The 263,854-nt window shown below is 41.2% G+C and overlaps 2 protein-coding genes across 6 annotated transcripts; both read right to left on the bottom strand.

The window, feature by feature from the left end:
- Positions 1-28,869: 28,869 nt before the first annotated feature.
- LOC143019644 (2-amino-3-carboxymuconate-6-semialdehyde decarboxylase-like) lies at positions 28,870-146,204 on the bottom strand. 5 transcript variants are annotated; one of them, XM_076175616.1, is made up of 8 exons: positions 143,655-143,697; positions 143,308-143,438; positions 110,365-110,491; positions 91,387-91,564; positions 59,410-59,630; positions 43,938-44,077; positions 42,158-42,352; positions 28,870-29,787 (listed from the first exon to the last, which is right to left on the bottom strand). In XM_076175616.1, the coding sequence occupies exons 3-8, from the start codon at positions 110,480-110,482 to the stop codon at positions 29,617-29,619; spliced, it is 1,023 nt and encodes a 340-aa protein (XP_076031731.1). In that variant the 5' UTR covers positions 110,483-110,491; positions 143,308-143,438; positions 143,655-143,697; the 3' UTR covers positions 28,870-29,616. The 5 variants fall into 5 exon arrangements, with proteins under 5 accessions (XP_076031731.1, XP_076031802.1, XP_076031645.1 ...); XM_076175687.1 differs by lacking the exons at positions 143,308-143,438; positions 143,655-143,697 and adding an exon at positions 146,186-146,204; XM_076175530.1 differs by lacking the exon at positions 143,308-143,438 and having other exon boundaries at positions 143,655-143,777.
- A 2,279-nt stretch (positions 146,205-148,483) lies between these two features.
- LOC143028890 (uncharacterized) lies at positions 148,484-148,804 on the bottom strand. The gene has a single exon (XM_076191248.1). The coding sequence runs from the start codon at positions 148,802-148,804 to the stop codon at positions 148,484-148,486; it is 321 nt and encodes a 106-aa protein (XP_076047363.1).
- Between the last annotated feature and the right edge of the window lie 115,050 nt (positions 148,805-263,854).

Consider the following 263,854-nt stretch of genomic DNA (forward strand, 5'->3'; position numbering starts at 1 on the left):
CCTTCTAAAGCTAGTTACAGATACAGCCGTGTTATGACACTAGGGTTTCAAGAGAACATTCTAAGCCACTGTGATATCAGAGAGGACGAATGGGCTTTGAGGGTCTATTCACGCCTCTCAGTGGTAAAATGATCTGCCAGCTGAGGAGGCCCTGTACCATCATATTTGTAAGGATCTGTTCATGAAGGGAAAGGCTCCTCCAGAATTTGCATCTGAAGAGTGCACTTTTTCCACCAAAAGAAGAAAAGTGGGTCGACCTAGAAACACATCTAAACTTGGTGCTATTCAATATGCAATTGAATTTTTGGAAAAGAATGATGACGAGACCATTACATTGCAAGACTTGCACCAAGTTATGCTCAGAGAGAGTGGAATGAACGAAGAGGAAGTCTACACTCCCAAGCAACTGAAACGAGAGCTGGAGAACCACTATGGGACAAGGGTATCAATTACTACCATCAGACAATGCCCTAATGTCGTAACCCTGACGTCCAATGTTAAATCCATCATTCAAGAAGCCCATGACAGAGCAAGTGAAGTGAAGGAACTCTCTGATATGGACAAACTCATTGAAATTGTTGGGAAATTAATAAGAACAGAGATAAAGTCAATGGAGCATCATAAAGGGGAGTATCCTACAACAGAAGACATAGGCTCTGTCGAATCAAATGTTGCATACTTACCTCATTCATTGCGAACTCTCCTAGGCAGCATTATCAAGAGCAGGAACGCAAAGCTGCATATCGCCTCAATAGGCCAGTCAATTATGCAGTCCACTTGTCCACGCTCATTCCTCCCACCCCTACAAGTTGGTCTCAGTGTGGCACTGGAACACAAGTATGGTCACCGTGATCTGGTTGATATGATCAACAAACTTGGCTTCTGTTCCTCATACACAGAAGCAAATAAGTACAGAACTAATGCTGCTGTATTGCAAGGCGATAATCTCCCAGAACAAGTGGCGCAATCATTTATCCAATACCAAGCAGACAATGTTGACCAGATGCTGCCAAGGACTTGCAGACCATTCTGAACTACTTCTGTGAACGAAAACCTTTTTCCCGGGATTCGACGGTACTGCGTAGTCTATCAACTGGAGTTATTGCCAACAAGTCTGTGAATGTAAAAGAAGCCGAGCTTGTTGGTCATGCTCTCCTTAAATCTATGCAGGGCAAATCGGTAGCAGAACACAAGTTCTGCAAGAAAGATCAGGTCACTACACTTGCTGCCTCAACTTATATTGCTGTTGAAGGAGAACGCCTGGAGGTTGACCCAAAACAGTTGTTCCAGCGACTTCTTGTGGCAGGAACAAGAACTGTTGATACAGAAAGTTTGTTCACATACGAGTTATCAGCTTACCCTACAGCTTTGTTCGACCAAAATCTCTTGATGCGTCTGCCAGACAAAGCCAGTCTCCAGTCAAGCCTGGTGGACAAGGTACCATCCTGTTTAGTAACTCAGTATCCAGATGATGTAGTGTATGTTCTTGATGGTGGTGCCCTTTTGCAACGGCTTCCATGGCCCAACCAAACAACATATGCCAACCTGTCTAGTCTGTATGTGCGGCATATTCTTCACCACTACAGACATGCTGTCGTTATATTTGATGGGTATGGAAGTGGTCCCTCTACCAAGGATGAAACACATCAGAGACGTTCCAGCGCAAAGACCATCGGAGCAGAAATTGATTTCAAGCCAGAAATGCAGCTTACCATGACGAAGAAAGCATTTCTTGCGAACCCCAGGAACAAACAAAAGTTTCTGTACTTCATTGGCAGTGAACTGGAGAAAGCGGGAGTTGACCTTCACCACAGTGCTCGTGATGCCGACTATGACATTGTGTCAACAGCATGTACTGTAGCTAAGAAGACATCTGTGGCTGTTGTAGGAGATGACACAGACCTGCTAGTCCTGCTGTTGCACCATCTCAGTTCCAGACATCATGCCGTCTTCCTGCAGACAACCAACAAGGTCATCAACATCCGGACACTACAAGATCACCTACCTTCCAGCCTTACTGCATCACTGCTCTTCTTACATGCCGTTACAGGATGTGATACAACATCGAGGCCATACAGCATCGGCAAGGTCAAAGCAATGGCCAAATGTCACCTACTCCAGGGCCATGCTGATGCATTCATGATGCCAAATCAAAGCCATGATGAAATCACCAAGCATGGTCAGGCTTCTCTAGAAGTCTTGTACAGTTGTAAGCCTGGAAATAGCCTTGACCTTGAAAGAGCAGCCATGTTCAGTAGGAAGGTGGCGTCCAGATCAGTGTATCTACCTCCCGAATCTCTCCCACCCACTTGTGATGCAGCCGGGTATCACAGTTACCGAGTATACCACCAGGTACAGACCTGGTTAGGAAATATCCTTGATCCAACCAAATGGGGATGGTTTCTTCAGAATATGAAGCTCAAGCCAGTGAGTATGCGAAGAGAAGCAGCTCCAGCATCCTTGCTGAAACTAGTGAAATGCAACTGCCATGGTAAGTGCGACAAAAACACCTGCTCCTGTCGCAAGAACGGACTGTCGTGCACACTGGCTTGTGGTCACTGCAAGGGAATCGCATGTACCAATGCTGGAGCGAACAATGAAGATTTTCTAGATGATTAAACTGTTCATTATTGACTCGTTGTTATCATGTTCAAGTAAAAAAAAATATACGGTACGTTCAAGATGACTAGATTATTGTGTAGGTAGTTGACCTTGTATCACTTGACTCAATTATATAATTCAATGAAGGGCTCTTGTCCGAGCCATGGTTTGAACACATCTCAGTCCATGGGCGTAGCTAGAAAATTATATTAAGGGGGCCCAGAATTTGTATGTCTCCACGTCAGCGAGAAAGTGGAAAATATGTCCAAAAACTCAACGGAATTCAGTTGATTTGGGGGGGAACAGCCCCCGTGACCCCCCCATCTGGCTACGCCCATGTCTCAATCGCATAAAAAATATTGTAAATGAATTCTCTGACCCCAAAAGTATAAGATTTGACACTCTGTTTGCAATTGCAGCCCTATTAGTATCGAAGATACGCAATTTTTGGTATCCGAAACCCACAATGGCGGCCATTTTGGATTAGGCCAAATTTATAATACTAGCAGTGAGCAGACAAGGGTAAACTTTTTTTTTTCTGAATAGTAGACCTAATTTACTACCGAAATCAGTTGAGAAACAAAATAAAGGAATTTTGTCCAACCTGAGTATTTTTTGGGGCTTTAATTACCGGACTATCTGTGGAATGTCCAGTGTTGTACGTTGTGTTGTAGTATGTGTATTGTGTTCATGTGTGTTTGATTTATTGGCTGTTGACTGTCCAGTGTGGTGTGTCTGTTGGTTTGTGTTTACGAATGTCGTAGTATCCCTGTTGTCTTTTTCTGTATTTTGTTTCTGTCAGTCTTTGTATAGGGGCTTTGGTCAGGTCAATTAGTTTTTGTGTTATCAAAGTGTCTACAGTCTCTTCAGGCATTTCCTTGGTGTAAATGTATTCGATCTTTTTGTTTTGTAGGAGTGTGTGTACGTTTTGATGTATTTCTTCGTCTGTCATGTTTGTTGTGTTGGGTGTTATTATTTGAATTGTTTCTGTGTTGTGGTCTGTTTTCTTTGTCTTTGTGCGTTGTTTTGTTCCTGATGTATGTTCTGTGTTGTGTGGTCTTTTGTTTCTCTGTTCTTCAGTTTCCATTGCTTCTGGTTGTGATTAGGTGGGGGTCGTGTTGTTTATCATGTTCAGTATGGCTGTGGGTTTGATGACAGAGGGTGGGATTATGATTGTGGGGAGTCCGTTGGCTTTGTAAAATGCGTCAATTGTCTGTTGGTATGTTCCAGGTGTTGCTGCCTCAGTTATGTTGGCGTGTATGATTGCTGTGTTTATGACAGTGATGTGTTTGAGGGTTATAGGGTTGGGTGTTGGTGAGGGAGAAGACTGAGCAGTGTTTCCTGTGGCTATGTTTGAGTATGTATTGTTGGAATGTGTGTGTGTATGTTGCTCTTTGTTCTCTTGCAACTCTTTCTTGATAAGGTCTTTTCTCACTTGGCATCTGGCGGCGTAGGTCGGGTGGTTTTGGCCACATGCAATGCACTTTTTGATGGCGTTATGGCAGTTGTTGATTCGATGTTCAAGTGAGCAACATCCTGAGCAGATTGTGTATGTGAATGGTTGTGTGCAGTGTTTAAGTGTGTAGTCATATGAGTAGCATCTTGTACATTGGGCTAGGTGTATGTAGGTTTCCTGACTGAGTGTGTGTGTGGGAAAAGACTGGCTGAACATGTGGATACCGGTATCTAAGCTTTTCTTAACCATAGTTGAATTTTCCATTTTGATCTTTATGATGGTTTTGGTTTTTGATAGTTTTATGACGCTGGTTATCTTCATATACTGGTTGAGTCGTTCCAGTTCAGTTTTGATTGTGTCGCAGTCTTCTTCGTGTATGTGTCCATCTACTTGTTTTATGATGAGGGTCCTTTTAGCATTGAGTTCGGGTGGATCGACGATGTCCAGTCCTTCTTTTGCGAAGGCGTTCTTGGTTGTCTTTTTCGCAAGTTCTTCTATTATTCGGTCCTCTGCTATGGCGGTGTGTTGAGTTCCGTTGGTGTGGAGCTTTTGGATTGGTATTTCTAGTATTGTTAAGAGCTTCCAGATTGCGGTTCGTTTGGTCTGGCCGGCTGTGGGCCGGTTCTCTCTAATGTTTATTCGGCCCATTGCGCCGAAGCGCGTTAGGCTTTTTGGTGTGTGTGTGTGTGTGTGTGTGTGTGTGTGTGTGTGTGTGTGTGTGTGTGTGTGTGTGTGTTTGTTTGTTGGTGTGTATATGTTAGTATTGTGTAGGAAAGTTAAAAGAAAAAAGACAAAGAAGGAGGTATGGGGGTGGGGGGTCGCAGGGGTACGGTCTATGCTCGTGTATGTCTATGGCTAACGGTGGCTAAGGGAAAGCGCTACGTTGGCTGGTGCCCGAGTGTGTTCTCGCAACGTTAGGATATCTCGGTGCCGATAGGTCGTGGCCTATGCCGGGTCCGCTTTAGTAGCGGGAGACCGGGAGGGGGGTTCCCTCCCCCACCAGTCGACTGAACAAATTTTGAAGACCACACGGGCTATGTTCAGTCGAAAGGGGGGTTATGAGGGCATAAATCCGTCAGAGCGAGAGGCAAAGAAGGAATTTGCCTTGGCTCGGGTAACGGTAAGCGTTGAATTCTTCTTGGTGTTTTCACGGCGGGTGGTGTCAGAGCGTCTTCGTAACGTCCGCTCGCAGTGAATAATCCTTTCTCTCTGTATAAGCCTAAGCCATCGACCGCAACGAATAATAATTATATGTCGATAGGTGAGAAGGTGTGGGAGCAAGAGGGGGGGAGGGGGAGATAGGTGAAGGTAAAGTTTAGAAAGTGAAGGAAGTGTGTTAGTGTTATTAATGTGATAGCGGTCATCCTATCTATGCTCTAATCAAAAATTCCCTAGCTAGCTAATCATACATATATGGTATGAAGGAAGGACTTGTTTTCTGTTGTACATTTTTTATTTGACTTGAGGTTTTAATTTATTGTAATGTTATTGATTTAATTAAATACAAGTCCCTCCTTCATTTTGCACAAATTATAATATTTACATGAGTTGGGAGCAGGTGTGGCTATATAGTGGCAAAGTGCCGTGAGTGTTAATTAAGTTTTCTTAGTTTAAGTTCTTATCTTAATTTATATTTAATTTAAGTAATAGAGTGAGTCACACCTGCTTCCATTCATTTTATATGTATAGATTTTTTTTTTTTTTTTTTTGTAGGGAGGTTACATTTTTTAATTGTTGGCTAATTTGCCTTGTGAATTCTAATACTATTGTGAAATGTAAATTTGCACACACATATCCTCGACCGCAACGCATGTGTGTGTGTGTAATTTTAGAGTTTTAGGCTCCCACGGGCTTTGGTTGTGAGCCCGTTTGGTGGGTGATTTGACTTATGAGTGTGTGTGGGCCCAACCACACACACTCATACATTCACAAGATGTGCATACGTATATGAAATACGTATGCACATCTCGGTGAATGCACCCTTCCCAACGTGAACTGTGTTCGATGTTTAGTGAATGGTAGCAATAATGTAATAAATTTTAAGAAAAAAAGGGGGGGGGGTGATTCAATGTATGAGTGGTCGTGGTTTGGCCACGCCCACCTATACATTTACCGGATGTGCATGCCTATGTGAAATACGCATGCACATCTCGGTAAATTCACCCTTCCTGACATGAACGGAATACAAGTGCAAAAATATACAAGAATTAAAGGGTGGGCTGACACTCCAAGCCGACGCAGTTCATAATCGCTTAGGTGGCGGCATAGGCGACGCACAAGACCCTCAGATGTTGTCGGAGGCCCTCTCCTCAGAAAACCAGTTGCGGGGCAATGCTTGAGATAGTGCTTGAGGGTGGCTTCGGGGTGGCTACAGTGGCGGTATCTTCTCTCTTCAGGTGTTGGGTTACTTTTAATCAGCCAGAAACAACGGTCCTCCAGTCGCAGACGGAAGAGCAGAGTTTCCACTTTTCTAGGTGTGGAGTGAGGAAGTACAAGGGGCTCATAGTCTGTGACTGCCCTGTACCACCTCGCCCTTTCTGACACCTCTGCCTCCAGTCTGTGCTGAAGGAACCGTTGTACCTGATTAAGAGCCCTGGTGCGTATGCGCAACTGATTTCTGCTGAGAGGGACGACAACATCGACTTCGGGTCTTTGGCGCGCCGCTTCTGCTGCGGCGTCGGCTAGCTCGTTACCTGGGACACCTACGTGGCTTGGCACCCAGTTGAGCGCAACACTCCTGCCTTGCTGATGCAGCTTCAGCAGAAGTGCTAGGATGGAGGTCAGTAGGCGTACATTGTCGCTGGGCTGTGTCGATTCTAAGCTGCCTAGCAGAGACTGTGAGTCCGTGTGGATTACCACAGGACCAGCTCGAGATATTAGAGCATGCTCTAACGCTCCTTGGACCGCTATGGACTCAGCTTGGAGAGTGGACGCATGATCAGATACTCTCCTGCCGAAGGTCAAACCATCCGTCACGAAAGCAGACCCCGCACTGCGGGGCCTGTTGGGGTCTACGGAGCCATCCGTATAATAGACCGCCATTCCAGGTTCCGACAGTGCGCGGATGCCTTGTAGGGCCTGCGCTCGTACTCTTTCCTGGTCACATAACTTCTTACTGGGAAGCTTTGCGACAACGAAGGTTGCAGGTATCGACAGCCATGGTGGTGGGAACTTGAACTCTGGGTGTGGAGAGTCCCTACCCTTCTCAAGGAGAGCGCTGGTGAGCCTGAAGGAGTCCACAAGTCCAGCCGCCTGTGATAGCCAGGTATCAGAATGGATATGAGTACCCACTCGTCCCAGAGCTATCACAAGGCTCTGGCTTAGCTCAGTTATCCTGGGGCTCTGGACTATCTTGGCAAGAAAGTCGACCTCCAGCCTTCTGACCCGTGACGTTAATGAAGGCAATGAAGCCTCCATCTGGAGGTTAACAATCTTGGTCCAAGGTTGAGCTCCCAGGATAATCCTTCCTGCGGCATTTTGGCAAGGCTCCAGGTCTTCAAGCTTGGCAGTCGCCACATATATGAGAGCTGGGGCAGCGTAGTCCACCAAGCTGCGGACTGCGTGCACATAGAATGTGCGAAGGACCCGATGCGTGGCACCAAGTGACTTCCCCGTCATTGCTCTCATAACTGTGGTTCTTGCCTTCAGTCTCTCCTTGAGATAGGCTAGTTCCTTCTGAAAGGTGAGCCTCTCATCAATCCAGACCCCTAGGTACTGATACTGGTGAACCCAGTCCAGCCTAAGGTCCTGGATGGTGAGGTGCTTCCCTTCTTTCCAGAGTCTCAATGCCATGGCCTTCGATTTTGTGGGGGAGATCTTTAACCCTAACCTACAACATTCGGTCGCTACAGCGCTTAAACAGCGTTGAGCCCTGTTGAAGCACTGCCGTTTCCCAGTAATTATGAGCGCAATGTCATCTGCATAGCAGATGACCTTGCACCCATGTGGTAGAGGTAGTACCAGAATGTTGGAGACGAGCACATTGAACAGAGAGGGACTGAGGACCCCCTCCCCCCCTGTGGAGTGCCATTCTCCAGCATTCTGGCCTCTGATATATGACCCTGAAAGCGTACTTTCGTAGACCGGTGACTGAGATAGTCAGCAATCCAAGAAAGCAGCTTGCCTTTTACGCCCTTGTGAGCAAGGGTGTCTAATATCACAAGTGGACTGGCCAGCTCGAACGCCTTTTCCAAATCCAAAAAGACCACGATGGACGGTGTGCCACTGACAGCATTGAGGAGTGTTGCTATACTGTTTGCTGTGCCAGTGCCCTTGCAGTAAGCATGAATATGCTCATGCATTGGGCCCAGTTTCCACAGCAGCCTGTTTAGCACCATCCTCTTCGCTGTCTTCCCCATACAGCTTGTCAGGCTGATGGGGCGATAGGCACTAGGTTCCTTTGGCTTTGGAATTGGCGTTATGATTGCCATCTTCCAGGCTGTTGGTAGCCTGCCAGTCCTCCAAGACTCGTTTATCACCCTTAGAAGTGCCTCATCGCCTGCTGGCCCAAGATGGGTCAGCATGGAATAGGTGACGAGGTCCTCTCCAGGTGCCGTGTCTGAGCTGGTCCTGTGTGTGACCCGTAGCTCCTGAAGCGTAAAGCTAGTGTCAGTATCATCCGACCGACTCATCATGTCCTCAACACTATGGCGCCTCACTCCTTGGAGGTCCTGCATTGTGTCTTGAACATACTGCGGGAGTGAGGTGCTGCTGGAGCGAGAGACAAACTCCTGCACCAGCCGCTGCGCCTCAGTATCAGGGGCATGATGAGTGCGTCGTGGTTGAGTCCTGCCAATAGCCTTACGGAGTTTAGACCACAGCTCTGCTAGGGAGGTGTGAGCGTTAAAGCCCTCACACCATTCAAGAAATTTAGCTCTTCTGGCATCTGCAGCTATGACGTGAGCGTCATGAACTGCAGCGGGCAAGTTGGCGAAATTGGTCTGAGTTCGGCGCCGTCGGAAAACACGCCTAAGCATGTTCACCCGATGGTTGGCCTCTCTCACCTCGGGGGTATAGTACCAGCTGTTCTTATGTTCTCTGGGGGATTGGCGAGTCTTTGGGATGGCTCTGTTGGCAGCCACCTGAATGGCTGCAGAAAAGTCAGCTTCTAACGTTTCCACGTCCTGTGGTGGAACGTAGGACGCTGCCCATTCATCAACAGACCTCTCAAAGACTGGCCAGTTTGCCAAAGCTGTCTTCCACCTGGGAATAGGTAATACAGCTGGTATGGGTGGTGCATCCAGTATGTGCACAGAGACACCGAAGGGATCACTAGTGACAATAGGGTGCACCTCCCAGGTTACCCTAGGGAGGAGAGTGGCCGTCGCCAAGGTCAGATCAAGTCGTCCACCTTGCACGTGCGTCGGATTACCATCATTCAACAACGCAATGTCAGGGCATTCATCTAATACGTAACTTAAGTGGCGCCCAGCGACATTGGGCCCATGGGGCGACATCAAAATATCATGGTGGGCGTTGAAGTCCCCTCCTATGATGAGGAGCCTGTCCGCAGCAAGAGCACACACTTCTCCAAGGTCCAGTTCCGCTCTGTGGCCCCTGTATATGTTGTAGATGGTGTACGTTTCGTGGGCCCGATGAAGTCGAACCGCAAGAACTTCTACACCATCCCCACATGATACAGGGTCCATGATCTCACTACAGGGGATGGATGATTTGACTAAGATCATGCACCCCCTAGTAGTGGGTAAGCGAGGGAGGGAGAAGATGCGATATCCCGGAAATCGCACTTCGAAGGCCGTGTCGTACCCCGCCGAGGGTACGACCTTGAAGGTGGGGAGCTTGCCACCCTTTGTATTAGGAGGGGCCACCACGACAGCAGCCTAGTCTTCCGATTGAGGCGCCGAACCTGGAGCGCATCGTCGCCTTTTCGGCACGCCAGATGCTGAGTCAGTGGCCGCCATGGCGGCACTGATAACGAAAGAAGTGTCGAACTCGAAGCTATCGATAAGTGAGAGAAAAAAAAAATCGCGGAAATCTAAGGGGCAGGGGGGCGTGGGCGTTCACTAATGCGTTGGTGCCGATTCGCTTTACGTAACCTGTCTACCTTGCAGCAATCGATCGAATACGTGGCCCGAGTGCACTAGAGCGTGCGAGACCGGGCAATGCTTGTTGACGGGGTTCCCCCCTCTCCCGCCGTAAAGGCAATTTAAAAAAACCGCAGGGGCTATGCCGATCGTGCAGGGAGAGTTATCTGGGGCATAATCCTGCCAGAGCGAGATTCCACAGAGAAGGGGGAATTGCCTCGGGTAGCAGTACTTTTCGATATATGGCGTTAGCACGACAATCAGAGCTAGCGACTAGGGTGATTGTGGCTAAAGGAGTCCAGATTCACGTGGTGAGACAGCGCAGCGGGGGTGTCCTCTCAGTGCGAATAATCTTTTCTCTATGACCGCAATATATAATAATAATAAGCATCGACAGGGAGAAGGTGTGGGAGCAAGAGGGGGGGGAGGGGGGATAAGTGAAGGTAAAGTTTAGAAAGTGAAGCGTCGAATAGAATAGAATAATGTCTACAGTGAAGGGGGAAGGGGAGGGGGGTGAGGGGAGAAGATCAAGTATAGAAAATGAAGGAAGTTGAGTGTTGAAAGTGTGGGGTGGACCCACTTGCATAATTATTGTGTTAACGTGAAGGTCGGTGATCCTAACTCTATTCTAATTTTAATTTCCCTAGCTAGCTAAACATGATTAATTGGACATAATAAAATAAGAATAAACATTGTAAATAAGATATAGATGTATGAAGGAAGTATGCGTTTTTATTTCCTTAAAAGGTTTATGATTTAGTGTGTGTAGATTAAGTTATGAATGTATTGTCGCGTACTTCCTTCATGTGCATTATCATTTAGATATTGAAATATTGAGGGGAACGTGTGATTTTTATTTGGCTTTGTGCCTTGAAGTTTGGTTAGGTTGTGTTGGTTATTATTGTGAAAGGTATCGCACATGTTCCCTTTTATTAAGTTATATGTATATATATTTATATATACTCTTATATACTTATATATACACATATATATGTATGCATTTTTTTATTTTGTATGGGGGGAGGGATACGTACGTTTGGAAATGGCTAATGTGCCTTGTGACTTCTAGTTTCTTATTAAGTTTTACACACGTATCCTTGTGGATACGTGTGTTTATGTGTGGCTAATGTGTCAATCAAGATCTATATATAGATTTTGGTGTCAATTATTATCATTAATGGCGTTAATTCTTACGTACGTATCCTACAGTTTTTTTTTTTTTTTTTTTTTTTTTTTTTTTTTTTTTTTTTTTGGGGGGGAAGGGATACGTACGTTTGGAGATGGCTAATGTGCCTTGTGATTTCTAGTTTCTTATTAAGTTTTACACACGTATCCTTGTGGATACGTGTGTTCATGTGTGGCTAATGTGCCAGTTATTATTGTTAATGGCGTTAATTCTTACGTACGTATCCTACCGTTTTTTTTTTTTTTTCACATTTAGCTAGGCGGAAAGGGTGGGGGGATTAGCCAAGGCTAGTTTGAGGCGTGGCCACCATTTGTGGTCTTGTGTTTTTTTGGTGTTTGTAGGGGGCGGTGGTATTGTGTTGTTTTCTAGTACGGTGTTCCAGGCTTTACTGCTCAATCTTATTAATCTTTCGTGTATTGTTTCTAGTTTTGTTGTTTTGTGAAGTTGTTGTGTGGTTTCTAGGTAGGGGGTTTGTGTTTTAGTATTTTTCGTATAGTTTTGTTCTGTAGTTTTTGCATATTTTTTTTATGTCTGTAGGTGTGCTTGTGACTGTAATTATAGGTGGGTATTCAAGTTGTGGTCGTGCTAGTGTCTTGTATAGTTGTATTTGTGTTTTTGTCTTGAGTCCTCGGAAACGTCTTAGTCTGTTTAGTGTGGTTTCTGTTGTTCGTATTCTGTTTTTGATGTGTTTTTGTGTTCCTTGTGATGTGAGGGTGAGACCTAGGATGTGTGCTTGTTTATTGTATGGTATTATGGTTGTCACAATTTTTTAAATTGTGACACCCAGCTCGTTGTCTCCCTTCCCATTTTCTCGTCTGTTTTCTCTCCGTATCAGCCCTTAATTCCCCATACTCGGGGGAATTTCCAGTCCTTAAGACATCTAGTAGCAACATCCTGTCTTTTCTCCTCCTCGATATCCTCTTTATTTGTCATGCCATTTTTGACAACCAATTCAATGCCTTAACGAAGGGAGAGACTTCTAATATCTAGAAACACCCCCCCCCCTTTTGATTTGTGTTCTCGGAGCCATGCTCAACGGTTCGCACTCACACAAAGCACTCAAACACACCCCCTTCCCGCCCCTGCGCGCTGCCACATATTTGATTAAGCTAGGCAATTAGAATTATTAGGACTGTGTTTAACCCGCTCGTGAACAGTGTCTACCTCAAAGAACACTTGGAACTGTGTCACCCTCCCGCATGAACATTATTCGTAGTACCCTTCGCAACTAGGGACGGAGACATAGTACTATTGGCAACGTCGGAAGCCGGCTAGCGGACATCGTGACCTGACCTGTCGCAGGACACAGGCAGTCTAAGCATCGAGTTCAAAAAAGGAGGTCAGACCGCTCGATCTCGGAAGAATAAGCGCGTCCTTTCCTCCCTCAAGTGACTGTTGGGGATTTATATCCTCTTGAATAAATCGAGTGTCGATTATTTGGGTATAAACCCCTCAAGCAAAAACTGAGTGTAGTGCGATTGACCGGGAAAAGTACGCCGACGAAGTGACTTACAACCCCCATCACAGCGCGCCCAGGCCGTCCACCCCCCGCCCCCACCAAACGAAGTGGCGCCGATCGAAGCTCAGCAGGAGATCATGCTAATTGAAGACGTCTCCACAAGCAAGACAATTATAAGTACTCATTAAATAACAATTTCTTAAGCTAGGAACGCGCGCAGGGAATAGATAGGATGTATGTATGTATGTGAATCCAACTGTTAAAACCCTTATTTAATGTCAAGTAGCTTAATTTTAGTGTTTAATTATTCAATTCATTAAAACTCACAATAGGAGTTCTGGGTTTCATTAGCCTAGGACGGTTCTCTTTATGAGTTGTCCCCACACCCCTCTTTGATTTACGTACATACACGCTTGCTGTGAGGAAGCAAGCGTGGTCCCGTGTGGTAATGCGAATTTCCTGGCCTTCGGTTCCCCACTGAGATTATCCTCCTCCTCCATTCTTCACTCCCTTGAGGTACGTATTTCCCCACGTTCCCTCAACCACCTCCTCCTCCTTCCACTGTCCAGGAAATTTGTAATACGACACGAATAGTGGTCCTTCGAACCGGATATTCATTCCATTACCTATGTACAGAACTCGTAAATTAATGCGACTTCACTAGTTCAATAATCAGTATGACAACTCATGAAGTAGATCACAACATGTTTCCCTGCGCATAGGTTAGCAACTCAATGCACTGTACAGGAGTCACTCCTGCTCGTTAAGGCACGCACTAGGTCAACCATGATATAGTAATTTTATGTCACATTAATTTACCCTTCCTACTTTTACCTTTCTCTTGTGCAACATTTCGCCCCCTAAGTAGAATTAGATTGTGCTGAAATTACACTGGTCCCTTTTTCACGGGTAATTCCGCCCGGCCTCTTCATTCAGCGGCATCCTCAGCCGCACATCGTAATTTTAAGTTCAGCCATTTTCGGCTTAATTTAGTTTCGGCTCGGCCCAGCCTTCCAAAGCGGCGTTATAGTTAAGCCCCCCTTTTGGCGCCATCCGCCACCACGTCCTTGTGTTAAGCCTAGCCGTTACCGTTACGGATGACCTGACGCTAACGGCTCGCATCGGCCCGGATTCAAGCGGCCTTATTTTTAAACTTTCGCGGTTTCACGCGAGTATCCTCTCTCCCACCTCCTTTGTCAGACCAGCACGTATGACAGCACAATCTTCTGTAGTCACCCCCTTCGATTCTCCATTTTCGTCGTGCGATTCTTTCGCTCGACTCTGCATCGTTCTTTAGAGAGAGAGCGGACACCCCCCCCTCTCGGCTTATGATTCAGTGACCGCAAGCATACTCAGACGGCGGCCACCATGTCTTATTACAGCCCTAACGAAGACGCAATTACGAACGCAACACTGACCGAGCTCATTGCCATCACGCAGAATTTCCTTGACGCTGTCACGGAATATGCTGAAGCGTACGGGACTATCAACGTTGAGAGCCTGAGTCCCAGTGCGGCTACGGAAATTCTTCAAGAAGGTCAAGACCATCACCAAACATGGCGGTTATTGGAGCCCGCCTGGGCCCGTAACACTCCAAATGATCAGCTCACAAAACTAGAACAGGAACTGAGACCCCTCAAGAAGGTCCTATTAAACCTAAAAGTTCGAGCAGATGCGCGAGTGAACGGCGCAAATACCGCCGTTCAAGCGTCAAACAGCCAGCTTAATCAAAGCCCACTTGTCACATACATAAGGGAAGAAAATCATACCCCCTCTTTCGATGGGGATCTGGAAATGTTCTCCAGCTGGTGGAGCATTTTCAAGACAATTGTTCACGAAAGCAATAGGTACACAGAGGGAGAAAAGTTCAGCGCTCTCATGCGCTCTCTAACGGGGCGTGCCAAGCGTCTTGTTGGATACCCCGTGTTCAACAACACCGCGTATGAACACACCATCCGACGGCTGCATGATGCCTATGACAAGCCCTTGGCAGTACGAAGAAGTCTGAAGGAACGCCTCGTCGCCATTCCCGCACCTACGGACGAATGTGAGGACTTGTCGAGGTTCCTCGCCGATTGGGATGAGTTGGGCGAAAGGTACAGGAACGCAGTAGGACAAGCCCTCTCCGATGAATTTGTAGAGGATGTCCTAGTGCCGAAACTACCCCGACAGGTTCTTTCATCAATATACCTGTTCAAAGGCACTTCTGAACTAAGTGCACCAGAGCTTCAATCAGCACTCAAAGTTTACTCGGGTGCCATCACGGGCAGTCGGCTCCATACCCCGGTGTTGGTACGCCCAGTTGCCGCAGCCACCCCCACACCCGTTCCTACTCAATCATCAACACGCCAGCCTCAACAGACATTGACGTGTGCTCCGACGCCACCGAGGAGCCAAGGTCATACGTCCAGGCACAGCACTGGACGGCCTGTACCCACGCCCCCAGTAGGTCACACCCCGGAAGCCACCCGCACCCCCTCTTCATCGCACTCGGCTCCCATCTTACCAACTTCAGTCAGCACTTCCACGGCACCAGATGCCACTTTATCTCAGGACCCGGAACCAGTACCAGTCCTCATTGATAATATACAAGTTGCCACTGACGCCCCAAGCTCTCAGAGCACCTCTACTACTTCAACAACGTCTACTAGCGCTCGCCACGACAGCTCCTGTGCCACGCCCCCAGTAGGTCACACCCCGGAAGCCACCTGCACCCCCTCTTCATCGCACTCGGCTCCCATCTTACCAACTTCAGTCAGCACTTCCACGGCACCAGATGCCACTTTATCTCAGGACCCGGAACCAGTACCAGTCCTCATTGATAATATACAAGTTGCCACTGACGCCCCAAGCTCTCAGAGCACCTCTACTACTTCAACAACGTCTACTAGCGCTCGCCTCGACAGCTCCTGTGCCACGCCCCCAAAAGGCCACGCCCCGGAAGTCGCCTGCACCCCCTCTTCAATGCACGCGGCTCCCGTCCTGCAAGCTGCAATCCGCACTTCCACGGCACCAGATGCCACTTTATATCAGGACCCGGAACCAGTACCAGTCCTCATAGAAATTACTCAAGATGCCACCTATGCTTCTACTTCATCCACGGCTGTCAGCTCTCAACATGACGGCTCCTGTGCCACGCCCCCAGTAGGCCACGCTCCGGAAACCACCTCCACCCCCTCTTCATTACACTCGGCTCCCATCTTAGGAACTTCAGTCCGCGCTTCCACGGCACCAGATGACATTTCACATCCAGAACCGGAAGCAGTCCCGATCATCGTTGGGACTACACCAATTGATAATGACGCTCGAAGTCCTCACATTACACCATTCGATCCTGGAACCACTGCTACGGTCCCCAGAGAAGACGACGTCATCAGCTCCGTAGGAGTCCGCACTCTTAAAGGAGAATACGAGCGGTCTGTCACACGAATCATCCCTCGAGAGATCAATCTGAGCGCGGACACGCCCCCTCATTCCCACGCGGACCGTCACGAACCGACCGCGGAGCACCTTCCCCCCGCGGGGGAAGGCGAAGCGGGCACCGTAGACGACGGAACCTCTCCGGCGGCGAACGACCCGATTGAAGTCGCCTGTGAACACGAGTACCTCACCACGCCACCTACGCTACAACCCCGCACAGCCTCGATGACCGACGTCACAACAAGAGCTTCAGCCACGTCACTCAACGAGCCAGCAGCGGCTCCATTAACAAGAGCACGACCAAGAAGAACGGCCGCCTAGCAAGCCAGAAACTAGTTCTTTCACTCTTGATGAAAGACCAGCCTTCTTCTCCCAGCTTCAAGCCATAGGGGAGACCGCCCCCCCCCCTCCTCTTTTTTGGTTCATAACCTGTGTCACAATTTCTTAAATTGTGACACCCAGCTCGTTGTCTCCCTTCCCATTTTCTCGTCTGTTTTCTCTCCGTATCAGCCCTTAATGCCCCATACTCGGGGGAATTTCCAGTCCTTAAGACATCTAGTAGCAACATCCTGTCTTTTCTCCTCCTCGATATCCTCTTTATTTGTCATGCCATTTTTGACAACCAATTCAATGCCTTAACGAAGGGAGAGACTTCTAATATCTAGAAACACCCCCCCCCTTTTGATTTGTGTTCTCGGAGCCATGCTCAACGGTTCGCACTCACACAAAGCACTCAAACACACCCCCTTCCCGCCCCTGCGCGCTGCCACATATTTGATTAAGCTAGGCAATTAGAATTATTAGGACTGTGTTTAACCCGCTCGTGAACAGTGTCTACCTCAAAGAACACTTGGAACTGTGTCACCCTCCCGCATGAACATTATTCGTAGTACCCTTCGCAACTAGGGACGGAGACATAGTACTATTGGCAACGTCGGAAGCCGGCTAGCGGACATCGTGACCTGACCTGTCGCAGGACACAGGCAGTCTAAGCATCGAGTTCAAAAAAGGAGGTCAGACCGCTCGATCTCGGAAGAATAAGCGCGTCCTTTCCTCCCTCAAGTGACTGTTGGGGATTTATATCCTCTTGAATAAATCGAGTGTCGATTATTTGGGTATATATCCTCTTGAATAAATCGAGTGTCGATTATTTGGGTATAAACCCCTCAAGCAAAAACTGAGTGTAGTGCGATTGACCGGGAAAAGTACGCCGACGAAGTGACTTACAACCCCCATCACAGCGCGCCCAGGCCGTCCACCCCCGCCCCCACCAAACGAAGTGGCGCCGATCGAAGCTCAGCAGGAGATCATGCTAATTGAAGACGTCTCCACAAGCAAGACAATTATAAGTACTCATTAAATAACAATTTCTTAAGCTAGGAACGCGCGCAGGGAATAGATAGGATGTATGTATGTATGTGAATCCAACTGTTAAAACCCTTATTTAATGTCAAGTAGCTTAATTTTAGTGTTTAATTATTCAATTCATTAAAACTCACAATAGGAGTTCTGGGTTTCATTAGCCTAGGACGGTTCTCTTTATGAGTTGTCCCCACACCCCTCTTTGATTTACGTACATACACGCTTGCTGTGAGGAAGCAAGCGTGGTCCCGTGTGGTAATGCGAATTTCCTGGCCTTCGGTTCCCCACTGAGATTATCATCCTCCTCCATTCTTCACTCCCTTGAGGTACGTATTTCCCCACGTTCCCTCAACCACCTCCTCCTCCTTCCACTGTCCAGGAAATTTGTAATAATGGTGTTGTTAATCTTGATTGGTGGTGGTTGTCGTGTTGAGATGGCTAGGAGTTGGAATTTGTTTGTGTTAGTAGATATTTTCCATTGTTTTTCGTAGGCGTTTATTTTGTGTATTTCGTGTTGTGCTTTCCTGGCAAGCATTTGTTTTGCTGTGGTGTTTGAGTAGGTGATGATTTGTGTGACATCGTCTGCATATTGTATAGTGTAGCTACCATGCGATGGTGGAGAGGTGTCTGCCGTGTATAAGTTAAATAATGTTGGAGAAATGACGCTTCCTTGTGGTACTCCACTATGGAGTGGGAAAGCTGGTCCGATGTATTGATTTATTTTAATTTTCGCTGTTCTATTGTCGAGGAAGCTACATAGTACATAGTGTTTTTGTAATGGTGTCAGGAAGTTGTGTTTGTAGTATTTTGTATTTAAGACCTTCGTGCCAAACTTTGTCGAAGGCCTTAGAGATGTCTCGTGATATGATTATGCATGCTTGTTTGTGTCTTTGTGTGTCTGCTATTGTTTCGTATAATGTGGCGAGTGCGGTGTGTCCCTTGCCAGGAGTGAATCCGTGTTGGTGTGGGTTTAGCATGTCGTGGTCGTGTAGGTGTGCCATTAGTCTGTAATGATTCTTTCGTATATTTTCCCTGGTGTTTCGAGTAGTGAAATGGGTCTGTATTTTTGTATTTGTGTTGTGTTTTTGTTTTGTTTTGGTATGAATGTGATTATTGAGTTTTTAAATTTTTGTGGAAAGTATCCTAGGCTCAGTGTTTTGTTGAATATGTCTGTGAGCAATTGTTTGGTTATTTTTGGTGTGTGTGCGAGTATTTGTTTAGTGATTCCGGATTCTCCAGGTGTTTTGTTTTTTGTGTGTTTTATTATGTTTGTGATGTCTTCGAGTTGTATGGGTTGGGTAATGTAGTTGTCGGTGTTTAGTCTGTTTAGGTCTATGTTTGTGTATGGTTGTGTGTGATGGAGATGTTGTCTTATGTGGGCGAGTATTTTTGTTTCGTGGTTTGTGTCAAAGTGCGTGTTTTCTTCTGGTGTGATTTGGAATATTTTTTGCCATACTTGTCTGAATGCGGTTTCTTTGTTTTTGTCGTTGTTGTGTATTATGTATGGTGTGTTGGGGGGTGTTGGATCCTAAGAGTTGTTTTATTTTGTTCCAGAATTCTTGTGGTTTTTTGGGGTTGAATTTGATGTTTGATATTATGTTGTTCCATGTGTCTTCGTAATTTTGTTTGCTTTCTTCGAGTATTAGTGTTTGTATTTGTCGGATTGTTTTTATTGTGTGTGGGGTCCAGTTGTTTTCAAGTGTGGCTTTGTTTTTTATGTAGTTTGCCTGCCATATTAGTTTTTTCAGTTTTTTTGATGTTTTGGGTGTGGGAATTTGTTTTTGTCGTGTCATTGGTATGCTTTGTGTAATTGCGTCGTTTATGAGTTTGTACCATATGTTTAGTTTGTTGTCTATGTAATTTGTGTTTTTGTTTGGGTGTTTGTGTCTTGTTTTTCTGTGGTTATGTATTCGTTTGTTGTTTCTAGTATTGTTTTGATTTTTTTTTTCCAGTCTGCTTGTTTGTATGATAGTTTGGGTTGTGGGGGATAGTGATGGCTGTGGTGGAAAGTGGGAGGTTGAGAGGTATGTGATCTGATGATGTTACGTCTCCGGGGTGTATTCTGTATGTAAGGTGGTGGTGTCTGTTGGTGAAAATCATGTCAGGGTTGCTTGTGCCTAAGGGTGTTATGGTTGTGTGGAAGTCTGGTCCGAGGAAGGTGAGGTGGTTTTGTGTTATGAGGTGATGTATATTTCTTCCTATTTGATTGTTGTATGAGTGGTTTAGTGATTGGTGTTTTGCGTTGAGGTCTCCTATAATGTATGTTGATTGTGGTTTTTGTGTAATTTTTAATATGTCTTGTTTTGGTATGTAAGGTCTGCGTGGTGGGATGTATAGTGTGGCTATGATAACACTGGCCTGCGTTTAATTTTTTTTTTTTTTTTCAAAGGTCGAAGGTTTTTCAAATGATTTATAGGTTTTTTGGTGCGCTGAATCCAAAAATGCCATCCGTTTCCTTGGATCAGGTCTAGTTTTTGAGATATGAGAAGTGCGACTTTTGGGCCTTGTATAGTACTAAGTATAAGGAAAACGAGGCTGCAGGTATAGCCTATTCTTTTTTTTTTTTTTTTTTGCATAAAAATTATACTGTAGCACCCCGAAACTGATACTGAAACCTAATGATGTTTTTGTTTACTTTCAGGAAACTGAAACCGAAACTGAAACTGCATTGACTACATTGACAAACTGCATTGACAACACTGAAACTGAAAATGGTTTAGAAAAGTGTGATCTCCAATCAATGTGACTGATTTTATAAGAATCTGTGCTTTTTACAAGAATCTGTGCTTCTTGTGTTTCTATTTTGGACACGTATCTTAGATTGACAGAAAATGGAACGTAAATGCACAAATCATCCTGATAGGTTCTGCTACATATGTGGTAATGTGATTCTTCCTCGTCGACTAGTAAATATAACTGATTTTGTGAAGAAGGCATATCATGCTTACTTTGGAGTTAAGCTTGGGGACCAGGACAAGCCATTTGCACCCCATGTTAGCTGCAAAACATGTGTCGAGAACTTGCGTGATTGGAGAAATAAAAATAGGAAGAGTATGCCATTCGCTGTTCCAATGGTTTGGAGAGAGGGTAAAGATCATGTGTCAGACTGCTATTTCTGCATGACTAATCTTAAAGGAGTCAACCGCAAGAACAAACATTGTATTCAGTATCCTAATGTTCCGTCTGCCATACGACCAGTCCCTCATGGTCCAGGCCTGCCCGTTCCCAAGCCAGATGTTGCAATGGAATCTAGCTCTGAATCGGAATCTGATAACGCACTAGACAGGGCAGAGGGTGGAGAATACATGCCAGAAGAGAATTACCGGCCAGTGCCTCTAACACAAGCAGATCCCAATGACCTGACACGGGATCTAAACCTATCAAAGGAATCAGCACAGCTTCTGGGTTCTCGTCTTCGTGAAAAAAATTTGCTAGCACCTGAGACATTCTTTTGGTACCGAGAGCGTGAAAGAGAATTTAGACAGTTCTTCACAACCCAGAAGGACTCGTCATTAGTTTACTGCAACAACATTGCTGGTTTGATTCAATCAATGGGGCTGGACTATGTTGCTACTGAATGGAGACTGTTCATCGACTCTTCCAGCAGAAGTCTCAAGGCAGTCCTCCTTCACAACGGAATTAAGTACTCTTCAGTTCCAATCGGTCATTCGGTGCAAATGAAAGAAACTCATGACAACATGGATCAGCTATTGTCTGCTCTGAACTACAATGACCATGGTTGGTTGATCTGTGGAGATCTTAAGGTAGTTGGATTGGTTTTGGGACTACAGGGTGGGTACACAAAGTATCCATGCTTTTTGTGTTTGTGGGATGATCAACATTTTGTCAGACAAGAATGGCCACCACGACAACGTTTGGAACCTGGTTCACACAATGTTCAGGCTCGTTCTCTTGTTGAACCAAATAAGGTCTTACTCCCACCTTTACATATCAAACTGGGACTGATGAAGAACTTTGTGAAGGCAATGGACAAGGACGGCATGGGATTTACTTTTCTTCAGCAGAAGTTTCCTCGGATCAGTCTGGAAAAGCTTAAGGCTGGCATCTTTGATGGGCCTCAGATAAGGGAACTTATGAAGGGCTCAATGTTTGACGATGCACTGAATGCAGCTGAGCTGTCCGTTTGGTGGTCGCTTAAGTCAGTGATAAGAAACTTTCTAGGAAATAACCGAAGTGCAGAATACGAGAAAGAAGTCGATGAGCTCTTGAACAGCTATCAAAAATTAGGGGCTCGCATGTCAGTCAAAATGCACTTTCTACGGTCCCACTTAGACTATTTCCCTCAGAACTGTGGTGACTTCAGTGAGGAACAGGGAGAACGTTTCCACCAGGATATTCGTGTCATGGAAGAACGCTACCAAGGCCGGTGGGATGTGAACTTTCTTGCGGACTACTGTTGGTGTTTGAAACGAGACGTGGTGGCTGCCCAACACAGGAGAAAGTCACTGAAAAGGCCCTTCATCCATGATTAGATTTTCTGTAATATATCCTCTTTATCTTCTGAACTATGCAAGAAAAAATTATTTCTTTTGTCAAGAATTTTTTTTTCCAAAATTAAAGGGAATAAATGTGTTTTTTGTGTATGTGTTGTAATTGAGTATTTTGAGTGTGTGTCTTCCAGTGGAATTGAGTAATAAGATGTCAGGTGATTGTGTTAGGTAGTAGTTGCTTAGTTCATGTTGTCTGTGTGTAGTCCAGGATTTCATGTTATGTTGCATTATGTGTATGGTGTTCATGTGTGTTTGTTTTATTGGCAGTTGACTGTCCAGTGTGGTGTATCTGTTGGTTTTTGTTTACGTGTTTCGTAATACCCTTGTTTTGTTTGTCTGTATTTTGATTCGGTCAGTCTTTGGGTGCTTTGGTCAAGTCTATCAGTCTTTGTTTTATCAGTGTCTTTACTGTTTCTTCTGGAATTTCTTTTGTGTGGATGTATTTGATTTTGCCTGTTTGTAGGAGTGTGTGAATGTTCTTGTGTATTGTGTCGTCTGTCATGTCATTGGTGTCTGGTGTTATTATTTGTATGGGTACATTTTCTTTTTCGGTTTTCTTAGCTTTGGAAGGTTGTTCTGTTTCTGTTGTGTGTTCTGTGGTGTGTGGCCTTTTGTTGCGTTGTTCCTCTGTTTCCATGTCTTCTTGTTCTGTGTGGGAGTGTTTGGTGTTGTTTATCATGTTGATTATTGCTGTAGGGTTGATAACTGATGGTGGTATGATTACTGTGGGAAGTCCATTAGCCTTGTAAAATTCATCTATTGTGTGTTGGTATGTACCTGGTGTTGCGGCTTCTGTGATGTTGGCGTGTATGATGGCAGTGTTAATGATTGTTAAGTGTTTGAATGTTATGGGGTTAGGTGCTGGTGTAGGTGTAGGTTGAGCAGTATTGCCTGTAGTTGCTGTGGCGTATGAAGTGTTTGCGTGTGTGGTTGTGTGTTGCTCCTTAAGTTCTTGGGTCTTCTTTATTAGTTCCTTTTTGACTGGGCATCTTGCAGCATAAGTCGGGTGATCTTGTCCGCAGGCTATGCACTTCTTCAGGCCGTTGTGGCAATTGTTGACTCGGTGATCAGTGGAGCAACATCCGGAGCAGATGGTGTAGGTGGTGGGGTGTGTGCAGTGACGGAGAGTGTGTTGGTACGAGTAGCATTGTGTACATTGAGGGAGTTGTATGTAAGTTTCTTGTGTTAGTGCGTGGGGGGGGGGGAAGATTGGCTAAAGATGAGAAGGCCATTTTCTAAGGATCGCTTCACCATTGCCGATGTTTCCATCTTGACTTTTATGATTGTTTTAGTGTTAGGGAGCTTGATGACGGTGTTCACTTTCACGGCATTTAGTCTTTCAATTTCCGCCTTGATTTCTTCAGGTTCCTTTTCGTGGATATGGTCGTCAACTTGTTTAACAATCAGTGTTTTCTTGACGTTGAGCTCAGGAGGGTCTGTTATATCGAGGCCTTCCTTGGAGAAAGCGGTCTTGTTAGCTTTCTTCGTTAGTTCCTCGATAGTAGAGTCGTCCGCAACAATGGTGTGAAGGGGTCCATTGGTGAAAAGTTTTTGTATGTGGATGTTCAGGTTTGTAAGAATTTTCCATATCGTGTTCCGTTTGGTCGTTCCGGTCGAGGGCCGGTTTTCTCTTATTTTAAGACGGCCCATTGCGCCGAAGCGCATTGGGCTTTTAAGTGTGTGTGTGTTTCTGTTGATGTGTGTGTGTCAGAGTTGTGTAAAGTGATAAAGAAATAGTAGGAAATTGGTATACGGGAGGGGGGGGGGGTCGCAGGGGTTCGGTCTATGCTCGCGTATCTAATGGCTAGCTGGTGCCCGAGTGTCCACTCGCAGCAAATGGAATGGCTCGATCGCCGGGTACTCGAACCTATGCCGGGTCCGCTGGAGAAGCGGGAGACCGGGAGGGGGGTTCCCTTCCCCACTAGACGACTGAGCAAGTTTTAAAGACCACACGGGCTATGCTCAGACGAAAGGGGGGTTATAAGGGCATAAGGCGTCAGAGCGAGAGGTGAAGAAAATGCCCTTAGCTCGGGTAACGGCGTTTGGAGAAATCGTCGAAGTTTCACGTTCAGGAGCTAGCGTACGCACGTCCTTTCTCGGTGGTGTCCGAATTATCTCTTCTGACCGCAACGCATCCCGACCTAGGCTTTTATATGCCCCATAGTGGGCAAGCATAGTCAGCAAGGACGACCGAACGCAAGGCAGCTGACCAATCAGAAGCCTGGAAAACTCGTCAAAGACCGGTCGGCAGACGTTCGACTTAGGCCTACGTCCCCGCTTCTCATAGTGGGCAAGTGTAGTTAGCAAGAGCGTCCAGAAGGAAGTATCACAGCCAATCAGGGCCCAGCACAAATTGCCTGGGTCCGCTCCAGCCTCCTTTATAAGGAGGGGGTCCAAGCCGAGAGATCACTTCACTCCTACGATAAATTGTAGTTCATTTTCTTACAGACATTCTTCCCCTCCCACAGAAACCGATCCCGCGCAAGCGGATGGTCTTTCCTAGGAATTCAGAATTCAGATTTCAATTCACTCCAGGACACATCATCAAGAAGCTCTCCTCCACAAGCAGCAGTACTCCTCTCTAAGCAGCAGTCATCTCCAAGCTTCAAGTTCTCCTCTGCTCTCAAGCTCATCCCTTTACGAGTTAAATAAAAACCGAGAGCGTAGAGTTACCGTGAGTTTCCTTTCCCTGGCTTGTCCGAACCAAATCACACTCTTGACTGCTCTTAACAGCTTTCCTCCCACAGTGCCTTCCTGTCTACCCTGTCATAAGCCTTTTCCAAATCCACAAAAGCCCCCCCAAAAAAAACATCCTTACCTTTTCCTATAGCTTTCTCACATATCTGTTTTACCACAAAAATCTGATCTGCACAATCCCTACCTGTCCTAAACCCACACTGTTCCTCACCAATTACACCCTCTGTTCCTCTCCTAATCCTCTCAATCAAAACCCTCCCATAAGCCTCCCCAACTACATTTAGCAAACTGATCCCTCTGAAACTACTACACTCACACTTCTTCCTTATTCCCTTGTAAAGTGGAACTATATAGGCACTCCTCCAGCACTCTACCCTCACTTAAACAAACATTAAATAACCTCACCAGCATGTCCACCATCACTGTACCTCCTTTTTTCAGACATTCTGCAGGACATTCATCCAACCCAGGTGCCTTACTTGCTCTCATCATCTTAACAGTTGCTTTCACTTCATCTTTCCTTATTTCTCCTCCATTTTCCTCACTCATCACTCTCATTTTCTTAGCGCTTCCCACTGCAACTACCTTTCCCTCCCTATCCTCCTTCCCATTTAGCAACTCCCTAAAATACTCTGCCCACCTTCCTTTCACTGCTTTCTCTTCCATTATCATCTCTCCATCTGCACCTTTTACCTTTTCTTCTCTACTTGATTTACCTCCTCTTCCTCTTTTAATTTCTTTCCAAAATATATATTTTTTACTTTAAAAAATTTCTGTCATACTCTTACCCCATTTCACATCTGCTCTTCTCTTTGCTTCCTTTATCTTATGTTTTACTTCTCTTCACTTTGTACCTCTCATATGATTCCCTCATCCTAACTTGTACACAATCTATGAAAGCCTGCTTCTCTTCTACACCCTTTTTTGCTTCCTGATCCCACCACTCACTACCCTTCCTTCTATTTCCTCCCATCCTTTTTGTTCCACACACCATTTTTGCACACCTTATGACTCCCTCCTTAAACCATCCCCATTCCTCCTCCACTCCTAGTTCTACTCCATCCTTCACTCCCTCCCACTCCTTTCTCAGCTTCTTGTACTCCTTCTCCTTTCTTTCTTATCTAAGCAGTTCACTTTAAGTACCTCCCTACCTTCTGCCCTTTTCCTCTCTCCTCCAACTTACCTTCCACCAAAATTTATCAGATATTCCCCCGCTCTCTCCCCTTAGAACATGTACATCCTTAACTCTTCCTACCATACTCCTGGTTACCACTATATAGTCCATTAACACTCTACCACCCTTCCGTCCACCACCCTCTCCCATGTGTACTTATGCCTTTCTTCCTAAACACTATATTTGCTATCATCAACTCTCTAGACACATCTCGACTACAATTTTTTCCCTGGAACTCCATACTTCCCAATCACTCCATCAATTGGTTCATTTCCTACCCTAGCATTAAGGTCTCCCTGTACAACTACATTGACATTTCTCCCTAATCCCTAATGCACTCATTTAAATACATCCAAAAAGCCTCCCTTTCCTCTATGCTCTTCTCACTACCAGGCCCATATGCACTTACAAAAACCCACATCTTAAAGCTTAGAATTGAACTACATTGCATTGCCTTGGCAGGAAGTTTATTCCATTAACTACATGGTTGGCAAAGTTGTTTCTGCCCACTTCCAATTTAAATTTATTTCCTGACAGTTTAAAACCATTATTTTTTGTCAGATTTTCATTCAGTGTGAAAATTGTCACTTTTGATGCTGTCATCATGCCTTTACAATCTTAAAGACCTGTATCAAGTCACCTCTGAGTCCACGCTTTTTAGGGAAAATAGATTCATATGTTTTAGTCAATTTTCGTATGATTTATTTTTTATATTTGGAATCAGTTTTGTGGCTTGCCATTGTACTTTTTCCAATCTGTCAATGTCTTTAATGAGATTCAGTGACCATACGGAAACAGAATTTTTCAAATGTGGATGAATTAATAATTCATATAGCTTGTTAATGAGAGATGGATTTTTGAACTCAAAAGATCACACAATCCGTCCTAGAGTCATATTTGCTTTCTCAGAGGCTGAAATACATTGCTCAGATGATTTGAGATTGTTACTGATAATTATGCCGAGATCCTTTTCACTATCCACTTTTGTTAACAGATTCCCAAATAACTTGTAATCATACTGTTATTTTTACCTACATGCATAACCTTGCATTTACTTGTGTTAAATTTCATTAGCCACTTTTCAGACCATTCCATGTGTCCAAACTATCTCAATAATCTTTCATCAGCCCCATCTGCCATCTCCTTTTCCCACTACCCCTCTCTTCCTCATTTCTCACTTTGTCCAACCTAATAACACGTACCATACTTTTCAGTCATTTCATCTCACATTTAAACTTTTCCTCTTTGTTTCTCTTAAAGTCCAAGCCTCTACCCCATTCAATATTGTTGGCACAATCACCTCTTCATACAATCTCTTCTTTGCATCCATTTCCAGTTGCTTGTTTCTCATAACACTTTTTAATCCCAGAGGGCATTTACTTCTTTCAATCTACAATTTACCTCCATTTCCTGCCACACACACACACACACATATATATATATAGTCACTGCAAAACATTCAGACCTACCCGGACTATAAACAAAATTGGCAGTCATGTGCAAAGATAACAATAAAAATGGGCATATAATGTATATAAACACTTTCTTTTAATATTTAGTCTTGTTCCCCTTGTTCTTGATGACGTCTTGTAGTTGTTTTGGCATGGTGTCACTCAATTTGCGGGAGTAATCCTATCCCATTTCAGTGCACCACATTTTCTTAATTGCATCAATGAGCTTAGGCAAGGATGACTGTTTGTTTTCTGCAAGTTTGTTTTTCCTTACATGCCAACAGTTCTCAATCGGATTGAGATCAGGACTATTTCCTGGCCACTACAAGACCTGAATATTCTTTTCAAAGAGCCAGTTGGTCACCTTCCTTGCTTTGTGACACGGAGCACTGTCATGCATGAAAATGTTGCTGGCATGCATATTGTAACACTGAAGGAGATGGTCATTTAACATACTAATATATCGGTCACTATTCATCATCATATTCTTTGGCAGGAAATACAGCCCTCTTCGACCGAATGCACCACTAAAACATGTCCAAACCATGACAGATTCACAGTGCTTCACAGTAGGGGATGTGTAGGCCGCAACATACCGGCTTGCTGTTGATGGGCATCTGACCTTCACGTGCTGGCTTAGGATGAGTAGAAATGTGCTTTCATCAGACCACATGACCTTAGACCACTCTTCTTTTGTCCACTTAGCATACTGCTTTGCAAATGCCAGCCTAGCCTTCCGCATGTGGTCGGTGAGTAAAGGCTTGTGGGCAGTGGTACGGCTAGGGAGCTTCAGGTCCTTCTGCAGGCGGTGCATTACTGTCCTTACTGAGACATTTTCTAGAAGTTTCGGGTGACTTTCCTTTAGTTGTGCAGCAGTAACCCTTGGATTTTTCCTTACTTCCCTTTTTAGAAGGTTGTCAGTTGCCTTTGAAGTCTTTCAAGGGCGTCCAGGGATGGGTTTGTGCTCAGGACAAATGTCGGGTGGGAGGCAAATCATAGGCCAGAAAAGCTGTAGCTCCAAAATCCTGGACACAGTGGTCAGGAGCAAACCTCTACAGCATCCCCCCTCAGCCTCTCAAACAACACTGAGTGGCCAAGCAGTCCGCCATGTGGTCCACAGACTCGCTGAGAAAGATGTCAGATGTCGCCAGTGACAGCAACCGACTGTATAGCCTACTCATCGCAAATAACATACGTACCTCGGTTCCATACCATTTTACCGGGTAGGTCTGAGTCTTTTTTGCGGTGACTGTATATACTACCTGCAAAAGGCATGAGAAAGTAAAATCCTCCCTCCTTTCACTCCTATCATATTCATCCCTTTCATTCATTCCCATTTAATCCATATGAAGGTTGCACATATTTTTCAATACTCTTATTAAGTGGTGTTATGACTCAGGCTGGAGAGATACTTATTTACTATAAGGGCATACCGAATGCCCAAGTCACAGCAAAGTTAGAATGGGCCATGAAAACGCATCAGACTATTGGCATGCCAAAAGACGGAGGACTGTGTTAATCATTTAATATTTCAGTACAAATACAATCAAATAGAGACAATAACCAAAATATAACCTTAATCCTAACACATACAATATAAAGAAATAATGAGGAGGGAATGAGATATGTAGTAAAGTAAGAAAGGATAAAACTGAAACCTGGAACGTCGAGTCAGTCTGGTCCAAGTGATAATGCTTACAATCCAGAGGAGGCAGGAGCTTGCAGCTTAACAAGAGATGAGTCCACAAAGGCTTGGGAATGCCTGGCCTATATAGTTGATCAATGCTGATGTCTTGGCCAGTGATTGGCTGAGGACAGCTGGTTAGGCCAAACTGCCAAACTATCGCTTTGCTGAGGAATAACCCAAGAGGGAGGGGAAGAAGGTTGATTGCTTGTTTTCTCAAACAAATGGTGAAGCGGAAGGATAACTGATAGTTGGAAGGGTCATTCAGATGAATGGGTATCTTGACACCTGAATGGGTAGTATTGTGACAGTGGTCACATTAAATAGAAGGCAGAGCTATCAAGATGGACACTGAGAAGGTGCAGCACAACATCATCAAGGATGTTGAGCTGACATATCTATAAAAGCATAGTACTGTATGTTAGTTTTTATTAGTCTAAGCACTTGGCCAAATATGTATATTTGCTATCATCATGCATGAAATGATAAGAGACTAAAACATAGTTCCTTCCTATCTTATACAAATGAACACCACACAACTTCAGAGGGCTTCCTTTCTTACTAAAAACTGTTAGGTGAAAGATGAGGCATCAAGATCAAGGAACTCAATGGCATTGTCAAAAAGGAGGTGTTTCTTGGTGGTCTCTGGCAGGTCAGAGGATTCAATCAAGAGACCTGGGTGATGTTCACCAAGAGGGAATGGGTAGTCTGATCCCAAGACGACACGGTTCTCACCAATGACCTGTTGAATAAAGTACTGCATCATGGAATAATCAAACATGTCAGTTGATTCATTGCCCCAATTCTCTCTTGCAAGAGACCCATGGCCCTCTGGAAATCAGCCACAATTGCCAGTTCAGCCAATGATTCACTAAGTAAAAAGATTTCTTGTTGCTGTGTGGAGAGTGTAGGCCACTATATTTTCCTAATTGTAGTATACAGGAAAAGAAGCAATGCTCATTGGGTCCCAACTCCTATTCTCTAATCATTTATCCTACCTAGCCTCAAATTCATATATGGTTCTAAATCAATATCCTTGATTTCCAATTATCATATTTAGATATGAACTCTTGTATAGTCTGAGCTTGGGCTATATAATTTTGTAAGCCATTCCATGTATTTCTGCATCTATATGGAAAACTATTTCTTCACATCCTTTCGATGTCTTTCTTAATTAACTCCCATGACCTCTTAAAGCCCTCCAATTTTTAATCAGATCCCTTCCATACATGCAACCTATCCACTTTAGTGACCCGAACACTAATCATGTTGCCTCTTTCTCTTCAATCTTTTAAAGTTGGCAGACTCAGTGCTTTTAGTCTTTCCTTGTATGGTTTATCTGCCAGGCTAGGGACCAGTTTGGTTGCTGCCCTTTGTATTCTCTCAATCTTGCTTATATCCTTCACTCTGTGTGGGGACCATACTACTGACACATATTCCAGTCTTGGACAGATCAGGGTTTCAATGAGTTTTTTCATCATCTCTTCATCCATATAGTGAAATGCCACTTTGATCTTTTACAGTAGTCCATATGTCTGTCCCATAATCTTGCTGATATGTATGTCAACACTCCCAAATCTTTCTCATCTTTTGCCACTACTGTACTGCCCATTTTCAGTACTTTGCATTTTCTGTTATTAAACTTTATTTCCCATCCTTGGCTCCATGCAAGAATAGTGTCTAGATCAGGGGTTCTTAACCTGGTGCTCATATAATTTTAGATGGTGCTCCCCATAGATACCTAAAATAGTGCTCACAAGCACCAAGTTTAATATCAAGATATGGACTTGCATGTGCAGAAAATGTTTTATAATGCAGTGCTAAAATTTCTCCAAATCATGAATTTTGCTTTTATATGATAGTTATTAGGACTGTGCTCTTCACCATATTGCTGAGCTTGTGAAATACCAAGAACAAACTTGTGCAAACAAAACTTGCAAGTTTCTCTGAATTTTATCATTTGGCATAACACAATGACCAATCAAAGCAATTAAGTTTTCCATCATGACCAAATATGGTAAACAATTGACCATTGTTTCCTAATCAATCAGTATCAGCCAGTGTTGCCACTTTGGATGTTTTATATCCAGATCTAGAGGTTTTTCATAGTGTCTAGAATTCTAGACATAGATTTTGGTCATTTGATATTAGATGTAAATCTGGTGGATTTGTGGTGACACGCCGCTGGTCAAAACCAGACTGGCTGTCACACAACTCGAGCTAGGCCTATATAATCGCTGTAGTTAGCATGACGTCTCGGCAAGCTCCAGCCAGCAGCCAATCAGAAACTTGGGAAAGGTCTCCGGGGACTTTCACGGAGCCGCCAGCCTCCTTTAAAAGGACGGTGTCTTGCCAAGACAACCAGTTCTCTTCCGGGCATAACATCTCCAAGCAGCAGTTCTCTCCAGCAAGTTGCCTCGGGACCAGTTCTCTCCAGCAAGTTGCCTCGGGACCAGTTCTCTCCAGCAAGTTGCCTCGGGACCAGTTCTCTCCAAGCAGCAGTCCTCTCCAGCAAGTCGCCTCAGATGCAGTCCTCTCTAGCAAGTAACATCTCCAAGCCCACGACACTTGAAGAGGCCCTCACTCCAGACCTTCCCTCTACGAGCCATCCTCCGTGACCTCCAAGCCTACTATTCATTAAATCTTGTGTGCCTTAGCGTTATTGTGAGTTTCATTTCCCTGGCTTGTCCGAACCTAACTACAACAGATTTTAAAATAAATTTAAATATTTTTAGATATTTTTTTCTAATGTTTTGGCAATACTTATTATCATTGCATTAGATTAGTACAGTATCTACTAGGTTTTGAATATACATATATCAGTTACAAATACTTCATATTAAAAATAATAAAGTAACACATTTTGTAATGAGTTTAAGCAAAATAGTTTTGATCACTTGTATAAACATTGAAGCGATTTTGCCACTAGTAGTATAAAAGTACTGGAAATGACTAAAACTGTTTTCACACGTTTGATGATGCAATCGCCCAGCAGCACTGGGATTGGCATCCTGTCAGTGAAATGCAGTGACTGCATGTGCATCTGCCAAATCTGAATTATTTAGAAAGCGCTGGTTGTGTTTATATACTTAACTAATAAAGCCCTTCCCCAGAATGGACAAGTTTTTAAATTGCAAGCAGTCACTGGAGAATGATGTGAAAGATTATGATACAATACAAACAGAAATTTCAGATGCACCCCAGAAAAAAAAAAAAATCCTATTCTTTTCAAACATCTTGGGAAATTAGTTACTTTGTTGTGGAGATTGAAGTGAAATCAGGAGTACAATGCCTGTTGTGTTATGCAAGTCTTTCTGGCTACTGAAAAGCTAATTGTGAAAGGCATTATAATATCCATCATGGATCTTTCAGTGAAACTTATCCTGTGTTTTCCTCAGCTAGGAAAAATAAATTAAAAGAGATGAAAGACAATTTAAAGTAAAAAAAAAATCTGTTGTGCCATCCTGCAAATTCCTATAAACTTTCAAATGAAGTGGCATTTGCAGTGGCTAATATACCAGTCACACAGCAATGGCAAGGTTGTAAAAGACTGTATTTTAGCTGCCATAAAAGTTTTAGCTACAAGTGTCCCGGATCAGCATAAAAAAAATGCTAGTCACTGCTGTTGAAAATATCCCTTTGAGTAACGACAGCATTACAAATAGAGTAAAACAAATTGCAGCTGCAGTTAAGAAAGATGTGTGGATAAGGATAGGCCACTGCAAATGTTTTTCTTTGGCACTAGATGAGACAATGGACATTGCTTCTGTGTCACAACTAATGTGTTTCATACGCTTTGTACAGAATGATGCTACAGTTAGTGAAGAATTTCTAACAGTGTTGCCACTTACAGGCAGGACAACTGGAACAGACATGCATGATGTTCTCATGAAGTTTCTCACTTCAGAAAACATAGATCTGAGTGAACTTGTTTCTGTTGTTGTTGTTGTTGTTGTTGTCGTTCCCTAGACTGTCTGTCCGAGCAGTCCCGTCTCCCCAAGGAAGGCCACAGCCGAAACTGGGTTTTCCCACAAATCCTTTATAGAGTGTATGTTGTGTTGTTTGCGTGCATGATTGTGTATAATGCAGTCTTCCATTATGTGTTGTATGGTATGGGGTGAAGTGTTACATCCTGGGCAGCTGTTCACAACACGGTCGTCCAGCCTCTTCTGGTAGCTTAGAAGTGCTGGGTGGTGACCGCATCGCAGTCTGGCCAAGTGGACTCTGTCCTTACGTGGGAGAGAGGATTCAGAAGGGTGGATATCAGGGGGTCTGGCATGTAGCAGTGTGTTGTCTTTCAGTGTGTTAATGGAGCGGTGAGTGATATGATTATGAATATGTTTCCGGAGGCTGGTATTTGGTGGTTGTGGAGGAAGAGAAGAGAGTATCTGTGTGCTTGTTTCTGTTGTTACTGATGGTGCTCCTTCCATGGTTGGTAAAAACAAAGGTTTCAATGCCTATTTAAAAGCAGATTACAAAATCCCAGCTTTTGTTCATTACCACTAATTATTACATGTTGAGGTGCTGTGTAGCAGATTGAAAGGTTAGACAAAACTCATAGATTGCCTGGAAGAACAGGCAAGGGTCATCAACTTTTTAACTTGAAGGCCCTGAATGATAAATGGCTTTTTGAAAGCATTTCTTGAAGATTTGCAAGCTTCCCACTATGAACTTATTGCTCATACTGAAATTTGTTGGCTTAGTCATGGTCGGGCATTAGGAAGAGTGTGGGGAGCCTTTGAAGAAGTGATGTCCTTTTTGATTGAACACAAGAGTGACAATGTTTTTCCTGACACTTTTACCAATGAATTTAAACTCACTTTTGCTTTTTTGGTTGATCTTTTTCATTGCCTGAATGTGTTGAATTTAAAATTGCAAGGGAGGCACTGCAGTATTTGGGTATTGTATAAACAATTAGCAGGGTTTCAAACCAAACTTCAACTTTTCTATTACCAAATACAGAAAAGCAATTTGCTTCATTTCCCACAACTACAAAAGTGTTTGAGTGAAACAGAAAATGGATGTTGCCCATCATATATTGAAAGTGCTCTAACAAATCTTATGACAGAATTTCAAGAAAGGTTTGTCTTTTTGAAGGAACAGGAAACCAGATTCCAGTTATATTCTCAGCCTTTCAACTTTCCAGTAGAAGACATCTCCAAATATTCCAACTTCAAGAAGGAGCAGCAGTAGAACTTGGGATTGCTGATATGCTGTCATCCATATCTATGAAATACCGTATATTTCCGTGTATAAGATGACCTTTGTATAAGACAAGGTACAAAATTAGAGCAAATTTTTATGAATTTATCTCATATCGGTAGTATAAGACAACTGCTGAATTACAAAAGCATCAGTGTATCAAACCTACCGTACAAAAAGAATTGTTTTGATTACGTTTATCAGCTGTTTTTTCCGCTTTTTCTCTTTTCTTTCTCATTATTTAACTGTATCCTTATACCAGATAAATTACTTACTGTATCCTTATAAATTCAAAATAAATGAAATAACAAAGCAAATCATGTATCATGATTTTCTGAGAACACACATCAACTAACAAAAATTATTTGTTTATGTTCCTGGTTCGTTCCTGGTTCAACTACTGTAATATATTTTTTTATTGATAAATAAACGTTTTATGTACTGTAATCCAAAATTGTTATTTTCAATCTTAAAAATTACTGAAAAGTTAGCAAAAGAAAAAGGTTGCTATGAACGCAACCAGTGCTCGATGTTTACATTTTTTCAGCTGTGTTAAATGTGTTTACATAGAGTAGTTAAAAGTACTGTAATTTCATTAATACAGAATTATTCCTCGAATTTATTAACAATTGCCATTTACTATAAAGATACGCCAATAATATATAAGGTAAATATGGTTTAATTACCTTTATTACCAGTTCTTATCATAATGTGAATCATTTCCTGTGTATCGGTGGTTATCGGCAGGCTAGCCTACCAAGTCATCTCACGTAGAATTCAAGGTCTGATTTTTATAATGGTAGTATAAGACGACCCCCAATTTTAAGGGGTGAATTTTTGGATTTTAGGGTCGTCTTATACGTGGAAATATACAGTACTTCTTCCACAAAGAAGATATTTGTACATTTTGGGGATCAAGCAACTGCCAGAGACTAGCACCTATGTTGCAAAAGGAGGCTTTCAAAATGCTGTCAATATTTGGAATGACTTACATTTGTGAGAGTGCATTCTCTGTTCTCAATAATAATAATAAAGGGGGCTAAATTAACAATGGAACATTTGGAGGAAAGTCTTTGATTGGCTCTTCATGAAGATTTGAAAACAATGGATTTGGCTAATGACATGCAAAGTCAAGGATCACAATAAAAGTTCATAGGTAAGAAATTTACCTTTGTAATTATTATTTAGTCCCCCTCCCCCATGGTAGGACTAGCACCTATGTTGCAAAAGGAGGCTTTCAAAATGCTGTCAATATTTGGAATGACTTACATTTGTGAGAGTGCATTCTCTGTTCTCATTAACCCCTTCCATACGGTGCCGCACACGTAGGCGTCATGGACTTAGATCTCGGTGGCAGCAGCCAATGCCAGCCGTACGACGTGTTGTAATAATACTCGCATCATAAAATATAGTCACCGCTTATATCGATCGTTCTCTCTTCACCCGTGAATTTTGATAACCATAGAAAATGCGATTACAAAAGAATTAGAAAGAATGTCATTATGGAGGGGCGACTACAATAAATATAATCAAGACGCCGATATGGCAGCCTCGCGAATACACTCGCTCCCCATGACGCCTACGTGTGCGGCACCGTATGGAAGGGGTTAATAATAATAATAATGAGGGCTAAACTAACAATGGAACATTTGGAGGGAAGTCTTTGTTTGGCTCTTCATGAAGATATGAAAACAATGGATTTGGCCAATGACATGCAAAGTCAAGGATCACATTAAAAGTTCATAGGTAAGAATTTTACCTTTATAATTATTATTTAGTCCCCCCCCCCATGGTGGGGGGAAAGAATACTACCTTTCCACTTGGGGCAAAAGAGGCAACAAAAACAGGATGGGGATTACGACTAGGCATCTTTCTCCTTGTAGCCCCACAGGGGACATTCCTAAAAAAAGTAAAGGCATAAGAGAGTCTAGCAGTTTTCCAACCAGTACCCTAAGGTTTGGGTCTTTTAATGTGCATGGATGTAGTACAGATGAGAGTAAAAGGGAAGAGATAGGTGGTATGTATGTTTATGAGATGAAAGATGGATGTGTTGGCACTGAGTGAAACTAAGCTGAAAGGGAGGGGCAAGTGTGAGTTTGGGAGTCTAGTTGGGAGGTTCTCAGGAGTGAAGAGACGATGAGGGAGAGAAGGAGTGGCTATACTAGTAAGTGAAGAGATAGGTTAAACGTGTAGAGGAGTGGAAGGAGGTTTCTTCAAGGTTAATGTGGATGAAGGTGAAACTGGGAAGGGAGATGTGGGTTTTTGTAAGTGCATATGGGCCTGGTAGTGAGAAGAGTGTAGAGGAAAGGGAGGCTTTTTGGATGGATTCAAAGAGTGCATAGAGGGATTAGAGAGAAATGTCAATGCAGTTGTACTGGGAGACCTTAATGCTAGGGTAGGAAATGAACCAATAGATGGAGTGCTTGGGAAGTGTGGAGTTCCAGGAAAAAATTGCAGTGGAGACTTGATGGTGGAGATGTGTCTAGAAAGCGAGTTGATGAGAGCAAATACAGTGTTTAGGAAGAAAGTCAAGCATAAGTATACATGGGAGAGGGTGGTGGATGGAAGGGTGGTAGATAAAGCGTTAATGGACTATACAGTGGTAAATAGGAGTATAGTAGGAAGAGTTATGGATGCACATGTTCTAAGGGGTGAAAGTGGGGGAATTTCAGATAATTTTTTGATGGAAGGTAAGTTGAGAGTGGAGGATAGATGGAGAAAGAGGAAAAGTACAAAAAGGTAGGGAGGTGCTTAGAGTGAACTGCTTAAATGAAAGAAAAGGAGAGGGAATACAAGAAGCTGAGAGAGGAGTGGGAGAGAGTGAAGGATAGAGTAGAACTAGAAGTGGAGGAGGAATGGGAATAGTTCAAGAAGGGAGACACAAGGTGTGCAAATATGGTGTGTGGAACAAGGAGGACAGGAGGAAATAGAAGGAAGGGTAGTGAATGGTGGGATGATGAAGCAAAGAAGGTTGTAGAAGAGAAGAAGCAAGCTTTCACAGATTGGTTACAAAATAGGAAGAGGGATCATATGAGAGCTACAAAGAAAAAAGAAGAGAAGTAAAGCATAAGATAAAGGAGGCAAAGAGGAGAGCAGATGTGAAATGCGGTAAGAGTATGGCAGAAAATTTTGAAAGTAATAAAAAGATGTTTTGGAAAGAAATTAAGAAAGGAAGAGGAGGCGAATCAAGTAGAGAAGAAAAGGTAAAAGGTGCAGATGATAATGGAAGAGAAGGCAGTAAGAGGAAGATGAAGTGAAGGCAGTTGTTAACCCCTTCCATACGGTGCCGCACACGTAGGCGTCATGAGGAGCAAGTGGATTCACGACGCTGCCATATCGGCGTCTTGATTATATTTATTGTAGTCGCCCCTGTGTTTTTACATTCTCCCAAATGCGCCCTGAATCCCATTCTCTGTGGTTTTCAAAATTCGCGGGTGAAAGAGAGAACGATCGATATAAGCGGCGACTATATTTTATGATGCGAATATTATTACGTTACGTCATACGGCTGGCATTGGCTGCTGCCCGCGAGATTTAAGTCCCGTACTGAAGTGGTTAAGATGATGAGAGCAGGTATGGCACCTGGGTTGGATGGATGTCATGCAGAATGTCTGAAAAAAGGAGGTACAGTGATGATGGACTGGCTGGTGAGGTTATTTAATGTTTGTTTAAGAGAGGGTAGAGTGCTGGAGGACTGGAGGAGTGCTTGTATAGTTCCACTTTATAAGGGAAAGGAGACAAATGTGAGTGTGGTAGTTTCAGAGGGATCAGCTTGTTAAGTTTAGTTGGGAAGGCATATGGGAAGGTCTTGAATGAGAGGATTAGGAGAGGAACAGAGGGAGTACAGTGAGACCTCTCATTAACTGATGTTAATTAGCTGCGTTTGCGGTGTTTTCGCTGTTTTTTCAATGTTTTGGAGTGGTTTTTGAATGGCATAGTGATTGCACGCACTAAACAACAGCACCAAAAACACAGAAAACACAGTGAAAACACTGCAAACACAGCTAAGTAATGTCCATTAATGAGAGGTCTCACTGTAATTGGTGAGGAACAGCATGGGCTTAGGACAGGTAGGGGTTGCATAGATCAGATTTTTGTGGTAAGACAGATATGTGAGAAAGCTATAGGAAAAGGTAAGGATGTTTTTTGGGCTTTCATGGATCTGGAAAAGGCTTAAGACTGGGTAGACAGGAATGCACTGTGAGAGGTATTGCAGATATGTGGGATAGGAGGAAAGCTATTAAGAGCAGTCAACAGTTTTTACAAGAGTAATGGAGTGTGTGTTAGGTTTAGAAATGGAGAGAGTGAGTGGTTTGAAGTAGAGGTGGAACTTCGTCAGGGATGTATTATGTTGCCTTGGCTGTTCAATTTATACATGGATGGGGTGGTGCGAAAGGTAAATACAAGGTTAGTGGGTCAGGGATTGGAGATGGGTATAGAAAATAGAGAAAAGTGGGAGATAAGCCAGCTGTTATTTGCTGACAACACTGTGCTTGTAGTAGGATCAGATGAGGGATTGAGGAAGTTAGTGACAGAGTTTAGGAAGGTGTGCAAAAGAAGGAAGTTGAAGATAAATGTGGGTAAAAGTAAGGTGATGAGATGTACAAGGGGAGAAAGTGGCAGCAGACTGGAAGTGAGTATTAAGGGAGAGCGACTGGAGGAAGTGGATAGTTTTAGATACTTGGGTGCGAATGTGGCAGGAAAGGGAGGAATGGGGGTGGAGGTAGAATGTAGATTGAGAAAAGCAAGTAAATGCCTTGGTGGATTAAAAAGTGTAATGAGGAATAGACATTTGGGAATGGAGGCTAAGAGGAGATTGTATGAAGGAGTGATTGTGCCAACAGCACTGTATGGGGCAGAAACATGGAACATAAGAGAGGAGGAGTTTGAATGTGTTTGAGATGAGGTGTCTGTGGAGAATTATAGGGGTTACTAGGCTGGATAGAGTGAGAAATGAGGAGGTAAGGAGGAGAACAGGGTGGAAAGGGAGTTGGGAGATAGGGTTGATGAAAGAGTATTGGGATGGTTTGGACACATGGAAAGAATGAGTGAAGAAAGATTAGTAAAAGAGGTATGGAAGGCAGAGGTGGGGGGAGTGAACATGAGGGGTCAACCTAGGATGAGATGGATGGTGGGGTAAAAGGTACATTGGGAAAGAGGGGAATGTTGATGAAGGACATGAGAGGACAGAAGATAGGGGTGAATGGAGAATGGTTTTGTATGGATGATGCTGTGAGGGGGAGTGGGTGGGGGATGGGAGTGAGGGAGTATGTGTGAGAAATAAATTGACACAACCCGGAGGGATTTCTCCCCATCTCCTTTTATGCATGAGGGGGCAGAGAGGGGGGTCACCGATTTAATGAAGCGGACTTGCTATGGATGTATTTACCTAGTTGTATTTACCTAATTGTATTTTGCGGGAAGGGGAGCTATGCTCGTGGTGTCCTGCCTTTGTATCTCGCAGTATCTAGTTTGCTCTTAAACTCATGAATGGTTTTTGTGCACACTATTTCACTGTCCAGTTTGTTCCAAGTGTCCACTACTCTATGTGGAAAACTGTTTTTCTTCAGATCCCTTCTGTAGCTAGTTTTGGTTTCGATTTTCTTTCCATGTCCTCTTGTGCTTCTCTTGTCCCAGTTTAGCAAGTTCTCTCTATCGAGTATTTCTGTGCCCTTCATGATTCTGTAGATGGTCAGTAGGTCACCTCTCTCTCTCTTCTTTGCTCCAGAGTCGGTACCTCCAGTTTAGCCAATCTCTCCTCATATGACAAGTTTGCAAGTGCAGGTGCCATTTTTGTGGCTGCTCTCTGGATTCTTTCTATTTTCTTTATATTCTTTTTGGTACTGGGTGACCACAATGTCACCGCATATTCTAGTCTAGGCCTTATCAGTGTGACCAATATTTTTTTAAGTATTTCTTTGTCCAAATATGTAAATGCCACTTTTATTAATCTTAGCAAGTTGTAGGATTCTCTGACAATTTTGTTTATCTGTTTATCTTAGGACAAGTCATATGAGATAATTACACCCAAATCTTTTTCGGAACTCTCCTTTACCTCCTTGGTTCCAATTTTATATTGTCCTGATATTCTATTTTTGTTTTTTCAAAACTCCATTATGCTACACTTGTTAATATTGAAGACCACTTCCCATTTCTGACTCCAGTTCCATACCTTATTCAGGTCTTCCTGCAGTGATTCGCAATCCTTTTCAGTTTTTTCTTTTCTTAACAGTTTGGCGTTATCTGCTAAGAAGCTCATATAACATTTCACATCATCATCCATGACATTCACATAAATAGCAAACATTATTGGAGTCAATACAGATCCTTGCAGTACTCCACTGATCACCTCTTTCCAACCTGAATATTTTTCTCTGAACACTACTCTTATCTTTCTACCAATCAGGAAGTCCTCCATCCATTTCAGTAGGTTCCCTTGTCATGACAATAAGACTTGGTAGCTACTCCCAAGCTTTAATCAACTAGAACACCTGGAAATACATTACAAAATATAGTTTACACATTATATATATATATATATATATATAATGAACATATAGGACTCATCATATGAGTAGACCACATAATTGAACAAGTAAAGGGAAGGAAGCAACTTACGAGGAGAGTCACGACTGTTTCTCTAATTGGTCCCAGACAGAATGCGACGACGTAGCTAGTCAGCTTCGTCTGCAGTTTACCGAGTATGACGCGCAACAAAACAAACGACGTAGCCAGACAGAAAGACAGAGTATGACGTGCAAACAAACAAACGACGTAGCCAGACAGACAGACAAAGTATGACGTGCAAACAAACAAACGATTCAAAGTTCAATGACAAAATATGACAATGTTCCAGCTTTTTGTAAGTCCAGGAAGGCACAATCAGCCCATCCATTCCTTTCTTGCACTATGTCTATTAATCTTGAGTAGAAACATATTAAGTTTGTGGTACATGATCTTCCTTGTCTGAACCCAAATTGTCTTGGGTTTATTATATTGTTGTCTTCCAGGTGTTTTACCCATCTATTCTTGATGATTTTCTCACAAATTTTGGCTATAGTGTTTGTTAGTGAGACTGGCCTGTAGTTAGTTAGTTCTTCCTTGTTTCCTCCTTTATATATTGGTATAATGTTAGCATTTTTCCAGTCTTTTGATATGTTTCCTCCTTTAACCCCTACCATACAGTGACGCCTACGTAGGCGTCATGAGGAGTAAGTGGGTACACGAGGATGCCAACGTCGGCGTCTTGATTATATTTATTGTAGTCGTAACCTGCATGACCCACATACTCTGTAAATTGGCTTCATCATATTTTCTGTGGTTATCAAAATTCACGGGTGAAAGAGAACGAGCAATAGAGCAGTGACTTTATTTTTCATAATGCGAGTATTATGACGCAACATCGCACGTCTGGCAGCTAATGCTGCCAGACGTGCGATGTGGCCTGTATTGAAGGGGTTAAGTGAGCAAGTTATCATGTTATGTATTTTGTCCGTTAGTTCTTCTTTGCATTCTTTTAGAATCCAATTTGCAATTCCATCCGGGCCATGTAATTTCCTGATGTCAAGGTTTAATAGATGTTACATTATTTCTTTTTGTGTTATTGTTATCTCGCTCATGGGGGAAGATCGCCTTTCATTTCCTTCGCCCCAATATTGTGCTTTCCCTCTAGTGATGAGAGATTTGAAGTGATTATTCATGTGTACTAAACAAGAAACAGTAAAATAGAATTAAGAAAGTAAAGAAAATTTAATATCTGTTTAAAAAACCAGCATTATAAGTAGAGACATGTGCTTGAACTTTTCAAGAACTCGTCAGTATTTTGTAACATTCATTCACTCTCATCTACACTGGGCATGAGAGAAATACTTCTAGGATGGGAGAACACATGATGAAGCCAGCAGACTCACCTGCAGCAGGAGATTGAGTGCATCAGCATCATGGACAAGGCTGTCACACCAGAACTTGCCAAGGAAATTGCGGGGTGGTGTATTGCAGTCAGTGGCACATAGGTCTGGTCGAACATTGTAACCATGCTGAATTCGGCCTACTGTGTATGGGAATGATCCACCACCGTGGGCAAAGCAGACTTTTAGTCTTGGGAACTGGAATGGATGGGATGGGGCAGGGTAGAAAGAAAATCAATAAAGGGATACTTGATGTTGAGTCCACATGAAACATAGAATTTGTTCTGGGTTAGACCAGAAGATTCCATCAGACTGATCAATTGACATGTACAGAAAGTGCATTGATTATCTGTGATTCCCTTCACTCAAAGCTTAACAAAATGTTGTCTGTGTCCAAAACACATCCCATAAAGTATGCTACAACACTAAAAAAGTTGGGAATCAACATAGAACAATCAAGCCATTGCCCCAGAACTCTGTATGGATGATTTCACTAGATTGATTGATGGACACCTACTAAAATGCCTTGATATTTGTGAAGCCCTTCACTCTGTTGAACAAAATCTTGTTTTTGCCATAGCACTAAAAAACTTAGAATTTCCATGCATTTTCACACACACTTCAAAAAAGATTTTTTGAAGGGAAAGTACATGAGGACAGTAGTAAAGGATACATCTGGATGGAGAGGAATGAGACCAGTGGAGTGACACAAGGATCAATGCTACCACCTATGTTTCTTATTTATGTTTATGACATGATGGAAGGTAACAGCTATGCCAACATGTTTGCAGATGATGCAAAAAACATGAGAACAATAAAAAATTAAGAGGACTGTAGGCTGTTGCAAAAAATATCTAGACACTATATTCACAGAGCCAAGAATGAAAATAAATTTCAACACCAAAATATGCAAAGTATTGAAAATAGGCATTAGCTCTAAAAGGCCATCATTGAATTATTCCTTGGGAAATGGATTCATTACAAAAACCAGAGGAAAAGGATATGGGAGTGTTGTCAAAATACAAGCTGTCACCTGACAGACATATCAGCAGGATTATGATAGTGATACATAGACTGTTGAAGTGGCTTTTCACTAAATGGATGGAAAAAATATGAAAAAACTCATAGAAAACATGATCTGTCCAAGAGTCAGTAGTATGGCCCCCATACAGAGAGAAGGATACAAGCAAGATCAAGAGACTACAAAGTGCAGAAACCAGAATGGTTCCCTGATTGGCAGTTTAACATATGAGGAGACACTAAAAAACTGGCTCTACCAATGTTGAAAGATCAAAGAGAAGGGAAATATGATAATAGTATTCAGGTTGCTAAAGAGGACAGACACAATAGCAGAAGAGCTCTCTTGATTAGGAATGGGAGGACTTTAAGAGGTCATGAAAACCAATCGAGAATGAATACATGTCTAAAGGATGTGAAGAAATACAGTTTTTCATATAAATGCATAAATACTTGGAATATCTTAGAAAGGGATAGAGCCCAAGCTGGAACAATACATGAATTCAAATCTAGGTATGATAACTAGAAAATAAGGATAAAGCTTGACATGGAACCATACATGTTCCGAAGCCAAGTATGATAAACTGGAGAGTAAGAGTTGCTCCTTTCCTGTATACTTCAATTTGGTAATTACAATAAAGTAAATACACACACACTTGCACATGACTTGAAAGGGAAAATGGCACTCTGATGTGGAACAGACCCTTATTAGTAGTCAATTTAGATCCCTACATCCATGTATGGTATATACATGGGTCATACTCACCTGTTCAAAGACCCCCCCCATGAGGAGGCAACAGATGGCAGTAGCAGTCTCTGCAGGCATGCCCACAAGCCAAGGAAGCCAGTACTTGGCATGGCGGCCACCCATGGCCATATCCCATGGGTGGATAAACACTGATAGTCCTGAAGACCGCCACAGATGTCACAGCAGGAACAGAGGGAAGTAAGATGAAAGGGGTTGGTTACTCAGTATGTCATTACAATATAAAGGATACTGAAAGACTGAAGTGTGTAGGTTAGTCCTCAATCTTGGTAAACCTGAAGGCAATCTGCATATTACAATGAGCATGAGTGAAAGTGTGAAAATACTTAGCAGAGGAAAACAAGATATTGGTAACACTAAGAAAAAAAAATCATTAGACCTGCTACAATTAAAGAATCGAAGAGAAAGAGGGGATGATGGCAATGTTCAGAGTATTGAAAGGAGTGTGGACTAATGTGATAGAGAAGATTTCTTGATTTAGAACAGAAACTCATTAGATCTGGATCATAGATTAAAAAAAAAAGACTGCTCATCTAAAGGATAAGAAAAAAAATTCCATGTAGATGCATAATTTGGAATAGCCTGAGGGAAGATATGATACAAACTGGAACTATAAATCAATTAAAAGAGATGTACAGTAACTGGAAATTAATGAGACAAGACACAGGCTATAATTCACTTCCTGTCTACAACTGGGTAAATACACACTTGAATCTTGGAAAAGTATTTGATAAAGCACCCCATAATAGGTTTTGTGGAATTTTTAACATGTTTTTAGTCTAAAAGGTAAGCCGCTTGAATGGATAAATCTATCTAAAAACCAAAAGCCTTCTTGTTCCTTATAAGGAGGGTAGCCAGCCAATGCATGCACCCACCCCCCACCCATTTATTTCCCTTTTATCTTGACTCCTTCTGGATAAAGCCCCACACACTCACACACACACACACTTCAACGAATGGACGGCTTAGAAGACGTTCTGAAGAAAATTGAAGTTTTGTGGATCCCAACGCAAAGAGAAGTGCCTATTGTATTTACAGGGTGGGGGGGAAATTGCTCGTGAGGTAGTAGGAAAGTAGGGAAAGAGGAAAAGGGGAGGGATTACTGAGGGAAATGGAAGGAAATGAGGAAGGAGTAGACTTGGCCCAGGCAGACAGGCGAAAGGTAAACAAACGGCCCCCCGACAACGATGAAATGTCTAATAAAAATGTAAAGATTAGAAGTATAGATAAGAGCAATACAGTAGAAAGTGATGAGAATATTTTCCAGGGATTTAAAGAGGGTGGGGGGGGACACAAACCACCCCCGACTGACAAGACTAGAAGAGAAGGTCGATAAGATGATCGAGGACTTGGAGCGTAGGTTCGGTCATGTTAACAATATTATACGGAGAGTTGAAAAATTGGAAGAACTAGAGAAGGCGAACAAAAACTTAACTAAGGAAATTGAAGAATTAAAAAAACAGTTAAAAGAAGTAAAAGATGAGAATAAAGTCTTAAAGGAGAATAATAAGGAGAACAAGGAGGGTCGGAAAAAAATCCAAGAAAATAGCAAAGTTGCATTCACTGACATAATCAGACAGCAAATGAATGAACAAACTGAAAACTCAGTTATTAAAGTGATGAGACAGAAGGAGAAAATAGTAAGAGACTTAGCAGACAAAAAGAAATGTATAATTATATTAGGAATGGAAGAGAAACATAACCCAGATAGAACCACAAGAATCAGAGGAAAATGAAAAAGTAAGAAATTTACTAGAATTAGTTCAGGAAGATGAACCAGAAATAATTAAACAAACCGAAGAGAAATTCAGGCTCGGGAAATATAGTACAGACAAAACCAGACCAATTAAGATTAAATTCAGGTCACAAACTACGGCTGACAATATCTTATCCAAAACAGGGGAACTAGCAACAAGTGAACAATATAAAAAGGTATGGATAAAAAGGGAAATGAATAAAGAGGAAAGAGAGGAAGAAAAACAGAAAAGACTTGAAGCTAAGGAAAAAAACGAGATAAGAACGGAGTCAGAAAAAGAGAGATTCTATTGGAGAGTAGTGAATATGAAACTAAAGAAAGTCGACATACAAGAGAAAAACAAAAGGGAAACAGAAAACACAATGGAAGTGGCAGAAAACTAAGAGTGTCTTACACAAATATAGATGGATTAATAACAGGATTGAATGAGCTGAATGATTATTTGAAAGAAAAAGAACCAGACATAATGGGAATTGTAGAAACAAAATTAAAAGGTCCACTACCACCCAACAGTGTAGGACATGATGCATATAATTATTGGATTAGAAACAGAGTGAAAAAGGAAGGGGGTGGAGTTATGTTCCTGACTAAGAAGGATATAAACGTGAAGTGTGTCACATTTGGAAAGAATACAGTAGAGATGATAATGATGGAAGTAGAAGACAGAGATAAGAAGAGCAGAAAGTTTGTGATAAATTATGTGCCCCCAAAAACAGCCTCATGGGAAGAGAGTGAACATAAAAGTATGTTAGAGGACACAAAGATAACATTAAACAAGATAATGGAAGAGGGAGGAAAAATAGTTATGATGGGCGACTTTAATTGCAAAGAAATCTGCTGGGAAGAAATGACAGTAAAGGGTGGAGACGGCTCATGGGGAAACGCTCTACTTGAGATGGTTACTGACCATACAATGACACAATGGATACAGGAGAACACTAGGTATAGAAATGAAGAAGAGCCATCGAGACTAGACCTAATAATTACATCCGAACCTAGAATAGTGGACAAAATTGAATATAAAACACCAATAAGTAAAAGTGACCACATATTGATTGAACTGGAACTTAATGAAGAAAAATATATGAAAAGAAATGAACAATATAGAAAAGGAAGAATACATACATACATATACCAAGGCTTTTTCCCCCTTCCAAGGGAGGTAGCCAAAAAGGGAAAGGCATAAAAACACTCCCACCCATTTCATCCCTAAATACACTCCACACCCCTCCCACCCTTCCTCTCATCTGAGCACCTCCTGGATGACGGGTCATCCCTGCACCCTGCCCACCGCCTTGGGTCAGAAGCAGTGTCGCAAGACACAGTACATCCACAGCAAGGCCGCTTCATTTAATCGGCGACCCCCCCTCTCCGTCCCCCTTTGCATATAAGGCGAGGACGGGGAGAAATCCCTTCGGGCTGCGTCAAAATTTACTCACACATACTACCCCACCCCCCACCCCCCCACCCATTCCTCCTCATGCAGTCACAACATCATCCATATACAACCATTCTCCACTCACCTCTGTCTTCTGTCCTCTCCCTTCCTTCCTCAACAGACATTCCCCTCTTCCCCAAAGCCCCCTTCACCCCATCCATCCACCTCATCCTAGGACGTCCCCTCATGTTCACTCCCTCCACATCTGCCTTCCATACCTCTTTTACTAGTCTTTCTTCACTCATTCTTTCCATGTGTCCAAACCATCCTAATATTCTTTCATCAACCCTATCTCCCAAATCCTTTTTCACCCCTGTTCTCCTCCTCACCTCCTCATTTCTCACTCTATCCAGCCTAGTAACCCCCTCCATACTTCTCAGACACCTCATCTCAAACACATTCAAACTCCTTCTCTCTTCTTCTCTTATGTTCCACGTTTCTGCCCCATACAGGAAGAATGATGTATGAAAAAACAAACATTGATAAAATAAGAGAATTCTTTCAAAAGGAAAACTGGGAAGAAATATACAAAGAAGAAACAACAGTAGAAGAGAAATGGAATATTTTGAAGAAAAAAAATTACAAAAAAGGAGTGGAAAAGTATGTCCCAAGACAAAAACAAGAAAAAGAATATGTAAAATGCTGGTACAACAAAAGTTGTAGGGAGTTAAAGACAAAAGAGACAAAGCCTGGACCAGATGGAAAAAAGACAGAAGACCTGAAAAATGGAAAATATATACCTGTTATAGAAATGAATATGTACAAACGTGGAGAGAGGAAAAGAGAAAATATGAAAAAGATATCATAGAAAAGTGTAAAGATCAACCAAAACTATTCTACAGATTTGTAAACAATAAACTGAAAAACAAACAAGACTTGGAGAAATTAAGACAAGAGGGAGATGAATACACTGAGGAAATGGAAATGGCGGAAATTATGAACAAACATTTTAAATCAGTGTTTACAAGGGAGAATATACAACCTGAAGAGAACGAATGGAAAGAGAAAGTCCCCCCTATGGAAGAAATAGAAGTAACAAAGAATGAAATATTGACACACTTGAGTAATCTTGATGTCAGAAAATCGCATGGACCAGATGATATAGCAAACTGGATTTTGAAAGAATGCAGGAATGAACTGGCAGACAAAATACATAGCATACTAAACAGTTCCTTGAAAGAAGGAAAAGTTCCAGAAGATTGGAAAAAAGCAAATATAGTACCTATATATAAAGGAGGAAATAAAGAAGAACCTACAAACTATAGACCAGTCTCTCTAACAAGTACAATAGCAAAAATTTGTGAAAGAATTATCAAAAGTAGATAGGTAAAATATTTAGAAAAAAAACAAAGTGTTAAATCCAAGGCAATTTGGATTCAGACAAGGACGATCATGCGTCACCAATTTAATATGTTTCTATTCAAGGCTAATAGATATAATACAAGAAAGAGATGGATGGGCGGACTGTGCATTTCTAGACCTAAAGAAAGCTTTTGACAAAGTACCACATAAGAAGTTGCTTAAGAAATTAGAAACTCAAGGAGGAATACAGGGCAAACTACTAAATTGGATGGAAGACTTTTTGCAAGAAAGAAAAATGAGAGTAGTGATAAGAAACCAGCACTCAAAATGGGAAGAAGTAATAAGCGGTGTTCCGCAGGGAACAGTACTGGCCCCAATAATGTTTGCTATATATATTAATGATATGGATGAAGGAATTGAAAGCTATATGAGCTTCTTTGCAGATGATGCAAAACTACTGAAAAGAGTGAAAACTGAAGAAGATTGTGAATCACTACAGAGAGATATAAATATAGTACAGGAATGGAGTAGGAAGTGGGAGATGGAGTTCAATACAAAAAAGTGTAGTATAATGGAATTTGGAAAAAGCAAAAACAGAATAACAGGAGCATATAAATTGGGAGAAGAAGGAATAAAAAAAGTAGAAAATGAGGACCTGGGAGTCATTGTTATGAATAATATGTCACCTGAGAAACATATAAATAAGGTTTTTGGAGAAACTTATAATTTAATAAGAACAATCAAAGTTGCATTTACATACCTGGATGAAGAAATGGTGAAGAAAATCCTAATCACACTGATAAGACCAAGATTGGAATATGCAGCAACGATATGGTCACCAAGTACAAAAAAATGTATAAAAAAACTTGAAAGAATACAAAGAGCAATTACAAAATTGGCACCAACGCTCTCAAAACTATCATATGAAGAAAGACTAGAAAAACTTGAACTACAGACACTAGAGCAAAGAAGAGAGAGAGGAGATTTGATAGCTATTTACAGAATCATGAAAGGCATAGAAATTACTGATAGAGAGAATCTGATAAAATGGGATAACAGAAATACAAGAGGACACGGAAAGAAAATAAAAAAAGACAGCTATAGAAGAGATTTGAAAAAGAACAGCTTTCCTCACAGAGTAATAAACAGTTGGAACAAGTTAGATGAGAAAGTGGTGTGTGCAAAAACAATACATGAATTTAAAAATAGTTTAGATAAAATGAGATATGAAGACGGGACCCCACGAGCATAGCTCCCCTTCCCGTAAAATACAACTAGGTAAATACACACTGCCTGGATTAGAGGTAATGCAGCAAGACACAGCACATTTACAGCAGGGCCCAGCAGCCAAAGCTGGTTTACCCCTATCACTTCACTTACATGGCGATGCTCCCTCTTCATCCCCTCATACATAAATAGAGAAGACATGAGGAAATCCCTTTGGGCTTTGCCAATTTGATGTATATTCACAACCTTTCTCCAGTGAGCCTTGTGGTACTCCATTCTTCAAGTTTCTGGTGTGCGATGCTTGGCCATTATATGACACAGGCATTTCTACCTGCTGGCTCAGTTCTATCCCCCCTACTGTTTTATCTATACATGCACAATATAACCACACCTGATACCTCAGGAATACAAATCTTTTGTTATGCAGATGGCATAACAATTACATGGACACACTGTAATGCAGACAAAGCTGCAGAAGTACTACAACCATACAACTACAACCACATTCAAAACCTAGTTCACTACAGGCATACTTCTCACCAACAGAACAGTAGAACACAAATACATACCACACCTCCATATCAACAACACTCTCATACCATATACACATACAGTACCTGTCAAAAGTATGCAGCCCCTACCCCTTGCACCCATATATTTATGACAAAAAAGGAAGGCATTTTCTGAGGTGAAATTATGTAGATAGAATGTATCTGGCAACCCCCTAATGTCATGCTGGGCCAACAGAGTGAAACATGAAGGAGAACCCAGGTAATTGCTCCCACACTACCATGGGAAAAGCATTGCAGATAACCCCTCTCTTCAGGACTTTGCCTTTTTTTCACACTAATTTTCTTCATTTCCCTTGGGTCTGTATCTTTACCAAGGCCCCTATAAAGGAAGTAAAGAAATAATTGCCTGAATCATTGGGCTAAAGAAGGCAGGCCATGGAACTAAAGAAGTCAGTGAAATGCTGAAGGTGGCCAAGTCCAAAATCAAGAGATGCATAGTGTGATTTCAGGAGGGAGGAGAGCTGGAGATACCATCCCAGTAACTTAGTAAAGTGGGTCCTATAACTTCTCCTTCAGAGATTTTGCTTTTGTTAGTGTATTTGACTCCAAAGTATGCTTTATGATATTCAAAACCCTTGGAGAAGTCTTCTTAGGACACCCTATCCTAGGTTTCTGGAATGGTATCTTCAACCCTCCTCCCTCTTGAAATTGCACCATGTACCTCTTGACTTTGGACTTAGCCACCTTCAACATTTCACTGATTTCTTTAGTTCCATAGCCTGCTTTCTTTAGTCTCACTAAGACACACCACAACACCCTACAGACCATACAAAACAAAACCCTAAAGACAATTACAGGCTGCACAAATACAACACCTACAGACTATTTACACCATGAAATGAAAATCCTCGTCAAGGAGCATATTGACATGAGAGGCAAACAAACACTTGCTGCAGCCTCCACAAACACAAGTACACCCACTACACTACATGGCAGAACACCCACACACACACCGAAAAAAAAACTTATATACAAATGGGCTACTCTCTTCTCTTCCTCCACAACCACCAGACACCAACCTCCAGGAGTATATCCATAGTCACATCACTCATTGTTCCATCAGACTGAAAGACAATACACTGCTGTATGCCAGATCCCTGATATCGATCCCTCTAAATCCTCTCTCCCCCAAAAGGATAGAGTCTACATGGCCAGGCTGCAGTGTGGCCACCATCCAGCTCTTTTCAGCTACCAGAATTCAACACTTCATCCAATACTATACAACACATTATGGAAGACTTCACTGTACATAATTACACATGCCAACAACAGAATATACACTCTGTAAAGGATTTGTGGAAGAGCACTGTTCCAGCTGTGGCATTCTTCAGGGAGACAGGCCTACTTAGCCAGTCTAGGAAAAAAAAAACACACACACACACACATATATATATATATACCCACTCACATCTATCTCTTAACTTCTACTTTCCCTGCTCAACATACATTCCCCTACTCAAGACCCTCTTCACCCCATCCATCCATTTACAGTATTTCTACCTTCCACACTCTTTATATTAGTCTTTCTTCACCCATTCTTTCCATGTGCCCAAACTATCCCAGTGTTCTTTCATCAGTCCTATCTGCCAGCTTCCTTGCTCTCCTTTTCATCTCCTCATTTCTCCCTTAAACCATCCTCATAACCCTCATCATATTTCTCAAACACTTGATTTCAAACATATTTAAATTTCTCCTTTCTGCCACTCTTACATTCAAAGTCTCTATCACATAGAGTGTCATAGGCACAATCATTCATTCATATTGTCTTCTCTTTACATCCATTCCCAAATATTTATTTCTCCTACCCTATTTATTATCAGCTCTCTTCTTTGCCTCTCTCACCTTATGTTTTATTTCTCCTCTTTTTTGTATACCTCTCATATTCTTTCTTAGTTCTGCCATGCAACCAATCTACACATGCTCATTTCTCTTCTACCATCACCTTCACCTCTTCATTCCATCATTTACTACCCTTCCTTCTGTTCCCTCCCATCTTTTTCATCCCACATACCATCTTTAAACACTTTGTCACTCTTCCTTGAAACATACCCATTTTTCTTCTACTCCTATATACATATACCAAAGGCTCTCCCCCTTACAAGGGTGGTAGCCAAAAAAACAAAGCCATAAAATCCACTCTCACCCATTCCATCCCCACATACTCCACTCCCATCCACCCCTTTCCCTCCCTCTTATTTTGGCTCCTCCTGAATGACGGGTCATCCCTGCATCTTGCCCACAGCCCTGGGTCAGAAGCAGTGTCACACGACACAGCAAGGCGGCTTCATTAAATCAGTGACCTCCCTTCTTCGTCCCCTCATGCAGAAATGGAGATGGGGAGAAATCCCTTCAGGCTGCATCAATTTATTTTTCACACATACTCCCTCACCCCTCACCCACTCCCCATCATGCATCACCGCATCATCCATACACAACCATTCTCCATTCATTCCTATCTTCTGTCCTCTCCCATCCTTCCTCAACAGACATTCCCTTCTTTCCCAAAGCCTCTTTTACCCCATCCATCCATCTCATCCTTGGTTGACCCCTCATGTTCACTCCTTCTACCTCTGCCTTCCACACCTCTTTTACTAGTCTTTCTTCACTCATTCTTTCCATGTGTCCAAACCATCCCAATACTCTTTCATCCATCCTATCTCCCAACTCCCTTTCCATCCTCATTCTCCTCATTTCTCACTCTATCCAGCCTAGTAACCACTATCATACTTCTCAGGCACCTTATCTCAAACATATTAAACTCCTCTCTATTTTCCATGTTTCTGCCCCATACAGTGTTGTCGGCACAATCACTCCTTCATACAATCTCCTCTTAGTATCCATTCCCAAATGTCATCAAGAAATAAGATTTAATATTATTTGGGAAGAATTAAAAAGTACGAATAACGTCCAAGTACCAGACTTCAGGAGAGCAAACTTTGACAATATAAAAACCTATTTGAAATTGAATATCATACTTCTCAGGCACCTTATCTCAAACATATTCAAACTCCTCTCTATTTTCCATGTTTCTGCCCCATACAGTGTTGTCGGCACAATCACTCCTTCATACAATCTCCTCTTAGTATCCATTCCCAAATGTCATCAAGAAATAAGATTTAATATTATTTGGGAAGAATTAAAAAGTACGAATAACGTCCAAGTACCAGACTTCAGGAGAGCAAACTTTGACAATATAAAAACCTATTTGAAATTGAATATGAAATGTCATACGGACATTTTGGACATTGTCAAGTCTCTGTGCGTGACCGGGGGTCAGGTCATGACCAGAGGTCGGGTCACGGAGGGTAATATGCATACCTTGGGTCAGGTCATTTGGGGGTGAGGGTTCAACAGACAGGTGATTTGGATGAAATGTATAGCAATCTAACTGATTTAATTATTAATGCACAAAATACATTTATCCCCCTGAAGTCAATACGGCAAAATCGTAATACTCCGAAATGGATGACGGACAGATTGAAACATGAGATCGGAATGAAAAGAGGACTTTACGTAAAAATGAAAAACAGGGAAACACACCTTAGATCAAGATATAACAAAATGGCAAAGCTGGTTAAAAAGAATACACATACAGAAAAACATAATTATGAAATTAAGGTCGCTAGTCAACCAAGATCCAACCCAAAGGGTTTCTTTCATCTCTATAGAACAAAAAATAAAGAAAGAATAGGACCAATTAAAAATGATAAAAATGTCATGATAGAATTGGAGGAAAAAATGAGTGGAGTTTAACAATTATTTTCTATCGGTGTTTACTAATGAGAGGTTAGATAAAGTACCTGACTGTGATCCGATTTTCAGAGGGGATGAAGAAAGTAGTCTATCTAATATCAGCCTTAGTAAAGTAGAAGTAGTCAAGCAGATTGAAAGACTGAAAGCTACAAAATCCCCAGGTCCAGACGAAATTTTTCCGAGAATGTTAAAGGAATGTAAATTTGAAATCTGCGACCAGTTAACTGAAATATTTAATAAATCAGTAGACACTGGTTTTGTGCCTACTGCTTGGAGGCAAGCAAACATTGTTCCTGTTTTTAAGAAGGGAGATAGATTGTCTATATGCAACTACAGGCCAATCAGTTTGACATCGGTTATAGGAAAAATGCTTGAATCAGTAATAGCAAATAGACTCAAGAGAACACATTGAAAGACATAATTTAATTCATGATTCACAGCATGGCTTCTCCAAGGGTAAGTCATGTGTGACTAATCTTCTATCCTTTTACACTAAAGTATATAATTACGATGTTATTTACCTTGACTTTAGCAAAGCATTCAACAAGGTGCCACACCAGAGGCTACTAAATAAAATCAAAGCCCATGGCATAAGAGGAAAAGTGTTAGAATGGCTTAGAGCTTGGATTATTAACAGAAAATAGCGGGTCACCATAAATGGAGTAAAATCTAGGTGGAGCAATGTTACTAGTGGGGTCTCCGAGGGCTTGGTTTTTGGTCCCTTGTTGTTCATTATGTACATAAATGACTTAGACGACAGGATAAATAGTGATGTTAGTAAGTTTGCGGACGACTTTAAAATAGGATGCCTAATTAGGTCAGGAGACGACGCAGAGATTCTGCAGGATGATCTTAACAAATTGTTCACATGGTCAGTGAAATGGCAAATGAACTTCAATATCTCTAAGTGTAGCATTTTAAACATAGGGCTACGCAACCCCAAAAATAGATACAGCTTAGATAACACGCTTTTAGAGAAAACTGAGTGCGAGAGAGACTTGGGAGTTCTGGTGAGTCCGGACCTTAAAACCAAGAAACAGTGCATTAGCACCAGGAATAAAACTAAGAGAGCATTAGGTTTCATTGCTAGGACGGTAACAAATAAAAGTGTATAGGTAATTATTAAACTCTATCTAGCGATAGTTAGACCCATCCTTGACTATGCAGTACAGTTTTGGTCTCTGTCCTACAGAATGGACATCAATTCACTAGAATCAGTACAGAGAAGAATGACCAAAATGATACATGGACTCAGAAACTTGCCTTACGAAAAGAGGCTTAGGCACCTTAACTTACACTCTCTGGAAAGACACAGAGTGTGGGGTGATCTAATAGAGGTGTTCAAGTGGATCAAAGGCTTTAACAAGGGTGATGCAAACAAGGTCATCATATTAAAACAACAGGGCAGGACTCGCAGTAATGGTTATAAACTGGACAAATTTAGATTTAAAAAGGAAATAGGCAAGAATTGGTTTACTAATAGGATGGTCAACGAATGGAATAAACTTAGTAACCATGTAGTAAGCGCTGAAACTATCAGTTGTTTTAAGACACGATTAGACAACTTTACGGATGGGGATGACAGGTGGTGATTGCTGCAGAGCTGCCTAGTGTAGGCCTTATGGTCTCTTGCAGTCTCCTTCATTCTTATGTTCTATTTCTCATTACACTTTTTAATCCACCAAGGCATTTACTTGCTTCTATCGCGACAAGTTTCGCCTTCTGTGATTGTAACTCTTGATCTGTGTGTTGACCCGACTTCAGGGATTCAATAATAAGAACATAACTCTATTCAGTGCATTCGTGAAAGGGACATCTATGGAAACAGATGCTAAAGGTGTTCCACCGACGAGGTCGGCCATGATTCCTGCTGCCCTCGGTGCCATGTGTATCCACTAACAGCAGCTGCATCCTGCATGAATGAAGATCACCCTTCATTTGAAGATGAACATATGTAATACAGTCTCCTCGGAGGCATTTAGGGATTCTGGGTGGACATCTACAGAAATAGGCTCAGCTCCAAGTGTTCTTCCGGTGAGGTCGGCCATGATTCCCGCCGCCCTCGGTACCATGTGTATCTACCAACAGCAGCTGCATCCTGCATGAATGGAGATCGCCCTTCATTTGAAGACGAGCATATGTACTAGTCTCCATGGAGAGATTTCCAGAGGCATTAAGGTATTTGTAGAAATTTTAGTTAAGATTCCAAGCGCACAGGGCTAGCTAGGTAGAACATGCAAATCATAGGTGGAATTAATGTTCAATTATTTACATTCAAGTTGTGTGTTCTTGTGAATCAATGTTCAATTATTTACATTCAAGTTGTGTGTTCTTGTGAATCAATGTTCAATTATTTACATTCAAGTTGTGTGTTCTTGTGAATCAATGTTCAATTATTTACATACAAGTTGTGTGTTCTTGTGAATCAATGTTCAATTATTTACATTCAAGTTGTGTGTTCTTGTGAATCAATGTTCAATTATGTACATTCAAGTTGTGTGTTCTTGTGAATCAATGTTCAATTATTTATGTTCAAGTTGTGTGTTCTTGTGAATCAATGTTCAACTGTTTACGTTCAAGTTGTGTGTTCTTGTGAATCAATGTTCTTATTTGCATTCAAGTTGTGTGTTTATCGTAGTATTAATGCCATTAAAATATGTTTATCATGTTATATTTGATTAGCCTAGGTTGGTGATTTACATCACAAGTTGCTCCTTACTATATCATTTTTCAAGTTTTGAAATATAGACACGCCCGCATTGAAGGGAGCGAGCGTGGTCCCGGTCGGTGACTCCAATCTCCTGGACCTTGGCTCCCACTGTAACTATCCCCCTTCACCCATTCCTCAAGTTATGAGGATTATCAACCCTCCACAACTACAACCTATAATTTCCAATGTCCAGGGATTTTGGGCCACCCTGAACAGCCTACCCCCTATACCACCCTGAACAGCCTACCATACCATACCATAATCTACATACATAAACTGGAGGTCATGAAGTGGAAAAATATGCTGATTCCTTGTATGAGAAATTGATCTTTTGAAGAAAGACGGAACAAAATAAATCTGACTACATTGGAAGAGAAATGTGTGTGAGGGAGATTTGATCATGATGTACATAGGAGTGAGGAGTTTCATAAAAAAATCTTACCAAGGAATGATTGAAAGACATGATTACAAAGTAAAGAAGACATGTAACTGAGACAAGTAGTTTTCAGTATAGGTGTTTGGAGCCTTGGAATGACTTGTGTTAAACCTATGTTGAACAAAATTAGAAAAACTAAACTTTTCTACTGTCTGGCAAGGAAGTGATGCCTGCCAACCAGTCACAAGTCGTATAGGTCATAAGTCAACAAATACCTGTATAAATATATAATTTTCCTTGTATTATGGCCAGTGGATCACTACAGCATAACAACCCACTTATTTAATTGAGTTACGTATATATAAACAGGAAGGCACTATGGGAGGTACTGCAGATATATGGGATAGGAGGAAAGCTTTTAAGAGCAGTCAGGAGTTTTTACGATAGTAGAGCTTGTGTTAGGATTAGAAATGGAGAGAGTGAGTGTTATGTTGTATTCCTCCATTCTAGTCTTTTAGATCACAGAATAGATTGGAAGAATGCAGCTACAGTATACAATTCATATTGTAGTTTCAAAAGAAAAATTATTGAGTCCTCATTAATAAAACTGTTTCCAAATTACAATACTTCAAAAGGTCAATGGTCACCAGATGCCATTACTAGTATGGCTGTTAATAAATTCATCTCCACAGGACGAAACGTCCGACCTCACTCAGGGCAAGTGACCTGAGGCTTGCTGAGTTCCTCACTGTAACTTCCTCCTCTGTATATAACCCCTGTCTATGTACCCTGTAATTGTAACTGCTGAAGAGGACCACAGTTAGTGGTCGAAATATACGGTTTACTCTGTATCTCAGCTTATCTTTCTCCAAGAGTGGGTTTAAGTTTTATTTATATACATATATATATATCTATATATATACACACACACACACACCACAGAGAGCATCATCCTGGTCAAAACAGCAGTAGTATCAATATCACCATACCTTTAATTGCATATAGTTAATATATTGAAGTCAAATATAGATCACAGTATTACACCATCAGCACAATCACCCTTTCATATGGTCTCCTCTTTGCATCCATTCCCAAATGCCTAATTCTCATGATACTTTTTAATCCCCGAGGGCATTAACTTGCTTCTCTCAGTCTACAATTTACTTCCACTGCCACTCCTCCCTTTCCTGAAACACCTAAAACTATCCACTTCCTACATCCTCTCTCCTTTAAGACTTAGACTTACTTTCAACTTGCTACCATCCTTTCCCCTCATACATCTCAACACCTTACTTTTACCCACATTTACCTTCAACATTTTCCTATTGCATACCTTCCCAAACTCCATCACTAACTCCCTCCCCCCTCTGACCCTGCCACAAGTGCAGTGTTATCAGTAAACAACAACTGGCTCACCTCTCACTTTTCTCCATTTTCTTTAATCATCTCCAGTCCTCTGCCCATTACCCTCACCTTACCTCCCACACCACCCATTGTACAGCCGTGGTGACATGACACATTTCTGTCACAGTCCCACTTTTATTTCAAACCACTTGCTCTCTCCATTTCCAATTCTAACACAGGGTCTACTACTCTTGTAAAAACTAATACCTAAAGACATAAAATATGAGGGTTCTGGTTGAGTCTTCCTCCCACACCCAGCTATGCCTTCAGAGAGCAGGATCCCTAGTCCCATTGCTCCATTCCACTTGGGCACCTTTTACAATATGGATGGGAAACACAATATCAGAGTTCTTACACCCCTCACACCACCACCTCTAAAGGGAAAGGGCCGAGTCAGTTTCAAGGGAACAGCATACGGAAGGACGGCTGCAGTGCAAAAGTAGCATCATTCCTCTATGAGTAAATATTTCACTCTAAAATTGACAAATGAAGTGTGACTCTGGTCTGTAGTGGTGCCCCAAAATAGTTCCTAAAGCATTGGCTGCATGTTACCATGCAATCAATACTCCAGTGGTAGATTTTCTGAAAGATCAGTCCATAAGAACAGTAGTGAAGGGTGAGAGAATAGGTGGAAAGCAATGACCAATGGAGTTCCTTAGGGTTCATTTCTGGCACTTATATTGTTCTTGCTATATGTAAATGACATAATGGTAGGTATAAGCTACACTAACATATATGTTAGGATCCAAGAGTGGAAAATTACATCTGTTTTGTAGTTATTGTATGTGAAACTTATCTCTGGCATACCCAACAAAATTTATGTTTCCTTTCCTCACCACCCTCCTCTTCTCTTCCTCATCCCTCATCTCCTTCTCAGCACCTACTCCATCCCTCTTGGCCCATCCTGATTCCTTTTCCCTTTCTCCTGACTCACCTAAATCCTCACATGTCTTCCACACTGGCTGCAGCTCTTTGGCATCCAGGTTCCAGTCATTCACATGCGACCCAATCTGGATGCCAGGGAAATTGTAGTCTCCTTTAATTCTCTTTAGTTCCTCGACGGCCAACTCAGGGGCCTGCATGGGTACTGTGCCAAGGCCTACAAACCGCTTGGGGTTCTGCTGAACTGTTGCAGCTAAGTCTTCATTCAAGATTCTGTAAGAATGATGAGAATAATCATCACAAGTCTTGAAGATGAATGACTAGAGGTAAATATGGAATTGGGTGAAAAGATAGAAGGAAATTGTAAAGGAAAATATTGGGATATTTTGCTAAACATGAACATTATTTGGACTCAGTGGCTAACAGCACCTGGTTCTTGCCCTGGCAGATATCTGGGAACATAGAGCTTAGAGTAAGGTTTTGGTCATTGCTAAGTGCCTCTTGGTATAAGCTTCTTTTCAAAAGGACAGATAAAAAATAAAAAAATAAAAAAATATAAATAAATTAATAAAAAATGGGGGAGGTCAATCTATATTAAACAAGAAAAGTGACTTGGTAAAGTTTGTGTTGGAGAGGCCAGGAAACATTGCAGGAGAAAGCATGAAGAACAACAGAAGTACAACAGTAAGGAATGTTGACTGAAAGAGCCAAATATGGAAAACTGAGAAAATGTTCATTTAAGACCCAGGAATTGCTAATACACAGGACATGTTAATTTATGTACTTGCATTACGTCTAACTAGAAAACTATCATACTAGCCCCCTACAAACCAGAGCCACACATAATTCATCTACTTTGGAGTAAAATATCTATTAATAAAGAAATAATGAGATGCTTTTGTACTATTACTCCTCTATGCTATCCTCTTGAGCCTATTATTTACCACTTCTATGCCTCTACCTCTTCCTGCTGATCCCCCAATGGTGGTAGTGGAGAAAAAGAATACTGCTACTATGTTCCTATGCATGTCACAGATGGTAACTAACTCAAGGCAAGGGCAGATCCTGGATATATTTTTGTGTGTTGCCCAAACATATGCCATGGAGTGCGTTGCTTCATGACATATGCTCATGACTGTGAATCACTATAGAAAGACCTGGATAAAGTCTGGGAATGGAGTCAAAAGTGGGAAGTGAACTTCAACATCAAGAGATGTAGAATAATGGAGTTTGGAAAAAGTAAAAATAGAATATCAAGGCAATATAAAATTGGTACAAAGGAAGTAAAAAAAAGTAAGCTCAGAAAGGGACCTAGAAGTAATTATCAGCAAAGACTAGACAAACATACCAACAAAATAGTTGGAGAAACCTTCAACTTACTAAGATCAATGAAAGTGGTCTTTGACTACTTGGATGAGGAAATGGTAAAGAAAATATTAGTCACACTGATAAGACAAAGATTGGAGTATACTGCAACACTATGGACACCCTGTACTGAAAATAATATAAAGAAATTAGAAAGAATTCAAAGAGCAACGACAAAGATGGCACTTTTTTTACTTCACCAATTTTGTAATTTCTCAATATTCTAGTTTTACTTTTTTCCAAACTCCATTATACTACACTTGATATTATGGGAGTGTCACATTACTTTATTGAGTAGGTGAAATTAAATTTTCAAATATGCATTTAAGGGGACCCCCGCCCCCAGATTTAAGAAAAAATCATTTTTTTTTTTTTATTGCATAAATACATAGTAGGGATCTTGCTCTAGATGCTGGTAAAGTGTTTTTATCGTACCGCCATTTTTAAAGGGTTTAAAGGGCCTACCCTCCCTCCCCCCGGCAGCCACATGCTGCGCACGACCATTGTTTACATACGTTTTGACCATATTTTACCCTATTTTTTTTGCGTTTGATACACTCATAAAGTTTTCTCTTACGTCCTGCATGCACATGAGTATGTGGTGTGAGGAAGTTCAGCCTGCACGACTGGCAGTGGCCTGAGTCTTACAAAGTAAAGGACATGTACACATTAGCTTGCCGCATTCACTAATTTGCCGTGTGAAATTCACATCTATTTTTCAGTGAAGAGATATTTGAAGATATTAGCCATGCCTAAGCTATCCAAACAAAAGGCATACTTGCAGAAGATAAGAACGTCTACATTAGCAACTCAAGGGGAGAAAGAAAGAACCCCAGCATCAACTTTGTTATCACCACCTCCGCCACCACCACTAGTACTCCCTCCAGCAGCTCTCTCCCTTCCATCTACATCCACATCCTCAGCACCTGATCCTCTGTCCTCTACACCTATATCAGACAAGTTGTCTCTACGCAAACAACTGTTTGCTAACAAGTGGCTACAAGGATGCCTCCTTGTTGCAACACCTTGGGTTTAGAGTCTCAAACCTCACAGTGATGTCCCTGATGTAGCAAGAGCCTGTTCCAACACCAGAAAGGAAACCCAAGAAAAGAAAGAGAGCTGAATCCCAGCAATCAGACTACCTTGCTGGGTCATTCTAGACCAAGAACTCAAACTTTGCGACAAAGAGTGAGGTGGCGGCTTATGAGACCCTCACTTTGAGTGAATAATATCCTACACTGTAGGAGGGTACAAAGTGCCTGAGTTATTTGAAAGATGCAAAATCATCATGAAAATACAATGGAACCTGTTTTCAATGGGTCTTAGGAGGCCTAATGTAAAATTTAGTCAAACTAAGGAAAAAAAAAAACTTTAACACTCATTTCTGAAAAATGTAAGTTTTTGATACTCAAAGTCTATCTCCTCCCTCAATTTTCAACTGATTTTTTCATATGAGGTCTCTATTAATAGCTAGATAAATGACAAAAAATAAAATAGAGAGTTTTTTTGCATATGTTAAATAATTCTTTTTAATAACGTGTCAAAGTCAAAATTTTGCTTTTTTTTCGATAATTTTTTTATATTTTTTTCCTCAGCGTTAAACAAAGATATTAAAAAAAACTCTCTATTTCGTTTTTTTACATATGTAGAAGATTCTTTTGCTGTAAAATGAAAGACATCAAATAAAAATTGTAAGAGGAGATAGGATTTGAAAGAAGCCCAAAAATACGGTATTTTTTATGTTTTTTATTAAAAAATAAAACACTACTCGTCAGATCTGAATAAAACTCATGCTGTGAAGGTTTCCTCAGACCTAGATATCACACAGAAAAAATCAGCAAGATCCTTCAGAAAAAAATATTAGTGTATAATTCCTCAGGGTATTGTGTTCCTCCCATGTATACATAAGGCATAGTGAATATTTAGTGAAGACATAGTGAGCTCTAGTGAAGCTCTAATTACTTAATGGAAAATATTTCCACATCATTCAGCTTGGTATGAAATGAAAGCTTAAGAGTCTGGAGAACAAATTCTATTGAATACATTTTATCAAACCAATACCTTTGATTTTTTATTAATTTGTTTCTCTGAATAATTAAAAAATGCTGCAAGATTCAGGTTTAATAAATAAATATAAAATAAAATTTATCTTTTATTTTTTACTGTAGAAAATAAAGAGCATGATGTTTTCTTTCAAATGAAACAAAAATGACACAAATCCATAGAGAACAACCAAAGATATTACAACAGAAAGAATAAAAACATAAACTTTACAGGACGGGAGATTTAAATTTTCATGGCCATTTTTTTGTGACCATTTGTTTGATGGTTGCGATGTATAGCAAATCTCCAATTTCCTCTTCTTTGTTGATGAGGTGTGAGGTGAGGGTGAGTGGTGTGGCATGGGTGGAGGAGGTTTAAGGTGGGCGTGGCTAGTAGATGCTTGTGAAGTGCTGGGTGCAGTTATGCTACTTTTCTCCTCTTTCTTTTTCCTTCTCCTTGTTTCTATTTCACAGGCTCTCTCTATACTCTGCTGCTTCACTCTCTTGTTTCTTGTTAATTTTCCCATGATCACAGCAGCAATACAGGATGAGGAATCAAAAGTATTGCATACAGTGAGAGCGCCAGGAGCGACATCACCTTATTCTGACCTTTTCAAGAGTATTGGTGACCTGTCCACTGTCTTTGTGGGGTATGCTGGTAGGAGGAGTTGCCAAATATCTCCATAAACACAATTCTGTGGCAAAAGACGATATAGTTATAGAAATGTTGATGCTTTTTCAATATGCATAATGTTTTTTATGCAATGGGGTTGCCAGACATTGCCAATATTTTATCTATTTTATGCTGTATAAAAAAAACAGAAACGAAATGCAGTTGCATAACTTTGTATGAGTATTGCCATCATCACAGATTCTTTTGAAATGTTTACCTAAAATTCGCTCATGTACCCGAATTTTCGAATGATTGCTGGTGATGTTCCCTTAAAGTTGACTTCCCACTTCTGACTCCATTTCCAGATTTTCTCTAGGTCTATCTGTAATGATTCAAAATCTTCCTCTGTACTTGCTTTCTTTAGTATTTTTGCATCATCTGCAAAGAAGTTCATATAACATTCTACTCCTTCATCCATATCATTTATACATATGGCAAACATAATTGGAACCAATACCGAATCTTGCAGGACACCACTTATCATTTCTTCCCAGGTTGAGTATTTGTCTCTAATTACTACCCTCATTTTCCTCCCAGTGAAGAAGTCTTCCATCCTTTCTAATAATTTTCCTTTGATACCACCTATTGATTCCATTCTTCTTATTAGTTTTTTGTGTGGTACTTTATCAAATGCTTTTTGTAGATCTAGAAAAGCAGTCTGCCTATCCATCCCTTTCTTGTATTATTTCTATTAGTCTCAAATAGAAGCAGATCAAGTTAGTTGTACATGATCTTCCTTGTCTAAATCCAATTCATTGATTTGGATTCAGTATATTTTTTTCTTCCAGATGTTTAAGCCATCTACTTTTGATAACTTTTTCACATATTTTTGCTATTGTGCTTGTAAGGGAGACGAGTCTATAGTTGGTTGGATTTTCCTTGTTCCCTCCTTTATAGATTGGTACAATATTTGCATTTTTCCAGTCCTATGGTACCTTTCCTTCTTTGAGTGAGTGTTTAATTATCCTGTATGTTTTGTCCATCAAGTCCTCTATGCATTCTTTCAATATCCAATTTGCATTTCCATCCAGACTGTGTGATTTTCTGACATCAAGGCATTTTATTTGGTCTCTGATTTCCTTCTGTGTCACAGTTACTTCCTTCATTGAGGAGTATTTCTCCCTGTTTCATCACAGTTTTGTGAACTTTCAATCATGAATACTGATTTGAAATGATTGTTCATAATTTCAGGCATTTCTACTTCTTCTTTATATTTGTAATTCCCTTGGCACAGGCTTTCTATTTCTTGTTTGTTTTTAGTTTACCATTTACATACCTGGTTCTTAGGTTCTTCCTTGCATTTTTCTATTATATCTCTTTCATAGTTTCTCTTTTCATCTCTGCATATTTTTACATAATCATTTCTTATTTTGATATATGTTTGCCATTTACTCTTTTTTTTCATCTTTTCCAAGCTTTGTCTCTTTTATCCTTAGCCTCACTACATTTTTTGTTGTACCAGCTTTTTATGTATACTCTTTCTTGCTTCTGTTGTGGTACATATTTGTTCACTCCCTCATTGTAAATTTCTTTTAGTATATTCCATTTCTCTTCCATCTTTGTTTCTTCATTTAGGAAGTTATCCCAATTTGCATTTTGAAAGAATTTTCTGAGTTTCTCAAAATCCATTTTGTTGTACATTAGTCTTCCTTTTCTATGTTTCTCATTTCTTCTCAAGTCCATTTGCTCTTTTAGTTCAAATTCTATTAGTACATGGTCACTCTTCCCAATTGGAGTTTTGTAATCAATTCTGTCCACAATTTCAGGCTCTGATGTAAGTATTAAATCTATTCTCATTGGTTCCTCATTGTTTCTGCATCTGGTATTTTCTTTTACCCACTGAGTCATTGTGTATTCAATGGTCATATCAAGTAGTATGTTTCCCCAGAGGTCTTCTCCACCCTTCACTGTCATTTCTTCCCAACATATTTCTTTTGAGTTAAAATCACCCATAATTACTAGGCTTCCTCTTTCTTTCAGTAAATTAGTTCATATTCTTTGTCTTCCAACAGTTTGGAATGATTGCTGTCTATCCAAGACTGTATTTTGGAGGGGGCACATACATTACTTTTCATGTCACTGTTTACAACTTTTATCATAATTAATTCCATTGTTTTTTTCCTTCTGGTATCTTTGTCACATTTAAGTCTTTCCTAGCTAAAAATAATACTCCCCCACCCTATTTTTCCTTTCTATTTTTCATTCAATGGTTGTATAGACCTTGTCCCACAGTATTTGGTGGTAGAAGATTTTTTAATTTCGTTTCTACAATTCCCATTATGTCTGTTTTTTTCTAATGCAAGATAGTCATTTAATTCATTCAGTCTTGAAACCATTCTATGTTGGTATAAGCTAACTTTAATTTTTTCCTTCCTCATCCTTTTCTGTCTACTTTGTATCCTTTTTCTTGATATACTATTTTCTCAGCCTCAGGTCCACTATAAAAAAGAAAAAAAGTCTCAATTGTCTTTTCATTTGCTTCATTTCTAAGTTCCTTTTCTTTCTCTTTTTCTTCATTCTCATTTCTTTTTTATCCATACACTGTAATATTTACTATTTGCTAACTTTGTTGTTCTAGACAGTACTTTCTCTGCTATCATTTGAGACTTAAGTTTTACTTTTAGTGGTCTATATTGTTTTTCTTTTGAGTATTTTCCTATTCTATGCATTTCCTCAATTTCTTTATATCCTGTCCCTCCTCTTGAATCTCTTTCAGAATCTTTTTAGTGACCTTTTTCTTCTCTTTTTCTCTCTGATATCTAGGGACATTATGTTTCTCTTTAATACCATAGATTACAATGCACTCTTTTTTTCTATCCACTGCGTCCCTGACCAAATTTCCTTTTTCTGTAATTACTTTAATTATCATTTCCTTAGCATTTTCCTTGATTTGTTGCTCTACTATTTCTTTAAAAGATAAAAAAAAATATTTTCCTGTTTTACTTTCCACTGTTTCTTTATTTCTTGGAAATAATTTTCTTTGATCTTCTCTTCCACTTTCTTGGTAACTGCCTGTATTTGGTCCTTCATTTCTTTTTTAATGCCTCACTTTTATATCTTCATTTTTCAATCTTTCATTTTCTCCCTTGATCATATTTAGTTCCTTTTTCAAATCATCTAGCTCCCTGTTAGTCTCTTCATTTGCCTTTCTTAGTAGGGCTATCTTTTTATACATCACCCTATGCTCACTTTTTAATTCAATTATTTCATCTAATAAATCAATGATCTCTATTTCTCACTATATTTTTAAACCTGGGCTCTCTATCTATTTCTATCCCTCTATTCATAATTCCACCTTCTCTATAAAAACCCGGGGTTTCATTCAGGCATGTCCTTTTGGGGATCACCCCTAGTGGTGATTCCACCCTACTTACATCCAGGCATCTCTTCATTATTTTTTTTTCCCTCAAACTGTCATTATTTTTTCCATTCATAGTAAATGATACAAAAAAAATAAATAAATAAATGAATAAAGACACAAAGACTATTGCATTTTGGTCACTTGTTGTACACTCCTCCATTCCTGCTTTTGCAAACACAACTAGCACCTGTTTCAAATTTGTCTGTCAACAAAGCGCTTAGCGCTTCAGAGCTTTTTTCGGATATCCTATTTCAACTGTTGCTGGTGAGTTGCTGCAGTCCTGCTGGTCCCCTTTCCTCTTCCAGACAGGGATGACCTGACCCTTTTTCCAATCAGAAGGAATAGTACTGACTGCCAGACAGCATACAATGCTGCATGCAACCTATGGATCATGGCTTCACCTCCAGCTTTCAGTAACTCTGCACTGATGTTGCAGTTACCAACTGCCTATCCACTTTTCAACTTCCAGCCTCTTTGACCTCTGTCAAAGACAGCAGAGACTTTGTTTATCTGTGGATCAGGAAATACCACTTAAACACCATTATGGGGAAGCTGCCTACTTGGAAGGGTAATCCATGAGCAATTGTTTAAAGTACTCAGGAAAGGGGCTACATCCCTCCATGCCTGATACTAGTTCACCATCAGCTCTTCATACTGTACTCCTCTGGATCACAGATTTAAAGCAGTTTCTTCAGGGCTCAATAATAGGCCTGAGATCACTTGCACTGAAATGACCATTGACATCCTCCTCAATTCCCAACATACCTCTTGTTATCCATCCTCATGTGAGCTTTAGTCTAATATTTCTGAGTTTTGTATTGGTCTAAGTCCCCAGCCATTCTGGCAGCATGGCCCAACTCTATTCTCTCCACTGTCACTGCTCTCAATCTTGCCATCTTATTCTTTACTACTGCTTTCATGTAACTTCCCTTCAAAATCTTTTATTCATTCGAGTAGGTTGTCTTAGTCCTCCAATTTCCACATAAGTTGATTGTCAGGTACTTTATCAGAAGCCTTTGCTAGCTGGAGGCAAACACAGTTCATCCACCCCTCTCTCTCTTGCAGCACATCCATCACTCTTGACTAAAAGCTTAAAAGGTTAACACATGACTTTCCAGATCTAAAGCAAAACTGACTGTATGTTAGAATATTTATCTCTTCAAGATATTTGATCCACCAGTCTTTCCTGTAGTTTAGTGGTACATCCTTACATCATCTTTGTGAATTGGTGTCACATTTTCACTTTTCCTATCATGTGACACTATTCTTCTATTAATGACCATACACTTAGACTGAATCATGTTTGCCAGTTGTTCACCAGTATTCTTTAAGTATCCGGTTTGAGATTTCATCAGGTCCTGAAACTTTTCTCACATCCAATAATTTCAAAAGAGCACTTCCATCACTTCTACATTTACATCTTCTAACCCCCCCTCCAAAAAAAAAAAAAATATATATATATATATATATATATATATATATATATATATATATATATATATATACAGAATATATATATATATATTTATAAATATATATATAAATATATTTAAATATATATATATATAAATATATATATATATATATATATATATATATATATATATATATATATTTTATAAATATATATATATATAAATATATATATATATATATACATATATATATATATATATATAAATATATGTATATATGTATATATATATATATATATATATACATATATATATATACATAAAGCCAATTTGGAAACTTTCATTCAATATTTCTACCTGAGCTGAGGGCTCCTCAAAGACTTCCCCACTCACTATTAGCTTGATGATTTTCTTGTGTCTGAATTCATCTCTGATCAATCAACATTAAGAAATGTAGAATAATGGAGTTTGGAAAAAATAAAAAAAGAACACCAGGACAATATACAATTGGAACAAAGGAAGTGAAAAAAGTGGGATCTGAAAAAGACCTGGGAGTAATTATCTCAAATGACTTGTCCCCTAATAAACAAATAAACAAAACTGTCAGAGAATCCTACAACTAGCTGCTATGATCAATAAAAGTATTTAGACAAAGAAATTAAAAAAAATATATATATATTAGTCACAATAATAAGGCCTATACTGGAGTATGCTGCGACACTATGGTCACCCAGTTCCAAAAAGAATATAAAGAAAATTGAAAGAATCCAGAGAGCAACTATGAAAATGGCCCCAGCATTTTCAAACCTGTCATATGAGGAGAGACTGGCTAAATTGAAATTACCAACTTTGAAACAAAGATGTGGTAAATGTTATTGGGTATCATAGTGTTTACCTTAGTTCAGCAAACTTTCCCTCAAAGCGTTATTTTCTTTGATTCAGGAGCCTTTCCTGAAACTTCGAACCACGCCTATCATAACTTTAAATAAGATACAATTAAACTCCCCTCCTCTTTAATTTGTTTATTAAATCTATGTAACAATTTTGGTTTAATGAATCGGGAATTACTTTGAGAAATTACTTAAGGTAAAAATTAACCTGTGGCCTTCTGAGCTCTTTTCAAACTCGTATCTCCCTTGGAACACGGCGTGTACTAACATCTGAACAGTCAGATTACCCTGAGCTCAGGATGAAGAAGGACCTCTTTTTTTGGAAACCTCTAACCAAGGGATCACGGCTTCTGTTCAGAGGGCCTTCAAGTTCTACTTAATTCAAACTTACCAGTGTTCGAGAACCCAACCCTGCAGAAAATTGAGACCTGTTAGTTCTCAAACTTTCCATGAATTTATTAAACCTCAATCTCCATAAGTTTAATCTTCTCAATAATTGAATTAATCTTCTCTAAATTTAGTTAATTTAATCTTCTCTAAATCTAATCAATTTAATCTTCTCTAATTTGAGAATTTAATCTTCAATGTTTGAATTTAACTTAATTTTTTGCAGTCAATTTCGACTTTAACTTAATTCCCCCCTTTGTCGTAAGCTACTATCTAGTGCTTTATTATTCAACCTCTTCACTCTGGGCCAAAATCTCGTGGGCAGCATTAGCTGTCAGACGTACGATGTGTCATAATAATACTCGCATCATAAAATATAGTCACCGCTTATATCGACTGTTCTCTCTTTCACCCGTGAATTTTGATAACCATAGAAAATGTGATGAAGACAGTTTAGAGAGTATGTCACTACGCAGGGGCAACTACAATTAATATAATCAAGACGCCGATATGGCAGCCTCGCGTATCCACTTGCTCCTCATGCCGCCTACGTATGCAGCACCATGTGGAAGGGGTTAAAGTTACGAAAGGTGGTTACGAAGGCCGGCTTTCTGATGTTCTCTCGTTTTGCGTTTGTTCGGATTTTGGTCATTTCCTCGTTTGAGGACCTTATTATCCCTTTGATGGAAAGTAACCGGCAATAAGGGGGCACTTATTCCCATATACTTTTACAAAGTTTATCGAATTGTTCTATTGAACTTGGTGGCCTCTATTGTTTCTAATTGTGGTTTCCCTGGCTTGGTCTGTCCTTTTCAGTTTAATTTCGGTTGCCTTTTATCTTGAAATTTCTCTAAGATCTTTTTTATTGGTTGGTCTATAAGACAGTTTTTTTGGTAAGACAGTTGTACACTTGTGAATTTGGGGACGAGTCTTTCTTTGGGTTGTTGTTTCAAAATGACTAGCGACGAAAGGTCATTTTCTGAGTCTGAGGACTTAAAAAAAGTCCGAAGACAACGAGCCCATAAAAAGGGTCTCATCTCAAAGGACATAAGGCTCTAAAAAAATTCTCAACTTGATACTTTATCACTCTCTGTCCTTGAATCCATGTCAACCCAGATTGAAGATTCCTCTTGGAAATACAAAAATTTGACGAAGATATGTACTTGTTGCTCCCTGAAGAAACAAAGGACAAGGATATGGAAAATTCCAGGACTTACCGCCTGTCTATCCTCCTAGAATTGTCTCCTTTTAAGGAATGGAGACAAGAATTAAGGGGAATCCAAGGTTCTAAAGTTGGTGATTCTAGCGAATTGTTCTTCAACACTTTGAGAGCAATTCACACATCCCTTTGCCTACTTCAATTTTAAAAAGGGTTTTCAGAATGCCATTGCTGGTATTCCCAATCTGACTAATAGTCAGAAATTAATTTATTTAAAAGAATATCTAAGAGGGGAGGCTTTTCACTTAGTGGAGAATTTACCTGTAGATGATTCTAGTTATGACACTGTGTTCCTTCTTCTTGATGATTTGTTTTTTAATAAGGAAGAGATCTTGGACAAGGTGTTAATTTCTATTATTAAAGCACCTGAAGTCTCCAAGTTGAAGGACCTAGAAAGTTACGTTAGGTCTGTAGATTCCAAACTACAAGACCTTAAGGGGATTAGAGTTGACTTTACTAAGGCTGGAAGTGAGGGCCTCCTTTTGATCAGTAAATTAATTTTAAATAAATTACCTAAACTTTTCTTCATTGAATTGTCTCGAGTGATTAATTCAAATTACCCCAATTTTAATCAACTTAAAGAAGTTAATCAATCTGTTTTAGTTAAACTTAAAATGGGATCTGATGGCCTTAACATCAAACCCAGATGAAGTGATACTACCAGCAATCTTGCATTCAAGGAAAATTCCTTGAAAAAACCTGTTGATTCTAGCAAGGGAGTTAGTCACTCCTTTAAGGTCAATCCTGATTCCGTTAAGAAGTCTATCTTCAGATGTAGATTTTGCCCCACTTCTGACCATGCAAGTTCAAAGTGTTCTTCCTATATTTCCCTTGAACTCAGAAGAGCTAGAGCAGCTCAATTAGGACTGTGTAATAGATGTTTGAATCATGGACATGGTTCTTTGGAATGTCCTGGGTTAAAGGCCGCTCTGCCTTATAAATGTTTTGTGTGTAACAAATCCGAGTGCCACGGAGCCATGTGTCCTATGGGTAACAAGTTACCTCTTTCCAAAGGGAAATTTTTTAATTTCCATAGTTTATCAGATTCAATTGTTCCTTTGGTTTCCCTTCCTGTTAGCAGAGTCAAGAGAACTACCCAATGCCTCTTCATATTAGATACTGGAGCCCAGTTTTCCATTATTAACAAGGAATTGGTGGAGGACAGAGTAGGGCCCTGTTTAAGTCCTCCTATGGACAAGTTGGTTTCTTCATTTGGTTTACCTCTAATGAATAAAAGAGGTTTTAATTACACTGCAAAACTTAAAACTCCCTTCCAGGATGAATCTGTTTAGTTTGTTTTTTGCAACAGAACGATTCAACTTGTCCATACTTGTCCAGCTCCAACCAAATCTACAGCAACACTTCTCACCAACTGGACAAAAGAACACAAGTACATACCTCATCTCTACATCAACAACACTCTAATACCACACACAAACACACCGAAAATTCTTGGTGTAATATAAGATACATCCATGTCTTTCAAACAACACATCACAAACATTAAAAACAAATGCACACCTAGACTTAACGCACTTAAGTCAATCACTGGAACAACATTTGGACAAAACAAAGAAACTAATACAACAATATACAAACAATGCATATGCTCAGTGATGAATTATGCGAGTCCTGCATGGGCTCCTAATCTCAGTGAGACACACCACAACACCCTTCAAATTATACAAAACAAAGCCCTAAAAACAATTACAGGCTGCACAAATACAACACCTACAGACCATTTACACCATGAAACAAAAGTCCTCAAAGTCAAGCACCACCTCGACATGAGAGGCACACAAACACTTGCTGCAGCCACCACAAATACATCACACCCACTACACTATGTAGCAGAACACCCACACACACCAAGAAACATTAAAACAACACCCAAAGACCTGTATCAAGCACAGATACTCTCTTCTCTTCCTCCACAACCACCAAATACCAGCCTCCTGAAACATATTCATAATCATATCACTCACTGCTCCATTAACACAATGAAAGACAACACACTGCTGCATGCCAGACCCCCTGATATCCACCCTTCTGAATCCTCTCTCCCACGAAAGGACAGAGTCCACCTGGCCAGACTGCGGTGCAGCCACCACCCAGCACTTCTAAGCTACCAGAAGAGGCTGGATAACCGCATTGTGAACAGCTGACCAGGATGTAACACTTCACCCCATACCATACAACACATAATGGAAGACTGCATTATACACAATCATGCACGCAAACAACACAACATACACTCTATAAAGGATTTGTGGGAAAACCCAGTTTCGGCTGTGGGATTCCTTGGGGAGACAGGGCTGCTCGGACAGACAGTCTAGAGAACGACAACAACAACAACTTGTCCATACAAATTCCTTCATTATCATCTGTACTCCAGTATGAACAATCATGAATTTTATGTTTCCCCTAGTTTTCCCAAGGTGAAGGAAGATCAACTGAAGGTTTAAGGTATCACTGGAAATGACATTCTGCAAAACTTTCAGCAGTTTTCTTTTGAGAGAGCCCCCTTATATGGTAGCCATCTTGCAAGGTTATTAAACTTGCTGATGGATTCATTCCATACGGGACTGGGGTTCAATATATCCCTTCTAGTGAGAAGCCTTTATATAATATATAAGGAGAATGATAAAGAGGGTTTCTGAAATGCCCTTTAATGAAGTACAAAATTCTGATAGTTTCAAATTTAAGGAGAAACCTTTAAGGATAAATCCCGAATCAGACCTTGGAGTTGATTCATTAAATTGTATTGAGAAATACAATGGGGATTCTCTTATTTTTATAATTCTTCTTTCAAAGACAATGGAATTTCTCTAAAGAAACCCAAGGAAACTTTCTTTACTCAGTCTAAAATGACTGTTAAATTCTTTCCTCCCAAAAAGTTATGCAAGGAAAAGTTACTTGTCAATTTTTGTTTAGAACCTGTAAGTTTACAATTTGATCCTTTGCAAAAAGTCTTTGTTAACTCTAATATAGATAATTTCTATTCTTTAGAATCCATTGACATTAAAGAAGAACAAACCCCTGACATTGATGCTTTGGAAGTTGATAAATTTAAAAAGTCCATTTCCTTCGAGGATGGACACTATTATGTAAAGATCCCATGGAAAAAGCATTTGGTGGACCTTGTTCCCTCAAATCTAAAGATTGCCTTGGCAGTGGCACAAAGGGTCAATGACAAGCTTGAGCAAAGGGCCCTTAGGGAGGAGTATGAAGCTGTGTTTGACCAGCAAGAGGCCTTGGGTATTATTGAACCAGTTACTAAAAGAGTCCCTGGCCAAATTCTTATGCCCCATAGACATGTGCTCAAGAATGATGATCTTGCCACCTCTAAAATAAGACCCGTTTTCAACTGCTCTCTCAAAATAGGAAAAGTCCCTTCCTTAAATGAAGCAGCATTCCCGGGAGTTGATTTGATGAACAACCTCTTCTCTCTTGTTGTACTTCAGAACCAACAATTTTGTCATTTTAGCAGATGCTATGAATGCCTTCTTGCAGATCCGTTTGAAGGATGAGGGTGATCGTAATAGGTTCTGTTTCTTTAGGAGGATTGACAACCAATATATTCCTTACAGATATAATACTATCATTTTTGGTTTCATCTGCTCTCCCTTCATACTGAACTTCATTATCCTACATCATCTTTCCATGCAGCCTGACACTCTAACTGCCTCCTTAATTAAGGATAAATTTTATGTAGACAATCTGGTCTACATTACCAATGAATTTCATTCCCTCCCTGCTGTGGTCGAGAGGATTAATGAGATCATGCTAAATGGAGGTTTACCTCTCAGGGAGTGGACATGCAACCAGACTTCTGTTCTTTCTGTTCTTGAACAAGAAGTCATTTGCAATAAGGAAGAGGTAAAGGTGTTGGGATATATTTATAATAAGAATTATGATACCTTGAGAATCAAGGATGTTTCCCTTAACAAAGATGCCTCAACCAAAAGACAAGTTTTGTCTTCTTTGGCTTCTATATTTGATCCATTAGGTCTTTTTTCTCCTGTGTTATTACAAGGAAAAATTCTTATTAGAGAGATGTGCTGACAAATGGTGGATTGGGGTTGGAAATTGGATAGTGAGTTGCTTACAAGATGGAAGAAGTTATGTGAAAACTTTAGGGAGGTTAATGACTTATCCTTTAAAAGGAAAACTTTCTGTTCTGAATCTCCCCTTAAATTATTTGTTTTTGCTGATGCTTCTAAGGAAGCCTATGGATGTGCCATCTATGTAGGGCAAGAAAGAAGAGAGTTAAAAGAGTCTAATGGCTCTCTTCTATTTGCCAAGGTCAAGGTGGCTCCTATTAAACAAAGAACATTACCTTCTTTGGAGCTTATGGCAGCTTTACTATCTTTGAAATGCCTCAAAACTATTTTTGAGGAAGGGCTGGTGTCTGCCCCACTGGTTGATTCTGTGGTACTCCTTGTTGATAGTCAAGTTGCTCTTTCTTGGATCCTGACCAACAAAGCTCCTAAGAAGAATATATTTGTTAATAATAGATTGAAGGAAATTTCCAATCTTTTGGAAATTTTCAAGGCCAAGTATATTCCTATTTCTTTTACTTATGTTCCTTCTGAACATAATATGGCTGATTTTATAATCAAACCTTGTAGTGCTAAGGTGTTCAAGGAAAAATTAAATTTGTGGGTTTATGGACCAAAATGGTTGTTGTTGCCACCTCATACATGGCCAAAGGGTCACTTGGGATGTATTCCTTCCAGCATCAAGGGAGACATTGTCAATGTGGCTGTTGTCCAAGTTGACACTCCTCCTCTAATTGATGTCTCAAAGTTTTTCTTCTTACAGCAAACTTTTACATCACACTGTCTTTTTGTTTAAGAAGTCTAATGCTGGCCCAGTTAAGGCCACTTCTAATTATTTGATGGGTATAATGCAAAGGGATTCTTTCCCTGCTGAATTGGCTTATTTACAAAACTCCAATACTAATGACATACCTCCTTTAGTAAGTCAAATGAACTTGTTCTTGGACACAAATGGTTTGATAAGGTCCAAGGGCAGAATTGACAAGAACATTGACCTCAAATATGAGGTTGTGAATCCCCTTTTTTGTCCAAATCTCATCACTTGACTAAACTCTTGATATTCTTTGCTCATTGCCAAGTAATGCACATGGGACTGCAAGCTACTCTTAATTTCCTTTGCATGCATGGATTCTGGATCTTTAAAGCCAGACAAGCTGTTTTAAACATTTTGAAGGGTTGTATAGTTTGTAAGAAATATAATTCCCATGCTGTTAACTATTCCTCTCCTTCCTCTTTACCTGCCTCTGGAGTAAATTTAAGTGTGCCTTTTGCCCATACTGATGTGGATTACATGGGGCATTTATGGGTTAGAGACAGAAATGGAGATAAGGTCAAGGCTTACATTTTGATATTTATTTGTTTTAATACTAGAGCTGTCCATTTGGAAGTTGTGGATTCTATGTCCACTACCGAGTTCATTTTGGCTTTCGTTAGATTTGCTAATAGATATGGAATTCCTTTAGTAGTTTATTCTGATAATGCCAAATCCTTTATACAAGCAGGAAATATTATTGGACAACTTTTATCATCTTCTAATTTGAAGAGAAGTTTAAAACTTCCCCTGTTCAGCACAGAACCATCCCTGTTTATGCTGCATGGTATGGTGCCACTTGGAAAAGGTTTATTCAGACGGTGAAACAATATCTCTATAAGGTATTGGGTAGGTCTGTTCCTTCCCTGGCAGAGATTACCACTCTTTTGTCCTGTGAAAATGAGGTAGATATTATTACCCCAAATCATTTCCTTATAGGAAGGACCATTCATTCCTTGATGTTTGGCGATTTGGAACAAGTTCCTGAATGGGAATCAGGAGAAGACTATCCTTCTCTTCTGAACTTAGTCATGGACTGTAGGGATTATTTTTATGAAGAGTTTAAGAAACGATGGCTGACAGTGTACTTGGTCAGCGGGATAGAGCTGTGTACCACAGTTCTAGAAGATGGGAAAAAGGTGACATTGCTTTTTTGAAACTGCCTTTTAAGACCAGACCCTTCTGGCCCTTAGTTCGTTTTGTTGAGACTTTTCCTGACCAAGACCATGTGATGCATACAGTCTCTGTCATTAACCCCTTCTATACGGTGCCGCATACGTAGGCGTCATGAGGAGCAAGTGGATACGCGAGGCTGCCATATCGGCGTCTTGATTATATTTATTGTAGTTGCCCCTCCGTAATGACATACTCTCTAAACTGTCTGTAATCACATTTTCTATGGTTATCAAAATTCACGGGTGAAAGAGAGAACGATCGATATAAGCGGTGACTATATTTTATGATGCAAGTATTATTACGACACGTCGTACGGCTGGCATCGGCTGCTGCCCGCGAGATTTAAGACCCGTACTGAAGAGGTTAAGCCCAATGGAAACCCTATCAAAGTCAACGTTAGACTTTTAATCCCTCTAGAGCTCTATGCTGAGTTATATTCCTGTCATGAGGATAAATCCCCTGGGGATCCAATTTTGCAGGCTAGCAAGTTGGAGCCCTTTGATGAGGCCTCAAACTTCGAGGAGGTTATTTCTTTGGAAAATGACTGTGTCGCCCCAGAATCTACCTCTTTGAGACCTTCTCGTAAGACTGCGCTAGCCTCTAGAGACCAAGTAAGGTCTCTAGCTCTTAAAAAGTTATTGTAAATTTTCCTCAAAAGTGTTGTATTCATTAAACACTTTCTTTTTGTTGTCAGGGAGGTTGTGGTAATTGTTATTGGGAATCATAGTGTTTACCTTAGTTCGGCAAACTTTCCATCAAAACGTTATTTTCTTCGGTTCAGGAGCCTTTCCTGAAACTTCGAACCACAACTATTGTAATTTTATTTAAGATACGATTGAACTCCCCTCCTCTTATTTTGTTTATTAAATCTTTGTAACAATTTTGGTTTAATAAATTGTGAATTACTTTGAGAAATTACTTAGGTAAAAATTAACCCATGGCCTTCTGAGCTCTTTTCAAACTCGTATGAGTCCCTTGGAACATAGTGCATACTAATGTCGGAACAGTCAGATTACCCTGAGCTCAGGATGAAGAAGGACCTCTTTTTTGGAAACCCCTAACCAAGGGATCACAGCTTCGGTTCAGAAGGTCTTCAAGTTCTACTCAATTCAAACTTACCAATGTTTGAGAACCCAACCCAGCAGAAAATTTTGACCAGTAAGTTCTCAAACTTTCCATGAATTTATTCAACCTATGGAAATTGAGGTTTAATAAATTCATGGAAAGTTTGAGAACTTACAGGTCACCCAACCCAGCAGAAAATTTTGACCAGTAAGTTCTCAAACTTTCCATGAATTTATTCAACCTATGGAAATTGAGGTTTAATAAATTCATGGAAAGTTTGAGAACTTACAGGTCACAATTTTCTGCTGGGTTGGGTTCTCAAACATTGATAAGTTTGAATTGAGTAGAACTTGAAGGCCTTCTGAACCGAAGCCGTGATCCCTTGGTTAGGGGTTTAAAAAAAAAAAGAGGTCCTTCTTTGTCCTGAGCTCAGGGTAATCTAACTATTCCAACATTAGTACGCGCAGTGTTCCAAGGGACTCATACGAGTTTGAAAAGAGCTCAGAAGGCCATAGGTTAATTTTTACCTTAAGTAACTTCTCAAAGTAATTCCCAATTTATTAAACCAAAATTGTTACATAAATTTAATAAACAAAATAGAGGAGGGGAGTTTAATCGTATCTTACTTAAAGTTATGATAGGCATGATTCAAAGGTTCAGGAAAGGCTCCTGAGTCGAAGAAAATAACGTTTGAGGGAAAGTTTGCTGAACTAAGGTAAACACTACAATTCCCAATAACAATTACCACAAAGAAGAGAGGCAACCTATGGACTTTCTACAGAATCATGAAAGGCATGGAGGTTCTTGATAGAAAGGACTTACTAAATTGGGACAAGAGAAACACAAGAAGACATGAACAAAAAAATTAAAATAGTTATAGAAGAGACCTGGAAAAAAAAAGAAGTTTTCCACACAGAGTGGTAGACATCTGGAATAAAGTGGACAAAAGAATAGTGTGTGCAGAAACCATACACAAATTTAAGAGTAAACTAGACACTGTGAGATATAAAGATGGGAAAACATGAGCATAGCTCCCCTTCCTGTAAGATACAACTATGTAAATCAACTTACACCAATTACAAGAGAGCTAACTAGGAAGCTTTTACTGAAGAGACAGAACAACATTTTGAAACATTTAACAGTACACCAATCACAAACATAAACAATGCTGTGCACACTTTTAATACAATCATACAAAACGCAGACAAGAGATACATCCCCAGAGGCAACAAAAAATCACACAACCCCAACTTCACACCAGAAATCCAAGGCCTCATCAGACAACGAGACACGCTTAAACACAACACCCCCACACCTATCCCTCAAAACATAGCAGACCAAATACAAACACTAAACACTGTGATTGCCAATAAAATACATGAACAAAAAACACAAAATTGGCAAAACTTTATCAATACACTTGATCACAAAACAAACACCAGCAAATTGTACAAAACACTCAACAACATTACACTATCCAACAGTAACACAACACGCTCTCACACAGCAATAATCACAACAACAGACAATCTACCCTCAAACAGACAACAAGCAAACACACTCATAAATCATTTTGCACAGACAAGCCATCTCACTTCTCACCCTGACAACCGACGCACTATTCGACGTAAGAAAGACTTTCCCACAGACTCAGACTATACACCCTTCATAGACAGTCAGACAAAACACATAATACATAATCTCAAGCACTCATCTGCCTGTGGCCCTGATAACATAAGTAACATCCATCTAAAACACATTGGACTACAAGGTATACACGCACTCACAAACATTGCACACTACAGCAATTCACACAACACTATACCCAACATCTGGAAGCATGGTAAAATAATCACCATTCCAAAACCGAACAAAGACCCAACAATCCCAACATCGCACCGCCCAATCACACTTCTCTGCACCCCCTCTAAAGTCATTGAATGCCAAATACTTCAACTTGTCACACCACATATCTTGCTGACTCACAACATGGTTTTAGGCCACTACACTCCACAAACACTCTTCTGATAAACCTCACACAAAGAATTTTAGGTGGGCATCAATTCAGATAGGCCCCACCACAGAACACTTCTTATAACATTAGACATTAGTAAAGCTTTTGATGCTATCCCCCGCCACAACCTTACAAATAAAATATATAACACAGACATGCACAATAACACCAAAAGATGGCTGGCCAATTATCTGGCAGGTAGGAATGCTTACGTGTCATATAATGGCCAATCATCGCACATCAGAAACATTAAAAATGGAGTACCACAGTGCTCTGTTCTATCTCCCACGCTCTTTAATCTATACATGCATGACTTACCCACACCAGACACCTCAGAAATACAAATCTCTTCCTACGCAGACGACATAACAATCACATGCACACATCGTAACACAGACAAAGCTGCAGAAATAATCCAGCCATACCTTGATACACTCAACACATGGTTCATCACAAACAGACTCAAAATAGCTCCAACCAAATCTACAGCAACACTTCTCACCAACTGGACAAAAGAACACAAATACATTCCTCATCTCTACATCAACAACACTCTAATACCACACACAAACACACCGAAAATTCTTGGTGTAATATACGATACATCCATGTCTTTCAAACAACACATCACAAACATTAAAAACAAATGCACACCTAGACTTAACGCACTTAAGTCAATCACTGGAACAACATTTGGACAAAACAAAGAAACTAATACAACAATATACAAACAATGCATATGCTCAGTGATGAATTATGCGAGTCCTGCATGGGCTCCTAATCTCAGTGAGACACACCACAACACCCTTCAAATTATACAAAACAAAGCCCTAAAAACAATTACAGGCTGCACAAATACAACACCTACAGACCATTTACACCATGAAACAAAAGTCCTCAAAGTCAAGGACCACCTCGACATGAGAGGCACACAAACACTTGCTGCAGTCACCACAAACGCATCACACCCACTACACTACATAGCAGAACACCCACACACACCAAGAAACATTAAAACAACACCCAAAGACCTGTATCAAGCACAGATACTCTCTTCTCTTCCTCCACAACCACCAAATACCAGCCTCCGGAAACATATTCATAATCATATCACTCACCGCTCCATTAACACACTGAAAGACAACACACTGCTGCATGCCAGACCCCCTGATATCCACCCTTCTGAATCCTCTCTCCCACGAAAGGACAGAGTCCATCTGGCCAGACTGCGGTGCGGCCACCACCCAGCACTTCTAAGCTACCAGAAGAGGCTGGATAACCGCATTGTGAACAGCTGACCAGGATGTAACACTTCACCCCATACCATACAACACATAATGGAAGACTGCATTATACACAATCATGCACGCAAACAACACAACATACACTCTATAAAGGATTTGTGGGAAAACCCAGTTTCGGCTGTGGGATTCCTTGGGGAGACGGGACTGCTCGGACAGACATTCTAGGGAACGACAACAACAACAACAACTGTTGCCTCAAGTTTCACTAGGTGGAAAAATTGCAGTCTCACAGTGGCTGGCAATGGTCCTTGGTACCTCCAACAGATCTCTCTGAAAAGAAACTTTGGACTGTTGTCTATCTTGTATTTATGCTTGTATTTATGCTTGTAGAGACCCGCAGTTGTATCTTTCTACATCCAGTTCTTTCTTAAAGCCATGTATAGTTTTAACACTCACTGTTTTCTCTTTCAATTTAGTCCATGTATCTACCACTCTGTGTGGAAAGCTATTCTTTTTCAGATCTCTTCTTTAACTGTCCTTCTTAAATTTCATCTTGTGTCCCCTTGTTTTTCTTCTGTCCCATTTAAGTAGATCATCCCTGTCAAGGATTTCCATCCCTTTCATATTTCTATTGATAGTTATCAAGTTGCTTCTTTCTCTTCTTTGCTCCAGAGTTAATAAGTTTAGTTTCTCCAATCTTTGTTCATATGGCAACAAGCCAAGTGTTGGTGCCATCTTTGTTAGTGCTCTTTGAATTCTTTTTAGTTTCTCTTTTTTTTTTTTTTTTTTTTTTTTTTTTTTTTTTTTTTTTTTTTGTATTGGGTGTGCATAATGATGCTACATATTCTAATTTTGGTCTTATCAGTGTGATTAGTATTTTCTTCACCATTTCCTCGTCCATGTAGTCAAAGGCCACTTTCATTGATCTTATTAAGTTGTAGGTTTCTCCAACTATTTTGATTACATGTTTGTCTGGTGTCATGTCATTTGAAATTATTACTCCTAGATCTCTTTCTGAGTTTACTTTTGTAACCTCATTTGTTCCAATTTTATATTGACCGGGTATTCTATTTTTGCTTTTTCCAAATTACATTATACTACATTTTTTTAATGTTCACTTCGTTCTTTTTACTCCAATTCCAGACTTTGTCCAGATCTCCCTGAAAAGATTTGCAATCTTCTTTGTTACTCTCTTCAATAGTTTTGCATCATCTGCAAAGAAGTTTATATAGCATTCAATTCCTTCATCCATGTCGTTTATACAATTAGCAAACATTATCAGAGCCAACACAGAGCCTTGGGATACTCCACTTATCATGTTTACTTATTTTGAGTTCTTTTCTCTAAGTATCACTCATTTTTCTTCCTTCCAAGAAGTTTTTCATCCATTCTAATAATTTTTCTTATATTCCACCTATTGTTACAAGTTTTCTTAGTAGTTTTTTGTGTGGTACTTTCTCAAAAGCCTTTTGTAGGTCCAGGAAGGCACAATCTGCCCAGCCATCTCTTTCTTGTATTATGTCTAGCAATCTTGAGTAAAAGCATATTAAGTTTGTAGTACATGACCTTCCATTTCTTAATCCAAATTGGTTGGGGTTTAATATTTTGTTCTTTTCCAAATGTTTAGTCCATTTATTTTTAATAACTCTTTCGCATATTTTTGCAATTGTGCTTGTAAGGGATACCGGTTTATAATTTGTTGGATTTTCTTTATTTCCTCCTTTATATATTGGTACAATATGAGCATTTTTCCAGTCTTGTGGTACTTTTCCTTCTTTGAGTGAGAAGTCAATTATCTTGTGTATTTTATCTGTGAGTTCGTCTATGCATTCTTTTAATATCCAGTTCGCTATTCCATCTGGCCCATGTGACTTTCTGACATCTAGTTTCCTTATTTGATCCCTTATTTCTTTCTGTGTCACTGTTATTTCTTTCATTTTAGGGGATCCTTCCTGGTGACTATCATCCCACAATTGTGAGCTTTCAATTGTAAAAACAGACTTAAAACATCTGGTCATAACTTCAGCCATTTCTACATCATCTGTGTATTCTTGACACCCTTCACGCAGTTTCACTATTTTGTGTTTGTCTTTTAGTTTTTCATTTACATATCTGTAAAATAGTTTAGGTTGATCTTTGCATTTTGTTATTATATCTTTTTCATAGTTTTTTTTTCCTCTCTTCATATGTGTAGGATATGTTGGGCAGCCGGGCCGGCAGCATGCCCACTGCGGGGGTCAGCTGACTCGGCTGACTCGGGTCTGCATTCGCCAGTTGGCGCCAAGCTTCAATAAAGACAAGAAGCCACTTGGCCTATTACTCATACCTGCTACATGGCGCAGTGATTTTAGGACCTACGACCGTGCACTATGGCTGGCAGACCTCGTTACACATCCCAGACCCCACGGTCTAGCCGTCGGCCGACACAGACGCCTTCGTACCTGGCGCAAGCCCAGCAGTTGCTCCTGGCGCAGACGGAGGCAATCGCAGCGTTGCAACTCCAAGTGGCCACGTTACCCAGACATGGACCTTCAGCGCCTCGGACCTCAGCCCCTGAGAAGTGCGACCTGGGAACATCCACTGCGGCTTATCGGTCCTGGAGACGCTCTATGGAATGCTGGCTGGGGCTCAGCCACTTCCCACCGGCCGAGGCGGTGCTGCATATCCGCCTCCATTGTACACCAGCATTACAGCGCTCCTTGGACTCCAAATACACCATGGATCAGTGGACGGCCCTTTCTACTGAAGAGGCTCTGGATGCTATCAGTCGTGTAGCTCTCCAGACAACCAACCAAGCAGCAGATTGGTGCAAGTTCTTCGCCACGACTCAAGGGCCTAGTGAGTCAATCTGTGAGTACTTTACACGCTCTACCCAATGTGCTGCAGACTGTGAGTTTAAGTGCCCCCACTGTGCAGGCAATCTGTCTGAGTACATGCTACTCCGGAAGCTAGTGTGTGGGCTTAGAAGTGTAGCGCTGAAGGAGGAAGTGTTTCGTCAGTGCCAGACATTAGGTGATGTGGATGTGCTTCGCAAGTTTTGTGTGGCCTTCGAGGCGGCGCATATAGACGCCCGCCAAAGTTATGTTGACGGAAATTCCGGACGGGAAACCTGGGCGGCGGCGGCTGGGGTGACGTCACTGCCAGACGCACAAGAGGCTCTCCCGCCTCAAACCGCAGGAATCCGCCAAACACAGCCTACGTTCAAACGCTGTGGCAACTGTGGTCTAAAGCACAAGCCAGGGAAAGGATCGTGTCACGCGGAGACGCTGACTTGTCACAACTGCGGTAAGACTGGGCATATTATAAAGATGTGTAGGAGCAAGGGGAAGCAGGTTGCAGCAACCGCTGACATGGAGACCTCCGGCATCGTCATCGCCGCCGCAGGTGCAGCACAGAAGCAGCCACGCATCGAGGTGTCTGTCAGCCGCGCTCAGGGAGATGGAACGTCAGTCAAAATCCTAGCTGTGCCCGACACAGGGGCACAAGTGTGTGTGGCTGGCCCAGATTTGCTAACAGCACTCGGTGTTAAGCCAGCCTCGCTTACGCGCCGAGGGAACCTGCGGGACGTGGCGAACCTGAGCCTGCAGCCTTCAGGCTCGTTCCCTTGTCGGGTGCAGTACGGCAGCAAGGCAACAGTGCAAGAGGTCTTCGTCATGAAGACGGCCACCCGATGCTACCTCTCTCTGCAGACATGCAGGGATCTCGGATTAGTACCCACGGACTTCCCGCACCACACCACTGTCGCAGGTGCGACAGTCTCCGATGTTGGCAACACTACAACAGACAGCACACCGCCACGCCCAACTTCGCTCCCATTTCCCCCGCTGGAGGAAAATGTGCCCCGTCTGGAGGAGTGGCTTCTCTGTCACTTCTCAGGATCCACGTTTGACACGAACAGAAGCCCTCTGCGAGTGATGGCGGGTGAACCACACGTCATCCACTTGCTTCCGGAGGCTAAGCCATACACCTGCCACACACCAGCTTCGGTGCCGAGGCACTGGGAAGCGGAAGTCAAGAGACAACTGGACGAGGATGTCAGGATGGGGGTTCTGGAGCCAGTACCGGTAGGTGAAGCTACGGAGTGGTGCGCAAGGATGGTGGTCGTAGCCAAAAAGTCCGGCCAGCCAAGGCGCACAATCGACTTCCAGAAACTGAACGCTGCGTGCAGAAGAGAAACGCACCACACGTCTACACCTTTTGACATGGTATCCGGCATCCCGCGGCACAGCTTCAAGACCACTGCAGATGCGCACTGGGGCTTCCATCAAGTTGAGCTGCATGAGGAAAGCAGAAGACTCACAACCTTCATAACACCGTGGGGCCGCTACAGATACCGTAGAACCCCCATGGGCCACTGTGCTGCACCCGATGCATATACCAGGAGGTTCGATGATGCTATCGTGGGGATTCCAAGGAAAATAAAGTGTGTGGACGACACGTTAATGTTTGATGCCAGTGTGGAGGACGCCTTCTGGCATGTGTATGACTTTTTGGAGACCTGTGCCGCGAAAGGAGTGACCCTCAAGCCTGAAAAGTTTACCTTCTGCAGGAGGGAGGTGGATTTTGTGGGGTTCCATGTGGGCTGGGAAGAATACCACCCCACTGAGGAGAGGCTGGCTGCCATCAGACACTTTAACATGCCCGCAGAACCATCACTGACAGACATCCGCTCCTGGCATGGGTTCGTGAATCAGCTAGCACCCTTCCTTGCCACTGCCCCAGTCATGGAACCATTTCGCGAGTTGCTGAAAAAACCCCAAGGCAAGAAAGTGTATTGGGACGAGAACCTGCGAAAGAAATTCCAGCATGCTCAAGAGGTGGTCTGCAGCCTCGCTAAGGAGGGCCTCACATTTTATGATAAGAACAGACCCACTATTGTGATCACTGATTGGAGTAAGGTGGGCATAGGATTTGTGGTGCTGCAACAATATTGCCGTTGCTCGATGCAAGAAAGTCCGTACTGCTGCAAGAGTGGGTGGCGTCTCGCACTTTGTGGCAGCCGTCACCTCACACCTACTGAGGCTGGCTACGCACCGGTGGAGGGCGAAGCATTAGCGGTCGCATGGTGTCTCCGCAAGGCCCGCCTCTTCCTGCTCGGGTGTCCAAACCTACTTATCATCACTGACCACCGCCCACTTGTCAAGCTCTTGGGTGACAGAGAGCTAAAGGACATCGTAAACCCAAGGTTGTTTGCTCTGAAGGAAAAAACGCTTCAGTTTAGATTCCAGATAAAGTACATCCCCGGAAAACGCAACTCCGCCGCGGACTTCCTGTCACGCTACCCAACATTGTGTGCAACACCAGACGTCATGGATGAGGAACAGGCTTGTTACATAGACATGGCAGTGGCGTCTGCGACTGTTGCCGCACTTGCAGACGGAAATTGCGTTGTGCTTGACAATACAGCGGTGGTGCAGGCAGCTGCAGAGGACCCAGAGTACCAGCTGCTTCTGGCCAGAGTGACGGCGGGCGACTGGCATCCGCACCGTGCCCAAGAATTATCCTGTCTCCGTCAATATTATGGAGTAAGAGACAGGCTGGCTATGTCACAAGGGCTGGTGACATATACATATGACCAGGGGCATGTCCGCCTTGTCATCCCAGAGTCTATCCGCCGGCACGTGACTGCTAATCTCCATGCTGGCCACCAGGGACTAGACGGGATGCTACGCAGGGCGAGGCAGTCAGTGTATTGGCCTGGCATGGAGGGCGACCTACAGCGCCATCGAGACGCCTGTGTTACCTGCAACGCTCACGCCCCATCTCTGGCAGCCGAGCCCCTCACTTTTACGCCCCCTCCTGAGTACCCGTTTCAGCACACGGTAGCAGACTTATGCCAACTTGATGGGCATGTATACATGGCTTACGCAGACAGGCTTACGGGGTGGCTTGAGCTGGCACACTTCCCTAACGGGGCTACTTCAGGCAAGCTGTCATCAGTATTCCGCCAGTACTTTCAGAGGTGGGGGGCACCAGAATCAGTCTCAACGGATGGCGGAACGAATCTCACCAGCGAAGAGATGTACGAATTCTTCAGGAGGTGGGGGGTGGAGCGGCGAGTCGCGTCCGCTCACTTCCCTCAGTCTAACGGCCGGGCTGAAGCAGCAGTGAAGTCTGCTAAGAGACTGCTGCGTGACAACACAGGCCCCGGGGGCGGCCTTGACGTGGACAAGGCGTCGGTGGCGCTGCTACAATATCTGAACACACCCCTGCGTGGTGTAGACAAATCCCCGGCGCAGTTGGCTATGGGCAGGCAGTTGCGGGATGGTGTCCCAGTACACAGGCAGCATTACAAAGTGGATGTACTTTGGCAGCAGGCTTTGCGCGCAAGGGAACTCGAGGCAGCAAAACAGCAGGAAAATTGGATCGTAAAGCAAGGAACACCCAAGACCCTCCCTCCTCTGGTACCCGGCACCAAAGTGTGGGTGCAAAATCAGGCTACCAAAGTCTGGGATAAGCGAGGTGTGGTCACGGAGGTGTGCCCATTCCGGAAGTACTCGGTGAAGATGGATGGCAGTGGACGTGTCACGTCACGCAACCGCAAGCATCTCCGCCCCGTCAGATGCCCCGTTACATCTACAACACCGACCCCCGCAAATCCCCTGCCGTCCTCGCCGCTGGTAGAGGCACCTGCTCCGCACCCTCAGCAACCACAGCCTGTGAACCGCCCTAAGAGATGTGTGAAACAGCCTTTGTGGCTGTCAGATTATGTAGTGGACTAGTGTTGATGTGAACTGTTCATGTGTAACTTGCTAAGTGTTGTGCAGTCATATATACTGTGTGAGAGTTGTATTCATTTTTGCCCCTCAGGCGTGTTGTAATTAAGCAATTTCTTTTGTTGTTTTGTTTCTTTCAGTGTACAATACGTTTCATATTTGTTTCTTGTACTACATGTATGTAGTACATTAACGGCTTGGTAGGGGGATGTAGGATATGTTGGGCAGCCGGGCCGGCAGCATGCCCACTGCGGGGGTCAGCTGACTCGGGTCTGCATTCGCCAGTTGGCGCCAAGCTTCAATAAAGACAAGAAGCCACTTGGCCTATTACTCATACCTGCTACAATATGTCTATGTATTCATTTCTCAGTTTGATGTATGTTTGCCATTTAATCACTTTTTTGTCTCTTTTCCATCTTTTCCAAGCTTTGTCTGTTCTATCTTTAGCATCGCTACACTTTTTATTATACCAGCACTTTATGTACTCCCTTTTTGGTTTCTGCCAAGGCATATATTTGTCTGTTCCTTCTTTCTATATTTCTTTGAAAATGTTCCATTTCTCTTCTGTCTTGTTTCATCATTTTCAAATTTATCCCAACAGGCATTTTGAATTTTTTTTTTTCTAAATTTTACAAAATCAGTTTTGTTGTACATCAATCTTCCTTCTCTATGTTTCTTGTTCCCTCTTCCCACATTTTGTTCCTTAAGTTCAATCTCTATTAGTATATGGTCACTCTTTCCAATTGGTGTTTTATAGTTTATTTCTTCCACTATTTCTGGTTCAGAGGTGAATATCAAATCTAGTCTCGATGGTTCTTCGTTTTGTCTAAATTTAGTATTTTCTTTCATCCATTGTGTCACTTTGTAATCTATATATTGCCCCAGAGTTCGTCTCCACCTCCCATTATTCTTCCCAATTTATTTCCTTTGTGTTAAAGTCACCCATAATTACTATATTTTCTCCATATTTCAGTGTCTCGGTTAATTCATTCTCTGTCTTCTAGTAACTTTGAGTGTTCGCTGTCAGTCCAAGTCTTAGTTTTTGGTGGCACATATACAACTATAAACCTTCTACTTTTCATACTGCTGTTTTCAACTTCAACTGATTAATTCCACATTATCTTTTCCTTCTGTTGCCTTTATTATGTTTAGGTCCTTTCTAGTCAATATCATGACTCCTCTCCCTTGTTTGTCCATCCTATTTTTCGACCAAAGGTTGTATAATCCTTGTCCCACCATACTTGATTGTATTGGACCTTTCAGTTTTGTCTCTGCAATTCCCATTATGTCAGGTTTCTCTATTGACAGATAGTCATTCAATTCATTTAATCCTGAAATCATACCGTCCATATACCACTTTTAATTTTTTTTTTTTTTCCTCTTCTCTTTTTTAGTTTTAGTTTCCATTTTTCTGATTTACCATTTTCTCAGTCTCAGATCCAGCACTCTCCAAAAAACCTTGTTTTTTTTCCCGTCTCCGTACTTTTCTCTTTTTTTTTCCTGGCTTCACTTCTCAGTTCGCTATCTTTCTCTAATTCCTCTGCATTCATTTCCTTTTTTATCCATACATTTTTGTATTTTTCACTGCTTGCTAGTTTTGTTGCTTTTGATAGTACTTCTGCTATCATTTGCATTCTTAGTTTGATTTTCATTGTTTTTTTGTTTTTTTTGTTTTTTTTTTATGTACCCATCCTGTGTACGTCATCGATTTCTGTATCTAAATTCTGTCCTTCTTCTTGAACTGCTTTTAGAATCTCCTTCACAATTTCTTTCTCTTCCTTTTCCCTTTGGTATTTGTGTACATTGTGTTTTTCATTTATACCATATACTACAATGCATTTCTTTTTGTCCACTGTGTCTCTCACCCAATTTTCCTTTTCTTTGATCACCCTGATCACTGTTTCCTTTGCATTCTCTTCTACCTGCTGCTGTACTATTTCTTTGAATGAGAGTTTTTTACTTTCTCGTTCCTTTTCCACTGATTTTTTAATATGTTCAGATCAGTCTCTTTGATTCTTCCATTTTTTCAGTTACTGCTTTCAATTGTTCTTTTACCTCTTTCTTCAGTTCATCATTTGTATTTCTGACCTCGTTTCCCTTTCTTTCATTTTCTCTTTTTATCACACTTGGTTCACTTTTTAGTTCATTTCATTCCCTTAATATTACCTTGTTTGTTGTATGTAGGTTGGTTACTTCTAGTTGCAAAGCTTTGTAATCTAATCTTAAATCAATCACTTCATCAGCTAAGTTGTTAATTTCTCTGTTTTGTCTTGCTCTGCTAATCCTAAAATTTCTCTCAGTGTCCAAGGTTTTCTCCATTGTTTCCCCTTGCTTCCTAAACCCCGAGAAATACTCATCACTTATATACCTGCTGGTCAATTTTGGAGTATCATTAAGACTTTTTTTTTTTTTTTTTTTTTTTGCATATTACTCCCCATGGACTCAATCCTAGATTCATCCAGTCCTCTCTTTGTTGGTTCATTGATTCTTACTTCTTTGTTGGTTTCCATTTTATGTTAAACCATTTGCCCAAGAACTGGATCAGATACAAACCCTGCCGGTCCCCACGAAAACATAGTGTTTCTCTCTGCAATAACAACAAGGCGTTTTCCTTGTGTAGCATTAAAGCGCTCATTCGGAGCACTAGTCATAGCAAAACTCGGAGCAGCTGTTGACACTTCCTTCCTCTTCAGATCTCCATATGTGAAACAGTGTAAGAAATAGTTTAAACTGATAGAGAAATCTTGGGCCCAGTTCAGAGACCAAGCACCAGCCCCTCAGGATTGCACCTCCTAATGGAGTTGAGAAGGTTGACAGGTTTTGAAAATAAGTAATTTTGCAGGACCACCACATGCAGGCAACCAGCATTGGTTCCTTTACAACTGGTTCATCTCTGCATTTATCTACAACACTCCTCTCAAAATTACTTTCCTCCTCACTGTGGATTTTTGTATAGTAAATTTTAGATTGTTTGTAAGTTACATACCTACCATTCTAAGTCCAGTATCACTACAGACTGGGAAGCCTTTTGTTTTTCCACTGTAAATAAACCAATGTCCCTTCCTGGCAGGCAAAGCATGTAGGGCCAAAGTGATGGCTTTTGTGGCAGCTAAGCACCTCCATTATGGATGGCTACATGTGGCAAGTTCCAAACAAGTCCCCAATCAAGACACTGTTCATGACAAGGGTCTTCCCACAGTTGAATAATGTCTGATATTTGTCATAACTAAATCTATAAAGTGTACTGAGGTATTAGGTATGTTAGTCTATTTCACTGTTCAGACATGAGATACACATATTCTTAAATTCAGGTGTTACCCCTCATTGCATAAAACTGTCAAGTGGTAACCACATCACCATGTAGGAATTAAGTAAGATGGTTTAATAACTGGGTAGCATGACCCAGTTTTCAAACCATACTGCTTGTTGATCAGGTTGACCTTGGATCTTCCCAAGTAGACAATTGCCCTTGGCTCTTATGAAGATCAGTCAATAACCTACTCTAACCAAGACCAGTCAATGACCAAAAGTCTTACTAAGAATATTGACTTCATCTCTTAGCAAGGTCACTCACTGATCTCAGGTCTTACCTGCTGAGGTCAAGTGTGTCGTCTGGTTTGGCCCAATAGGAGAACATGACAGGCACAGTAGACAGAGCCTGAATGGTCACGCCTGTCTGGTCCATATCATGAAGGCGGGCATGGGCACTCCAGCAGTTCTCATCCACAACCCTGAAAAGCTTCCCATCCTTCATCATGTTGGCTTTACCTGTGTGATGGGAGAAAGGTACTACAAAACAGCATCAAAAGCAAACATTTAACTAGATATGCTAAAACTATGGATAACAAAACAGAATATCTGCAATACCTCAAAAGTCCAAGAAACACTCATTGGGTAGATCTAATACTTCCATGCATCTGAAATAGACAGGACCTTCATCCTATATTCATAAATCATCACACTCATACACTCTGGTGGTCCATTGTCATCTTGTTGAACCACACACACCCACACACCCTTTCACCAAATGGACGGCGAGAACTGGTGTTCCATAGAAAAAGGAAAAACTACGTGGATCTCAACATCCAGAGAAGTGCCTTTTTGTATTTATAGGGAAGGGGAGTGCTTGTGGAATAGTGGGGAAGTGATAGGGAAGGAAAAGGGAAGGGATATTGAGGGAAATGGAAGGAAATGAGGAAGGGGAGGACTTGGTCCAAGAGTCCAGACGGCTTGTAAACAAACACCGAACAGATGACTTGAATCTCGATGATGGGACTAACAAAATTGTAAAGATCAGAAACATAGATAAGAGCAGTTCAATGGAAGGTGAGGATAATAATTTTCAAGGATTTAATGAGGGGGCGGCGGATACCAACCTCCCCCGACTGGCAAAACTGGAGGAAAAACTTGAACAAATGACAGCATTGGGAGATTAGGTTTGGCAAAATGTCAAAAATTGCCGAGAAGTTTAAAAAATTGGAAGAACTAGAGAAGGCGAACAAAAACTTAACTGATGAAATAGAAGACCTAAAAAGACAATTAAGAGAAGTAAAAATGGAGAATGAAGAATTAAAAAAGAACAATAGAGACAATAAAGAAACAATAGCAAAAGAGGCACAGGGGTGGAGGAAGATACAAGAAAATAGTAAAGTTGCATTTTCTGATATAATTAAACAGCAAATGAAAGAACAAACTGAAGACTCAGTTATCAAAGTGATGAGACAGAAGGAGAATATTGTAAGAGACTTAGCAGACAAAAAGAAATGTATAATTATATTAGGAATGGAAGAGAAACATAACCCAGATAGAACCACAAGAATCAAAGAGGAAAATGAAAAAGAAAGAAACTTACTAGAATTAGTTCAGGAAGATGAGCCAGAAATAATGAAACAAATCGAAGAGAAATTCAGGCTCGAGAAATATAGTACAGACAAGACCAGACCAATTAAGATTAAATTCAGGTCACAAACGACGGCAGTGAATATCTTGTCCAAAACAGGGAAACTAACAAGTGAACAATATAAAAAGGTATGGATAAGAAGGGAAATGAATAAAAAGGAAAGAGAGGAAGAAATAAGGAATAGACATGAAGCTAAGAAAAAAACGAGACCAAAACGGAGACAGAAAAACAAGAATTCTACTGGAGAGTAGTGAATATGAAATTGAAGAAATGGAAAATAACAGAGAGAAACACAAAAGAAACAGAGAATACAATGGAAATAACAGAAAGTTAAAAGTATCCTACACAAATATAGATGGATTAATAACAGGACTGAATGAACTGAACAAATATCTGAAAGAAAAAGATCCGGACATAATGTGAATTGTTGAGACAAAATTAAAAGGTACACTACCACCCAACAGCATAGGACACAATGCATATAATTATTGGATTAGAAACAGAGAAAAAACAAGGGGGTGGAGTTATGTTCCTGACTAAGAAGGATATAAGCATGAAGAGTGTCACATATGGGAACAATAGAGTAGATATGATCATGATAGAAGTAGATAGAGATAAGAAGAGCAGAAAGTTTGTAATAAACTATGTGCCCCCAAAAACAGCCTCGTGGGAAGAGAATGAACATAAAAGCATGTTAGAAGACACAAAAATAACACTAAACAAGATAATGGAAGATGGAGGAAGAATAGTTATGATGGGCGACTATAATTGCAAAGAAATATGCTGGGAAGAGATGACCGTAAAGGGTAGAGAAGACTCATGGGGAAGTGTTCTACTTGAGATGATTACTGACAATACAATGACACAGTGGATACAGGAGAACACTAGGTATAGAAATGAAGAACCATCGAGACTAGACCTAATAATCACATCAGAACCTGAAATAGTGGAAAAGATAGAATACCAGGCACCAATAAGCAAAAGTGACCACATATTGATAGAACTAGAACTAAATGAGAAAAAATACATGAAAAGAAATGAACAATATAAAAAAGGAAGATTGATGTATGAAAAAACAAATTTTGATAAAATAAGAGAATTCTTTCAAAAAGAAAACTGGGAAAGAATACACAAAGAAGATATAACAGTAGAAGAGAAATGGAATATTTTGACAAAAATCTATAAAAAAAAGGAGTAGAAAAGTATGTCCCAAGACAAAAACAAGAAAAAGAATATGTAAAGTGCTGGTACAACAAAAGTTGTAGGGAGTTGAAAGACAAAAGAGACAAAGCCTGGGCCAAATGGAAGAAAAACAAAAGACCTGAGAAGTGGAAAATATATACTTGTTATAGAAATGAATATGTACAAACGTGCAGAGAGGAAAAGAGAAAATATGATAAAGATCTCATAGAAAAATGTAAAGATCAACCAAAACTATTCTACAGATTTGCAAACAAACTGAAAAATAAACAAGATTTGGAGAAATTAAGACAAGGAGGAGTTGAATACACAGAGGAAATTGAAATGGCGGAAATTATGAACAAGCATTTTAAATCAGTGTTTACAAGGGAGAACATACAACCTGAAGAGATCAAATGGAAAGAGAAAGTCCCCCCCATGAAAGAAATAGAAGTAACAAAGAATAAAATATTGAAACACTTGAGTAATCTTGATGTCAGAAAATCGCATAGACCAGATGAAATAGCAAACTGGATTTTGAAATAATGCAGGAATGAACTGGCAGACATAATACATAGCATAATAAACAGTTCCTTGAAAGAAGGAAAAGTTCCAGAAGATTGGAAAAAAGCAAATATAGTACCTATATATAAAGGGGAAATAAAGAAGACCCTATCAACTATAGGCCAGTCTCTCTAACAAGTACAATAGCAAAAATTTGTGAAAGAATTGTCAAAAGTAGATGGGTAAAATATTTAGAAAAAAACGTGCTAAATCCAAGGCAATTTGGATTCAGACAAGGACGATCATGTGTCACCAATTTAATATGTTTCTATTCAAGGCTAATAGATATAATACAAGAAAGAGATGGATGGGCTGATTGTGCATTTCTAGACCTAAAAAAAGCTTTTGACAAAGTACCACATAAGAAGTTGCTTAAGAATAGAAACTGAAGGAGGAATACAGGGCAAACTGCTAAATTGGATGGAAGACTTTTTGCAAGAAAGAAAAATGAGAGTAGTGATAAGAGACAAACACTCAAAATGGGATGAAGTAATAAGCGGTGTTCCACAAGGAACAGTTCTGGCCCCAATAATGTTTGCTATATATATTAATGATATGGATGAAGGAATTGAAAGTTATATGAGCTTCTTTGCAGATGATGCAAAACTATTGAAAAAAGTGAACACGGAAGAAGATTGTGAATCACTACAGAGATCTAAATAAAGTACAGGAATGGAGTAGGAAGTGGGAGATGGAGTTCAATACAAAGAAGTGTAGTATAATGGAATTTGGAAAAAGTAAAAACAGAATAACAGGATCATATAAATTGGGAGAAGGAATAAAAAAAAGTAGAAAATGAAAAGGACCTGAGAGTCATTGTTATGAATAATATGTCACCTGAGAAACATATAAATAAGATTTTTGGAGAAACCTATAATTTAATAAGAACAATCAAAGTTGCATTTACATACCTGGATGAAGAAATGGTGAAGAAAATTCTAATCACCCTGATAAGACCAAGATTGGAATATGCAGCAACGATATGGTCACCAAGTACAAAAAAATGTATAAAAAAAACTTGAAAGAATACAAAGAGCAATTACAAAATTGGCACCAACACTATCAAAACTATCATATGAAGAGAGACTAGCAAAACTTGAACTACAGACACTAGAGCAAAGAAGAGAGGAGATTTGATAGCTATTTACAGAATCATGAAAGGCATAGAAATTATTGATAGAGAGAATCTGATAAAATGGGATGACAGAAATACAAGAGGACATGGAAAGAAAATAAAAAAAGACATCTATAGAAGAGACCTGAAAAGGAACAGCTTTCCTCACAGAGTAATTGACAGTTGGAACAAGTTAGATGAGAAAGTGGTGTGTGCAAAAACAATACATGAATTTAAAAATGGTTTAGATAAAATGAGATACGAAAACGGGACACCACGAGCATAGCTCCCCTTCCCGTAAAATACAACTAGGTAAATACAACTAGGTAAATACACGTCGAACAGATGGCGAGGATTGACGTCCTGAAGAAAAAGTGAAATTTTCGTGGATCTCAACGCAAAGGAAGTACCTAATGTATTTGCAGGGAAGGGGATTGTTCGTGGTGTAGGGGGAAAGTGAGGAAAAGGAGAAGGGGAGGGATTACTGAGGGAAATGGAAGGAAATGAGGAAGGAGAGGATTTGGTCCAGGCAGGCAGACGCCATGTAAACAAGCGCGGACCGGATCAATTTAGTGATGACGAAGGGACTAACAAAAATGTAAAGATTAGAAACATAGATAAGAGCAGCACAATAGAAGGTGAGGATAATAATTTCCATGGATTTAATGAGGGGGGGGCAGATACCAACCTCCCCCGACTGTTCAAACTGGAGGAAAAACTTGAACAAATGACCGAACATTGGGAGATTAGGTTTGGTAAAATGTCAAAAATTGCGGAAAGGGTTGAAAGATTGGAAGAACTAGAGAACGCGAACAAAAACTTAACTGGTGAAATAGAAGACCTAAAAAGACAGTAAAAGTAGAAGTAAAAGAGGAGAATGAAGAATTAAAAAGGAACAATAAAGACAATAAAGAAACAATAGCAAAAGAGGCACAGGGGTGGAGGAAGATACAAGAAAATAGTAAAGTTCATTTACTGATATAATTAAACAGCAAATGAAAGAACAAACTGAAGACTCAGTTATCAAAGTGATGAGACAGAAGGAGAATATTGTAAGAGACTTAGCAGATAAAAAGAAATGTATAATTATATTAGGAATGGAAGAGAAACATAACCCAGATAGAACCACAAGAATCAAGGAGGAAAATGAAAAAGTAAGTAGATTACTAGAATTAGTTCAAGAAGATGAACCTGAAATAATGAAACAAATTATAGAGAAGTTTAGTCTCGGAAAGTACAGTACAGATAAGACCAGACCAATTAAGATTAAATTCAGATCACAAACAACAGTAGAGAATATCTTAGCAAAAACAGGGAAGCTAGCAGCAAGTGAACAATATAAAAAGGTAGAGAAATTAATAAAGAGGAAAGAGAGGAAAAAATGAAAAGGAAAGAAGCTAAAGAAAAAAAGAGACCAGAACGGAGTCAGAAAAACAAGAATTCTACTGGAGAGTAGTGAATATGAAATTGAAGAAATGGACCATAACAGAGAGAAACAAAAAAAGAAACAGAGAATACAATGGAAATAACAAAAAGTTAAGAGTATCCTACACAAATATAGATGGATTAATAACAGGACTAAATGAACTGAACAAGTATCTGAAGGAAAAAGTTCCGGACATAATAGGAATTGTTGAGACAAAATTAAGAGGTCTACTACCACCTAACAGCATAGGACACAATGCATATAATTATTGGATAAGAAACAGAGAGATAAAACAAGGGGGTGGAGTTATGTTCCTGACTAAGAAGAATATAAACGTGAAGAGTGTCACATATGGAAAGAACAGAGTAGAGATGATTATGATAGAAGTAGAAGACAGAGATAAGAAGAGCAGAAAGTTTGTAATAAACTACATGCCCCCAAAAACAGCCTCGTGGGAAGAGAGTGAACATAAAAGTATGTTAGAAGACACAGGAATAACACTAAACAAGATAATGGAAGATGGAAGAAGAATAGTTATGATGGGCGACTTTAATTGCAAAGAAGTCTGCTGGGAAGAGATGACAGTAAAGGGTGGAGACGGCTCATGGGGAAATGTTCTACTCGAGATGATTACTGACAATACAATGACGCAATGGATACAGGCGAACACTAGGTATAGAAATGAAGAACCATCGAGACTAGACCTAATAATCACATCTGAACCTAGAATAGTAGAAAAGATTGAATATAAAACACCAATAAGTAAAAGTGACCATATACTAATTGAACTGGAACTAAATGAGGAAAAATACATGAAAAGAAATGAACAATATAGAAGAGGAAGATTGATGTATGAAAAAACAAACTTTGATAAAATAAGAGAATTCTTTCAAAAAGAAAACTGGGAAGAAACAACAGTGGAAGAGAAATGGAATATTTTGACAAAAATTTATAAAAAAGGAGTGGAAAAGTATGTCCCAAGACAAAAACAAGAAAAAGAATATGTAAAGTGCTGGTACAACAAAAGTTGTAGAGAGTTAAAAGACAAAAGAGACAAAGCTTGGACCAAATGGAAGAAATACAGAAGACCTGAAAAATGGAAAATATATACTTGTTATGGAAACGAATATGTACAAGCGTGCAGAGAGGAAAAGAGAAAATATGAAAAAGATCTCATAGAAAATGTAAAGATCAACCAAAACTATTCTACAGATTTGTAAACAACTGAAAAATAAACAAGATTTGGAGAAATTAAGACAAGGAGTTGAATACACAGAGGAAATAGAAACGGCGGAAATTATGAACAAGCATTTTAAATCAGTGTTTACAAGGGAGAATATACAACCGGAAGAGATTGAATGGAAAGAGAAAGTCCCCCCTATGAAAGAAATAGAAGTAACAAAGAATGAAATAATGAAACACTTGAGTAATCTTGATGTTAGGAAATCACATGGACCAGATGAAATAGCAAACTGGATTTTGAAAGAATGCAGAAATGAACTGGCAGACAAAATACATAGCATAATAAATAGTTCCTTGAAAGAAGGAAAAGTTCCAGAAGATTGGAAAAGAGCAAATATAGTACCTATATATAAAGGAGGTAATAAAGAAGACCCATACCATCTATAGACCAGTCTCTCTAACAAGTACAATAGCAAAAATTTGTGAAAGATTTATCAAAAGTAAATGGGTAAAGTATTTAGAAAAAAAAAACAGCGTGCTAAATCCAAGGCAATTTGGATTCAGACAAGGACGATCATGCGTCACCAATTTAATATGTTTCTATTCAAGGCTAATAGATATAATACAAGAAAGAGATGGATGGGCTGATTGTGCATTTCTAGACCTAAAAAAAGCTTTTGACAAAGTACCACATAAGAAGTTGCTTAAGAAATTAGAAACTGAAGGAGGAATACAGGGCAAACTGCTTAAATGGATGGAAGACTTTTTGCAAGAAAGAAAAATGAGAGTAGTGATAAGAGACAAACACTCAAAATGGGATGACGTAATAAGCGGTGTTCCACAAGGAACAGTTCTGGCCCCAAATATGTTTGCTATATATATTTATGATATGGATAAAGAAATTGAAAGTTATATGAGCTTCTTTGCAGATGATGCAAAAGTATTAAAAAAAGTGAACACGGAAGAAGATTGTGAATCACTACAGAGTGATCTAAATAAAGTCTGGGAATGGAGTAGGAAGTGGGAGATGGAGTTTAACACTAAAAAGTGTAGTATAATGGAATTTGGAAAAAGCAAAAACAGAATAATAGGATCATATAAATTGGGAGAAGGAATAAAAAAAGTAGAAAATGAGAAGGACCTGGGAGTCATTGTTATGAATAATATGTCACCTGAGAAACATATAAATAAGATTTTTGGAGAAACTTATAATTTAATAAGAACAATTAAAGTGGCATTTACATACCTGGATGAAGAAATGGTGAAGAAAATTCTAATCACTCTGATAAGACCAAGATTGGAATATGCAGCAACGATATGGTCACCAAGTACAAAAAAATGTATAAAAAAACTTGAAAGAATACAAAGAGCAATTACAAAATTGGCACCAACTCTCAAAACTATCATATGAAGAGAGACTAGCAAAACTTGAACTACAGACACTAGAGCAAAGAAGAGAGGAGATTTGATAGCTATTTACAGAATCATGAAAGGCATAGAAATTATTGATAGAGAGAATCTGATAAAATGGGATGATATAAATACAAGAGGGCACAGAAAGAAAATCAAGAAAGACAGCTATAGAAAAGATGTGAAAAAGAACAGCTTTCCTCACAGAGTAATAGACAGTTGGAACAAGTTAGAAGAGAAAGTGGTGTGTGCAAAAACAATACATGAATTTAAAAATAGTTTAGATAAAATAAGATATGAAGACGGGACACCACGAGCATAGCTCCCCTTCCCGTAAAATACAACTAGGTAAATATGAACCATCAAGCAGTCAACAGCATCAACTAGAGCTCCGATGGCTACCAAATAAGATGAAAATTCTCAATAGTGCAAGGAGACCAGGAGGCCTAGGCTGTATTGGAATTCAGAAAAAGTAAGAAAAAAAAAAAATAATTATAATAATAATAACTAGCGGAACCCGTGTAAATTACACGAAAGAGAAGAGGGTAAATCATTGCATCAACATGGCAAGAGAGGTAGGATATCCTCTCCCTCTGTTGTCCTTCAGGGTACACTAGAATGTCACGCTGGACAGGAGGTGCTCCATCATCACCGACAAATATTGCTGCAATTTCATCATTTGTTGGATTATTATCGAGAACTTCGGCAGCTTCGAGAACTTCGACACCATGGATGTTGCTTTTGATGTAAGCGTGACATACTTTCGAGAACTTCGGCACCTTTGAGAGCTTCGACACCTTCGAGAACTTCGGCACCTTCGAGAATTTCGGCACCTTCGACAACTTCGGCGACTTCGAGAACTTCAGCGCCTTCGAGAACTTTGGCACCTTCGAGAATTTCGGCACCTTCGAGAACTTCGGCACCTTCGACAACTTCGGCGACTTCGAGAACTTCGGCGGAACCCGTTTAAATTACACGAAATTATATTTTCAATACTAATTATCTTGTTCCTAACCTATACATGTTTGAATAAAATGTGATAAGATTTGAATTGTATTTTAAAAAATGAGCAATACATGAAACAATTTACAAAACTTCTTTATATACAATATTTCTTGTGAAGGTAGTTCCTCTTCTCTGGCCATGAGTAGAATCATTCTGAGGAAACATTTTCACTCTTACACTGTTCATAGACCTTGATAATAATAATAATAATAATAATAATAATAGTAATAATAATTATAATAATAATAATAAAGTCTACGGAACAAACATGCCTTATTTCAACCATTCGAGAAGCGTGACACACAAAATAACACACGCTATCGTATTAATATATATGATGATAATAATAATATCAGGACAAAATAAAATTGGAACAAAGTAAAGAAAGTGGGACCAGAAAGAGACTTTGGAGTAATCATCACAAATGACATGTCCCCTGATAAACAGATACACAAAATTGTTGGAGAATCCCACAACTTGCTAAGATCAATAAAGGTAGCTTTTACCTATTTGGACAAAGAAATGGTTAAAAAAATACTAGTCACACTAATAAGGCCTAGACTGGAGTATGCTGCAACACTATGATCACCCAGTACCAAAAAGAATGTAAAGAAAATTGATAGAATCCAGAGAGCAACTACAAAGATGGCCCCAACACTTTTAAAAACCTGACCTGTCATATGAGATTGTCAATACTGAATTTACCAACTCTGGAGCAAAGAGAAAGAGGTGACCTGCTGACCATCTAGACTCTAGATCAGGGGTTCCCAAACTTTTCAGCTCATCGACCCCCCAGTAAAGTTCAAGAATTTCTATAGATCCCCAAACTATTAATTCATGAATTATGTCAGTTTATTATCATTATCGGTGTTGTTATTATTATTAAAGCTAGTAATATTATCATCATTATTATAATTGTTATTATCCTTATCCTTATTATTATTATTACTATTATTATTTTTATAATTTATTATTATAATTTTAGTTATCAATTGTTATCATCATTTTGATCCATTATAAAAGGGCTAAATGACAACATTCATCAAGTCGACAACATTCCAATAATGATACAGACACTTTCACATATACATAAACATAAAGGGTTTTAAAATAGATATATTATATATTTTTTATTATATTACTATAAGTAATATTCAAGCCAATAATATTACACAAGCTCGTCATCTTGATGTTCATTCACGATGTGGTTGTGTGTGAGATTCTCCCTACACACACAGAATGGGGAGGATTTTTGACTCAGAGTAAACTGACATGGTTTTTCTCCAAGTTTAGATATTGATTGGTTGATTATTCTCACTCTTTCAGTACAGGAAGAGAACAGGATCATTTCATGCTAACCATTTAATTTTTAAGACTGCCTTTCAACCCCCTAGTAATCTACTGACCCCCTTTCAACCCCTTGGATGGTTTCATTGACCCCTGGGGGTCGATATTGACCCCCTAGCAATCTACTGACCCCCTTTCAACCCCTTGGCTATTTGTCGACCCCTTGGATGGTCTCATCAACCCCTGGGGGTCGATATCGACCACTTTGGGAACCCCTGCTCTAGATGGTCAGCAGGTCACCTAGAGAATCATGAAAGGCATGGAAGTCCTTGATAGAGAGGACTTACTAAATTGGGATAAGAGAAATACAAGGAGACATGAGAAGAAATTAAAAAAGGACAGTTATAGAAGAGACCTTAAAAAAAAATAAAAAATAAAAAAAAATAAAGATATATAAAATAAAAAAAGTTTTCCACACAGAGCGGTGGATGTCTGGAACAAACGGATGAAACAATAGTGTGTGCAAAAACTATACACAAATTTAAGAGCAAACTAGACAGTGTGAGATACAAAGATGGGACACCACGAGCATAGCTCCCCTCCCCGTAAGATACAACTAGGTAAGTAAATACAGATGCTCCTCTACTTACGTTCATTCATTTTACATTTTTTCGATTTTACGTTTGAACTGACTGTAAAAAAAATATTGTAAAAAAAAAAAAAAAATTTGAGTGAATTTTTTAGTTTAGCACGCTCTCTGTAGTTCAAATGATACTTGCGCATGAAACTGCGTCCATTGTTTACATTGTACAAACGACAAACTGAACATGCCTTGCCTCATCCTCCTCTTCCTCCCCCTCCTCCACCATCTCAATTTATGTTGCTTGAATTTAATTTATTTGAAATTAATGTTATTATTTTACAATGTTATGTGTATAATTAATGATTTAGGGGTGTTTTATAAGATACAGTAATAGAATTTACGGATGTATAGTACAGTAACAACTTACGTTCATTTTCAACTTACGTTCGGCCGTTCGGAACGTAACTAATACGTAAGTTGAGGAGCGTCTGTACACATTTCCTCTGCATTGACAGAGGAGATCTCTTGTGAAAAAATGGGAAAGCTTTAAGAGGTCATAGGAATAAATTAACCCCTTACCAGGCAAGGACGAGTAAACTCATCTTCACCCAATTTTTCTTTTTCAGAGTGCGACGAGTAAACTCTTCCAAACATAATATTACAAAAACAGGCACATGTGAGTGTACTCATTGGATTAGGGCCCTTCTCAGCCATCAATGAGTATACTCGAAGAATCATATGTCTGGTAGCTGTGTTTCTTCTACCTCAAAATGCATTTGTTAGTGATAAGGTATCAGTCAAAGGAAGCAAACTCATCACTTTCAAGCACATACACTCATTTTTTTTTTTTTTTTATAAATTATGCCCAGGTGTTGAGCTCAGAAGATGAGAATGAATATGAAGCTTAAATTACAAGCTTGGATACAATAGATGAGAGTGCAAGTTCATCTGACAATGGCTATTCTCTCTCAAGTGAGGAGGAGGAGGATGTACAACATTGGTGTCAACATGATGTGTCTGAACAAAACATGCTTCCTCCACCACCACACTTCCCATTCACTGGAAATCCTGTATTATCAATTGTAAAATAAAATGGCACCTCCTGTGCCATTTTATTTTACCAGGAGGTGCCAAGATAAGAGGGAGGGAAGAGGGTGGAGGGGAGTGAAGTATGTTAGCGATGGAATGGGTGGGAGTGGTTTTCATGCCATTGTTTTTTTTTTTTTTCTACTTCCCTTGTAATGGGGAAAAGGCCTTTGGTATATGTATATAAAATAAAATATAAAGAGTAAAATAAGTGTGTAATTTCCTTTTACAGTACTTGTGATTCTAAAGTTGGAAAAAAGACAATAAATAAAAAAAAAGGGAAGATGAGTTATCTTGTTTTTGCCAGAAATGGTATCTTCAAAATAAAATTTCAAATAAAATATTGGTAATAGATAAAAATAAAAGTTATTTCCATAATCACCCTATTACACCAAGACCACTCCGTTACAAAATTCTATGGTGAGGATCCTAATTATTCAGCATCTGCATTTATTCAACAATGTGAGGGTAGAATCATCAACACTGTCATTACAGGGTCAGCCAAAATATTCTTTGTTAGACCTCAACTTGTTCCCAACTCACTCGCCTCTGAGATGATGTCAGCTTCATGTGTCAATCTTCAAGGCAAATTTTCTTAAAATGTTTGATGCAAACCTGGTGACAATTTTTTCTGGTGCATCAGGTTGACTGACATACTCTCCTCCTCTATGGACACTGAAAATTTAATATGTACTCAGGCTAGAGCCAGTATGGTGGCCTCTGAAGTATTAGATTCTTTGATACATTCACAATGGACAGACAAAAATTCAATCACTCTAGATAGACTTTGACTTGTTTTGGAGTATCTATTCTACATTTTATTCCTTCCTCCTTATGAATGAAGGATTTTTTCTTGTCTTAGTTATCAAACAGATGAGTCTTTACTATCATTTGCAACAAAGCTTTCTAGAAAGTTAAAAGAATTGCATCATTGTGTCTTGCTAGCTCCTGCACTACCTAGTCATTCACAGCAGACTATGGAGGTTCCTACTCCTCCTTCACCACCTCTTCTGTCTTCAACACCTACACAGAGCACTCCTCGACCACCTCCTCTGTCTTCGACACCAACGCAGAGCACTCCTTCATTTCCATCTGTATCTACCATACTTACATGCACATATTGTAACAAAGTAGGTCATTCTAATGTTTAATTTTTCCTTCATAAGCGTTATGAGCAAAAGTCTAAGCAGACCTGTGTCCATAGACATGTCAGTACGTGTGACAATAATGTTGCAGTTCCAGATCATTACCCTTTGCCTGTGTTGAGTGATCTTCTTCAGTCCATAGGAACAGGTAACACAGTGTTCACCACCTTGGATCTAAAGGCTGGCTTCTGGCAGATTCCTTTGGAAGAAAAGTCTTGTAAGATCACGGCTTTCTCGACTCTGTCAGGTCATTATGAATGGCTCCACTACCCCATGGGATTATGGAATACTCCTTTAACATGCCAGCACATTATTAATTTAAATTTTCATGGACTAGTGGGTAATGGACTTTTTATGTACCTGGATGATTTATAGCAGTGTTCAGGACTAATAACTATGAACATGGAAAGAAGTGAGAGGTGCATACGCCTAGGTCCAGTAGCCATGAATGTGGAACAGTGAAAGGTGCATATGCCTAGGCCGAGGGACCATGAACACAGGAGAGAGTGAGACATATATACTTCTAAGTTTGTTTATGTACAATATTAGTTCTTACACATTTTGTGATATAGATGTAATTCTCTCTCTTTGTGATATATAAATAAATAAAAGAAAAATGCACAAGGAATAGAAATTAATAGGGTATTTTTTTTTCTCCAACCACCCAACATATGATAATTTAGGTGGACCATTGAATGGATAGAATCCCAAGACTCCACAGGAGAAATAGAAGGGGGAGGGAAATCCATGCCTAACTACTTTATCAAATCAGGAAGGGTGGTGGTAACTACCTATTGATATATATATATATATATATATATATATTATATATATATATTTTCCCTTTCATAGCTGGAAGCTGAGGCATGTATTTGAGTTCCTTTAAATATTTCTTTCCCCTCCTGGAGATACAATTAGCACAGATAATTGATTTTTTTTTTTTTTTTTTTTTTTTTTTTTTTTTTTGTAATTACCCCTGGGCAGATTGGTATGATATCCACATTACCTGGCCAATGTTAACTATCTTAAAAAAAATAATAATAATAATAAATGAATAAATAGAAAAATAAGATAAAATACAGAAGAGGAGCAATCCACTTGAGACTGCCGACCACTAAGATCAGCTACCAAACGACCCACAGTTCGGGTCACTACACTGTCACACAACTTTTCAAGGGCAAAAATCATTCAGGCTACCTAGCCAGATGGTTTCTTACTATTGAGTTCAATCCAATCCTTAAGCATATCTCAGGACATGCAAACAATGTTGCTGATGCACTTTCACAAAATGTACCCATAGCTGCTCTTGCTGTAATTCACCATTTCTCCCTGCGTGATTTAGCCAAAGCTCAATGTGAGGACCCTGTTTGGTCTGCTGTCATTTATGCTGTAAAATCTGGCAATGATGCTCCTTGCCAAAATTGCCTGTATACATACATATACCAAGGCTTTTTCCCCCTTACAAGGGAGGTAGCCAAAAAGGAAAAGCATAAAATCATTCCCACCCATTCCATCCCTGAATACACTCCACACCCCTCCACCCTCCCTCTTATCTTAGCACCTCCTGGATGACGGGTCATCCCTGCACCTTGTCCACTGCCCTGGGTCTGAAGCAGTGTCACAAGACACAGCACATCCACAGCAAGGCCGCTTCATTAAATCGGCGACCCATGCATAAAAGGAGAAGACGGGGAGAAATCCCTTCGGGCTGCGTCAAATTTTGCTCACACATACTACCTCACCCCCCATCCCCTTGCCCATTACACCTCATGCAATCACAACATCATCCATATACAACCATTCTCCATTCACCCGTCTTCTGTCCTCTCCCGTCCTTCCTCAACAGACATTCCTCTCTTCCCCAAAGCCCCCTTCACCTCATCCATCCACCTCATCCTAAGACATCCCCTCATGTTCACTCCCTCCACATCTGCCTTCCATACCTCTTTTACTAGTCTTTCTTCACTCATTCTTTCCATGTGTCCAAACCATTCCAATACTCTTTCATCAACCCTATCTCCCAACTCCCTTTCCAGCCCCGTTCTTCTCCTCACCTCCTCATTTCTCACTCTATCTAACCTAGTAACCCCCACCATACTTCTCAGACACCTCATCTCAAACACATTCAAACTCCTTCTCTCTTCCTCTCTTATGTTCAAAGTTTCTGCCCCATACAGTGCTGTTGGCACAATCACTCCTTCATACAGTCTCCTCTTAGCATCCATTCCCAAATGTCTATTCTTCATTCCACTCTTCAATCCATCAAGGCATTTACTCGCTTCTCTCAATCTACATTCTACCTCCACCTTCACTCCACCTTTTCCTACCACATTTGCCCCCAAGTATCTAAAACTATCCACTTCCTCCAGTCGCTCTCCCTTAATGCTCACTTCCAGTCTACTGCCACTTTCGCCCCTTGTACATCTCATCACCTTACTTTTACCCACATTTATATTTAGCTTTCTTCTATCACATACTCTCCCAAACTCTGTCACCAACTTCCTCAGTCCCTCCTCCGATCCTGCCACAAGCACAGTGTCATCAGCAAACAACAGCTGGCTCACCTCCTACTTTTCTCCATTTTCTTTAACCATCTCCAATCCCTGACCCACTACCCTTGCATTTACTTCTCGCACTACCCCATCCATGTATAAGTTGAACAGCCAGGGCGACATAACGCATCCTTGACGATGTCCCACCTTTACCTCGAACCACTCACTCTCTCCATTTCTAATCCTGACACAAGCTCTACTACTCTCATAAAAACTCTTGACAGCTCCTAGAAGCTTTCCTCCTATCCCATATATCTGCATAACCTCCCACAGTGCCTTTCTGTCTACCCTATCATAAGCCTTTTCCAGATCCATAAAAGCCCAAAAAACATCCTTCCCCTTTCCTATAGCTTTCTCACATATTTGTCTTACCACAAACATCTGATCTACACAACCTCTACCCGCCCTAAATCCACACTGTTCCTCACCAATTACTCCCTCTGTTCCTCTCCTAATCCTCTCAATCAAGATCCTCCCATAAGCCTTCCCAACTACACTTAACAAGCTAATCCCTCTGAAACTACTACATTCACACTTGTCCCCTTTTCCCTTGTAAAGAGGAACTATACAGGCACTCCTCCAGTCCTCCGGCACTCTACCCTCTCTCCAGCAAACATTAAATAGCCTGTACCTGTCTCAATTCTCCTTGCAAAACAGTGTTCTCACTTGTAATGTGAAAGTATCTGAGCAAGATGTGGCACAGTTAATGATCCCTGAGTCCCTAGTTCCTGTTGTTTTATCTCTTGCTCATGGTTCCCCTCAAGCTGGTCACCCAGGCCATGACAAAACTCTGGCTATGGCTTGCAAGAAATATTATTGGCCTAGAATGTGTTTAGATATTGCCATCATGTAGCCTAGTGCAAGTCTTGTGGTCAGAACAAAGGGTCTACTCACACTGCTCCTATTCTAGAGTATCCTATTCCTTCTCACCCCTTTGACATTTTCACCACTGATCTCGTAATTGGCCTGAAGCATTCAAGGCTCAGTGTACATTCTTGTATGTGTCAATCACTTTAGCCATTTTGCAATATTGGCTCCCTTTCATAATAAATCTGTTCCAGTAGTTGCTCATGCTCTAGTTTCCCATGTTTTCTGTCTCTACATTACTCCTTCAGTGTTGCTTAGTGACAATGGGACTGAGTTTAAGAATGAGGTCATTGCCAACACTTGCAAACAATACAAAATCACCCAGACTTTTGTAACTGCTTATAATCCCTCCTCTAACAATATGGTGGAGCAAACAAATAAGAAAATAATTAACATTATAAGTCACGTTGTTGGTGCTCTGCAGGAAACTTGGGAAGATTGGCTACCTCATGTCAGTCCCTGCATTGATAGCACTATCAATATAGCAATGGGAAAGACACCCCATTATATCATTTATGGTTCTTAGAGGAGGCTTCTGTATGATCTTTTGGATAGTCCTATTCATCCTCTCTACAATTCTGAAGATTACAGTCATACATTGCATACCATTTATGATTCTCTCCAAAGGAAATTTCAAGACTCTAGATAAAACATGATACAGAAACAACATAGTAAGGCTACACCTATTTCCATCCAGGTGGGTGATCATGTACAGTATTTAAACAAATGCCTGAGTGACAGTCTAAGCTAAACAAATTATTGATCCTTTTCTGGTGATGCAGAGGCTTCATCTCAATAAGTTCATGGTTTTTTACCCATCTCAGGGACTTAGTGAGGTTCTGCATTCTGATAGGCTTAAGAAGACACAGGTACCCATACCTGCATTTACCCAAGACCCAATGTTCTCACTGTGTCACCCCATGTTCATCGTTTGCATCATCTACATTCAAAATGTACAATGCCTTGATAGTCAAGTAAGACTATTGTATACTATTACATACTTGGACGAAGACATGATGAAAAAAATATTGGTTACATTGATAAGGCCTAGATTAGAGTATGCAGCGACATTGTGGTCCCCCAGTACCAAAAAGAATATAAAGAAAATAGAAAGAATCCAAAGAGCAGCTACAAAAATGGCACCTGCACTTGCAAACCTATCATACGAAGAGAGATTGGCTAAACTGGAGTTACCGACACTGGAGCAAAGAAGAGAGAGAGGTGACCTATTGACCATCTACAGAATCATGAAAGGCACAGAGGTACTCGATAGTGAGAACTTACTTAACTGGGACAAAAGAAACACAAGAGGACATGGAAAGAAAATAAAAAAACATAGCTATAGAAGAGAACTGAAGAAAAACAGTTTTCCTCATAGAGTTTTGGACACTTGGAACAAACTGGACAATGAAATAGTATGCGCAAAAACCATTCATGAGTTTAAAAACAAACTAGACACTGCAAGATACAAAGGCGGGACAACACGAGCATAGCTCCCCTTCCCGCAAAATACAACTAGGTAAATACAACTAGGTAGGTAAATATGTGCTCCTGTGAACCTTTTGTCATTATAACTGCTATCTATTAAGAGTGTAAATTATGTAAATAATTATGTGGAACCTCGGTTATGTTTGGTATAGTCATGGGAAGTGACCTATGTTTTTCAAGAGATCTTCTGTAATTGTCAGCCAAATGTATGGTTGTTGTATACCTTCCTAAATTTTCCTATGTACTTCTATATATTTCATATGTATATTGTGTCACATCACCGATGTCTGGCAATTTATGTCACATTCTTTTTTTTTTTACTGGCACCAGTATGTGGTAGTGTTTATTGTATATTATGTGTTTGTTCTTTGTCTACTGCTGTATTTTACATGCCATTGTGCTTATCTGCTCCCTGCCACAAATGTTGTTTCCTCGGTGAGAGCACCGAGAGGTGGTGGCCGAGCTATGCAGTGGGTGTGTACAGAATATATTATGTTTATATCATATAATGCATTGCAATCATAACACCATGTAAAGATGAATAGTTGTAACTAGACTAGATGGAATCATTCTAGTGGGTTTCTGCTAATAGAATTGTAATTCCAACACATTTGGGTGTGCCCATGCTTGGTAAGCAGTATTATTCCTGCTTTGGTTGCAGACACACTCTGTATCATGCTTTAATTTTACTTAAATAATAATTGTGTCAATGTGTTAAACTTTAATTAACCTAACATTACAAATGTGTCAGTAAAATAAGGTACATACACACACACACACCTTGTTGTTTACATTTGTGGTCAAGCTGAATGAAGCCTCCATAGCCATAGCGGTCCTTCAAGTTCGGCCAAGTCTCTGGCAGAATATGGTTATGTATGTCCAGCTTCATGAAGGGCATAGTTCAGATCTGAATTGAAAAGATGATGATTACCTTGAAAAGAAAATGATTACCTTACAATACTGTTCTAACCATACGCACATCCTTGAAGTTAACAGAAACAGGTGGGGGGGGGGGTATAGATGTGACAAATACAATAAATTCAACATAATTACTGTAATTTAATATCAGACTTCAAGTGATTTTATAAATGACTTTTTGATATAATACAATTGTATAGTAATGTGGGTGGAGTTAAAAGCTTCTGAAACATGGATTTTGTCTGTTGCCTCTGAAATCTAATAAATGGGAGTATATCAGAATGAGAATTGTTCTATATTTCCATAAAAATTTTAAACTTAGTTTCACTTAATGCCAACACATCCATCTTCCTTCTCACAAACATGTCTATCTCTTCCCATTTACTCTCATCTGTACACCCTCGCACATTAAAAGACCCAAACCTTAGGGTTACAGATAGCAGGATGCCTAGTCCTATCCTGTATTAGCTGCTTATACTACCAAAGTGGGAAAACTCAGAGGCAGTATTCTTTTCCCCTTATCACAATAGAAAGACAAAAATGGGAATATATATACTTAAAGAAGCAGTTCAAGACAGTATTAAGAGGGACAGTTGCAGTGCAATAAAGTAGTATCTATGCTAGAGATTTCCACTAACATAGAGAAAATTATGTGAGGCTCTAGTCTGTAGGGGCACCCCATAGAGTCCCTACAGTATCAATTGCATACTACTGCCCAATAACATGCAACCAATATATATATATATATATATATATATATATATATATATATATATATATATATATATATATATATATATATATATATACACATTATCAGACCTTGCCCAACATGACTTCACCATGCATGAAATTTCACATTTACATGAATAGGTAAAATATCCCAGCATTTGCTGAACATGACCATGATTCACAATAGCACAATTTGAATAGCCTGCCTGGTTGTGTTGTGTGCCAGTGTCTGGAGAGGGTCTGGGAACCTAACCTAATTTTTCCCATAAGACCTGTTATTTGCCCTACACAAATTTTGTCCTGCACTTAGATCGCAATCAAGCACAGAAGAAATATTATCTAGAACAATAAGATTAGCAAATAGCAAACAGTACAAAAATATATGGATAAAAAAAGAAATGAGTGAGGAAGAAAAAGAGAAAGACAAAGAACTTAGGAATGAGGCGAATGAAAAGAATGAGAATAGAACTGAAAAAGAAAAGGAGGAGTTTTTTTGGAGAGTGATAGACATGAGGCTGAGAAAAAGATACATAGGGAAAATAGAAACAAAGAAGACAGAAGGGGAGGAGAAAAGAAACTAAAAATAGCGTATACAAATATAGATGGAATAATCTCAGGAATAAACGAATTAAACAATTATCTAGTCTTAGAAGAACCAGACATAATGGGAATTGTAGAAACCAAATTAAAGTACACCCTAACACCCCACACTGTGGGACAAGGTGTATACAACTGTTGGACAAAGAATAGAAAGAACAAACAGGGCAGAGGAGTTCTAATATTGACCAAGAAAGATTTGATTGTAACTAAAATAACTGAAGGAAAAAACAATGTAGAATCAATTATAGTACAAGTCGAAGGTAAACAAATGAAGAAAAGAAAATTTGCAGTGGTATATGTACCTCGTAAAACACAAGCCTGGACAGAAAGGGATCATTCCGAGTTACTAGAAGATACAAAAGATGAATTAATTGAAACACTGAAAGATGGAGGAAATACAGTAATTATGGGTGACTTTAATTCAAACGAAATATGCTGGGAAGAAATGACAGTGAAGGGGGGAGAGAAACACTGGGGCAATGTACTCCTTGACTTGACCATTGAATACACAATGACCCAATGGATTAAAGAAAATACTAGATACAGAGGAATTGAAGAACCCTCAAAATTGGACTTAATACTTATGACAGAACCTGAGATTATTGAAAAAATTTATTATAAAACTCCAATATGAAAAAGTGACCACGTACTAATAGAAATGGAATTGAAAGAACAAATGGGCCAAAGCAAAAATGATAAACATAGAATTGGAAGACCTATGTATAACAAAACAAACTTTGAGAAACTTAAAACATTCTTTTGCAATGCAAACTGGGAAAAATTCCAAAACGAAGATACAGGGATAGAAGAAAAATAGAACATATTAAAATAAATTTATAATGAAGGAGTGAACAAATATGTACCACAACAAAAAAATGGAAAAGGCATACATAAAGAGCTGGTACAACAAAAGATGTAGAAGCTAAGGAAAATAGAGACAAAGCTTGGAAAAAGTGGAAAAGAGATAAGAAACAAAGCAAATGGCAAACATACATCAAACTAAGAAACAAATATGTAAAAATACGCAGATGTAAAGAGGAATTATGAAAAAAGATAATAGACAAATGTAAGGAAGAACCCAAATTATTTTACAAATATGTAAATGGAAAACTGAAAAACAAACAAGAAATAGAAAAACTGCGCCAAGATAAAAAGGAATATACAGAAGAACTGGAAGTGGCTGAAATTATGAACCACTTCAGATCAGTATTCACAATAGAAAACTCGCCTAACAGTGTAGATAGAGTGAGTGAATTATCGCCAGCAATGAAAGAAATAGACGTAACACAAAAAGAAATCAGTGACCAAATTAAAACCCTTGATGTCAGAAAATCACATGGCCCAGACGGAATTGCAAACTGGATACTGAAGGAATGTATGGAAGAATTAACTGACAAAATATATAATATAATTAAATCCTCACTTAAAGAAGGAAAAGTACCATTGGACTGCAAGAAGGCAAACATTGTACCAATTTATAAGGGAGGTGATAAAGAAGATCCATCTAACTACAGACCAGTCTCACTAACAAGCACAATAGTAAAAATTTGTGAAAGAGTTGTCAAAAACAGATGGGTTAAATACCTGGAAGAAAAATCTATACTGAACCCAAATCAATTTGGATTCAGACAAGGGAGATCATGTACAACAAATCTGATCTGCTTTTACTCAAGATTAGTAGATATAATACAAGAAAGAGATGGATGGGCAGACTGTGCTTTTCTGGACCTGCAAAAGGCATTTGATAAGGTACCTCAAAGGAAATTAATAAATAAGATAGAATCAAAGGGTGGCATCAGAGGAAAATTATTGGAATGGATGAAAGACTTCCTGATTGGGAGGAAAATGAGAGTTGTAATTAGACAAAAATTCTCCAACTAGGAAGAAGTAAAAAGCGGTGTCCCGCAAGGATCGGTTCTGGCCCCGATCATGTTCGCTGTATACATTAATGACATGAATGAAGGCGTGGAGTGCTATATGAATTTCTTTGCAGATGATGCAAAATTACTTAAGAAGGTAAAAACGGAAGAGGACTGCAACTCATTGCAACAAGATCTGGACACGATATCGAATTGGACTCAAAAGTGGGAAGTGAAATTTAATATAAAGAAATGCAGTATAATGGAATTTGGAAAGAGTAAACAGAATATCAAAAGATTACAGAATTGGAGAATAAAAAATAAAAAAGCAAACTCTGAAAAAGATCTTGGAGTGATGATTGGAAAGGACATGAAACCTGATAAGCATATAAATAAAATATTTGGAGAAACCTACAATTTATTGAGGTCAATCAAAGTGGCATTTACTTATATGGATGAAGAAATGATAAAGAAAATACTAACTACACTAATAAGACCAAAACTTGAGTACGCAGCATCACTTTGGACACCCAGTACCAAAAAGAATATCAAGAAACTAGAAAGATTACAAAGAGCGACAACCAAACTAGCACCAACTCTCACCGAACTAACATATGAGCAAAGACTATCCAAACTGAACCTACCAACTCTGGAACAAAGAAGAGAAAGAGGAGATTTGCTGACTATCTACAGAATAATGAAAGGAATGGAAGTTTTAGACAGGAATGACCTGTTAGTGTGGGACAACGGTAAAACAAGAGGACACGGAAAAAAACTGAAAAAAAGATAGTTATAGAAAAAACTTGAAAAGAAACAGTTTACCACACAGAGCAATTAATACATGGAACAAATTAGACAACAAAACAGTATGTGCAAACACTATACAAGATTTTAAGATAAAACTTGATGCGCAGAGATACAAAGACGGGTCACCACGAGCATAGCTCCCCTCCCATATATTACAACTAGGTAAATAAATACAATGGCTAAGGAACCTAAAACTTGTGTTCAGCAAGGTCTGACTGTATTTATTTACCTACCGGTAGTTGTATTTTGTGGGAAGGGGAGCTACACTTGTGGTGTCCTGCCTATGTATATAGCAGTGTCTAGTTTGCTTTTAAACTCATGAATGTTTTTGGGCACACTATTTCCTTGTCCAGTTTGTTCCAAGTGTCTACCACTCTATGTGGAAAACTGTTTTTCTTCAGATCTCTTCTGTAGCTATGTTTTTATATTTTCTTTCCATGTCCTCTTGTGCTTCTCCTGTCCCAGTTTAACAAGTCCTCTCTATCAAGTATGTCTGTGCCTTTAATGATTCTGTAGATGGTCAGTAGGTCACCTCTCTCTCTTCTTTGCTCCAGAGTCGGTAAATCTAGTTTTGCCAATCTCTCCTCATATGATAAGTTTGCGAGTGCAGGTGCCATTTTTGTTGCTGCTCTCTGGATTCTTTCTATTTTCTTTATATTCTTTTTAGTACTGGGTGACCACAATGTCGCTGCACATTCTAGTCTAGGCCTTATCAGTGTGACCAATATTTTTATCATTATTTCTTCGTCCAAATATGTAAATGCCACTTTTATTGATCTTAGCAAGTTGTAGGATTCTCCAACAATTTTGTTTATCTGTTTGTATAGGACAAGTCGTTTGAGATAATTACACCCAAATCTTTTTTAGATCTCTCCTGATATTCTATTTTTGCTGTTTCCAAACTCCATTATGCTACACTTGTTAATATTGAAGTCCACCTCCCATTTCTGACTCCAGTTCCATACTTTATTCTGGACTTCCTGCAGTGATTCACAATCCTCTTCAGTTTTTACTTTCATTAACAGTTTGGCATCGTCAGCAAAGAAGCTCATGTATCATTTCACATCCTCATCCATGACTGTCTATTTACCTAGTTGTATTTTACGGGAAGGGGAGCTATGCTCGTGGTGTCTCGTCTTCATATCTCATTTTATCTAAACTATTTTTAAATTCATGTATTGTTTTTGCACACACTACTTTCTCATCTAACTTGTTCCAACTGTCTATTACTCTGTGAGGAAAGCTGTTCTTTTTCACATCTCTTCTATAGCTGTCTTTTTTTATTTTCTTTCCGTGTCCTCTTGTATTTCTATCATCCCATTTTATTAGATTCTCTCTATCAATAATTTCTATGCCTTTCATGATTCTGTAAATAGCTATCAAATCTCCTCTCTCTCTTCTCTGCTCTAGAGTCTGTAGTTCAAGTTTTTCTAGTCTCTCTTCATATGATAGTTTTGAGAGTGTTGGTGCCAATTTTGTAATTGCTCTTTGTATTCTTTCAAGTTTTTTTTATACATTTTTTTGTACTTGGTGACCACATCGTTGCTGCATATTCCAATCTTGGTCTTATCAGTGATTAGTATTTTCTTTACCATTTCTTCATCCAAGTATGTGAATGCCATTTTGATTGTTCTTATTTAATTATAGGTTTCACCAAAATTTTTATTTATTTGTTTCTCAGGTGACATTTTATTCATAACAATGACTCCCAGGTCCTTCTCATTTTCTACTTTTTTTTATTTCTTCTTCTCCCAATTTATATGATCCTGTTATTCTGTTTTTGCTTTTTCCAAATTCCATTATACTACACTTTTTAGTATTGAACTCCATCTCCCACTTCTTACTCCATTCCCAGACTTTATTTAGATCACTCTGTAGTGATTCACAATCTTCTTCCGTGTTCACTTTTTTTAATAGTTTTGCATCATCTGCAAAGAAGATCATATAGCTTTCAATTTCTTCATCCATATCATTAATATATACTGTATAGCAAACATTATTGGGGCCAGAACTGTTCTTTTGTGGAACACCACTTATTACGTCATCCCATTTTGAGTGTTTGTCTCTTATCACTACTCTCATTTTTCTTTCTTGCAAAAAGTCTTCCATCCATTTAAGCAGTTTGCCCTGTATTCCTCCTTCAGTTTCTAATTTCTTAAGCAACTTCTTATGTGGTACTTTGTCAAAAGCTTTTTATAGGTCTAGAAATGCACAATCAGCCCATCCATCTCTTTCTTGTATTATATCTATTAGCCTTGAATAGAAACATATAAAATTGGTCACGCATGATCGTCCTTGTCTGAATCCAAATTGCCTTGGATTTAGCGTGCTGTTTTTTTCTAAATATTTTACCCATCTACTTTTGACAATTCTTTCACAGATTTTTGCTATTGTATTTGTCTATAGTTGGTAGGGTCTTCTTTATTTCCTCCTTTATATACAGGTACTATATTTGCTTTTTTCCAATCTTCTGGAACTTTTCCTTCTTTCAAGGAACTGTTTATTATGCTATGTATTTTGTCTGCCAGTTCATTCCTGCATTCTTTCAAAATCCAGTTTGCTATTTCATCTGGTCCATGCGATTTTCTAACATCAAGATTCCTCAAATGTTTCATTATTTCATTCTTTGTTACTTCTATTTCTTTAATAGGGGGGACTTTCTCTTTCCATTCAATCTCTTCAGGTTGTATGTTCTCCCTTGTAAACACTGATTTAAAATGCTTGTTCATAATTTCTGCCATTTATATTTCCTCTGTGTATTCAACTCCTCCTTGTCTTAATTTCTCCAAATCTTGTTTGTTTTTCAGTTTGTTGTTTACAAATCTGTAGAATAGATTTGGTTGATCTTTAAATTTTTCTATGACATCTTTTTCATATTTTCTCTTTTCCTCTCTGCACACTTGTACATATTCATTTCTATAACAAGTATATATTTTCCATTTTTCAGGTCTTTTGTCTTTCTTAATTTGGTCCTAGCTTTGTCTCTTTTGTCTTTTAACTCTCTACAACTTTTGTTGTACCAGCACTTTACATATTCTTTTTCTTGTTTTTGTCTTGGGACATACTTTTCCACTCCTTTTTTATGAATTTTTGTCAAAATATTCCATTTCTCTTCTACTGTTGTATCTTCTTTGTGTATTCTTTCCCAGTTTTCATTTTGGAAGAATTCTCTTATTTTATCAAAATTTGTTTTTTCATACATCAATCTTCCTCTTCTATATTGTTCATTTCTTTTCATTTATTTTTCCTCATTTAGTTCTAGTTCTATCAATATGTGGTCACTTTTACTTATTGGTGCCTGGTATTCTATCTTTTCCACTATTTCAGGTTCTGATGTGATTATTAGGTCTAGTCTCGATGGTTCTTCTTCATTTCTATACCTAGTGTTCTCTTGAATCCATTGTGTCATTGTGTGGTCAATAATCATCTCAAGTAGAACATTTCCCCATGAGTCTTCTCCACCCTTTACTGTCATCTCTTCCCAGCAGATTTCTTTGCAATTAAAGTCGCCCATCATAACTATTCTTCCTCCATCTTCCATTATCTTGTTTAATGTTATTCTTGTGTCTTCTAACATACTTTTATGTTCACTCTTCCCACGAGGCTGTTTTTGGGGCAAATAATTTATTACAAACTTTCTGCTCTTCTTATCTCTGTCTTCTACTTCTATCATAATCATCTCTACTCTTTCCATATGTGACACTCTTCACGTTTATATCCTTCTTAGTCAGGAACATAACTCCACCCCCTTGTTTTATCTCTCTGATTCTAATCCAATAATTATATGCATTGTGTCCTATGATGTTAGGTGGTAGTGAACCTTTTAATTTTGTCTCTACAATTCCATTATGTCCGGTACTTTTTCCTCCAGATACTAGTTCAGTTCATGCAGCCCTGTTATTAATCCATCTATATTTGTGTAGGACACTCTTAACTTTCTGTTATTTCCATTGTATTCTCTGTTTCTTTTTTTGTTTCTCTCTGTTATGGTCCATTTTCTCACTTTCATATTCACTACTCTCCAGTAGAATTCTTCTTTTTCTGACTCCGTTCTGTTCTCGTACCAGCACTTTACATATTCTTTTTCTTGTTTTTTCTTGGGACATACTTTTCCACTCCTTTTTTATAAATCTTTGTCAAAATATTCCATTTCTCTTCTACTGTTGTATCTTTGTGTATTCTTTCCCAGTTTTCTTTTTGAAAGAATTCTCTTATTTGATCAAAATTTGTTTTTTCATACATCAATCTTCCTTTTCTATATTGTTCATTTCTTTTCATGTATTTTTTCTCATTTAGTTCTAGTTCTATCAATATGTGGTCACTTTTGTTTATTGGTGCCTGGTATTCTATCTTTTCCACTATTTCAGGTTCTGATGTGATTATTAGGTCTAGTCTCGATGGTTCTTCTTCATTTCTATACCTAGTGTTCTCTTGAATCCATTGTGTCATTGTGTGGTCAATAATCATCTCAAGTAGAACATTTCCCCATGAGTCTTCTCCACCCTTTACGGTCATCTCTTCCCAGCAGACTTCTTTGCTATTATTGTCGCCCATCATAACTATTCTTCCTCCATCTTCCATTATCTTGTTTAATGTTATTCTTGTGTCTTCTAACATACTTTTATGTTCACTCTTCCCACGAGGCTGTTTTTGGGGGCACGTAGTTTATTACAAACTTTCTGCTCTTCTTATCACTGTCTTCTACTTCTATCATAATAATCTCTACTCTATTCTTTCCATATGTGACACTCTTCACATTTATATCCTTCTTAGTCAGGAACATAACTCCACCCCCTTGTTTTATCTCTCTGATTCTAATCCAATAATTATATGCATTGTGTCCTATGCTGTTAGGTGGTAGTGGACCTTTTAATTTTGTCTCTACAATTCCCATTATGTCTGGTTCTTTTTCCTTCAGATACTCGTTCAGTTCATTCAGTCCTGTTATTAATCCATCTATATTTGTGTAGGACACTCTTAACTTTTTGTTATTTCCATTGTATTCTCTGTTTCTTTTTTTGTTTCTCTCTGTTATGGTCCATTTCCTCATTTTCATATTCACTACTCTCCAGTAGAATTCTTGTTTTTCTGACTCCGTTCTGTTCTCGTTTTTTTTTTTTTTTTTTTTTTTAGCTTCTTGCCTTTTCATTTTTTCTTCCTCTCTTTCCTCTTTATTCATTTCTCTTTTTATCCATACCTTTTTATATTGTTCACTTGCTGCTAGCTTCCCTGTTTTTGCTAAGATATTATCTGCTGTTGTTTGTGATCTGAATTTAATCTTAATTGGTCTGGTCTTATCTGTACTATACTTTCCGAGCCTAAACATCTCTTCAATTTGTTTCATGATTTCAGGTTCATCTTCTTGAACTAATTCTAGTAAACTGTTTACTTTTTCTTTTTCCTCTTTAATTCTTGTGGTTCTATTTTGGTTAAATTTCTCTTCCATTCCTAATATAATTATACATTTCTTTTTGTCTGCTAAGTCTCTTACTATATTCTCTTTCTGTCTCATCACTTTAATAACTGAGTCTTCAGTTTGTTCTTTCATTTGTTGTTTATGTCAGTAAATGCAACTTTACTGTGTTCTTGGATTTTTTTCCACCCCTGTGCTTCCTTTGCTATGGCCTCTTATTATTATTCCTCTTTAATTCCTCATTCTCTTATTTAACTTCTTTTAACTGTCTTTTTAATTCTTCTAAGTTTTTGTTTGCCTTCTCTAGTTCTTCCAATCTTTCAACTCTTTCTGCAATCTTGGCTACATTACCGAACCTGTTTTCCCAATGCTTGGTCATCTTATCAAATTTCTCCTCTAGTCTTGCCAATCGGGGGAGGTTGGTATCCCCCCCACCCTCTTTAAATCCCTGGAAACTATTATCATCACCTTCCACTGTGCTGCTCTTATCTATACTTCTAATCTTTACATTTTTGTTGATCCCGTCATCACCAAAGTCAACGTCATCGGTCCGCCTTTTGTTTACAAGACGCCTGGCCTCCTGGACTATGTCCCCCTCTTCCTCATTTCCTTTTATTTCCCTCAATAATCTCTCCCTTTCTCCTTCCCTATCACCCCCCCCTCTACACCACGAGCTCTCCCCTTCCCTATAAATACAATAAGGCACTTCATGGACGTTGAGATCCACGTAGATTTTCCATTTTCTTCGGAACACTAATTCTCGCCGTCCATTCGACGAAAGGGTGTCTTTAACTAGTTGTACCTAGTTGTATTTTACGGGTAGGGGAGCTATGCTCGTGGCGTCCCGTCTTCATATCTCATTTTATCTAAACCATTTTTAAATTCATGTATTGTTTTTGCACACACCACTTTCTCATCTAACTTGTTCCAACTGTCTATTACACTGTGAGGAAAGCTGTTCTTTTTCACATCTCTTCTGTAGCTGTCTTTCTTAATTTTCTTTCCATGTCCTCTTGTATTTCTATTATCCCATTTTATCAGATTCTCTCTATCAATAATTTCTATGCCTTTCATGATTCTGTAAATAGCTATCAAATCTCCTCTCTCTCTTCTTTGCTCTAGTGTCTGTAGTTCAAGTTTTGCTAGTCTCTCTTCATATGATAGTTTTGAGAGTGTTGGTGCCAATTTTGTAATTGCTCTTTGTATTCTTTCAATTTTTTTTTATACATGCTTTTGTACTTGGTGACCACATCATTGCAGCATATTCCAATCTTGGTCTTATCAGTGATTAGAATTTTCTTCACCATTTCTTCATCCAGGTATGTAAATGCCACTTTAATTGTTCTTATTAAATTATAAGTTTCTCCAAAAATCTTATTCATATGTTTCTCAGGTGACATATTATTCATAACAATGACTCCCAGGTCCTTCTCATTTTCTATTTTTTTTTTTATTCCTTCTTCTCCCAATTTATATGATCCTGTTATTCTGTTTTTGCTTTTTCCAAATTCCATTATACTACACTTTTTAGTGTTGAACTCCATCTCCCACTTCCTACTCCATTCCCAGACTTTATTTAGATCACTGTAGTGACTCACAATCTTCTTCCGTGTTCACTTTTTTTAATAGTTTTGCATCATCTGCAAAGAAGCTCATATAACTCAATTTCTTTATCCATATCATTAATATATATAGCAAACATATTTGGGGCAAGAACTGTTCCTTCTGGAACACCGCTTATTACATCATCCCATTTTGAATGTTTGTCTCTTATCACTACTCTCATTTTTCTTTCTTGCAAAAAGTCTTCCATCCATTTAAGCAGTTTGCCCTGTATTCCTCCTTCAGTTTCTAATGTCTTAAGCAACTTCTTATGCGGTACTTTGTCAAAAGCTTTTTTTAGGTCTAGAAATGCACAATCAGCCCATCCATCTCTTTCTTGTATTATATCTATTAGCCTTGAATAGAAACATATTAAATTAGTGACGCATGATCATCCTTGTCTGAATCCAAATTGCCTTGGATTTAGCACGCTGTTTTTTTTTTTTTTTTTTTATATATTTTACCCATTTACTTTTGATAAATCTTTCACAAATTTTTGCTATTGTACTTGTTAGAGAGAATGATCTATAGTTGGTATGGGTCTTCTTTATTACCTCCTTTATATATAGGTATTATATTTGCTTTTTTCCAATCTTCTGGAACTTTTCCTTCTTTCAAGGAACTATTTATTATGCTATGTATTTTGTCTGCCAGTTCATTTCTGCATTCTTTCAAAATCCAGTTTGCTATTTCATCTGGTCCATGCGATTTTCTAACATCAAGATTACTCAAGTGTTTCATTATTTCATTCTTTGTTACTTCTATTTCTTTCATAGGGGGGACTTTCTCTTTCCATTCGATCTCTTCAGGTTGTATATTCTCCCTTGTAAACACTGATCTAAAATGCTTGTTCATAATTTCTGCCATTTCTATTTCCTCTGTGTATTCAACTCCTCCTTGTCTTAATTTCTCCAAATCTTGTTTGTTTTTCAGTTTGTTGTTTACAAATCCGTAGAATAGATTTGGTTGATCTTTACTACATATTCATTTCTATAACAAGTATATATTTTCCATTTTTCAGGTCTTTTGTTTTTCTTAATTTGGTCCTAGCTTTGTCTCTTTTGTCTTTTAACTCTCTACAACTTTTGTTGTACCAGCACTTTACATATTCTTTTTCTTGTTTTTGTCTTGGGACATACTTTTCCACTCCTTTTTTATAAATTTTTGTCAAAATATTCCATTTCTCTTCTACTGTTGTATCTTCTTTGTGTATTCTTTCCCAGTTTTCATTTTGAAAGAATTCTCTTATTATATCAAAATTTGTTTTTTCATACATCAATCTTCCTTTTCTATATTGGTCATTTCTTTTCATGTATTTTTTCTCATTTAGTTCTAGTTCTATCAATATGTGGTCACTTTTACTTATTGGTGCCTGGTATTCTATCTTTTCCACTATTTCAGGTTCTGATGTGATTATTAGATCTAGTCTCAATGGTTCTTCTTCATTTCTATACCTAGTGTTCTCTTGAATCCATTGTGTCATTGTGTGGTCAATAATCATCTCAAGTAGAACATTTCCCCATGAGTCTTCTCCACCCTTTACTGTCATCTCTTCCCAGCAGACTTCTTTGCAATTATAGTCGCCCATTATAACAATTCTTTCTCCATCTTCCATTATCTTGTTTAATGTTATTCTTGTGTCTTCTAACATACTTTTATGTTCACTCTCTTCCCACGAGGCTGTTTTTGGGGGCACGTAGTTTATTACAAACTTTCTGCTTTTCTTATCTCTGTCTTCTACTTCTATCATAATCATCTCTATTCTTTCCATATGTGACACTCTTCACATTTATATCCTTCTTAGTCAGGAACATAACTCCACCCCCTTGTTTTATCTCTCTGTTTCTAATCAAATAAATATATGCATTGTGTCCTATGCTGTTGGGTGGTAGTGGACCTTTTAATTTTGTCTCTACAATTCCCATTATGTCCGGTTCTTTTTCCTTCAGATACTCGTTCAGTTCATTCAGTCCTGTTATTAATCCATCTATATTTGTGTAGGAGAATCTTTCAACCCTTTGCGCAATTTTTGACATTCTACCGAACCTACTCTCCCAATGTTCGGTCAATTGTTCAAGTTTTTCCTCTAGTCTTGCCAGTCGGGGGAGGTTGGTATCCGCCCCCCCCTCATTAAATCCATGGAAATTATTATCCTCACCTTCTATTGTGCTGCTCATATCTATGTTTCTAATCTTTACATTTTTGTTAGACCTTTCATCGTCACTAAATTGATCCGGCCCGCGTTTGTTTACATGGCGTCTGCCTGCCTGGACCAAGTCCTCTCCTTCTTCATTTCCTTCCATTTCCCTCAGTAATCCCTCCCCTTCTCCTTTTTCCTCACTTTCCCACTTCACCATGAGCAATCCCCTTCCCTGCAAATACAGTAGGTATTTCCTTTGTGTTGAGATCCACGAAAATTTCACTTTTTCTTTAGGACGTAAATCCTCGCCGTCTGTCCGACGTGTGTGTATATACAGGTATAGTATATATATACAGTACCTGCATACGTATATATACTGAAATACAGTACAGTATTAAAACATTAAAAAAAAATAGAAAAAATTATAAAAATGAAACTAAAAAGCATTGATAAATAAATAGTAAACAGCTTGTATTTAATAGTATTCAATAGAAAAAGTTACTTAAAAACGCAACAGATTGATATCATGTATCATATAGTAGAACCCTCGTGTCAGCCATTTTGAATAGGATCCAACTTACGACCAATCCAACTTACGACTGGTTGGTCAGAACCTATTTAGGTCGTAACTCGGATAGTGGCTGTACATGACATGGATGAAGGTGTGGAATGTTATATGAACTTCTTTGCAGATGATGCAAAACTACTAAAGAGAGTAAGTACAGAGAAGATTGTAAATCACTACAAAAAGATTTGGACAAATTCTGGGAATGGAGTCAAAAGTGTGAAGTGAACTTCAACATCAAGAAATGTAGTATAATGGAATTTGGAAAAAATAAAAAATAAAACAGAATATTGGGACAATATAAAATTGGTACAAAGGAAGTTAGAAAAGTCAACTCAGAAAGGGACCTAGGAGTAACTATCACCAATGACATGGTACCAGACAAACATATCAGCAGAATAGTTGGAGAAACTTTCAATTTACTAAGATCAATGAAAGTGGCTTTTGAATACTTGGATGAAGAAATGGTAAAGAAAATATTAGTTACATTGATAAGACCAAGATTGGAGTATGCTGCAACACTATGGACACCCAGTACTAAAAAGAATATAAAAAAAATTAGAAAGAAAGACCAACGACAATTATGGCACCAACACTCTCCAAATTGACATATGAACAAAGATTGCCCAAACTCAAACTACCAATCCTGGAAGAAAGAAGAGAAAGAGGAGATCTACTAACCATCTACAGAATTATGAAAGCAATGGAAGTCCTTGATAAAGATGATTTATTAAAGTGGGATAAAAGAAAAGGAAGAGGCTGAAAAAGTATAGCTACAGAAGACATCTGAAAAAGAATAGCTTCCCACACAGAGTGGTAGATATCTGGAACAAACTGAATGAGGAAACAGTGAGTGCAAAAAATATACAAGAATTTAAAATCAAATTGGATACTGAAAGATAAAAGAGTGGGTCACTATGAGCATAGCACTCTTCCCATAAAAATACATACATACATATACCAAAGGCTTTTTCCCCTTACACGGGGGGTAGTCAAAAAGAAAAAGGCATTGAAACCACTCCCACCCATTCCATTCCCTACATATTCCACTCCCCTCCACCCTCCTCCCCCCCTCTTATCTTGGCACCTGCTGGATGATGGGTCATCCCTGCATCCTGTCCACTGCCCTGGGTTAGAAGCAGTGTTGCAAGACATAGCACATCCACAGCAAGGCTGCTTCATAAATTCAGCGATCCCCCCTCTCTGTCCCCTCATGCAGAAAAGGAGAAGACGGGGAGAAATCCCTTCGGGCTGCATCAAATTTTTTCTCATACATACTTCCTCACCCCCCATCTCCCACCCACTCCCCCCTCATGCATCACAGCATCATCCATACACAACCCTTCTCCATTCACCCCTATCTTCTGTCCTCTCCTGTCCTTCCTCAACAGAAATTCCTCTCTTTTGTAAAGCCCCTTTCACCCCATCCATCCATTCTGGAACACCCTCTCATATTCACTCCTTCCACCTCTGCCTTCCACACCTCTTTTACTAATCTTTCTTCACTCATTCTTTCCATGTGTCCAAACCATCCTTATACTCTTTCATCGACCCTATCTCCCAGCTCCCTTTCCACCCCTGTTCTCCTCCTCACCTCCTCATTTCTCACTCTATCTAGCTTAGTAACCCCTACCATACTTCTCAGACATTTCATCTCACACATTCAAACTCCTTCTCTCTTCCTTTCTTATGTTCCATATTTCTGCCCCGTACAGTGCTGTTGGCACAATCACTCCTTCATACAATCTCCTCTTAGTATCCATTACCAAATGTCTATTTCTCATTACACTTTTTATTCCACGAAAGCATTTACTTACTTGTCTCAATCTACATTCTACCTCCACCTTAACTCCACCCTTTCCTGCCACATCTGCACCCAAGTATCTAAAACTATCCACTTCCTCCAGTCTCATCTCCCTTAATGCTCACATCCAGCCTGCTGTCACTTTCTCACCTTGTACATCTCATCACCTTACTTTTGCCCACATTTATCTTCAGCTTCCTTCTTTCATACACCTTCTCAAACTCAGTCACTAGCTTCCTCAATCCCTCCTCTGATCCTGCTACAAGTGCAGTGTCATCAACAAACAACAACTCACTTATTTCCCACTTTTCTCCATTTTCTTTAACCATCTCCAACCCCTGACCCACTACCCTTGCCTTCACCTCTCGCACCACCCCATCTATTTATAGATTGAACAGCCAGGGCAACATAATACATCCCTGACAAAGTCCCACCTTTACCTCAAACTATTCACTCTCTCCATTTCTAATCCTAACACAAGCTCTGTTGTTCTCGTAAAAACTCGTGACTCCTCTTAACAGCTTTCCTCCTATCCCATAAATCTGGAGTGCCTCCCATAGTGCCTTCCTGTCTACCCTGTCATAAGCCTTTTTCAGATCCATAAAAGCCCAAAAAAACATCCTTACCTTTTCCTATAGCTTTCTCACATATCTGTCTTACCACGAAAATCTGATCTACACATCCCCTACCTGTCCTAAAACCACACTGTTCCTCACCAATTACTCCCTCTGTTCCTCTCCTGATCCTCTCAATCAAGACCCTCCCATAAGCCTTCCCAACTACACTCAACAAGCTGATCCCTCTGAAACTACTACACACACTTGCCCCCCTTTCCCTTGTAAAGCAGAACTATACAGGCACTCCTCCAGTCCTCCAGCACTCTACTCCTCTCTTAAACAAACATTAAATAACCTCACCAGCATGTCCACCATCACTGTACCTCCATTCTTCAGACATTCTGCATGGCATCCATCCAACCCAGGTGCCTTACCTGCTCTCATCATCTTAACAACTGCTTTCACTTCATCTTTCCCTATTTCTCCTCCATTTTCCTCATTCATCATTCTCATTTTCTTAGCACTTCCCACTGCAACTACCTTTCCCTCCCTATCCTCCTTCACATTTAGCAACTCCCTAAAATACTCTGCCCACCTTCCTCTCACTGCCTTCTCTTCCATTATCATCTCTCCATCTGCACCTTTTACCTTTTCTTCTCTACTTGATTCGCCTCTTCTTCCTCTTTTAATTTCTTTCCAAAACATCTTTTTATTACTTTTAAAATTTTCTGTCATACTCTTACCCCATTTCACATCTGCTCTCACCTTTGCTTCCTTTATCTTATGCTTAACTTCCCTTCTCTTTACCTTGTACCTCTCATACAATTCCCTTGTCCTAATTTGTAGCCAATCTATGAATGTCTGCTTCTTCTCTTCTACACCCTTCTTTGCTTCCTCATCCCATCACTCACTACCCTTCCTTCTATTTCCTCACACCCTCCTTGTTCCACGCACCATCTTTGCACACCTTATGACTCCCTCCTTGAACCATCCCCATTCCTTCTCCACTCCTAGTTCTACTACCCTTCACTCCCTCCCACTCCTCTCTCAGGTTCTTCTTATACTCATTCTCCTTTTCTTTCTCATTTAAGCAGTTCACTCTAAGTACCTCCCTACCTTCTGCCCTTTTCCTCTTTATCCACCTATTCTCCACTCCCAATTTACCTTCCACCAAAAAATGATCTGATATTCCCCCACTCTCTCCCCTTAGAACATGTACATCTTTAACTCTTCCTACCATATTCCTGGTCACCACTATATAGTCCATTAATGCTCTATCTGCCACCTTTCCATCCACCACCCTTTCCCATGTGTACTTATGCTTCACTTTTTTCCTAAACACTGTATTTGGTATCATCAACTCTCTTTCAAAACGCATCTCCACCATCTATTCTCCACTATGATTTTTACCTGGAACTCCATACTTCCTACCCTAGCATTAAGGTCTCCCAATAGCTGATATTTCTCCCTAATCCCTCTATGCACTCATTTATATCGACCCAAAAAGCCTCCCTTTCCTCTACGCTCTTCACACTACCAGGCCCATACGCACTTACAAAAACCCACATCTCCCTTCCTAGCTTCACCTTCATCCACATCAACCTTGATGAAACCTCCTCCCACTCCACTACATGCTTACTTATCTCTTCACTTACTAGTATAGCCACCCCTTTTCTCCCTTGTCCCCTCTTCACTCTTGAGTACCTCCCAGCTACACTCCCAAACTCACACTCGTCCTTCCCTCTCAACTTAGTTTCACTCAAAGCCAGCACATCCATCTTTCTTCTCACAAACATACTGCCTATCTCTTCCCTTTTACTCTCATCTGTACCACATCCATGCACATTAAAAGACCCAAACCTTAGGGTACTTGTTGGAAAACTCCCAGACCCTCTTATGTCTTTACTTTTTTTAGGAATGTCCCTTTTGGGGCTAAAGGTTGCAGGACTCCTAATCCCATCCCCTGTCCCGTTTTTGTTTTGTTTTTTTGTCGCCTCTTCCGACTCAAGAGGAAAGACTTGGCAGTAGCATTCTCTTCCCCCACCACAGGGTAGGCAAGAAAAGGAAATGAATATTCAGAGAAATGGTACAGGACAGTAATAAGGGTTTGGGGGACAGCATAACAGAGGGACAGTCATAATATAAAAGTGTCATCATTTCTCAATGAACAGAGTTTTCCTCTATCACAGACAAAATGATGTGAGGCTCTGGTCCATAGGGGTGCCCCATATAGACCCTAAAGTATCAACTGCATGCTACTCTGCAACAATAACATGCAGCCAATACCCCAGACGGGGTATTGGCTGCATGTTGAAAATACAAATAGGTAAATACACACACACCAAGATTGGAGTACACTGTGACACTATGGACACCCTGCACAAAAAAAGAATATAAATAAATTGGAAAGAATCCAAAGAGCAACGACAAAGATGGCTCCAACACTTTCAAAATTGGCATATGAACAAAGATTGTCCAAACTGGAACTACCAACCCTGGAACAAAGAAGAGAAAGAGGAGATCTACTAGCTATTTACAGGATCATGAAAGGCATGGAAGTCCTTGACAGCGTAGATTTATTAAAGTGGGATAAAAGAAAAACAAGAGGACATGAAAGGAAACTCAAAAAGGATAGTTATAGAAGAGATCTGAAGGGAAAAAAAAAAAAAAAATCCACACAGAGTGGTGGATGTCTGGAACAACTTGGATGAAACAATAGTGTGTGCATAAACCATACAATAATTTAAGAACAAACTAGATGCTGAGAGATGCAAAGACGGGTCACTACGAGCATAGCTTCCCTCCCCATATAATACTACTAGGTATATATATATATATATATATATATATATATATATATATATATATATATATATATATATATATATATATGTATATATATTATACATATGTACATATATATGTGTGCACATACACAATATACATATATATATATATATATACATGCATACACACGCACATGTACTGTACACATATGATATATACATACATAATTTCAGTATTACTGTGCTGCGAGTCGTTACTCCAACTCCCGTGGGTGGGGAGTTGGGTGTATGCATGTAAAGGTCACAGCATTACCCATAGATTGGTCATATATGAACTCTGAGCTCTCTTCTGGGAAGGAAATAGCTGTCAGTCGCGAATCCAACAAGTCATCGAAGACCATGGTGGTGAATCATACAGGGGGTCCTCGAGTTATGTCAGAGATCCGTTCCTACGGACTGACATGAGGCGATTTTCGACGCAAGTCGGAATTATCATAGCCTAAGTCACCTACCGAAAAACACCCTGGTCATAAATATATCAAGAAACAGAACTAATGTAGTGACGCGCCGCTGGTCAAAACTAGACTGACCGTCACATAACTCGAGCTAGGCCTATATACTCGCTGTAGTTGGCAAGCGTAGTTAGCAAAGACGTCTCCACCAGCCAATCAGAAACTCGGGAAAGCTTCCCGGGGACCCACCAGCCTCCTTTAAAAGGACGGCGTCTTGACGAGACGACCAGTTCACTTCCGGGCACATCTCCAAGCAGCCTTCCTCTCCAAGCTTCAAGTTGCCCTTCGCTCTCAGACTACGACCTTCCCTCTACGAGCTTAGTGTTCATTAAAACCCGAGTCACTCCGGGGTCACCACTTTGTCGTGATTAGGTTCGGACAAGCCAGGGAAATGAAACTCACAATAACACTAAGGCACTCGGGAATTAATGAACACTAAGCTCGTAGAGGGAAGGTCGTAGTCTGAGAGCGAAGGTCCACTTGAAGCTTGGAGAGGAAAACTGCTTGGAAATGTCATGCCCGGGAGTGAACTGGTCGTCTCGGCAATACGCCGTCCTTTTAAAGGAGGCTGGTGGATCCCCGGGGAGCTATCCCGAGTTTCTGATTGTCTACTGGCTGGCTGGCGGAGACGTCTTTGCTAACTACGCTTGCCAACTACAGCGAATATGGCCTAGCTCGAGTTGTGTGACGGCCAGTCTGGTTTTGAACAGCGGCGCGTCACTACATTACACTACACCATAGGAAAATGAAAGGAAGAACATAATTATATTACAGAGAAATTACGAAAATTAAACTGTAAAAAAAAAAAAAAAAAAATCAAACTGTACATTCTACATACATACATACATATACCAAGGCTTTTTCCCCCTTCCAAGGGAGGTAGCCAAAAAGGGAAAGGCACAAAAACACTCCCACCCATTTCATCCCTAAATACACTCCACACCCCTCCCACCCTTCCTCTCATCTGAGCACCTCCTGGATGACGGGTCATCCCTGCACCCTGCCCACCGCCCTGGGTCAGAAGCAGTGTCGCAAGACACAGTGCATCCACAGCGAGGCCGCTTCATTTAATCGGCGACCCCCCCTCTCCGTCCCCCTTTGCATATAAGGCGAGGACGGGGAGAAATCCCTTCGGGCTGCGTCAAAATTTACTCACACATACTACCCCACCCCCCACTTCCCCGCCCATTCCTCCTCATGCAGTCACAACATCATCCATATACAACCATTCTCCACTCACCTCTGTCTTCCGTCCTCTCCCTTCCTTCCTCAACAGACATTCCCCTCTTCCCCAAAGCCCCCTTCACCCCATCCATCCACCTCATCCTAGGACGTCCCCTCATGTTCACTCCCTCCACATCTGCCTTCCATACCTCTTTTACTAGTCTTTCTTCACTCATTCTTTCCATGTGTCCAAACCATCCTAATATTCTTTCACCAACCCTATCTCCCAAATCCTTTTTCACCCCTGTTCTCCTCCTCACCTCCTCATTTCTCACTCTATCTAGCCTAGTAACCCCCACCATACTTCTCAGACACCTCATCTCAAACACATTCAAACTCCTTCTCTCTTCTTCTCTTATGTTCCACGTTTCTGCCCCATACAGTGCTGTTGGCACAATCACTCCTTCATACAGTCTCCTCTTCGCATCCATTCCCAAATGTCTATTCCTCATTACACTCTTTAAACCACCAAGGCATTTACTCGCTTCTCTCAATCTACATTCTACCTCCACCTTCACTCCACCTTTTCCTGCTACACTTGCACCCAAGTATCTAAAACTATCCACTTCCTCCAGTCGCTCTCCCTTAATGTTCACTTCCAGTCTACTGCCACTTTCACCCCTTGTACATCTCATCACCTTACTTTTACCCACATTTATCTTTAGCTTTCTTCTATCACATACTCTCCCAAACTCTGCCACCAGCTTCCTCAATCCCTCCTCTGACCCTGCCACAAGCACAGTGTCGTCCGCAAACAACAGCTGGCTCACCTCCCACTTTTCTCCATTTTCTTTAACCATCTCCAATCCCTGACTCACTACCCTAGCATTCACCTCTCGCACCACCCCATCCATGTATAAGTTGAACAGCCAGGGCGACATAACGCATCCTTGACGAAGTCCCACCTTTACTTCAAACCACTCACTCTCTCCATTTCTAATCCTAACACATGCTCTACTACTCTCATAAAAACTCTTGACAGCTCCCACAAGCTTTCCTCCTATCCCATAAATCTGCATAACCTCCCACAGTGCCTTTCTGTCTACCCTATCATAAGCCTTTTCCAGATCCATGAAAGCCCAAAAAACATCCTTCCCCTTTCCTATAGCTTTCTCACATATCTGTCTTACCACAAAGATCTGATCTACACAACCTCTACCCGTCCTAAATCCACACTGTTCCTCACCAATTACTCCCTCTGTTCCTCTCCTAATCCTCTCAATTAAGATCCTCCCATAAGCCTTCCCTACTACACTCAACAGGCTAATCCCTCTGAAATTACTACATTCACACTTGTCCCCTTTTCCCTTGTAAAGAGGAACTATACAGGCACTACTCCAGTCCTCCGGTACTCTACCCTCTCTCCAGCAAACATTAAATAACCTCACCAACCAGTCCACCATCACTGCACCTCCCTTTTTCAGACATTCTGCATGACATCCATCCAGACTAGGTGCCTTACCTGCTTTCATCATCTTTACAGCTGCCTTCACCTCATCCTTCCTTATTTCTCCTCCATTCTCCTCACTCATCACTCTCATTTTCTTCGCATTTCCCACTACAGCTATCTTTCCTTCCCTATCCTCCTTCACATTCAGCAACTCCCTAAAATATTCTGCCCATCTTCCCCTCACTGCCATCTCTTCCATTATCAACTCTCCATCTGTACCTTTTACCTTTTCTTCCCTACTTGATTCGCCTCCTCTTCCTCTCTTAATTTCTTTCCTTAACATCTTTTTATTACTTTCAAAATTTTCTGTCATACTCCTACCCCATTTCACATCTGCTCTCCTCTTTGCCTCCTTTACCTTTTGCTTTACTTCTCTTTTCTTTGTACGTCTCATATGACTCCCCTGTCCTCTTTTGTAACCAATCTGTGAATGCTCGCTTCTTCTCTTCTACTCCCTCCTTGAACCATCCCCATTCCTCCTCCACACCCATCTCTGCTCTATCCTTTACTCCCTCCCACTCCTCCTTCAGCTTCTTTTCGTACTCCTTCTCCTTTTCCTTTTCATTCAAGGAGTTCACTCTAAGAACCTCCCTACCTTTTGTCCCTTTCCTCCTTCTCCATCTATCCTCCACTCTCAGCTTACCTTCCACCAAAAAATGATCTGATATTCCCCCACCCTCTCCCCTTAGCACATGTACATCCTTAACTCTTCCTATCATAATCCTATTTACCACTACATAATCCATTAGCGCTCTATCTACCACCCTTCCCTCCACCACCCTCTCCCATGTGTACTTATGCTTGACTTTCTTCCGAAACACTGTATTTGCTATCATCAACTCTCTTTCTAGACACATTTCCACCATCAACTCTCCACTACGATTCTTTCCTGGAACTCCACACTTCCCAACCACTCCATCGATTGGACCATTTCCCACCCTAGCATTAAGGTCTCCCAGTACTATTACATTGACATTTCTTCCTAAACCCTCTATGCACTCATTTAAATCTATCCAAAAGGCCTCCCTTTCTTCCATGTTCTTCTCACTGCCCGGCCCATATGCACTTACAAAGACCCACATCTCCTTTCCCAGTTTCACCTTCATCCACATTATCCTTGAGGAAACCTCCTTCCACTCCACTACCCCTTTACCTATCTCCTCACTTACTAGAATAGCCACCCCTTCCCTCCCTCGCCCTCTCTTCACTCCTGATAACCTCCCACTTACACTCCCAAACTTACACTCACCCTTCCCTTTCAACTTAGTTTCACTCAAAGCCAACACATCCAACTTTCTTCTCACAAACATACTACCTATCTCTTCCCTTTTACTCTCATCTGTACCACATCCACGCACATTAAAAGACCCAAACCTTAGGGTACATTCTAAACAACAGCAAAGCCGAAATGACGCACGTCAAGAACGACGTAGGTTGACCCCCTGTACATATGTATATATATATACATGCATACATATACCAAGGCTTTTTTCCCCTTACAAGGGAGGTAGCCAAAAAGAAGAAGGCATAAAATTATTCCCACCCATTCCATCCCTAAATACACTCCACTCCCCTCCACCCTCCCCCTTATCTTAGCACCTCCTGGATGACGGGTCATCCCTGCACCCTGTCCACTGCCCTGGGTCAGAGGCAGTGTCGCAAGGCACAGCACATCCACAGCAAGGCCGCTTCATTAAATCGGTGACCCCCCCCTCTACGTCCCCCCATGCAGAAAAGGAGAAGACGGGGAGAAATCCCTTTGGGCTGCGTCAAAATTTTGCTCACACATACTATCTCACCCCCCATCCCCCTGCCCATTCCACCTCATGCATCACAACATCATCCATATACAACCATTCTCCATTCACCCTTGTCTTCTGTCCTCTCCCGTCCTTCCTCAACAGACATTCCCCTCTTCCCCAAAGCCCCTTTCACCCCATCCATCCATCTCATCCTAGGACGTCCCCTCATGTTCACTCCCTCCACATCTGCCTTCCATACCTCTTTTACTAGTCTTTCTTCATTCATTCTTTCCATGTGTCCAAACCATCCTAATATATATATATATATATATATATATATATATATATATATATATACATATATATATATATACATATATATATATATGAATAGAATCACCAGTGACGGTGATGTCGATCAAATAATTCCGACTGTCGTCCCCGGATTCGAACCGAGACTCGTGAATCACAAAGCCATCGCCCTACCAACTGAGCTAGCGAGCCTATAAAATTCTCTAACCTGGAAGTTAATCTACTCCCGAGGAACTAAGTCGACTGCAAACTGCCGTCCGTACTTAATTTTACAGAGAACCAAGGCCAACTTGTAGCTCGTGGTTAAGCCGGTACGTTTCCTTGATGGACTTATCGTCGTTGTCATACCTGAATAGAATCACCAGTGACGGTGATGTCGATCAAATCCGACTGTTGTCCCCGGATTCGAACCGAGACTTGTGAATCACAAAGCCATCGCCCTACTGACTGAGCTAGCGAGCCTATAAAATTCTCTAACCTGGAAGTTATTCTACTCCCGAGGAACTGCCGTCCGTACTTAATTTTACAGAGAACTTAGGCCAACTTGTAGCTCAGGTATGATGTTGCATTTGATGAATCTTTGCCTCCATGTTATTTTTTTATGCAAAAGCCTCCCGCACCCAACATCGTTTATTTTTTTCTGTACACAGGAAGTGAGGGTCTGAGGGGGTCTCAGCAGCAGTATCGGTAGCAGCTGTCTGAAGTCAATTTTGCTAGCTGTAGTTTCGAGTGTGTGCTGTGTAGACAAAGAAACTGTGACTTTACAGTCTTGTATTATGGAATAAGTTTTCTTACCATGTAGCATTTTCAAATACATTTGTAAAATAGGTGGATAATGGTTACTTACATATTACTGGATAGTAGATACCTTCTGTACATTATAATGAAAAATAAAATATGGTTTAAATACTCTTTGCAGCAGCTAGTGTATTCTCCATTCTCATTTTTCATTGCATGTACAGTATTCCGCTTTCAGATTCAAGCATGTCTTTTAAAACTAAACGATCCAAATCAGCGGTGGAATCATCTGGAGAGAAATGGACACGGAATTTGACATCTACAAAACGCCGTCCAAGCATACCAGAAATTAAAGAGGACATAGATTAGATCATGTGCAAAATGCCTTTGAACAAGGACATTGTTGGTAGATTTTTGGGGTTGTACGGTGAACTCAAAGGGCAACCAGACCGAATAAGGAAGGTATCTCAAGAATTGCTCAAGCTTTGGGAGATATTTAGCTTCCCTTTTCTTTCTAAGCAGCAATTTTCAGCAAAGGTTGACAAGATAGTGAAAGTGTTTGAAAATATAAAAAACGGCAAAATGAAGAATTTGCAAGAAATCTCACTCATCTTCTCGATATTACTAAACCGAGTGGAAACTGGTTTTGCAGTGAAGACAAATAATTTTACAGAAAACAAATAGAATCAGGAGGCCAAGTGAGATACATGACTGAGGAAATGGCTCCTATGTCATCGATCCATCCTTCGAAACAGCCAAGAAATTCATGAGAACCGTCAACAACTCAGGTGCAAAAATTGAGTAGTAGTAGTAAAGAAGACAATAACAACACTGGCTCTGATGTTGCAAAGTTTCCTCTCATGAAAATGTCACGCAACAAAATCTGTTGCCAAGCTGGTGTCAAAAGTGTCCTTGTCAACAAAGCATCAAATGTTCTTCAAAAATTGGCTGAAAAGAGAATAGATGTCCCCACACCATCACAAAAAAAAAAAAAAAATTGGCGTCGAGTGATCAAGAATGCAGAAAGAGTCAAGAACTGGCTGAAAGAAATTGCTGACGAAGAAGAATTTTGCTTGAATTTTGATGGGAAAAGAATTGACAATAAAGAATATCAAGTGGTATGTGTAAATAATTCTACAATAACTCTTCACCTCGGCATTTTGGCTCATGAGAGCGGATCAACTGAGGACATCTTTATCCCACTGCAGGCCCTGTTAGATGAACACAGTGCATGGAGGAATGTCAAAATTATTATTTCCGACACCACAGCAGTCAATACAGGCCACCAAAGTGGCGTTGTTAGATTTTAGAGACAGTTCGGACAAAAGGGACTACAAGAGCCTCAGTTTATTGGATGCCAACATCATATTCTCGACTTGGTTCTACGGCACGTGATTGATTCCTTTTTCTCAACAAAATCACGGTCACCCAGCATCAACTATTATTTCAGTGATGATGTTTTGGTAGGCTATGAGAACTTAAAAAGAAAAGAAAAATACTCTGGTACAGAAACTATGCAAACATGAGAAAACCCTGGATGGAGAGATGACTTCAGGTTTCTTTTTTAACTCTGAAGCATATAAAAACTACCACATGGAGGGAAAATTGCCTCATATGAAATGGCGGAAGCTGCCCTCCTTTCATAGTGCCAGGTGGAATTCACGGGCAATCTTTACTTTTTTTTTTTTTTTCCCTTCCGAAAAGGAGAGATCATTGCAGCTACAAGGGCGAAGGCATGGTTCTCAAATCAACACTATTTAGAAGACACAACGAGCTGCATACTGCTTTAGCTAAACTGAAGTGTCCTAAGGCTTTAACATGTTTTTCCACCCACTGGCTAAGGAACGATCAGTGTTTGATGTCCTTCGTTCAAATATGGTGGCCAAGCGAGTTGTGAAGCTGATGGAAGCGCTTCACAACACTTGCAAAACTGACAAATATCCCAACAAGTTTACTGTTCGATATATTAATTTGTAAATAAATATTTTTTTAGCGGCAGAATTATCTTTTGATACTTCGGTCTATTACAAAATCTCCTAAGGTGCCGGAATTTTTTTCACAATTTGACAAAAAGAAAGGCATTTTTTGTGAGTTTTAGGCAAAAGTTCATAGTTTGCCACAACAGGTTTTTAACTATGAAAAAGTCATATCCCCATTGAACACTCGTCTTTGCTTTTTTTTTTTATTATTAACATTAATACAAAAGAACCGATTGGTAACAGCAGTGAAGGAATACGTCGTCATGCGACGATAGACCAAGGAAGGAAGCGCCGTTTAGGATTAAGGTACTATTTATTCACTTTCATTTGTGTGAATAAATGTTGTTGTGATGCATGAGGTGGGGTGAGGTAGTATGTGTGAGCAAAATTTAATGCAGCCCGAAGGGATTTCTCCCTGTCTTCTCCTTTTATGCATGGGGGGGGGGGGGGACGGAGAGAGGGGGTCGCCGATTTAATGAAGCGGCCTTGCTGTAGATGTGCTGTGTCTTGCAACACTGCTTCTGACCCAGGGTAGTGGACAAGGTGCAGGGATGACCCGTCATCTAGGAGGTGCTAAGATGAGAGAGGGGGTGGAGGGGTGTGGAGTGTATTCAGGGATGGAATATGTGGGAATGATTTTATGCCTTTTCCTTTATGGCTACCTCCCTTGTAAGGGGGAAAAAGCCTAGGTATATGTATGTATGTATTTGCGTGTGTGTGTGTGTGTTTTCTGGACATTTTGCCCTTCATTATGGCTTTCATTATGGTGGCAGTGGATCGAATGATAGGAAAGCAATCAGCATGGGTAATGCTTACTTACTAGTTACGACCTAAGCCGCAAATCGGTTTACGACCTTGTGTAGGAACGAAACTGTTGTAACTCGAGGCCCCCACACGTGTGTATATATATATATATATATATATATATATATATATATATATATATATATATATATATATATATATATATAACTGGTGGACGCAGTTGGCAGCAGAAATTCAGGACTACGCCGATGCTGGTAATCAGCAGCAATTCTACTCGGCAATAAAAACTGTTACCGGTCTTAGAGGAGTTGGATGAACTTCCAACAATACAGGAGGTCTCGAACGCAGTGGCCTCGTTAAAAAACGATAAAGCTCCAGGACCTGATGCAGTTCCTGCGGAGATCCTTCGACATGGTGGGAAGGCTGTTGTCCGAGCCTTGCACACACTAATCACAGCAGCTTGGAACTCCGGCTACGTCCCACAACAATGGAAAGATGCGGATCTCATCAGCATTTATAAAAATAAAGGTGATAGAGCTGATTGTAATAATAGTCGAGGGATTTCACTCCTATCAACCGCTGGCAAGATATTAGCCAGAATTCTGCTCTTGCGACTCATTGAGACAATATCTGAGAATTTTTTACCTGAAAGCCAGTGCGGTTTCAGAAAAAACCGCAGCACAACCGACATGGTGTTTGTCATACACCAGATACAAGGGAAGTGCATTGAGTAACATTGTAATCTATATATGGTTTTCATTGACTTGACGAAAGCCTTTGATACTATAAATAGGGAATTGCTGTGGGAGGTGCTTCATAGATTTGGATGCCCACCAAAGTTCCTAAACGTAATCAAGGCCCTTCATGACGGTGCAATGGTTAGAGTCCTTGGTAACGGTATTAGATCTGACCCTATCAATGTGTGCACCGGTGTGCGACAGGGCTGTGTCATTGCTCCTGTAATTTTTAACCTGTACCTCGCAGCTGTTATGATCGCTGCTGCACAAGGCATCAGCCCAAAGAACGGTGTGCCACTTTCTTATCGATTGGACGGTAATCTCTTTAACCTACGATGACTAAAAGCGCCCACAAAAACTACTAGAGATTGCGTGGTTGAGCTCCAGTATGCGGATGATGCCGCAATTGTGGGATGCACTTCTGATGGCATTCAGCGCAATCTCCAAGAACTGGAACAAACCTACACACGCGCGGGCCTTGTAATTAGCACCGACAAAACCGAAGCGATGTCCACTTTGCAGCCCAATATTGAACCCGCCACCTTCAAAGTGTACAACACATCGATCAAAAATGTGAATAGCTTTAAATACTTGGGTTCAATTATCAACAGTAAAGGTAATATGACTGATGAAATACATCGTAGAATCTAGGGCTGGGCGGGATCCGAATACTGGACCCGAATCCACCGGATCCGACAAGGCAGGAGGGACCCGAGTACCAGATGTTGGTACTCGGATCCGCTGAGACGAGTACAAACGATTACTCAAGGATCTATTTTCCCTGTGGAGCCAAAATTCGTTATGACCACTATCTATACGAAGCATTACATTTATACCATACTTGATATTATCATTAATTAGTTACAAAGTCATATGTTGCAAATGAAATTACAATACAAAATAAACTATTATTTTCGGCTAGCGATACATGGCATACAATTTCAGTATTGCCATCGGCATCTCAAATTCTTCGGAGACTGATTGGCTGATGCGCTGTGACGTCACAGCAGAGGGTATAAATAGTGCCGCGCATGTATGCATGTATGCTGTATATTATATAGCTGTCAGTGAACAAATAAAACCAAAGGTCCTTAAAAAGTGTTTCAATTATACCACAAGGTTCACCCTAAATATGTTTTGTAACGTGCACCGTGTACAATCTTTTTTCGGTAGAGTATCACTGAACCGTAATATAACTAATGCAAACTTTTTTGTACAGCAGTAAATATGTAACAAATATAAATCTGTGTGCATAACTGACGTATTATAGTGGACAAAATACTTCAGCAGTCAGAGATAATTCAGCAGTCAGATAGAGATTCCTTGGTGTTCCTCTTGAGTGGGATTCGCCTAGTTGGTGTGGACTCGAGTAGATGTAGCTGTGGCGATTACCAATGCCAGGCGAATACCGCGCGACTGGGATCCGACAGAGGATGTCAGTCGGATCCCGCTCCCAAACGAATCCGTGGACTCGCGCTGCCAGTTCTCCGTGCTGAAGGAAGTACTCGGATCCGGATCCGAATCCCGCGGATCCGCCTGGCCAAGTACTCGGATCCGCGAATACTTAAGAACTCGGATCCTGCCCAGCCCTAGTAGAATCAGCCTTGCCTCGATCTCTTTCGGAAAAATCTCAGGGAGAGTGTTTCTTTGTAGGGACCTCACTGTACGCACAAAGATCACAGTTTACAAATCAATCTGTCTCTCTATTCTGCTCTACTCAAGTGAAACCTGGGTCCCTTACCGAGGGCACATCAAGACGCTAGAGAGGTTCCACATAAGCTGCCTGCAGAAGATTCTTGGCCTTAAGTGGTGGCACCGCATACCTCACACGGAGATACGAATGAGGGCGGGTGTAGATTCTCTTGAAGCTATGATCGTGCGGAAACAGCTCAGATGGATTGGACACGTGTCAAGAATGCCGGAAAATAGACTCCCAAGGCAGATTTTATATGGAGAACTCGCAGAAGGACGACGATCAGTGGGTGGGCAGCGCAAACGGTACAAAGACTGCTTGAAGGCTAACTTGAAAAAGTGTGGCATCCAACCTATGCAACTAGAAACACTAACTGAAGACAGAGATGTGTGGAAGGCGACCTGCCAGTCGGGAATGACCTCATTCAACCAAAATTATGACAGAGTGGCTGAAGAAATACGAACTAGGCGCCATCGTCCAGCTCTCCCAGGTGGAGAGTACGTGTGTGACATCTGTGGAAGTGTATGTGCCGCCCGCATTGGACTCGTCACCCACCGCAAGACCCATCAACGCTGAATTTCTTTCATCTTTCAACTCCTTCGCATGGAGTGACGTCATCGTCGAAATCGACGGACAGCTTTATGCATGCATATATATATATGTATATATATATATATATATATATATATGTATATGTATATATATATATATATATATACTTAATATAGAACAAATCATTAGTTGCAGTGATGTATTTCAAATAAAATCCGGCAGTTAAGCCGCTTCGACCCCGAGACCTTATGATCAAATATCCTGTTTGCTCATATCTTACCACACAGAGTCTAAAAGAATAGTAACCAGACACAGACTGTGAACTATACTGGCCATCACCTGAAATCTACAGCCCGTGCGCCCGTTTTACACGATACCTAACGCCATCAGCGGGACATGGTAGCACACGAGGTTTTGATTTGCTTCGCCGTTGTATCTTATTATGGGACATCTCACTAATTGCAGTAATGTCTTTCAAATAATCAAATCCAGCAGACGCTAAGCTCCTATTCAGGGATTCCCTTTATGAGGTCCTAATTTGCGACCTTAATATGGTAACCATATCCCATTTCTCTTCAATCTTTCTAGGTTGGCATACCTATTGCTTTTACTCTCTCCTGGGAACCAGTTTGGTAGTTGTCCTTTACATTTTCTCGATCTTGCTTATATTTTCTTTGTGTGGGGACCATACCACTGACATATTTTCTAGTTTTGGGCGGATCAAGGCTTTTACTTCTTGCTGTCTCTCTCTCTTTTGTCATCTCCCCATTCATATAATGAAATACTACTCTAAATTTTTCTGCAGTAGTCCATGTGTCTTTCCCACAGTCCTGCTGATATGTCTGTCAGGTGACAGGTTTTCTTTTATCGACACTCCCAAACATTTCTCCTCTTCTGCTTCAGTAATGGATTCACATCTCAAGGAACACGTTAAAGATGGTCTTATGCAGCTATTGTTCATTCCCAGGACTTTGCATTGTTTTTAACATTGAAACGATTTTTCCATTCTTAGTTCCATGAAGAAATAGTGTGTATATATATATATATATATATATATATATATATATATATATATATATATATGTGTGTGTGTGTGTGTGTGTGTGTGTGTGTGTGTGTGTTATATATATATATATATATGTGTGTGTGTGTGTGTTATATATATATATATATATATATATATATATATATATATATATATATATATATACATATATAGATATATATATATATACATATATATATATATGTATGTATATATATACATATTGCATTAGTCTTCCTATTTTTCCACTATTCTCGTGATTTTTGCATCATCTGCGAACATGGTGGCATAGCTTGTTGTAGGCTCCATCATGTCATTGACATAAATAAAAAACATCATACTTGCTAGCACTGATCCTTGTGGAACTCCGCCAGTCACGCCTTTACTACTGTCCTATGTAGTTTCCCTGGAGTTTGTGTGTGTGATTCACCATGGCCTTGGATCACGTGTTGGATTCGTGATCGACAGCTATTACCCTCCCGCATGAGAGCTCATATACTGTCCAATCAATGGGTAATGTTGTGACCTTGTACACACACAGAACTCCTTGCCCACCAGCAGTGCAACGATGCTGAATATATTTTTGCCCTGAGCGGGACTCGAATTCGGATCAACGATCGTGAACAGTATCACTGCACCCTCGAGCTGCGTGTGTACGTAGAAGAGACCTCCAGGCCTTAAAATGTCTGACATGCAGCACAGCATACCAGCGTGCGTGCGATAAAACGTGCCTCATGCATCAACACGTGTAACACTTGTTATAGGATGGACTTAGCATTCCGTTGACTAATGTAATCCTAACTTAATCTGAGATTTTTTCTCCTTACTGTACTTCTCCCATCTAACATCAAATACGTGTAAAACTTAATATTTTCTCTCTTTATAATGACAAATCCTGATGAGGAGGGAAGCGCTAAAACGAATTTCAATAATGATCCAAATAATCCCTATAACTACTACTAAAATCATGAATATCAAGTTGCCAGATTTTTTCCTGTGCACGCAATTCAAATACACAGATGCCGCCAAATTCAAAATTTATTGCCGTATTCTTTAGCGAAAATAAAGTATCAAACACCACACAAATAACGGTCGTATTCCCTCGGAGCATACGATTCATAGCTGACGCGGTGGACACTATATTTCGCACTTCCACTACAATGCTACGGAGTATAAAGTTTCAATTCTTACCAAGTGTTCATGATAAGCCCTCACACGTCTCCTATCCAATCCTCTTAAATTCTCGTGACGAGGCACGTGCTGTATTGTCCTTGATAAATCCAGTCTCCATCGTCATTCATCACATACATAACTTGAATGTTCTAATTGATTTGAAACAAATCGTTACTGGCCTATTACTTCAATAAAAATAATAAAGAACAAACTGAAAATAACAGGCTCGGATAACATTTACACCAGCAAATCTGTAATATACTAAAGTAGCATTATCATAAGCTATAAAAAGAGTTATCGTCATTATTTTTTAGTAATACTTGAACAACAACGCAAAACTTGTCACAAGTTGAACGTATGTTTACCCAACAATTCGATGCAGTTCCTCCTGTACGACGTCCCCGACACTGTATTTTTCACTAGACTAAAACATCCTCGTTAGCAATTGTTTCGGTCAAGAAATCGCTAGGCAATATTTTAGGCTAAACGATTTGTACAAAATATACTAAGTAAATTAATCTTGTCCAAATGTTCTTATTCTTATTGTGTTGATGGATAAACTCTGATATGATATTTTGCCCGAAAAAACATAGAAAAAAATAATAATAATAATCACCCCCGCCAGTTCCCATGAAATTGTAATGACACGAACACTTTGCTCAGACCAACTTCAAGGAATGAAAGATTATCAGTATAGAATAAAAAAGGGAGGGGTAACACAATGGTAATAATTTACATTATTTGCACTGCATGTACATTGATTCATTGCCAAATAAAGTCTATCTATCTATCTATCTATCTATGAGAAAAATTGACAGAAAACGAAGAACTATATATGACATACAATCTGAAATTACTTATCTTCCCAGTAGACTTTTAAAGAGAGATGATAGTGAAGCAATTGCTCATTCGAAGAGGAAGAGATATTAGTACCGAATACACACTAATAGTACTAAAATTATCACAACTATATCACGTGTAAGAAAATTAAATATTTCATAAAATAGTTTCTTATCCTATATAACAGATAACAAGATTAAGATAATTTATCAGTGAGACATTGTATTATCACGGAAAAAGGAGCGTGACCGCGATAAATTAGTTGTCCTCATCTTAATAACGCTAGGTTGGCAATGGTAGGTTCATGTGCCAGATTTACAAGCTACAAACCTGCCAATCTTCCACTCACCTCACATATAAGCATACCTTTTCATTACTTTGCTCATGCAAACGTCTTGTAATGACATATATAAATGAAAACATTATACAGTCACTGTCAAATGGTAAAATGTCGCTACATCACATCAAGGTACTCGGTGCCCCCGAGCGTCTTACAAACCAGTTCTATCAGTGAATTAACATCTCTTCTCCCATTGGTCCTACGCGAAGGTGTGTCTAACACCCTAGGCTCGTAGCATGGCAACAACGCAAAGAACTAAGAGATCGCGTGACCCGACGTTTGAGTATGGGAATGTTAAGACCATAATAATTTTCACATTTAATATCTTGCTGCAACGGTCTCCTCTGTTGTACTGGCCAGTACAATAATACAAAACTCACCATAGCAAGAGCAACCAGCCACATCAACAATGGTGCACAGCTGTTCACAATGCGGTTGTGCACCATTGTTAATGTGGCTGGTTGCTCTTGCTACGGTGAGTTTTATATTATTGTGCTGGCCAGTACAATAGAGGAGACCGTTGCAGCAAGATATTAAATGTGAAAATTATTATGGTCTTAACATTCCCATACTCAAACGTCAGCTGCCCGGGATGTAACACTTCACCCCATACCATACAACACATAATGGAAGACTGCATTATACACAATCATGCACGCAAACAACACAACATACACTCTATAAAGGATTTGTGGGAAAACCCAGTTTCGGCTGTGGGATTCCTTGGGGAGACGGGACTGCTCGGACAGACAGTCTAGGGAACAACAACAACAACAACAACAATGGTGCACACAGTGGATTCTAACACTTCAAACATTCAGCTGAATACAAATGTACACGTATGGAGAAGAAAGATGAAAATAATTATGACCACAGCAGTAACAGAGGAGAATACTTTATGTTGTATTTCGTAACTGTTGGTGTGCGTTTATTTAGGGGGACGTAATCAAACCACAGGTGACAATGAAGAGGTTTCAGTGGAGTAAAAGAAAGGAGAGATAGTTTTAAGTCAAAAGTGAAAGTGCCCGCGATAATCACCCTTTTCATGGCCATGACCTGATTTTAACTTTTAAATACGACAGGCCTAATCACCACATCTATAACGAAAAGAGATAGCGGAAGTGATATTGTTTCACACCGTAATTTCTACAATCAAACAACATATAGCTTACTGCACTCAAAGATGGTGAATAGAACACGCTACTACATAATACCAACAAAACTTAAAAAAAATAATGTGCACCAAGAATATGATGCACAGAGAAATTATGAATATGCAATAAAAATTAACATTGAATAGGAACTTCAAAGCAAAGCAAAAATATTATAGGCTGCATGAAAAATGCAAAGAAACGTACATATTAAACTGTTGTTCCAGGTCTCTTAGAGAGGAGAAAGATTTGGGAGTATCGATAAAAAAAAGTCAAGTGACAGATGTATCAGGAGGATTGTGGGGAATGTATCTTCTACAGAAGATTATAGTGGATTTTCACTATATGGATAATGAGATGAAAACATAACCGAAACCTTGATCCGTCTAAGACTGCAATATGTCAGTGGTATGGTCCCTACACAAAGTGAAATATATAAGCAAGATCGAGAGAATACAAATGGTAACAACCAAACTTGTTCCCACATAGTGTAGAATATAAACAAGATCGAGAGAATGTGTAGTGGTTTGGTTTGGTATGGACAAGCCAGGGAAAGGAGACTCACATTAACACTAAAACTAAGATTTAATGGTTAATATGCTCGGAGGTCACGGACGAGGTCTCGTTGTGAGAAGGTCCGGAGTGAAGGCCTCATCGAGCGTCGTAGCTGTGGGCGAAGGGCCACAGGAGGGAATGAGGCGACTTGCTGGATGGAACTTGTCCCGAGGCGTCTTGCTGGGGAGAACAGGTCCCGAGGCGTCTTGCTGGAGAGAACTGGTGTTTGGAGTTCAGCCCGGGAGAGAATTCGGTAGAGAACTGCTTTTTTTTTTTTCAATAGAAAACTTGCGCGGGTCACAACCCGCTACCTCCTAGGAAGTCTAAAGGACTTTTACAAAATAAATTACTGTACTAAGAGTGTATGGTGTCAGCCGTCTCTCTGGTGCTCTTCTGCCTCCCAGTCGGATGTGCCTCTTGCCTCAGTCCATGCCCTCCGGAATCCCAGGTAAGGATGGCCAGTCGTCCTTACTGTAAAGAAAAAGTCATGGTGAGAGGATATGCATTGTGGTGTATAGGTCATATACTCAGTGTATATTCATAAAATGAAAGTGAGAGGAAAAGAATTAAAGTATGGGGGACATCATTTAGAAGGTGACACTTCCATTAAGCGTCGAAGCCGGGCATGGGTTGAGCGCGCCCAACAGCCTCCTCACTAGTCCCTCCGGTGAGGTGGCGGGTCCCGCTCGAAGAAATCCAGACGCTGGACAGGTAGCCAGGTAGTGGACCAACGTATTGGCCCCCACCGCGCCGCAGTGTTGGCAGTCCTCTTGGCGTCCCGCCATCTCCCAGAAACACCGATACCCTAGCCGAAGGCGATGTAGGACCACATCTTGCGCCCTGGAGAGGCGTATTCCTGTGGCAAACTTCTCATAGTTGGACGTCCTCTTTCCTCTTGTACCACAGGGCTGACGGCCTCCTAGGTGCCATCAGCTTGTGCTTCTCCACCTTTCGCCGGGTCAGTGCTCTTGCAGCAATGGTCAAGATCTCTGCCCGACTCGGGAGCACACCAATATCGCCGTCCATATGGTGACTGGCCGCTGCCTTCCTTGCCTCACTGTCTACCTTTTCGTTCCCCAGCAGGTCGAGGTGCCCGGGAATCCAGTTAAGGACCAGATCTGAAACAGCAAAGATGTCATTAGGTGCACATAGTCTTGATGTATGTCTTTATTGATAATTTGAATCAATGACAGACTATCAGTATGTATTACAACATGGTTTTGGTGCGTGTTGAGGGCGTGGGTCAGTGCTAGTCCCACTGCAATTCCCTCCGCTTGCATTGAGCAGCGAGTGTCCAACACCCTTACTCCCTGTCGTGTGAGACAAACGCCGCACCCGCCGTCTTGCGCTCAGCATCTACCGATCCGCCGGTGCAATACACCACGGAATTTTCAGGTGTGACGGCCCTCATAGTCTCCTCAGCTTTCGTCCGCAGCTGCGGTAGTGGTGTGCTACGCCTCATCGCCATTATGGAGATTTTGGCTGGAAGATTCTCCCAGAGAGGAGGTTGCATATATCCATCCACCGGCACATCCCTCCTTTTTAGTAGGATGAGGTCCTGCAGGTGTAATTCCCTGATGTGTTGTGCAAGCTTCGCCGACCATCTGTTCATCGGGAAGACCTCAGGGTCCTGCTGCAGAGCCGCGATTATCCTTCGCTGCAGGTAGGAGTCCTGCTGCTTTTGGATGACTCTAGTAGCGAAGGCGGCCACACGTTGTGAGATCCTGGCACTGACCGGCAGTATTCCCGTCTCCTGTTGCATGTTGGCAACCTGGGTCCAGGGTGGTGCACCAAGTATGACGCGCAGGGCCCGGCTTTGTACTGCGTCTATCTTGGATATCTGGTTCTCAGGGAGGCCAATAAGGGCAGCGCTGGCATAGTCTATCAGTGGTCTCACCGCGCTTACGTAGAAGGTCCTGAGAACAGTACTAGTGGCCCCGGCCTCCCTGGTTGCCAAAGACCTCATGACATTTATCCGAGCAAGGGCCCTTTCCCGGAGGTAGGCCACCTCTGTCTTAAATGAGAGCCTGGAATCTATCCATACGCCAAGGTACATGTGAGCTTTTACCCACTTTACCTCATGCCCCTGTAGGAGTAGCCTGTTTACCGATATCTTAAGGCCAAGCTCATTGCACTTCTCGGATATGTCATCGAGGCATTTTTGTGCTTTCCTAAGCTTGGTTCCTCTCCCTTTCACCACTAGGGTGACATCGTCCGCGTAGGATTTTAGATGACATCCTGTAGGTAGAGGGGTGGCAAGCAGTTCTGCCATTAGCACATTGAACAGGGTGGGGCTTATCACCCCACCCTATGGTGTACCGTTCTCCAAAGGGTGGTAGTTGGGTACTGCTCCCTGCAGCCGGACCCTGGCTCTTCTGTTAGACAGGTAGTCCGCTATCCATTGTAGGAGCCTCCCCCGAGTCCCTCTGGCGGCAAGACCTTCCAGGATGGCATCGGGACTGGCCAGTTCAAATGCCTTTTCGAGGTCAAAGAAGACGACCATCGCGTGACCTCGCTCCACGTGACTCAACAGTGTGGCAATGCAATGAGCTGTCCCTATCCCCCTGGCAAAACCGTTGAGATTCTCCGAGGGTGGTCCTAGTTTCCGCTGTAGTCTTCGTGGAACCATCCTTTTCATGGTTTTTCCAAGGCAGCTCGTCAACGAGATGGGTCGATACTACCCAGACTCCTTAGGTTTAGGGACAGGAACGATGTCGGCTTGTTTCCAGTTGTATGGAACTTTCCCCGACAGCCAGCTGGTGTTCACCAGTTGGAGAAGCGCATTCTCTCCAGTATCACCCAGATGGGTGATCGTGGAGTAAGTCTCTCGGTCGCTACCGGGAGCCGTGTCAGTGGATGTCCTGTAAGTGGACTGTAGTTCTTGCAGGGTGAATGGCGTGTCCGTGTTTCCTGGGGTTTGATTGGCGGCTTGTATCCTGGCTCTTGCTTTAGAGAGCCGAGCTTACGTTTTCTGCAACTCGACGGGTAGCGTGGCTGTGTGTGTACGTCTGGCAAATTCCACTGCCAGAGGAGGAGGAGGGAGAGTGGGGTATTTAGGAAAGGGAGATTGGGGTGGTCTAGTCTAGTCTATAAAATTTGGGAGAGAGGCTCCCACGGGCTTTAGGTGTGAGCCCGTTTGGTGGGTGATTGTACATACGAGTGTGTGTGGGCCCAGCCACACACACTCATACATTCACAAGATGTGCACACGTATATGAATGCGCATGCACATCTCCGTGAATGCACCCTTCTCAATATAACTGTATATGATGGTAAGTGGTGACATCTTGGGGTGGGTTAGGAGGGAGAGAGTAGGAGGGAAGACAGGAGGAGGAGGAGGAAGGGGGAAGGAGGAGGATTTAAGGTGAGACAGAGGAGGGAGGGGAGGAGAAGGAGGAGGATTAGGCGGGATAGAGGAGGGGACGGACAGAGAGTAGATAGAGGGAGAGAGAGGGAGGGAGGAGGAAGGGTTGAGGAGGAGGGAGGTGGAGAGGAAGAGGCGGTGGAGAGGAGGAGGTGGGGTTGAGGAGGAGGAAGAGGGGGGTGAGGGGAGGAGGAAGAGTGGAAGAAGGGAGAGTGGAGTGTTTAGGAAAGGGGGATTGGGGTGGGTTAGGAGGGAGAGGGTAGGAGGAGGGGAGAGAATGAGTACCAGGGGGAAGCGGGAGGGTAGGAGGAGGGGAGAGAATGAGTATCAGGGGGAAGCGGGAGGGTAGGAGGGGGTGAGGAGGCAGAGGAGGAAGAGGTAAAGGGGAGGATTAAAAAGTGAGAAAGAGGAGGGAGAGGAGGAGGAGAAGGAGAGTGAGGAGGATTAGGTGGGATAGAGGAGGAGACGGACAGAAAGTGGAGAGAGGAGGAGGAGGAGTGGGCGGAGGAAGAGGAATGAAAGATGTAGGCTGGGGGGGGGGTGAGCGGGAGTAGTAGTATGAGGTGGAAGAGTCGGAGAGAAGGTGGGTGGAGGAGGAGGGAGATACGGAGGGGGAGATGTAGAGGAAGTAGGAAGAGAAAGGGTATGGGCAGGAGGGGTTAGGGAGCAGGAGGAGGAGGAGGAGGAGGAGGAGGAGGAGGAGGAGGTTGCCGAGCGGGAGAAGTAGGATGAGGTGGGGGGAGCGGAGGTAGGCGGAGGAGGGAGAGGAGTAAAGTGAGGAGGTGGAGTAAGAGGGAGAATGGAGGGGGAGGTGGAATGGAAGTAGGAGGATGAGGAATGAGAGACGGAAAAAGAACACACTACACCACCGTCTTTATCACCGCAATTTATACTTGTAGTGTAGCATTGTAATTATCACTGCACTTTATGCTACCACTCTTATCTAGCTACGCAATAGTCATCGCACTGATATCGCTTGCACTGCACTTATTCGGAAATATAATAACTGCACTTTCTATCGTTTACACTGCACTTATTCGGAAGTATAATAATTACCCTTTTAACTTAACACTTCACTTAATATCGCTTGCACTGAACATATTCGGAAGTATAATAACTATACTTTTAACACCACACTTGACACCGATTACACTGCACTTATTCGGAAGTATGATTGATGTGGTATGGCTCGGACAAGCCAGGGAAATGAAACTCACAATAATACTACGCAATCGGCTTTTAATTAACTCTAAGCTCGTAAAGGGAAGAACTTAAGAGCTAAGGGGAACTTGAAGCTTGGAGAGGACTGTTGCTTGGAGAGGAGTACTGCTTGGAGATGAGAGCTGCTTGAAGAGGAGTACTGCTTGGAGAGGAGAGCTGCTTGAAGAGGAGTACTGCTTGGAGAGGAGAGCTGCTTGAAGAGGAGTACCGCTTGAAGAGGTGAGCTGCTTGAAGAGGAGTACTGCATGGAAAGGAGAGTTGCTTGAAGATGTCGTGTCCTGGAGTGAACTGAATTCTGAATTCTGAATTCCTAGGAAAGGCCACCCGCTTGCGCGGGATCGGTTTTTGTGGGAGGGGAAGAATGTCTGTAAGAAAATGAAAAGATAGTAGTGTATAAAAGAGGGATATTGCCACGGGCGATTTAACGAGCGATTAGGGGCTGTTGGTTGTCGTGCCTCGGGAGAAATGGACTGGGAGCTTGGACGGCGGCGCCGACGCCGGGATTAAAAACAGATTATAATCACCAAAAGTTTAGAAAATGGTAGGAGGCGTAGTAGGAGAGAAAGGTGGAAAAACGGAAAAATCTTTAGTGGGAGGTAAACTGAAATGAGAAAATGTAGTATAAGAGAAAGTTCGAAAGGAAGCGAATTTTAGTCGAAGAAAAAGTAAGTGTAGATGTTTGTGCGTGGGTCGTGGATATGTTCGTGAACTGCTTGGCTCGGCTTGATTCCCCTCCTTATAAAGGAGGCTGGTGAGGAATCCGGCGAACTTTCCGAGCTCTTGATTGGTCCGTTTAGTTTGGGCATGGCCGTCTTTACTAACTATGCTTGCCAACTATAGCTAGCGGGTACATAGGCCTAGGTCGGGTCGTATGCCGACCGGTCTCCGGCGAGTTTTCCGAGCTCCTGATTGGCCAGTTGCCTTGCGCTCGGACGTCCCTCCTCTTCTCATGAGGAGGGAAATGTCCCCACTGTTACAAAGACGCAACCCATCTTGTCTTCTGACTGGGGAGGCCAAGATGAGACAGTAATGGAACTAGACAGGGAAGAAAGTCGCCTTGTTCAATAATCACTTAAGGTTGCTACAGTGGAACATAAACGGGTTCCGCAGTAAAAGCTCGTATCTCCTTGCTCTTGCGCAAGAGCATGATTATGATATCATCCTTCTCCATGAGACATTGGTGAGCGATGAGGTGCGATTTCCGGGATATCGCATCTTCTCCCTCCCTCGCTTACCCACTACTAGGGGGTGCATGATCTTAGTCAAATCATCCATCCCCTGCAGTGAGATCATGGACCCTGTATCATGTGGAGATGGTGTAGAGGTTCTTGCGGTTCGACTCCATCGGGCCCACGAAACGTACACCATCTATAACATATACAGGGGCCACAGAGCGGAACTAGACCTTGGAGAAATGTGTGCTCTTGCTGCGGACAGGCTCCTCATCATAGGAGGGGACTTCAACGCACATCATAATATCTTGATGTCGCCCCAAGGGTCCAATGTCGCTGGGCGCCACTTAAGTTACGTATTAGATGAATGCCCTGACATTGCGTTGTTGAATTATGGAAATCCGACGCACGTGCAAGGTGGACGACTTGATCTGACCTTGGCGACGGCCACTCTCCTCCCTAGGGTAACCTGGGAGGTGCATCCTATTGTCACCAGTGATCACTTCGGTGTCTCTGTGCACATACGGGATGCACCACCCATACCAGCTGTATTACCTGTTCCCAGGTGGAAGACGGCTTTGGCAAACTGGTCAGTCTTTGAGAGATCTGTTGATGAATGGGCAGCGTCCTACGTTCCACCACAGGACGTGGAAACGTTAGAAGTTGACTTTTCTGCAGCCCTTCAGGTGGCTGCCAACAGAGCTATCCCGAAGACTTGCCAGTCCCCCAGAGAATATAAGAACAGCTGGTATTATACCCCCGAGGTGAGAGAGGCCAACCATCGGGTGAACATGCTTAGACGTGTTTTCCGACGGCGCCGAACTCAGACCAATTTGGCCAACTTGCGCGCTGCAGTTCATGACGCTCATGTCATAGCTGCAGATGCCAGAAGAGCTAAATTTCTTGAATGGTGTGAGGGCTTTAAGGCTCACACCTCCCTAGCAGAGCTGTGGTCCAAGCTCCGTAAAGCTACTGGCAGGACTCAACCGCGACGCACTCATCATGCCCCTGATGCTGAGGCGCAGCGGCTGGTGCAGGAGTTTGTCTCTCGCTCCAGCAGCACCTCACTCCCGCAGTGTGTTCAAGACACACTGCAAGACCTCCAAGGAGTAAGGCGCCATAGTGTTGAGGACATGATGAGTCGGTCGGATGATACTGATGCTAGCTTTACGCTTCAGGAGCTACGGGTCACACACAAGACCAGCTCAGATACGGCACCTGGAGAGGTCCTCGTCACCTATTCCATGCTGACCCATCTTGGGCCAGCGGGTGACGAGGCACTTCTAAGGGTGATAAACGAGTCTTGGAGGACTGGCAAGCTACCAACAGCCTGGAAGACGGCAATCATAACGCCAATTCCAAAGCCAAAGGAACCTAGTGCTTACCGCCCCATCAGCCTGACAAGCTGTATGGGGAAGACAGCGGAGAGGATGGTGCTAAACAGGCTGCTGTGGAAACTGGGCCCAATGCATGAGCATATACAGGCTTACTGCAAGGGCACTGGCACAGCAAACAGTATAGCAACACTCCTCAATGCTGTCAGTGGCACACCGTCCATCGTGGCCTTTTTGGATTTGGAAAAGGCGTTTGAGCTGGCCAATCCACTTGTGATATTAGACACCCTTGCTCGCAAGGGCGTAAAAGGCAAGCTGCTTTCTTGGATTGCTGACTATCTCAGTCACCGGTCTGCAAAAGTAAGATTTCAGGGTCACATATCAGAGGCCAGAATGCTGGAAAATGGCACAACACAGGGGGGGGGGGGTCCTCAGTCCCACTCTGTTAAATGTGCTCGTCTCCAACATTCTTTAATTACCTCTACTCAATGGGTGCAAGGTCGTCTGCTATGCAGATGACATTGCACTCATAATTACTGGGAAACGGCGGTGCTTCAGCAGGGCCCAGCGTTGCTTAAGCACTGTGACGACAGAATGTTGCAGGTTAGGGTTAAAGATCTCCCCTACAAAATCGAAGGCCATGGCACTAGGACTCTGGAAAGAAGGGGAGCACCTCACCATCCAGGACCTTAGGCTGGACTGGGTTCACCAGTTTCAGTACCTGGGGGTCTGGATTGATGGGAGGCTCACCTTTCAGAAGGAACTAGCCTATCTCAAGGAGAGACTGAAGGCAAGAACCACAGTTATGAGAGCAATGACGGGGAAGGCACTTGGTGCCACGCATCAGGTCATTCGCACATTCTATGTGCAAGCAGTCCGCAGCTTGGTGGACTACGCTGCCCCAGCTCTCATAAATGTGGCGACTGCCAAGCCTGAAGACCTGGAGCCTTGCCAAAATGACGCAGCAAGGATTATCCTGGGAGCTTCACCTTGGACTAAGATTGTTAACCTCCAGATGGAGGCTTTATTGCCTTCATTAACATCACGGGTCAGAAGGCTGGAGGCCGACTTTCTTGCCAAGATAGTCCAGAGCCCCAGGATAACTGAGCTGAGTCAGAGCCTTGTGATAGCTCTGGGACAGGTGGATAATCTTATCCACTCCGGTACCTGGCTATCTCAGGCGGCTGGGCTCCTGGACTCCTTCAGGCTCACCAGCGTTCTCCTTGAGAAGGGTAGGGACTCTCCACACCCAGAGATCAAGCCCTCACCACCATGGCTGTCGATACCTGCAACCTTTGTTGTCATAAAGTTTCCCAGTAAGAAGAAGATATGTGATCAGGAAAGAGTACGAGCGCAGGCCCTACAAGGCATCCGCGCACTGTCGGAACCTGGAATGGCGGTCTATTATACGGATGGCTCCGTAGACCCCAACAGGCCCTGTAGTGCGGGTGCTGTTTTCGTGACGGATGGTTTGACCTTCGGCAGGAGAGTATCTGATCATGCGGCCACTCTCCAAGCTGAGGCCATAGCGATCCAAGGAGCGTTAGAGCATGCTCTAATATCTCGAACTGGTCCTGTAGTGATCCACACGGATTCACAGTCTCTGCTAGGCAGCTTAGAATCGACACAGCCCAGCGACAATGTACGCCTACTGACCTCCATCCTAGCACTCCTGCTGAAGCTACATCAGTAAGGAAGGAGTGTTACGCTCAACTGGGTGCCGAGCCATGTGGGCGTCCCAGGTAACGAGCTAGCCGACGCCGCAGCAGAAGCGGCGCGCCAAAGACCCAAAGTCGATGTTGTCGTCCATCTCAGCAGAAATCAGTTGCGCATACGCACCAGGGCTCTTAATCAGGTACAACGGTTCCTTCAGCACAAACTGGAGGCAGAGGTATCAGAAAGGGCGAGGTGGTACAGGGCAGTGACAGACTACGAGCCCCTTGTTCTTCCTCACTCCACACCAAGAAAAGTGGAAACTCTGCTCTTCCGTGTGCGACTGGAGGACCGTTGTTTCTGGCAAATAAAGAACAACCCCACGACCGAAGAGAGAAGATGTCAACATTGCAGCCACCCAGAAGCCACCCTTGACCCTCAAGAATTGCCCCGCAACTGCTTTTCTGAGGAGAGGGCCTCCGACAACATCTGAGGGTCTTGTGCGCCGCCTATGCAGCCACTTAAGTCAATACGAACTGCGTCGGCTGGTGGAGTGTCAGCCCCCCCTTTAAATTTTATATTTTTCATGTACTTATTCGTTAATGTTAGGAAGGGTGCATTCACCGGGATGTGCATACGCATATTACATAGGTATGCACACCTAGTGAATGTATGAGTGGGCGTGGCCAAAGCCACACACACTCATACATTGAATCACCCCCCTTTTAAAAAAAAATTCTTATATAAATTGCTACACACATATTACTTGAATACACCGAACACCGATCACATTATGAAGGGTGCATTCACCGAGATGTGCATACATATATCACATACGTATGCACATCTTGTGAATATGTGAGTGGGTGTGGTTAAACCCGCACCCACTCGTACATTAAATCACCCTCCAAACGGGCTCACCTAAAAGCCCGTGGGAATATTATTCCCAAATTTCACAGAACAAAACGGCGCTCAACCTTGGACTAAGATTGTTAACCTCCAGATGGAGGCTTCATTACCTTCATTAACATCACGGGTCAGAAGGCTGGAGGTCGAATTTCTTGCCAAGATAGTCCAGAGCCCCAGGATAACTGAGCTGAGTCAGAGCCTTGTGATAGCTCTGGGACGGGTGGATAATCTTATCCACTCCGGTACCTGGCTATCTCAGGCGGCTGGGCTCCTGGACTCCTTCAGGCTCACCAGCGTTCTCCTTGAGAAGGGTAGGAACTCTCCACACCCAGAGTTCAAGCCCCCACCACCATGGCTGTCGATACCTGCAACCTTTGTTGTCACAAAGCTTCCCAGTAAGAAGAAGTTATGTGATCAGGAAAGAGTACGAGCGCAGGCCCTACAAGGCATCCGCGCACTGTCGGAACCTGGAATGGCGGTCTATTATACGGATGGCTCCGTAGACCCCAACAGGCCCAGTAGTGCGGGTGCTGTTTTCGTGACGGATGGTTTGACCTTCGGCAGGAGAGTATCTGATCATGCGGCCACTCTCCAAGCTGAGGCCATAGCGATCCAAGGAGCGTTAGAGCATGCTCTAATATCTCGAACTGGTCCTGTAGTGATCCACACGGATTCACAGTCTCTGCTAGGCAGCTTAGATTCAACACAGCCCAGCGACAATGTACGCCTACTGACCTCCATCCTAGCACTCCTGCTGAAGATACATCAGTAAGGAAGGAGTGTTACGCTCAACTGGGTGCCGAGCCATGTGGGCGTCCCAGGTAACGAGCTAGCCGACGCCGCAGCAGAAGCGGCGCGCCAAAGACCCAAAGTCGATGTTGTCGTCCATCTCAGCAGAAATCAGTTGCGCATACGCACCAGGGCTCTTAATCAGGTACAACGTTTCCTTCAGCACAAACTGGAGGCAGAGATGTCAGAGAGGGCAAGGTGGTACAGGGCAGTGACAGAATACGAGCCCCTTGTACTTCCTCACTCCACACCTAGAAAAGTGGAAACTCTGCTCTTCCGTGTGCGACTGGAGGACCGTTGTTTCTGGCAAATAAAGAACAACCCTACGGCAGGAGAAAGAAGATGCCAACACTGCAGCCACCCAGAAGCCACCTTAGACCACTACCTCAAGAATTGACCAGCAACTGCTTTTCTGAGGAGAGGGCCTCCGACAATATCTGAGGGTCTTGTGCGCCGCCTATGCAGCCACTTAAGTCATTACAAACTGCGTCGGCTGGTGGAGTGTCAGCCCCCCCCTTTAAAAATTTATATTTCTTGTACTTTTCATTGCATACATCGTTAACGTCAGGAAGGGTGAATTCACCGGGATGTGCATACGTATATCTCATAGGTATGCACATCTAGTGAATGTATGAGTGGGCGTGGCCAAAGCCACACACACTCATACATTGAATCACCCCCCCCCTTTAATTCTTTATATATCTCACTTGTTTCACTACCATTACTTGAACACACCGAACACCGATCATATTATGAAGGGTGCATTCACCGGGATGTGCATATGTATATCACATACGTATGCACATCTTGTGAATGTATGAATGGGTGTGGTTAAACCCGCACACACTCATACATTAAATCACCCTCCAAACGGGCTCACCTAAAAGCCCGTGGGAATATTATTCCCAATTTTCACAGACCAGAACAGAACTGTGTCATGGCAGAGAGATAAAATAGATTCTGGATGAAGAGGACATTCCCGCTGCGTTTCTTCGCCACGTCTGTTACGCCTTTTAGCCGTCATTCACCCTAGTCACTAGCTCTGTTTGACGTGCTACACCCGCTTTATTAAACCGAAAGTACTGCTACCCGAGGTAATTCCCCCTTCTTGTGGAATCTCGCTCTGGCAGGATTATGCCCCACATAACTCTCCCTGTACGATCGGCATAGCCCGTGTGGTTGTTTAAAATTGCCTTTACGACGGAGAGGGGGGAACCCCCCTTCAAGAAGATAAGCCCGGTCTCGCGCGTCTAGGCGCACTCGGGCCTCGTATTCGATCGGTTTCGTTAAGCGAATTAGCACCAACGCGTTAGTAAACGCACCCCCCCCCCCCCCGTCCCTTTAGAATTACGTGTTTTTTCACGAGTCTGTTGCACAAGCACCGAAATTTAGATTTTTTTCGTTATCACTACCGCCATGGCGGCTACTGACTCCGTGACTGGCGTGCCGAAAAGGCGTCGATGCGCTCCAGGATCAGCGCCTCCATTGGACGATGAAGCTGCTGTCGTGGTGGCCCCTCCTAGTGGAAAGGGTGGCAAGCTCCCCACCTTTAAAGTCGTACCCTCGGCAGGGTATGACACGGCTTTTGAGGTGGTAAGAGCTCTGGAGAAGGGCCCCCTCCGTGGCAAGCTCCTGTCCCTCCGGCCCCTTGGCGATGGTAACGTGCTACTGTTACCGAACACTTATGAACTCGTCGAGAAGCTGGACGCGATGAAGTCGCTCGATGGAAAGCCTGTGATCCTAGAGCGCTTAAACACGGAGGATAAAAAGCATAGACTCGTGGTACACGATTACCCGACCAACTACATGACTGAGGCCATCGAAGACCAGTCAGGTAATCGCGGCCACGAGAATGCGCCGATGGGATAAGACGTCCACACGCCAAGTCTTGATAACCATCAAAGGCGAACCCTTTGACAAAATTGAACTGGGATGGTATGGCAAGTATGATGTACGAACGTACCCTTGCTTCAGATGTCAGCGCTATGGTCATCACCAGGCGCGGTGCACTTCGAAGCAACCCAAATGCGGCATTTGCAGCATGCCTCATGCCACTGAGACTTGTCTTAACAAGTTCAAGGTTGGCACTGAGACTGTTGCCAAGTGCCCCAATTGTGGAAAGAAGCACCACGCCTGGAATACCTCGTGCGCAGTGCGTAAAGTCCAGGCCATTGCCTGTAAGGAGAGAACAGAGAAGCAACAGGACTTCATACCTGCCCCCCAGGAACATTTGTATGGGGAAGCAGGAAGCACTCTCCCACCGCAGTAACACAGCCACCTACACCTAGTGCTCCTGATATGAACAATCAGGAGCAATTTCCATCACTGAAACCAGCTCCCACACAGAAAAAAAAAAAAAAACAGTTCCCCAAAAAACAAGCGCACCTAAACCCACGCCCACCTCCAAACCCGCGCTCACCTCTAAACCCGCGCTCGCCTCCGAACCCACGCCTGCCTCCAATCCCACCCCCAAACCTAAAGCCAGGCCCACGCCCCAGTACCAACTCCACGAGGACAGGAACGGCAGCCCCCTCCACCTCAGTATCCGTCTGATGTCATCCCCCTTAGGGAGGATGATATCGACCTGATTGTGACTGGTGTCGTCTCTGCAGTCGCCATTACCCTCGGGGAAAGCGATCCAGAGAAGATGATAGTCATGGTGGATAGGGCCGTCAAGAATGTGCTCAAACTCCTAAAAGAGAAGAGAAACCCTAGGCGAAAGGAGAGGACTCCCTCCCCCTCTACCTCCTCATCTCCCGCCTCCTCCCCCGCCTCTTCCCCTACCTCTTCCTCTTCCTCTGCCTCCTCCTCCTCCCCTTCCACTTCCCCCAAGCCCGCCACACCCACTTTTACAATTGGGAAAGTAACACCTACATCGTCAAAGACGAGGAAAATGCCTTCTGCTAAGCCCCAACGCCATTATGCACTTAGGCTTGAAGACTCCTCTTCTGATGAGGAGGGAAATGTCCCCACTGTTACAAAGACGTAACCCATCTTGTCTTCTGACCGGGGAGGACAAGATGAGACAGTAATGGAACTAGACAGGGAAGAAAGTAGCCCTGTTCAATAATTACTTAAGGTTGCTACAGTGGAACATAAACGGGTTCCGCAGTAAAAGCTCGTATCTCCTTGCGCTTGCGCAAGAGCAAGATTACGATATCATACTTCTCCTTGAGACATTAGTGAGCGATGAGGTGCGATTTCCGGGATATCGCATCTTCTCCCTCCCTCGCTTACCCACCAGGGAAAAAAAAAATGCTTTTTTTTTCAGAGCCATTTTTATTTTATTTTTTTCCACCAGAGCCATTTTTTTAATTACCAGGACCATTTTTGATACTTCCCGAGCCATGTTTTTGCAGGTTAGAGTACCATCACTGCCCCGATCCACTTCAAGCCAATCTAGGTTACACGAGCGTATAGTAGATTCATGCTTTACTGGTTTTCGTTTTCCTTGGCCCTTGCCCGTAGAGTTTGAATTAGGCTTTGCTGGTCCAGAAGCGGTTCCTGGCGTCAAAACACTCTCCCTCGATTATGAAAAGACTGAATCTAAAAGCAAACCATCTTCACTCATCTTCACTCGCTTCACCAGAAATCGCATGGACGTGACGTACGAACATAGACCTAGATACCGTAAACCTAAGCTAGCCAATGAATAATTTTTTATTTTTGTATTTTTTATTCTCCCTCCAAAGATCCATATTTATGAACTAAATATATAATTATCAAATATTCATATCTATACTTAAATTTATTTACTTTCAATTACTAATCAAACATTTGATTCTATTTTGTTTTCTCATAAATACGCGAATGAGGTTATAAGTGGGATTTCCTAGTTTCCCTCCTAGGCCTCGAGCGAGTTTGCATATGTACAGTGTACGTATGCATGCGGTGATGTGGTATTGGGTATGGTGCATTGTACATGTAGTTAGCGCGTTGATTGGGCAGCTAGCTACATGCAACAAATGAATTTCCCTGCATACAGGTACCATGCAATTCGCAACTAGCGACATTATGTAGCACGATAGTCGTGTAGAGTCTAATCAATATGTACTAGTATACGCGCGCATGCAGCTGATACGAAGCTAGGCTAGGTAAGCCATTGAACTCTAGCAGCTATACCGCGTACACATGCGTATGTACATCAACAAATTAAAGTTGATTGATGCGTTGCGTTTATGATATCGATTGATAATGCAATGACTGATCACGGGTAAGTTGTGTTTGCTCTGATCTTTTCATCAATGGTGATGGGATTCAGGGATTGCCAAATGATGGATAATGCATGAAAAACGTTGAATCTTGCCGCGGGAGCGATTTTTTTTTTTTTTTTTTTTTTTTTTTGGGGTGGGGGGCATCGCTCCCGCTATTGGATTTGCGAGAGCGAAATTGGAACTTTCCCGAGCGAAATCGCACGTCGCTCCCGTGTATTTTTCTCGCTGTATGTGCATCAGTATCGGATGCAATGTTTAATACGAAGAGCAGGACGGTCATCCTTTCGTCTGTTGACGTGTGGGTACCTGGACATAAGAGGCAATGCATCTGATAGCAAGTTTCACTGAAAAAAAAACTTGCATGGAAAATTTATGTTTTATTTTTTTTTTTCTCTCTTTCGCAACGCACATTACAATGGTCACAAACTAACTCGTAAATATTTTCTTTTATTATGAACTTCTATTCAAGAATGAGTCCATGGACATACGAAACTAATTAATGGATATCAATCAATAGATTACATCCTTAACGACAATTAAACAAACATTTCCGAGACCATTACCGATAATTATATTACTTCGTGCACCCTTGATGCATGAGTGTTGCAATTTTATGTTCACACACACACACACACACACACACACACACACACACACACACACACACACACACACACACACACACACACAAAGAAACATGTAAGTCAGTTCCAAAAACATACAATGGGATGGAAGAAGGGAATAATCTGAAGAGACACGAACAATAGGCACGCGCGCGCACACACACACACACACACACACACACACACACACACACACACACACACACACACACACACACACACACACACACACATACACACACACACACATCTATCAATCTACTGTATATACCAAAGGCCCACCCACTCCACTCCCATCCACTCCCACTCATTGTTTCCCTCTCATCTTAGCTCCTCCTGGATGAAGGGTCATTCCTTTCTCCTGTCCACTGCCAGGGTAAAAAACAATGTAGTTAGATATAATGCATCCACAGCAAGGCCTCTTCATTTCATTGTCGAACCTCCCTCCTCGACCCATCAAACGGAAAATAGAGAAGACGGGGAGAAATGCCTTCGTGTTGTGCCAAATATCATCCATACATAATCATTCTCTGTTCACACCTATCCCCTGTTTTCCTTCGCCCCATCCATCTATGTCATTCTCGGTCGTCCTCTCAAGTCACTCCACTCACGACTGATTTCAACACTCTCTTTATTCACACATTCTTATCATGTAAATAAACCATCACAATTATCTGTCGTCAGCATTTCTGCCAGCTCTCTTTTTACCCTCACTCTCCTTCTCATTTCCTATTTTTTTTCTATCCAACCTTGTAACCCCCACAATACTTCTTAGACACTTATTTTCAAATACACTTTAATTTCTTCTTTTCTACCTCTCTTAGATTCCAAGTAACTGCCACACACAATGTCGTAGGCACAATCACCCATCCATGCAGTCTCTTTCCATCCTTTCTAAGATTGTTATTTCTCATGACAATGTTCCATCATCAAGACATTTATTTGCTTCCCTAACATTACAGTTCGCCTCCAACCCCACTCCTCCATTTCCTGCCACATGCGACCCCAAATACTTAAAAGTTGTTCACATCATCCAACATCTCACCACAAAGACTTGCTTCCAACTTGCTGCCACCCTCTCCCTTTCTACATCTCATTACTATATATGTATATACATATGTATATATATATATAATTATATATATATATATATATATATATGTGTGTGTGTGTGTGTGTGTGTGTGTGTGTGTGTGTGTGTGTGTGTGTGTGTGTGTGTGTGTGTGTGTGTGTGTGTGTGTGTGTGTGTGTGTATGTGTGTGTGTGTGTGTGTGTGTGTGTGTGTGTGTGTGTGTGTGTGTGTGTGTGTATGTGTGTGTGTATGTGTATTTACCTAGCTGTATTTACCTAGTTGTATTTTACGGGAAGGGGAGCTATGCTCGTGCTGTCCCGTCTTCATATCTCATTTTATCTAAACTATTTTTAAATTCATATATTGTTTTTGCACACACCACTTTCTCATCTAACTTGTTCCAACTGTCTATTACTCTGTGAGGAAAGCTGTTCTTTTTCAGATCTCTTCTATAGCTGTCTTTCTTGATTTTCTTTCCGTGTCCTCTTGTATTTCTATCATCCCATTTTATCAGATTCTCTCTATCAATAATTTCTATGCCTTTCATGATTCTGTAAATAGCTATCAAATCTCCTCTCTCTCTTCTTTGCTCTAGTGTCTGTAGTTCAAGTTTTGCTAGTCTCTCTTCATATGATAGTTGTGAGAGTGTTGGTGCCAATTTTGTAATTGCTCTTTGTATTCTTTCGAGTTTTTTTTATACATTTTTTTTTTTTTTTTTGTACTTGGTGACCACATCGTTGCAGCATATTCCAATCTTGGTCTTATCAGAGTGATTAGAATTTTCTTCACCATTTCTTCATCCAAGTATGTAAATGCCACTTTAATTGTTCTTATTAAATTATAAGTTTCTCCAAAAATCTTATTTATATGTTTCTCAGGTGACATATTATTCATAACAATAACTCCCAGGTCCTTCTCATTTTCTACTTTTTTTATTCTTTCTTCTCCCAATTTATATGATCCTGTTATTCTGTTTTTGCTTTTTCCAAATTCCATTATACTACACTTTTTTGTATTGAACTCCATCTCCCACTTCCTACTCCATTCCCAGACTTTATTTAGATCACTCTGTAGTGACTCACAATCTTCTTCCGTGTTCACTTTTTTTTAATAGTTTTGCATCATCTGCAAAGAAGCTCATATAACTTTCAATTTCTTCATCCATATCATTAATATATATAGCAAACATTATTGGGGCAAGAACTGTTCCTTCTGGAACACCGCTTATTACGTCATCCCATTTTGAGTGTTTGTCTCTTATCACTACTCTCATTTTTCTTTCTTGCAAAAAGTCTTCCATCCATTTAAGCAGTTTGCCCTGTATTCCTCCTTCAGTTTCTAATTTCTTAAGCAACTTCTTATGTGGTACTTTGTCAAAGGCTTTTTTTAGGTCTAGAAATGCACAATCAGCCCATCCATCTCTTTCTTGAATTATATCTATTAGCCTTGAATAGAAACATATTAAATTGGTGACGCATGATCGTCCTTGTCTGAATCCAAATTGCCTTGGATTTAGCATGCTGTTTTTTTTTTTTTTTCTAAATATTTTACCCATTTACTTTTGATAAGTCTTTCACAAAATTTTGCTATTGTACTTGTTAGAGAGACTGGTCTATAGTTGGTAGTGTCTTCTTTATTACCTCCTTTATATATAGGTACTATATTTGCTTTTTTCCAATCTTCTGGAACTTTTCCTTCTTTCAAGGAACTATTTATTATGCTATGTATTTTGTTTGCCAGTTCATTTCTGCATTCTTTCAAAATCCAGTTTGCTATTGCATCTGGTCCATGTGATTTTCTAACATCAAGATTACTCAAGTGTTTCAATATTTCATTCTTTGTTACTTCTATTTCTTTCATAGGGGGGACTTTCTCTTTCCATTCGATCTCTTCAGGTTGTATGTTCTCCCTTGTAAACACTGATTTAAAATGCTTGTTCACAATTTCCGCCATTTCTATTTCCTCTGTGTATTCAACTCCTCCTTGTCTTAATTTCTCCAAATCTTGTTTGTTTTTCAGTTTGTTGTTTACAAATCTGTAGAATAGATTTGGTTGATCTTTACATTTTTCTATGACATCTTTTTCATATTTTCTCTTTTCCTCTCTGCACACTTGTACATATTCATTTCTATAACAAGTATATATTTTATATTTTTCAGGTCTTTTGTTTTTCTTCCATTTGGTCCAAGCTTTGTCTCTTTTGTCTTTTAACACTCTACAACTTTTGTTGTACCAGCACTTTACATATTCTTTTTCTTGTTTTTGTCTTGGGACATACGTTTCCACTCCTTTTTTATAAATTTTTGTCAAAATATTCCATTTCTCTTCTACTGTTGTATCTTCTTTGTGTACTTTCCCAGTTTTCTTTTTGAAAGAATTCTCTTATTTTATAAAAAAAAAAAAAAAATCATACATCAATCTTCCTTTTCTACATTGTTCATTTCTTTTCATGTATTTTTTCTCATTTAGTTCTAGTTCTATCAATATGTGGTCACTTTTACTTATTGGTGTCTGGTATTCTATCTTTTCCACTATTTCAAGTTCTGATGTGATTATTAGATCTAGTCTCGATGGTTTTTCTTCATTTCTATACCTAGTGTTCTCTTGAATCCATTGTGTCATTGTGTGGTCAATAATCATCTCAAGTAGAACATTTCCCCATGAGTCTTCTCCACCCTGTACGGTCATCTCTTCCCAGCAGATTTCTTTGCAATTAAAGTTGCCCATCATAACTATTCCTCCTCCATCTTCCATTATCTTGTTTAATGTTATTCTTGTATCTTCTAACATACTTTTATGTTCACTCTTCCCACGAGGCTGTTTTTGGGGGCACGTAGTTTATTACAAACTTTCTGTTCTTCTTATCTCTGTCTTCATAATAATCTCTACTCTATTCTTTCCATATGTGACACTCTTCACGTTTATATCCTTCTTAGTCAGGAACATAACTCCACCCCCTTGTTTTATCTCTCTGATTCTATTCCAATAATTATATGCATCATGTCCTATGCTGTTGGGTGGTAGTGTACCTTTTCATTTTATCTCAACAATTCCCATTACGTCCGGTTCTTTTTCCTTCAGATACTCGTTCAGTTCATTCAGTCCTGTTATTAATCCATCTATATTTGTGTAGGACACTCTTAACTTTCTGTTATTTCCATTGTATTCTCTGTTTCTTTTTTGTTTCTCTCTGTTATGGTCCATTTTCTCAATTTCATATTCACTATTCTCCAGTAGAATTCTTCTTTTTCTGACTTTCTGGTCTCGTTTTTTTTCTTTAGCTTCTTTCCTTTTAATTTTTTCTTCCTCTCTTTCCTCTTTATTCATTTCTCTTTTTATCCATACCTTTTTATATTGTTCACTTGTTGCTAGTTTCCCTGTTTTTGCTAAGATATTCTCTGCTGTTGTTTGTGATCTGAATTTAATCTTAATTGGTCTGGTCTTATATGTACCATACTTTCCGAGTCTAAATTTCTCTTCAATTTGTTTCATTATTTCAGGTTTATCTCCCTGAACTAATTCTAGTAATCTGCTTACTTTTTCATTTTCCTCATTGATTCTTGTGGTTCTATCTGGGTTATGTTTCTCTTCCATTCCTAATATAATTATGCATTTCTTTTTATCTGCTAAGTCTCTTACTATATTCTCCTTCTGTCTCATCACTTTGATAACTGAGTCTTCAGTTTGTTCTTTCATTTGCTGTTTAATTATATCAGTAAATGCAACTTTACTGTTTTCCTGGATTTTTCTCCACCACTGTGCTTCTTTTGCTATTGTTTCTTTATTGTCTTTATTGTTCCTTTTTAATTCTTCATTCTCCTCTTTTACTTCTTTTAATTGTCTTTTTAGTTCTTCTATTTCATTAGTTAAGTTTTTGTTCGCCTTCTCTAGTTCTTCCAATCTTTCAACCCTTTGCGCAATTTTTGACATTCTACCTAACCTAATCTCCCAATGTTCGGTCATTTGTTCAATTTTTTCCTCTAGTCTTGCCAGTCGGGGGAGGTTGGTATCCGCCCCACCCCCTCATTAAATCCATGGAAATTATTATCCTCACTTTCTATTGTGCTGCTCATATCTATGTTTCTAATCTTTACATTTTTGTTAGTCCCTTCATCGTCACTAAATTGCTCTGGCCCGCGTTTGTTTCCATGGCGTCTGCCTGCCTGGACCAAGTCCTCTCCTTCCTCATTTCCTTCCATTTCCCTCAGTAATCCCTCCCCTTCTCCTTTTTCCTCACTTTCCCACTACACCACGAGCAATCCCCTTCCCTGCAAATACAATAGGTACTTCCTTTGCGTTGATATCCACGAAAATTTCACTTTTTCTTCAGGACGTCAATCCTCGCCGTCTGTTCGACGGAATTAAGTGTGTGTGTGTGTGTGTGTGTGTGTGTGTGTGTGTGTGTGTGTGTGTGTGTGTGTGTGTGTGTGTATAGATATAGGTATGTATACACTCACACACACACATACATATATATATATATATATATATATATATATATATACAGGTGTATATGTATATATATTATATATATATGTATATACATATATATATATATATATATATATATATATATGTATGTATGTATGTATATACAAACATATATACATACATATATGTATATATATACATACATATACCTCGGCTTTTTCCCCCTTACAAGGGAGGTAGCCAAAAAGGGAAAGGCATAAAATCATTTCCACCCATTCCATCCCTGAATACACTCCACACCCCTCCACCCTCCCTCTTATCTGAGCACCTCCTGGATGACGGGTCATCCCTGCACCTTGTCCACTGCCCTGGGTCAGAAGCAGTGTCGCAAGACACAGCACATCCACAGCAAGGCCGCTTCATTAAATCGGCGACCCCCCCTCTCCGTCCCCCATTGCATAAAAGGAGAAGACGGGGAGAAATCCCTTCGGGCTGCGTCAAATTTTGCTCACACATACTACCCCACCCCCCCATCCCCCCGCCCATTCCACCTCATGCAATCACAACATCATCCATATACAACCATTTTCCATTCACCCCTGTCTTCTGTCCTCTCCCATCCTTCTTCAACAGACATTTCCCTCTTCCCCAAAGCCCCCTTCACCCCATCCATCCACCTCATCCTAGGACGTCCCCTCATGTTCACTCCCTCCACATCTGCCTTCCATACATCTTTTACTAGTCTTTCTTCACTCATTCTTTCCATGTCTCCAAACCATCCTAATACTCTTTCATCAACCCTATCTCCCAGCTCCCTTTCCACCCTTGTTCTCCTTCTCACCTCCTCATTCCTCACTCTATCTAGCCTAGTAACCCCCATCATACTTCTCAGACACCTCATCTCAAACATATTCAAACTCCTTCTCTCTTCTTCTCTTATGTTCCATGTTTCTGCCCCATACAGTGCTGTTGGCACAATCACTCCTTCTTATAGTCTCCTCTTAGCATCCATTCCCAAATGTCTATTCCTCATTACACTCTTTAATCCACCAAGGCATTTACTCGCTTCTCTTATTCTACATTCTACCTCCACCTTCACTCCACCTTTTCCTGCCACATTTGCACCCAAGTATCTAAAACTATCCACTTCCTCCAGTCACTCTCCCTTAATGCTCACTTCCAGTCTACTGCCACTTTCACCCCTTGTACATCTCATCACCTTACTTTTACCCATATTTATCTTTAGCTTTCTTCTATCACATACTTCCCCAAACTCTGTCACCAACTTCCTTAATCCCTCCTCCAATCGTGCCACAAGCGCAGTGTCGTCCGCAAACAACAGCTGGCTCACCTCCCACTTTTTCTCCATTTTCTTTAACCATCTCCAATCCCTTGCCCACTACCCTTGCATTTATCTCTCGCACCAACCCATCTATGAATAAGTTGAACAGCCAGGGCGACATAACGCATCCTTGACGAAGTCCCACCTTTACCTCGAACCAATCACTCTCTCCATTTCTAATCCTGACACAAGCTCTACTACTCTCATAAAAACTCTTGACAGCTCCCAGAAGCTTTCCTCCTATCCCATATATCTGCATAACCTCCCACAGTGCCTTTCTGTCTACCCTATCATAAGCTTTTTCCAGATCCATAAAAGCCCAAAAAACATCCTGCCCCTTTCCTATAGCTTTCTCACATATTTGTCTTACCACAAACATCTGATCTACACAACCTCTACCTGTCCTAAATCCACACTGTTCCTCACCAATTACTCCTTCTGTTCCTCTCCTAATCCTCTCAATCAAAATCCTCCCATAAGCCTTCCCAACTACACTTTACAAGCTAATCCCTCTGAAACTACTACATTCACGCTTGTCCCCTTTTCCCTTGTAAAGAGGAACTATACAGGCACTCCTCCAGTCCTCCGGCACTCTACCCTCTCTCCAGCAAACATTAAATAACCTCACCAGCCAGTCCACCATCACTGTACCTCCCTTTTTCAGACATTCTGCATGGCATCCATCCAGACCAGGTGCCTTACCTGCTTTCATCATCTTAACAACTGCCTTCACCTCATCCTTCCTTATTTCTCCTCCATTCTCCTCACTCATCACTCTCATTTTCTTCGCATTTCCCACTGCAGCTATCTTTCCCTCCCTATCCTCTTTCACATTTAGCAACTCCCTAAAATATTCTGCCCATCTTCCTCTTACTGCCATCTCTTCCATTATCATCTCTCCATCTGCACCTTTTACCTTTTCTTCTCTACTTGATTCGCCTCCTCTTCCTTTTAATTTCTTTCCAAAACATCTTTTTATTACTTTCAAAATTTTCTGTCATACTCTTACCCCATTTCACATCTGCTCTCCTCTTTGCCTCCTTCACCTTTTGCTTTACTTCTCTTTTCTTTTCTTTGTACCTCTCATATGACTCCCTCGTCCTATTTTGTAACCAATCTGTGAAAGCTCGCTTCTTCTCTTCTACAACCTTCTTTGTTTCCTCATCCCACCATTCACTACCCTTTCTTCTATTTCCCCCGTCCTTCTTGTTCCACGCACCATCTTTGCACACTTTATGACTCCCTCCTTGAACCATCCCCATTCCTCCTCCACACCCAGCTCTACTCTATCCTTCACTCCCTCCCACTCTTCCTTCAGCTTCTTTTCATACTCCTTCTCCTTTCCCTTTTCATTCAAAGAATTCACTCTAAGAACCTCCCTACCTTTTGTCCCTTTCCTCTTTCTCCATCTATCCTCCACTCTCAACTTACCTTCCACCAAAAATGATCTGATATTCCCCCACCCTCTCCCCTTAGCACATGTACATCCTTAACTCTTCCTATCATAATCCTATTTACCACTACATAATCCATTAACGCTCTATTTACCACCCTTCCCTCCACCACCCTCTCCCATGTGTACTTATGCTTGACTTTCTTCCGAAACACTGTATTTGCTATCATCAACTCTCTAGACACATTTCCACCATCAACTCTCTACTACGATTCTTTCCTGGAACTCCACATTTCCCAACCACTCCATCGATTGGACTATTTCCTACCCTAGCATTAAGGTCTCCCAGTACTATTACATTTACATTTCTCCCTAAATCCTCTATGCAGTCATTTAAATCTATCCAAAAGGCCTCCTTTTCTTCTACACTCTTCTCACTGCCAGGCCCATATGCACTTACAAAGACCCACATCTCCTTTCCCAGTTTCACCTTCATCCACATTATCCTTGAGGAAACCTCCTTCCACTCCACTACACGTTTACCTATCTCTTCACTTACTAGAATAGCCACCCCTTCCCTCCCTCGCCCTCTCTTCACTCCTGATAACCTCCCACTTACACTCCCAAACTTACATTCACCCTCCCTTTCAACTTACTTTCACTCAGAGCCAACACATCCATCTTTCTTCTCACAAACATACTACCTATCTCTTCCCTTTTACTCTCATCTGTACCACATCCACGCACATTAAAAGACCCAAACCTTAGGGTGCTGGTCCGAAAACTCCCAGACCCTCTAATGCCTTCTCTTTTTTGTTTAGGAATGTCCCCTGTGGGGCTACAAGGAGAAGGATGCCTAGTCCCAATCCCCGTCCCTTTTTTCTCGCCTCTTACGATCCAAGTGGGAATACTTGGTGGCAGTATTCTTTTCCCCCACCACAGGGAATTCCCCCACCACAGAAAAAGAATACTCAAAGAAATGGTACAGGACAGCAACAAGGGGTTGGGGGACAGCATAACGGAGGGACAGTCGTGGTATGAAAGTGTCATCATTTCTCTATGAACAGAGTTTTCCTCTATCATAGACAAAATTATGTGTGTATCTGGTCCGTAGGGGCGCCCCATATAGACCCTAAAGTATCAACTGCATGCTACTTTGCCATAATAACAAGCAGCCAATACCCCAGACGGGAATATATATACATATGTGTGTATACATATATATGTATGTATGAACATGGCCATATAGGTAGTCGCTTGATTGATTTTCTTGGTGACAATTACTTAATTCAGCATGTAAAAGAGCCCACAAGATATGGAAACTTACTCGATTTATTGATCACTAGCCGCGAAAGCATGGCAACTGATGTAGAAGTCGGTGAATCTGTTGCAAATAGCGATCACAACTTAGTCAGATTCAAACTCCTAAACAATTTTAGAATAGATACTTGTGCTTCTAAAATACCCGATTTCAGTAAAGCTCAGTTCATAGAACTACGTCAGGAGCTTCAGCTTACAGATTGGGAGGAAAAATTAAACGAAAGGCCTGTAGATCAGATGTGGGAAATATTTCAAAATACGCTCACTAAGATGATTCAAACTTACATTCCTTTTAAGGACAGACGTCCCCCAAATCAGGCTCGCCCAAAGTGGCTCGACAAAGAAACTGAAAAAAGTATTGCTAAAAAGAGACAGGCTTATAAGAAATATAAGTGCTCGGGTGCATCTAATGACTATGAAAGTTATGTATCAATACAGAGAGATTTAAAAAAGACAATAAGAAAAAGAAAACGACAATACGAAATGAACATCGCTGAGAAATCCAAAGAGAATCCCAAAGAATTCTATAGTTACATTAGAGATAAAAAGGTTGTTAGGAATCACATTGGTCCACTATTATCTGCTGACGGTCAACTTGAATATTCAAATGAAGGAATGTGTAATCTCTTAAACAATTATTTTAGCTCGGTATTCGTAAACGAAACACCTCAAAGTGAATTCCAAACTGAAACCTGTGAAAAGTCTGGGGTAAACTTACTCACTACGGTAAATATAACAAAAGAAACAATTAAAAGGTGTATAGACAAACTCAAAGTTAATAAAACACCAGGGCCTGACGGTTGGCATCCAAGAATCTTAAAGGAAATGAAAAATGAGATTGTTGTACCATTAGAAATTATTTTCAAGAAATCCATCATATCCGGAGATGTCCCAAGAGAATGGAAGCTAGCTAACGTTACTCCCATATTCAAAAAAGGTGACAAAAAGAAACCAAATAACTATAGGCCTATTAGTTTGACTTCGATCGTAGGAAAAATAATGGAAACTATCATCAGAGATGCTATCGAATATCATTTAGAAAGTAACCGTTTGATAAATGATAGCCAACATGGTTTCAGACGGAAACGTTCTTGCGTGACTAACTTACTCGAATTCTACAACACAGTTGTCTCGAATTATGACAAAAGAAACAATATAGATTTAATATATCTAGACTTTGCAAAAGCTTTTGATACCGTCCCACACGAAAGACTACTTACTAAATTAGCTTTGCATGGAATAAGTGGTAGCCTATTAGGTTGGACTAGTAATTGGTTGAAAGGTCGAAAACAGAGAGTTGTTTTAAATGGAAAAACTTCTGGATGGAAAAGTGTTGCAAGTGGAGTTCCTCAGGGTTCCGTTCTTGGGCCACTTCTATTCATAGTATATATAAATGATATAGACCATGGACTAAAATCTACTGTTTCCAAATTTGCTGATGATACAAAACTGTGCGGAGTGGCAAATGATCACTCAAACCAATTAGATATTCAAGAAGATTTAGATAAATTACAGCAATGGTCTGAAAAGTGGCTAATGAAATTTAACACAAGTAAATGCAAGGTAATGCACATAGGTAAAAATAACAGTAAGTACGATTACAAGTTATTTGGAAATTCGTTAACAAAAGTGGATAGTGAAAAAGATCTCGGCGTAATTATCAGTAACGACCTCAAATCATCCAAGCAGTGTATTTCAGCCTCTGAGAAAGCAAATAAGATTCTGGGATTGATTGCGCGATCTTTTGATTTCAAAAGTCCATCACTCATTAACAAGCTATATAAATCGTTAGTTCGTCCACATTTGGAATATGCTGTTTCCGTATGGTCACCGAATCTCATTAAAGACATTGACAGACTGGAAAAAGTACAACGGCGAGCCACAAAACTGATTCCAAATATCAAAAATAAATCATACGAAAATCGACTTAAGCACATGAATCTGTTTTCCCTAAAAAAGCGTAGACTCAGAGGTGACTTGATACAGGTCTTTAAGATTTTAAAGGGAATTGACAACATCAAAAGTGACCAAATTTTCACATTGAATGAGAATCAGACAAGAAACAATGGTCTCAAACTGTCCGGAAATAGATTCAATTTGGAAGTAGGTAGAAACAACTTTGCCAACCGTGTAGTTAATGAATGGAATAAACTTCCTGCACAGGTAGTGCAATGTAGTTCAGTTCGAAGCTTTAAGAATCATTTAGATAAATACCTAAGTAAGATGCTGTAATTATTATAATTTATGTTATATTATTTGTTTTTGTTTTGTTATAATTTGTCTGTCTGATTTTCATTTATTATTAGTTATATGTCAATTTATTATCATTTACTATTTACCTGTTTGTTTGTTATTCAACTATACCAATGCATTTATTTATGTATTTTAATTGTTAATTACATTGTTATAGTTTTAATTTATTATTAATATGATTTTTTTTTTTTTTTTTTTTTTTTGGGGGGGGCATCCGACCTAGATATGGATCAAAAGGTCTCCTGTCGGCATGCTTTGCCTTTGTAATCCTTTGTAATCCTTTGTATATATATACACATGTACATGTACATGTATATATGCATATACATGTACATAAACATATACATATACATATGATTTGATTTGATTTGATTTTATTCGGATTCAATCATACATACAATAAAATACAATACAGGTAAGACTCATATTATACATAGTAAATATAATTGTACATCCGAGGATGGCACAGAAAGTCAAAAGACTTATTTCCACTGTGGTCCTCATAAAAAATGACATATTAACTAGGAAAATATTGTTATAATAAAAGCTAGGTTGATTAAAAAAAACCCGTCAAAATTGACATACATGAAAAATATGACTGTACAGACTAGAAAAAATAAATGACTTAGAAAAATTACTAGCATTAAAGGTGTAAATTAAACATATAAAATATTTTCTTCAGAAAAAACAGTGTCTAAAAGATAACACTTAACTGATTTTTTAAAACTACTTATAGAAACAATTTATTGTATGTTGATCGGTAAAGAGTTCCAAGCAATAGCACCAGTGTATTTGAACGAACTTTTCCATAACAAACCAATAAACCTAGGTACAATGACGGATGACCAACTACTGTAGAACGAGTTCTCAAGGTACGAGCATTTCTAACAAGTGTAAAAGTATCAGACAAATAACTGGGACAAGAGTCGTTTACAATTTGGTGAACATGATTAAGCTGTAACTGAACAACACGTTTTTCAACAGGTAACCAATTTAACAGTTTAAAATTAGTATAATCTAGATGAGTACGAGGATGGAGTTTCAAAACAGTCCTGATTAGTTTGTTTTGACATATTTGAAGATTCATTTTAGATTTTTTAGTTAGACTGCTATACCAAGAAGAACAAGCATAATCAATATGACACTGTACCAGGGCTGAAGATAGTAGCTTCATTGTCTCTACATCTAGGTATTTTTTAATTCTTGCCAAAAAATTTGTTCTGGAGCTGACTTTTTTAATTATTTTTTGTGCCATAACTTCTCCTGACACATTTTGATCAATTTCTGTTCCAAGGTATTTAATAACAGATTTAGGTTGAATACTAGTATCATTACATTGGATAATTAAGTTGGGGGCATTATTGAGTTTTTGTTTAGAGCCAAAGAGAAGGATTCTGTTTTACCTAGATGTAGAGACAATTTGTCATCTATCAACCATTTGCTGACATTCATTAACTCTTCACTAAGTAACGTCTCAATCCTATTTACATCTTTACCAGAAACTATTAGGGCTGAATCATCGGCATACAACAGCAGTTTACAGTTAACAGCAGCTTTCATGTCATTCACATACAAAAGAAACAACAGCGGACCTAAAATGCGACCCTGTGGGACACCACAAGTTATTTTAGCTGATTTTCATGTTGTACCATTTACATTCACAATCTGTTCTCGACCTGTTAGATAAGACCTCATCCAATTAATAACATCTGTTTTGAATCCTAACGCTTGTAATTTGAATAATAGAATATCATGATTAACAGTATCAAAAGCTTTCTGGAGATCTAGCATAACCATTCCACAGTAATTACTTCTATCAATTTCACCTTTGATATGATCAGTCAAATTTATCAAACATGTATCTGTAGAATATGATTTTCTAAAGCCGGATTGTAAATCATAGAACAAGTTATTATTATGAATGTATTCATAAACGTGGCCATAAACAACTCTTTCCAAGACCTTTGATATGATATACATAAACATATTCATATATATATATATACATACATATATATAAATATATATACATATATACATATATATATATATTAGTGAATTTAGGGAGCAGGTTTTCATCAAGACATTTTCTATTGAAAATCACAGCATACTCAGCTCAGAGAATTATTAGAAGAATTGAAAGTGTTAAGAAAAAGATCACGAACGCTGAGTATGCTGTGATTTTCAATAGAAAATATATATATATATATATACATATATATATACACACATATATATATATATATATATATATATATATGTATATTTATATATACATATCATATATGCAAAAAGATAACAAAACCACGTGATCTAATAAATCGCTGAATAACCACAAAGGAAACCGGAAAAGAAACTAAAATTCCCAAGCGCTTTAGTGATATTTCACATCTTCAGGGGAATATATATATATATATATATATATATATTTTTTTTTGGAAATAGACTCATCCACTGGGATTCGAACCCTTGCCTAGGCGGCTTACGTCTTATAACGCAAAGGCCTTACTGACCATGCTATCACGACCCTTAAAACGAAACGACTTGGTTCATGGTCCAGTCGTTCCGCCAAGGGCACTCGGACAGACATGCTACGTATTAAAATATATATATATATATATATATATATATATATATATATATATATATATATATATATATATATACATATATATATATATATATATATATACATGCAAATAAATCACAAAAACACGCGATTCACATAATGTGTAATAAAACCACTTGAAAAATGTCTTAAATAGACGAAAACGTTCGGACACCTTTCATTTTATTTATCAAGTGGTTTTATTACACACGCACGCACACACACACACACACACACACACACACACACACACACACACACACACACACTTTCAACGAACGGACGGCTTGAAGAACGTTCTGAAGAAAAGTGAAGATTGTGGATCCCAACGCAAAGAGAAGTGCCTTTTTGTATTTGCAGGGTGGGGGGAAATTGCTCGTGGGGTAGTGGGAAAGTAAGGAAAGAGGAGAGGGGGAGGGATTGCTGGGGAAATGGAAGGTAATGAGGAGGTGGAGGAAATGGCCCTGACGGGCCGCCGAAAGGTAGACAAACGACCCCAAGACGAGTTGGATGATGACGACATGTCTAATAGGAATGTGAAGATTAGAGGTATAGATAGGAGCAATATAGCAGAAAGTGATGAGAATATTTTCAAGGGATTTAAAGAGAGTGGGGGGGACACAACCCCCCCCCCCCCGACTGACAAGACTAGAGAAGAAGGTTGATAAGGTGATCGAGGACTTGGAGAGTAGGTTAGGTCATATGAACACCATTTTACAAAGGGTTGAAAGATTGGAAGAACTGGAAAAGGCGAATAAAAACTTAACTGATGAAATAGAAGACCTAAAAAGACAGTTAAGAGAGGTAAAGGTGGAGAATGAGGAATTGAAGAAGAATAGTAAAGAAAACAGAGAAACGATAGCTAAAGAAAGTAAAAATTGGAAGAAAACCCAAGAAGGAAATAAGATTTCATTCACTGACATAGTCAAACAGCAATTGAAAGAACATACTGAAGACTCAGTTATTAAAGTGATGAGACAGAAGGAGAATATAGTAAGGGATTTAGCAGACAAGAAGAAATGTATAATTATATTAGGAATGGAAGAGAAACACAACACAGATAGAACCACAAGAATCAAAGAGGAAAATGAAAAAGTAAGCCAATTACTAGAATCAGTTCAGGAAGATGAACCAGAAATTATGAAACAAATCGAAGAGAAATTTAGACTCGGAAAGTATAGCACAGACAAGACCAGACCAATTAAGATTAAATTCAAGTCACAAACAACGGCAGAGAATATCTTATCCAAAACAGGGAAACTAGCAACAAGTGAACAATACAAAAAGATATGGATAAAAAGAGAAATGAATAAAGAGGAAAGAGAGGAAGAAAAGCAGAAAAGACTGGAAGCTAAGGCAAAAAACGAGAACAGAACGGAGTCAGAGAAAGAGAGATTCTATTGGAGAGTAGTGAACATGAAACTAAGGAAGTTCGACATACAAAAGAAAAACATAAGGGAAACAGAGAACACAATGGAAGTGGCAGAAAACTAAGAGTGTCTTACACAAATATAGATGGATTAATAACAGGATTGAATGAGCTGAATGATTATTTGAAAGAAAAAGAACCGGACATAATGGGAATTGTAGAAACAAAATTAAAAGGCCCACTACCACCCAACAGTGTAGGACATGATGCATACAATTATTGGATTAGAAACAGAGAGAAAAAGCAAGGGGGTGGAGTTATGTTCCTGACTAAGAAGGATATAAACGTGAAAGGTGTCATATATGGAAAGAATACAGTAGAGATGATTATGATCGAAGTGGAAGACAGAGATAAGAAGAGCAGAAAATTTGTGATCAATTATGTGCCTCCGAAAACAGCCTCATGGGAGGAGAGTGAATATAAAAGTATGTTAGAGGACACAAAGATAGCATTAACTAAAATAATGGAAGACGGAGGAAGAATAGTTATGATGGGCGACTTTAATTGCAAAGAAATCTGCTGGGAAGAAATGACAGTAAAGAGTGGTGATGACTCATGGGGAAATGCTCTACTTGAGATGATTACTGACCATTCAATGACACAATGGATACAAGAGAACACTAGGTATAGAAATGAAGAAGAACCATCGAGACTAGACTTAATAATTACATCTGAACCTAGAATAGTGGACAAGATTTAATATAAAACACCAATAGGTAAAAGTGACCACATATTGATTGAACTGGAACTTAATGAAGAAAAATATATGAAAAGAAATGAACAATATAGAAAAGGAAGAATGATGTATGAAAAAACAAACTTTGATAAAATAAGAGAATTCTTCCAACAAGAAAACTGGGAAGAAATATACAAAGAAGAAACATCAGTGGAAGAGAAATGGAATATTTTGACAAAAATTTACAAAAAAGGAGTGGAAAAGTATGTCCCAAGACAAAAACAAGAAAAAGAATATGTAAAATGCTGGTACAACAAAAGTTGTAGGGAGTTAAAAGACAAAAGAGACAAAGCCTGGACCAGATGGAAAAAAGACAGAAGACCTGAAAAATGGAAAATATATACTGGTTATAGAAATGAATATGTACAAAAGTGCAGAGAGGAAAAAAGAAAATATGAAAAAGATGTTATAGAAAAGTGTAAAGATCAACCAAAACTATTCTACAGATTTGTAAACAATAAACTGAAAAACAAACAAGACTTGGAGAAATTGAGACAAGGAGGAGTTGAATACACTGAGGAAATGGAAATGGCAGAAATTATGAACAAACATTTTAAATCAGTGTTTACAAGGGAAAATATACAACCTGAAGAGATTGAGTGGAAAGAAAAAGTCCCCCCTATGGAAGAAATAGAAGTAACAAAGAATGAAATATTGACACACTTGGGTAATTTTGATGTCAGAAAATCGCATGGGCCAGATGAAATAGCAAACTGGATTCTGAAAGAATGCAGGAATGAACTGGCAGACAAAATACATAGCATAATAAGCAGTTCCTTAAAAGAAGGAAAAGTTCCAGAAGATTGGAAAAAAGCAAATATAGTACCTATATATAAAGGAGGAAATAAAGAAGAACCTACCAACTATAGACCAGTCTCTCTAACAAGTACAATAGCAAAAATTTGTGAAAGAATTATCAAAAGTAGATCGGTAAAATACTTGGAAAAAAACAACGCACTAAATCCAAGGCAATTTGGATTCAGACAAGGACGGTCATGCGTCACCAATTTAATATGTTTCTATTCAAGGCTAATAGATATAATACAAGAAAGAGATGGATGGGCTGATTGTGCATTTCTAGACCTAAAAAAAGCTTTTGACAAAGTACCACATAAGAAGTTGCTTAAGAAATTAGAATATGAAGGAGGAATACAAGGTAAATTGCTAAATTGGATGGAAGACTTTTTGCAAGAAAGAAAAATGAGAGTAGTGATAAGAGATCAGCACTCAAAAATGGAATGAAGTAATAAGCGGTGTCCCGCAGGGAACAGTTCTGGCCCCAATAATGTTTGCTATATATATTAATGATATGGATGAAGGAATTGAAAGCTATATGAGCTTCTTTGCAGATGATGCAAAACTACTGAAAAGAGTGAAAACTGAAGAAGATTGTGAATCACTACAGAGAGATCTAAATAAAGTACAGGAATGGAGTAGGAAGTGGGAGATGGAGTTCAATACTAAAAAGTGTAGTATAATGGAATTTGGAAAAAGCAAAAACAGAATAACAGGAGCATATAATTTGGGAGAAGAAGGAATAAAAAAAGTAGAAAATGAGAAGGACCTGGGAGTCATTGTTATGAATAATATGTCACCTGAGAAACATATAAATAAGATTTTTGGAGAAACTTATAATTTAATAAGAACAATCAAAGTGGCATTTACATACCTGGATGAAGAAATGGTGAGGAAAATCCTAATCACCCTGATAAGACCAAGATTGGAATATGCAGCAACGATATGGTCACCATGTGCAAAAAAAATGTATAAGAAAACTTGAAAGAATACAAAGAGGAATCACAAAACTGGCACCAACACTCTCAAAACTATCATATGAAGAGAGACTACAAAAACTTAAACTACAGACACTAAAGCAAAGAAGAGAGAGAGGAGATTTGATAGCTATTTACAGAATCATGAAAGGCATAGAAATTACTGATAGAGAGAATCTGATAAAATGGGATGACAGAAATACAAGAGGACACGGAAAGAAAATAAAAAAAGACAGCTATAGAAGAGATTTGAAAAAGAGCAGCTTTCCTCACAGAGTAATAGACAGTTGGAACAAGTTAGATGAGAAAGTGGTGTGTGCAAAAACAATACATGAATTTAAAAATAGTTTAGATAAAATGAGATATGAAGACGGGACCCCACGAGCATAGCTCCCCTTCCCGTAAAATACAACTAGGTAAATACAACTAGGTAAATACACACACACACACACACGGCCCGATGGCGGATTGGTAAAGCACTGGCCTCACAAGCCGGAGAACCGGGGTTCGATTCCCCGGCCGGGCGGAGACAAGTTGGGTTTGTCTCCTTTCACGTGTAGCCCCTGTTCACCTAGCAGCGAGTAGGTACGGGACGTTAGTCAAGGAGTTGTGACCTTGCATTCCCGGTGTGTGGAGTGTGAGTGGTCTCAGACCTACCCAGAGATCTGCTAATAATGAGCTCTGAGCTCACTGCCGTAGGGTGGTGTCTGGCTGTCTCGAAAAGAGGCTGCAGCAGATCCGAGGTGAATACACACACACACACACACACACACACACACACTTCAACGAACGGACGGCATAGACAACGTTCTGAAGAAAAAGTGAAATTTCGTGGATCCCAAAGCAAAGGAAGTACCTATTGTATTTACAGGGTGGGGGGGAAATTGCTTGTGGTGTAGAGAAAGTATGGAAAAAGGAGAAGGGGAGGGATTACTGAGGGAAATGGAAGGAAATGAGGAAGGTGAGGACTTGGCCCAGGCAGGCAGACGAAATCTAAACAAACGAGGTCCGGACCAATTTAGCGATGATGAAATGTCTAACAAAAATGTAAAGATTAGAAGTATAGATAAGAGCAATACAGTAGAAGATGATGAGAATATTTTCCAGGGCTTTAAAGAGGGGGGGGGGGACACAACCCCCCCCCCCCCCCCCCCCCGATTAACAAGACTAGAAGAGAAACTCGATAAGATGATCAAGCACTGGGAATTTAAGTTCGGTCACGTTAACAACATTGTGCAGAGTTGAAAAATTGGAAGAACTAGAGAAGGCGAACAAAAACTTAACCAAGGAAATTGAAGAATTAAAAAAACAGTTAAAAGAAGTAAAAGAAGAGAATAAAGTCTTAAAGGAGAATAATAAGGAGAACAAGGAGGGTTGGAAAAAAATCCAAGAAAATAGCAAAGTTGCATTCACTGACATAATCAGACAACAAATGAATGAACAAACTGAAGACTCAGTTATTAAAGTGATGAGACAGAAGGAGAATATAGTAAGAGACTTAGCAGACAGAAAGAAATGTATCATTATATTAGGAATGGAAGAGAAACATAGCCCAGATAGAACCACAAGAATCAAAGAGGAAAATGAAAAAGTAAGAAATTTACTAGAATTAGTTCAGGAAGATGAACCAGAAATAATGAAACAAATCGAAGAGAAATTTCAGGCTCGGGAAATATAGTACAGACAAGACCAGACCAATTAAGATTAAATTCAGGTCACAAACTACGGTTGAGAATATCTTATCCAAAACAGGGAAACTAGCAACAAGTGAACAATATAAAAAGGTATGGATAAAAAGGGAAATGAATAAAGAGGAAAGAGGGGAGGAAATAAGGAATAGACATGAAGCTAAGAAAAAAAACGAGGCCAGAACGGAAACAGAAAAACAAGAATTCTACTGGAGAGTAGTGAATATGAGACTGAAGAAATGGAACATAAAAGAGAGAAACACAAAAGAAACAGAGAATACAATGGAAATAACAGAAAGTTAAGAGTATCCTACACAAATATAGATGGATTAATAACAGGACTGAATGAACTGAACAGATAACTGAAAGAAAAAGATCCGGACATAATGGGAATTGTTGAGACAAAATTAAAAGGCCCACTACCACCCAACAGCATAGGACACACTGCATATAATTATTGGATTAGAAACAGAAAGATAAAACAAGGGGGTGGAGTTATATTCCTGACTAAGAAGGATATAAACGTGAAGAGAGTCACATATGGGAACAATAGAGTAGAGATGATAATGATAGAAGTAGAAGATAAAGATAAGAAGAGCAGAAAGTTTGTAATAAACTACGTGCCCCCAAAAACAGCCTCATGGGAAGAGAATGAACATAAAAGCATGTTAGAAGACACAAGAGTAACAATAAACGAGATAATGGAAGATGGAGGAAGAATAGTTATGATGGGCGACTATAATTGCAAAGAAATATGCTGGGAAGAGATGACCGTACAGGGTGGAGAAGACTCATGGAAAAGTGTTCTACTTGAGATGATTATTGACCACACAATGACACAATGCATCCAAGAGAACACTAGGTATAGAAATGAAGAAGAACCATCGAGACTAGACCTAATAATCACATCAGAACCTAAAATAGTGGAAAAGATAGAATACCAGGCACCAATAAGTAAAAGTGACCACATATTGATAGAACTAGAACTAAATGAGAAAAAATACATGAAAAGAAATGAACAATATAGAAAAGGAAGATTGATGTATGAAAAAAAAAAATTTGATAAATAAAGAGAATTCTTTCAAAATGAAAACTGAGAAAGAATACACAAAGAAGATACAACAGTAGAAGAGAAATGGAATATTTTGACAAAAATCTATATAAAGGGAGTAGAAAAGTATGTCCCAAGACAAAAACCAGAAAAAGAATATGTAAAGTGCTGGTACAACAAAAGTTGTAGGGAGATAAAAGACAAAAGAGACAAAGCTTGGACCAAATGGAAGAAAAACAGACGACCAGAAATTTTTTAAATATATACTTGTTATAGAAATGAATATGTACAAGCGTGCAGAGAGGAAAAGAGAAAATATGAAAAAGATGTCATAGAAAAGTGTAAAGATCAACCAAAACTATTCTACAGATTTGTAAACAATAAACTGAAAAACAAACAAGATTTGGAGAAATTAAGACAAGGAGGAGTTGAATACACAGAGGAAATTGAAATGGCGGAAATTATGAAAAAACATTTTAAATCCGTGTTTACAAGGGAGAACATACAACCTGAAGAGATCGAATGGAAAGAGAAAGTCCCCCCTATGAAAGAAATAGAAGTAACAAAGAATGAAATATTGAAACACTTGAGTAATCTTGATGTTAGAAAATCACACGGACCACATGAAATAGCAAACTGGATTTTGAAAGAATGCAGGAATGAACTAGCAGACATAATACATAGCATAATAAACAGTTCATTGAAAGAAGGTAAAGTTCCAGAAGATTGGAAAAAAGCAAATATAGTACCTATATATAAAGGAGGAAATAAAGAAGACCCTACCAACTATAGACCAGTCTCTCTAACAAGTACAATAGCAAACTTTTGTGAAAGAATTGTCAAAAGTAGATGGGTAAAATATTTAGAAAAAAACAATGTGCTCAATCCAAAGCAATTTGGATTCAGACAAGGACGATCATGCGTCACCAATTTAATATGTTTCTATTCAAGACTAATAGGTATAATACAAGAAAGAGATGGATGGGCTGATTGTGCATTTCTAGACCTAAAAAAAGCTTTTGACAAAGTACCACATAAGAAGTTGCTTAAGAAATTAGAAACTGAAGGAGGAATACAGGGCAAACTGCTTAATTGGATGGAAGATTTTTTGCAAGAAAGAAAAATGAGAGTAGTGATAAGAGACAAACACTCAAAATGGGATGAAGTAATAAGCGGTGTTCCAGAAGGAACAGTTCTGGCCCCAATAATGTTTGCTATATATATTAATGATATGGATGAAGGAATTGAAAGCTATATGAGCTTTTTTGCAGATGATGCAAAAGTATTGAAAAAAGTGAACACGGAAGAAGATTGTGAATCACTACAGAGAGATCTAAATATAGTACAAGAATGGAGTAGGAAGTGGGAGATGGAGTTCAATACAAAAAAGTGTAGTATAATGGAATTTGGAAAAAAGTAAAAACAGAATAACAGGATCATATAATTTGGGAGAAGAAGGAATAAAAAAAGTAGAAAATGAGAAGGACATGGGAGTCATTGTTATGAATAATATGTCACCTGAGAAACATATAAATAAGATTTTTGGAGAAACCTATAATTTAATAAAAACAATCAAAGTGGCATTTACATACCTGGATGAAGAAATGGTGAAGAAAATTCTAATCACTCTGATAAGACCAAGATTGGAATATGCAGCAACGATATGGTCACCATGTGCAAAAAAATGCATAAAAAACTTGAAAGAATACAAAGAGCAATTACAAAATTGGCACCAACACTCTCACAACTATCATATGAAGAGAGACTAGCAAAACTTGATCTACAGACACTAGAGCAAAGAAGAGAGAGAGGAGATTTGATAGCTATTTACAGAATCATGAAAGGCATAGAAATTACTGATAGAGAGAATCCGATAAAATGGGATGACAGAAATACAAGAGGACATGGAAAGAAAATAAAAAAGACAGCTATAGAAGAGATGTGAAAAAGAACAGCTTTCCTCACAGAGTAATAGACAGTTGGAACAAGTTAGATGAGAAAGTGGTGTGTGCAAAAACAATACATGAAATTTAAAAATAGTTTAGATAAAATGAGATACGAAGACGGGACACCACGAGCATAGCTCCCCTTCCCGTAAAATACAACTAGGTAAATACACACACACTCCACTAAACGGACGGCGTAGAGGACGTTCTGAAGAAAAAGTGAAATTTTCGTAGATCCCAAAGCAAAGGAAGTACCTATTGTATTTGCAGGGTGGGGGGAAATTGCTCGTGGTGTAGTGGGAAGGTGAGGAAAAAGGAGAAGGGGAGGGATTACTGAGGGAAATGGAAGGAAATGAGGAAGGAGAGGACTTGGCCCAGGCAGGCAGACGCCATGTAAACAAAAGAGGTCCCGACCAATTTAGTGACGACGAAATGTCTAACAAAAATGTAAAGGTTAGAAACATAGATAAGAACAATTCAATGGAAGGTGAGGATAATAATTTCCAAAGATTTAAAGAGGGGGAGGCGGATACCAACCTCCCCCGACTAGCAAAACTGGAGGAAAGGCTTGAACAAATGACTGAACGTTGGGAGATTAGGTTTGGTAAAATGTCAAAACTTGCAGAAAAGGTTGAAAGATTGGAAGAACTAGAGAAGGCGAAAAAAAACTTAACTGATTAAATAGAACTAAAAGACAGTTAAGAGAAGTAAAAGAGGAGAATAAAGAATTAAAAAGGAACAATAAAGACAATAAAGAAACAATAGCAAAGGAGGCACAGGGATGGAGGAAGATACAGGAAAATAGTAAAGTTGCATTTACTGATATAATTAAACAGCAAATGAATGAACAAACTGAAGACTCAGTTATCAAAGTGATGAGACAGATGGAGAATATTGTAAGAGACTTAGCAGACAAAAAGAAATGTATAATTATATTAGGAATGGAAGAGAAACATAACCCAGATAGAACCTCAAGAATCAAAGAGGAAAAAGTAAGCAGTTTACCACAATTAGTTCAGGAAGATGAACCAGAAATAATGAAACAAATTGAAGACAAGTCCAGACTCGAAAAGTATAGTACAGAAAAGACTAGACCAATTAAGATTAAATTCAGGTCACAAACGACGGCAGAGAATATCTTATCAAAAACAGGTAAACTAGCAACAAATGAACAATATAAAAAGGTATGGATAAAAAGGGAAATGAATAAAGAGGAAAGAGAGGAAGAAAAAAAGAAAAGACTTGAAGCTAAGGGAAAAAAAAAACGAGAACAGAACAGAGTCAGAAAAAGAGATTCTATTGGAGAGTAGTGAATATAAAACTAAGGCAATTCGACATACAAGAGAAAAACAAAAGGGAAACAGAGAATACAATGGAAGTGGCAGAAAACTAAGAGTGTCTTATACAAATATAGATGGATTAATAACAGGATTGAATGAGCTGAATGATTATTTGAAGGAAAAAGAACCGGACATAATGGGAATTGTAGAAACGAAATTAAAAGGTCCACTACCACCCAACAGTGTAGGACATGATGCATATAATTATTGGATTAGAAACAGAGAGACAAAGCAAGGGGGTGGAGTTATGTTCCTGACTAAGAAGGATATAAACGTGAGGTGTGTCACATATGGAAAGAATACAGTAGAGATGATTATGATCGAAGTGGAAGACAGAGATAAGAAGAACAGAAAGATTGTGATAAATTATGTGCCTCCGAAAACAGCCTCGTGGGAAGAGAGTGAACATAAAAGTATGTTAGAAGACACAAAGATAACATTAAATAAGATAATGGAAGATGGAGGAAGAATAGTTATGATGGGCGACTTTAATTGCAAAGAAATCTGCTGGGAAGAGATGACAGTAAAGGGTGGAGACGGCTCATGGGGAAACGCTCTACTTGAGATGATTACTGACAATACAATGACACAGTGGATACAGGAGAACACTAGGTATAGAAAGGAGGAAGAACCATCGAGACTAGACCTAATAATTACATCTGAACCTAGAATAGTGGACAAGATTGAATATAAAACACCAATAAGTAAAAGTGACCACATATTGATTGAACTGGAACTAAATGAAGAAAAAAACATGAAAAGAAATGAACAATATAGAAAGGGAAGAATGATGTATGAAAAAACAAACTTTGATAAAATAAGAGAATTCTTTCAAAAAGAAAACTGGGAAGAAATATACAATGAAGAAACAACAGTGGAAGAGAAATGGAATATTTTGACAAAAAAAAAAAAAAAAAAAAAGGAGTGAAAAAGTATGTCCCAAGACAAAAACAAGAAAAAGAATATGTAAAATGCTGGTACAATAAAAGTTGTAGGGAGTTAAAAGACAAAAGAGACAAAGCTTGGACCAGATGGAAAAAAGACAGAAGGCCTGAAAAATGGAAAATATATACCTGTTATAGAAATGAATATGTACAAACGTGCAGAGAGGAAAAGAGAAAATATGAAAAAGATGTCATAGAAAAGTGTAAAGATCAACCAAAACTATTTTACAGATTTGTAAACAACAAATTGAAAAACAAACAAGATTTGGAGAAATTAAGACAAGGAGGAGTTGAATACACAGAGGAAATTGAAATGGCGGAAATTATGAACTAACATTTTAAATCAGTGTTTACAAGGGAGAACATACAACCTGAAGAGATCGAATGGAAAGAGAAAGTCTCTCCCATGAAAGAAATAGAAGTAACAAAGAACGAAATATTGAAACACTTGAGTAATCTTGATGTTAGAAAATCGCATGGACCAGATGAAATAGCAAACTGGATTTTGAAAGAATGCAGAAATGAACTGGCAGACAAAATACATAGCATAATAAACAGTTCCTTGAAAGAAGGTAAAGTTCCAGAAGATTGGAAAAAAGCAAATATAGTACCTATATATAAAGGAGGAAATAAAGAAGAACCTACCAACTATAGACCAGTCTCTCTAACAAGTACAATAGCAAAATTTTGTGAAAGAATTGTCAAAAGTAGATGGGTAAAATATTTAGAAAAAAAACAACGTGTTAAATCCAAGGCAATTTGGATTCAGACAAGGACGATCATGCGTCACCAATTTAATATGTTTCTATTCAAGGCTAATAGATATAATACAAGAAAGAGATGGATGGGCTGATTGTGCATTTCTAGACCTAAAAAAAGCTTTTGACAAAGTACCACATAAGAAGTTGCTTAAGAAATTAGAAACTGAAGGAGGAATACAGGGCAAACTGCTTAATTAGATGGAAGACTTTTTGCAAGAAAGAAAAATGAGAGTAGTGATAAGAGACAAACACTCAAAATGGGATGAAGTAATAAGCGGTGTTCCAGAAGGAACAGTTCTGGCCCCAATAATGTTTGCTATATATATTAATGATATGGATGAAGGAATTGAAAGCTATATGAGCTTCTTTGCAGATGATGCAAAACTATTAAAAAAAGTGAACACGGAAGAAGATTGTGAATCACTACAGAGTGATCTAAATAAAGTACAGGAATGGAGTAGGAAGTGGGAGATGGAGTTCAACACTAACAAGTGTAGTATAATGGAATTTGGAAAAAGCAAAAACAGAATAACAGGAGCATATAAATTGGGAGAAGAAAGAATAAAAAAAGTAGAAAATGAGAAGGACCTGGGAGTCATTGTTATGAATAATATGTCACCTGAGAAACATATAAATAAGATTTTTGGAGAAACCTATAATTTAATAAGAACAATCAAAGTGGCATTTACATACCTGGATGAAGAAATGGTGAAGAAAATTCTAATCACCATGATAAGACCAAGATTGGAATATGCAGCAACGATATGGTCACTAAGTACAAAAAAATGTATAAAAAAAAATGAAAGAATACAAAGAGCAATTACAAAATTGGCACCAACACTCTCACAACTATCATATGAAGAGAGACTAGCAAAACTTGAACTACAGACACTAGAGCAAAGAAGAGAGAGAGGAGATTTGATAGCTATTTACAGAATCATGAAAGGCATAGAGATTACTGATAGAGAAAATCTGATCAAATGGGATGATAGAAATACAAGAGGACACGGAAAGAAAATAAAAAAGACAGCTATAGAAGAGATGTGAAAAAGAACAGCTTTCCTCACAGAGTAATAGACAGTTGGAACAAGTTAGATGAGAAAGTGGTGTGTGCAAAAACAATACATGAATTTAAAAATAGTTTAGATAAAATGAGATATGAAGACGGGACAGCACGAGCATAGCTCCCCTTCCCGTAAAATACACACACACACACACACACACTTTCGTCGAATGGACGGCGATAATTGGTGTACCGAAGAAAAAGGACAATCTACGTGGACCTCAACGTCCAGGAAGTGCCTTATTTTATTTATAGGGAAGGGGAGTGTTCGTGGTGTAGTGGGGGAGTGATAGGAAAGGAGAAGGGAAGGGATTATTGAGGGAAATGGAGGGAAATGAGGAAGAGAGGGACATGGTCCAGGGGGCCAGGCGTCTTGTAAACAAGAGGCGGACCGACAATAATTATTTTGGTGACGACGGGATCAACAAAAATGTAAAGATTAGAAGTATGGATAAGAGCAGCACAGTGGAAGGTGATGATAGTAGTTTCCAGGGATTTAAAGAGGGTGGAGGGGATACCAACCTCCCCCGACTGGCAAGACTAGAGAAACTTGATAAGATGACCGAACATTGGGAAAACAGGTTCGGTAACATAGCCAAAATTGCGCAGAGAGTTGAAAGATTGGAAGAACTTGAGAAGGTGAACAAAATTATAACTAATGAAATAGAAAAATTAAAAAGACAGTTAAAAGAAGTAAAAGAGGAGAATGAAGAATTAAAGAGGAATAATAAAGACAACAAAGAGGCCATAGCAAAAGAAGCACAGGGTTGGAAAAAAAATCCAAGAAAACAGTAGAGTTGCATTTACTGACATAATTAAATAGCAAATGAAAGAACAAAATGAAGACTCAGTTATCAAAGTGATGAGACAGAAGGAGACTATAGTAAGAGACTTAGCAGATAAAAAGAAATGTATAATTATATTTGGACTGGAAGAGAAATATAACCTAGATAGAACTTCAAGAATGAATGAGGAAAAATAAAAAGTAAGCAGATTAATAGAATGAGTTCAGGAAGATGAACCTGAAATCATGAAACAAATTGAAGAGATGTTTAGACTCGGAAAGTATAGTACAGATAAGACTAGACCAATTAAGATTAAATTCAGGTCACAAACGATGGCAGAGAATATCTTAGCAAAATCAGGGAAACTAGCAGCAAAAGGTATGGATAAAAAGAGAAATGAATAAAGAGGAAAGAGAGGAGGAAAAAATGAAAAGACATGAAGCTAAGGAAAAAAACGAGAACAGAACAGAGTCAGAAAAAGAGAGATTCTATTGGAGAGTAGTGAATATGAAAATAAGGAAATACGACATACTAGAGAAAAACAAAAGGAAAATAGAGAATACAATGGAAGTGGCAGAAAACTAAGAGTGTCATACACAAATATAGATGGATTAATAACAGGATTGAATGAGCTGAATGATTATTTGAAGGAAAAAGAACCGGACATAATGGGAATTGTAGAAACGAAATTAAAAGGTCCACTATCACCCAACAGTATAGGACATGATGCATATATTTATTGGATTAGAAACAGAGAGACAAAGCAAGGGGGTGGAGTTATGTTCCTGACTAAGAAGGATATAAACGTGAGGTGTGTCACATATGGAAAGAATACAGTAGAGATGATTATGATCGAAGTGGAAGACAGAGATAAGAAGAACAGAAAGATTGTGATAAATTATGTGCCTCCGAAAACAGCCTCGTGGGAAGAGAGTGAACATAAAAGTATGTTAGAAGACACAAGGACAACATTGAATAACATCATGGAAGATGGAGGAAGAATAGTTATGATGGGCGACTTTAATTGCAAAGAAATCTGCTGGGAAGAGATGACAGTAAAGGGTGGAGACGGCTCATGGGGAAACGCTCTACTTGAGATGATTACTGACCATACAATAACACAATGGATACAGGAGAACACTAGGTATAGAAAGGAGGAAGAACCATCGAGACTAGACCTAATAATTACATCTGAACCTAGAATAGTGGACAAAATTGAGTATAAAACACCAATAAGTAAAAGTGACCACATATTGATTGAACTGGAACTAAATGAAGAAAAAAACATGAAAAGAAATGAACAAGATAAAATAAGAGAATTCTCTCAAAAAGAAAACTGGGAAGGAATATACAAAGAAGAAACAACAGTGGAAGACAAATGGAATATTTTGACAAAAAATTATAAAAAAGTAGAAAAGTATGTCCCAAGACAAAAACAAGAAAAAGAATATGTAAAATGCTGGTGCAACAAAAGCTGTAGGGAGTTAAAAGACAAAAGAGACAAAGCCTGGACCAGATGGAAAAAAGACAGAAGGCCTGAAAAATGGAAAATATATACTTGTTATAGAAATGAATATGTACAAACGTGCAGAGAGGAAAAGAGAAAATATGAAAAAGATGTCATAGAAAAGTGTAAAGATCAAACAAAACTATTCTACAGATTTGTAAACAATAAACTGAAAAACAAACAAGACTTGGAGAAATTAAGAAAAGGAGTTGAATACACAGAGGAAATTGAAATGGCGGAAATTATGAACAAGCATTTTAAATCCGTGTTTACAAGGGAGAACATACAACCTGAAGAGATCGAATGGAAAGAGAAAGTCCCCCCTATGAAAGAAATAGAAGTTACAAAGAATGAAATATTGAAACACTTGAGTACTCTTGATGTTAGAAAATCGCATGGACCCGATGCAATAGCAAACTGGATTTTGAAAGAATGGAGAAATGAACTGGCAGACAAAATACATAGCATAATAAACAGTTCCTTGAAAGAAGGAAAAGTTCCAGAAGATTGGAAAAAAGCAAATATAGTACCTATATATAAAGGAGGAAATAAAGAAGACCCTACCAACTATAGACCAGTCTCTCTAACAAGTACAATAGCAAACTTTTGTGAAAGAATTGTCAAAAGTAGATGGGTAAAATATTTAGAAAACAACGTGTTAAATCCAAGGCAATTTGGATTCAGACAAGGACGATCATGCGTCACCAATTTAATATGTTTCTATTCAAGGCTAATAGATATAATACAAGAAAGAGATGGATGGGCTGATTGTGCATTTCTAGACCTAAAAAAAGCTTTTGACAAAGTACCACATAAGAAGTTGATTAAGAAATTAGAAACTGAAGGAGGAATACAGGGCAAACTGCTTAATTGGATGGAAGACTTTTTGCAAGAAAGGAAAATGAGAGTAGTGATAAGAGACCAACACTCAAAATGAGATGAAGTAATAAGCGGTGTTCCAGAAGGAACAGTTCTGGCCCCAATAATGTTTGCTATATATATTAATGATATGGATGAAGGAATTGAAAGCTATATGAGCTTCTTTGCAGATGATGCAAAACTATTGAAAAAAGTGAACACGGAAGAAGATTGTGAATCACTACAGAGAGATCTAAATAAAGTACAGGAATGGAGTAGGAAGTGGGAGATGGAGTTCAATACTAAAAAGTGTAGTATAATGGAATTTGGAAAAAGCAAAAACAGAATAACAGGAGCATATAAATTGGGAGAAGAAGGAATAAAAAAAGTAGAAAATGAGAAGGACCTGGGAGTCATTGTTATGAATGATATGTCACCTGAGAAACATATAAATAAGAATTTTGGAGAAACTTATAATTTAATAGGAACAATCAAAGTTGCATTTACATCCCTGGATGAAGAAATGGTGAAGAAAATTCTAATCACCCTGATAAGACCAAGATTGGAATATGCAGCAACGATATGGACACCAAGTACAAAAAAATGTATAAAAAAAACTTGAAAGAATACAAAGAGCATTTACAAAATTGGCACCAACACTCTCACAACTATCATATGAAGAGAGACTAGCAAAACTTGAACTACAGACACTAGAGCAAAGAAGAGAGAGAGGAGATTTGATAGCTATTTACAGAATCATGAAAGGCATAGAAATTACTGATAGAGAGAATCTGATAAAATGGGATAATAGAAATACAAGAGGACATGGAAAGAAAATAAAAAAAGACAGCTATAGAAGAGATGTGAAAAAGAACAGCTTTCCTCACAGAGTAATAGACAGTTGGAACAAGTTAGATGAGAAAGTGGTGTGTGCAAAAACAATACATGAATTTAAAAATAGTTTAGATAAAATGAGACATGAAGACGAGACACCACGAGCATAGTTCCCCTTCCCGTAAAATACAACTAGGTAAATACACACACACACACACACACACACACACACACACACACACACACACACACACACACACACACACACACACACACTTCAACGAACGGACGGCATAGACAACGTTCTGAAGAAAAAGTGAAATTCGTGGACCCCAAAGCAAAGGAAGTACCTATTGTTTTTACAGGGTGGGGGGAAATTGTTCGTGGTGTAGGGAAAGTAAGGAAAAATGAGAAGGGGAGGGATTACGGAGGGAAATGGAAGGAAATGAGGAAGGTGAGGACTTGGCCCAGGCAGGCAGACGAAATCTAAACAAACGAGGTCCGGACCAATTTAGCGATGATGAAATGTCTAACAAAAATGTAAAGATTAGAAGTATAGATAAGAGCAACACAGTAGAAGATGATGAGAATATTTTCCAGGGATTTAAAGAGGGTGGGGGGGACACAACCCCCCCCCCCCCCCCCCCCCCCCCGATTAACAAGACTAGAAGAGAAACACGATAAGATGATCGAGCACTGGGAATTTAAGTTCGGTCACGTTAACAACATTGTGCAGACAGTTGAAAAATTGGAAGAACAAAAACTTAACTAAGGAAATTGAAGAATTGAAAAAACAGTTAAAAGAAGTAAAAGAAGAGAATAAAGTCTTAAAGGAGAATAATAAGGAGAACAAGGAGGGTTGGAAAAAAATCCAAGAAAATAGCAAAGATGCATTCACTGACATAATCAGACAGCAAATGAATGAACAAACTGAAGACTCAGTTATTAAAGTGATGAGACAGAAGGAGAATATAGTAAGAGACTTAGCAGACAGAAAGAAATGTATCATTATATTAGGCTTGGAAGAGAAACATAACCCAGATAGAACCACAAGAATCAAAGAGGAAAATGAAAAAGTAAGAAATAATTCAGGCTCCGGAAATATAGTACAGACAAGACCAGACCAATTAAGATTAAATTAGGTCACAAACTACGGCTGAGAATATCTTATCCAAAACAGGAAAACTAGCAAAAAATGAACAATATAAAAAGGTATGGATAAAAAGAGAAATGAATAAAGAGGAAAGAGAGGAAGAAAAAAAGAAAAGACTTGAAGCTAAGAAAAAAAAAACGAGAGAAGAACGGAGTCAGAGAAAGAGAGATTCTATTGGAGAGTAGTGAATATGAAACTAAAGAAAGTCGACATACAAGAAAAAAACAAAAGGGAAACAAAGAACACAATGGAAGTGGCAGAAAACTAAGAGTGTCTTACACAAATATAGATGGATTAATAACAGGATTGAATGAGCTGAATGATTATTTGAAGGAAAAAGAACCAGACATAATAGGAATTGTAGAAACAAAATTAAAAGGTCCACTACCACCCAACAGTGTAGGACATGATGCATATAATTATTGGATTAGAAACAGAGTGAAAAAGGAAGGGGGTGGAGTTATGTTCCTGACTAAGAAGGATATAAACGTGAAGTGTGTCACATATGGAAAGAATACAGTAGAGATGATAATGATGGAAGTAGAAGACAGAGATAAGAAAAGCAGAAAGTTTGTGATAAATTATGTGCCCCCGAAAACAGCCTCATGGGAAGAGAGTGAACATAAAAGTATGTTAGAGGACACAAAGATAGCATTAAACAAGATAATGGAAGATGGAGGAAGAATAGTTATGATGGGCGACTTTAATTGCAAAGAAATCTGCTGGGAAGAGATGACAGTAAAGGGTGGAGACGGCTCATGGGGAAACGCTCTACTTGAGATGATTACTGACCATACAATGACACAATGGATACAGGAGAACACTAGGTATAGAAATGAAGAAGAGCCATCGAGACTAGACCTAATAATTACATCTGAACCTAGAATAGTGGACGAAATTGAGTATAAAGCACCAATAAGTAAAAGTGACCACATATTGATTGAACTGGAACTTAATGAAGAAAAAAACATGAAAAGAAATGAACGATATAGAAAAGGAAGATTGATGTATGAAAAAATAAACTTTGATAAAATAAGAGAATTCTTTCAAAAAGAAAACTGGGAAGAAATATACAAAGAAGAAACAACAGTAGAAGAGAAATGGAATATTTTGACAAAAATTTACAAAAAAGGAGTGGAAAAGTATGTCCCAAGACAAAAACAAGAAAAAGAATATGTAAAATGCTGGTACAATAAAAGTTGCAGGGAGTTAAAGACAAAAGAGACAAAGCCTGGACCAGATGGAAAAAAGACAGAAGACCTGAAAAATGGAAAATATATACCTGTTATAGAAATGAATATGTACAAACGTGCAGAGAGGAAAAGAGAAAATATGAAAAAGATATCATAGAAAAGTGTAAAGATCAACCAAAAATATTCTACAGATTTGTAAACAATAAACTGAAAAACAAACAAGAATTGGAGAAATTAAGACAAGAGGGAGTTGAATACACTGAGGAAATGGAAATGGCGGAAATTATAAACAAACATTTTAAATCAGTGTTTACAAGGGAGAACATACAACCTGAAGAGATCGAATGGAAAGAGAAAGTCCCCCTATGGAAGAAATAGAAGTAACGAAGAATGAAATATTAACACACTTGAATAATCTTGATGTCAGAAAATCGCATGGACCAGATGAAATAGCAAACTGGATACTGAAAGAATGCAGGAATGAACTGGCAGACAAAATACATAGCATAATAAACAGTTCCTTGAAAGAAGGAAAAGTTCCAGAAGATTGGAAAAAAGCAAATATAGTACCTATATATAAAGGAGGAAATAAAGAAGACCCTACCAACTATAGACCAGTCTCTCTAACAAGTACAATAGCAAAAATTTGTGAAAGAATTATCAAAAGTAGATGGGTAAAATATTTAGAAAAAAAAAAAAAAAAGTGTTAAATCCAAGACAATTTGGATTCAGACAAGGACGATCATGCGTCACCAATTTAATATGTTTTTATTCAAGGCTAATAGATATAATACAAGAAAGAGATGGATGGGCGAACTGTGCATTTCTAGACCTAAAGAAAGCTTTTGACAAAGTACCACATAAGAAGTTGATTAAGAAATTAGAAACTGAAGGAGGAATACAGGGCAAACTACTAAATTGGATGGAGGACTTTTTGCAAGAAAGAAAAATGAGAGTAGTGATAAGAGACCAACACTCAAAATGGGATGAAGTAATAAGCGGTGTTCCGCAGGGAACAGTTCTGGCCCCAATAATGTTTGCTATATATATTAATGATATGGATGAAGGAATTGAAAGCTATATGAGCTTCTTTGCAGATGATGCAAAACTACTGAAAAGAGTGAAAACTGAAGAAGATTGTGAATCACTACAGAGAGATCTAAATAAAGTACAGGAATGGAGTAGGAAGTGGGAGATGGAGTTCAATACTAAAAAGTGTAGTATAATGGAATTTGGAAAAAGCAAAAACAGAATAACAGGAGCATATAAATTGGGAGAAGAAGGAATAAAAAAAGTAGAAAATGAGAAGGACCTGGGAGTCATTGTTATGAATAATATGTCACCTGAGAAACATATAAATAAGATTTTTGGAGAAACTTATAATTTAATAAGAACAATCAAAGTTGCATTTACATACCTGGATGAAGAAATGGTGAAGAAAATTCTAATCACCCTGATAAGACCAAGATTGGAATATGCAGCAACGATATGGTCACCAAGTACAAAAAAATGTATAAGAAAACTTGAAAGAATACAAGGAGCAATTACAAAATTGGCCCCAACACTCTCAAAACTATCATATGAAGAGAGACTAGCAAAACTTGAACTACAGACACTAGAGCAAAGAAGAGAGAGAGGTGATTTGATAGCTATTTACAGAATCATGAAAGGCATAGAAATTACTGATAGAGAAAATCTGATAAAATGGGATGACAGAAATACAAGAGGACATGGAAAGAAAATAAAAAAAAAGACAGCTATAGAAGAGATTTGAAAAAGAACAGCTTTCCTCACAGAGTAATAGACAGTTGGAACAAGTTAGATGAGAAAGTGGTGTGTGCAAAAACAATACATGAATTTAAAAATAGTTTAGATAAAATGAGATATGAAGACGGGACAGCACGAGCATAGCTCCCCTTCCCGTAAAATACAACTAGGTAAATACAGATAGGTAAATACACACACACATTATATATATATATACATATACATATATATATATATATATATATATATATATATATATATACATACATATATCGGAAAAATTTCGAAACACTGGACTCAGAGTAACAGAATTTATTACTGACGTTTCGAACCCTGTCCGGGGTTCGTCCTCAGGGTTATGACAGGGTTCGAAACGTCGGTAATAAATTCTGTTACTCTGAGTCTAGTGTTTCGAAATTTTTCCGATATCATGGCTCCTGGACTCCAGCTCTTTACGTATATATATATATTATATATATATATATATATATATATATATATATATATATATATATATATATATATATATATATATGCATGTGTTGTTAAAGTCGACAGCATTAAGGAAGTTGTTAATCTTCTTATGGGTATTCTCCAGCTTTCTAAATGGCAGAGTATTGGTTAGAAAGCTGGAGAATACCCATAAGAAGATTAACAACCTCCTTAATGCTGTCGACTTTAACAACACATGCGTACAAGAGAATCTGCTCCCTATATATATATATATATATATAGTTAGTTAGTTAGTTAAGGTTTATTCAACAAAATGAAATACAATTTATACATACATATATACAATTTTTTTTTTTTTTTTTTTTTTTTTTTTTTTTTTTTTTTTTTTTTTTTTTTTTTTTTTTTTTTTTTTTTTTTTTTTTTTTTTTTTTTTTTTTTTTTTTTTACAAAATTGCTTGTTGAAAAGGGAGAGCGTGAAGCAAAGCTTATGGGGAATTGCTCTCCCTTTAAGGAAAGAATTATTTTTATTTTATTTATTTATTTATTTTTGTTACATGTTAGTATGATACATACATACACATATACACATATATACACATATATACATATATACACACATATATACATACACATATATACACACACATACATACATACATACATACATACATACATATACATATATACATCTATATATTTTTTTTTGCAATGAGATGCGACACGACGCCCGTTAACTCCGACCTCACGTAGGAATCGGGGTCACGTGCGAGCAACGCATCTTGTGGGGGTCAGGTGGGAGGTGAGATGTCAGGTCGATTGCTGACGGGACGATAATTGCTTGCTGCGCGGATCCGGGTCACCGTCACCTGCAAGAACAAAAAAAAAAAAAAAAAAAAAAAAGGAGCGGCAGACTTGGGCGGTACTTGACAGTTTCTCCATGAATACAATCATGAAATGGACCTCAAATGTTCAATATTGAGTATACTAATACTTATAGATTGATGACTTTTTTAAATATCGTTTGAATGTTGATAAACATTTTGTCTTAGGTAATTCCTTTTCAAGTTTATTCCATGTGTTAACACCTATAATAGATAAGCATTGGCCTTTTTTGGTTGTTCTGTATTGATTTTTAAAGAAGTCGTTTGTATGCCTAGTCGCATAGCGAGTTTCGTAAGTTGAGTAAAATTTCAATATATTTTGATTCATTTGTTTATTGTAGATTTGGTGCATAACAATGGCAGTTTTGTACTTTATTAAGTCCATGAATTTCAGTAGATTTAGTTTTTTTAAATAAATTATTTGTATGTTCTAAACGACCTACATTGCAGATTATACGCAGTGCCCTTTTTTTTTGTGAGGTAATTATGCGCTGAAGATTAGTTTGATAAGTATTACCCCAAATTTCTGAACAGTAGTTTAGGTATGGTAGTAGTAGACTACAGTAAATGGTACGTAGGGTATTTTCATTGAGGATATTTCTCATTTTATGCATTATTCCTAAAGTTTTGGACATCTTATTTATCACGTGATTTATATGATGTTTCCAATTAAGTTGATCGTCTAAATACACGCCTAGGAATTTACTGACGGACGCTTTTTCAATAATTTCGTTATCTATTTTGATCGTCTTAGTGCTTTCATTATTTTTGTAGAAAAGCAGGTAGTTAGTTTTGATACATTTTAGGATAGTTTATTGGCTGAAAACCAGTTAGATAGCTGACATAATCCTTCATTAATTCTCTTGATCAGTTTGTCGGAATTTATATCGGAGCATAGAATGGTGGTATCGTCGGCGAACAGTATAAATTTCATAAGGTTGGATACATTTGTAATGTCATTAATGTATAGTAAGAATAGTTTGGGTCCTAGAACTGAACCTTGAGGTACTCCGCATGTAACTGGTAGAATATGTGATCTTTCTTCCTCAATGGCTACATATTGTTTCCTGTTTTTTAAGATAACTTTTTAACCAATCATTAACCTTACCTCTTAGCCCATAGTATTCGGCCTTTCGAATTAGGTTTTCATGATTTACTGTGTCAAATGCCTTTTTTAGATAAATATGCCGGCTGTCTTTTTCTTTTGTGCTATATTGTTAGTTATCTCTTCAATTAATTCCATTACTGCTGTTGACGATGAAAGATTTCAACCACATTGGCTATGGTAAATGACGTAATTTTTTTTTTTTTCTTTTTTTTTTTTTTTTTTAGAAATGAGTCAAGGCGAATTGTGAATAGCTTCTCAAGAATTTTGGAAAACTGTGGCAATAGTGAAATTGGTCTATAGTTTTTATAGCTTGATTTGTCGGCTGGTTTGAATATCGGTATTACTTTTGCTATTTTCATTGCATCTGGAAATATTCCTTGTTCAAATGTTTTATTGCATATTGTCAGAAGATGATTTTTGATATGCATAATTTGTTTTACGAGGTTCATATTGATTCCTGTGCAATCGAGTGATTTCTTGTTCTGTATTGATTTTACTGTGTTCATAAGTTCGTTTTCCGTGACGGGTTTTAAGAACATAGTGTTATTTATTCGGTGTTTCAAAAAGGTCTCATAAGTTTGATGTGTTGTCTTTATTTGTTTCGCGAGGTTAGGTCCTACATGGGAGAAAAATTCATTAAATTCGTTTGCCACTTCTTTTTTAGTTTTTCCGTTTTTAATAATGTCTATGAATTCATCGGTGTTATTATTTTTGGGCCTAGTTAAGTTGTTTGTTACTTCCCATGTCTTTTTTATATTACCTTTATAATTTTCAAGCAGTGTGTCAGTATTTTTTTTTTCGCAGTTGCGTAAAATTGTTGTAAGTTTGTTTTTGTACGCTTTGTATTTGTTTTCGTCTGTCAAGGACTTGCTTTTAATAGATTTCTTGTAAAGTTGGTTTTTCTTTCGACACGCGTTCAGACCATTTGTAAACCATGGTTTTGAGTTTACGTTATATGGTTTTATTTCTACTTCTCTCTCTGGGCAGCATTTGTTTACATTACTCATGATAATGCTTACAAATTCGTTATATGATAGTGTAGTGACGTGATGCATCCTACGACCCGTCACACACTGATCAAAGAAATCTTCGGAGCTAGCCTTCCCAAGTTCCCGTAGTTGGCAAGCGTAGTTCGCAAGGGTGTCCCTGCCAGCCAGCGGTCAGCCAATCAGAAACTTGGAAAGCTCCTCACGTTCCCGCCAGCCTCCTTTAAAAGGTCGGCGTTTCGCCGAGATGGGCAGAACAATACCGACCAGCGCACAAACTACATCTCCTCGTCCAGTCTTCTAGCCGTCCCATCGAGCCTCGCCGTCATCATCTGCTACCGCCTCGCTGACGTTAGGCTCCACGTCCAGCTACAACCATAAGCTCCACTAAGCTGTGGCCTTAGTCCGAGCTTCACCTATATTTCTCATGTGACACTTCTAGTGTCGCACCTTGTGGCTAATTACCAAAAGAAAGAGATTAGATATTTTGTGTTGATGTTCATTTGTCCTGCCGTTGTTCCGAACTAAAACTACTACAAAGTGGTGATCCCGGTGAAGGACAACCAGGATTATGGAAAGCACACAAGTGAAACTTCCCAGTTTCTCCCGTGACTTGGAGAGCTGGCTAGTTCACACAGAGGCCTATTTAGCCACTCAAGGTAACGTGCAGGACCTCCAAGCCTTCGGCGCGTACATCGCCGCTCTACCAACGGACGTCATCGCCCTTGTCCGTAACGTCGTCTCCTCTCCTCCGCAAGAAGGCAAGTGTTCCACCCTCAAGACTGCCTTACGGAAGCTTTACACCAAGCCCGACGACCAGCTCTACCGAGATATCCAGCATAGTGGACTCGGCGACATCACCCCGTCACTATTATACACCCGTATGGCCGCCCTCAACACCCGGGCAAAGTTGTCATTGCCCAAGGAACTCCTCCGCTCCATTCACCTCTCCAAGATGCCGGACGCCCTCCACTTACACCTGGAAGCTCTAGCCGGCGATAAGGACGACAAACAATACTGCGAAATAGCAGATAGATTGTTCCAACGTCATATCTCGGTACAAGTCCGGTCAGCCAGCAGCTTCCACCCCAGTGACAAACCAGTGCAAAGTGTTCAGTGTAGTGACGACCCAGGTGTTAGTGACAATAGTGCTGTGAGTGAAAACATTCCCGTGTCATATAGTGCCAGTGACCAAAGTGTGCAGCAGCTACGACAGGAAGTGGCCGACATGAAGACTTTGCTCAACAGGTTTTTAGCCGAGAAGGGAAGCCATCAACCACCACGTAGCCCCGCTCCACGACAGGATACTACCTCCTGCTGGTACCATACCCGCTTCGGAGCCAAGGCGCTCAGATGCACACAACCATGCAGCTGGTCGCAGGGAAACGCCAAACGCGGGGGTCGGTAACCACCCCTATCCCCGATAACCATACCCACACCCTCCTATCAGTGCATGATCGCCATTCTGGCCTATCCTTCCTGGTAGACACAGGTTCAGCCGTCAGCATCATACCCCCGACGAAAGAACCCAACCACGGTACACGTTGGCCATCCTACGACCTGCTTGCAGCCAACGGTACGCTCATCGCAACGTACGGCAGCCACCACAGCGTCCTGGAACTCCACGATGTCAAGTTCCCTTGGACATTCGTCATAGCAGCGGTACAGCAACCCATTCTTGGCTACGACTTCCTCCAGCACTACAATATGGTAGTTAGCGCCAAGGATAACTGCTTGTACCACGGCACAACAAGCATACCAGAAACCACCACTAACGCAACTTCCCACCAGATATCGTCACTCCAGCCCGATGGCGATTATGTACGCATCCTGCAGGAGTTTCCCCAGCTAACATCGCCAGACAAGACCAACACCACCACCACCCCTCACAACATCATGCACCACATCCAGACATCTGGACCGCCAGTATACACCAAGCCTCGACGACTTTCCCCAGAAAAGATGGCCGCTACCAAACAGGAGTTCCAAGAACTCCTAGACCAGGACATCATCCAACCATCGGAGAGTGCTTGGGCATCACTACTCCACATGGTTCCCAAGCCACCCCCACCGCCCAACCAATGGCGGGCTTGCGGTGACTACCGTCAACTTAACCGCATCACGAAGCCCGACCGCTACCCCATCCCTCACTCTCAGGACTTCCACTTCAAGCTTCACGGGAAACAGGTCTTCTCTAAGATCGACATGGTCAGGGCGTTTCATCAAATCCCTGTAGCGCCGGAAGACGTCCAGAAGACAGCCATAGCCACTCCGTTCGGCCTCTTCGAATGGAAGATGATGGCCTTTGGCCTCCGGAATGCCGCCCAGACATTCCAGAGGTTCATAGACCATGCCCTGAGAGACTTCGACTTCATCACCGTTTACATCGACGACATCCTCGTTGCCTCCGATACTCACGACCAGCACCGCCAACACCTCCGCCTCCTCTTCCGCCGCCTCCAAGATTATGGCCTCCGGGTACACCCGTCCAAGTGTCTCCTCGGAGTTTCATCTCTCGACTTCCTCGGATACCGTATCTCAACGGCAGGCCTGTATCCTCTCCCTCAAAAAATCGACACCATAAAAGACTTCCCACAGCCAACATCCATCAAAATGCTCCGACGATTCCTAGGAATCGTCAATTATTACCATAGATTCGTCCCCGACGCAGCTGCAAAACTCGCTCCCTTGAACGACCTCACCAAGAACCATTCCAAGCGGTCGGTCAAACCTGTGAAGTGGTCTTCCGAAGCGACCCAAGCATTCGGGCAAGTCAAGGCGGCAATCGCTGAGGCCGCCCGCTTGTCCTACCCGGTAGCTCACGCCCCCACATTCCTTACCACCGATGCCTCCTCCTCAGCAATTGGCGCCGTCCTCCAACAAAAGATCAACGGCCAGCTCCAGCCTATCGCCTTTTCCTCCAAACGTCTGGACCCTCCTCAAATTCGCTACAGCGCCTTTGACAGGGAACTACTAGCCATAGTCTCGGCCGTCAAGCACTTCCTTTACTTCCTTGAAGGCCGGCCTTTCGTCATCCTTACAGACCACAAGCCGCTCGCCCATGCCCTAGACAGGGTCTCCGACCATCACTCCCCAAGAGTCTCCCGGCAGCTGTCATTCCTCTCCCAATTTGATACTCGAATTGAGTATATCAAGGGAGAGGATAACCAGGTGGCCGACGCCTTGTCTAGAATCACCTCCAGCATCCTCCCTGACCACAACATAGACTACTCACGCATCGCCGCATCTCAGAATAACGACAGTGAACTCCGCCTCCTACGTATGCACGACACCTCATCCTTACAGCTAAGACAGCTTCCTAACAACCCCGTACCATTGTGGTGTGACGTCTCCACAGGCAAACCCCGCCCGTACATCCCCGCCTGCCATCGTAAGGACGTCTTCTCCTCCTTCCATGACCACGGTCATCCGGGCATCCGCGCGACACAACGCCTCATCACGGATCGAGTCGTCTGGCCAGGCATCAACAAGGATGTCAGACAATGGACCCGGACCTGCCTCCCCTGCCAGACGGCCAAGGTTACGCGCCACGTCCACGCACCACTCCAGCGTTTTCCTACACCCACGGCACGTTTCCAGTCAGTCCATGTGGACATTGTGGGCCCCCTTCCGCCTTCTCGTGGCATGCGTTACCTCCTTACGTGTATCGACAGGTACACCAGGTGGCCAGAAGCGATACCCCTTCCGGATATATCCGCCGAGACGACCGCCCTTGCTTTCCTCTCCGGTTGGGTATCCAGATTCGGCGCACCTCACATCATTGTCACCGATAGGGGCCCTCAGTTCGAATCTGACCTATGGTCCAGCCTCCTCAGGTTCCTTGGCACCAAACTCAACCGGACTACCGCTTACCATCCCCAAGCCAATGGACTCGTGGAACGGTTCCACCGCCAACTGAAGGAGTCGCTTAAGGCACAACCCTCATGCGACTGGGTCGACGCCCTTCCCCTGGTGCTTCTCACGATCCGCGTCACACAAAAGGTCGACAACGACATTTCCCCATCTCAGCTACTTTACGCTGAGAACCTTCGCCTCCCTGGGGAAATTGCCACGCCTGCCGTCGGCGATCCTGACCGTCACGCCCTCCTCCAACTTATCAAGGAGACATTCGCCAACACCCGTCCAACCCCCCCCCCTCGCCCACCACAACCTCAACCGGAGACACTTCCCCCGGCCCTGTCTACAAGTGACTACGTCTTCCTCAGGCGAGACTCCAAACGAACCCCTCTTCAACGCCCATACGATGGCCCCTTCCGAGTCCTCGCCAGATCAACAAAACACTTCGTGATCAACCGAGATGCCAAACCGGATCGCGTCTCCATCGACAGGCTCAAGCCGGCCCACCTCCCCACCACTCCCCCTACCAAAACTCCGGGGCCACTACAATACCTCTTACAACATGGTCCTAACCCCATCCTCACCACCGAACCAAGTCATTCCCCACCCACCGAAAAACTCTCCCCTCCAAACCAATACTCCCCTCCTGCCCCTAACTCCCCACCACCACAGCACCTGCAGCAGCCCCCCCAAACTCACACAGATCACGCGTACGCGACGGCGAACCCTTATCCTTCTCCTATCACACAACCACACCCTTCTACAACTGTTCCCGGCACCCCCCAAGATCCTCCCCCACCCCACGCCCCCGCTCTACCATGCAATGCAACAATTCTCACCCAACCTTATGTCTCCACAGCTCCATACTCAACCGACCTCCCATCGCCAGGCCTCCGACCTCGACAACACCACCCTGCACTCGAGCCCCCCTCCATCAAGGCCCTCCTCGCCAGACATGACCCCTGACGGCATGACCACTCGTTCGGGGCGATTGATTCGAAGGCCAGACAGGTTCAAATGCGTCGCGCGCGTCGCTCCCTATCCTCCTCGACGCCCGCTGTCGAAGAGCGGGGGGAGTGGTGTAGTGACGTGATGCATCCTACGACCCGTCACACACTGATCAAAGAAATCTTCGGAGCTAGCCTTCCCAAGTTCCCGTAGTTGGCAAGCGTAGTTCGCAAGGGTGCCCCTGCCAGCCAGCGGTCAGCCAATCAGAAACTTGGAAAGCTCCTCACGTTCCCGCCAGCCTCCTTTAAAAGGTCGGCGTTTCGCCGAGATGGGCAGAACAATACCGACCAGCGCACTAAGCTGTGGCCTTAGTCCGAGCTTCACCTATATTTCTCATGTGACACTTCTAGTGTCGCACCTTGTGGCTAATTACCAAAAGAAAGAGATTAGATATTTTGTGTTGATGTTCATTTGTCCTACCGTTCTTTCGAACTAAAACTACTACACCAACCCTAACACTTCACCATACATAACACATAACAACGACAAACTACATGACGCCAAAGACAAAGAAAACGCATTCAGACAAGTATGGCAAAAAAAAAAAAAAAAAAAAAAAAAAAATTCAGATCACACCAGAAGAAAACACACAATTTGACACAAACCATGAAACAAAAATACTCACATACATAACACAACACCACCAACAAACACAACCTTACGCAAACATAGACTTAAACAGACTAGACACTGACAACTACATTGGACGACCCGTACAACTAGAAGACGTTAAAAACATAATCAAACACACTAAAAACAAAGCTCCAGGACAATCAGGCATAACGAAACAAATATTCGCACACTTACCACAAACAACAATACAACTGCTCACAGACATATACAACGAAACACTCAGCCTAGGATACTTTCCACAAAAATTAAAAAACTCAATCATCACATTCATACCAAAACAAAATAAAGACACCATACAAATACAAAACTACAGGCCCATATCACTACTAAAAACACCTGGAAAAATATACGAAAGACTAATCACAAACATACTAATGGCACACTTACATGAGCACGACATGTTAAACCCAAACCAACACAGATTCACACCTGGCAAAGGAACACACACAGCACTCGCCACAATCAGGGTTACCAGATTACTGAAGCAGAAAACAGCCAAAGGAACAAAAAAAATGAGCCAAAAAGGCCAAATGCACTACAGAAAAAGGCCAAAAATATGCAGTAAAAATGCCAAACATTTAATTATTACATTTCTCAATTCACCAAATACTATACGATGTGTACTGAGCACTGAGATATAGTGGTCTACTGGAGTGGCGATCTGTGTATACAAGCGCTACGTAGTTCGTCAGTCCTCCGCCTGGGCAACGGGTGATGCAGTGGCCGCCATATTGGACCCCCTATGATTATATTGCGTACGAACTTAGATGTTCTATATATCTCAGTGGTACCAAGTAAAAGATTATATGCATACAATGAATTAATGGTTCTTTATTTTTCATAAACAATATAAAAAGTAATTCAAAAGTATGATAATTTGTTTCATAATCCTTTTTAATGAGAAACAAAAATCAAATTAAAATTGTAGTTTTTTGCAGCATGCAAGTTTCATGGTCACTTTTTCCACAAACAATGTAAAAGTATAATCCTTTTCATGAGCAACAAAAAATAAGTCAAAACTATATTCTGCACCAGACTTTGGTAACCAAGGAAACATAACCACTTTTCAAACATAGTCAATCACATCATCACATACATCATATTCATCTCCATACATCTTTGCAGATGAAAATAACCGGTACATATCAGGTGTGACCACAAAATTCCTGCAACACAAACCTCTGAAGTGCAGATGGGTTCTGATGCAAATAATGGCATCTAGGGTTCTTGTACTCAGTCTGTTTCTTAATTTTCTTTTAACTATTGTAGCATGAGAAAATATACGTTCAACAACAGCATTGCTAACTGGTGTGACAAGACAGGACAATGCATATGTTGCTAGGTCTATAAAAGATTTGTTACCAAGTGTATCATAGCGATTACCTACTCCTATCCAGAACTGAACAGAGTCATCTGGTATTTTGTTGTCAAATACTGCCTCTTCAACCCAGTTTACATGTAATACATTCCTATACTGCTGTTCAATGGCATTATATTTATGTGCTCATAAGGTAGGGAATGGTAGGTCCTTATATGGCACCCTTCCTGTTTGACTCAAAAATTTTGTTGGGTGAAGACTACTGAGACCCTTGTATATGTTCCTCGTAGGAGGCAGACGTTTCTCAACTTCCTTGATGGCCTCCACGAGAAAGCTGTAACATCGAGCCTAGACGTCCTGAACTTTTGTTTCTCCACTAACTTGATGCATCTCGATATACCTCTCCACTTCCATGGCAAAGCGAGCTCCAAAATCTACTTCGGATATAACTAATTCACTTCCATCTGGGCTGAAAACTCTTGCCCGTAGACTATGATGATGTTGAGCAAGCTCACTTTCCATGCTCTGAGGATCGGCATCCGTGGCTTGAAAATATGAGTTGACGCGTTCAAACTCCATAATGGGTGTGACACAGTGAAAATACCAATAGTTGATTGGGTCATTTAGGATGTCAGAAATCATACGTGCCTTATACCTGACATCAGCTCCACTAGCCTGCTCAGCACACATGAAGTATGCCTTCAGTTCTTCCCAGTTCATCAAGATGCTGTACATTACTTTCCCGCGTACTAGCCATCTGGTCTGAGAAGCTTGCTGAAATGGCAGCGAGGTTCCTTTCCTTTCTTCAGTTGGGTCCATTATGCTAAACAATTGTTTGTAAGCTGCCCTCCTTACTGTACTCTTGGAAAACCATTTTGGTATTTCTGAAATTAAAAATCCCAAGCATGAAGGCAGCTTCTCAAATGCATGCTTCACGCACAGTGCTAGAAAGTGACAAATACATTTTACTTGCACACAATCTGGAGACTCCTGCTGTATTCGGGTCCAAACAGAGTTATTAACTCCAGTCATAACTCTAGAAGGAGTGACAGCCAGGACGAGATGTGGGGAAAAAACGCTGGTGTCTACCGCATACCCTGTGCTGGATGTGATAAAGTATATATCGGCGAGACCTCCCGTGACCTGAAGATCCGGATCCGGGAGCATCGCTACGATTCCCGGAACATCACCACCAACGCCTGTGTTATCCACCGGAACACCAACGACCACCTGATGGATTGGGATAACGCAGAGCTTCTTTTTAGTGAACTAGACAGGGTGAGGAGGAAATGCCTCGAAGCGGCCGCCATTCAAAGCTTCAAAACCATTGAGCAGAACAGAGGCATGTTCAACATCGCCCCTCCTATCATCCATCTGTTACCCGCATTATACAAATGTATGAAATGTCCCCTTTAGTCCACTTCAACAAACTGTCCGAAATGTCCTCCTTTATCTCCACCAAGTCCCACCCGTCCCCTTCTCACACACACACCCCTCCCTGTTAACCTCTCCCAGTTCCTTCCCCGTCGGCCTATATGTACTCAAAGTGTTTGCTATATGTCTGTACTTGAAAAAGCTGTAACAAGTGAAACGTCGTACCAATAAAGGTTTCGATCTCACACGGTGTTGATTCTCACTCTTACTTGGATTAGTTTTGTCTTAGGAGGTGGCGAATGAACTCAGTATTCAACTCACTATTATCAGATGAGCTTACTGAAACCAAATGGAATATATTTAAGCCACATTCTAAAAAAGCCCAAAAAAGCCAGATTTAGTCATTTAGGCCAAACTAAATATCCTTGGGCCAAATGCTTGAAAAAGAAGCCAAAATTGAGGTTTTTGGACTAAAAAAAAGGCCAATCTGGCAACCCTGGCCACAATATATGAAACAATCGCAGACACACAAAGACACAAACATGAATGTAACATAATATCACGAGACATTTCCAAGGCCTTCGACAAAGTATGGCACGAAGGCCTTAAATACAAAATACTTCAAACACACCTTCCAGACACCATCACAAAAACATTATGTAGCTTCCTAGACAACAGAACAGCAAAGATGGTAATAAATCACTACACAGAATCAGCCTTCCCTCTCCAAAGCGGAGTTCCACAAGGGAGCGTTCTCTCACCAACACTATTTAGCTTATAGGCCAGTCAATAGGGGGTTGAATAAGGAAAAAAATTAAGGAAAGCTGCAATATGCTTTATTTTCTTCCTAATGTGGTTCTTAATAATGTATTAATTTTGCACCCCTCTACCTTCCCGGATTTAGCCGCCATTTTGAAAAAATGGCGGAAAAAACGTTTTTTTCCAAATATCTCGCTTGAAATGCATTTTACAGAGAAAGTAGTCGAAACAAAAAATAATTTACATAAAATTTCCTATAATATTTGTCCCTGTCATGTTTTCCATAGGTTGCACCGTTTTTGCGCTAGAGCTGTGGAAAGATTCAGGTGCAGTTTCCAGTTACCCGAGCGTTCTCCTTCAATGAATTGTTTCACCAATGTTACCATTTCAAAGTACAGTACTGTACCCAGAGTTTTGCAGTGGCACCTTTACTCTTCATCGTACCCAAGGTATCATTGAACTTAATCAGTACATTTTGTATAACCTCACTGTCAATGTCTGAATAATCAGTCTCTCGTAAAACTGCTTCTGTTGTTGACTGTTCTTCAGGGGAAAGATCGATTTCATTAAAAATTAACATAGACAGTGCAGCATGTGCTAGTGTATGGGCCCTGAGTGCTCTTGCATAAGCATGCCCAGTTAACATTTTTTCAACAGATGTACTTGCATAAACAGTACTAAAAAGTTCTTTTATTCCACTACCATTCATGATGAAACCAATTGCACCCATAAAAGACATCAATAAGTGGAAACCACCAAGACGTACAATAACATTATTTAGGTGTGAGTCTTGACCACATATTTCCACAATGTCTCGGGCCTTGATGTACAAAGGTTGATCAAAGGTAACAAAGCAACTTTGTTGCTTCAGTTCGTTGCATTTCTCTACAGCTTGGTTAAGTACTGTGTATATGGTGTCATAATTGGTAGGTGGAGCATTTGTAAAGGGAAGATATGAGATCTGGGACACATCATATGGGAAGTGTGCTGTACATTTCTCCATGTAACCATTCCAACCTGGGCACTCTGCATTTTTTTTTTTTTTTTTTTTGCCATTTTCCAAGTAGCCATAAAAGCTCTGTTGTTGTTATTGATACAGTAGTGGACACTGGATTGATACTTGCCAAATCCCTGACTTTTATATTCAAGAGTCCTTTTACACTTTTACTTTCAAAGGTTTTAATAGGATTATGACCAAACTGCCCAACAAACGATGCACTAGGGATCTTCGTTAATCTAGTGATTGGCTGATCTGAAGTAATATTATTCTGAGGAGTAACACACTGAATTCCTCCCATACTGTGGAATGTGTTAAATCCATCAATAGTAGAGATGTTCACATCTGCATTGTCGAATACAAACTGTGCAAATGAATCATTCGGAGGTTCCTTGGCTGGATGTTGCAAAGCAGATACTTGAAAGAGTGCTGCCTCAGCATAGGACGCACATAATCCCAACGCAGAGAGCACGTTCAGTAGATGCTTAGAGCCATACTTCTGACTTAAGTGAACAGCAAGTCCTATTTGTAAAGGAGTTATGAAAGAATTTGGTCTAGCTGCTGTAAGGATAGCATGTGAAATTGCTGTACATTTCCTATTCCATTTTCTTTGATTTCCTTTCTTGTTTTTTAAGACTATTGTCTTAACAAGGCACTGGAGAGTTTCTGGAATAAGTGAATCCAATTCTTCTAGGAAATTTTCTGGTGGTGGATACTGATCTGCTTCGTACATCTGCGATCTTATATCTTCAGCAATTATTCTGGCGGCAGTCTTTACAATCCGAAGCCGTTCTTCCTTCTCGTCATGACTTCTATGATTTTCGTACCCAGCGTCAGTCAAAATTTTGTTTCCTGTGTCACGGAAACAGATCACTGGTTTTCTATTTTTGTTCACAGAAACAATAATATCATGTCCATATCTCTCTATCAATTCAGATTTTATGGTTTTATCAGTTGGTAGCTCACCCTCATATTCTGAAAAAATCTCACTGAAAGTAAACTGGCATTCCTCTCGATTTTCCTCCAAGTAGTTAAAAGCATGACTCATTGCCTCAGAAACCGTAGAGCTTTTGGGACGACCACGTTTCATACCAGAAGATGTTTGGTAGAATTTTTTCATGCAGGCTGAATGGTACCTTGCCTCAGCAGCAACTAAATCCACTACGTTACATATACGAGTACATACTTCTTTGCCCCATTCATCTTTTCTCATTTCACCAGCTTTCAAAATAGTATCCTTAACATGCAGCGTCTCTATACAGTGCACAGATTCACGATCACCTAAATATTTTTTGCTTTCTTTTTTCAAAAAGTCACTTGATGCATCTTTTCCACAAAAGAGACAATTATGAAGAAAATCAAACTGTAATTCTTGACTTCTCAGTGACGTTGTCGGCACTTGCGAGGTTTTCTGCCTTGCTTGGAAAGTTTCAGCTCTCCGTTCTTTTGTATACACTTTTCTACATTTTTCATGCACTTTCACACTTTTTAGTCCTTCTAACAGAGAATGTTTTCCGTCTTTCCACTTAATGCTATAATCAATCAGTGTCTTTATTCCTTTCTCTTTAACTTCTCTAGTCTCACCCACAGAAAGCTGTCCATCGCATATTAAACATTTCCCCAATGAAGACATTTTGCACCAACAACTGCCTGGGGTTTCACTGAAGCTTTAACTATCTATTTTAATAGTTCTGAAACAAAAGAAAGACTATAATCAAGTTAGGAACTTAGATATTTTATTCAGTATAGCATACAAAGGAAATTATTATATGATCTTTGTGCACTGTAGGTATCAAATAAAGATAAACAATTTTTCGCACATTTAGCGCAAAAACAGTGAGGTATATCACAAAATTGAATAAAATAACTTTTGTAGAAAATTTTATGTAGAATAAATTTTGTTTCGATACATTTTTCGTTAAAATTAGTTTCTAGTGAGATATTTGGAAAAAGCTGTTTTTGGTCGCCATTTTTTCAAGATGGCGGCCAAATCCGGGGGGGTAGAGGGGTGCAAAATTAATATGTTATTAAGTAAGGTATTATAAACACATTAAAGCTTATTGCAGCTTTCCCTGATTTTTTTCCTTATTCGCCTTTTTTTACTCCTCTATTGACTGGCCTATTATACACATCAGACTTACCACCACCTTCACACGGAAGCTACACTATACAATACGCAGACGACGTCACACAGATAATCAGATACCCCAACACCACAGGAAAACATATGCTTGCCAGAAAGACAGAACACGAAATCAACAAAATTAACACATACGAAAAACAATGGAAACTACCCACAAACACAAACAAATTCCAATTACTAGCCATTTCCACACGCCAACCAGCACCAATAAAAATAAACAACATAATACCATACAACAAACAAGCACACATCCTAGGCCTCACCATCCACACACAAGGAATAAAACACATCAAAAACAGAATACAAATCACAAAAAACACACTCAACAGACTAAAACGCTTCAGAGGACTAACAGCAAAAACACAAATAAAACTTTACAAAACACTAGCACGACCACAACTAGAATACCCCCCAATAATCAATCACAAGCACATACACAAACATCAAAAACATGCAAACGTTACAAAACAAAACAATAAGGAAAATACTAAAACATAAACCACCATACCTAGAAACAAGAATAACTCCACAGAACAGCAAACATAGAAACAATGCAATCAAGACTTATAAGACTGAGCAGTAAAGCATGGAACAACATATTAACATACAACATAATATACCCCCACCCCCACAATCTTCAAAACAAACACAAGACCACAAAAACTGGCCCAGAATAAAGACAATACTAGGTTAAAACCCAGTCTTCCCGCCATAGTCACGGCCACTAGCTGATAAAAAAAAAAAAAAAAAAAAAAAAGGTTACGAATGTAAGATATAACGTAGTGTAATTATAAGATAATACATAAGGCACATTGCCTCACACAAACACACATATCCACAGGATATGTATGTAAAACTTAACATTTAATAATAGTAATAGTTCACAAGGCACATTAGCCAACAATTAACAAACGTAACCTCCCTACAATAAATAAATAAATAAATAAATTATATATATATATATATATATATATATATATATATATATATATATATATATATATATATATATATATATATAAGATAACTGGAAGCAGGTATGACACAATCTATTGCTTATTTTAACATAATTCAAAATAAGAACTTAAACCAAAAACTTAAATTAATACTCATGGCACATTGCCACTACATAGTCACACCTGCTTCCAACCCATGTAAATATTATTATAAATTATGCATAATGAAGGAAGCACTCGTGATAAATGAATCAATAACAACACAGTAACTAAAATACAATTAAAATCTAGTAATAACAGCAATGAATAACGTATAAACGAGTCCTTCCTTCACACCTTATAAAATTGATTAGCTAGCTAGGGAACATTGATTTAGAGCATAGATAGGATGACCATAACAACAATACTAAATACCATGCAAGTGGGTCCACCCCACACTATCACACTCCTACTTCCTTCACTTTCTAAACTTTACCTTCACCTATCACCCCCACCCCCCACCCCCTTCTTCCTCCTACACCTTCACACTACTCTATCGTCATTTATTATTATCATTATAGTCACGGTCAGAGAAAAGATTGATTCCGTTATGAGAGGACACCCCCGCTGCGTTTCTTCGACACCTTGGATTCGTCTATTAGCCGTCTTTCAACCTACACACCAGCTCTGTCTGACGTGCTACGCCCTATATTCTCGAAAGTACTGCTACCCGAGGCAATTCCCCCTTCTTGTGGAATCTCGCTCTGGCAGGATTATGCCCAATATAACTCTCCCTATACGATCGGCATAGCCCATGTGGTTCTTTTGAAAATTGCCTTTACGACGGGAGAGGGGGGAACCCCTACAAGAAGACAAGCCCGGTCTCGCGCGTCTAGGCGCACTCAGACCTCGTATTCGATCGACTGCTTGCGAGGTACACAGGTTTCGTTAAGCGAATTAGCACCAACGCGTTAGTAAACGCCCGCGCCCCCCGCCCCCTTAGAATTACGGTTTTTCCGCTAGTCCTTTGAACATGTACTCAGTTCTTTTTGTTCGTTCTCGTCATCAGTACCGCCATGGCGGCTACTGATACCGTGACTGGCGTGGTGAAACAAAGGCGCTGCGCTTCAGGATCAGAGCCTCCATCCGATGATGAAGCTGCCGTGGTGATGGCCCCTCCTAATAACAAGGGTGGCAAGCTCCCCACTTTCAAGGTCGTACCAGGGTACGATACAGCTTTTGAGGTGGTACGAGCTCTCGAGAAGGGGCCCCTCTACGGTAAACTTGTACCCCTCCGGCCCCTTGGCGACGGTAACTTGCTGCTGTTACCGAGCAGCTACCAACTCGTCGAGGAGCTGGAGGCAATAACATCATTGGATGGAAAGTCTCTGACCCTGGTGTCATGGCCATGTTCACGATACCCCGACCATGACAATATGTTGTAGCGAAGGAGCCCGGATCCAAGTGAAACAATGAGCCCCTTTGTGCGCAGGGACTCTATGGACAAGAAGTGCGCGCGAATGTGCCAGCGGAGGAGTACGAAATCGTTGACCTCGCCGATATCAGGTCAAGGGGCACGCACGCCAAAACCAGGCGGCGACGTAGAGCCAACATATCTTTGGTCACATTACATTGTAGAATTAAGGTATCAGGTAGAAATTATTTTGTGAGCCCTCTCCACACAAGAATAAAGGAAATGGTGGAAGTGTGGAGTTGGGTAAATAGGATTAGGATAAATTAATTAAGTACATGTTGGCACCTGTGCTATGACGCTGGTGTCGTGCGGTCTGTGTAAATAAGAAGGGGAGCAGTGGTCCTTACCCCCACCCCGTTCCTGCACCGCACTCTGTTCTTTCTCAACATTGGTAAGAGATATATATATTTATACTTTTATACTGTGCTAGAAAATCTATTCCCGTTGCTTTTTCCATTGCTTTTCTTTATCCCCGCGAAGAGAAAGAATATCCAAAACGAGGCTACGTTTTGAATCAAATATTCTGGATTGAAGGAACTACTCGAATCCTAAGTCTCGATTCGATGTATCAACTCAAACACAGAGCCTAGATTCGTGACATATAAATGGGGGCCCGTCCGGGATATCTGCATTCGTCACACCCCATGGGCATTTCCAGTATACTGTCACCCCCTTCGGAATGAAAAATAGTGGCGCCTCCTTCCAGCGCCTTGTGAATTGGCTTGTCGAGGGATTACCAGGTGTCAGAGCCTATTCGGACGACATCATTGTGTTTTCCGACACGTGGGTTGATCACCTGTACAGGTTGCAGGGGTTGTTTGACAGATTAGCACAGGCCCACCTCACCGTGAACATGAAGAAGAGCTCATTTGGGAGAAGTTCCATTGAATACCTAGGACATCAAGTGGGCCAAAACAGCATCACACCTGTATACGTCCCATACACATGTATCATATTAGAAATTACGTAAAAGGTGACGTCATATTGAACTCGTTTATTGAACTCTAGAAGTTTAATTTCATTAAAGTAATAAATTATGTATATTTAAATTATTGGATAAAATCTGAATAATTAATAATGTTAATGATCAATTGCTACTGATAATTTGTAGTCTATTGAAAAAATTTAAACATTTGAAATAAATACCGAAAATTCTGGTCGGTGGAAAGTAAACAATGGTCGCGAAAATTATAGATATTGCGTGTGGCCTGCGACCGGATTCACTCAAATATTGTTCTCGACAAGTTAAGACGCTTAGAATTTGTGTCAACTGAAACTACAGAAGATCAATTTCGGAGGAACATTTACTCCCAACTGTAAAGAGAAACCTCTCTTTAAAGAATAAAATTACATAATTGAAAATAACGGATAAACTTAAAAGGGCGAAAGGGACGTAAGTATAACTCGGCCGAGTTAAAACCGGTCTCTCGAAAATCCGCCTTTTCTAAAATTTACATCTAAATTATCAAGAAGAAGGTAAGATCAACTTTCTCTTTTGAATTAGTTTAACTATAGTAAGAATTATTTGTTTGGATGAGGAAAACAGATCCTTTTCCAATATATTTAAAGAGAGGATTTATTAACATCAAGACTCGGCATAATCTAATTCTCCATAGCCTCCGTGAATTGATTCAGTATTCGAGCCTTTTAAGTGGGCCTATTTGTTTATAATAAAAAGGTAATTGTTGATTCACTGTGCCGATTATTATTAAAAGGCTTCACATATTCGTAAGTAAATTGAGTTGTTTTATATAAATAATAATAGTTTCAAGAGTTCAATTAAATGAGTTTGTCAAGTTCGCCTAGTGTATACTACGGCCTATTTGTTCTTAGTGGAAACCTTGTGTCCAGGTTGGTTTGTGTAGTTGAATTATGGCGTATGTTTAGTGAAATCGAATTGTTTTATGTATAGGCTAGTACTACCTGAATATTTTTTTGTACTTTGTATCAATACAGTCTAATCATGACAAGTGATAATGATAATGAGGATAAGGATGAAGCTGGATTTGAGACTGCATTGGTTAAATTGAAACGAGAAAGGGGTATACTTAAAAGAAAAGTTACTCTGATTCTTAATAAATTAAAGGATTCACTTAGTAAAAAGACATTAAACGTTAATTTCTGTAGTAAACAATTAGATATTATTGATCAAGTTATAAGTGAAATTAAAGTTAAAGATGAACAGATTTTAGATCTTCTAAAGGAAAATGAAGTAGATGTTAAGAAATTTGACACATTTACTAGTGAAGTAGATAAGCAAGTAGGCTATCATATGGAAATAGATGAAAGTCTATCAGAATTTGAGGAATTTAAAATGGCAGGGAATAAATCCAATAATCACTCTACAAGCTCTATAGATGCTGATAGATTTGTTGAAACACTCAATAGGCTAGACCATTTTGATACTAAACCGCCTCCCTTATCTTGCGGCGTTTTTGATGGAACAGAAAAGGATAAATTTACCTTTTCTTCTTTCCTAAGTCTGTTTAATAATGTCATAGGTAATAAGGAGAGTATGTCCCAGGCAGTGAAGCTTAGTTATTTACATAGTTATCTTAGGGGTTATGCTTTGAAAATCATTAGCCATTTGTCTATCATAAATGAAAATTATGATATTGCACTAAGATTATTGAAAGATGAATTTCTGGATGTACCCTTTATAGTGGATGAAACTTTCCGAAGGATTCTAAGCGCAACAGTTCCTCAAGGATATGACGAGGAGTTTTTTGCATTAAAGTCATTCATCATTGAAATTAGAGCATACATCTTTGAATTAAAGTCTAATCATGGCTATGATTTTACAATGAAAAATTCTCCTGGAAATTTATTATTGAGTCATATTCTCTTTAATAAGTTGCCTACAGCATTCAAAAGGGAACTGGTTCATAAATATAACAACTATCCTACCTTGACTGAAATCTTTGAGTCATATAATGACATTATTAAGACTCTAATTAAGACCTGTAAAACTACTTTGCCTAAATCTGATAAAATCAATAAGGCCAAAGAAAATTCAAAAAATGCACCCAAAGAAAATAAAAGTTCTCTTCAAATTTTCAAGACAAGTCAAAATAAGGTTGCTCCCTCTAAAAACTTTATTTGTAAATTGTGCAGTGCATCAGGTCACTCCTTAGGACAGTGTGAAAAATATTCAACTCTTAAGGATAAGACAGAGAGAGTACAGGAATTAGGTCTCTGTGCATGTTGTGCTGGATCTGGTCATAAAGAAGATGAATGCTTTGGCAAGCAAAATAAATTAAAATATGGTTGTAAACACTGTAATTCTTATGGCCATATAGCACCCCTTTGTCCTGAATTTAAAGGACCTACTACTAGTAATAATCATCTTTGTTTAACATCTCAACAAAATTCTGAAAATGATTACATTTCCCCTACTGTAACTTTGGAATTTATTCGTGGTAAACAGAGTAAGAAGATCAGATGTTTAATTGATACAGGGAGTCAGCGGTCCTACATGTCAGCAAGAGTTGCTAAAGAGCTTTGTACGGATTTAGATTCGTTGAATAAGATAGACTTCAATGTAAAAACATTCATTGGAGCTGAAGTTAAGAGCTTTAAGCAAACCTTAATAGGTGTTAAAATGAATAAGATAATTCAAATGCCATTTCTTATTGACCCTTCACTCAGCATAAGTTTTGTTGTACCGGGTATGAATGAAGCCCTAGAAAATATAAAAGATCAAGGATTTGAATTGGCTGATGAAGCCTTTGGATTAAATCAGGATAATGAATTAATAGAGGTGGATGCATTGATAGGTGTAGACTTGCTTCAATTCCTTCCAGAATGTTCATTTGCCTCATGCTTGCAAGGGAGCTGCATGGTAATTGGAAATAAAGTAATTCCTATTGGTAATGTCAATCATTTTTTGACTAGGAAACAGGCTTCTCAAATTAGTAAAAAAACGGCAAGTAATAAAGTTCAAATCTATCAATGTCAGAAGTCTTCTAAAGTTCCTGACACCTCAGTTAATCTGATACTTAATCCAATTAAATCTTATTTTAATCCTCTAGAAAACATTCTAAATGATTCAGATATTGAAAATGGGATAGAATATCTCTTTAGCTTGGAATCTATTGGAATTAGTAAGAATGAAATTTATAGTTCAGAGGATCAAGAACAAATTGCTAGATTTAATGAAGCTATTCAGTTTAAAGATGGCCATTACCAAGTTAAGCTTCCTTGGTATTCAGAAAAAATAGAACTGGTCCCTTCTAATTTTCAGGTTGCCAGAAAAGTTTTAGGGAGAGTTTCAAAAAATCTTAAAAAGTCAAATCTATATGAAAAATATGAAGAGGTCTTTGATAAGCAGCTTCAGGATGGAATCATAGAGCAGATTGAAATAGACTTTTCTAATGAAAAGGTGAATAATCACACTTGGATTCCACATAGGCCAGTCATTAAGATGGAAGAGCAGGTCTCGACTAAGATTAGACCAGTTTTCAATTGCTCACTAAAGACTGATAAGAATCTACCTTCTTTGAATGAGGCTGCATATACTGGAGTTGATCTAATGGAGTCCTTGCTTAAACTGTTATTTTGCTTTAGAACTAATGATATAATCTTGCTGAGTGACATCAAGCAGGCATTCCTGTCAATTAGGCTCAGCCAAGAGTTTGATAAGAACCGTTTTTGTTTCCTTTGGGAAAGGGATAAATTGATTGCTTATAGATATAGAACTCTAGTATTTGGATTTACATCGTCACCCTTCATTCTACATTATGTAATGAAGAAACATGCCAGTAAATTTCCACTTGACAAATGCACTGACATTCTTTCCAGTCAATTCTATGTTGATAATTTAATATTCACAGGCAATAATTTTAAGGAAATGACTGACCTTTATCGGCTTTGCTATGAAAGAATGGCTCTTGGTGGTTTTATTTTAAGATCTTGGAATTCAAATTCACTTGAACTGAGACAACTGATAGAAAAGGATGGCAAATTAGTTGAACATTCACTCCCAACTATAAAGAGAAACCTCTCTTTAAAACAAAGTTTAACACTTCACAATTGAAAATAACGGATAAACTTAAAAAGGCGAAAGGGACGTAAGTATAACTCGGCCGAGTTAAAACCGGTCTCTCGAAAATCCGCCTTTTCTAAAATTTACATCTAAATTATCAAGAAGAAGGTAAGATCAACTTTCTCTTTTGAATTAGTTTAACTATAGTAAGAATTATTTGTTTGGATGAGGAAAACAGATCCTTTTCCAATAATCAGTCAGTCATATGACCCACACACCCCTCCTCTCAACTACCCCAACCACACTCTGGACTTATTGGCGCCATCCATTTCCTGCCAAGAAATTGCCGAGCTAAACATCACGAGGATCAAGCAACACACACACACACGAACACACACTCATAAGTGCAATCAACCACCAACACATTACATTATAGAACTACCCCATAATAACGAGCTCTTCCCCCCGGGAAATATTATAATATATAAATAGAAATGTAATAATACTTAAGTACCAACTGAGCATATTGTGGGAGACTGAATACTCCCACTAAAAACTGTACAAGTACGATTGCTGGTAACCGAGAAATAGTGCTCGGTCAGCAGTTTGCTGAACGAAACCGAGGCGCACACCACAGGAGCGCAGGTCGGTCGATGAGTTACTATGTTACCAAGTGACAGGGAAGATGTGATAAATACTATTGATTTAAAACTTATTGTATAGTGACAATAACTGATTAAAGTGGAACAAGTGACAACCAGTGTTTCACAGTCGCCTACACCCTTGGGGATACATCACTGGTGGCAGCAAGTCGTCCCCACACCTCTGAAGAAAACCGTCTGTCTCTGAAGAAACACGTCTGAGTAGGCCACCCCCGCCAAAAGACTTCAATCGAGCCAGCACGGTCCATCGCTCGTCTACCTCACGTCCCTGTCACCCAGTGCATAAGTACGTAATATCGCCGACCCATCTCACAACTACCTACTGACTACAGGTAACATAACAAATTTCTTCAACTTACCTCCACTACATCTCAGTATGATAACCATACATTACCCCTTCAAATTCCAATCTGATACTCGCACTTCCTTTCTATGCGAACATCATTCACCGAGCCCTCGGGATTTCCATCGCCTGTGCACAGACCCGGTAAGAACCACCTCATCCTCTCACCCTCACCACCGACCTCCTCCTCCGAGTGTCGCGTTCCACCGAGAATCGCAACGTCAGCAAACATCCCCGCTGCACGTTCCATCACCACTCGCTTCAACGCACGGTATTAAGGTAACCTCCATACCTTTAGATACCCACGTGCTCAACCCACGTACACCTTAGCCATATAGCAACTATGTAATCTCGCACTTATATTAGCATATTGTCATTTAGATTTTTTTTCTCTCCAAAAATTATCATTAAGTAATACTCTTTAATCTGCCAATTACCAATATACATATATATTCCACAGTTAATATTATTTCATTATTACAAATTTCCCTGTATGTATATAGCATATATACACCTTTTTTGGTTGTCATACTTTTGTCATATTTTAACAAATAGCTCTTACATGTTTAAAATTCAACATTCAACATATTTTGCCTATCTTTAAATCAATATATTATTATATGCAATAACCTTTACTATATTTCACTATTACTAAATATCATATGCATATGCATTCCTTCAGACAAGTAATTCTGTTTTCTACTTAAACATTTTTATCAATGTAACCTACCTTTCATAATTACTGCTGTTAACCAACCATATATATATAGTTACTTATATTATATACACATTAGCACAATATTTAACTCCTTACTATTATAAACATAATATCATATTATTTCCACATTTTAATATTATCATATGTATATACATATTTTTATGATTTTACATATGTAATCCCATTATACCTAATAACTATATATTCTTATATATAACCCATATATATATGTTGACATACTATATCCCCCCCTCCCATATCTAAGCATAACATATTACCCTTAGTTACTATATACCTATTATTCATATTTTAACAGCTTTTTTTTCTTAGATTACAAATCAAACCTAACTATTAACTAATACTGTCACGTCTTAACATTGCGATGTGACATAGGTGTTCATTATGCTTACTTATGTTAAAATGTAACCATTAGTGATTTTATGCTTAGTGTGTTCTAGTGAGCAATCCGCGGGGAGCCCTACAGTACAACTCCAATTATGGAGTGGCGCCAGGGTGACGGTACCTCCCCCCCTTGGCTCTCTCGCCCATAGCCCTATGGGTAGGTGTGGACGAACAATGGACCCCTTTGTGTGCGGCTTCACTCCACGGTGATGGATGCCTGCAAAAGGCGTTGGACCTGTACCGAAGCGGGGCCGCTAGTACAATGGGCCCTTGTACCCTGGGACCGTGACCTAGAACGCGCGCGAAACCACGCGCGGACAAGCGGCGGAGGACTACAGAAGGGACGCCGTCTTCCAGCCAAGGTTAAGGGGGCGACATTAATCAAGAAGAAGATGGCGAAGTAGTGCTCTCCCCTTTTTGCTATCTCATGTGTCTTATGCATTAAATTATTAGTTAGGGAACCCATTGTGAGCCTTCTCCACGCATGAATAAAGGATAATAGTGGTGTGTGGAGTTGTGCAAATAGAGATAGGATAATGTATGATAGTTAATTTGGCACTCGGGCTGTGGCACCGGTGTTGTGCGGCTGGAGTATAAAGTCGGGGGTGCAGGCACCCACGCCAGATAATCCCGCAGCCGCTCCTCTGTCCATTACTTGTAAGTAGTATCCAATTCAGTAAATATTCTTATACGTATGTGTGCAAACTCTTTTTTTATCCTGGTGCAGTAGATGTGTTCTTAAAGAGGCGATCGAGATCTGAGATCCCATATTGCAGGAACTATATAAACACGCTGTTAATTTACAGTGAGTTTAATATATCAACTCAACTGGAACCTCAGTCTATGACATAAATGGGGCGCCTCATGTCCGGGATATAATCTACCACCAGATAGAGAAGGAAGTGCGTGCAGGTACAATAAGATTTGTCATCAAGCGATCATAGCCGTGTTCGATCGTGCGAACGAGCAGACTGGCCTCATTGTTTACATCTCGCAACGCGTAATTCGAAGCTTTGTAGGTAGCTGTTTTCCTCCACGATGGCTCACCCAAACACGCCCGTAAGCTCTGGGAGCAGCCCAAGTTTCGAGGGATTCCCACAGGTAAGGGAAAGTGATGTAGAAGGTAGGAAAGGAAATCCCCGCACTGATATAGAGAGCGAACGGAATAAGAACGAAAGGTATCTAGATTCAGGAGAGGACGAAGCAGATAGTATTCGCTATTACTACAACGCTAGAAGTAGTTTTAGTGAAGGGGAAGTCGAGGGTAATGTGCGTAGGATGCAAGAGACGGAGATACATTACTATGGGGAGATTCCCCAATTCAGGATTTATGACACAGATGATAGGAGGAGTGAGACAAGACTAGGGGATAGGCCGACCAATTTGGGCAGAGAGTACACACACAGGTATAGGCCAGACACACCGCAAGAACTAGGCAGACCATACTATAGAGAGGAAGCTAGCACTCCGCTAGGATTTGGAAGAAGGTGTAGCAGAGAAGCAGAGAGGGCAAGTTATGAACATTTTCCGCAGGAAAGAGGGAATTATCAGGATATGGTAGACGGTGTAGGGAGGTTTAGGATAGGTGATGAGCACTACCCTAGGAGAGGATCAGAGACCCCAGGGGATGCTAGCAGATGGGGAACCGGATGTCACACACGCCAGCCGGCGGGGGGCTGTGGTGGAGGAAGTGAGATTGATGATATTTTCAAAGCCACTCATATCATAGCAAAGTTCAATGAGGAGGATCCTGACCTTTTCTTTTCATCATTCGAGGGCATGGCCAAGCAATTGGGATGGAGAAGAGAGATATGGCCAATCATGATAAGAGCAAGTCTCCCCCCTAAGGCCCTAGCAGTGTATAATATGTTTGATGGTGAAGGGATTTATAATTATAAGCAGATCAGGGACGAGATACTCAAGGTGTATGAGGTTACTCCCGAGTACTTCAGGAAGAAATTCAGGGAAGAAGAGAAGGATCTTAGTAAGGGCCACATCGCTATGGCCAGGAAGCTAAAGGGAGATATTGTAAAATGGATGCGCGCCGAAAAGGCGACCAGCGTTGAGGATGTGCTTGAGATATTTCTCAAGGAGCAATTCATAAACATGTTAAGCGATGAGGCTAGACTGCACGTTACCACGCATCAGTGCGACACCCTGATGGAAGCGGCCAAACTTGCTGAAAACTTCTCATTGCGAGTAAGCGAGAGTCATGGCCAGAGGAGGAACTCGACACCCCAGTGTAGAGGCGCGGCTGCGGCTCCTAATCATAGATATGCTAGGCCCCCAGCGGGAGATAGTTGGAGAAAATCTCAAAGGTGCCCTAGGTGTGGGAGGTACGGGCACAGGTTACAAGAGTGTTTTGCCAGAATGAATGAGCAAATAAGTAGGCAAGAAGTGGGAGATAGACAGAACAGGCAGGGAGTAATGTGTTTCCAAGAACATGGGATGAAAATCCCCTGTGTGAGTGAGGACAGTGAGAGTATGCATGGTGTAGGACCAGGACATGATGGTGGTAGAATAGAAATAGACCCCGAATGGTCACTATATGTGAAAGATGCTAGGATAGCAGTAGACGGGAGTGGTAAAGGTATACCTGTAAAGGCTTTGCGGGATACAGGGGCTGCCCGCACCGTCATTAGGCCTGGTTTGGTGCCAAATATAGAGGGGAGTAGCACAGGCCAGTTTTCTATGATATTAGCAGGGGGGGTGACGAGGTCATCACCCTTAGTTAAAGTATCACTAGAAGTAGAGGGCAAGACAACAGACGTGGAGGTGGGAGTGTCTGAGATTCCTGTGAGGGGAATAGATGTGCTCCTAGGCAATGACGTGGGCAGACCCCTATACGAGACGATGCCCCCGCAAGGTGACGAAGATGATGCAGCGGACCCTGTGGCCCTCGTCACCAGGAGCCAGTCTAAGAAGGCTCAGGAGGCGAGGCAAGGCGAGAAAGAAGACAGGTGCTCCCCAACCACCCAGGCCCGTGGAAGCACGCCATCGGAGGAAGTGAGGCCGGCCAAGGACAAGGAGGAAGCAGAAGGCCGAGACGGGAGCCCTGTGGCTGAGGGAACCTTCCACGGCGCAGCAGCCATCGACAAGGAGGAGCTCATCCGACTCCAGCAAGAAGACCCCGGACTGGGAGAGATACGTCAGGCCGCGGCGGAAGGGAAGAAAAAGAACAAGGAAGAATTCGCCTATGAAGAAGGCGTAATCATGAGAAAATTCAAGACTCCTGATAAGAACTTGTTATGAGGCGGAGGAGGAATCCCTCTCCTCGCTTGAGGGAGAGATGCGAGAGGAGGTCGGCAGCATCATCAGCGAGCATGCCCACGTGTTCTCCTCGTCCCCCACCATCACCCAAGTGATCCACCACGACGTCGTCCTCGAGGAGGGAGCAAAGCCTGTGAGGCACACCCCGTACAGAATATCGCCCCAGAAGAAGCGGATCATGGAGAAGGAGGTTGAGCAGCTGATGGAGCTGGGACTGATAGAACCGAGTACGAGCCCATGGGCTTCCCCCGCGGTGTTAGTACCAAAGCCTGGAGGTGAGTGGAGGTTATGTGTTGACTACAGGTCTCTGAACGCTGTAACCAAAGCTGATCCCTATCCTCTCCCGCTGATTGATGATCTCATTGAGGAAGTTGCGGCGGCCAAATACTTGTCCAAATTAGACCTGATGAAGGGATATCACCAGATTCCCCTCACTGACAGGGCTTCGGAGGTATCCGCCTTTGTAACTCCTCATGGACATTTTCAGTATAGGGTAACCCCCTTTGGGATGAAGAATAGTGGAGCGTCATTCCAACGTTTGGTCAACTGGATAGTCGAGGGGTTGCCCGGTGTCAGGGCGTACTCAGATGACATAGTCGTTTTCTCCGACAGCTGGGAAGATCACCTCCACAGTCTGAGGGAGTTGCTCGGGAGGCTAGCCCGAGCTAGGCTCACAGTAAATCTCAAGAAGAGCTCCTTTGGTAGGAGTAAGATACAATACCTGGGCCATCAAGTTGGCCAGGGATGTATCTCTCCGCTGGAGGCCAAGGTGAAGGACATCGCAGAGTTCCGGGTGCCAAGGACAAAGAAGGGGATCCGCCGGTTCATGGGTGTCGTCAATTACTATCGGCGGTACTGCCCAAATCTCGCTGATGTAGCTGCCCCTTTGACCCGCATGCTCTCTCGCAAGCCTTTCAGGTGGGATGAGGGCGCAGATGCCGCCATCGATGGCTGCAAGAGGCTCCTCTCAAGTCACCCTGTCTTGATAGCTCCTGACCACGGTAAGACATTTTTTATCCTGTGCGATGCGAGCCAGGTCGCTGTTGGCGCCATGCTAGCCCAAGAGAGGGATGGCTCCATGCGCCCCGTGTCGTTCATGTCTCAAGTCCTCAAGGACTATCAAACCAGGTACTCCACGATCGAGAAGGAGGCCCTCAGCCTCGTGCTGGCACTGAAGAAATTTCAAGTATTTTTAGATGGTAAAGTAGTAGTTCTTAGTGACCATAACCCTCTGAAGTATATTGTAGATGGAAAAACTAAAAGTGATAGGTTAGCCCGGTGGGCCCTGGCTCTCCAGGGCCATGATATAAGCTTAAGGCACATTTCAGGGAAGGACAACATAATTGCTGATGCCTTGTCGCGTCCAGATACAAAATGTCCAACCCTCGCTTCACAGGTTTGAACATTTTTTCCCGGTTACGGGGGGTATATGTCACGTCTTAACATTGCGATGTGACATAGGTGTTCATTATGCTTACTTATGTTAAAATGTAACCATTAGTGATTTTATGCTTAGTGTGTTCTAGTGAGCAATCCGCGGGGAGCCCTACAGTACAACTCCAATTATGGAGTGGCGCCAGGGTGACGGTACCTCCCCCCCTTGGCTCTCTCGCCCATAGCCCTATGGGTAGGTGTGGACGAACAATGGACCCCTTTGTGTGCGGCTTCACTCCACGGTGATGGATGCCTGCAAAAGGCGTTGGACCTGTACCGAAGCGGGGCCGCTAGTACAATGGGCCCTTGTACCCTGGGACCGTGACCTAGAACGCGCGCGAAACCACGCGCGGACAAGCGGCGGAGGACTACAGAAGGGACGCCGTCTTCCAGCCAAGGTTAAGGGGGCGACATTAATCAAGAAGAAGATGGCGAAGTAGTGCTCTCCCCTTTTTGCTATCTCATGTGTCTTATGCATTAAATTATTAGTTAGGGAACCCATTGTGAGCCTTCTCCACGCATGAATAAAGGATAATAGTGGTGTGTGGAGTTGTGCAAATAGAGATAGGATAATGTATGATAGTTAATTTGGCACTCGGGCTGTGGCACCGGTGTTGTGCGGCTGGAGTATAAAGTCGGGGGTGCAGGCACCCACGCCAGATAATCGCGCAGCCGCTCCTCTGTCCATTACTTGTAAGTAGTATCCAATTCAGTAAATATTCTTATACGTATGTGTGCAAACTCTTTTTTTATCCTGGTGCAGTAGATGTGTTCTTAAAGAGGCGATCGAGATCTGAGATCCCATATTGCAGGAACTATATAAACACGCTGTTAATTTACAGTGAGTTTAATATATCAACTCAACTGGAACCTCAGTCTATGACACAGACATACTAACTATTAACTAATACATGACTTGGCAACATGGCCTCTGCCACCAGAAGCAAAATTAAACAAAGGGTACATAGCGTCTTCTCAAAGTCTAGAGAAGAAAAACAACAACATGACATATCCAGTGACAAAGAGGAAATACACACAGAAGACTTAATTGGCAATGACAAACCAGACCATTTTTACCTATATCCACAGGATGACAATACCTCTAAACAGTTAACCAATGACCAGTTAAATAATCCTGACAAAACTAATCCTAATGCAGATAACCCAATAGACCCTCTTTATGAGAACGATGTCTTACCTTTTTTCAACCAGCCTCCTCAAGTAGACACCTCCAACCCATCTCAACCACAACAACCCACCCAACCAACTCCTCATATTACTCCTCCTAATATCATACCTTTCAACCAGCCTCCTCAAGTAGACCCCTTTCACCCCTCACAACCACAACCACCCATTCCTCCCATCCAACCAAATATGCAAACAAAACCTCTTATAAACCATAATCCATCCAACCCCCATATCCCAACACATAATAACCCCCCTCCCATTCAGCAGCAGTACCAAAACTTCCCCTTTCCTTCCCCCCATACCCCATCTGGTCAAACCCACTCCACACCATACCACCAACCACCACCTAACCTTCCTCCAAACCCACAATATTATCCTTACCCACAACCTCAACCAACAATAATTAACAACTATCAAACCATAACCCCCCTCACAGAAATCCCAACCTTTTCCCAAGATAGTGGACTATCCATTACAGACTTCTTGACAGCATGTGACCTGTTCTTTTCAAAGATGAAATAAATTTGTGCCGTCAGAAAATAGACCCATCTGACATTTGCCGTTCAAAGGCAAGGATGCTAGACAGCTTAGTTGCATGTGGAATCACATATCAGGAATATAAACGCCACCTTCTCAAGGTCTTTCATAACAAACAAGCAAATAATATTTCCTTCCTTATCACTTTCCTCAATAACACTAGAGTCCAACCACATTCCGTTACTAACATTATGGATTTCGTAGAAAACGGAATTAAAGAGGTCAGAGAAGACCTAGAGAATAACTCTCCTTAGACTCACACTGACCAATTTGGTCAAAATGTAATGACAACAAAAAACTTACTAACATTCCTTGAGATAGCTTCCTATCTCTCCCAACTCCCTCCAAAGTGTTTAAAGGAAGCCTCCAAAAGGGAACTAGACACTAGAAATCCTCTAGCTTATACCTATATCTTAGATATCATGAATGCTTGCAATGTATCTTTAGATACCCCCAACCATCTCCCCAGACTAAATAGCAGCCCCCTCCCACCAATCAAGGACAACCTCCTAAGTGGTGCTCCTACCATTCATCAACCAGTCACAACACAAAAGACTGCATACAGCAACAACAATACCCGCAGGTACAACACCACCCTATCCCTTGCTCAGTTCATGGAACCATTTCCCACACCGATGCCCAGTGTTGGACACAGCAACAACAATACCCGCAGGTACAACACCACCCTACCCCTTGCTCAGTTCATGGAACCATTTCCCACACAGATGCCCAGTGTTGGACACAGCAAAAACAACACCCACAGGTACAACACCACCCCATCCCTTGCTCAGTGCATGCTACTACCTCGCATACGAATGCTCAGTGTCAAGTTCAGAATCAAAACAAACAAGTTCCACCCCCCTTTAAACACCCACTCCTACCTACACCAACACATCCAATCAAATACTGCAACCTACACAAAACATCAACTCACTCCAACAAAGAGTGTTACCTACAGAAAACACAACAACAACCTCATCAGAGAACTAACCAACCATTCACCACCCCTCGACACACCCCTCGACAAACAGCTCCCTCCCACACATCACACTCAACCCAACACCACCGATTGGGGGAACGTGTACCAGCCTCACGCACCAAACCACCATAGGAATATCTCATACACAACACAACTACCTCACCCTAGAAGTGAGTGTAGATCAACTTAAAGTTGACATGATGGTTGATACAGGAACAAACCTGAACATCATCCCAAGAGCTCTGTACGAAGCATTAAATGACCCACCCCAAATTCAATTTTCCAATATGGAAGGACTCCTAATAGAAGGGAGCACCATTTCACTTCACGACATGGTTGATCTGAGCATAGAAGTGAACGATTCCAAAGTAGGTTTCACACCTTTCCACATAGCTGATGAATGGAGTCTTGATCAACAAGGTATAATAGGATTACATTCATTAAGGATTTGGAAAACTAAGATAGACTTTGAGACTAACAAAATCTCCTTCCGAGATGTAAATAATGAGTCAACAGTTCCTGAGACACCCGACTCAGACACACAACATCTCTCATGTCTACCTTCCTTCAATACTCCAAATCCCACTAACAGCTATTCCTTCCGACCACCTCCTTATGTCACCTCAAAGGCACTGATGTCTAACACAGTCATCATACCCCCTAGACATTCAATAACAGTCCCACTATACATACCCGGTGCAATCGAACATCAGGACGTCATAATCGACTCAGACACGTCCAGGCTTAACAACATAGCCATTGAGTCCTCCTGGGATACAATATCATACAATAAACATACACTAGCTATGTTAACAAACATGTCAGACCAACACCGTAAAATCAGGAAGAATACAAACATTTGCGCAGTCCATCTCCATAATTCCCCTATCCAGGAACCACTGCCGCAACACATCAACCAAGTGAGACCAACACAACCCCTTCCCCCTATCCCCCCAGACCAAATCACGACATCAGCTGACGGAGAAATTCATAACGAGCTATTAGCTCTCCTACAGAGGAATAGATCAGCTGTCGCCTTAGAAGGTGAACCACTAGGCAAATGTGATATAATCAAACATCACATCCAAATTCCCCCAAACACCCCCCCTTCATACACCCCCGCTTACCGCATACCTCACAGTAGGAAATCCCAAGTCAATGACAGTGTACAAGAGATGATACACCAAGGCGTAATTTCCCATTCAGACTCCCCATGGAACAGTCCCCTCTTTTTGGTCCCTAAGAAAGACGGAACCTTACGCCCTGTTGTTGACTTCAGGAAAATCAATAACCTAACTCAATCTGACCCACACCCCCTCCCCGCCATGCAAGATGTACTACAATGCATTGGCAACGGGAACTCTGTTTTTTCCACAATAGACCTCAAGTCAGCCTTCTGGCAGGTCGAACTAACAGAGGAATCAAAACCCGTAACTGCATTCTCCACTGATAAAGGGCATTTCAACTTTGAGCGTATGCCCTTTGGCCTTAAGAATGCCCCCTCAACCCAACAAAGGTTGATGACCCGCATTTTCAGTGACATGATAGGAGTCTCATTATTCGTCTATTTAGACGACCTCATTATATATAGTCCCACAGAAAGAGACCACCTTAACACTTTAGAGATTGTCATCAAACGTCTCAAAAATACGGGGTAAAGATTCAATTAAGGAAATGTAGATTCCTCATGAAGGAACTCATCTTCCTAGGCCATAAAGTGGATGCAAAGGGGATTCACACAACCACAGATAAAATAGATACAATAAACAATTTCCCAACCCCCAGAAACGCAAATGAAACACGAAGTTTCATAGGGTTAGCCTCATACTACAGACACTTTATCCGAAACTTTGCTGATATTGCTTCCCCTCTGACCAAATTCACAAGGAAAGGCGAGCCATTTCAATGGTCAGAAACAGAACAGCAAAGTTTCGACACTCTCAAACACACACTCACCACAGCCCCTGTACTAGTTTTCCCTGACATGAAGAAAGAATTCTTTCTTTACACAGACGCCTCCTCTAAAGGAATAGGCGCAGTCCTACAACAGAAAGATGACAATGGCAAAGAGCACCCCATAGCCTACGCAAGTAGAGTCCTCAATAAAGCTGAAAGTAACTACTCAACTACACACAAAGAAGGACTTGCAATCATATGGGCACTAAAACACTTTAAATACCTCATTTTAGGCTACAAGATTACCATACTAACAGACCACCAACCCCTAGTCTATCTTTTTAACTCCAAAGACTTACATGGGAGAGTTGCTAGATGGAAAGCAACTCTCCTTGATTACGATCCCATGATCGTATACTTAGCTGGGAAAGCTAACGTAGTGGCAGATTGCCTAAGCAGACAAACCTACATCACTCCCATAACCCAAACCATATGCATACCTATGCAAGAACTTAGAGATGAAACAGACAGAGACCCAATATGGTCCCCAATAAAACAGCATCTCATTTCACAAACCCCCTTACACTCCCGACCACCTGTCCCTATTGAGGAACTCAATCTGGTCGACGGAGTCATAAGGAGAACCATTAATACAAGAGAGGTTACTGTTATCCCCAGAGCCCTATTCCCCAAGCTCCTACACATATTGCACGACAGTGCAATGGGAGGCCACTCGGGCAGAGATAAGACACTAAACACTGCTAGACACACATACTACTGGTCTAACATGAAAAGAGATATAACCACACACATAGATTCTTGTATAACTTGCAACCAATTCAGAGGCCCTAACCTGAGGGAAATCAACATAAAAGATATCCCACTCCCTGCTGAGCCATGGGAAACACTTGGCATTGACCTACTGAAAATGCCAACGAGCCATCAAGGTTCCAACTATGTACTCACAGCAGTTGATTATTTCTCTAAATACACAATCTTAATACCACTCCAAGACAAAACAGCAGAGACTGTAGCCAAAACCCTAGTCAACAATATCTTTTGTAGATACAACATACCACACACAATGTTATCTGACAATGGCTCAGAATTCAAAAATGAGGTGATGCGCGAAATAGCACACCTCTACAACATTGACCAAACATTTGCCACTGCATACCACCCTCAGGGAAACGGTCTGACTGAGCGAACAAATCGCAAGGTCCTAGAGATTCTCAGACCATTGGTCAACGACCTCATGGACAGTTGGGAAGATTGGCTACCACAGGTACAAGCCAGTATCAATAGCACAGTCAATTCCGCAACAAAGATGTCCCCACATGAGATCATTTTCGGCAAACCAATGCGCCTACCCTACCAAATATTCAACCAACCACCCCCACCCTTATACAACCTAGATAACCTCGCACACTGCATCAAAAGAGGTATGCAAACCATTTACAAACAAGTTAGAGCAAACCTGAAAGAAGCCCAGGAGAAGACAAAGACAAAAATACACAAGCGGTCAATTCCACTTGACATAGCACCTGGCGCCTCAGTCATGGTAAAAGACTCAAGTAGGACAAACAAACTCAAACCCAAATTCCTAGGCCCTTATTCTTGTGTCTCACCCAATATCTTAAATACCATAAAAATTCTTACGAGAAACTATATATACATACTATGAAATAAAACAAGTGCGATGTGACACACCAAACTGACCATAGAACAGTGTTTAGAAAATGACACTCCCTACAGTGAAAGTGTAAAATACATGAACGCCATAACATTTATAAAGTGATTTCAACAGTGTTATCAAATATATAGTGAAACCTTTCATATGATATTTAATATAACATGTAATCTGGTGAGACACAACGTTACACTTCTGAGACACAACATCGCTACCCTTATTTACAGTTCATGATCCCCCTTGGGACCTCAGATTCACTTCAACAACCCCCCCCCCCCATCTTCACATTTAGTCAACCAGGATTTTGTGTCTCTGAATTTTTTTTTCCTTTCCACTGTTCAACCATAGGTATAGATTTTTTTTTTCTTTTGTAAACCATGTAACCTAGGTGCCGGGAGCCACCTAACCCTAGGGGGAGAGCGATATGTATACGTCCCATACACATGTAAGTATCAGTCAGTCATATGACCCACACACCCCTCCTCTCAACTACCCCAACCACACTCTGGACTTATTGGCGCCATCCATTTCCTGCCAAGAAATTGCCGAGCTAAACATCACGAGGATCAAGCAACACACACACACACGAACACACACTCATAAGTGCAATCAACCACCAACACATTACATTACAGAACTACCCCATAATAACGAGCTCTTCCCCCCCGGGAAATATTATATATAAATAGAAATGTAATAATACTTAAGTACCAACTGAGCATATTGTGGGAGACTGAATATTCCCACTAAAAACTGTACAAGTACGATTGCTGGTAACCGAGAAATAGTGCTCGGTCAGCAGTTTGCTGAACGAAACCGAGGCGCACACCACAGGAGCGCAGGTCGGTCGATGAGTTACTATGTTACCAAGTGACAGGGAAGATGTGATAAATACTATTGATTTAAAACTTATTGTATAGTGACAATAACTGATTAAAGTGGAACAAGTGACAACCAGTGTTTCACAGTCGCCTACACCCTTGGGGATACACACCATTGGAAGCCAAGATCAAGGATATAGTGGAGTTCCAGGTTCCGAAGACACGACGAGGCGTCAGAAGTTTCCTTGGCATGCTGGGATTCTACCGCAGGTATTGTCCAAACCTCGCAGATGTGGCTGCTCCTTTAACCCGCATGCTCTCTTGTAATCCTTTCAGGTGGAATGAAGGCGCAAATGCAGCCATTGAGGAGTGCAAGAAACTTCTCTCTAGAGGTCCTGTCTTGATTGCCCCTGACTATGGTAAGACCTTTATTATCTTTTGCGACGCCAGCAAAGTAGCTGTAGGTGCCATGCTTGCGCAAGAGAAGGATGGCGTCATGAGGCCCATCTCATTTATGTCTCAGGTTCTCAAGGACTACCAAACACGGTATTCTACCATTGAGAAGGAAGCTCTTGCCCTTGTATTAGCCCTTAAAAAATTCCATGTATTCTTAGATAGAAAAGTAGTTATCCTCAGTGATCATAATCCATTGAAATATATCATAGAAGGTAAAACTAAAAATGATAGGCTGGCTAGATGGGCGATAGCTCTCCAAGGTTACAATTTAACAGTAAAATATATTCCAGGAAAGTCTAATGTGGTAGCTGATGCCTTATCACGTCCCGACATAAAATGCTCAGACCCCGTTTCACAGGCCTGATCATTTTTTCCGGCGAAAGGGGGATATATGTCATGGCCATGTTCACGATACCCCGACCATGACAATATGTTGTAGCGAAGGAGCCCGGATCCAAGTGAAACAATGAGCCCCTTTGTGCGCAGGGACTCTATGGACAAGAAGTGCGCGCGAATGTGCCAGCGGAGGAGTACGAAATCGTTGACCTCGCCGATATCAGGTCAAGGGGCACGCACGCTAAAACCAGGCGGCGACGTAGAGCCAACATATCTTTGGTCACATTACATTGTAGAATTAAGGTATCAGGTAGAAATTATTTTGTGAGCCCTCTCCACACAAGAATAAAGGAAATGGTGGAAGTGTGGAGTTGGGTAAATAGAATTAGGATAAATTAATTAAGTACATGTTGGCACCTGTGCTATGACGCTGGTGTCGTGCGGTCTGTGTATATAAGAAGGGGAGCAGTGGTCCTTACCCCCACCCCGTTCCTGCACCGCACTCTGTTCTTTCTCAACATTGGTAAGAGATATATATATTTATACTTTTATACTGTGCTAGAAAATCTATTCCCGTTGCTTTTTCCATTGCTTTTCTTTATCCCCGCGAAGAGAAAGAATGTCCAAAACGAGGCTACGTTTTGAATCAAATATTCTGGATTGAAGGAACTACTCGAATCCTAAGTCTCGATTCGATGTATCAACTCAAACACAGAGCCTAGATTCGTGACACTGGAGAGACTCAATCCCGAAGATAAGCGGCACAGACTCGTGGTGCACATTTACCCGACCTCATACATGACTGAGGCCATTGAGGACCATGCTCAGGTGATTGGGGCCACGAGAATGCGCCGCTGGGATAAGACGCCCACACGCCAGGTCTTGATCACCATTAAAGGCGAACCGTTCAATCGTATTGACCTGGGGATGTATGGCAGCTATGATGTACGAACGTACATCCTTGATCCTCTCCGTTGCTTCAAGTGTCAACGTTATGGTCATCATCAGGCGCGGTACACTTCTAGGCAACCGAAATGTAGCATTTGTAGCATGTCTCATGCTACCGAGACTTGTCTCAACAAGTTTAAGGCTGGCACTGAGACTGTGGCCAAATGACCCAATTGTAGCAAGAAGCACCACGCCTAGAATACTTCTTGTTCAGCTCGTAAAGCTCAGGCCATTGCCTGTAAGGAGAGGACAGAGAAGCGACAGGATTTCATACCTGCCCCCCCAGGTACATTTGTATGGGGCAACAGGAAGCACTCTCCCACTGTACCACAGACACCTACTCCTAGTGCTCCTGATCTAAACAATCAAGAGCACTTTCCTGCACTCAAAACAGACACACGCACACACACCCGAACTCAGCCAGCTCCCAAAAAGACCCCCACGCCCAAACCTACCCCTAAGCTTACGCCTAAACCCACACCCAAACCCACGCCTACCCCTAAGCCCACGCCCACGCCCCCAGTACCGACCCCACGAGCACAGGAACGGCGGCCCCCTCCACCTCAGTATCCGTCTGATGTCATCCCCCTTAGGGAGGATGACATCGATCTGATTGTGACTGGTGTCGTCTCTGCAGTCGCTATTACCCTAGAGCAGTGGTTCTTAACCTTTTTTGGCAGCGACCCAAAATTTTCCACAAATCAAGCATCGCGACCCAAAATTTTGCACAAATCAAGCATCGCGACCCAAGCCTACAAATAAATTTTCTGCTTTGGAGTTTTTATTTAATCATGGTCTGCTTAGAATCCTAAAACTAGGCATCATGTATTTTAATTATTACAGTATATAATTATAGTATATTTGTAGTGAGAAAATAATTATTTTCTGCAAACCCTTAGCGACCCAATAAAATGGCTTGGCGACCCAAATTTGGGTCGCGACCCAGGGGTTAAGAACCACTGCCCTAGAGGAAAGCGATCCAGAGAAGATGCTAGTCATGGTGGATAGAGCCGTCAAGAATGTGCTCAAACTTCTAAATGAGAAGAGGAACCCTAGGCGAAAAGAGAGGACTCCCTCCCCCTCTACCTCCTCATCTTCCGCCTCCTCCCTTGCCTCTTCCCCTACCTCTTCCTCTTCCTCTGCCTCCTCCTCCTCCCCTTCCACTTCCCCCAAGCCCGCCACACCAACTTTTACCATTGGGAAAGCTACACCTACATCTTCAAAGACAAGGAAAGTGCCTTCTGCTAAGCCCCAACGCCATTATGCACTTAGGCTTGAAGACTCCTCTTCTGATGAGGAGGAAAATGTTCCCACTGTTACAAAGACGCAACCCATCTTGTCTCCTGACCGGGGAGGACAAGATGAGACAGTAATGGAACTAGACAGGGAGGAAAGTAGCCCTGTTCAATAATCACTTAAGGTTGCTACAGTGGAACATAAACGGGTTCCGCAGCAAAAGCTCGTATCTCCTTGCTCTTGCGCAAGAGCATGATTACGATATCATCCTTCTCCATGAGACATTAGTGAGCGATGAGATGCGATTTCCGGGATATCGCATCTTCTCCCTCCCTCGCTTACCCACTACTAGGGAGTGCATGATCTTAATCAAATCATCCATCCCCTGCAGTGAGATCATGGACCCTGTATCATGTGGAGATGGTGTAGAAGTTCTTGCGGTTCAACTTCATCGGGCCCACGAAACGTGCACCATCTATGACATATACAGGGGCCACAGAGCGGAACTGGACCTTGGAGAAGTGTGTGCTCTTGCTGCGGACAGGCTCCTCATCATAGGAGGGGACTTCAACGCTCATCATAATATCTTGATGTCGCCCCAAGGGTCCAATGTCGCTGGGCGCCACTTAAGTTACGTACTTGATGAATTCCCTGACATTGCGTTGTTGAATGATGGTAATCCGACACACGTGCAAGGTGGACGACTTGATCTGACCTTGGCGACGGCCACTCTCCTCCCTAGGGTAACCTGGGAGGTGCATCCTATTGTCACTAGTGATCACTTCGGTGTCTCTGTGCACATACGGGATGCACCACCCACACCAGCTGTATTACCTGTTCCCAGGTGGAAGACGGCTTTGGCAAACTGGCCAGTCTTTGAGAGATCTGTTGAGGAATGGGCAGCGTCCTACGTTCCACCACAGGACGTGGAAACGTTAGAAGTTGACTTTTCTGCAGCCCTTCAGGTGGCTGCCAACAGAGCTATCCCGAAGACTTGCCAGTCCCCCAGAGAATATAAGAACAGCTGGTATTATACCCCCGAGGTGAGAGAGGCCAACCATCGGGTGAACATGCTTAGACGTGTTTTCCGACGGCGCCGAACTCAGACCAATTTGGCCAACTTGCGCGCTGCAGTTCATGACGCTCATGTCATAGCTGCAGATGCCAGAAGAGCTAAATTTCTTGAATGGTGTGAGGGCTTTAAGGCTCACACCTCCCTAGCAGAGCTGTGGTCCAAGCTCCGTAAAGCTACTGGCAGGACTCAACCGCGACGCACTCATCATGCCCCTGATGCTGAGGCGCAGCGGCTGGTGCAGGAGTTTGTCTCTCGCTCCAGCAGCACCTCACTCCCGCAGTGTGTTCAAGACACACTGCAGGACCTCCAAAGAGTAAGGCGCCATAGTGTTGAGGACATGATGAGTCGGTCGGATGATACTGACGCTAGCTTTACGCTTCAGGAGCTACGGGTCACACACAAGACCAGCTCAGATACGGCACCTGGAGAGGTCCTCGTCACCTATTCCATGCTGACCCATCTTGGGCCAGCGGTGACGAGGCACTTCTAAGGGTGATAAACGAGTCTTGGAGGACTGGCAAGCTACCAACAGCCTGGAAGACGGCAATCATAACGCCAATTCCAAAGCCAAAGGAACCTAGTGCTTACCGCCCCATCAGCCTGACAAGCTGTATGGGGAAGACAGCGGAGAGGATGGTGCTAAACAGGCTGCTGTGGAAACTGGGCCCAATGCATGAGCATATACAGGCTTACTGCAAGGGCACTGGCACAGCAAACAGTATAGCAACACTCCTCAATGCTGTCAGTGGCACACCGTCCATCGTGGCCTTTTTGGATTTGGAAAAGGCGTTTGAGCTGGCCAGTCCACTTGTGATATTAGACACCCTTGCTCGCAAGGGCGTAAAAGGCAAGCTGCTTTCTTGGATTGCTGCCTATCTCAGTCACCGGTCTGCAAAAGTAAGATTTCAGGGTCACATATCAGAGGCCAGAATGCTGGAAAATGGCACTCCACAAGGGGGGGGCGGGGTCCTCAGCCCCACTCTGTTCAATGTGTTCGTCTCCAACATTCTGGAACTACCTCTACCCAATTGGTGCAAGGTCATCTGCTATGCAGATGACATTGCGCTCATAATTACTGGGAACGGCGGTGCTTCAGCAGGGCCCAGCGTTGCTTAAGCACTGTGGCGACGGAATGTTGCAGGTTAGGGTTAAAGATCTCCCCTACAAAATCGAAGGCCATGGCACTAGGACTCTGGAAAGAAGGTGAGCACCTCACCATCCAGGACCTTAGGCTGGACTGGGTTCACCAGTTTCAGTACCTGGGGGTCTGGATTGATGGGAGGCTCACCTTTCAGAAGGAACCAGCCTATCTCAAGGAGAGACTGAAGGCAAGAACCACAGTTATGAGAGCAATGACGGGGAAGGCACTTGGTGCCACGCATCAGGTCATTCGCACATTCTATGTGCAAGCAGTCCGCAGTTTGGTGGACTACGCTGCCCCAGCTCTCATAAATGTGGTGACTGCCAAGCTTGAAGACCTGGAGCCTTGCCAAAATGCCGCAGCAAGGATTATCCTGGGAGCTCAACCTTTTTTGTTAACCTCCAGATGGAGGCTTTATTGCCTTCATTAACATCACGGGTCAGAAGGCTGGAGGTCGACTTTCTTGCCAAGATAGTCCAGAGCCCCAGGATAACTGAGCTGAGTCAGAGCCTTGTGAGCTCTGGGACGGGTAGATACTCTTATCCACTCCGGTACCTGGCTATCACAGGAGGCTGGGCTCCTGGACTGCTTGAGGCTCACCACACCCAGAGTTCAAGTCCCCACCACCATGGCTGTCGATACCTGCAACCTTCGTTGTCACAAAGCTTCCCAGTAAGGAGAAGATATGTGATCAGGAAAGAGTACGAGCGCAGGCCCTACAAGGCATCCGCGCACTGTCGGAACCTGCAATGGCGGTCTATTACACGGATGGCTTCGTAGACCCCCAACAGGCCCCGTAGTGCGGGAGCTGCCTTCGTGACGGATGGTTTGACCTTCGGCAGGAGAGTATCTGATCATGCGTCCATTCTCCAAGCTGAGGCCATAGCGGTCCAAGGACCGTTAGAGCATGTTCTAATATCTCGAACTGGTCCTGTGGTGATCCACACGGATTCACAGTCTCTGCTAGGCAGCTTAGAATCGACACAGCCCAGCGACAGTGTACGCCTACTGACCTCCATCCTAGCACTCCTGCTGAAGCTACATCAGCAAGGCAGGAGTGTTACGCTCAACTGGGTGCCGAGCCATGTGGGCGTCCCAGGTAACGAGCTAGCCGACGCCGCAGCAGAAGCGGCGCACCAAAGACCCGAAGTCGATGTTGTCGTCCCTCTCAGCAGAAATCAGTTGCGCATACGCACCAGGGCTCTTAATCAGGTGCAACGGTTCCTTCAGCACAGATTGGAGGCAGAGGTGTCAGAGAGGGCGAGGTGGTACAGGGCAGTGACAGACTACGAGCCCCTTGTACTTCCTCACTCCACACCTAGAAAAGTGGAAACTCTGCTCTTCCGTGTGCGACTGGAGGACCGTTGTTTCTGGCAAATAAAGACCAATTCTACAGCAGGAGAAAGAAGATGCCAACACTGCAGCCACCCAGAAGCCACCTTAGACTACTACCTCAAGCATTGCCCCGTAACTGCTTTTCTGAGGAGAGGGCCTCCGACAACATCTGAGGGTCTTGTGCGCCGCCTATGCAGCCACTTAAGTAATTACGAACTGCGTCGGCTGGTGCAGTGTCAGCACCCCCCCTATAAATTTATATATACATGTATATATATATATATATATATATATATATATATATAATATATATATATATATATATATATATATACAGTATATATATATATATGTATATATATCACTTGTGTACACCAACATTACTTGAAACACCAAACACCGATCACATTATGAAGGGTGCATTCGCCGGGATGTGCATACGTATTTCACATACGTATGCACATCTTATGAATGTATGAGTGGGTGTGGTTAAACCCGCACACACTCATAATTTAAAATCACCCTCCAAACGGGCTCACTTAAAAGCCCGTGGGAACATTTTCCCAAATATCACAGAACAGAACTGCGTCACGGTTAGGCCGACGAATAGCCCATGCCAAGTAGATCCTTTCCACCCGTGGGCCCTTACTCCCCCTGAGGTGGAGCTAGACCTCCCAGTACTTAGCCGCCGAGACGACCCCTACATGCTAGCAGCATGCGCAAGGGAGACGATTACTTTGAAGTACCCCGATGACTTTCTGGCATACACAGACGGATCGGTGCTAAGCGACAGCAGCACAGGAGCACTGCAGGACACTAAGGAAACCTCTTTGAAGCTCCCACCACCACCACCACCATCCTCACGGCCGAGCTCATTGCCATTTGTAAGGCAATACGAAAAATTATCGCCCTACCTCACCCGCTTACGCAAGCAACGGTGTTCTCGGATTCAAAATCCAGTCTGGCAGCCATCCAAAATGGAAGCTGCACGTCACGGCCCGACATCCTTAAAGACGTCCTGAGCCTCTTAACCGAGGCCGACAGGCTGGGCGTCCTCCTCCGATTCCAATGGATCCCCTCGCATGTGGGCCTCCACGGAAATGAGATGGCAGACAATGCTGCCAAGCTAGGTGCTTCATCATCTGAAGACGGCGTCATCCCACTCCAGCCCTCAGAAAATGACATCTTCCGGAAGATTGACCTTCCTGCTTGGGAACTTTGGAAGCTGGAATACCACTCTATCGCTGCCCTCAAGACCTGCCTCGGACCGACCCCGCCCACCTTCTCCTCCCTGCCTCCGCACATTGCAGCGACAATTAGCAGAATACGGGTAAATCACTGGTCCACCCAATATACTGCTTCATGCTGCACCTGTGGCGCGGAAATCTCCTTCCAGCACTGCCTCCTCATGTGCCCCGTGATGGAAGCCCACTTCCGGCCACTACGCGAAACCCTCGGCAACCACACCACGGCTCTCGACCGCCACGGGGCAGACGACTCACTCGATGCTGACCTCCTTGTCCTCGCGGCCAAACTTGCCTTCTCCTCCTGATATAAACACCCACCCACACCCACACACGCATCTGCGTAAATACAACTCGGGTATACACCCACACACGTGAGTGTTACACGCAAATTGCACTCCCCGATGACAACACGCATTTTCATCAAGCCACTCAAAGACTAAATGCCAATCCCAAAATCGGCTAGCTCCGTTGGGACTAAATGCAAAACACACATTAGTATTGGGCAGATACCGGTAAAGTTATCGGTAACAACCTTAACGGTACTTTACAGGTAAAAAGTCTGGTACCGTTAAGGTTCCGTTAACCGATAACTCGATAAGCTATACCATAACACTCAGAGAGCGGTAAGCACGTCTCGCCTTGGTGGTACTGAGTGACGGACTGACGGCACGGGCCCAGTCACCACTGTGCCGCTAACTTTACCGTTAAAATACCGTTAAGGGATGAACCGCTAAGGTCTCGGTAAGCGCGTCTCGGCTTGGCGGTACTGGCGGTATGACGGGCCCAGTGTGCCGCTAACTTTACTGGTAAAATACCGTTATGGGGTGTGCCGCTAAGGTCTCGGTAAGCGCGTCTCGGCTTGGCGGTATTGACGGGCCCATTGTGCCGCTAACTTTACCTGTAAAATACCGTTAAGGGGTGTACCGCTAAGGTCTCGGTAAGCGCTTATCGGCTTGGCGGTACTGATGGACCCAGTGTCCCGCTAATTTTACCGGATAAATTTTACCATTAAGCAAGTATGTACCGCTAAGGTCTCGATAATTTTTTACCATTAAACCGTTTTTTTCGGCACTTTCTTAATTTCTCAATAGAATTAATGTTATTTCTGTGATCAGCATACGAAACCATATTAATTGTGAAAGTTTCATCGAAAAATTCCGCGTCGCCAAACGGAAAAGACCCATATATGTGTGTGTGTATATATATATATATATACATACATATACATACATATACCAAGGCTTTTTTTTTCCCTTACCAGGGGGGTAGCCAAAAAGGACAAGGCACAAAAACATTCCCACCCATTTCATCCCCGAAAACACTCCACACCCCTCCACCCTCCCTCCCATCTTAGCACCTCCTAGATGACGGGTCATCCCTGCACCCTGTACACTGCCCTGGGTCAGAAGCAGTGTCGCAGGACACAGCACATCCACAGCAAGGCCGCTTCATTTAATCGGCGACCCCCCCTCTCCGTCCCCCCCATATAAAGGAGAGGGGGAGAAATCCCTTCGGGCTGCGTCAAAAATTTTTGCTCACACACACTACCTCACCCCCATTCCCCCGTCCAATCCACCTCATGCATCACAACATTTTCCATATACAACCATTCTCCATTCACCTCTGTCTTCTGTCCTCTCCCGTCCTTCCTCAACCGACATTCCCCTCTTCCCCAAAGCCCCCTTCACCCTATCCATCCATCTCATCCTAGGACGTCCCCTCATGTTCACTCCCTCCACATCTGCCTTCCATACCTCCTTTACTAGTCTTTCTTCACTCATTCTTCCCATGTGTTCAAACCATCCTAATACTCTTTCATCCACCCTATCTCCCAGCTCCCTTTCACCCCTGTTCTCCTCCTCACTTCCTCATTTCTCACTCTATCTAGCCTAGTAACCCCCATCATACTTCTCAGACACTTCATATCAAACACATTCAAGTTCCTTCTCTCTTCCTCTCTCATGTCCCATGTTTCTGCTCCATACAGTGCTGTTGGCACAATTACTCTTTCATACAGTCTCCTCTTAGCATCCATTCCCAGATTCCTATTCCTCATTACACTTTTTAAACCACCAAGGCATTTACTCGCTTCTCTCAATCTACATTCTACCTCCACCTTCACTCCACCCTTTCCTGCCACATTTGCACCCAAATATCTAAAACTATCCACTTCCTCCAGTTGCTCTCCCTTAATGCTCACTTCCAGATTACTGCCACTTTCACCCCTTGTACATCTCATCACCTTACTTTTACCCACATTCATCTTCAGCTTTCTTCTATCACACACTCTCCCAAACTCTGTCACCAGCTTCCTCAATCCCTCCTCCGATCCTGCCACAAGCGCAGTGTCGTCCGCAAACAACAGCTGGCTCACCTCCCACTTTTCTCCATTTTCTTTAACCATCTCCAATCCCTGACCCACTACCCTTGCATTCACCTCTCGCACCACCCCATCCATGTATAAGTTGAACAGCCAGGGTGACATAACGCATCCCTGACGAAGTCCCACCTTTACCTCGAACCACTCACTCTCTCCATTTCTAATCCTGACACAAGCTCTACTACTATCATAAAATCTTGACAGCTCCCAGAAGCTTTCCTCCTATCCCGTATATCCGCATAACCTCCCACAGTGCCTTTCTGTCTACCCTGTCGTAAGCCTTTTCCAGATTCATAAAGGCCCAGAAAACATCCTTCCGCTTACCTATAGCTTTCTCACATATCTGTCTTACCACAAAAATCTGATCTACACAACCTCTACCTGTCCTAAACCCACACTGTTCCTCACCAATTACTCTCTCTGTTCCTCTCCTAATCCTCTCAATCAAGACCCTCCCATAAGCCTTCCCAACTACACTTAACAAGCTAATCCCTCTGAAACTACTACATTCACACTTGTCCCCCTTTCCCTTGTAAAGTGGAACTATACACGCACTCCTCCAGTCCTCTGGCACTCTACCTTCTCTCCAGCAAACATTAAATAACCTCACCAACCAGTCCACCATCACTATACCTCCTTTTTTAAGACATTCTGCATGGCATCCATCCAGACCAGGTGCCTTACCTGCTTTCATCATCTTAACTGCTGCCTTCACTTAATCCTTCCTTATTTCTCCTCCATTCTCCTCACTCATCACTCTCATTTTCTTAGCATTTCCCACTGCAGCTATCTTTCCCTCCCTATCCTCCTTCACATTAAGCAACTCCCTAAAATATTCTGCCCATCTTCCCCTTACTGCCTTCTCCTCCATTATCATCTCCCCATCTGCACCTTTTACCTTTTCTTCTCTACTTGATTCGCCTCCTCTTCCTCTCTTAATTTCTTTCCAAAACATCTTTTTATTACTTTCAAAATTTTCTGTCATACTCTTACCCCATTTTACATCTGCTCTCGTCTTTGCCTCCTTTACCTTTTTCTTTACTTCTCTTTTCTTTTCCCTGTACGTCTCATATGACTCCCTCGTCCTACTTTGTAACCAATCTGTGAAAGCTCGCTTCTTCTCTTCTACAACCTTCTTCATTTCCTCATCCCACCATTCACTACCCTTCCTTCTATTTCCTCCTGACCTTCTTGTTCCACACACCATCCTTGCACACTTTGTGACTCCCTCCTTGAACCATTCCCATTCCTCCTCCACACCTACCTCCACTCTATCCTTCACTCCCTCCCACTCCTCCTTCAGCTTCCTCTTGTACTCCTTCTCCTTTTCCTCTTCGTTTAGAGAGTTCACTCTAAGCACCTCCCTACCTTTTGTCCCTTTCCTCTTTCTCCATCTGTCCTCCACTCTCAACTTACCTTCCACCAGAAAATGATCTGATATTCCCCCACCCTCTCCCCTTAGCACATGTACATCCTTAACTCTTCCTATCATAATCCTATCTACCACTACATAGTCCATTAAAGCTCTATCTACCACCTTTCCCTCCACCACCCTCTCCCATGTGTACTTATGCTTGACTTTCTTCCAAAACACTGTATTTGCTATCATCAACTCTCTTTCTAGACACATTTCCACCATCAACTCTCCACTACGATTCTTTCCTGGAACTCCACATTTCCCAACCACTCCATCAATTGGCTCCTTTCCTACCCTAGCATTACATTTACACTTCTCCCTAAACCCTCTATGCATTCATTTAAATATATCCAAAAGGCCTCCCTTTCTTCTACACTCTTCTCACTGCCAGGCCCATATGCACTTACAAAAACCCACATCTCCTTTCCCAGTTTCACCTTCATCCACATTATCCTTGAGGAAATCTCCTTCCACTCCACTACACGTTTACCTATCTCTTCACTTACTAGTATAGCCACCCCTTCCCTCCTTCGCCCTCTCTTCACTCCTGATAACCTCCCACTTACACTCCCAAACTTACAATCGCCCTTCCCTTTCAGCTTAGTTTCACTCAAAGCTAATACATCCATCTTTCTTCTCACAAACATACTACCTATCTCTTCCATTTTACTCTCATCTGTACCACATCCACGCACATTAAAAGACCCAAACCTTAGGGTGCTGGACCGAGGCCCTCCAGCCCCTTATGCCTCTGCCTTTTTTTCTAGGAATGTGCCCTGTAGGGCTACAAGGAGAGGGATGCCTAGTCCCAATCCCCGTCCCTTTTTTCTCGCCTCTTACGATCCAAGTGGGAATACTTGGTGGCAGTATTCTTTTCCCCCACCACAGGGAATTCCCCCCACCATAGAAAAAGAAAATACTCAGAGAAATGGTACAGTATAGCAACAAGGGTTGGGGGACAGCATAACGGAGGGACAGTCGTAGTATAAAAGTGTCATCATTTTTCTATGAACAGAGTTTTCCTCCATCATAGACAAAATGATGTGTGGCTCTGGTCCGTAGGGGCGCCCCATATAGACCCTAAAGTATCGACTGCATGCTACTTGCCACAGCAAAAAGCAGCCAATACCCCAGACGGGGTATATGTATATATATATATATATATATATATATATATATATATATATATATATATATATATATATATATATATATATATATATATATATATATATATATATATATATATATATATATATTTCCCTTTACATTTTGCCTATAGCACCGGTATAGGTAGTAGGCATGTAGGGTAGGTTAGTGCAAGATCTAAGAATATAAGGTCTAACCACTTCCGACCGAATTTCGAGGGAGTTGGCGCAGCGGGCCCGTGAACGTCACCTGGCTGTTCAAAGTGGGGTTCACGGGTCCTATAGCTGTCAGTTGAAGCTGGTCCGTCGTTCGAATAGGTTGTTGCCTTCGCTCGCACCGCTCCACGCAATTAGTTATATTCTGACAAATATTATATAATATATATATATAAAATATTATAGTTCCTGTCTATATATATGAATATATAATATATATGATATAATATATATATATATATATATATATATATATATATATATGATATATAAAATATTATAGTTCCTGTCTTCCTTGGCGTTTCACAGTTTTCTTCAGTGTTTCACAAAGAGAAAATGGACCCAGCCTAATGACGTCAGAAGCTGCGCAGAAGAATTCAAACGGTCTGACCTGTATATTTAGACCTTGGGTTAGTGCTTCCTTCGCCCGTTCGTAATGCAGGCAGGATTTTTATAGTGACGACGTTGCAAAACTTGAGTTGTGACTACACACCATAGTAGGATGAAATTTGTTTAAAGATTTAAGTCATAAAGGCGACTCGAACTTGAGACATCACTACTACCTCACGAGTCTTTTACCAGAAAAGTGCCGGTAATACCGGTAACGGCATTGTTGTTTACCGGTAATTCCGGTACTGAAATTAGCAGTATTTGCCCAGTACTACTAGTGGTGGGCAGATACCGGTAAAGTTACCGGTAACAATCTTAACGGTACTCTACCGGTAAAACGTCTGGTACCGTTAAGGTTCCGTTAACCGATAACTCGATAAGCTATACCATAACACTCAGAGAGCGGTAAGCACGTCTCGCCTTGGTGGTACTGAGTGACGGACTGACGGCACGGGCCCAGTCACCACTGTGCCGCTAACTTTACCGTTAAAATACCGTTAAGGGATGAACGGGCATGACGGGCCCAGTGTGCCGCTAACTTTACCGGTGAAATACCGTTATGGGGTGTGCCGCTAAGGTCTCGGTAAGTGCGTCTCGGCTTGGCGGTATTGACGGGCCCAGTGTGCCGCTAACTTTACCTGTAAAATACCGTTAAGGGGTGTACCGCTAAGGTCTCGGTAAGCGAGTATCGGCTTGGCGGTACTGACGAGCCCAGTGTCCCGCTAATTCTACCGGATAACTTTGACCATTAAGCAAGTATGTACCGCTAAGGTCTCGATAATTTTTTACCATTAAAACCGTTTTTTCGGCACTTTCTTAATTTCTCAATAGAATTAATGTTATTTCTGTGATCAGCATACGAAACTATATTAATTGTGAAATTTTCATCGAAAAATTCCGCGTCGCCAAACGGAAAAGACCCATATATATGTTACATACATACATATATATATATATATATACATATATATATATATATATATATATATATATATATATATATATATATATATATCACTATAAAGTAATGTCGTAGCACATTGATAAAATAAACTATTTATCCCACAGTCGGAGAAAAGAAGACACTAATGTCGAACGTTCTGTATATTTCGATCACTAACTGTGACCCTCTTCAGCAGAATGAATACATAGTGGAAGGCATATGCTTATATACAAAAATGTGAGGTGAGAGAAGGAACAAACTCAGGTTACATGACCGATGCTCCGCAGGTCGCGTGGGGTTTTGTGACCTTGGAGTACATGAGGTAGCGCGTGGCTGACTGCTGAGGTAGTGATGCAGTCAGGTGACCACTGGCCATTAGATATATTAAAATTAGGTAAAAAAATTATTAGGGAAGACTCAATTATTTTCCTTTTAAAGCTACATGTTGATCTATAGATTATTTCAGCATCTTCCCAATTCATGCGGTGATTTTTATTGGCAATGTGCTGAAATACCGCGGAATTCAATTGACCATATCTAACAGAGTTTTTATGTTCTTTAATTCTGGTTGCCAAATCTCTTCCAGTTTGTCCCCAATAGACAGAATCACAATCTAAGCATGGCAACTTATATACACCTGGGTTAATGTCACTTGATGGTCTACGGTGTACATTAACTATTTTCCTAAACAGTGTATTAGGATAATTGAAAATGACATTGATGTTTTCTTTAGGTAATGATTGGGACATTTCATTTATGGAATCATTATAGGGTAATTTTATACATTTATTATCCCATTTGTGTTTGTTAGTAGAGTGGGGAGTAGATTTGTGGAAACTTATTTTAGCCTTGCTAAGGGCTTTTTGCAAAAACCAATCCGGGTATCCTAATCTTGTAAGTTGTTTTCTTATGGTTGATATTTCTGTATCTAAATATTGTGAGCTGCAAATTCTTAGTACTCGTAAAAATAGGCCCGAAGCAACACTTTGTTTTGTTTTGTCCGAATGGTAGCTGAAAAAGTGCAAGTAACTCCCAGTGTGGGTAGGTTTTCTATAAACTGTAAATGAAAAGCAATTCTGATTTCTTATTATTAAAATGTATAGAAAAGGCAATTTATTATCTACTTCCCATTCTACTTTAAATTTTATATTGTTGGCCAAATTATTAAGTTTGTCAAAGAATTTTTTAAAAGAACCCCATTCATCGTTCCATAACGTGAAAACATCATCAACGTATCTATACCAAAACATATCTGGTGGTTTGATGTTAGGTAATAAAACTAATTCAAAATATTCCATATACAGATTTGCTAATACTGGAGAACGATTTGATCCCATCGAACAACCATATTTTTGTTTATAGAAATGATCTTCGAAAGAGAAAACATTAGTTCTGATACATAGCTCTGTTAATTTTATGATTTTACTTACTGAAAGTGGGAGTTGATTTTGAAATTGTTGTAATTTATTCTTTAAAAACTTTAAAACTTCTCCTGTATCGATTTTTGTGAATAAGGAAACTACGTCGAGACTTAAAAGTTTACTATTGGCTGGTAAGTTATGGCTTTTGATTTTACTTATGAAATCTTCAGAGTGCTTAATATGTGACTTAGAAAAACTTCCTACAAACGGTGACAAAATTTCCGTGAGCCATTTTGAGGTCTTGTTAGTGCAGGAGTTCCTATTTGATATTATTGGTCTAAGAGGGATATTCTCTTTGTGAATTTTTGGGAGACCATAGAAGTTTGGTAACTGTGGATTAGTAACTTTCAGCTTATTGAACATTTCTTTGCCTATAATTTCACGAGCACGTTTGTTAAAATCAGAAGTAGTGTTCTTTAGTGGATTCTTTGCCAGTTGTTCGTGTATCTCTATCATTTACTAAGTCAAAAACTTTATTTTCATAATCTGAATATTCAGATTATGAAAATAAAGTTTTTGACTTAGTAAATGATAGAGATACATACGAACAACTGGCAAAGAATCCACTAAAGAACACTACTTCTGATTTTAACAAACGTGCTGCTATTGAGAGGGCTGCTAACGCAGCCATCCCCAGGAAAGCCCCGAGCCGTCGTCACCGGCCAAATTGGTGGTTCTACAACGAGGAGGTGCGGGAGCATAACCACAGAGTGAACATTCACAGGAAGCTCTACAAGAGACGCCCCAACCCAACCAACTTGAGGCTACTTCTGGACGTGGTGGCCCGCGCACGGGAGGTGTCCCTGAAGGCCAGGGAGGCCAAGTGGTTGGAGTGGTGCTCCTCCTTCAGCCAACACACGTCTCTAAGCCAGCTGTGGAAAAGCGTGAAGACCGCCTCCGGCGCCGCCCCGCCTCGCCCCGCCGCCCACCCGTACCCACGCCAGGAGGCTGAGAGGCTCGTAGCCGAATTCACCACCCGCGGCTCCAGTGACCAGCTTCCGGGTAGCACGCGCCGTCTCCAGCAGCAGCTTCGGCCGCTCCGCGACACGGCCATCGAGGAGGCGACTAAAGAAGCTGATGCAACAGACCGTCCCTTCACTCCTCAGGAGCTGGAGCAGGCCAAGAAACGGGGTCGTGACACAGCAGCAGGGGCCGACGGCGTTACGTACTCCATGATCGCTCACGCCGGACCAGCTGGGGACGCCGCCCTGCTGGCCACAGTCAACGAGTCGTGGATGGCGGGATGCCTGCCTCCTTCGTGGAAGGAGGCTGACATCCAACCAATCCCCAAACCGAGGGAGCCCACTAAGCTAAGGCCTATCTCCCTCCTCAGCTGCACGGCCAAAACGGCTGAGAGAATGGTGCTTGCTCGCCTTCAGTGGCGTGTGGGGCCACTACACCCTCACATTTTCGGCTACACCCGCGGCAGGAGCACGGCGGACAGCATCCTGACACTGCTGAATCAAGTTAACCATCGCCCCGCCATCGTTGTCTTCCTCGACTTGGAAAAGGCATTCGAGCTGGCCAGCCCTCACGCCATCCTCGCCGCCCTCGTAAGGAAGGGCGTGATGGGAAGGATGCTGGCCTGGCTCCGCGACTATCTCCAGCATCGCCGCGCCAGGGTAAAATTCCAGGGCCTAAAGTCCAGCTTCCAGAGGTTGGAGAACGGGACGCCCCAGGGTGGTATCCTCAGCCCCTTCCTCTTCAACCTGCTGATGGAGCAGCTGGTGGCCCTGCCCTTCCACAATGGCACCATCCTCCTCAGCTACGCCGATGACCTCGCCCTCGTGGTCACCGGGAGGGGCAACAAGCTCAGGAAGGCGCAGCAGGCGCTCGACATTATCAGCGGGAAATGCGAGGAGCTGGGACTCAAAATCTCTGCAGAGAAGTCCCGCGCCATGATGGTGAGGGCTGCCGACCCGGCAGGTCAGCTCTGCGTCCAGGGCGTCAGACTGGCTTGGGCCAACTCATACCAGTACCTCGGTGTATGGGTGGACAAGTGGCTGTCCTTTACAGCCCACGCCACCTACCTGAGGGAAAGGGCCCAGGCTAGGCTGAACGTAATGCGAGCCATGACACGACCCACAGCGGGGACCACTTTCTCCGTCCTCCGACTGTACTTCATATTTGCAGTGCGCTCCCTGGTGGACTACAGCGCCCCAGTCCTCATATCGCTCTCCCGTAGCCAACAGGAGCGGCTCGAGGTGCTGCAAAACACCGCCATGAGGACGATGCTGGGAGCTCCGAGATGGACCAGTGCGTGCGTCATGCAGAACGAGACCCGCCTGGTGCCACTCACCACCAGAGTAGAACAGATCGTGGCCTGCCGCGTGGCCAGGGTCCTGCAGCGCGACTCCGAAGGAGTAGCACAGAGAAGACTACGGCTTGCAATGACGCAAGGGAACGATGTCCTCCACCGCAACCCGTGGCTACTCCAGTCCACCCTGGCCACCCGCAGCCTCGCCCACATTAACAGCTGGCGCTGGCCACACGCCGACCTCCCGGCCCCCACCTACCGAGCCCCACCCCCGTGGGAGCCCCCCACAGCAGAGTTCTCCACCACCCGGCTACCGGCCAGCAAGGCGCTCTGCACCACCGAGGAGCTGCGGCATCACACCCTCATGGCGGTGGCGCAGGTGTCTGAGCCGGGCGGTGCCATATACTACACCGACGGCTCAGTCGACCCCGAGAGTAGCAGGACGGGCGCCGCTGCCATCACCGTTGGGACCGAACTGCTCGAGAGGACGCCGGATTACTGTTCCACCCTACAGACAGAGCTTGTGGCCATCCACCTGGCCCTGGAGCACGCCCAGAACCGCCAGGAGGCTACTGTGGTCCTACTTACAGACTCCAGAACGGCGTGGCAGGTCCTCCAGCAGCCGTGCCCCAGCGACAACGTGGGACTCGTCACCGCCATCCTGGGCAGCCTGCAGAGCCTCGCCGCACAGGGACGTCGGATAAGGCTGCACTGGATGCCCAGCCACGTGGGCGTGCGAGGCAATGAGTCCGCCGACGTTGCTGAAAAAAGAGCCGCTGGCGCTCCCCACGTGACCAGGCACGTGCCACCTAGTCTGTCGTACGTGAAGGCACGAGCCAGGCGTGCCGCAGCCCGCCGCGCCCACCAGACTCACCGGCAGTTAGAAGGAGCAAAAAGACTAGCTGCTTGGTACGCCGCCACCACCGACTATCAGACGTTGAGCGCCTTCCATCAACAGCCCAGGGCGGACGGCGTACTGTTGCAAAGAGTTAGGCTGGGCTACTGCACCAGGGAGGAGCTGTATGACGGCTTCCAAGGGCAACAGTGCGATCACTGCGGTAGGCACAGCCGCCACCCGCTGCTGCACTACCTACTGTCCTGCCCGGCCACGGAGGCCCTCCGACCAGCGCCGCAGACCCCCGCCCACCCTGCAGAAGGCAGCCTCCTCAGCAGTCGGGCAACGAGAGCTGCCCTCCTTGTCCGCCACACGCCCATGGACGTAATGCTTGGGGTGCTCAGGGCGGCGCCCCCCCCCCCTCGCTGACCTCCCTAGGCCCTCACCTTCCACCCACTAGGGCACAACAACTCCCCCACTGGCGGGCTGTTGTCCGCATTGTATGTCAATGTATGTAAAGCTGTACATATTTATACAATAAACCTTTATTAACTTAACCTAACATCAAACCACCAGATATGTTTTGGTATAGATACGTTGATGATGTTTTCACGTTATGGAACGATGAATGGGGTTCTTTTAAAGAATTCTTTGACAGACTTAATAATTTGGCCAACAATATAAAATTTAAAGTAGAATGGGAAGTAGACAATAAATTGCCTTTTCTAGACATTTTAATAATAAGAAATCAGAATTGCTTTTCATTTACAGTTTATAGAAAACCTACCCACACTGGGAGTTACTTGCACTTTTTCAGCTACCATTCGGACAAAACAAAAATATTTCTTTGTCGCGGCTCGTGCCGCTTAAATTCTTCTTATCGGCTTAAGAAACCTGCACAGCGAAGCTATAGCGATAATCCCATACCACACTCCTGGTCATATGGCCATTTCCCGAAGGTTGAGTGTGGTTTGAATTTTCCGCCAAAATCATCGGAAATTTAAAATTCCCGGCTCTGTGCAGGCATGCGCATTGTCGACCCCACCTCCCCCTCCCTATCCCCTCCCTTCTTACCCGGCTAGCTCGAGCCGGGCGTCGCGTCACTTCAATGAGAAATGAAGGCTTCGCCTGTGGGAGGAGGGAGGGACCCTAAATCTGTGCAGGTTTCTTAAGCCAATAAGAAGAATTTAAGCGGCACGAGCCGCGACAAAGAAATATTATCGGCTGAAAGAAACCTGCACAGCGAAGCTATGCATGAGACGAGGACAGGTGGGAGGAGAGGTGAAGCCTGAATCAAACCGTTATTACGTGTGTCTTTCCTATGGGAGACTTGTTCATTTTATCACTCAGTAGAGGGGAGAAAGAAACGTCAAGTACCCACGCCGAAGAATGTGACATGCACAACATTGCACTGTTCACACAATGCGTAAATTATACGAAATTTTTATCCTGTTCAACGGTTCCTGGCCCCTCCCCACTCCTCGGTCGCCCTTTGCCCCCTCCACTTTTTTGAGATGAGAGGGGTGGAGCCGTTTCCATGGCGACACATGGGACAGGGGCGACCGAGTGGTAGAGACACCGTGTCCCCAAGGGAGTCGTCGATGTCCAGTCCCTAGGTCCCGCACCCGCTCCACAGAGTGGGTGCGGAGAAACTCCAGCGATGCCACAAAGTCCCTGATGCTGTGGGCGTGCGGGGCATGGCCCGGGTCGGCTCTCTCCCAAAAAGCGGAAGGGCAGGTGCGCCCGGGACCTCGGGGTTAGGGGAATCCTAAATTTCGAGTTGTAGAAGAGATGATCCTCAGAAATCTCTTCCGTGTGGTCCACGTAGTCTTCGAACGCACGGACCGGGCGCAGCGGATGTGGGCGTCCTCCCTCCCGGAAGGATTGTATTCTGAGAGGGCCGATCATGTCGTCCGCTCGGCCGTTCCTGGCCAGGAATGTTGGTGATGGAGAGAGGGTTAGGGCCGAGCTGTCCTCCTCCAGTTTGGAGACGGACGGGTGGCGGGTGATTGTCGCCTGCTGTGAAGCCCTGTAGTCCGTAGTCAAGGCGAGCAGAAAGGCGACGCGTCGAGGGAAGTGTTCTTCCTCCATAATGGCCCTTTCGAACGCCAGGTACTGCAGAACACGATGCAAGGACCAGGCCAGGACCGGTTGATGTCTCGGCTCTCTCGAGGCGCTGATCCCCTTCATTAGGAGGGTTCACGCCCTCTGTGGCACTCGGATGTTCATGCCAAAGCGTAGCGGATCAGTGAGGGCTGTATAGTGAGGCAAGATAGTCGCCGGTGCCCTGTTGGTGGAGGTAGCCAGCCAAGTCAGGAAGTCCGGGACCATGCTGGCGGAGATGGTCACCATCGCGCGTCTCCGAAGGCAGTTCCGGAATCTCCGTCAGCAGGACCCACACTGCCGCACTGAGGACGGAAGGTGAGCTCTGAGCATCTTGTCTGCTGCCTCTGTAGAGAAGAGTTGGCTGAGAGCTCCCCGTAGAAACTCCAATTACCAAGTTGGAGTGACGCTTGGAGAGGCGCGGTAAGGCTGTTGGCTAGGCAGGCTGACCCCAGTAGAAGGGGAGAAGGGCCCCATCTCATTAGCTCCCCGAACCACGGCTGGGTTGGCCAGTAGGGAGCTATCAGGATGACCTGACCCTTGAAGGATCTGAGGGTCTGCATCACCTTCAGGAGGACTAGTGTCGCTGGAGGAGGAAAATGAATACGTACCTCCAGCTGTTCCAGTCCTCCGTGAAGGCGTCTGGGCCTCCTGTGCGTGTCCTTTGGATGCAGGTGAGGTAAAGGGGGAGCTGGGTCGTGTTTGGGGAGGCAAACAGGTCCACCTCTGGGGGCCGTAGCGGAGGGAGAACGACTCGAACACTTGTGGGCGTAGTTGCTACACTACGTAGATCTCTTGAAACCTGGATAGAGCGACCGGCGTAGGGCCCCCGACCGAAGCCAGGGACGCAACCACCTGTGGAGTGCTGAGGGTATCGGCCCGGGCAGGTCACGCGGGAGAAGCAATATGCTCCTGTCGACCTCCCGTACCAGCCGTCGGCGCCCCAAGCGGCTCAGTGGAAGGGCCGGGGTCGCGAAGTTGAGGCAACCCCCCCCCCCGCGCCACCGAAGGAGGGAGGACGTGTGAGAGAAGCACGCTCTTTTGGCGCAGGGGAGCACCCGAAGGACGCTGACTGTGTCCCACTCAATCCCGAACCAATAAAGTCTCTGTGTGGGAGCAAGGGCAGACCCGTCCCAGTCCACCCCGAACTCCACGTCCGCCAACACACTCAGAGCCACTGAGATGTCGGCCAATGCACCCTCCCCGGTGGGCAAATGCATCAACTAGCCGTCTAGGAACAGGAGTGTGGAGACGCTTGCTTCCGTCCAACGTACGCCTACCACTCTCACTAGTTTCGTGAAGATCCTCGGGGTAAGCGAGAAACCGAAAGGGAGTATGTGAGGCCAAGTTCGTTTCCGAGCGACCTCGTCCGTGGGCGTTAGTCAAGAGGCTTCGTCCTGGGTGAAGACGTTCCCTGAGCGTCTCCCACGAAGACGGGCCTGGACCCTCGGTATGTATCCAACTCACCCCAAGTCTTCCCGCGGGAAGTCCTCGAAGCCCGTGGCGAGCGTCTTCATTCAATAGTGTGCTATGGCAATTTGTGACGTCTCATCACCCACAAGCGGACTTCTATATGTTTAATACCTAGTGACATCATGTGATTATACTGTGATGTCACCGGATTGATCATGGCGCCATAGGATCGTCTCGTGACGTCACAGGGACACAAATTGACGTCATAGGACTACATGGTGACGTCAATTTATCACATAATGACGTCATCTTATCATACCGTGACATCACTGAGTCACAGTGAGCGTTGAAATAAATTTTGACATGGTAAAATTCTGGACCATCATGACTGTAGATTAAATTAAGTTGAATAGGAAAAGTCATGTTCATTTCGACCTAAGTCACAGTGAGCGTCGAAATTAATTTTAACATGGTAAAATTCTCGACCATCATGACTATAGATTAAATTAAGTTGAATAGGAAAAGTCATGCTCATGTTGACCTGAGTCACAGTGGGCGTTGAATTAGTTTAACATGGTAAAATTCTTGACCATCATGACTACAGATTAGCTTAAGTTGAATAGGAAAAGACATGTTCATTTCGACCTAAGTCACAGTGAGCGTCGAAATTAATTTTAACATGGTAAAATTCTCGACCATCATGACTGTAGATTAAATTAAGTTGAATAGGAAAAGTCATGCTCATGTTGACCTGAGTCACAGTGGGCGTTGAATTAGTTTAACATGGTAAAATTCTTGACCATCATGACTACAGTTTAGCTTAAGTTGAATAGGAAAAGTCATGTTCATTTCGACCTAAGTCACAGTGAGCGTCGAAATTAATTTTAACATGGTAAAATTCTCGACCATCATGACTGTAGATTAAATTAAGTTGAATAGGAAAAGTCATGATCATTTCGACCTAAGTCACAGTGAGCGTCGAAATCAATTTTAACATGGTAAAATTCTCGACCATCATGACTGTAGATTAGCTCAAGTTGAATAGGAAAAGTCATGTCCATTTCCACCTGAGTCACGGTGAGCGTCGAAATTAATTTTAACATGGTAAAATTCTCGACCATCATGACTGTAGATTAGCTCAGGTTGAATAGGAAAAGTCATGGTCATTTCGACCTGAGTCACAGTGAGCGTTGAAATTAATTTTAACATGGTAAAGTTCTTGACCATCATGACTATAGATTAGCTTAAGTTGAATAGGAAAAGTCATGTCCATTTCGACCTGAGTCACAGTGCACGTCGAAATTAATTTTAACATGGTAAAATTCTCGACCATCATGACTGTAGATTAGCTTAAGTTGAGTAGGAAAAATCATGGTCATTTCGATCTGAGTTACAGTGAGCGTTGAAATTAATTTCAACATGGTAAAATTCTTGACCATCATGACTATATATTAGCTTAAGTTGAATAGGAGAAGTCATGTCCATTTCGACCTGTGTTTTTTTTTTTTTTTCAAGGTCAAGGCATTTTATTTATGTAATACCTAGCACTTTGCGCCAACTTAAACTGTACTATTTAAAACTGATTTTCCTCTTCTCATTACACTAAATGATTGTAGTTTCTTTGAACTAATTTATACTCATTTTAACTAACCCTAAGTCTAAAGTTCTTTTGTGTTTTACTTGGGGGTGGAACATCAGGTAAGTCATCTTTAAACTCAAGCCAAGTGAAGTTGATAAAAGGTTGGCTGTGGCTCATGAGAAGAGCTGGGTGTTTTTTTTTTTTTTTTTTTTTTTTTTTTTTTTTCTTAAGAAACCTGGAAGGAGGGTGGTGCCGTGAGGCGTTAGAAGACCATTGAAGCTCGGAGGTATGGGGCTGCCGAGGCCTGATGATCCTCGGGGAGCCACCCTCCGTATCATAAGACACGTCCCCTTGTCCTCCAAGAGGCCCGGGTTCTTACCACGGACGACTTGAGGACGTATGGGGAACGGAGTACGAGTGGAAAAGGTCAAAGTCTACGCCTAGGGCCTGACAAAGAAAGTTATAAGGCGTTAAAGGACCATTATTGGTCGAAGGTATGGGGCTGCCGAGGCCTGATGACCCTCGGGGCGTCACCCTCCGTATCATAGGACACGTCCCCTTGTCCTCCGAGAGGCCCGGATTCTTACCACGGACGACTCGAAGACGTATGGGGAACGGATTACGAGTGGAAAAGGTCAAAGTCTACGCCTAGGGCCTCACAAAGGGAGCCATTAAGGCGTTAGAGGACCATTATTGGTCGGATGTATGGGGCTGCCGAGAGGCCTGATGACCCTCGGGGGCACCCCCTCCGTACCATAGGACACGTCCCCCTGTCTTCCGAGAGGCCCGGGTTCTTACCGCGGACGACCCGAAGACGTATGGGGAACGGATTACGATCGTATTAGGTCAAAGTCTACGCCTAGGGCCTGACGAAGCAAGCTATGAGGCTGTTAGAGGACCATTGATGACCGGAGGTTTGGGGCTGCCGAGACCTGATGACCCTGGGGGGCGCCACACTCCGTACCATAAGACACGTCCCCCTGTCTTCAAAGAGGCCCGGGTTCTTACCACGGACGGCCTGGAGACGGGGACGTATTGCGATCGTATATGGTCAAAGTCTACGCCTAGGGCCTGATACAAACCGTGAGGCAATAGAGGACCGATGATGGTCGGAGGTATGGCGCTGCCGAGAGGCCTGATGACCCTGGGGGGCGCCACACTCCGTACCATAAGACATGTCCCCCTGTCTTCAAAGAGGCCCGGGTTCTTACCACGGACGGCCTGGAGACGGGGACGTATTGCGATCGTATATGGTCAAAGTCTACGCCTAGGGCCTGATACAAACCGTGAGGCAATAGAGGACCGATGATGGTCAGAGGTATGGGGCTGCCGAGAGGCCTGATGACCCTGGGGGGCGCCACACTCCGTACCATAAGACACGTCCCCTGTCCTCCGAGAGGACCCGGGTTGTTTACCAGGGACGGCTCGAAGACGGGGACGGATTGTGCTCGTATAAAATCAAAGTCGAAGAATGGGACAAACCAGCAGCCAAGCGGAAAGCGATAAAACTAACAGACGGTTAACCAGCAGGAAACGGGACCGCCTGCTCCCATGTGGGCAGCGAGTTAACCACTCCGTCCCGTTTCCGCGATCTAAGTGACGCGACGCCCGGCTCGAGCTAGCCGGGTAAGAAGGGAGGGGATAGGGAGGGGGAGGTGGGGTCGACAATGCGCATGCCTGCACAGAGCCGGGAATTTTAAATTTCCGATGATTTTGGCGGAAAATTCAAACCACACTCAACCTTCGGGAAATGGCCATATGACCAGGAGTGTGGTATGGGATTATCGCTATAGCTTCGCTGTGCAGGTTTCTTTCAGCCGATAACAAAGTGTTGCTTCGGGCCTATTTTTACGAGCACTAAGAATTTGCAGCTCACAATATTTAGGTACAGAAATATCAACCATAAGAAAACAACTTACAAGATTAGGATACCCGGATTGGTTTTTGCAAAAAGCCCTTAGCAAGGCTAAAATAAGTTTCCACAAATCTACTCCCCACTCTACTAACAAACACAAATGGGATAATAAATGTATAAAATTACCCTATAATGATTCCATAAATGAAATGTCCCAATCATTACCTAAAGAAAACATCAATGTCATTTTCAATTATCCTAATACACTGTTTAGGAAAATAGTTAATGTACACCGTAGACCATCAAGTGACATTAACCCAGGTGTATATAAGTTGCCATGCTTAGATTGTGATTCTGTCTATTGGGGACAAACTGGAAGAGATTTGGCAACCAGAATTAAAGAACATAAAAACTCTGTTAGATATGGTCAATTGAATTCCGCGGTATTTCAGCACATTGCCAATAAAAATCACCGCATAAATTGGGAAGATCTGAAATAATCTATAGATCAACATGTAGCTTTAAAAGGAAAATAATTGAGTCTTCCCTAATAAAATTTTTACCTAATTTTAATATATCTAATGGCCAGTGGTCACCTGACTGCATCACTACCTCAGCAGTCAGCCACGCGCTACCTCATGTACTCCAAGGTCACAAAACCCCACGCGACCTGCGGAGCATCGGTCATGTAACCTGAGTTTGTTCCTTCTCTCACCTCACATTTTTGTATATAAGCATATGCCTTCCACTATGTATTCATTCTGCTGAAGAGGGTCACAGTTAGTGATCGAAATATACAGAACGTTCGACATTAGTGTCTTCTTTTCTCCGACTGTGGGATAAATAGTTTATATATATATGTATATATATATATGTATATATATATATATATATAATATATATATATATATATATATATATATATATAGGCATGTAGGGTAGGTTAGTGCTTCCTTCGCCCGTTCGTGATGCAAGCAGGGTTTTTATAGTGAAGACGTTACAAAACTTGAGTTGTGACTACACACCTTAGTAGGATGAAATTTGTTTTAAGATTTAAGTCATAAAGGCGACTCGAACTTGAGACATCACTATTACCTCACGAGTCTTTTACCGGTAATACCGGTAACGGCATTGTTGTTTACCGGTAATTCCGGTACTGAAATTAGCGGTATTTGCCCAGCACTAACACACATGCGTCACGGTCAGTCTAGTTTAGACCAGTGGCGCGTCGCGACGCACAGTAGTCAGAATCGCTAAAACGTTGAGCAAAAACCTATGGAATTTAACACACCACTTTTCACTACAATAGCTGTCATTGCTACACTAATATTTTTTTTATGTGCTAATGATGTTATATTTACTGTTTATTATGATTTTAAAGGATAAAATGTATGATAAAGAAATTGTAAATAATACCTTCAATCATATTCATTATTATTATTATTGTTATTACATGAAAAAAGTCATTAGATATACAATAATTTATTATATATATATATAGATATAAAACAAAATAAAATTAACCTTATACAACAAAAACAAAAATAATGCTGGGCTATCTAGACCTCTCATACATCTAATCTCTCAATCTAGACCTTACATAATACCTGATCTCTCTCTCTCTCTCATATACACGATCTCTCATACAGAGGATCTCCCATACACACTTTCACATAATTACTCCCGACTCCTCTCATATACACACGATCTCAAGTTACATACAATATTTTTCTCTCTCTCTCTCTGCATTTGGTGGGGGTATTGACATTAAACTTCTGAGGATTTTAATAGATGTAGAACTTCTGATGGCAATTGTTTAAGCTTATGAGAAGACCTCTTTCTAAGTCCAGCAAGGACTGGATCAGTTGAGAGTAGCTGCCAGTTTATGAGGTCTGTATTGGATCTTATTCGTGATCTTTTGCAGGTGTGGTGTTCTCTTGCATTTCTTAAGATCTTGTGAGTTCCCTCAATTCCCTCTTCTGATGCATGTCCGACGGATATACAGAGAGACTCGATCACTTGACTGCCATGCATTAACATCTTGTGTACAGAAACTGGCATATAGTACCAGTTGTACAGTTGTACAAACAAATTGGCAGTGTTCTTGGCATATTCGTCGTACTTTGTGCTGATAATGTCATATCCTGAATTTAAGGCACTGAGTAGAATTGAAAGTTGATGAATAAGCCTGGCATCAACTCCTGTTATTCTAGATACATTTTCTGGATCTGAAAAAAACAACTCCTAGCTGTGTTTCCGTTATTGGTTGTACCAGATCCTTGAGCTGGGGTGTCTACATTAAAAGCCCCAATTCCCTCTTTAATTCGGTGCATATTCTCTTCATTGTATATCTTCTTATTTTCAGTTCCTTTTATCATCCATGTTTTCAACTTCACTCTATAAGCAATGTGCAGAATACATTCCATTGTGTTTATAAGAAGGTGCAAAGGTGATAATCCATAGGAAAGAGCATTCTCATCAATATCTTTATCTTGTATTTCCTTTAGATTATTCATGGCTGAAGGATTTGTCCTTGGTTTACAGATAAAACAAGATGCAGCAGAGGCAGTGTTTGTTAATGCTTGACATACCTTCCCATCAACCATTGTTAATATTAATTTGTGGTGAACTTGAACATTCTGTACTACCGTAGGCACAAGACTGGTTATAGCCTCTGGAAGTTCGTGTATTTCTTGCCTTGTGCTTTCTGCCGATTCTTTACTGAAGGTGAGTTTTATTGGACGGCAATAAATGGGAGAAGAAGGAGCTGGATTTTGCCATATTATTTTTTTTACTATCTCTGAGTGACAACCTTAATGGACAGATGAAACTTGACACTATACTACCCTCATTTACGTCACTGTGCAGTTCGTGGTCAAACTTAATGGAATATAAGGACTGACTTCCACTTCCATCTATGCCGTATTTTGTTAACAACTCAAGAGACAGGTTAGGTTGTTCACAGTTATTACTGGAATAGTTGGCAAGGCAAATATCAATAGCCTTCTCTTGAGCCACTAACAAACGCTCAGCTGTGTGCGATAACAGACTTTGTAATGGCAGTTTAGCTTCAAAATCTGTCACATTAACACCACCAGGGTAATACTTTTCTTTTTCTTTTAGCACCTTCTCATACGAAGGGTACATGAAACACTGTTTTTGTCTATGGGTATCTCTTAAAAATACATAGCACTCTTTACTCATTCCTGTAGTTACAATAATATTTAGTGCTTCAGCTGGTGTAAACGTACACTCATTAGTACGGTTCGCTTTTTCCAATATTTCCGCTGCCCTTGTTGGTGAGGAAGTAGCTTCAGTACATAACTTAACAGCATCAACCTTTCCATCTTGGCGTAATTTCATTGTAGTGGCATAAACCAACTCATCTGTGGAAAATTTATCTCTCAGATGCTGTTTTTTTCTTCGTTTGGTGCTAGCACTTACCTCCCCAAATGGGCTCACAGGTCTCCCTCTATTACTGGTATTTGAGTCGTTAACTTCATATTCTCTACTTCACATTCTTCAGTAGTCTCTAGTTTTAACACACTATTCAGCCACTTTCTATTTTTACTTAAGATTTTTTTTTTTTACGTAATGACTATTTTTCCATTTAGCATTGAAATGGCCTCTGAAGTTTTTCTTTTGCTTGTCGGATAATGTTTTGGAGTGGTTGTGAGTTCGTTGGTGTTGCTCTATTATGATATCAATTGCTTGGTCAAAAGTTATGCTTCTATCATTTGAAAAATAATGTGTCACAATATCTTCTTTCTTAATAACAACCATACCTATAAAGAAAAAACAAAACAATAATTATACTTTGTCGACTAATTATCATGACTCATAATCATACAATAGTTTTCAGTAAGTTTTCTTTATTTGTTTATGGGTAACTATTTCAAATCTTTAATATTAATATCTCGTTTGGCATCTCATTTCATCATTCTTATAGTATTCACTTTTTTCACTTCATATATTTATTGACATACATAATCTTGATATATTTAAATACCATGTAAGTATCACAAAATACAAAAATAAAGGCTTCTTTACTTGTAAGCTGTGTTATTGTGCAGTTAGAAAATTCTTAGCTGGTTAGGTCTGTTTACACTGTTGAAAAGCAAAGAAAACGGAGGTGAGCGGGGATTTCAATACCTTTGTCACAGCAAGACGAATTTTGTTGTTGTTTAAATGCCATTTTCTCAAAATATGGGGAAGAAGTAGTTTATACATTATGTTTCATGATATAGATAAATGTACTATTTGGATGTTAGTGTATGATACAGAGTGGATAAATATGGATATCTATAAAAAAAATCAGTGTTTTCTAAATATACTATTATAATTCATAGTTAATACTTAAGACTATGCCATATCAATTTCTATATGTTTTTTTCGTGTATAATTGTTTATATCTCTTTATAAGGTGCCCAATGATGGAATTTCATATGTAAGAGCAACTTGATGAAAATGCAATATTTTCTTTAAATATTTTTTTCAGCCAACCCAAATGACATACCAGTAAGATAATCATATTAACTGACACTGTATGTTCTTCTTCATAATGTGCAAAAG

The sequence above is a fragment of the Oratosquilla oratoria genome, chromosome 1 (assembly GCF_046742065.1).
Source record: "Oratosquilla oratoria isolate Oo_2021 chromosome 1, ASM4674206v1, whole genome shotgun sequence".
NCBI classification, from domain to species: domain Eukaryota; kingdom Metazoa; phylum Arthropoda; class Malacostraca; order Stomatopoda; family Squillidae; genus Oratosquilla; species Oratosquilla oratoria.

What these genes read in the sequence shown, in the direction of transcription:
- LOC143019644 (XM_076175687.1), bottom strand. Translation starts at nt 110,482, where the DNA reads ATGCCCTTCATGAAGCTGGACATACATAACCATATTCTGCCAGAGACT. An exon ending in GAAGACATGTGAGGATTTAG is followed by an intron (nt 44,078 to 59,409) that starts GTGAGTCAGGAG and finishes GGCGGTCTTCAG; the next exon opens with GACTATCAGTGTTTATCCAC. An exon ending in CACTCAATCTCCTGCTGCAG is followed by an intron (nt 29,788 to 42,157) that starts GTGAGTCTGCTG and finishes TTTATTCAACAG; the next exon opens with GTCATTGGTGAGAACCGTGT.
- LOC143028890 (XM_076191248.1), bottom strand. Translation starts at nt 148,804, where the DNA reads ATGGTTCCACGAAGACTACAGCGGAAACTAGGACCACCCTCGGAGAAT.